The 288,358-nt window shown below is 29.1% G+C and overlaps 7 protein-coding genes across 8 annotated transcripts; 4 read left to right on the top strand and 3 right to left on the bottom strand.

Moving 5' to 3' along the window:
* Window positions 1-66,540: 66,540 nt before the first annotated feature.
* Window positions 66,541-80,346, top strand: LOC129981281 (exosome complex component RRP42-like). Its single transcript, XM_056092054.1, has 8 exons — window positions 66,541-66,672; window positions 67,807-67,908; window positions 72,104-72,198; window positions 72,675-72,840; window positions 76,917-76,987; window positions 78,478-78,601; window positions 78,735-78,890; window positions 79,920-80,346. The coding sequence occupies exons 1-8, from the start codon at window positions 66,616-66,618 to the stop codon at window positions 80,013-80,015; spliced, it is 867 nt and encodes a 288-aa protein (XP_055948029.1). The 5' UTR covers window positions 66,541-66,615; the 3' UTR covers window positions 80,016-80,346.
* Window positions 80,285-97,621, bottom strand: LOC129981282 (glycine--tRNA ligase-like). The gene is made up of 17 exons (XM_056092055.1): window positions 97,330-97,621; window positions 96,316-96,417; window positions 95,791-95,893; window positions 95,092-95,233; window positions 92,362-92,450; window positions 92,130-92,206; window positions 91,508-91,653; window positions 89,811-89,960; window positions 89,040-89,202; window positions 88,054-88,218; window positions 86,870-86,976; window positions 86,237-86,383; window positions 85,396-85,481; window positions 84,232-84,341; window positions 84,049-84,142; window positions 82,968-83,155; window positions 80,285-80,447 (listed from the first exon to the last, which is right to left on the bottom strand). The coding sequence occupies exons 1-17, from the start codon at window positions 97,582-97,584 to the stop codon at window positions 80,334-80,336; spliced, it is 2,238 nt and encodes a 745-aa protein (XP_055948030.1). The 5' UTR covers window positions 97,585-97,621; the 3' UTR covers window positions 80,285-80,333.
* A 244-nt stretch (window positions 97,622-97,865) lies between these two features.
* On the top strand, window positions 97,866-100,422 carry LOC129981509 (cytosolic iron-sulfur assembly component 2A-like). The gene is made up of 5 exons (XM_056092367.1): window positions 97,866-97,987; window positions 98,251-98,412; window positions 98,607-98,656; window positions 98,744-98,789; window positions 100,211-100,422. The coding sequence occupies exons 1-5, from the start codon at window positions 97,924-97,926 to the stop codon at window positions 100,309-100,311; spliced, it is 423 nt and encodes a 140-aa protein (XP_055948342.1). The 5' UTR covers window positions 97,866-97,923; the 3' UTR covers window positions 100,312-100,422.
* A 7,326-nt stretch (window positions 100,423-107,748) lies between these two features.
* LOC129981954 (zwei Ig domain protein zig-8-like) lies at window positions 107,749-120,872 on the bottom strand. The gene is made up of 6 exons (XM_056093025.1): window positions 120,468-120,872; window positions 116,760-116,962; window positions 113,914-114,124; window positions 111,918-112,214; window positions 110,876-111,031; window positions 107,749-108,428 (listed from the first exon to the last, which is right to left on the bottom strand). The coding sequence occupies exons 1-5, from the start codon at window positions 120,583-120,585 to the stop codon at window positions 110,913-110,915; spliced, it is 948 nt and encodes a 315-aa protein (XP_055949000.1). The 5' UTR covers window positions 120,586-120,872; the 3' UTR covers window positions 107,749-108,428; window positions 110,876-110,912.
* Window positions 120,873-127,397: 6,525 nt separating this feature from the next.
* LOC129981743 (uncharacterized) lies at window positions 127,398-143,660 on the bottom strand. Of its 2 annotated transcripts, XM_056092715.1 has the most exons (8): window positions 143,464-143,660; window positions 141,787-141,954; window positions 139,545-139,695; window positions 135,426-135,524; window positions 133,640-133,687; window positions 132,957-133,357; window positions 129,539-129,608; window positions 127,398-129,232 (listed from the first exon to the last, which is right to left on the bottom strand). In XM_056092715.1, exons 2-8 carry the CDS (start codon window positions 141,952-141,954, stop codon window positions 129,138-129,140), a joined length of 1,032 nt encoding a protein of 343 aa, XP_055948690.1. In that variant the 5' UTR covers window positions 143,464-143,660; the 3' UTR covers window positions 127,398-129,137. The 2 variants fall into 2 exon arrangements, with proteins under 2 accessions (XP_055948690.1, XP_055948691.1); XM_056092716.1 differs by lacking the exon at window positions 143,464-143,660 and having other exon boundaries at window positions 141,828-141,955.
* Window positions 143,661-152,461: 8,801 nt separating this feature from the next.
* Window positions 152,462-207,584, top strand: LOC129981387 (organic cation transporter protein-like). The gene is made up of 11 exons (XM_056092218.1): window positions 152,462-152,508; window positions 172,018-172,326; window positions 174,177-174,280; window positions 177,597-177,751; window positions 181,770-181,938; window positions 187,581-187,725; window positions 190,098-190,183; window positions 194,808-195,022; window positions 198,338-198,519; window positions 200,086-200,225; window positions 207,237-207,584. Exons 2-11 carry the CDS (start codon window positions 172,036-172,038, stop codon window positions 207,304-207,306), a joined length of 1,557 nt encoding a protein of 518 aa, XP_055948193.1. The 5' UTR covers window positions 152,462-152,508; window positions 172,018-172,035; the 3' UTR covers window positions 207,307-207,584.
* Window positions 207,585-226,037: 18,453 nt separating this feature from the next.
* LOC129981272 (sodium-coupled neutral amino acid transporter 7-like) lies at window positions 226,038-286,328 on the top strand. The gene is made up of 9 exons (XM_056092043.1): window positions 226,038-227,034; window positions 259,034-259,155; window positions 260,781-260,979; window positions 271,032-271,167; window positions 272,691-272,783; window positions 275,268-275,325; window positions 278,787-279,049; window positions 283,089-283,288; window positions 284,715-286,328. The coding sequence occupies exons 1-9, from the start codon at window positions 226,848-226,850 to the stop codon at window positions 284,933-284,935; spliced, it is 1,479 nt and encodes a 492-aa protein (XP_055948018.1). The 5' UTR covers window positions 226,038-226,847; the 3' UTR covers window positions 284,936-286,328.
* The last annotated feature ends 2,030 nt before the right edge of the window (window positions 286,329-288,358 follow it).

Below are 288,358 nucleotides of genomic sequence, written 5' to 3'. Positions count from 1 at the left end.
CCCTTCCTTTTGCGTTAAACGTACTTAATTGTAATCGAAGCACGTGCTCAATTCGTTAGATAAGCTCTTCCAGATGAATTTTAGGGTCAAGTAGGTTTCTGAGACCTCTTAAAAGACGTTAGAGCACACATATACAGGGTGTCTCAAAAACCTTGACCGCGGCTTTTATTAATTAAATATTGATCATAGACATATACTTTAAATTACAAAGTTGCGTAAAAAAAAAAGTGTAAAATGGTATGAAATCGATTAAAACTTTCCGGGAATTAAACTTCAAAAAATACAAAATTAAAATTTTTATACGAACCCTGTACAAAAAAAATTCCTAGTGAGTAAAATGTGCCCCATCCTCTAATAAGGTCATGTACAAAATTTCAGCAATTTATTACAGAAAGTCGCAAAGATACGAAACTACATAAATGCTGACTTATGTAGTAAACTTATGACTTATGTACTTTTCTATGCCTCGATATGAGTTCGCAAAGAGGAAAAATCATATAGGATGTTCGTGTTTTAGGGGTCGTACACAAATTAACAAAGAAAGTAATGATTGAATAAATCTTAATATATATAAATTACGTGTCACGTTGTTTGTCCGCGATGGACTCCTAAACTACTTAACCGATTTTAATCAAATTTGCACACCGTGTGCAGTTTGATCTAACTTAAAAGATAGGATAGCCCTTTTTTTGAATTTTTAATTAGAATTTTAATTATTAATTAAAAACTAACTTTCCCGCCAAAAAAATCGCCAAATCGCCAAATGAGTAAGGCTTCAATTTTTTTTCCCAACAGTCATGAGGCTAGGCTTAAGATTTTTCGGCTGATTATTTGAAACGATTCTGTTTATTTTCTTAATGTTTTATGCATTTAAAATGAAACATTGTTAATGAATCGATCTTTCAGATTCATTCTGAAGTACTTTTGAATTAAAATAAAACAGAATAAAGGAAATTAAAAATGTCTAATCTGCATAGCGTTACCCCAACTGGCGTAGAAAAACTCACGCATTTGCGTTACGTTTCGAATCCGAATGTTCGAATTATTTATGATCCTATCCGAAAACGCTTCTCAGGAATAAGATATTTTCCACAATTATTTTTAATGCATACAATAAATTTGATACGTTGCAACGGATAAAGTATCACGATCTTATGTTTGAATTTTGTATTACTGTGCATGAAGGCAATTCTCAGAAATAAGATATTTTATTTGAAAATGATTAATTACAAACGTTTTAACGAATCACTGATTAATATGACATACTAAAATTCTGCTTTTTTTTAATTATAAAGAAGTTTGGAAAAATACTTGAAGGTGCACACGGATAATTATTACTTTTCGTTTTGAATGAATTCCGATTCTTTATCTGACTGTTTACTAAGAAAAATGTTGTACGGCATTAACATTTGTTACCTTCATTGAATTTTCAATTAAATGATTTTATTTCTTTTGTTAAGGATATCGTAAAAAAGGTAAGTGAACGAGCCAATAATAAGTTCCTCTAATCGGATAATAAAAAAAAAAATATTAACTCATTTGTATGCTAAATGAAATTTAATCTTTTTTATATAAATTATTGAAGATATGATAGTAAAAAATGGTTACAATAATCGTTTCAGTTTTTCATTTCTTTATTAATAAACTGCATGTACGTATCAAGTTATGTCAGCTATCATCAACTCAGCTATCATTCACTTCAGCTGCAATGCTTATCATTATTTAATAAATGTTTCTGAAACTGATTTCATTTTGTAAATGAATTTTGAATTATTGCAACAGACAAATATATCAATGACGGAATAAATATTATGGCAACTTCATGTGTGGAATATATAACTTTTAAAAAAAAAAAAATCTTTCGTTTAAGCTGAGGAAGCCAGAATCTGTATCACTGAAGTTAGAGGATACATCATAAAAGGTTTATACTAAGAAGGAAGGTATTAAGAAGGAACAAATTATTTGTTCATTATTTGACATTCACAATTATCTGTTAGCTCCAAGCGATTCTAACAGATGGCGGTATCTGTTGACTGGATTGAGTAAGTATTCTAACAGATGGCGCTGTGTTAAAAGTACCGACGTTTCACATAAGCTACAATTTAATGGCATTAATTTAACCACCATGTGTTTCTGAGGCTAAAGTATAAGTTAAATTTATTTCGTAGTAAACGCAATACAATGAAATTCAATTGTACTTACTTTTTTTGGTATTAGCATAGCCGACCACGTGCTATTTAGACTGAAGTATAAATTGAATTCATATTATAGTAAAAGTAATACAGTGGAATTCTTCTTGCTTTTTAATTATTAGTGCTTCATTGTTCAACAATCTTTAATTAAAATGCATGTTTAAAACAATAATTCTTATGGCGAAGTGTTGAAACACTTCGATTGGCCATAAACATGCGCGTACAATTGCAAAATGATCCATCAGCACAAATATTTTCTGAACAATTACTAGATATTGGAAACGGTAAAATAGAACTGCAACCAAATACTCAATGCATTAAACTGCCAGACAATTTCTGCGCTGTTCTTCAGGGAAAAAAATGAATTGATTCAGAGTATTTTTCCGGATATACAGAGTAATTATTTGAATCATAACTGGCTAAGTGATCGGGCTATTTTGGCAGCCAAAAATGTTGATGTTGACGAAATTAACTTCCAAATACAACAGGTGTTACCAGGCGATCTGATGTCTTTTAAATCAATCGATACTGTTGTTGATGAAAATGATAGTGCAAATTTTCCAATTGAATTTTTAAATTCACTAGATATACCTGGAATGCCACCACATAACCTTCGATTAAAGATTGGTTCACCTATTATTCTCCTGCGTAATTTGAATCCACCTCGATTATGCAACGGTACGCGTTTGGTCATCAAAAAGATCACCAGAAATATACTTGAAGCTACCATTTTAACTGGAAAGTTTAAAGGAGAAGTGGTCCTGTTGCCACGTATTCCGATGATACCATCAGAATCTACGATACCCTTCAAAAGGTTACAGTTTCCAATTCGTTTAGCTTTTGCCATGTCTATAAATAAGTCTCAAGGCCAAACAATGTTCATTTGTGGTTTAGATTTGGAAAATCCATGTTTTTCTCATGGGCAACAATATGCTGCATGTTCACGTGTAGGAAAACCGTCAAATCTATTTGTGTTAGCTAAAGACAGGTTAACCAAAAATATTGTGCACCGATTAGTGCTAAATTAAATTGAAATTAAAAGTATTTATAATTCAAAATAATAAACATTATTGTCAAAGATTTAAAACTATATGCCCTACCTACCTCATTTATAAGTTTAAGTGTTACGTGTTTTTTACTAACAACTTTGTGATCTACTCATTTGTTACAAGCTTGAATACAAAAAATAAAGAAATTAAAAAAAATTTTTGGTATTGATTTTTGCTCAATATCAACGGTAGTAGAAAATCAATCATAGAGATCCCCATGTTTTTTTACAAATGGCATCTGTGTAAAAAAGCATGGTGGTCCCCATGACTGGTGTTCTCCTACCGTTTCCCTTGAATAGTTTACTACTATGTAATATAACAAAAACCTTAGCCACAGCAACGAGTGGCCGGGTCTGCTAGTAAATAATAATTTTGCTATTTATTGGTTCAAAAGTATTAAAAATGTGTAAAAATAATAACTTAAAGGAAAGATTACATAAAGGAAAGATTACATAAGTAAAGATTACTTAAAGGAAAGATAACATAAGGAAAGATTATTTAAAGGAAAAATAACATTTTTACAAATTCATTGACTGTGCTATTTTTAAGTTATATTCTGTAATTCATGATATAAAACTTTAAAGTATTTTTCAGGAAGCATATATTTTAAAATTTATATTTAAAAATAAAGATATGAAGCATATTTTATTTCCTTATAAGGCATTTCTGCGTCGCGTCAAATGCATTGAATCTGTAAACATTTGTATTTTAATTTGTGATTGACCCTTCACCAACTTTGTTTAACATATCTTTGAGAGTTTTCATGATAAAATTCTAAAATATTATATATGACCTTATTAAAGGATGGGGCACATTTTACTTACTGGGAATTTTTTTTGTACGGGGTCCGTATAAAAATTTAAAATTTTGTATTTTTTTAAGTTTAATCCCTTGAAAATTTTAATCGATTTCATAACATTTTACACATTTTTTTTACACAACTTTGTAATTTAAAGTATATTTCTATGATGAATATTTAAGGAATTAAAGCCGGGGTGAAGGTTTTTGAGACACTCTGTATATTTAGTAAACATAAGTTAAACGGATGTTTACTTTTGTACATCAGCCCCTTAAGGACATGGCTCATCACTGAAATTTTTGAGAGTGGGGGAGGTATAAGGAGTATTCTTTATCTTTGAAAAATAAATTTGGACGTTCCAGTATTCTAAATGCAAAGGGTTTTAGGAATGAGAGGGTTGATGAATTTAGCAGAGTGCAAATGATTGATTATATAGATTATGTCTTTTAGCTCTTCGAATAATAGCAATAAAAACTTGCAAATAAATAACAAAATAAAAAAATATTTAACTTAGTACATAAAATGCAATTTTATTTTTGAAGCACGACTAAAACTAAAGTTGCGCGATGAGAAAATTCTTATTTTATAAGGAAATTAAGAATTCTGGGTACATCTAGCAGCCCTTCAGATATAACATAGTGCTAACATTGCATGCTATCTGCCGTTAGTGATCGTGTTTATAGATGTATATATAAGAGGATATATCTGGATCCGTGGCTTATACTTCTAGGTGTGAATCATTGAATTTCTTCATTGTTGGTCACATATGAAGTATTTGATACACAAAATTCTCCACTATTTTCATTAGTTTAGTTTGATTTAGTTATATTAACTCTCATTCTAAAGCAACACTAGGGTTTTTTTAGGACGCACTTTATAATTTTGAAACGCAGTCAGAAGACGAGGATGACACCCCTTTCCAAACTTCCACACCACACCAGTAGGAGGACATTTGGCCTGGAAGGATTTAAAATGCACCAGACCCGCTTATACAATGATTCTTATACAATGATTCTTCGGGTCTCGAATCTGGAACCCTTGGGTTCCGTTGACGAGATCTTACCACCAGTCCACCAGGGCCCTTCAACTGTTTTCATAAACCAAAGGGTTAGGATGAGATCATAGATGATTTTAGCCCTATGTGCATTGTGGCTCAATGTTTTCTGAAACAAATATTATTAACCTTGTTGTGTTCCACAAACATAATTTCCTCTTATAATAATTTGTGTATACTACACATAGCTTAAATTCATTTTATGTAAACAATTCATGAAATTTAGAAATAAGGGTAAACACATACACGCACGCACACGCACACACATCTATGTCCTTTGCCAGAAGAATTTGTAAGAAGCTATAGCTTCTTACAAGAATCTTACAGAATTCTGGCTATAGCCAGAATTCTATTCGACTTTTATTCAGAAAGCAAAACTGTCAATATGCATTTTATGCCTGCAGAAGATGGGCGAGATTGAGTAGATGGATCTCTGATCTGATGTTGCGAAAGGAAGGAAGACACCCTGGGTATTGAACTTCCCGGCGGTGGTAAAAATGAAAAAGAACCGAGACTGGAGAGTGTTTACTTCGTTGTCCACGAAGCCGACAAAGAGAAAGTATTGCAATTGTGAGGGGCTTTCATATTTTGATACATCTCAACGTTTTGATTCTCCATGAGTCTAAGAAATCTTGTCGGTTTGTCTTTATATTTAAATTCTGCAAAACTTATCTCAGAAGTATTAGACGCGGGGTAATAAGATAGTATAAAGTTATATCGGTGCATAAACTCTCACTCTCATACAACTATTAAGTAACTGTACTAATCATAGTTGCGAGTGTATGGATAGTGTTTTAATTATGAATTAAGTTTGATGGTAAGCTTGAAACTGTAAGGTTCCAATTCAAAATTCGATTATATCGAAGTACCATTGTATAAACGGACCTGAAGCATATTAATGGCGCCAGGCCTAAAGAATCTTCCCGCTGAAGTGGTGTCAAAGTTTGGAGAAGGAACGCTAGCTAAATTCTACTTATAATTATCGCCTCTAACTACGGTTTACCTTTTTTTTTATATGTATATTTGCATTTTGTCATTTGTATGTTTCTTTCCAATTGATTGCAGAGTATTTTTTTGTTTTTATCGTTTCTTAATAAAGTACTCCTGCATGCATACCGAACCTTAAAGGGGTCGCTTAGTTTAGTTATATTAACGTCCCGTTATAAAGCAACACTAGGGCTATTTTGGGACGGACTTCGTAATTTTAAACCGCGGTCAGATGACGAGGATGACACTTGAGCTTACACCCCCCCCCCCGCTCTTCACATCAGCTTGAGGACGTTTTGCTTGACGGATTTAATGGGCAACTGACCCCCTTACACGACGGTTCTTTGGTGGAATAGGGTCTCGAACTTGAAATCCTCACAAGCCGAGACCTTACCACCAGGCCGCCGCGGCCTTCTTAAACGGGTCGCATGAGCTCTAGAAATGGAGCTGTGTTGTGCTGTTAAGTTAAGGTTCAAAATTACGAGGTTTGTTCCAAAAGTTGTGTTGCTTCAATATGGACTTCAGTATAACTGAACTAAATTAATTGAAAATAAGCAACAAACGAGGAAAGTAATAAAAGACATTTAGTAACTTTTTTGTCAAGTCGGTCAGTAAGAAGACTTCCTGTTTATTTATAAATGTGTATCTGAATAAGATAATTCAAAGACTCAATAACCTTGATGAATGAATTTTAACAAGTAGTTTTTTTTATATCAGAATTGTAGATTTATATCCACTTTCGGATTAAATACGTCAAAAGGACAAGGCATTTAATATTCGTACACGTGAAAAGACAATAATGCAAAAATTGAAATTCTATTTTAATTTAAAATTTAAATTTTATGGTGTTTAATTCATAATTGTATAAGAATATGAAATTTTAGACAAAACGATCGACCAAATGATGATTCTGTTCAAAGCACATTTTAGTTTTTTCTGTCAGCGCACGACAACATTTACTCCCAAATGAGCCATATTGCGGAAATTTGCAAAAATGACAAGAAGCGAATACTGACGATTTTTTTTTCATACACTTTTGACTTCAAGTTCTATGTGCAAAGGCAGAATTCTGCATAAAATTTAAATTTTGTCTTCATTAGTATATTACAAACCTGACTATTTTTTGAATGCTATAAACAAATCAAAATGCCTTTTATTCTATAAGATTTTTAAAGTCAATGTTAATGCTTCTCATTTCAAAATGGAGTATACAGTTAAATGTTATTTCCCTCTTTAAGATGATGGCAGAAACATGGAAATTCATCAAAATCTTAAGTTTTAAGTTTTTTTTAACGATTAAATTACTTTCTTTACTTTTGGGCATTCGAGGAAGTAAAAATTCATCATTTATTTTTAGAAGTTCGCATAAATACTACCACGATTTAAATCCAAAGAACTGAAAGGATCTGATAAGCCTTATGGAATATAAAACGGAACCTGAAACAACACACTTGAGAAAAATAAATGGCATAACTTTAAAGGGCATAGGTAAACATTCAGGTGCACAGCCTTTTCCATAAATATTTTTTTAAATAAACCGCATAAATGGAGTTCTATCATAAAATTACACCATTCCTTTAGCAACTTCTCTTTTTTTTCCCGCCAAAAGAACTAAGTTGGAAACGAATAATAAGCGCCATTTTTTTCACCCTTTCACAAAAGGATATAAAACAGAAAAAAAATACGAAGCTCCGAATCGGAATCTGTCGAATTGCCAGACAATACTTTCAACTCACGCTTCGAAGTGGATATTTCTGAAGAAACAGAGAGAGAGAAAAGGAAAGGGGGAGGGGGTTCGAATCGAATAATAAATAAATAAAAGTAAAAAAGAAAAAAATAAAGGGAATAAAGTAAGACCGTCCGTAAAAACGAATGCTGCTTTCGGGCATTTATTTCGGAGCAAAAAGGCGATAGCAGTTTTTCTTTTCCTTGAAAGCATCTCTAATGCATTTATTTCCTTGCTGTGGTGAAGCGAAGCTTTTTATCCCGAGTTCATATTTCATGGCGAGTTTTTGTGGAAGATGGTTTTTCCCGCTCTTTCTCTGAATCAGACTCGCATTCGGTTCCGTCTGCTAGGAGTGGAGCAGATGTGGCAGGGAATATTGTTATCTTGTGAGTAATGAAACGAAACTGCCAGATAACGCCCAGCTGGAAGAGAAAGGATATCGCACCGTTATTCGACGCCATTTCCAATTAAACTGGAAAATGCAGAATAATCGAGGTGATGCCAGATTAGAGAATACGTCGTGAGCAGTTAAAGTGGTTTGCGGATTAGCTTATTGGGAAAAAGATTTTAAAGAAAGGAATTAAAATTTGTTGAATCATCACATATTTTGTAAGACTAAATCCGATTATACTTAAGATCTGCTGTGCACCAGGACTACGTGCTTGTTAAATCACATCGACTTCTATCTGGTGAAGTGGGGAATTACGAAGAATTGATGCAATGACATGCGTCGTTCTTTTGATCTGGTGATAGTTAAAAATCGGGGTAACTGTTCAAAATTCATATTCATAAGCTTCATTCGCTCATATAACCCATATTCACTCATTTCACATAGCTCATACTCACATCACTCATTCACAAATAAAATCATTAGTTCATATAGCTTGGAAATGTGGCTTTAAAATAATTAAGCTAAATAAAAAAATGAACTTAGGAAACCATTTAACAGCGTCGACGTAACGAGTAAAAAAGCATATAATAAGCTCAAAACTAACTAATAATATAAACAGGTTTTAAAAGCATATTGCTGTTAGTGTAAAACAGAAAACATAACTTTTTTTATTTCAATATTTTTTTTTAACTTTTTTAATATTTCGTTCATAATTATTAACATTATGGAGTCTTGAAATTATTTTGTTTCCAAATGCTCTTCCAGGTGAATCCTTCAGCAAGAAATCAAAATTTAATCAAACCTAATCGAATAATTGAAAATATTGAAATAGTAAGTTGTTATCGAGAACATATAATTATACAAAATAAAACTCTAGCTTATTAGGAACAGAATGAAATCTCATTTATTGAATTCTATTTTTACAAGCATTAAATAAATTAAATAAAAGCGAGTAAAAACGAAATCGAAACAGAATGTACTATTAAATTTAGATAGATATTTAATAATATTTTTTATTCAATATTTTTTTAATTTTTAGTATTCTATTCATATTTATTAATATTATGGAGTCTCGAAATTATTTTATTTTCAAATACTCTTCCATGTGATTCCATCAGCAAGAAATCAAAATTTAATCAAACCTAATCGAATAATTTAAATTATTAAAATAGTGAGTTGTTATCGAGAACATATAATTATACAAAATTTAAAACTCTGACTTATTAGGAACCGAATGAAAGATCATTTACTGAGTTCTATTTTTACAAGCATTAAATAAATCAAATAAAAGCGTGTGAAAGCGAAATCAAAACAGAATATATTTTTAAATTTAGACAGATATTTAACAATACTTATGAAATATTTAGAACGTTTCATTTATGAATTTTTTTTCGTGATGAATATATCGCTCTTTCTTGCATATTTAATTTATTTCTCAGCCTTGTATTCAGCGACTTTTTGTGTTTCTATTTATTTATTTCTCGTTTATTAAAAAGTTTCCAGCCCAAGCATTATAAAATAATTTTTTGTATTCTTTTAACAAAATGAAACATGTTAAATGAGCAATAGAAGAGTTAAAGTTCAATTTTAAAATATTGCTTTCTAAAATAATGGATAAAACACAGTTGAAAAAGTATTAAACTAGCTATAATGTAAAATTAATGAGTTAGTTTAGAAGCAAGATTCTATTAAATATTACCTTTACAAAACTTTTTTTCCTAATATGCATTTATACTTCAAAATTAAAGTTAGCGAAGTGTCTCCTATTGATATGTTTAATGAAATATAATGTTTTGAAGTAACTTGTTTTAATAATTAACGATTTTGTATCTCAAGTTATAGTTAAGAACCTGACATTCTGCTATTCTTCTATTGCAGATAATATTATTACAGTTTTGAAAAAATGGTCTTAACTGTCTTCAGATTCATTTGTCGTCGCTAAACGCATAATTAAATTCTTTTTAATTAAGGAAATATTTTTCAGAGAAGAGTTTACATGCTCTTAACATTTCAAAGATAATTAATTTTAAAATAATGCTGAGGTTCTTTCTGTTATTCTGAATTAAATTGAATGATTTTTAAATCGACGCTTCAGCATTATGTTCATGATTTTGACAGCAGACATGCCGAATATTACTCCATCTCATTATCCATTACACATCTCTTCCCGGATGAATGACGATTAAACGAAGAGCATATTTCAAATGGCAATATTTAATTAAAATTTTGGAAATATTAAGTAGCTGTTTTTAAGATAATCATATAAATAAAAAAAAATTAGTATATCAAATTTTCGAAACAAAACTAGAAAGTATAAAATAATTTCTCCTATAGAGGGTCTCCTTAGAGAAATGGTTTTATACTTTTTCATCTGTTTAAAAGAGATTGTGAATGTTTAAAATTTAATGATCCGATTAGAACTGGAAAAGGAAAAATCACCACATTTCATAATCCGAAAGAAAATGATTTTTCGAATTATGTGTGTCTGTCTGTGCGCACAATAATTACAATATGCTTTGAACTAGACAGGTGAAATTTAGTATATGCATGTTACACTAAATATGTAAATTTCTATCAAATTTTCACCAAATTTCATCAGAGGAAGTTCCGGCTTTTCGAGTACAAGGGAAAACAATTGCTTCAATGCTTATAAAGCTGTGTAAATAAACCTTGGTGCATAGGTTTAACGTCTAAAATAGATAGGTATCAAATTTACAACCAAATTCATAAAGAGTTTATTGTCAGTTTTATGTAAATGCAAAAACTCAAAAGTACAATGATTTAAATAAATGAAATCGAATACATGATATGTGATTACAAATGTAATTCTATATCAATTGAGAGAAAGAAAACATTTAAAATAAATATTTCATTTTGTGATATTAGAGTATTAACCACATTCCAGTGGTTAATCGCCGAAGATCGCATTACAATTAGTAAAACATTAGATTCAAGCAAAAAAATCGAAATCTTGTACCAATGCCATATAACTAATAAACAAATAATTGTTGTTCTATGAAATGCACACTCTCATATGTGGGACTAAGGAAATAAAATTCTGAGCATTTGTTGTATATATGGTCTCGCAATTATTTGTAAGGGGAGGTTAAAACCTTTTATTAAATAATGTGTAGAAAACTTTTAAGGAGACATCTCCTACTGATTTGCATTCTTATTATTTTATAATTAATAGAGATCGCAATAGGAAACGATCAAAACTACGACGTGTTTCTTCGATATTTATATTTAATAACAAAGTGCAAGAAAAATTTTCTTAAATTTTTCGAACTAAAATTGTGCTTTTTTGTGATAGTGCTTCATTTTCGTTCAAATTATGTGTGTGTATATATTTTGAAATTTTATTAATTTTTTAACTTATAATTATTGTATCAAAATAATATTTCTTTCTTTTCTTCTTTTAAACTGTTAGTTATTTTAAGCATCAACACAACTAAATATTATTTTATATCGTTTTGACATTTTATCTTTGAAATATATTTTTCTCAGTCTTTTAGTTTCTCAGGAACACTACGTGTGATTCTTAGGTTTTCTATAGACTTAATTCAACATAACCATCTCTAACAAAAATGTAAAGCTGAAAACCAACCCAGCCCAACTAACTAACAAAGAATACCTTTTTATATGATTTATATTACATTATTGCATTTCTTTACTTCAACTATTTATTGGTTTAGATTTTATTGCGATTTGTAAAGTAAATTTGTCCCTATGAAAAAGTATGTTTAAGTGCTCCAGTACTTGGATTTTCTGTCATTCCATACTATAGCATATGGAGATTAAATAACATTTTCCATTATTGATGAAAGACATGCTCTCTACATGCTATGGGCTCTTTTTAGTAGCATATGTTCAAGGTCATTACTCACTGTTGTCTACCACTCCAGTACAACTTTATGAACACAAGCTTAATCAGAATAATTTATTCGGATTTACAAATAAACAATGATCACAGGTTATCATGAGACGCTCTTTATAATGTTTAAATACCAAAAAATAACCAAAAACTTACAGAAATTAAAATTGCTGTCATAAATTCCAAAACAGCTCCAGCACTGCTTGAAGTAATGTGAAAGTGTAGATGCAGTAGACAGAAATACCTTTGACAAAACTTGAAATTTTACAAAGTGCTCATTTATCAAAAATTTCTAAGATTGGATCACAAGTATTGCCTACCATTCTCTAGCTGAGATTTATAGTAGCGTATCATTCTGCAATTCAAATATATATCTCAACTCAGGCTTTTGTCGATTTAATTCGGTATAAAAACCAATAAACATGTATTATAAGTTTTGCCTTTAGATTTTCCTTTGTGCAGTGCGATTCGTCCACTCATCATGCGACACATTATCTGGTTCGAAATAGGCTTGCCCACATAATGCAACTTCAATAAATCATGTTGAACTATCTACGTTACGAAATTTCCGGGGTTCGTTTGGATAGTGGGAGTTATATGGTGTGGAGAACGCTCAATCACCAGGCGGCAGTAGAAAATAAAACAACGACGTTTATTTACACGAAGACACACAGGACAGCACAAAGACGACAACTATATACAGCACAGAAGACGATTATTTTCAGCCGAGACGTACAGCATACACAGCAGCATACAACAATATGCACAGCAGTATACAACAGTATACACAGCAGCTCTACTCCGTCGCTGCTCCGCTAGTCCCTGGAAGACGAGTTCTTCTCCGTCGCTTCCGACTACTCTTCGACTCCACTGGTCTACGACTCAATTCACCGTCGGTTCACAACTACGATGACTCCACTACTCCACGACCACTCTTCTCTGTCGCTTCCGACTATTCAATTCACCACTCGACTCACCACTCGAATTCACCACTCTACTCTGCTCTGCTCTGTCGCTTCCGACTTCTCCTCAATTCACCGCTCGCTCGGCAGCTGCGGGTGCTTCCTTTTATAGGTCTCAGGAGGCGGGGCTAGCCAATCAGGAACATTCAAGGCGTGACTCCGTTCCTACTGGACGGATCGGGAAAATTCTCGATGTTTCGGGTATAATCTATTTCGGTGCCAAAGTCGCCAAATGGTCGCCAAGCTCTGGGGCCTCCTATGGAATCAACTATGCTGGGAAGCAGCATCACAGATTCTTAACAGTATGTACCAACGACGTCGTAAGCTCATTGAAGATGAGCTGAGAGAATTTAAGCATATTTGCCCCATTCGCTACAAATAGTTATTGTGAGTATTGTCTTCCATTCTCTACGTGAGATATATACTTGCATATCATTATGTATGCCAGTATGTATCCCATCTCAGGCTTTTATCGATTTGATTTGATATGAAAACTTATAAACGCTTATTATAAAATTGGGCTTTTGATTTTAAATGCGCCATAAGCGATTCCCCAATCATCATACGAAATGTTATCTTTCTTTTGGAATGAAATGGGTTTGCCCTCGTTAATGCGACTTCAACAAATCGTGATGAACTATCTGTATACCAATGATGTCATAAGCGTATTAAAGATAAGTTGAGAGAATCTAAGCATTTAAGAATCATGATCCCATTCGCTACAAGAAATACTTGTGAGACTTTGTAATTCAACTATGAATTCCCTCCTTCTCAGGTCATTGCTTATGTTATTAAGTATAAAATAAATATCTTGCAATGGTGGGTCACAAAACAACATACTCTCATACAGCTAAATCTGCCCATATTTGTATGCAAAACACATCACCTGTGATACACATTATACAGAATCGTCTTCTAATGGCAAGTGTAAACAGAAGTCGAATTACTGAGGACATAATATCCCTTTCATATCTTCATTTAATGATCTTTTCCTACACTGTTCACTTGCGTAAAGTTTCTTATTTTCAGAAAAATGAGATACAATAAAGTAATTGACTTTAATAAAAGATACAATAAAGTAATTGACTTTAATAAAAGATACAATAAAGTAATTGACTTTAATAAAAGATACAATAAAGTAATTGACTTTAATAAAAGATACAATAAAGTAATTGACTTTAATTAAAGATACAATAAAGTAATAATTAGACAATTCTCAATAAGAGATTCAGTCTAAAGTTCCCCTTGTACTTAAGTCCAGTTGTGTAATGACTCAGGAACAAGGTGAATATGCGTATCCTGGGTGCCAGTCTTAGTGTGCGTTATGGAAACAAAATATTAGTATGTTTATGTTAGTTTTAAAAGTAAAATATTTTGATGGGAAAAAAACTTGCAGCTAACTCATCATCATTAATTAAATAACTATGAGACAAGTATTCATATTATCCCCTGGGCGCCACTTCCCTTTGTTGGGCCATTACACAGGCTTGTGGTTTATAAAATCTGTTGTGATTTTTTGAATGAAATATGTTATGGAAGTCTGAAAAGCAAATTACAAGTTTAGAAATCATAGTCGCCACTTGACCAAAGCTTCCCGAAATAGCCCATATGTGATGTCAAGATGGGACTTACAAACATATTTTTCTTTAATTTCTGTATACCATTTGCTTTAATACTTTCAAAAAGCATACATTATACCATGATTTTAGTATTGGAACAATGTTAAAAATGCCAAATTTTTCTTGATAAAAACATAAAAAATAGTTTATATTAAGGAAAATTTATTCAATAGTTAATAACAGAATAAGTTATTAAGGATTAAGGTGCAGACACTTTCTAAATATATATATTACAGAAACTATTTCTGTCGATAATAAGCAAGCAAAAGTGAAAGTGTATCCTTTTCCAAGATTTATGCATAACTAGATGTACTTCAAGTAAATCTATCCAACTGATACTATACATAATATCATTGGTTACTTCCTAATTTAAATGCTACAAATATTACAAATCTAAATGCTACAACTATTGCTTGCTTATTTCTCAATTTCATTGCATATTCAGCATCAAAAAGAAGCTCTAGAAAATATTAAATAACATCCAACTAAATCTTATACCCATAACAATGACTCCAAGCTCTACTTTCACTTGCATTTGAGGCTCGCAACGAATTTTCCTTCAAGAATATGTGATCGCCTTTAAAATTCGATTCCAATAATCTTTCGCTCAACCAAGACTTTAAATGGCGTGCAATCACTTGAGAATACTTGTTATTCTACTCGGAGCAAAGAACCATGTTTACTCAAATAATACCTGTTTGCTTCGGGGTAGGGTGGCTGAAGAAGGAATGTCGGCAGCATCTGATTATGATGTTCCACTGAGCAAGGTTAGGTAGTAAGTAGAAGTCTTTTACCGACGAATCCACTCAACGAAATAAAGTATTCCCGGATTAGTGAGTTTTGGAGCATTCGCTCATTAGACTCCGCTTCTGCCGACTGTATTTCCCGGAATTTTGCCGGGATAGAATTTCCGAACGAAGACATTCGTCAACGAGTTCCGGGAAATTGGGCCAATAAGATTTTCGATTTTGAGCTGTATTCAATGATGTTCATCGGTCGTAGAAGCTATTTGCAATTTGTTTTGGATTAAATCAGCATTAAAAATTGAATTCTTTTAAGGACCATAAGGCTTACAGCCATTAATATTCAATTCATCAAATTGCCATTGTTTGTAACTTTTATCTTCTTGATATAAAACATTCTAAGTTTATTGCTTTTTAGAATTTTATTTAAGAAGAAAATAATCACTATTTATCTATGTTTTAAGAATTTAATAACTCTATAAGATATTCGAGTTTAAATTTATGCAATTATACTTATCAATTGCTAAATGCATTTGCTTATCATATTGGAATAAATCAAAATAAAATATGTCAAATTTTTTTTCAATTTAAGACCAAAGTTATTCTTTCTTTTAAATAGTGACAGCTTTTAAGTTTTGTCTTTTCGAAATATTAGGAATCAGTATTATTTCCTAAAATTATTTGTTAAGATACTTTAATCCTTTAAAGGGCCATTTTTTTCTAGTCATATTATGTTAAAATATTTTTAGGCTTGAAATTAAAATAAGAAAAGGGATTCATTTAGCTTATTAGATCAATTTAATTTGATTAATGAATTAATTTGGTTAATTAATAATTAAGTAACAAACCAAGACACATCATTTTGTGTGAGATAAAGAACTGAAGCATCTAAATTTCTGTCTGTCTAAAAAAATTTGTCAGGACTTATGCCAACCTACATAATTTTATACAAAGATTCATAAATTTGGAGGGAAGCATACTTCCCATTGCCATAGAAAAGGTTAAATGTTTAAAATTATCGTTTCAGCATAGAATAATTCCGCACCCCCTCCCGATATAAATCGGTAAAAATAGGTTTTCTCGGTTTAGAATATCCGTTAGGGAAGTACTGGACATCTTTCTTTTCAACCATAAGATTAACATGGCAGAGAAACGGCATTACGGATTGCTAACAATATTATTATGTTGTATTGCTTCAGACTGGAGTCTTCTTTTATTCGTTTTCCGTCTTTATGTTTTTGTAACGTAAAATATAAAAATGATTATTATAAGAAAACATTTTTCAAGCTTCCATTTATCAGTCCTAGATTATGAGAAGATTGAATTCTAAGAATTCTAACAAAAGCTGTTAAATATGCAGAAATGTCTAATATGTGCTTCTAAACACAAAATCTTTTCCGACAAAAGGTACGCCTATTTATTAATATAGAGAAGATTTTTAAGAATAATTTAATTGAAAGAAACTAGAAGTTAACAACTTAGCTAATCTAAATGTAATATAAATCAGTAAAGCATCAATAAATTTAAATTTGAACAACTGTAAAACAATCAACGGACACAAACGATTTGATGTTAGTAAAAAAAAAATCTTATGAAATTATTTGATAAAATTTAAAAATGATTTAAAAAAGTGAAAAAACTGTTAAAAGTTTAATATTTTATTAAGAAAATCGAAGTAAGAAAAAAATTTGAGCCCCAGAATTAGAATTCGTAACGTTGTGAATAATAACTGTAATGACCTTAAATGATACTGTTACAGAATTTACGGGGTTCTTTTGCGATTTGTTGGTTTATGAAATAAACACATTCTAGTAACTTACAACGGCGTTTATTAAACATGAAGACACAGACGACGAATACTAAGACAACAAATATACACCCGAAACGTACACAGTCAACACACTACAACAGATAGTAGCCCAAAAGTAGTAATATTTAGTAATAAACAACCACAGCACACAAAGCGGCCAGACAGAATTCAGCTGGAGAAGGGAATCTTCGTAGCCCCACTCTACGGTTTCTCCAAACATCTGCAATTCTCCACAGTCTCCTCGCTTTGGTTGTATTCAAATGCCGATTCACTACTACGTGACTGGCTACTCCATGCACGACTCAATGCTGCTTCTATAATAGATACCAGGACTCTGCACACAGCTCAATTCAAGAAAACGCTTGAGCTCCACACAAGGCTTGCGCTTCACTGTTCGATCTATTTCGCCATCTCTTTCCAGGACTCGATACTCAACTTGTTTCATGATTGACTGCGGCTTGAGACTGCCGGACTTTTATAGTTCCCGGGATTCGAGCAGAGAAGGTTCTGGAACAATTAGGCGTAACTCGGTTTCTTTTGGCTTAATCACTAAAATTCTGGAAATTTCCAGTACTATCTATTTTGTCGCTAAAGTCGCCAAATTCGTCGCTAAGTTTATCGCCAAACTCTGGGATCACTGACTCAGCACTCTAAAAGCATCCAACAGCTGATCGTAAAATGGTCTTTCCAGTGATTGAACTAATCATGCTGGTAAGCAACATTACAGATTTGTAACATTACCAAATTTGAACCTGTAAAGTCACTTATTGTATGAGCATGAATTGGTTCCATTATTTTAATCATTAATAATATATAGTGATATAAAAACTATGCATATGCCTTTCATTCAACTTAATTATGTACAACAGAAGTGAACTATCATAATTAACAAGTTTAAAATCTTACACCAATGTCAGAAGCAAATTTCTTTGAGGCACAGTACATTTGCTATAGGTAGTAGTCAATTTTAAACTTTGTCGTTTTTTGTTTCTTTTTCAACTTATAGCTCGGTTATTTGTCTTTCCGAAAATATTACCGTAATAATCAAAAAAAATTGTTGAAACATCAATATCAGCAAAATTGGAATTACGATGACTTGCCCTTTGATGTACAAAAGACAAGGGCTTGGTATCAAGTACTCTTTCATAATCAGTTGCCATATTTCTTGCTAGTTGCCAAAAATATGATCATTTTACATTTTAAAATATTCATTCTATATTAATTACATCTTTCTTACTAATACATTTAAGATATTTTAATTTTTTTATTATTTGCCATGGTTAAATTTGTTCTTTTTACTTTTTCGTAAATATAGAGGAAAATATTGTAATCTTGTAAAAATTCAAATTGGAGATTTTGACAAATCTTCACGTTTGGACATATTTTGTGAATAAAATAACTCAAAAGCACATTGAGCAAGATGGATGAAATTTGAAATGTGGTCTTTATATCACATTTTTAGATATCCCTGAAAGTTTCAAACAATTCCATCCACAAGATATTTATCTGTCTACCCGAATACATGATAATAATAAAACGCAAAAGATCTAGATGAATAAAATTTGCAGCACAAATTTAACGCCTAAAGTATAAATTCATATCAAATTTTAAACCAAATCAAACAATAAATTATCCATCTATTCCCTTTCGTATGCCTGCAAACGGAATACAAAGATACAGCAAAACTTAAATGAATTTGGTACACAGTTTTTTCATCTAAGGTGTAAATTTTTTAATCAAAATTTGGATCAAATCCCTTATTGAATTGTCCATCTCTTATTCTACTCATTAGTAAACTCAACAAATCAAAAACTCAACGATTTAAATAAATGAGATTTGATGATCTTGTTGCTAAAATTTTACCTGTGTGTCAAATTTTTGTTTAAATTGTCCAAAAAGTATATTTAACCCTTTAAAGGGCCCTTTTTTTCTAGTCATATTATGTTAAAATATTTTTAGGCTTGAAATTAGAATAAGAAAAGGGATTCATTTAGCTTATTAGATAAATGTAATTTGTTTAATTAATTAATTTGGTTTATTAATAATTAAGTAACAAATCAAGACACATCATTTTGTCTAAGATAAAGAACTGAAGCACCTAAGTTTCTGACTTACTAAAAAATATTTGTCAGAACTTATGCCAACCTACATTATTTCATACAAAGATTGATATATTTGGTGGGAAACATACTTCCCACGGCCCTAGAAAGGGTTAAAGTTGTACTCGTTTTTTTTTTTCTCTATTTTATGAAACATACCATCATATGTGGGGCACTGAAAATAAAAACCTCGTGGTTTTCATGGCCTTACTTAACGTTCACTTTTTTATACGGAGGAAGGTGGGGAAAAAAGTTAATGGAAAAATTGCGAGAAGGTTTCGAGGAGATTGTCCTTGCTGGTTTACGAATTATTATTATATACCATGATTATATTTATATCACTTATTGCTCAAAAAAAAATTATTCTTTTCCTAAAAATATATTTGCTGCGATTAATTAAGTTTGTCGTTCTTAAATTTATGTTCATACCTAAAATTATTTAAAATAACATAAATTCAATTTCCTTAGAGTTAGACATAACCATCGAGATATCACATCCAAAAAACGGCAATCTGTCACGCATCCCGACACCCCCTAGAATAAAATTCCCAATTTCCATTCAAGAAGCGGCCGGTGGCATCACATTAAGACGGACGGATTTTCTGCTCGCAAGAACAGCCACTGGAATGGTAAATTTCCCGCCAGGAACGATTAACGGTCTTCGCCCATAAAACAGGCCGACAATCCGTCCCGTTGCCATTCCGCAGTAAATAATGCCGCCAATTAAGAGGAAGGGGGTGGAGGAGGTACTGTGCTGAAAAGTTTCCTCGCAAACTCGTGCCTCGTCGCAGAGGAAGCTATTTATGGGTGGAGGCTACTGCTAACGGACTGCGAACTTTGTTTTGCGAAAGCCTCGCGCTTAATCGGCGAGTGAACCCTTGGAAATTAAAACAGTTTTGGTAAAAGCAGGCAGGAGAGGGGGGGGCTCATTAAGGAAGAAAGGGGGGAATCGTGCCTGGACGACGAATGAAGTGCTCGCGCAGAACTTTCGGAGAGGTCGGCTTTTGACGGCTATAAATTACCTAAAAGATGACCGAAGACGTACAACTCTTGATTTAAGTCGAGAATGCCGATATAGGTTTCTTGAAATATTATGCGGCGAAGACGCGCCGTGGTTGCTGATGATTTACTAGAAGCATTTATGGGTCGTAATGGGGCGTATCGCAAACTTTAAAGAAGAACCTACGGAACCTCTAATAATAAAGCGAATGTGTAATTAAACAGAAAGTGGGATGGGTAATTAAGTAAACAGGCACGGTTAAAAAAGGGCATAATAAAGTGGGGCGCCGCTGGGTGGTCGTGACAGTAATTCGTGTTCTTGGCTCTGGACATGGTAGCTTTGTAAAACAATTTCAGTTCGCAACGAAAAAAAAATGTTATTTCTAGCAACAGAAAATTGTTGAAAAAGATCTTCGCCATTTTCTTTGTCAGTGAGAAAAATAGAAAAATTGTGTTCTTTTTGAAGCTGTTAATCACCCAATTCTCATAAACAATGGTGTGTAGAAAAGAAATATGTTAAGTGAAAATATCTCCTGCAGTTATTTTGTTTAGTGTGTTTTTAATAGCAGATGCCTTTCCCCAAATATTGAAAATAATAGCCAAGGGAAATCATATTATTTCTGGCAGGTTTTCAGTAATAAAGGAATTCGTATTTTGCACAAATAATGAAAGCTACAGAAATAAAGACTACAAATTTAGCATTTTCAAAATACCTTCAAACTATAAGGAGGACCAAAACTGGACACCATTTTTTTATTATGAATTTTTCCTTTTTCATTAATGATTAAATCTGTTTTATCACACATTCCTATCAGTTTATACTTCTTCTTGCGTACAGCCGACCACCCCGCCACCACTGAACGTAGCAGTATCGACAGGATTTGTTGTGGCCGACTGCTATCTTGAGTATTGTCCATCCTTGCATTGACCGATTTGTCAAACTGACATTCTCCTCGAGGTAATTGGCCACAAAGTGGTCAATTATTGTCCTTCTTCCTTATCTACAAACTCTCAAATAGTTGGTAAAAAACTGACAATTTTTGACATCATGTCCTTCAGAGTTTTAAGATTACCTGGTACCATCAGTACTGTACTTAAGTCATTATTTATAATTTTCAGATTTTTTCTTAACTCCGAGATTTCAATGCATTCCTTTAAATAGTGGTAAACAGTACCGATTCCTCCACAAATGCATTTATTGTCCTGCATTCTTCCAAATATTTGGAAATATGCAGGAAATCTCCCATGTCCTGATATAATTTGAATTATCAGTGGATGGTATCTTCTTATTTTTATTTCTGTATTAGGAATAAAATCGAAAGTTACTCTTCCGTTTTTGGACATATACCATCTGTCAAACCATTGCAGCTTTATTTCTTCTCTTAATTCCCATTTTAAGACACCATTTGATTTGGGGACAACCATATCAACACCCTCTTTCTGTGCCGCCAACTTTGCATATTGATCCGCCTTTTCATTACCATATATCCCAATATGGGCCTTAACCCAATTCAACTCTATCCACTTGTTAGTTTTTACACTTTTTATCTTTTCTTTTATCGTCCATATTTCCTTATTACAATTGTGAGAAGACTGTATGGCTTGTAGGACTGAGAGAGAATCTGAAAAAATTGAGCACTTCTGTCCGTCCTCTACCCTTTCACAATATTCAATGGCCATCTTTAAAGCTTGCACTTCTGCCTGGAAACTTGTGGCATGGTTCGATAATTTCACAAGACTTTTATCGATCTCTTTCCCACAGTAGTATACTACTATTGCAGCTCCTACTTTATTTTCATCTTTTGAACCATCTGTAAAAATTTCTATTCCATCCATATCTGGGATTTTAATTTGAAAACCGTGAATAAACCATTCTGCAGGATGTTGTTCGAATTTGTCAAAATACATCTCATAATCTTTTTTGCTGAAGCATTTGTTTCCTATTTTAACTTTATTACTAGAAGTTCTTATTTGAAATTTAGTGAAAATTTCCGTTGATCTGAGGTCCATTGGCAAAATTCCCGTTATCACTTGAAGGGCTTCTGTAGAAATGGTTCTATAAGCCCCAGACATAATGATGAGAGGGCGCCGTTGGATTGAATTTAATGTTTCTCTGATTTTCTTTAGATTTAGCCTATGTCCCCATGCTCCGTGCCCGAAAAGAACAAATGGCTCAATGGCCCCAGTGTAGATTCTTCTTAGATGGTATTTCCTTTTTCCATAAACTTTATCCGCAACTGTCACTAGTTTATATGTTAATACATCCACTTTTTTCTTGATCTTATTAAAATGTGACGTAGATGTTAATTTACTGTCCCATGTAACTCCCAAGTACTTAATTTGATTTGACACATTTATATTGTTATTGCCTATTTTTATGTTAGGCGGATCTGTTAATTTTAAACGTTCTCCAAATGTAATAGGCATTTGAATTGTTTTCCTTTCATTAAACTCAAGTTTATGAATTTTGCCCCATTTTACTAGCCTATGAATTATTTGTTTTCCTTTAATTTCCAGTTCATCTTTTGTTCTTCCCGAGATTATTAGTAGCACATCATCGGCATACGCCTGCATAAAGCAGTTCACTGGAAGATTGATTTTAAATGCAGAATTCATAACCAAGTTCCAGAATAACGGTCCGCTGCACGAGCCCTGTGGCACTCCTCTATCCATTATAAATTCCCAATTATTCTCTCCATCTTGGTAAATACATTTCCTTTCATTTAAGTAATCTTTAATCAATTCAATAAGATTGCTCGGGCAATTCATTTTTATAAGGGCATATAAAATGCTTTTCCTCCATACGGAATCAAATGCTCCAGCTACATCCAAAGATATAACTGTTGTTTTTAGTTTTTGATTCATCGCACCTTTTATTTTACTCCATAGTGCATTTTGGGCTGTTTCACAAGAGTGGTTATATCTAAAACCATGTTGATCATGATGCAGTCTATTTTGTGCCGTTATTAAGTGCTGTACTCTTTGAGTTATCAGTTTATCCAAGATTTTACTTGCTGTTGTTAGCAAACAAATTGGTCTATAGGATTTAGGATCCTACCTATCAGTTTATACTATCCGTTGGATAGTATAAACTGAAAGCAATAAGAATTTGTTTTGGGTGGTCACTTATAGAGCAGTATTCAATTGAATGAGCTAACCCCACCAATGCCAATATGTAGCACCGAGGACTCGATTAACGTCCTTGCCGTTTGAAGGACAGGTCCGCACTCTATATATATTGCAGACACTTATATAATAAGGAAACAGAAATATTTTTAACTAAGAACATTTATTGAACTGCATTAAATATAATTGAATTTAACTAAAAATTACAAATTTTTTTTTCTTGATTTAAGAATAATTAACCAAGGTATAAAGAATTGAGATTGACTTCAAAATACAATAAAAGAATCTCTTGATTGGTCAATATCCAAAGGTGGTGGCAGAATCATTTTTAAATCAACTTTTGCGACAGCCGCTATTTCAAAACCGTCTGCTTTATTGTAAATTTAGTAGTCAAAGGAGAAGCTGGTTCTCAATCAGATTTATTCCATGGACGTCTGGAAGGCAATTTCAGCTATTTCCGGTAAAATGTAAAATTTTTAGGAACAGAAATTCTCTCTAATATCAAGAATATACCTACCTCTTCTATATGTATCCTAGGAATTTTATTCCATAACAGGTGAAATTTTAATAATTTGGCCACATAGGAATTAGTTTTATAGAATCATTCAATTATTCAATCTGCAAACAGATTTAACGTGAATTAGCCAAAATTATCAATTCACGTGGCATCAAAATCAATGAGAAACATAATGGCGCATTTTACCTTATCTTTGACATATCTAATCGACTTGTTCTAATTGATGATGGTTATTTCTTTTTCCTATTATAGAACTGACTACCACTCCTCAATTAAATGACTCACCTGGAATCATAAGAATTTAAAATGGTGTTCTGAATTTCTTGTGAATAATGTAACTACTAATTGACTTCATTTTACATTCCGGATATTCCATGGAATAGAAGCGTAAAGGAATGGTCATCCAAACTTAGCCATCAAACACTAACATGTCCATAATTTTCTTCCTATTTGAAAACTTGTCACTTATATCTTAATTTCCTATTACAAAACTCATGTAAAAATAATCATCCAGAGAATTTTTATCTTGACTTTTTTCATTTATTGTCACAATAAGACGCGTTCTTTCTTTAATTCCTCCCTACAGTAACAAATCTGTAATGCTGCTTCCCAGCATGGTTAGTTCAATTACTGGAAACACCGTTTTACGATCAGCTCTGTTGGATGCTGATTGGGTGCCTAGTCAGTGATCCCAAAGCTTGGCGGCAAAACCTTGGTGACCATTTGGTGAAGTGGCGATAAATTTGGCGACTTTGATGACAAAATAGGTAATACTGGAAACTTCTGGAATTTCAGCGATTGAGAAAATAGGAAAACCGAGAAAGGCCTGATTGTTCCAGAACCTCCTCTGCCTTCCTCCGGGAACTATAAAAGACGGCAATCTCAAGCCGCAGTCAGTCGTGAAACGAGTTGTAATCGTAGAAAGAGTCAACGGCGAATAGTTGGATCAGTCCAGCGAAGAGAAAGCATTGTATGGAGCTCAAACGATTGCTGAATTGAACTGTGTACTGAGTCCTGATGTTTATTGTAGAAGCATCATCGAGTCGTGTGTGAAGTAGCCAACCATGTAGTAGTGAGTTGGCAGTTGGATGCAGCTAAAGCGAGGTGGCAATTCAGAATTGCAAACATGACAGTAAACAATTCTGACTGGCCGCTTTGTATGTTATGGTTGTTTTTACTACCGATTACTACTTGTGGACTACTATTTGTTGTAGTGTGTTGTCTGTGTTCGTCTCGACTGTACATATTTTGTCTGTGTGTATTCGTGTTTTATAAAAGTCGTCGTTCGTTACTAGAAGATTGTTTATTCCATCAACCAATAAATCGGTGGAAGAATCCCTGAAGTTCCAGAACAGTACGGTGGAGAGAAAAGAGTATACATTTGGAATTTTTTTTTTTTTTTATCGTTGGCCGACTAAAATCAAATTTTCACGCGAATCTAAAATAAATAAATTTTCAAATTTATTTAATTTGAATTTCTACAAAAGTAGAATATTCAGTTTCGATAACGAATTCTATTTTTTTTAAAGTTTAAATTAAATATTAACTCTTCTTCGAGTTTTATAATCTTATTCGAATAAAATACTGTTTAAAATGAAGAGTATGTTGTGCTGATTGTCTAGGAGATAAGAACGATATTGTCAACCTACGTAACGTTATACTTATATGAATGTAATATAAGTATGCAAATACAGTAGTGCTTAAAGAAGAGACGAAGGCGTCATAGACAGCAATATCGACGACGACAGTCGAGATTTCAGTAAAAGAAGCAGAATATCGTCTCGACAGAAAATCCTATAAAATTTTTCTGCTAACGTGGGAATAATATCCGAGGAATATTAATACTTTCTAAGGAATTCTTAAAGGAATATTGCAATTCACGTATGAAAGTAAGCACGTTTCCTCAGAAGATGTCTTCTCCTTCACAAAAAAAAACTCTTGAATTCTGAGAATATACTATGGGAGTAAATAATATAGAACTCTTAATATAAAATATATCAAATAGTGTTCCGGAGAAATATTTCAATATTTCAGAGATGTTTAAATGTAAAAAGCTGAGTTTAAAAAAAATTATTTTCATTTGTTTTAGTATAATACTAGACTCAAATATTTCAACAAATTTTAATTTGATTTAATTTAAAATTTGTATTAGTAAGCAGGCAATACTTAATAATATTATATTAGCAACTTATGTTACTAAATGTTAGTTTGTAAGTAACTTATTAAATCAACTCTTACAATATTTTCACAGAATAAACAATGAAGTGAAAACTTTACCTAAATTTAAAATTTCTTAAGATTCGCTTTAAAGTCTATTTTTACTGGAAACAAGAAAGTAAAGTTTAAAAGTTTCTATATAAAGGAAGTATATTTTAATAAATGAAAAAGCTCTCTGTAGGAAATAATAACATATTTGCCTTTGTGTTTCAAAACTTTCAAAAACATCTTGCTGTATGTTACTTTTATCCTTACAAGCCAGTGTTTCCAAGTTAATGTCACCGTTTTATTTTGTTCATATTTCTCCACAATTCATAATTCATTAAATATAATGTAGGCCTATTGTAATCAATAACAACTTTGCCATGTTTACATGAGTCCTTGCAACTGACTGGAATGCTGGTGGCAGTTGGGCCTAAAAACGATTATTAATCACTTTTTTCTTCTGCGTATCACGGAATGCGGGGTATTTAATTTCGGAGAACTGAACACGCTGCCCAGAATGCTGATGGGAATTTTGCCTCAAAATTCAACGACATCACTTCACTTCCGTTCGTCCTTCAGCGCAGCTATTTTGAAGTAAAATCAAATAATCATGTGTCTTTTTTTTTTTTTTTTTTTTTTACTTCCCCAGAGTTTTATGTAGAATGAATAAATAATGGAAGCAAAATTTATTAGAAATTAATTTCACTTTTTAAAGTTTTGCATTTATGAGAAAATAATAAGTGTGTGTTCCATTAATTACTGTAGATGTTTCAAATAAAAGTTGTAGATTGATTGTTTCTTTTTTTAATCAAAAAATATTTGAAAATAATTTTGAACAAAGATTATTTTATTTCCCTCTATACCCTTTCTCAAGTATCCAAATATTCATAAATTAAACTATTCAGAAATTTAAAGCGTATCGAAAAATTATTACATAATATAAAATTGATTTTAGTTTTAAAAAAGAAAATGTAAAACTATTTTTCGAAATAAATTGACTTTTGGCCATTTATTCGTTAACCATGACTATAATCATAAAATCTGAATTTTGTGAATTAATAACTAAATATTTAAATTAAATACTTTTAAATTATTGGTTTTAGTGAATCTTTTTAAGTTAATCAACCTTTAAATTAAATCGTCTTAAGTTAAATTCCTCATAGACCATTTCTTAAGTATCCTAATATTCATTAACTAAACAATTCAGAAATTTAAAATGTATCGAAAAATTATTACATATTGAAGATTTATTTTAATTTTGAAAATCTATATGTAATTTTTTTTTTCGAAATTAAATTGACTTTTGACTAATTATTGGTTAAACATGACTGTATTCATGAGATTCTGAATTTTTGAATTAGCAACTAAATATATAAGTCAAATAAATTATTTTAATTATTTTCTTTTTGTTAATCCTTTAAACCTAAATCAAAAGACATTAACAGAATAAAGATCCAATTCAAATTTTTCTTTAATATTTTAAGTTTACTTGATCTATTTATAAATAATTCAATCAACTTTATAACATTTATATGAAATATCATTCATCATAGCGACCGTTGTCAACAAGTTATATGAATGTTGGATTTATATTGTATTTTAATGAATCTTAATATTTTTCTCTGCTAAAGTGCTGCAATTGCAGTCATGTGATTTTTTGCAGGCGATAAGTGATTTACTTTCAGTATTTGATCCATCAATAAAATTTATTCTATTGAGCAAAAAAACTGGCACAAAATTAAACCAGGAAAAATTTGTTTTTGAAAAGGTTAAGCAAGATTTTTGTCCTGGTTGAAGGAAAAAAGATTTCCAGTAAAATTTCAGAAAATACACTGAATGCTAAAAGCACTTTGCGATCCATTTTTATCTACAAAATCCGCTTTTTCTACAACAGTTTAAAATTGAAAAACAATCGAATTCAAAGGATCGTGAAAGTGAAAGCCTTCCTTTGTTTAAATGTAATATTCAAAATATCTCTTCCTATCTCATACTGAAAGATCAAAAAGAGAAAAATATGCTTGAATTTCTTAAGATGAATATTTCTTGGTGAATATTTTGATAAAATGAAATGTGTTTCAAAAAGATGAGTGCATTGTGGTTTTAAAATGTAGATACTCCTTCTCCAGTTACGTTTATGCCTATTTTAAAAATAGACAAAAGATATTTTCAGACCTTTCTGACTATTTCGAACAATAATCAGGTTAAGAAAATAACTCCTGGGTAGAAATCTTTCTTCAACATTCCACATCTCATCATCAAAAAGATGCATTTAACTTGAATCAGGTCCTCGAGTGCGACGTATGTTTGATAAAATATGATTTAACAAAAGCAATTCTCTAATCTCAAAGCCGAAACTCAAACATTAGTTCATCATAACTAAACAAAGGCAAGAGATGCCGACGTCCTAGTCTGGAAGTAGCTCGTTTTCCCCATGATCTGGGCGTCCAGGGTTCGAATCCTGGTCTGGGCGTGGTTGTTCTTTGTGTTCTATCTGTGAGATGAGTGAAAGAGCCCCCCCCCTCCCCTCCCCTGCAAAAAGGAGTTGTGCAAGCGAGTGTGTGAGTGCCTTTTTCATATAAGCTCAAGTCAGACATCCGTCCTGGGTGCTCAGGGGTCTTTACCCTCAGAAGCTACTGCACCCCTCTCTCCCCGTATCTCTTGGACGTGATTTGAATTGGAGTTCAGTCCAAGGGGGACAAGCAACAAGGTAAAACATTAGTTAAAATATCATTACAAATCACGTGATGTTTAATGATTATATACTGATATATTGCATTTGCGTCATATGATTTATATCATGGAAAATGTGTTCAAATAGGCTAACTGTTGGGTCTAAATTGGTGAATTCGGCACGTTATTGCTTTTTATATTGAAGGTGTTCACTAAAAATAGTTTTCAAAATTTCAATCAGATTTTTATTTAAAAATTTATCAAGACATTTAAGTTTTTACCATGTTGACTCTGGAGCATATTATTACATAGAAAATTTATTACTTATAACACAACATTTACAATGTAAGTTTTTTAATGACATCACTTTTAGTTAATTATAGAATTATTTTTATTTAAATTTTAAATTACTTTTCGGTGTCTAAGTTACTGTATTTCGACCCACACTAACTGGGACATTATTAAATGAATTTTTATGTATGAGCCTCACAATTTTTGCCTGATTTAGAATAAATTTCAAAAAGAAAATGAAGCTAGACGAATCAAACCTAGTAAAATATTATCCTTCTATGGTGAATCACACTTAAAGTTCGCCTTTAAATTTAAACTGTTTTACATTTTTCGAAATCTAATTAGATGACACCTTCCATTTCTGGCAAGTTCTATCTTAGAAATTCAAATAAGAGTTCATAGAATAATTTATATGTGTTGTGGGTTATATGTAATTTTTGTAATGAATCATAACATCTTGGAATAATTTATTTTTAGCTAATGAATTTGAGAAGTAATAATTTGATGCCCGTATGATGAACGAGCCGATTGAGAGGTGAATTCTTTGAATAAATACTAGATGGAAGAAAATGTTTGTTTAATGAAAAAATCGTTTTGATTTTGCAATTTTCTTTTTGAAAAGTTTTTCTATCACTTGCCTTGTATATGAATTAGTTACTTCTGCTGCGATGTTCCAAAAAATGTTTTACTCTTATCCGAAATACTTTAACTTATAAAATTTCCACTTGGCTTATTCATCTCCATGGTAATAAATGCAGATATTTCCGAAATCTTCACATGGTCTGTATGTCTTTATTCATCTTTGCACCATTACTTTGACTAGCATAACAGTTTTTGAAAGCGTTATGTGATTACAATCAGAAAACGTATTGTTACACTCTGTAATGTTGCTTCCCAGCATGGTTAGTTCAATCACTGGAAAGACCGCTTTACGATCAATTCTTTCGGGTGCTGATCGGGTGCCATTGTCAGTGATCTCGAAGCTTGGCGACAAAATAGATATTACTGAAAACTTCCAGAATTTTAGCAATTGAGTCAATAGGAAACGAAATACACCTTATTGGTCCAGAACTTTCTTTGTCCGCCTCCCTGGAAATATAAAAGCTCGGCAGTCTCAAGCTGCAGTCAGTTAGTGGTGAAACGATTCGTAATCGTTGAAAGAGTGAACGGCGAATAGTTGGATCAGTCCAGAGAAGAGAAAACATTGTGTGGAGCTCAAGCGATTGCTGAATTGAGCTGTGTACCGAGTCCTGATGTTTATTGTAGAAGCAGCATCGAGTCGTGTGAGGAGTAGCCAATCGTGTAGTAGTGAGTTGGCAGTTGGATACAGCTAAAACGAGGAGACATTGGAGAATTGTAGACGTTTGGAGAGACCGTAAAGTGAAGCTACACAGATTCCCTCATTCTGCTGAATTCTGTTTGCCAGCTTTGTGTGCTGTGGTCGTTATTACAACCGATTACTACTTGTGGCCTACTGTTTGTTGTAGCGTGCTACTGTGTGTTGTGTTCGTCTCGGCTGTATATTTGTCGTCTTTGTATTAGTGTCTTCATGTTTAATAAAGGTCGTCGTCGCCTATTACTAAAGAACTGTGTTTATTTCATCGACCAATAAATCGGTAAAGGAACCGCGACGGAAGTATCCGCATCAGTATATTTCGATTGCGATGTCAACAATAAAATATTTCTAAAAAAAGTCTAATAACCCACTCTGATATCATAGAATAACTGTCCGGTTGACCCCCTGACTAAACTAAAAAGGGCAACTACTCTTTGCTGGTCCTTTTTTATAAAAGACACAGAAATTCTAAGATATTTAAATTTTTATCAGTTTCAGAAGGTAACATTAATTGATTTGCATAATAAAATTTTTTATTTCACTATTTCATAAAAATTCAAATGTAAAGAAGATATAAGATAAATAAGAAAAATCAATTCTAAAAATTCAATATACGCACTGAATACATTTATCTAGATGTAAGAAAGATGATATTTTAATTGTGATCTATTTTTTTTTAAATACGTAAGAGAATGCATATTTTCTAAAACGCGAAGCAATATTTTTGAGTGAAATATCAAAGTAAATAAAAATTCTTGACAGCAGTTCTATTTTGTAAAGATAAATAAAAAAAGGAAAAAGAGTAAACTCTCATGTATTCAAAAGAAAAATAAACAAAGTGATAAAACTTCCATGTATGATAAAACATTTTAATTTTTCCTGCAAAAAATTGGGCAAAAAATAAAAATAATAACTTAGTTTCCTTTGCAAAAGTTTCAAATAAGAGAAAATATCAAAAAGTTACCAGACAACAAACCAGATAAAAAGCAAACGATTTAAATATTTCCCGCAACGACATCTGTAGTAAAGGAACTTAAGTGAAAAGAAGAATTCGGATCCTTAATCCAATTCATCACAGAGCGGTAAAAAAATATTAATTATGTATAAACTCCTCAATATTTTTTGCATCTAAGAGAAGGTTTCTTTTTCTTGTATTTTCGGTGCAGAGTACCGGAAACAAAAGAGGATTTTGCGATTAAGTTATTTGCCACTTCCGCCGCTTCAATTAGAAGCGGGCATTAATTTGAATTCTGGGACAAAAACTGACCGCGGAGCCCAAGTAATTAAAAATCCAGCATGCGGCAAGCGTTAATAGAATTCCGAAAAGACCCCCTTCCTCTTTCTTTTTTCCCCTGTCCTGAAGGCAGAAAAAAATAGTTACTATTCATTACGGGGACGAAAGAGTGGTAAAACGTTTCAAGTGTTCTTTGAATTTCTTTTATTTACGAATAATTTTTTTAATCTCTGTGTGTATACTTTCGCCGTTTTGTGTCTCTAAATCTACGCAAGAAAAAAAAAAGATTGCCCTGCCTTGAGGGTTTTTTTCCTTTATATAAATTAACGTAAATTCTTAAAATATTTGGAAGGAAAACTATTTAATTGATTTCCTGCAAAAAAAAAGAACCTTGACGGCTGTTTTTAATTCCTTGCTTGATTTCTATAGCACATTAAAAGATGGCACTGAATGGTTAAATATCTGGAACAGAACAAAAAAAAAAGTTTGTTTATGTTTGTTTAAATTGCTCGGTAGTGGGTATAACTTTTACTTTATGCGAGGGATTTGTTTGAAAAAGTAAACAAGCAAATATTTTAAAGACCTGTTTATATAGATTTGAGCTTTTATAAACATGAAAAAGTAAATTTATCTTAATATATAAAGTATAAATGGAAATCATTCTAAAGTGAATCTAGAATAATAATGCCTGTAAAACTCTCAAAGATCATTATTTTTTTGTTTCAAAAATAATATAGTTTTACGCAACAAATGCTATATTGAAACTGGATGGAGTTATAATTAGATTAAAAAAAATAAAAGATCAAATTGCTGTTTGAAACATTTTGAATAATTTGAAAACAATAATATTTTAATGGTTATAATATAAAGATTAAAAATGGAGAAAAAAATTGATTTTTTTACAAGTTTAGCAGTTTGGAAGTGATTGAATAAATGTATAAACAAATCTAAAATAATCTGTATTCTATCTTAACCCTTTGACTATGAATTTTTAAATATATTTTTCTCTGTAGTTGCGTAGTAAATGAAGATAATAGCCTCTGTATTATACAAATCTGTTCGATTTCTTTTTCAAATGTTTTTAAGGTCCTATTATTGAGGCATGATAGTCACATAAACCTCCCCACCACCACCACCAAAAGAAACTACTTTTACTCAGAACAATTTAGGTTATATCACTGACTCCCCGTACCACCCGAAGGCACACAGATAAATAATATTGAATGCCCGGACCACTGCAATAGCAATATTAGCGGGAACTGTGATAGAATCCTAAGGGCCATCACCGGCTAAGGTACAACCTTTCCCTAAGGAAGTATGTCCCGTCATCGATGGGAGGAGAAAGAACCCCAACTTCCCGTGTACCCTCCAGGGTGGCGAAATCCAGTCATCATGCCAGAACCATTTCATCCTCATTTGGAGGTGCCCCCCCGGGGGGATTCAGAAGTATTTAAAGTAATTTTAAAAGATCACTGGGATGTATAGGTCCCGTTAGCAGTCAAAGGGTTAAGGGAAGAAAGGGAATATCGTAAGAAAAATGCAAAAAAATAAGGCCGAAAGATATTTTTTTTAAGTATTTTCTTAAAGTATAGATCCAGATAATCAGTAACATCTTCTACATTGGATTAATTTTGAAACTTAAATTTTAATTCCTTCAAACGAAGTAAATTTAGCGTGGAATTGCTTTATATTAAAATTGTACTCAAAGTATCCATTTACTAATCTAAAACAAGTCATTATTTTAAAACTGTAATATTTTAATATTTTTCTGTTTTATATAGAAAATTATACTGTTGTTTTAAAAATTATTATTTCTTATTTCGATTTTAGAATACTTCACAGAAAAATTATATATATTTTTAAATGGGTCGATGAAGTGAACAACAGTATAATTTTCTATATGAAACAGAAAAATCATCTTAAAAAGGGAATTTTTCTTATGAACAAAGTAAATTGCAAACTAAATATTAAAAAAAAAATAATTAAATAAAAAATTATTTAATGCCTCGAAAATACAAATTTACTATTGAGATGAACAATATGGTGATCCTTTTCTTTAAAAAATTTATATATGTTAAATTAAATTTACTTTATTGCTTATTTAATTAAATTAACACAATGCCTCTGTATAAATTGGATGAAACATCTTTCTTCTGTGCGCAAGATTTGATTTCTTTCATTATAACATTTACAGCAATTTTGGAAAGTGAAGTGAGTGAAATTTAAGTGAATTTAGTGAGAAATTCGTTTGCGGATGACATTTCGCGAAATGAGAAATCACGTAATTTGAGAGGAACTCTGCTCCAAAATTAGGTCATTTTACTGGTCACTTAATCATCTGAAAGAGGAAAGAAAAATGTCTGGAGTGTGTTAGTGAACCAGGTGCGGCAGAATGAGAGATGAGAACACACAGAAGGTTGCAATCTTGTTGAGCTTAAATGGTTAAAAGATGGTGAACTAAATGAACATTCAGTTCAGCAATTTGTATCCAGAACAGAGGTTTAGAAATAAAACGGAAGGGAAGGGAATACCGAATTGCAGTTCATTGATAATTTCTGACTGAAGTTAAAATTAATATATGAAATTACTTCATACGTTGTGAGCTGATTTAATTTATTATAATCAGAAGAAGATATATCATTCTTAAGCATTAGATATAAAATGTAACTGGGTTATTTTTTTCTTTCATATTCTGTCCTTTACTTTTAAAACAAATATTTCCGGATACCAACTTTCAGTATTTATAGTAGGCAGAGTTCTATACATTTTTCAATTTTTTTTTTTTTTTACTTTTTCATATAAGAAGTACATGAGGCAATCATTAATAAGTATAATTTCTAGATTTTGATCACTCTTCTCGTTTCTAATCTCTCTAAATCAAAACCCATTTTTAGAATTATACCTGTCTGCATTTCAATACGGTAACTCAAAATCGTTCTTAGTTAAATAGATAAAATTTGTTACATGGCATTTTAACTTTATATATTTCAATTTCTTTTTATTATTTTATACTAGACTAGCAATACCCGCACAGCGTTCCCCGTGGCATAACATCCAAGAGGAAAAATTAGCTTTAAACGTAAGTCTGGTTCAGAAGGGGGGAAAGGATTTCTTCTAATTTAATTTTTCCTTGTAAACAACACATGCCTTTGATCCATCTTTCCGTTTTAAAGCTGAACAATATGGACAGGCTATAGACATTGTTCCTCTTGAAACCGAAACATCATTTCTGTAATACACACATGGATCGTAATTCAGAGCGGAGTACTCTTTTTCAAACCAAATATCAGGAATGTTTGTTCTTTCACTTTTTTTGCTTTGTCTCAAATTTAAATATATTTCTCTGTAAGTAGACAATCGATCACCTCGCTCCTCATGAGATTCATTCTGTCTCTGTAGGTAAACTGCAATGCAATTTAAAGAGAGACGGTTACTTCGCTCAACAGAAGACTCTCCTTCCCTTTTGTGTGGACATTCATTCTCTGATCTCCAACCGAACGTTTCTTTCCTCTACATTTTCATCATCGGGTAACAAACGAAGCGTTTTGGCATTTATTGTGCTCCAGCCGAGACTATTTTTTTAGGGGGTCATAATGAGTTTTGAATCGCCGTTTGAAATCAGACGTAAACAAAGAAATGTATCACATATTCATACCACAGCTTTTGCGATTTGCGCATGTGAAGCTTGAGGTTTTCGCACATATGCGGATAAGTGCAAAGCACAGATACTGGTGTTTTACGCATGCGCAAATCGTAGTAGGAAAATAATTAAAATCACTACAGTAAATCTCCTTTTTTTACTTTGATATGACTTCAATATACTAAATTTTTTCCCAATAAATGTTTTACAAAATGGTACAATTATCTCCTATATCAGTTAAGTATTTCTCGAGTTTTTCTCTTTCAAACATACAGACGCTTTTAGGAGAATTCATTTTATACTATTTATAGATGAAACAGCTGAGATAGTTCATTCAGATTAGCATCCTATTTTGAGGCTATACGAGAGCTATTTAATGACGACGCCCGCAATTTTTGATCATGATCAGAATACCTCAAAAATTGCTTTACAAATTGCCACACCACAGCAAAAGAAGAGGAGCGATTGGTTTCCTGTAGATTTAATGTACAAGAGGTATTTAATACGCCAATTTTATACGCCAAGGTTTGAACAAATTCCATTTATAGGCATTTTGGCTTCTCTCTGTCCAACTTATGATGTCTACAAAATGTAAAGCCAGACAGATAAAATTTGGTACATAGTTTATTGTCTAATGAGTAAATCTGTATCTCAAGGATTGACCATTTTGTTGTCTGAACTTTCCCATGCAAGTAAAGTCAATAACTCAAAAAAAAAACGACATATATAAATTGAGTTTTTTAAAGTTACTTTGTGATTAAAATTGTAACCATGTGTCAAATTTTGGTTGAAATTGGTTCATAAAAAACCCAAAAAATTCATACTCTGTTTTTTTCCACTATATTATGAAGGACAAAACGCTCATATGCGGGATTCTGCATTTAAAACTCCAAGCACTCTTGATGGCTTCGGCCAATTTTCCAAGGTATCCAATTTTTGTATAGGGAGGAGGAAGAATAACATTTTAATTAGCTTGTATAGGGAAAGGTTCCGAAAAGACCATTTCCACTAATTAGAATTTCGTTTCTCCCCTTCTGTACTGACACTAGGTGCGTCTATGAACGAAATTATTAAGGTACGAGCGGCGAGATAAGAAGATTAAATTTGGTATCAAGTATTTGCATTATAATTAAAGTTTTCTTCCGAGTTTGACATAGAAAGTGATCTTCACGTTACAATTGTAAATTTGTAGCCAAATTTTTATTCATTTACCCAAAGACAAGGAAACCAAATGCATCTTTGATTCTCTAAAATCTCAACACCAGCCACGCCATCTGGTGAACGCATAAACGGAAGATAAGAGAAAATATTTCAGATAAATTCTGTTTTAAAATACATTTTCGGTTACTAAATGATAAATTCTATTTGATTGGTAGAAAGGCTCTACTTCCAAACGCTTCATTTCATTGCAAGTACAATCACATACATTTTAGACTGAAGAGAATTCTATTAATTCGAAAAAAATAATTGATAATGTAATTGATTAGTCCTATCTCGTCCTCTTGCTCTTAATTTCAAACATCCCCGTTGGCATCGAAGTGGTTATTGCCCTTTTAGAATGCAAAGGGTTAAATTGGTTTAAGAAGAAATGAAGACGTTTCTCTGCTTGCTCTTATCTAAGAATCAACGACAGACACAAGAAGAAATAAATGAGTAATGTTACCGTCCGAAGGAAACTTCTCACATTCTAGAAATCTCCAGAACAAGTTGTGGCGTGCATTAAATTTCCGGGCACGAAATTCAGTTTGCGAGAAAACATTTTCGTAAGTCCATAGATTTCCAGTTAACGAGCTTTGAGTGTAATTCGAAGATCCCGAGACAGTTTGGTACAAAAGGTTGCAGCTATTTATAGTTGGACCAAAGTGGAATTGTTATTTTGTAAAAAAGGAAAAGGAAATTTTAAATTCCTTCAAGGGGCTAGAAAGAGATCAGAATAATTTTTATAAATCTATTTTCTTAGACTCAGCTAAATTCCGATTAATTCAATCAATTCTCTCATACAATTAGTGCAATATCTCTAATCTCTATTAATAATAAAGATGAAAGTGTGTGTGTGTGTGCGCGCGCGCGCGTGTGTGTGTGTGTGTGTGTGTGTGTGTGTGTGTGTGTGTGTGTGTGTGTGTGTGTGTGTGTGCGGGTGGACGTGTGCGGTTTGAAGTTTTGTCACAAAAAATTTCAGAAATATTGAAAAAATAATTAGTACAATTTATACCCTTCCAAAATTTAAACCAGTGTGAGTGGTCTAACCAAAACTTACTCGCATACTCTCGAATAAAGGTGTTATCTCAGAGAATCTTCATGGCATTGGCGTACAATAATCATGAAAAACTAACTTTTGCAGAATTTGGCATCTTTATTGAATCCTTGGCGAGGGTTCTTTCTTTTTTGGCGACATATTATTTCTTGGCATATGATTTATAGTATCCGAAAATCAAATTTGTATTTTAGACAAATGTTACACAGAACTTCATTTGTATCCACAAAATCACAAACCAAATTTCATATATTTAAACTAATGCGTTTTTGAGTTATTCTGAAAGTATAGACCAACGAATGTTCAACCCTTTGTTGGTTTTTGCTCAAAATTTGACAGGTCTTTATACTATACATATTAAACTATGTACCAAATTTTATCTAACTCGCTTTATTTTGTAGTTGTGTAGATTTTTATTTATTCAGACTGACAAACAGATGGACTTGCTCTGTACGAATTTCCTCAAAATTTAAAGGGTATCTACAAATTTGATCCGAAACAGTATACCAAATTTCATCTTTCTAGAAAAAGCATTTTTTAGTTATCTTTGTCCTAGACAGATAGACATTTTCCAAAAATGTATTTTTTTGAACACAGGGAGGTTTAAACGTGGAGATTCTTCAAAATCACGACTTTGAATTTTTTGACGATTACTATTCTTTGTATACTAAAAAATAAAAAATGTTTTTTTAATGTTACCAGTTTAATAGTCGTGCAAAATATTTCATAAATTGCAGCAATTTTTTTAAAAAATATTGTTACTTAACTTCCAACAATAGAATACATTTTTCCCCTGAATTCCAAACGATTTTCATTGTTTTATCAAATATTTAATCATATGATTTTCTTCCATAGTTGAAAGTTAAGGAAGAAAAATTATGCTTCCTACCTGTGTAGTTTACAATTCATACAAAAAAGTGAAATACATGCAAAAAGTTTCCAAAATTTAAAAATATAGATGAATTGGATATTTACCTTTTTAATAGCGCTGTGATGCCATGGGACTCTCTCCATTAAAAAGTTTCTTGTACACAAAGAACAGAGGTGAGACAATTAAAATAATGTGGCTCTAATATCTGACAATTTGATGGAATCATGGACAGGAAGTTACATCTAAGTGATTCGGAATCGGATATTTGCCTTTTTAAAAGCGCTCTGATCCATGGAACTCTCTCCATTAAAAAGTTTCTTGTACACGAAGAACAGAGGTGAGACAATTAAAATAATGTGGCTCTAATATCTGACAATTTGATGGAATCATGGACAGGAAGTTACATCTAAGTGATTCGGAATCGGATATTTGCCTTTTTAAAAGCGCTCTGATCCATGGAACTCTCTCCATTAAAAAGTTTCTTGTACACGAAGAACAGAGGTGAGACAATTAAAATAATGTGGCTCTAATATCTGACAATTTGATGGAATCATGGACAGGAAGTTACATCTAAGTGATTCGGAATCGGATATTTGCCTTTTTAAAAGCGCTCTGATCCATGGAACTCTCTCCATTAAAAAGTTTCTTGTACACGAAGAACAGAGGTGAGACAATTAAAATAATGTGGCTCTAATATCTGACAATTTGATGGAATCATGGACAGGAAGTTACATCTAAGTGATTCGGAATCGGATATTTGCCTTTTTAAAAGCGCTCTGATCCATGGAACTCTCTCCATTAAAAAGTTTCTTGTACACAAAGAACAGAGGTGAGACAATTAAAATAATGTGGCTCTAATATCTGACAATTTGAGGGAATCATGGACATGAAGTTAAATCTAAATGATTAAATTAAATGTAACCAATATTCCTGATGTGAAGCTGTTCGCCTGAGGCAACTAATCTTAAAATAAATTGCAAATGAATTCTATCGAATGAATTTCAATATTCAAGTCTTAAACTTCCCTTTTTAAGAAACTTTGGGGCTCGAAAAGGATTCAATAATTTATAGACATTCTTTTTTACAATTTGAATGAAAAATATATTTTTAAATTTCCGAAAATGGACGCAATTATACTGTCAGGAAAAAGACAACTTTTTGTGGATTTCAGATTCATTGTTTTCAAACTTAACTAAATCTATACATTTTATTCTGAAAAATTGGGCTATTCTGCACCTATCTGCTTTATATCAAATTATCAATAATGTAGTAATGGTTTTCTAAAAAGGAATTATTACAATTTTAACATGATAAAATTTTAAAGTGTATAAATTAACTCTGAGAAAGCTGTATTTGCAGTATGTACAAAATGTACAATCTGTAAATTACGACATGCATGATAATCAAAGGGCTCTTTAGAGATTTTACAATCCCAAATTTGGCAGGTGGTAATTTTTTGGTTGAGTACTTACTGCAAAATGTGAGTTAAAGGTTACTGCGTTACTGCAGTAAAATCTTACGTAAAGGCTTACTGCAATATTGATTCTTCTTTCCAAAAGTTTCATTAGGTTTTTTTAGGCTAAAAATTGATTGAAGAATTAACATTATTAACATCTCAATAATTCAGAGCAGTATTATTAAACAAACACCCTTCTCACCTTTCTTTAAAAGGCAAAAAAAAAATCTTTTTAGTAATATCAATTTTATTTTCACACATTTTTTTTCTAATTTTAATATATTTTTTTTATATTTTAGCAACATTTTTCAAAAATGCTTTTTTTTTTAATTTTTAGTAATTGAGTTTATATACGAACCCATTGTATCTATATTAAGTAATTTTGTATGCCTTTTATTTTTACTGTACTTAAGAATACATTTAAAAAAATGATTAAAAAATTGAATAATCAGTTCACAATGTGATTCATATTGTGATGTTTAGGGCTCCGAGCTTTGAATCTATCAATATTTTTGCCTGCAGTGTTTTGGCTAGTAAGAAAAGTACTAGCCTTAAAAATTCTTTTTGGACATGGTGACTTATTGTGTAAATGTCACCAGTTATGGGAAATGCTGTAATTCCAATGCATTATGGTTAGATTGACGACTCTAGTTAAGCAAAATTCCTTAATCGTTATGAAACAGAAAATGATACTTGAAATTTTTTACAATTTATAAAACCCGTTATTTATAAATTCCTTATTTACATAAAATGATATACAAATGAATTACAAGATATTTTAGCCGCAATTACCAGAAAAACTTTCGATAAATAATTCATTTGTTTAGGCATGAAGGCATGAAATTTAATAGTGGTGTCCATGTAATTATAGTTGATACAATAGCACTTTTTTATTTTAAATATTTAAATTTCTTTTATCACCAAATAACATTGGAACTAGTCATTAGCCTTGTGTGCAGTCTGTTGCGGATATGGAGATGTGTTTCATAATCCTTCGAAGGTCGGGCTAGCCTGCTTGGTTGGGCTTTGGACTTGCATCCCTTGGGCAGTGCGTTCCAACCCCGACGGTCGAAGATTCTCCGTGTATAAGGTGGCTGGTACACGTATAAATTTGCAGAGGTCCCAAAGCCGAGGCAATACCACTAGGGGTATTGTTTCAAACATGATCTTTCTCTGATTCAGGTCTAAATTAGGATCTGTGGATGAGTGAATGAAATGTATGAATGAAGTCCGCCCTGTAAAAAGAGTTGTGACGCATGAGTAGCTCGTAAGAGTAGGTCGTACTCTTGAGCCTACATGGCGCTACTTAAACAAGAGATGCTAAAAATCTTGGCTTAAAAAACTTTGTCAGAGGGCTTTCTATGATAAGTGCCATAAAAAACAATATAATCGTTCGAACAAATCATTTTTTTTCATTCGGTTAAATGGTGACGAAAGAATGGAAAGAAACTTTCATAAAATGGAAACTGGTTTCTTTTGATTACTTTATTGTCTATTAATTTCTATTGCGAAATTCTTATAAATTTCAGAAAATATTTTAATGCTATAAACAGAAAAACCAAGATTTTGAAAATTTTACCAATCTAAAAAAGTAGAATGTTTAATTGAAGGAAGAGTATTAATAGCAACAGGAAGACTGTGCGATCCTATTGGTATTATGGGATTGTGAATTCTGCTTATGAAATAGTGCAATTGACAGTAGCATTATCTTAATATGTAAAATGATCTTCCTTTTCCAACCTTATTATCCTTATGTAAAGACTGTTTTTTATTTTGATTCATCATTCAAACATTTTGCTTCCATTCTTTCAAATGAAAATAATTAGTTAGATCAATAGTTAAATTATACATTTAACTTATTTTGATCTTTTCTTAAATCTTGTCCTTTTTTATTACTCCATTCTTATTGTATATTTCATTTTTATTTTTCTTCTACTCAGAAGCTAATTCTGCAAATCCTCTTTCCCAGAAACGTATACAACATATAATACATGCATACCGTATGATAAAACTAATATTTGCAATATCATATAATACTGTATGATATGAGCCTTATTGTACAATGTTGTACAGTATCGCTTTGCTCGACAAAGCTATTATTAGTACATTTTTGTAATATGTCACTTCAATTATCATATACTAAAATAAGGCATTTTTTCTAATTATTTCTTCAAATGCGGAAGAGATAAAAACTATTCTAAAGAGAAATAAAGCATGACACCAAAAATCTTACGTGTTAAGGAAAAAATGTAAATACTACCAAATTGTTCATTTTTCAATGCTTTTTTGGATAATAAGCGTCTTAGAGCGCATAAAAATTCGAATGGTTGATTAATTGTTTGTTTTCTAAATGCATATTTTTCCATAATATTAGAATAATTTCAAACATTTAGTAACAATAATTTAAAAATGGAACGTTTCCAGAATGCGATACAGCATTTTACCCTTTTTAAATTTACACCCTTTTTGTTCGAAAATTTTTTTTTCCATAGATATAGCAATATGAGAGTAAGTGAAACATGCCTTTTCTGCATCTCTGGCTATTTTCCAAGGTCGTAATTGACTTCTTCGAGCAACGATGAAATTATTTTATTTCCCTTTGAAAAAAAAGAAAAGAAAGCAAAAAAAAAAAAAAAAAATGGCGACATTCTTTCCTCGGGAGTTAAAGTGAATTTAGATTTTTGATTCGATTTTCCCCCGAGAAGCTTCCGGTAATTGAAATTGTAAATGAGATTACGGTTCCTTGTACTCTCGAACGAGGTATGTTTCAAATGAAAGTGATAAACTCTTGAACACAGCGTGTTGCTGCTTCTTTTTATAAGTAGCGGGAAAAACGATACAATTTTCTGTTCTTCGAATCGATTAAAAGTCAGATCATTTTTCTTTGATTCTTTTTTTTTTCTTCTGGAACTTGTATTCATGCTCAAGTGACGGAGGAAGGGGGAGAGGAGGATTGCTGTTTAAACAATTTTGTGTGCTGTCCATGAAGTCAAGATATATGTAAATATAGTAGCAAATTTTTAAGCCTTGGTGAAAGTTATTAGGGTATACTTTAGGATTATCTCTTCGATCTGTCAACGCTCACGAAAATGTGACAATTCTAGCGAAATGCGCCAATCCTTTTGCGACATCATAATGAAAAGCAATTTCCAAAATAAACATTCTAAATACATTAAATTTATCAAATAATAATAATAATAATAACAAAAAATGAAAGTGTAATAATAGATAATTAAAAGTTTAATTAAAAGAATCGAAACAAAATAAAAACCTCTATTTTATTTTATAATTACACACTGAATTATTCTTGAATCTAACCATATATATTATTATAAATCATTTCGGTGGCCTAAAATCTTTGGTAGCTTTAAAAGCGCAAACAAAAGTCATATTCTTATGTAGTCGCCACCACATAAATTCGTTTAAATACGAATCCAAGTAATTCCGTGGTGTTTCTTGTTTCGCCATTTTGCCAAACCCCAGAATCGTTCTATATGTTGTGTGTGTGCACCAGTTTCAGGATCCACAAATTTATATCAGTGATTCACTTTAAAGTGTTGGAATCCCGCTGCTTCCAATTCATCAGTTTTGTAACTTTGCCACGAGTCTGAGAAAATTGTAGTTCCTTCTGCAATGTTGTTCCTAATTTTTGCAGTTACTGGCGCAAAGCTGCCTTTTGGCGATAGAAACGGATTTGGTGAAAATGGTCGGCGGAATAATCCCAAAGTACGAAAATGGTTGATGAGATAATCCCAAAGTACCGTTATTAGTTTTGAACAGACATTTTTGAGTGCTTTTATGTTCACCTATTTAGCAAACAGCTATCCTAGGGACTGACGACGATATATCTATCATATTTGATTTATGTGGGACAATATGGGCATATGGGCAAACGTACAGACATAATTTCAAAATTGTATTTAACTTCTGAATCAAAAGGTATTGTTTTTTTCAATTCTGTAAAAAACAAAATGTCAAAAATCACTAAAACCTCAAACAATCGATTATTTTCAGTATTTGTATTTTCTATGTCTACTTCTCTTTACATATAAAAGAAAATAAAAAAAAGGATTATAAAAAAAAACCTTATAGAACATCTCAGCGGTATTCTGAGAGGACCAACTAACAAATAAATTTAAAGTCATATCACTGACTCTCCAACCCGCCCAAAGATACACGGATAATAAATACAGAATGACAGGATCACCGCTACAGCAATACTGGCAGGAACTGTGGTTCAGTCCTGAGGGCCATCACAGGCCACGGTACAACTATTCCCTAAGAAAGTACATCCCGTTATCGATGGGAGGAGCCAGATCCCCACCTTTTCGTGTACCCTTCAGGATGGCGAGTTCCAGCCACCCAAATAAATTTAAAGAACGCACTTCTTAGAAAAAGGCTTTTTGCCATTCTGGTGCATTGTTTTCCCCTGCAGAATGATTAATAACATATAAAGCAACACTTATTGAAACCATATGGTTTTGATTTGAGGCAGAAAACGCAGTTAAAGAGGCGTTATTTTTTTTAAATAGTTCTGCGAGGAGCGCAGTTTGATTCTTGTAATAATAAGAATAAAAAGAATTATCTCGGATAATTGAATAGTCATTTTGTTTTATTTTGACATCTTTAAATCCATGAATTTAGAAATTTTGAGAAAATGATCAATTCAAGCTTACATTCTTTTCTAACCACATCAATACCGATCTATAATTAGCTTCATAATAACTCGCTACCTTTACAGAAATTTTCTACAATCAACCATGATCATATTTCTTACAATTACTTCGCAGCGCGGAAAAAATTAACAATTATTAAACTATCTTTTCATATTTCCTGTACCAGGAATTGTTAAAAAAATTCAAAGGAAAAAAGTCCCAAACGAACTAAAACAATTTCTAAAGTATTTAATATGTTAAAAATTCTGCATTCAAGCATCTTGAAGGATCTGACCATTTCTATATTTTGTTATTATTTTGTGTGCATTGTTTGCTGTCGTTTATTAAGCTCAAAAAAAGATATAGTTATAAGGTACGTATTACTTAAAGCTTATTCTTTTTATATTATCCGCTATGTTTGGAGCTAATTAATTATGTATTTTTTTTTAATTTAACAATTACTTAGACAAAATAGAGAAATAAATCAGCTATAATAAACTATAGAAGCTAATATTTCATGTGCGTTGCAGATCTACATAAATTTGGATTTCAAAAACATATTCAGGTTACTTTGTTAAAACATTTTACAAGAAAGGTGAATACAGGAAGTAATTTGATTTCCCGTCGAGTCATGCATCGACTGCTAAAAATACTTTCATATTTATACTCAAGTTGAAGCAAATAGTTTTAAATACAAGAGTTTAAAGTTGTCAATAAAAATAACTAAATCATTTTGCAGCATAAACTAAATAAGATACTTTATATTCTTTTACATTTTTTTTTCTTCTGAAGAACTATATCCTGACGCGGCGAACTTCTGACACCACTTTGGGAAAGGTGTTCTTTTGAAATCTTAATGAAACTTCCATCATTCGAGCGATGAAATGGTCCCCGTTTCTTTCATATTTCTGACACTTTCGGAGTTTTAATTAAACCTCCGGCTTTGGTTATTTGATAAAAATGTAATTGACAGCAATCCAGCGGGCTTTCTTTCCTCGCCACATTCAGCGAAAAGGACCGAAATTAAATTCCTATTAAGTGGCAACAAGGACGACGTCAGATCCTTCGATGTCTTCTTCTTCAAGTATTAAAGAATCTTCTTTAAAAGAATCTCAGGTAAGGAAAACTTTAAGGAAAAAAAAATGGTGTGTTTTTTTAATTAAAGCCGAAACCTTTGGAAGAGAAATTTTCTGACATTTTAAACATAATCTTTTCATGGATCGATTTCCTCGTCTCGCCTGAGCTGCATTAAAAATTAAAATGAGAAGTTTCGGATCAAGGAATATTAGCAGAGAGATTAAAAATACTTTCTACAAATTCGACTATTTAATTCCAAGAAAACTGCTAGGTGGCAGGGAACATTTATCTTCAAACTTTTCATTTGTTTATTAACTTCCTTGAAAAAATTTTCATTGAATATTTCTAACACAATTTCCAACAAAGAATCACGAGAATAATACTTTATCTCCAATTTTGAAGATTGCTTCTTTATTCTTCAAATGGAATTTTGAAATTCCGTTAATCAGCTAAACATAATAATAATTTTAAAAAGATGTATTTTTACAGCCTGTAGAGCTTTTCGTTTATGGAAGAAAGATAATGACTTATTTTCTTGGATTAAAATAATTTAATTTATTGCATAAATTGGCGAAATTCTAATGTTAGAAGTATGCCTGTATAACTAATGACTCAATCGCAACAGTGCACTAAATAAAAACACCTATCATAAATATTGCAGAATGCTTTAGATTTTACCACATTCCATGCCTCTACCAATCTGAAATTGAAATAAAAAGAAGTTATCTGCCATTTATTATTTGGCGAGTTGAGGAAATGAAATTTCTGGAAGGTTGACCGTGTCTTGAGATCCAAGGCCGCACCCCAAATTTCCCATACAAGCATTTGGCACCAAATTTAATATATAGAATGTTCATTAAATTGCTAAAAATGTCGCCAGATCAAAATACAGCCATACTGTGCATTTTCATTTATTATTATAACCAAATGTCACTAGTGTATTGCAGCCGTCTTTATGTTGTAACTTATCCTGTATATGCAGAAATGTTAATATATTTAACTCAAATACGTTTTAATCATACACTAGCCACTTTGATAAACTTCATTATTAACAAAGACCAATACAAATTCCCCATCATTATTATTATCAAAAGTGGCTGGTGTATTGTAACCGTGCGTATGATGTAACTTATCCTGTATATTGAAAAATATTAATTGATAATGTCGTATCCGTGTTACCACGGAAAGGGGGTGCAGTAGCTTCTGAGGGTTAAGACCCCTGAGCACCCGAGGGTAGAAGTCTGATTTCCAGCTCATATGAAGATGAAACTCACACATTCACTTGCATAACCCCTTTTTACATTAGGGGGGGCACATTCACACACCTCACAGATAGAACACAGAGAAGAACAACCATACCCGGACCAGGATTTGAACCCGGGATGCCCAGATCACGGGGAAGATGCGCTACCCATATGCCAGGACACCGGCAAAAATATTAATTAAATACATTTTTAATAAATTTTGATAAATTTCCTTATTAGTAAAAACCAACACAAATATTTTTAACTTGACGTAGGTAAGTTAATCATTTATGTTTTTATAAAGATATTATCGGTTTTAAATAAATCTAAATCTTTAAAGTAAAGATTTCACTTTTTTTTTTTTTTTTTTTTTTTTTTGCATTCATTCCTTTAATTTATAAAAATTCAATTTTCTGCAGATAATCAATAAGAAAAAAAAATCTTGAAACCAAACCAAAAAGCCATGCCAATTTCTCATTTATTATTTATTTATTAAAAATATTTTAATTAATTTTTATTTATGAATAATTATTTTTCATTTTTTTTTTTTTATTTACATAAAATTTCGGACTCATAGAAAAATTTTCTGAAGTAGAAAAACAATTAGATAGCTTTATAACTATTATCCCGTTTATAACGTAAGTGGAGGCTAAATATGAACCGTTTTCACGACAATACCGTGTTTCATTCATAAATTATAAAGCGGAATGAATTCGCTTTGCTGTTGTTTATTGGCAAAGACAAAAATGAGTACTACTGTTCTTTCAACAGTACATTTCTTATCAAAAACTGTGGAACCAATGCATTTTGAGACTGAATTACGAGTAGTAAAAATCGGTTATATTTGGAAGCGTAACGAATTTATTAAATTGTTACCCTTCAGAGTTAAGCTCATTGCGAAAAGATAGATTTAAATTGATTTTTAATGGATACTGAATACTGGACGACAAAAATCGATTGATATGACTGATCTTAACAATAAATTTGGCGACTTTGGCGACAAAAATCGGGATTCTGGGAAATACAAGAATATGACTTTATTTATATTAAGAACCAAGATAAAGAGATTCCTGTGGAGAATATTGTATATCTTCATGCTCAATCGGAAAGCCCATATATACTCGATATTTGAAGCGTTTCGAGCATTCTCTCTTTAGAGTATTAATAACAAAGCGAGCTTCCCAGTTGCTTATGTTGATATCGAATGCTGTTTTCGGTTTGGTGATTCTTTGTCTGGTTGTGTTAGTAATATCTGTAAATATTTTTTGTGTACATCCTGGCTATGTTTATGTTATCTGTACTCTATGTTTCGTTGAATATTCGTAAAATAAAATATTGTTTTCTTTTATCTAGCATATTGAACTTCTTTTCTCTTGCATCCTTTGATGATTTTTGTAATAAAATTTTCCTTTCTAGAAAGAGAAATGTCGTGTTTTTCCTGAATAATGAAAAAAAGCTTAAAAAAGAAATATTATTAGATTGTTGACGAATTTAAATAACAGTATAATATTCAATAATTTAGTTCATACACGTAAAATAGTTGAATTGCAGAATTTCAAAATTATTTTTCTTGACTCGCGCGATAAATTAATTATTTTAGGTGATAGAAGATTCCCCATTTTTACATATTTTACAATTTGTAATTAATTTAAATGGGACTTGTTTGTGAACGAGTTTAAGATAGTGTTTGTGGAAACCTACAACACAATATCAGATAGAAAATCCCTAATTGAATAACAGCATGGCACAAAGCACCACAAAAGAACTCAATCCGCGATCAAGACTCCAAAACGAGAGAATTCGTGTCTGATAACACTCATTTCCTCTTCGAAATTGTAAAGAACTTTTTAGAAAAATCGCTGCCGGCGTCCTGGCATAGGGGTAGCGCGTCTTCCCCGTGATCTGGGCGTCCCGGGTTCGAGTCCCGGTTTGGGCATGGTTGTTCTTCTGTTGTTCTATCTGTGAGATGTGTGAATGTGCCCTCCTGTAAAAAGGGGTTGTGCAAGCGAATGAATGATGCGTGAGTGGCAAAGTCGTACTCTTGGCCCTAGTTGGCGCTGCTATAAAAAATAAGAGACGTCCCCCTCAGGCTTAAATCGCTGTCTTCGTAACAGCGGGCTTGTCAGTGGCAAGTGCCATAAGAAACAAACAAACAGAACAATCGCTGAATCTTGAGTTCTAATAAAGATATCACCTTAATTCTTGTACTTTCGAAAACTTTCATTTTCGTCACAAAATTCGTCACCAGATGAATAACAGCTGTCAGGGCCAGAGAACAGCAACATGAATTTATTCAATAGCCATTAAAATACCTATAAAGCTCTTTTTCCTAACTATGAGAATAACTGCATTGGGAAGTAATATTACAAAGTCTTTGCAAATATATATGCGCATATTTTTTTAAAAATTACTTTTGTCCAATAAAATTGATCTTGCTATTCCTTCTCTATATGTTCATACAAATGTAAAAAAAAAATTTGGAAGTTAATTAAGTTTTAAGAAATCGCCTTTATTCAAGAAAAATAATTTTCTTTCTCTCTCTTAGTATTCTCACACAAATGATACAGACTCCCTAGTGAAAGTTAATTAGATTTGCAGTGACTTAAGAACAAATAAAAATAACACACTCTCAACTATTGCGAATTCTAATTTTTAGAAACTTAGTTATTATTTTCATGAAACAAGATATTTTTATGTGAAATTTTGTTTCCTATTATCAGATAGAGAATTCCTTTCTTTAGTAAAGGCTTTATTTTAAATGAAAATATTGTTTTATATAATTAAATGTTCGATTTTTTTAAAAATTTATTTATTAAGTTTTCCATAATATTTTAAATGTAATACAGGGGCGAAGAATTAATTATTGATCTTTAAGTAATATGGCATAAGGATATCAAAATTTATTGTAAATATTGTACTCTTCCTTTTAAAGTAATAAGATTGAGTTATAACGCTATTGGGGATCATCATAAAGGTAAACTCTTATAAATATGTAAAATACAAAGCATCCAAAGAATAAAATTGTGAGTTCTTTTATCTAATTGTAATTAATGTAATAATTTAATATTTTTGTTTTCTTTAATTAACATAATAAAAAATAATTTAAAATTATTCTTTTAAAAAGTAAGAAATAGTTAAATTATGCATAATGGTTTCAGGTAAATTGTGTCTGTGTTTTTATACCAAAGCTCCAAACCAAGTCAAAGCGGATTTTTTTTATAATAAACTTTCAACTTGAAAAGTAATAAAGAATTTTTTAATAAAATTTTCAACTAATATGCATCTTTCTATCTAAAGTATGAAACCATCAGAACACGATACTGTATCTGCAATGGCTCTCATCTGTATAAAAATTATATATATATATATATATATATATATATATATATATATATATATATATATATATATATATATATATAATTTAATCCTAATTAATTTCTGAAGTTTTATCTTAATTCAACCCCATATTAACTTCATTCTAAAATATTCTCTTCTTTCCCGATCCAATTCCACCTTTTGTATTTAATTAATACAATAGAAGCTCTGTAAAATGGCTGACAATGACAAGTCCCGACACTCCGAGTGAAGGGATAAAAATTTGTCGATCAAACACATTCTTTTAAAAGATCCCAGGAATTCCCTCTCCTAAATCGACACGTGTAAAGAAATCCTTGTCAAAATTCCACAGTATATAATCATGGAGATAAATATTTCGTATCTTTTCCTCTTTCGCTCTTCTGTCGTTCTGCGTTGATGGGCCTCCCGGGATGGAATAAAAGCGAAATTTAAGATTCGAAAGTGTCTCTTCGGGCCTCTGCTTAAAAAATTATGTTTATATATATATATATATATATATATATATATAAATGGCTCGACCGATTTTTATGTGTATTTCGTAGGTATGGGAATAGGTCGTTAAGTATATTTCATAACGCTAGGTAATTAGAGTGTCCCTATCCCGTCATTCCACGTTCAACGTTCAACGTAAGCTGATGAGATCAACGCTTGCTTGAAATCATCGCCACTGTGGTGTAATGTTGAAAAAGTCCAGCTAAAAATAAACATACGAGTCCAAATGCTACAAGATCCATCTGCTGACACATTCTCGGACCAATTATTAAATATCGGCGATGGAAAAGTTGCTGTCTATGAAAATACTGAATGCATAAAATTGCCCACTCATTTCTGCACTATCGTTGATTTGCAAAATAACCGCATATTTCCCGATGCACGCACACAATAAATAAATCATATGTGGCTGGCAGAAAGAGCCATTTTGGCAGAAAAAAAATGTAGACTTTGACGATTTAAACTTCAAGATACAGCAGTCGTTGCCAGGCGACTTGATATCATACAAATCGATCAATACAGTTTGCGATGCTAACCAAGCTGTAAATTATCCAACAGAGTTTTTGAACTCACTAGATTTGCCAGGCATGTCACCACACCTTGTACGACTGAAAATTGGATCTCCGGTTATTTTACTTCGGAATTTGAACCCACCACGGTTGATTCCAATGATTCTCACAGACGTGCCAATTGAATTCAAACGCGTTCAATTTCCTATTAGATTGGCATTCGCAATGACAATCAATAAGTCGCTAGGCCAAACGATGTCTGTTTGCGGCTTAGATTTGGGCATACTATGTTTTTCACACGAACAATTATACGTGGCATGTTCTCGCATGGGCAAACCATCGAGCTTATTTGTGTTGGCTAAAGACGGACTGACAAAAAATATCGTACACTCAATTGCTCTTTGAAATGAATATCGATTTACTATATTTCATTTTTATACTTTAGAATTAAAAAAATATATTACTTTTTTTACTTTGCGTTTAACTTTTAAGAGATCAAACAATGTATATGTTCGTTACGTTAATGAAATACATTGTATTGAAAAAATGAATGGTTGGTGTTTTGTTTTTTTATTGGCGATTTTTGACTACAGCGTTCCATTCCTCTTTCTGCCATAGATCTCATATCCCTACACTTACAATACATTCGTTATTTTTAATTAACAGCCAAAATATTCACTAGAAATAATTTATATGGCAGAAAAACGTTTGCCGTGTCAGCTAGTATATGTATATATATGTAACATTATTTTGGTTGAAGCAAAATGCAGGTTCGAAGACGTTGAAGAGACATGTTATATTTTTAAATTAATTTTAATACCCATTTCGTGAAAGCATAATTATTTACAAGCAGAGTGCGTTTAAGGCACGTCCGTCACACTTCGACACAAAAGCAGAAGTAAGTAAAAAGCAAAAGAAGGGACGAAACAAATGATCACTAGTCTTATATAACATGGGATTTCCGGCCACGCGCCAAATCAATACACGTGGTGACCTTTGACACCTTTTCAAGGGCACCGAAGTGATCACTTTCTTTTCTTTCTCATACGTGGAATGAGATCAAGAAATAAGAGTATATTTTACTATGGGCTGTGGGTTTTACTATGGGCTTTGGAAATTAATTTGGATTAAATAAAGAGTTTAAAGTATCATTACATGCATATATAGCAAAATAAACGCAAAAATAGTTATAAGTTTGTTGTAATTCCTAAAAATTCAGAGGATTTTTGGTATCATATAATTTTGTTAAAAACGTGAAAATGATTATTAATGCTATTAATAAGAGCGTGAAAATGATATATCTTTAAGAATGGCTGGTAAAATTGGACTCAGAAGTAGAAAGGATTAATTTCCTTAAAAACCAATTATCACTATACAAAAATTAATTATTAAATTATTTGTAGTAATTATGATTATTAAACTATGTTGGAAAAGAATAGAATAACCGGTTTCTCAATAGAGTGCCTTAAGCAATGACTCTTATCCCAAATCTAAATATATCAAGAGGAACGGAAACTATTCGTTAGATGTTACCGATTTTAATCATGAAATATGAGAAAATAATGATTTCGTGGGAGATATCCTTGCAATGCTCAAAATAATTACACTTGCATTAAAGTTACGCGAAATATTAAACTGAGTAACATAACAATGTCCTATTAATTTCTCAAAACGGTGTGTTTAAAGTCACATGAAGGCCTTTTCGGCGAACAAGAATAATCTATGTTTATTCCTTTTTAACCTTGCTTTAAAAGTGGATCAGGCATACAAGGAACAATTCATTTTGGGGATATTATCATAGGATTAAAATTGTAAAGAAGAACAGTTAGAAAGGGCTCTTTGTTAGTGAATTAAGCAAAAAGCAATAAATTTAACGGAATACAAATTTACAAAAGCGTAAAAGCATGTTTGCTTCAATAACCCCATGGAAAGCGTGTATTGCTTCAAATGCCAAATCCTGTGAACAATGCGTTATATTTACAATTATCGTATTCTTCGTTATGAAATTGCGTCATTTTACGTACGACTTCTTCATTGCGGATTTTCAACTAAGCAGATAAGATAGCTAGCTGTCTAGGACCGCTGGGCTGAAGGGAACTGTAGTTAAGTCGACTAAAAAAATGTGATTAACCGGTTGCTCTCACAAATTTGTAGATTATATAAATATATGAAGTGATACAAATTCTGTGAAGTAAAAAAATATTAAAATTATATATCTTATTAATATATGATATATTCTATGAATAATTAGTTATTATAATATGAATTATTAAAAACAGGAAATATATGTGCTTGAAAGTGAAATATTTACTAATTGTGAAGTTTTTACTAATTGTTAAATATTATTTTAACGCATAATTTATCATGTTCCTCTCTATTTCATTACTTCTAAATATTTCTTACAGTATATACACCAAGAAACTGTATAATACATTAGCTGCCATAGCTCACGCCTTTGATTCAAACCACGTATGCAATTGCCGGCGTCCTGGCATAGGGGTAGCTCGTCTTCCCCGTGATCTGGTCGTCCTGGGTTCGAGTCCCGGTTTGGGCATGGTTGTTCTTCCGTTGTTCTATCTGTGAGATATGTGAATGTGCCCTCCAGTAAAAAGGGGTTGTGCAAGCGAATAAGTGATGCGTGAGTAGCAAAGTCGTACTCTTGGCCCTAGTTGGCGCTACTATAAAAACAAGAGACGCTCCCCCACCGGCTTAAAATCGTTGTCTTCGTAACAGCGGGCTTGTCCATGGCAAGTGATACAAGAAACAACAACGTATGCAATTAGATGACCCCTTCTTTGCTATCTCTTATATATGATAGAGATGGGGTCATCCAGTTCGATTGTAGGAATGAATCATATGCGATTTATATAGCAAACAATGTGTTAAATAATATTGTGCTTCTAATGTGGATGACTCGCAGTAATGAGTCATGATAAATAATAACATATTGACATAAGCCTGTAATATTGTTTCCCTGCGAAGTGAGGTTCATATTTAGGAAAGTTATTAGAGATTACAGACATTGTTAGTGAATGCCGGATCAATAACCCAAATTTGGCGACGAAATTGGGAACAAATTTGATGATTTTTGTGTCGAAAGTGAAGATTCCGGAAAGTACAAGAATTATGGTACTATCTATTAGGAATCGAGATCCGGAGATATATATAGAAAATTATGTATTTTGTCAAGGAGACTATATAAGAGGAGATGTGCCTAAAAGATAAATTATATCTTTCAAATTTTGATCGCAAAGAGATCTCTCTAGCTGTAAACTGTGTACTATGCTGGTGTATGCTAGTTTTTACAAGTGCTGTTCTTTATGTATGTCTCATCTGTGTTCTTCCATTTGGACGGGGGTTGTTTGTTTTTTCATGGGCTAAAGTGTCCTTATCCGTTAGCGAGTTTGTTAGACTTTTTGCACCTTACACCATCAGACGATTTTATTAACAATACATATTTTCACTAAAATAAAAATTTATCCAATAAAATCATTAACAAGTTAATCAAATGAAAATTGTGTTGAATTGTGAACAGCTTATTAGAAGAGAACTTCTATGATGCCCAAGACTCGAAATTTCAACTGTGATTTTTGTTATATCTACAATTGGGTTGCTGTACCATTGTTAATGCGGATTCTTATAAATTTGTGGTTCAACTCTTTTTTTAATTGATTCTTTAATAAAGAGGTTCGTAAACTGACGATAATATGCATTTTCTATTCATGTTCTTTTGCAAAAATAACTTTTTCTTCTGTATGTTTGAAATCATTCATAAGAAAAGATGGGTTAAGAAACATTAAGATGAAAAGATGACGATTAAGATGATTTTTTGTTAACCATGATATTCATTTCTAGATTTTGTTTCCAAAACTCTGTAAATTTCATTTTTTTCCAAGCTTTTTTAATGATTTTAATATCACAAATTACCTAAATATATTTATTGAGATGCAAGCCAATTAAAATTGCTAGTCATATTCCTAATATCAGAACATTTTAAACTTAAAATGCAGAATACACACATCAATTCTTGAAATAAGAAACATTGGATTACGGAAGTTTTAAAAAAAGTAATTAAAAATGCTTTAAACAATAATTCTTTGTATCAGCATACTGAATTCTATCAAACACGCTTGAAGATTATTAAAAAAGAAAAGGAATGAAATATTACCTAAAAAAGAACAAAAACATATAAAAGCAATATAAAAAATATACAAAAATTAGAAGTAAATTGGCAAGTACAAAATAAGAAAACATTTCCTTTCTCTCAAATTGTCTTATGATTAAAAATTAATTAAGTGTTGAAAATTGAAGCTAAAAACTAAATAGTCATTTCTCGGAAAGGAGGATTTTTTTTTTTGTTATTGTTGAAGGTTTATTTTAATTCTGCAGTTTCTACGAACAAAAAGTAATTATACTGTTTTTGTCTTTAAATTACTCAAAAATATTCTTTTCATGTAACTCAAGAATAGCTCATCTGCAGTTTGCATTCAGTGTGAGAGTCGGGAAGGTATTAAAAATTGAAAGAGGCATCTTGTGATATTTTTAGTTTCTTTTTTTTTTCCGAGTATTAAAAAAAGACAATTTGAATGATTGTCGATAACGACGTGCATCTACGATAAATTAATTGTTTCGAAAAAGGGGATTAAATTTCGAAGAAGTTGATTTTGAAAACCTTGAATCTGGATTGAACACTTCACAAACTAATATCTTAAATGATTGTAAATAATGACGAATATCTATGATAGATGAAATATTTTGGAAAGGACATTAATTTGCGATGAAATCTGAATTTAAATATTTTTAATTTAGGAATAATACATTATTATGGAAATGATGTTGAACATCTTATACAGTCTGACTCAAATGATTTTGCCATAATGTAAGATTTTGGGGAAAAAATTGGCAATATCGGCAAAGGAAAATTTATTGTTATCTGATGCTTTTATTGTTGTTATTATGGCCCAAACAAGACACCATTTCTTATCAAAAAAATAAATTTGTTTATTGCAGCTATATCGCAGATCTCAGGACAATATCTAAAACAGCATAAGAAAAAGCAGAAAAAGAAATTTCGAACAAAAGAGAAAGTGAGAGAAGTATGAAAAACTGTCATCATTTTTATAAATTCTTTTATCGTTTAAATGTTATCATAACTAAAATATAAATGAAAAGAATATATTGATGAAGGGATAAAAGAATAATAAATGTCAAACTATTTTGAGTTATTTCTTTCAAATTTTGAAATTGTTTCGTAAAAAATAAATAAAATAAAATAAATAAATAAAAATGAAAAATGAAAAAACTTTTACGTTATAGAAAAGAAATAACGCTTCGTTTTTCTTTAAAATCAGCACTGAAAATTATACGTTTAATTAGCGAATATCAATATAACTTTTTTTTTAAAGTACTATTATGTTGGTCTGCGTATTTAATATATATTTTTCATTGTTAAGAACTAGGAAATGAAGATTCTTCTCATTTTTTTCACTAATCACATAGACGAACAACTAATTCGCCAGGAATATTAGTTGCCTTAAATTTCAATGAAGTCTGATAAATATGACTCAATATTCATGGATCTTTCTAAAAAAATTTTAAACATCAAAATATGATAAATATTTAAACTGTGTTACTTTAGTAATCTTATATACATGTATTCACTAATTATGAACATGAATTCACTAATTAGCACTATAAACATGAATTTCACTAATTAAGCCTAGTTACTCTTCGTTTCAGTATCCTGAGACAAGCACTTTTGTACGATTCTATCTCATTAAGGGGTGAAATGCGGTAAGGATGAGAACATTTCCGGAATGATTCGTCCTTTGACCTTGATTCCCGGTCTATTAGAAACTTTTTCGTTCAGGATTGCTTTTTTTTTTTTTTTTTTTTTCCGAAAGTGTAGGTAGTATCGTGTCTTTTCTGACCTTATTTTCATTTAGTCCGTGAGTAATCCGAGTTCATTTTATTGTTAAATGTAATCTCCTTTCATCTTTCTTCTCGCCCTTATTTTAACGAATTAAACCCATCCTAACGCATGCGCAGAAGCGCGGAGGGTTTTAGAATCCATTGTCAAACAATAATCATACTTGCATACAAAGATAACAATTTCAGTCGTTTAGCATCTTATTAGAGGTTATCTAACGAGTTAATTTCGTTTCTTTTTTTTTTTCCTTCTTTTTTTTCAAATATTCAGTTGATAGTAACACTAATATGATATAGAACATCTTAATTGAATTATATGAGTCTTTCTGTCATTAGATATACGATTGAAATGAACTAATAACAAAGTTAATGAGTAATTAGAATAATTTTTCAAAATAATGACTATATTACTTAATATCCCAGAAAACTTTGTAAATAATTTTTGCCAAAAATGTGACAAAATAAATAAATAAATGAAAGTGAAAATTCGTAACATTGACACATAATATGAAGAAAAAGAAAATATAATTCCATTTCTTGGTTTCCGAAAACCGAAGAAATGTGTATAGAAACAATGAAAATGGCTTATATTTTATTACTGCAATGAAAAGTAATAATGCAAATATTGTATAAAAATACTTTTAAAAAAATTGCGTATCTAAATTCATATTATTAAAGTAGTAATTATAGCAATTTTTTTAATTTTAAGTTAATATAAAAATATTTTTTATAACAAAGAAGTTATTAACGAAAAGTGGTGAAACTTTCCATCTTTTTTAATTAATTCGAATTGTAAAAAGAACAATTGTCAAAAATAGCATTCCGAGAAGTACATTTTTCAAATCTTATCCCTGTAGGGTTATTTTTTTTTTTTTAGCCTTAATTATCCTGTAGAACTCCAATACAGAGATGTGCAGTCGTGTTTATTAGTAGTAGAGATATTCTTTGACAATGAATTGGTAAAAATTGGCACTGAAATTAATTTTTACCTTTTTCTTTTTTCCCATTAAATTATTGTCTAATTTGTAAACAAAATCGTATTAGATAACAAATAATATATCTGATATCTGCTAAAGAATATCCTTACTTTTTTTTGTTAGAATGTTTCTATCAAGTTAGCATGCTGTTAGCCATACTCTTATAAATATAAATAAGCCGCCCTATTTAAATGAAGGATTAACTGTGGATTTTATATGAGAAATAAAAAAAGCTAAATGATGCTTAAAGTAACTTCCAATGAAATTATTCCGAAACTTGTATATTTCATGCAAACATGAAGTTGCTGGCTTGATTCTTTCAGGGAGATTCATTTATTCAATAAATAAAACTGACATAAATATTAACAGAGCATTAATGACTATTATAATTAAAAAAATTTAAATAATTCTTGAGGAAGCTATGAGTAGTGAAAAGAGATTTTTATTGAAATTAAAGATAGCCATTATTAGTCAGAGAAACTTGAAGCCTCAGCCAAAGAAGGCTAATAAATAGAGCCTAGAGCTGAAATAGCCGGCTTCCTTGCCTAGGGATAGAGCGTCTTCACCGTAATCTGGGCGTTCCGGGCTCGAGTCCTGGTTCGGGTATGGCTGTTCTTTCCACCTGTGTTCTATCTGGGAGGTGTGTGAAAGAGCTTCCCCGTAAAAAGTGGTTATGCAAGCGAGTGTGTGAATATCTTCTTCATATGAGCTAGAAGTTAGACTTCTGCCCTCGAGCGCCCAGAGGTCTTTACCCTAAGAAGCTACTGCACCCCTCTTTCTATTGTAACGCGGATACAACATCAACATCGGAGCTGAAATGCATTTAAAAATGAAGTTAGTAAGAATTTTAAAGCCAGACATTGTGGTACACGGAAGGTCTCTAAATTTAAATGTTATGTTGCTTCTAAAACTCATACGTAATCCTAGATTTTCCACGACGATTTTACTAAATTCTCTAAAATCTCAATAGATATCTTTGAGAGAGCTTTTAGATAGATTAGCAGTGATATTATACTGAATGATACGATTGGGTATCTTTATGTATATTATGTTTCTTATTTTATTATTATGTATATCTTATTTCATTATTTATTTGTTTACATATGTTAATATTTGTGAAACTTTTGTGCTAATATACTCTATTCTTTCGTATTTTATAAAGAAAAGTTCGTAATAAAAATTTAAAATGGTTTTTTTATTTTGTTATATGCAAATGTTGGAAGTTATAAAATATCAAACCGAATTCTTAAATCACTTTCATAATACAAATCTATTTATATTTTCCTTTCATAATTAAACTTGCGTAATTTATGAAATTCTTTATCTTAAATTTTGAAATCTTATCTTTACTCTATGCATGACATTATTTCATCATATCAACATAATATCTTAAAATGTAATTAGTTTTTTAATCTATATATAAAATTCAAATTCATTAGCATACTTTCATTTATTGCTAACTTTGATTATTTTCGATATTGTTTTGACCTTTTCTTAAATGAACATATCTAGAAATTTTCTACAAATTTTGGTATCTCAAATGAAAATTTTTAAATTTTCTTATTTTTTATTGCATTTTATTACTTTCGTATGATTTTTAATCACTATAAAATTGTTTCCTAAGATTGAGAATTTCGTTTTCACTCAAAACATATTTGGCAAATAAGAAGTCCATACTATTTCAAGTTAAACTTTTTCTCCCAGTTGTCATTATGTTGATCAAATAAAACTTCAACCGAATAAATTGTTACTCATCTGAGAAAAATCAAATTTCCCGCATTAATTTTATTTTAGAATCCATTGTAAACCTTGCAGAGGTTAATCAAAGTGCATATATAAATATTATATTTTATATGATAAGCATGCGCGTTTGTCATATGATCTTGATATCACGTAAAATAATTTCATAAATTTTAGGTCATTTTAACTCGCTGCCCTAGTATGTCGAGTTTGATTTCCTATTCTAGATTATGCATCATTTTCACATATTGGATTGATACCAATTATTATAATAGATATATAATAGCAAAAATTCTCAAATTGATTTCCAATAATTTAAACGAATCTGTATTTATATTTTTCGGCTTCGTAATCATCCTCTGAATTATTATACTCACTCGAGCGTAAATATTGTTCCAAAAATCGTGTTTTGAGCGTACAGTGAAAGTAATTCAAGTGCTGAATTCTACAAGTAAAAACGACTCTCTGTTCCTCAAATATTTAAGAAAATATAAGACATTAGTAACAAATATGCACATGAAGAATGTCACTGTGCTATTGACAACAGAAAGAGGTAGCAAATCGCTAGTTAAATAGCAGTAATAGCAATCCGAGTCCATAACTTATCTACTCACTCTGCGCACACGGCTGCCAAGAGAAAGCGGTTTCCTCGTTTGAGCTTCACCTCCGATTTATATATTCTCCCGACAAATCATGAAGTGACATGAAATTTCTCAAAAGACTCATCAGATCTCGGTTTCTAACAGAAATTGAGCCATAATTCTTAAATCTTCTTTAAGCCTTTTTTTTTTTTTTTTTTTTTTTTTTTTTTGGCGAGGTTGGAGGGCATTGATTAACATGTTTTAGAAATCTTATTATCTGTCCTCTTATAAAATGAACTAACTTTTCTGTTAATTCTAAGATATGATAAAGGAAGAGTTATTTGTCTTTGAGCATTACATTAAAGAAAAATTGGAGAAAACGTGGGAAAATAGGGAAAAATGTTCAGAAACATAGAGGAAATTTTCGAGAGAAATAGTGAAAATTTTAGTTTAAAACTGGAAAAAAAAACTGAAAATTTTAGGAAAACATAGGGGAAATTTCATTGAAAAATAGGAGAAATGCTGGGGAAAATAGGGAGAAATGTTCAGAAATATACAGGAAATTTTCGAGAGAAATAGTGAAAATTTTAGTGTAAAACTGGAAAAAATTCTGAAAATTTTAGGGAAAAATAGGGGAAATTTTAAAGAAAAATAGGAGAAATGCTGGGGAAAATAGGGAGAAGTGTTCAGAAACATAGAGGAAATTTTCGAGAGAAATAGTGAAATTTTTAGTGTAAAACTGGAAAAAAATCTGAAAATTTTAGGAAAAATTAGAGAAATTTCAGAGAAAAATAGGAGAAGTGATGGGAAAAATAGGGAGTAATGTTCAGAAATATAGAGGATATTTTCCAGAGAAATAGTGAATTTTTTAGTGTAAAACTGGGAAAAATTCTGAAAATTTTAGGAACAAATAGGGGAAATTTTAGAGAAAAATAGGAAAAATGGAGGGGAAAATAGGGAGAAATGTTCAAAAACATGGAGGACGTATTCGAGAGAAATAGGGAAATTTTTAGTGTAAAACTGTAAACCTGAAGTTTTTAGGAAAAAAATAGGTGAAATTTTAGAAAAAAAGTAGGAGAAATGCTGGGGAAAATAGGGAAAAATGTTCAGAAACAAAAAGGAAATTTTCCACAGAAATAGTGAAAATTTTAGTGTAAAACTGGAAAAAACTTTGAAAATTTTAGTGAAAAATAGGGGAAATTTTAGGGAAAAATAGGAGAAGTCTTCAGAAACATAGAGGAAATTTTTGAGAGAAAGAGTGAAATTTTTAGTGTAAAACTGGAAAAAAAATCTGTAAAATTTAGAAAAAATTAGGGGAAAATTTAGAGAAAAATAGGTGAAAAGGTGGGGAAAATAGGGAGAAATGTTCAGAAACATGGAGGAAATTTCGAATTAAATAGTTAAAATTTTAGTGTAAAACTGTAAAAAATCTGAAAATTTTAGGAAAAAATTCGTGAAATTTTAGAGAAAAATAGGAGAAGTGCTGGGGAAAGTAGGGAGAAATATTGAGAAACATAGAGGAAATTTTCGACAGAAATAGTGAAAATTTTTGTGTAAAACTGGAAAAAATTCTGAAAATTTTAGGAAAACGTAGGGGAAATTTTATAGCAAAATAGGAGAAATGCTGGGGAAAATAGAGAGAAATATTCAGAAACATAGAGGAAATTTTGGAGAGAAATAGTGAAAATTTTAATGTAAAACCGGATAAAAATCTGAAACTTTTAGGAAAAAATAGGGGAAATTTTAAAGAAAAATAGGTGAAATGGTGGGGAAAATAGGGAGAAATGTTCAGAAACATAGAGGATATTTTCCAGAGAAATAGTGAATTTTTTAGTGTAAAACTGGGAAAAATTCTGAAAATTTTAGGAAAAAATTATGGAAAGAAGATTTTAGTGTAAAACTGGAAAAAATTCTGAAAATTTTAGGAACAAATAGGGGAAATTTTAGAGAAAAATAAGAAAAATGGAGGGGAAAATAGGGAGAAATGTTCAAAAACATGGAGGAAGTTTTCGGAAGAAATAGGGAAATTTTTAGTGTAAAAACTGTAAACCTGAAGTTTTTAGGAAAAAAATAGGTGAAATTTTAGAGAAAAGTAGGAGAAATGCTGGGGAAAATAGGGAAAAATGTTCAGAAACATAGAGGAAATTTTCGAGAGAAATAGTGAAAATTTTAGTGTAAAACTGGAAAAAATTCTGAAAATTTTAGGAAAAAATAGGGGAAATTTTAGAGAAAAATAGTTGAAATGCTGGGAAGAATAGGGAGAAATGTTCAAAAACATAGAGGATATTTTCCAGAGAAATCTTGATAATTTTAGTGTAAAACTGGAAAAAAATGAAAATTTTACGAAAAAATAGGAGAAATTTTAGAGAAAAATAGGAGAAAACCTGGGGAAAAAAGTGAAAAATGTTCAGAAATATAAAGGAAATTTTCGAGAGAAATACGGAAAATTTTAGTGTAAAACTCGAAAAAAATCTGAAAATTTTAGGAAAAAATAGGTTAAATTTTAATTCAGTTTTATTTAAAATAGGACTAAATTTTTATTTTAATAAAAGATATACCATATAGAAACTTTAAGATAAAAATACGTTTATCATGAATGTCATAAATATATGCTTTCTTCAGTAGTTGAGAAAATTCATAGAAAAACTACCAGAACCCACACAACGTTTCCCGTAACATAATAAAAGTCAGTGACATCAAAACAACAATAGCATAAAATAAAGCAATTAAAGCGAAGCAAAAAAAGAACTAATAATGATTTTACATATTTACTTTTTTCCCTCATTAAGGCTTCACTTAATGAATGAAAGCAAAAAATTTCAAAAAAATTATTGAAATAAGATAGGTTCTAAAGAATACACAAAGAGAAAACGGGTAAAATTAAAAACTTTATTGCAAATTATGCTATAAAAATGTTAATTATGTAAAAGCAGTTTTCATGTTTCTTGATTTCCCAATTCAGCTCATTTAAAATTAGCAAAAAAGTAAAATTTCTCCCATGGATCTGCGTTTTGCCTCAATCACAAAAAAAAAAAAAAAAAAAAAAAAAAAAAAACTTATGAACTTATCAGGAAAACAATTCATTAAAAGCAAGAAGAAAAAAGGGAATTTTGATAGTTCTTATTTAAAATTAGAAAGAAATGTTCAAATAGCCAATTCCAAAAATTAAGAAAATAATTATTATTTGGAAATTAAAATGCTGGATGTAGGAATTTTAATTTCAAATCTTTGATTTTTCAAAAAAACGGGCTAATTTTTAAAAATTTTAAAAACTTAGTAAATTATTTCAAAAATGTAAAAAAAAAATTAATTAGAACAATATTGTTTGTTTTCTTCGTCGGTGAAATATATTTTTTCCTACAATAATTAGAAAACGAAAAATCTTATCACATTTACATGCTGGTGAAAATACAGACTAACAATCAGTCAACCTCTTGTTGAATTTGGCTCAAAATATGACAAATATTAACATTAAAGATGTTAAATTTATGTACCGAATTTTATTTCTATCTATCTCCCTCCGTTTTGTAAGTATCCTGTTAACTTATATTCTAAAAGCCGGACAGATAGATTTCCTCTGAAAGCGGTTCGCTCAAAATTTGATAGAAATTTACAAATTTGGTGTAAAGACCGAAATTTCATCTATTTAGCTCAAAGTGATTTTGAGTTATCTTTGTTAAAGACAAACATTTTCTAAAAATGTATTTATCAGGGAGATCTAAAATTCGTCGAAATCTCGTTCGAATTTTTTGACGATTACAATATTTAAAACTTTGTAAACGAGAAAGTAAGAAGGCATGCGTTTTACATTCAAATTTTAATTCAGTAGATGTATACAAGAGAATATATTTTTGCATTTGATATTTTTTGGTATCTTTTTCAAATAACTATTTTTTTAAGCAATTTTAAATGCCTTGTTAAATATAAGGTAAGTGTTTTTCAAAAAGAAGTAATGAAATATTATCAATTTTCCAGTTATATATTTTTTCTGTATTCTTTCTGTATTTTTTCTTTGTTTGTTTCACATACTCATGATAGTTATATTAGCAGTAAAATTTGTTTTCAATCAGAAGCCAAAAAATACAGAAATCGAGTCACTATATTTTGGATCTCTTTCTTATAAATAACTCCAATTATAATAGTAAATTAAATGGTTGAATAGATTCTGTGATTTGAGGAGGACCATATTATCGTAAATTAATCAACAACATTGTTAAGATATATTTATGATATTGGCCAGCCTTTAGAATATCGAGCACTTGGAGTTAGCGTTATGCTAATGGAGGAACTGAACAACCGCTCTCTTCACCTTTCACTTCATTCGAGGAATTCAATTTTCCTTTTATGAAAGCTTATCCCACAGAGAAGTAAAGATCTTTACAAATGAAAATAATTTCCTTTATGAATTCAAATAACATTTTTATAAAGATATTGTAAAAAATGAATTATATGAAAAGGATAATCAGAAATTATATAGAAATGTACGATATTTCTTATTGAACCTGACATGTCTTTGATATAATCTAGATTCACATTAGTCGGTTGCATTAGTCGAGTGGATGAGACATCAAAACAAAAGGTGTCGGATTCGAATCTCAAAATAAACAAACAATAAAATAAAAAAAATGCTTTAAAATTTTTTGTCTTAATAATTCCATAAATAATTGAATTTAATCTTGAGAATGCTTATAGTATTGTGAACTATCATTTTATACAATGATGGAAAACGGTGTTGAATATTGACAATTTTGCTATAAAGTACTTAAATTCAAGGATGATCAATGTATCAAAAGTCTCAGGTTTTGTACTTTTTCAATATTTTAATATTATTTTTCTAAATTTTAAAATATTGCGTGCTATTTGGATGTGAAGTGGTGGAACTGCTTGGAAGATCTCTACTTAGAAAGTAAAGACCATTACAGAAAGCAACTAAAGAAGCCTCAATTTGAAAAGAAATATTTACCTAAAAGTCAACAGAAATTTTGTTAGGAAGTTTAACCAGATTGGGTTGTACCAGTTGAATTTCTGTTTCAGAAGCAGTAATGAAGAAAAGCCGCCGTTCAGTTTATATCAATGATTGAATCGCTTCTCTCTGTCATTGACTGGTCACTAGGGATGACGAATATTTTACGAGCGTTTATTAAGTAACCAATATCAAAAAGTCACAAATACCAGTGATCAATACTACTCAAAGAGGGGTGTGATTCAAATCCTTGATACGATCTTACTGGTGATATTTCGATTACAGGTCTTGGATCACGATATTAAGTAACAATCGATACGATCTGTGAATGGGTTTAAAAGCGAACGAACCGGTTATTCTTGGAATTATCGTATCATTGAATTGCATATCACTGAATTTATCGGAGCGGTGATTCACTGGAAAGTGTGAAGTCACCGCTCCATTTCATGGGAGGGACCTTGTCTCTCCGATATTTGCATTTGATGATGCACTATTCCATAAAAATCATTTTTAATTGCTTGTGACATGACTGCATATATTCTGTTAACTGCTGGCACCATCTACTGGTAGAATATAGAACTAAATTAAACATTTTAAAAAAATGACATATTTTTAATTCAAATTTTTCAGAAAATGGTTTACTCCAATAAAGAAATTAAATAAATAATTTTGAAAAAAAAATCAAATTTAAGAAGTAAGCTGAAATAGATAAATTATTTCAATCACATGCTACTTAAATTAGTATATTAAGTATTAATTACAATTAATAAATTTTATATTTAATACTAAATAATAATTTTAATTAATAATATGATTGAAATAACAGGTATTTGGAACAAATATTAAAAAATAACAATAGCAAAATTATTTGTTATTTAAAAAATCGTGGATTATGCATCTCTACTGGTCACTTCCATTTCTAATTTTTTATATTATATACTGAACCAGTTCTCAAATATTCGTCATTCCTAAAGTTATAATTATTTTATGGTATTGTTATATTCGTAATATTTATCTCTCATTATTAATACAAAAATCGGCTTCATCAACATCAATTGCAGTACTAATTTTTGTTTTCTCAATATTCTAACTGTGAAATTCACTGTTTATTATTCGCTGTCCGCGAAATTTTAATATATTGCATGTGCTTTGTTTTATTTTGGTTTTTATTTACACATTGATTAAAAGATGGCTAATATTATTCTCCCGGAAGCAGAGAAAATTTACATTATTCATGGTATCCAGGTAAGTGACAAAAAAAAAATGTTCATTTCTATTCAGGCTTTTCAAATTCAATTGATGTTTGTACATATTCTTATTAAAATTGGATTGCTTCAATTTAAATTCTATCTAAAAATTACATTGAGAAAAAAATCGAGTATGTGAGATAATTTTGAATTCTGTTTTGTTGAATTTACAACCAAAGCATTTCTTACATGCATTTTCCTCCTTAAACTCCTTTTCATTATACTAAAGTTTTCATTAGCTTAAAATCTAACTTTGATTGACTATTACTACAAATTTTATTGCTGTTATGTGCAATCAAATCTAGAAAAGGCGTCCATACTTTTGACAAAATACTACTAGATATTCTTATGCAATTGGAATAAACTATTGTAGAAAAATATTGTTAGATTTCTTCATCCTTTTTCCCCCAGTCTACATTTCATTTTCCTCTTTTGTATTTTTCTAAGTTGTATTTTAAGCAAGAAAGCTCTTTCTTGAAAATTTTTATTTTCAAGCACTGTATACATGTATCTTAATAAATTGAGAACCATTAATAATTCTATAAAAAGATAAATTCACTGATCATATTAAACACAAAGGAAAATTAAATAAGGAGGTAATTAGAAAATGGAATTTTTTGTTTTGTTATTTTTATATCTCTTAATGCTATTTAACTTTCTTTCACATCTGACTATGTTTATGTAGCATAGTCTTCTTCTCTATACAAAAGACCACCCTGCCACCACTGAACTTAGCAGTGTCAACAGGATTTGCTGTGGCCGACTGCTAGTCTATACAGCAATTCAAACATTGTTGTCAAAAAAAAAGAAATTTTTAACATTTCAAATAAATTATTGGATATTTATAAAAATTTGACTTATTAGAATAATGGAAGGAATTGTAGTTGGTTGAAACAATAAAAATTTAGCTGTCAGCAATGTATAATAATATTCTTAAAAGTTTATATATATATATATATATATATATATAAAAGTTTATATATTTACAGAAAAAAAAATCTTTGAAATTATTATTGGTTTTTTGCTGCTAGTTTTATTACATTTATTGTGTCATATCAAAAAGTTATATTGAATATAGACTAATGTGTTTTACAAGGTTCATTCCAATTTATGTATTTTTTTCTTTTTATAGGAAAATATCAGGTCTGATGGCAGATCAAATCTTGATTATAGAACTATTGAGCTGGAAACTGATGTAATTGCTAATTGCAATGGATCATGCCTTTTAAAAATTGTAAGTATAATAAAAATACTTTTGATATTTTTTAAATTATTATTCAGCCTTTGAAGCTTTTTTTTAATTTATTATTTGTTAATTTATGTGAAACCTCAATTATATGTATGAATTAATTTTAATGAAAAAACTATATATATTAAATTCCTACATAATTTAAAGTATTTTGTCATTTTTTCATTTCTCATGTATTAATAAAATACAAGATAACAAAGATATAAGCTCTAATAAATTAGGCTTCATTTTAGAAGTTTTTAATGAAACATTCTTGTTTTCCTCAGAGATTTCTGGTTAATGGATTATTAAGATTTTATTAATAGCTGCTAAAAGACATCTGTAAATTTTAATTACAAATGATTTCATGACACATGTTCTGCTAGTTCATGAATTTGCTAGTCTCTTTTCTAATAAATCTTAATTAAATGCTAAACTTTTTTTTAATTACATATGATATATGGTCTGATGTAATTAAAATCGAAACTGATGGAATTTCATTTTTTATCCAAAAAATTGCAATATTTTTATTGGGATGTTCATTCCTAAGTAGGCTGAGGGCCGCATTGACCTGGTGGTAAGGTCTCGGCTTTGGAACCAGAGGGTTTCAGGTTCAAGACCTGATTCCACCGAAGAACCATTGTGTAAGCGGGTCTGATGCGCATTAAACCACATGGGCCAAACGTCCTCCTGCTGGTGTGGTGTGGATAGGGGAGTGCCAGGTCAAGGTATCATCCGTGTCATCTGACCGAGGTTCAAAATTATGAGGTCCCAAAATAGCCCTAGTGTTGCATTAAAACGGGATGTTATTATAACTAAACTCCTAAGTAGGCTGGTATTTTTTTTTTAAAGAGAAGTTCATTAAATTACAGTACACTACTGAGTATCCGGCTACTGTATTATCTGACCTAGTTTTCTCTTAACGTAATTAAATGAGAAAATCAAGTTGTTGCATTAGCAACATTGTGAGGCATTGGAAGCAGACATCTGCTATGAGTTGAAATGCAGAAGCAGTCATCTATTATGGTCTTTTTAAAAAAATAAAAACTGCAAGTTTAGACTCTTATCTTAGGGTTACCTTTTATATTTGTGGAATCACTTATAGTAAAAAATAAAATCAGCTTGAGTCAGTTTTCTTAAGAAGTAAGCCTACGATTTACATTAATGTTTTGTTTATGTTTCCTGTTATGTTAATTTATGGAATTTATGTTAAAATGTGAACAGTTTATATCCTTTAACTTACTTTCAACTAATAAATTATTGAAACATGCAGTGCAGTAGATAAACATATACAAACTACCTGTACAGAGCCTTCTATTGTAATTCGACATGTTACCAGCAACTGCTTCTATGATTCACCATGCTGTGGCTGCATTCACATTCCATATGGCTTGAGATAAATGGAGGGCTTAGTACTCATTAAGAAATGCAAAAAAATACATTTTATAACCATGAGTTTTGGTATTAAAACTTTGTCTTCTGGTATAGATGAGGAAAGAAATGAATTCATAGAACTCCAGCCTATTCTGCTTTTTTGTTATCCTGCTGCCCTTTCACCACATTAGGTGGGATCATAGAGCTGATATATAAATGGAGGGAGCTAGTCGCATGTTTCTTATTGAAATAAGTGTACCCAACATGAGTCATGTGACTTAGGGAGAATCTGAGAGTAAGAATACCTATTTTGGCAACATGTTGCAAATTTTGACATACTCAAAATCTGTCACACAATCTTTTGATTCCTGGCATTGGGTCCGATAAATTTTCATTTCCAAAAAATTCCTTTCTTTTCTTTTTTTTTTTTTTTTTCCTTTCTTTTCTTGTTTTGAGATTATCATTCAAACAAAACTAAGCAAACTAGTTTCGAAAATAATTTTTCTTTTTTCGTAACATCAATAGCTGAGTGTGTTAATTTAAATCATTTTTAGTTTTTTACTTTTTTTTTTGCATTAATTAAAAGTGATTATTATTCTTCTTTAAGTAAACATTTTATTTCTTTTATTTACCTAAAAACATCTTTTAATTTTTACATGTTTTAAATACTTCTATCATTATCTCAAACAGATAAAAATATGTTTTATAAAAACAGATTATATAAAGTGACCTAAGTCTTTTTTTTTCTCTGAATATTTAAAAAAAATACAATTGCATTTATCATTACTTTTCTTTCAAAAAATTAAATTTAATCCAAGAATTAGGAGAATAAATATTTATTTTTACATAAAAAAGTGAAAAAGATATTAATTAAAACTATAAAATTATTTTGAAATAATTTAGAAAGAAAACCCAGGATCGAACCCGGGTCTCACGAATGCTACGCCAGAGCCCTAACCAATATACTATTTGAGCACTCACTCATGGTAACACATCATTAGCATATAAGCTACATTGAAAGTTTCAAGGTTGGTTATTGAGCATTAATATTTTCATGAATGAACTTTCTAAATGTACGCTACCATTATACAAAATCTCATCCCAAACTCAATTTTAAACCTCGTGCCTTCCCCTTGTTAATATCAGTTTTAAATATTTCGCTTCTGGTTTATAATTTTGTTGGTAACTTTGCTTCTAACTACTGCATAAATAAAAGTAAATCATTTTTGGAATTTTAAATGTGTTGACTTTAATACAAAAAGTTAAAGAAATTCGAAACTTTTACGAAAATGGTGATTTTAGGGTATGTACATACAGCAAGTTATTAATAAATGTTGACATTAAGACAAAATTTTTATCTGTAAAGATAGCATTTCTTTCCTTAGTAGTTCCTTATCTTTAGAATATCCACTAGTTCCTTTTTAGATTTTAATTAAAATTTATAAAAGCATGCAATTATTACTACTACATTTATGAAATTTTACTATATATCATTTCCAATAAAACATATGTTTTAGTTTCACTATTTCATTCACTATGATGATTTAATATTGTTCACGATATAATACGATTCGAATATTTATGGTAAAAAGAAACAAAATATTGGAAATAATAAGAAAATTTATTTACATTAAAATAAAAACACAATTATTATGGTCAATAATGTATATACACTTGTATTAGCGAGAAAAAAATCATGCCGAACTTGCAGCCAAGCGCATGTATTCAAGAATAAAATAAAATGAATAGCAAGACATATTGCAGTTATATCAGTTTCAATGAAGCTTAATAATAAGTTAACTAAATTAAATACAATAACTAAACCAAATTATGAAATATTATTCAGTTATACATCAAAACATTATTATTCAGTTATACATTAAACTGACTTAAAATGGATATAAATAGAATATGTTTATTGTACATAGCTGTGAAATGATACAGGACAATTCTTTGAAGATTTTTCTTTGCATCCAATTGCACAGCAAGAATTAATCATGCCATAAATAAGCTTTAAAATTTCACAGTTAAAAGTGAGAAATAATCTGCCTTTGAAATATAATGGAGAATGTAAAATGTGGTTACAGCGAATACAAATTCTCTCCTGAAGTCACAATTTTATTTTGTCCTACACCAAAATAGGGTTGCAGTCCCTCTATCACTCTTTCAACTCTATAGGTTGGATACTCAAGAGTGCACTGTAATTAACATTTAAAAATCTGTAAAATCAAATAATTAAAAAAAACAAACAAGATACAACTTGCTATTTTTTCCAATCCTTTTTTAAATTATAGTTGCTATATTGTTTGTTTAAATAATGGAATAAAATAATCATTGTAAAAAGATTTGTTTTTTAATCTTAGACTGATAGGAATTTAAATGTCTGAAAAGTTTACTAAATACACTCAATCTTTTTTTTTCTCTCAATATATTGTATTTATAATAAATAAATTACATTTCATTGAAATTGCATCAATTTATTAAAAGATTTTTGGTTACTAAAAATAGTCGACGATCTAAAGTCATATGATATATAATCGTTTTTTAGAGATAAAACAGAAATAAAAAAATTTAGAAAAGAAATGGTAATTTTTTCAAAAATTTCAGTTTAGTAGGTATTGCATGAATCAATTCTATGATTAAACATAAAATACTCACTTTAAATTACTTACTAATAATTATAAATATAAATGAAGCATAATTTGTTAATAACAGCAGTGTAAGTAAAGTGTAATTATATAAATATTAATAATTGGTTAATTTGTAAAACCATTATATATATTTTCAAAACATTATGAAATTAAATATAACATATATATTTTTACAGGCAGATACTAAACTTTTAGCTGGTGTAAAAGCAGAATTAACTACTCCACCGGCATCATCTCCAGACAAAGGATGGATTGAAGTGTCAATTGAAAGGTATTGAAATATTCATTTCATGTCTTTAATAAATGTTTTTTTTATATAAGATTATATCAGTTTAGAAATATTGCTATAAAAATTATTTAAATATTATATTTATGTATATAAAAACATATATTATATCAGTAAAATATTAAAATTTTATTAAGTGACTTCAAATGTATTTTATATGTATGTGTTTACCTGTATTCAAAAATATATAAATATCTTATTTTTAAAAATGTCATGAATTATTAAACAGCATATTTTTCAAACCCCTCTAAATTTCTGATTTTATTTAATCTTAGATATGATCTGTTTGGGATCTATAGTCTTTAACATAATATTTGAATGACTGTTCTGTTCTTCTTTTGAAGTTTGAAAAGAAATAATAATAATAATATTTTATTAAATTACGTTGTAAGAGTTTTTTCTTTGAATGTAATTTTTCTGAATTGAATGCTTGTATTTCATTTCACTTTTATTTATTTCAGCACTCCTCATGCACATTTAGATTTTGAAGGAAGAGGCGGAGATGATTTCTCATCAGAAATTAGTCATATTTTAACAAAAGTGTGCAACAACGACAAACTTGTGGACCTTAAATCATTATGTGTCATACCAGGACAGCAAGTTTGGGTTTTGTATGTTGACATTATGGTAAGCATTATGATTAACTAATATTTCTTCTATTAATCAGGATTCATACTCTCTCTTAATTAAGCTTAACGAAATCAGAAATTTAATATTCTTTGATGCAGACCTAATGCTGCATCTATACTGGAAGATGTTCTAATATAGTAGGCGACCAACCTTACAAAATATAAGCATGTCTTTTCCTATTGGATATCACCAACTTATTTAACCCTTTATAGCGCATAATTCTGGGGCATTGACATTTTTAGGGTTATATCATGATAAAGTGATGAATTAAATACTAAAACAGCAAAAGTTTTTTCTAAGTTTAATTTTTATATTACTATTTAATTATTAACAAAAATATCAAAAATTCATTGGTAAATATACTTACCACTGAATTTTGTAATTTAAAACAACTTTATAGGGGTTTTTATTTTAGTTAGAAATCATGGAATACCTTGGAATTTAAATTTGGTAATGTCTTGCATTAAAATTCGAAACTCATTTTGCATTTGTTAGGCTGGCTGTTTACATTGCATAAAAACAAAACTGTTGCAAATCTTCTGCAATTTTATTAATAACATCTTTGCCAGGTTTTGCAATAAGAAATAAATTAAAATGTTGTAAACTATAGTTCTCAGTTAATCAATACATCAAAAATGGAGTCAAAATATGCATAAAATCATTAACAGGAAGATTCCGAATTACTAGAAATTCTAACTGCACCAATAGTTTTTTTTCCTTTTTAAAAATCAATGTTGAATTTAAATTAAATAAATTCAATAACAAATAATGATAATTAGATACAAGAATATCATAGACATAAGGAACACAACACAGTGAGTGGTGTTTCAGTTCTGAAAACTTATTTTTGGAGTTAAAATTTAATGACAAATGCTAGAACTTAATGTTGCTACAAAAACCTTTACATCGTGAATGGGCAACGGTAAGCATATTTACCATTTTTGAATTTAAAAGATATTTAACTATAGACATAATGCTTTTCTGAGCTATTAAGGTAGCTCAATTGAATCTTAAACGTCTCATAAAAATTCTTTTGCAGGTGGTAAGAACATATACCAGAGAACTATGAAGGGTTAAAGTAAAAATGAGTAAATCACCATATGCAAGTGGCAGCTGTAGTATGCTGCACATAAATCAAAACTTTAGAGGCTGTGTTTTTTCAGTATTTCTTATTGTTAAAAGTATAAAAACCAAACTTATCCACTTGCATATTTTTTCCTATAAGCATTCAATATTTATAAGGAATTATGAAAATTTTCCATTTATTGTCCTTTGATGGATATGCATTCTGTTTACTTTGCACAGAGTAAACTTTTGACATAAAATAGGTTATTATGAGACATAAAGTAGGTTAAAATCAAAAATTTAGATGCTTTTTAAGCTCTAATTTTAATTGTTTATTATGAGGTAATCGGTGTTTGGAGCTTTGGTTTTAATAAATGAGTGACAATATTTTGGAATGACTAACTACTGAAATTAAATGATAAAATAGTAGCTTCATATCTTGAACTGATCTTTTTAGAATAAAGCATAAATAAATGCCAAAATTTTGAAATTATTTATAGTAAGATGCAATTCTTGAAGTGCTTTATGCTTTCTACAAAATTATTAGTTTGTAAAAATTTGAACACTGAATTTCTGAATGATCAAATTCATATCTTGTTCTCAATATCAGATTTATCATTGATAATTCGGCATTGAAATTTCATAACAGTATTGAATTTTTCTCAGTACTTCAAACTTTGAAATATAACAATTGAATTTTAGTACAAAAGTAATATAATATATCAAATGAAATATTAAACAAATGCCTACTTTTGTTTCAAAATATAATATAAAGGAAACTTGTAGAGAATTGTATCATTAAGTTCTGAATTAAGCTATTAAGTTGAGTTCTGAGTTAATGTTTGCTATTCATTAGTAAATAACTAATATATAGCAAATATGTAGCTTTCAGATATCAAAAAATTAATCTCACAAATTTATGTATTTGTGTAATATGTGCTTTATATATATATATATATATATATATATACAGTAGACTCCCGATTATCCGCACCTGCCACACAAAGTTTTTTTTTTTTTTGACTGATTTTTTCAAAAATGTGCAGTTTTACAGTTATGCTTTTTTAATTACATAATACATTACAGTATTAAAACAGTACATATGTATTAATTTTTCTGTGTATCCTTGACGCCTCTCGTAAGTTACAAAGCACTTTTCTGTTTTCATTAACAAAATGCATTTTAGGTTAGTTTTGAGTGATATACTGAAATATGAAGCGTTAGTTAAAAATTTCCTGTTGTTTATTTTACGTTTTATTGTACACTAGCCGCCTTTGGCGACCAGCCGGTTCGCCAATCTTAATGTTCGTTAAAATTTTAATAATTCAATATTTTATACAATTTCTACTTTAATAGCTTCTTCATCAAAATATTTTAAAACTTCAAATTTTGATTATCATATAATTCATTCATAATATTATAAAGGCCTTCAGTCATAACGTAATATGTATCTGTCTCATTTTCTGTTAGCACCCGTAGAATTTATGCTTTAAATTAAGGTGGAAAGAATTAATCTTCAATTAATATAACAATATTTTTTACTGAAACAAAGCATTTTTTTATAATCTGATTACTGAAAATAGAGTCACTCAGCGTTTAAACTTTATGGGCACTAAAGAATATCTTTTTTTAATTTATGTAATATCTCAAGAGTTGGTCAACAAAATTTTCTTAGATTCATTATGAGCAGATCGATTCATTAATAATGTTTAAATTTAAATGCATCAAACACTAAGAAAATAAAACGAATCGTTTAAAATAAACGGTTGAAAACAGGTTTTAAAAAAACTACTTAAAAAACGATGTACTTAAAACTATAAGCATATACAAAAAAAATATAACTAACATAAATACAATTTACTTACAAAAGCATGCAACTAACCCAAAAATAATTTAAATCATCCATTGATAACGGTTGTCATGGCAACAATCAGAACAGAATGCGCATGCGTGAATTTTCTTCCCCAGTTACGTAACGCAAATACGCCAGTTGGGGTAACGCTATGCGGATTAGACATTTTTAATTTCCTTTATTCTGTTTTATTTTAATTCAAATGTACTTCAGAATGAATCTGAAAGATCGATTCATTAACAATGTTTAATTTTAAATGCATCAAACATTAAGAAAATAAACAGAATCGTTTGAAATAATCCGCCGAAAAATGTTAACCCTAGCCTCATTACTGTTGAGAGAGAAAAAAATTGAAGACTTTCTCATTTGGCGGTGGAGAAAATGGAAGATCTTTTTGGCGGAAAAGTTGGCGGTGGGGAAAATGAAAGATTTTTTTGGCGGGAAAGTTAGTTTTTAATTAATAATTAAAATTATAATTAAAAATTCGAAAAAAGAAACCCCAGGTGCACATTCCCAACCTCCAAGGTATACATGTACCAAATTTGGTAGCTGTAGGTCAAACGGTCTGGCCTGTAGAGCGCCAACACACACACACACACACATTGAGCTTTATTATAAGTATAGATATAGATTATGTCTTATGATAAAACGATTTTTCAAAGTTGGAATAACTGTTTTATCTTTTGCTATACCCGTTTTTAGCTTTTTTCGGATTATCCGCGATTTTTGTTATCCGCGGCGGCCGCGCCACCCAATTCCGCGGATAATCGGGAGTGTACTGTATATATATATATATATATATGATTTTGCTAATCAAGATATTTTGAAATAAATTCATTCAACTTGCAAATCTAGGATGGAAAATAAAAATAGTCAAAATAGTTTAGCACTTTTTTCATGAAATGCTCTGCTTTAAATCAAATCACTGGCTTATAAGCAGAAACCATAATTATTTTTCAAAAATGTTGTATTCTTATGTTTTCTAGATATTTTTCTTATAACTCAAATTATTTATACTACTCATAATTTTAATTTTTAATATTCATGCAGTCAAATAATGGAATAAAGATAAGCACTTGTTATTACATTGTAAAACATTTAGCATTCCATTTTTTTTGTTCAGTTTTGTAAAGAAAGCATTTATACCTTTTTCAAGGTTTTAGGTTATGGTGGAAATTTCATTGATGCTGCTGCAATAGCTACAAAGGCTGCCCTATACGATACAAAGTAAGAACACATTTTTTTTTAAAGCTTAATATCAAATAACACTTTTTAAAAATTATTTTTGAGATTATTTAACTGTGTAAAGTTCAAAAACAAATGAATATGTAAGATTACAGTTCTGTTTTGTGTTATAATTTTTATTAGTCTGTTTTAATAAGAGAAGTAGCAGTACAGTCTTGATATTATGGAAACATTTATTTTTTAAGCACCTATAGGATTTAATAAATGTTTAATAAAATTAACTAATTGCCTAATTTGTAAGAAAAACATTCATGATTGTTGCCATTAAGAATAATTTTTCAGAATAATGTGTGTAGAAGAATTTAAATAGATATATTAATAACTGTTGTAAAAGTTATTACTTCATTCTCTAAAATAGAATATCTTTAAAAGGCTGATAAAATTAGAATCTTGAAGTTTCTGCATGTTAAAGTAGAAGCTAATATTAACTTTGTGTTAAAGAAGCAGCTTATCAAGAGTAGATATAATTTGAATTACATATTTTTTTTAGCTTCCTAAATACAGCATTTATTATTTTATATTAAGAAGTCAATGACTGTCAAACATGTACTTATAAAATATAAAACTGAAAGTGTGACATTCTGATTTGAATTATTCAGACTACAAGGAAATGAAAAATATATATAGTATTCATAAAAACGATTTGTATTGCTTCCTCTTTAAAGTGATTTAACTTCATGGGTGATATATGATAAACTGTAGCTTGAATTTTAATCAACTAAATACAGAACAGATTATGAAATATTGTTGGTTCACATTAGACAACACATGGAATTTTTGTGTTAATGTTAGTCATTTTAATGTCCTGTTCTGAATTAAACATGAATTGTTTGGGAACAGATGTCATAATTTTGAAATGCAGTTGGATGGCATCTCCCTCCTCTTTTCATGTTAAATTAATAAGACATTTAACCTTTTATGACTAATTGCAAAACAGCATGAAGGCTAGTTGTTGATAGTATATAATTTTGTACTTTGGTCAGATGACTCATGAGTTTGAAGGGCTCTTTTCAATTATCAAGCGACTTTTTAACAGCAATGGATTCAATGTGAAACAAGCCTATGCATATAAGGCAGATTTGTAATAGAATTAGATCTCAAATTTGGATTCCTTTCATCCCAAAATTAAGAATTTACCCCTAAGACAACATGTGTTTTTGTATCAGAAAATCATTCTCAAGATGCTATTGATAGAGATTTTATGGATAATTTATTAAACAGACAGCTTTTTGAAATTCTTTTCTTTCAGTGAACCATTTTATTGCAGGTAGCAGTTTCTCACTTCCAATTTACATGCAATATAAATATAAAAATATCTTTTATGCATCTATATGACATTAATAATCTAGAAACCTTGAAATTATGCAAGATATTACTCCAGTAATACTCAAAATTTTGAGATATTGCCACAATTCTACCTGATTTTTTTCTTCTATGCAAATAAACATTTATACTAATCTTATTTATTTCAGAATTCAATCTGTAAGTGTGAAAAATGACGGAGAAAATGAGCCTGAAATTGTTGTGTCTGATGATCCATATGATGTATTTTCCTTAGATGTGAAACAGCTTCCTCTTCTCACTACACTTTATAGGGTAAATAATTTGAGAATTGTAATTTTTCAGAAATATTTTATTATATATGTATTGGAATTTTTTTTCTCTAAAACTGATAAATATTCTAATACAAAAGGTATGTAAGAGAGGATTCAATGTATATTCTTTATAGATTGGAAATGAATTCATAATTGATGCTACTAGGGAAGAAGAAACATGTTGCATTTGTAAACTTGTTCTTGGAGTTTCACTCAAAGAAACTGTAATGATGAAACAGATTGCTGGATTTGGAAGTTTGCATATTGAAAGTATTAAAGATGCCATTGAAGTGAGTGGATCTAGACATTTTTTTTTTATTATTCAGATACTTTTTAGTGTTTTTTTCTCTTTTCTTTTTCCTTGTATAGTCTATGCATTTTTTAAATAATTATTATATTGAACTATATTTCTAAAATAGTAAATAATAGGCATTAAATTATTTATACCTGCAACACAGAGTCAAAGAGGATACTTAAAAGTTGAGGGGGAGAGCTTTCTCAGTAGTCACTGACTACACAAATTTATTAGATTCACCAATACTGACAGTAAGATAATTATAACTTTATAACTGTATATAAAATTTTAATTCCTATAACCAATAATGATATAAAAATAGGATAAAATAGAAAATGCTTGTTTTTAGAACATTTTTTTCTCCAAGCTTTTAAAATAATATCTAACAAATAGATTTTAGAGTGCCAATAAACTAAAGTGCTAAATAAATACAAGCATTTAATATAGAAAATTATCTATTATAATTTTGAATCAAAATCTAATAGCTTTTGAAAATTTTATTGTACCATTATGCAAATATTGCTTTAGAAAATTGCATTGGCATTCTTTTTTTTTTTTTTTTTCTTTTTTTTGCCTATAAATCAACTACAATAGAACATTATAAACACAATATATGTATTGAAATATAAGTTTACATAATATGGTGTTAATAACACAATGTTGTATATATTATCCATTAAAATTTCTTCAATTTTGTGTGGAAAAATACATTCTTCTCTTCATTAAATACACATCAGAAGAGCAAAACATCTATTACAATATGTAAATCAATTATGGCTAGCTACATAAATGCTTTTGTTCTTTCTTCTCTACATGTAAAAAAAAAATTATTACTGCTAGCAATAAAATATTTTTTAAAAAGGTAATTCATTAAATATGCATTCTAATCAATGGTGAAAAAAAAAATAAGGTCCAACTCTTTTTATTGTAATAAAAACCAATATACAGCTATTGTTACTGCAGAAAATCAAACTATCACATGTATAACAATAAAAATTCTATTAACTATAAATTGTCTTTTTAGGTAGGTCAAGAAATTGGAATGAATCTACAAAAGCAATTACTAGAATCTTTAGAAAGGGAGAAAATTCTACCGAAAAAGAAAAAATGTCTTTTTTAAGGTGTACATATATTTGTTGTAAATTATATTTATTAATAAGTCTTAATTCATAATTTACATGTTTTATTATTATTAATATATTGAATATCAGCTTATCAAAAACAAATCTGGAGAAATTCTGGATACAGTATATTAGAATCTTCAGTATAAACGTAATTTGTTGATACCAGGAATCAGCTGTATTTTTATTATAAATAGCGTTTTCAAGAGTGAAAGGGAACTTGAATGTTTATTTCCTCACAAAGATGTGACAAAATGAAATGTTAGAGTTCATTTAAAAATTTTTATTTGACATCACATAGTTTGATTAAATAGGAACTATCCTGCTTTAGTTGTTTCTTGCTGTTCAAACTTTGGATAACAACATTTTGCAGCTTCCCAAGTCTGTCTACCACGTGCTAAATCACTAACAAGAGATGCTACAACATCCACCTAAAATAGAAATAGTCATTAGAATTAAAACAAATCCAGGATATCTAACTTTTAGGTATTACAGAAATACATATTGATTGTTACTTATTTTTAGTGTGGTAATATTAATTTTCTATTTTATTAAAGTTTGTTAACTGGCATAATTATGAAAATATGAGTTGAAACTAGTGGGCGAGTCATATTAAATGTGGTTATGACTAAAAAATCTTAGAAACTTACATAGTAATATTTCTTATAAATAATTCAAAACATTTGGACTTATTATGGTCATGGAATTAATATAACTAAATTTGGCAGTAAGCACAAAAGTGATAAATTTACATGGCATATGCCAATGTACAGCAAAACCTGAACAAACACAAATGATTTGATGGAACACTTCACTGGATTTCACAGTAGGCAGTTTAATTAAATATCCAAAAATATAGCACAATGGTAATGAGGGATTTGATTCTAATTGAAGAGAATAAAATCTATTTTTAATCTTTATAACAAGACAAATCGAACTGATATTGAATGGTTATGTAATTTTGTAATAAAAAATATACTTAAGAAAGACAAGGACTAGCTGATTTCTTGGGAATACATGTTTACTTAATTTCAATTAAATCTCTTAAACAACAAACAACAAAATATTTCTTAATGGTAAGCTATGATGAGACTTTAGGGCATTTTATTTACCTGTTATGATTATTGTCTGTGTTGACCTCCTAAATGGAATCAGATTTCTTGCATGTAACATATTAATATCTAATTAATAATTTATATGTGAAATAAGAATGGAAAGTGCATTTCCTTTATCATACGAGCACACTGAGAGACCAGGAAGGCATTGAAATATATTAAAGAAAACCAAAGGAAAGACAATAATAGATTTGACGTAAGAAGTTATAATAAACTGAATTATTATTCCTTAGTTTTCAACAATGGAATAAATATGTAGAAGAATTTCAAGAAGCAATTTTAATTAGGTTTTCAATTATATTTTGGAAAATGGTCACAAAAAAAAAAATACTTTTTTGAAATTTTTATTAGAAGTTGTTTATTTCAAAATTATGCAGTCTCTCCAAGATGCATATTCCAATCCTTCAAAGTTCCATAATTGAATTAAACAGTCAGCTAATAGATATGCTATTAATAAAAATAGTATATCTCAAAGGAGCATTTTAAATATTTTAAAATCAGGTTCTAAGAGAAAAAAAAAACAAAAAAAAAACAAGGAAAATCGTTTCTTTTTCATTATATAAGATCAAAATTTGTCACTATTCAATTAGCTATCGGGATATCTATTCGTACCATCCTTCATTAGCAATAAATTTAGTTCTGTATATGAATTAGTATGTTAGAATTAAATTTTTATTTTAAATTATTAAAAAGCAATTATGAATTCTATTGAGATTGATAAAATCCTAATGTGCTAGTGGTACCTGTTTCTGCACAAAAACATGTAAAAAATATTATTATATGAATTTTAAAAAGGTTAATGGAGGAGATTAATGAACTTAATATCTATTTAATTTGGTTTATTTACAGTCTAAGTCAGCATATTTAAATAAGAAGCACAAAAATTATGTATTAAATTTGCATTTTTAAAAACATATACTTAAACATCACATTAATCTCTTTCACGTGCCTTCCATCCTTTCTCATTCGTGCTCACAAAAATTATTTTATTAAACTGGGTTGTAGTCAACATATTCATAATATTATATAACTACTTATATACTACAAAATTACCAAACGTTTCTAAAGATATTAAGTTTTTAATTAGTATCATTTGCTATTTCATTGCCAAAATATAAATCCAAATTTCTAACAAAATTTAGAATTAAGAGTCCTGTAAAATGTTCTTCAAGAGAGATTCAACTATACCTTTTTACACTACTCATTCATCTGTTTAATTATCTAGTAAGTAGTATTATTCCTCTGCCCTATTATATCATGATATGTTTTGATGGATAAACTTATAACTAATGAAGAATAACAAGAATAGATGATTCACAATCTAAATGGACATAAATCTAATTTTACAATGCCTTAAAATAAAGCAGAAGAATACACTTTTTTTTTTTTTAAAGTTTTGCATTAAGACATGTAAGAGATTTTTCTTAATTATTATCTAAATGTTAATTTATACCGATTTTTTTACAAGGAACCATAAAGAAACTTTACAAGTTATCTATATTGAATATCAAAACGCAAACCTATTTGTCTTTGGCTTGAAATCCTGGTTCTCGTACACAAATACAAGAACAATCAATTTAACTCTAACTGTTATTTATTGCTTATGTTCTATTTTTTTAATATTGGATAAGTATTCTAGAATAATCTTTAAATTATGAATCCCATAAGTTTCAAGCAAATTCTCTTATGTTAAAGTTGCTTCAAGCCTGTAAATTTAATTTGCTGATAATTAACATTAATAAACTATGTTTAGAAATATCATTTTATTATCAGGGAATTTTATAAAAGCTCTTTCTTTCTATTTTCTAGATTTTTTTAAATTAAAAATATACTCACAGGCACTCGTATTTGCTCCATGGAATCTCGTTCTCTTAAGGTAACAGAGTGGGGCTCTTTTAAAGAGTCAAAATCCACAGTAATACCAAATGGAATGGCTATTTCATCAGTACGAGTATAACGACGTCCAATAGATCCACTACTATCATCCACACGATGGGAAATCTCATGTTTAGTTAGATCTTGTGCTGCATGTAGACAAATAATTTATAAATTTTACTTCCTCTAATTATCATAAACAGAAAATTGCTACTTGTGCATATTATGGAAAAAATATTCTTTATTAAAAACAACTTCATATAAGAGTCAGATAAAATATATTTTTATCAATAATTATTTTATGTAATCTTCTATTAATATAAAACCATTAATATATAAAACACAGAGAGAATTGTGATGTGAAGTAACAGATATCAGAACACAACTGTATGTTAAAAATGTGAAATTAAATTTTTCAAAAATTATATAATATTTATTAGATATTTAAATATTTTTAAGAAATCATATTTAATGCTCACACCATGCAATCTCTTATCATACCATAAATAAAGTTTTTTTCTAAGTTGCTTTTACAATATTATATATATATATATATATAAATATAAACTCAGGCTTTCTTATATTTAAGTTAATTAAATACATTCTTGCTCCAAGCTGAAATGACAATTTTAATTCAATAACTAAATTTAAATGTTTAAACACAAAATGTTTCATTATATTTCCCTTTTTTATATTCAAATAAATTAAGAAAAAAAATATTAGTTTTCTATTTGTTATTTATTTATTTTTTTCATTCTTAAACAAATTTAATTAATTATGGAATTAATGCATTCCAAAATTGAATTTTAAATATTGTTAATTGTAAAAACGTCAAATATTAAAACCATACAACTACCAAATTAAAATATTATAACTGTAAAATTCATAGGTGGATTCTTCAAATTCATCACATATTTCTTAATGTTTTTATAAAGAAACTTCAGAGAATGTTAAGTTACTTTTACAATAAAATGAAAGCTAAATTATTTTTTTGAAAGAAATAAAACAAATAATTTAATTAACTACTACAGATTTTTCTTACATAATGTTGACACAAAAGGTGCAAAGTCTGGATGTCCACTCAGAGGCAGAACTGAACACTTCAGAGGGGCAACGACTGCTGGTAAAGCGAAATACTAAAATGACAAAAGTAATTATAATAATAACAAGTATAAAAAAACCCCTCAAATATGGCAATTGATTTAATTATAGATTAAGTAAATACCGTTCTCATTTCATCTCCATCTCTCACTCTGAAGCTGTGCTCCCAAATAGCATACATGATGCGACCAATACCAAAAGATGGTTCAATAACAGCTGGTATTATTTCCTCCACTTAAATATGCAGAAAAAAATATGTTTTTATAAATGAAACTGCATAACTAATTAGTTTTATAACGGATTTTATTTTAGTAAACTATTTTTAAGCATTTATTGATTAAACTGTGGCGGACAGAAAATTTTCTTTGTTAAAGCATAATCAGTAAATTTCAAATAATGAGAATACAGTGTACACAATAAATTATCAAGCTTGCTTGTATAATAGATCTATAGTAATCATGAATATAATAAATATGTATAGAATTAAATTACTAATAAAACTTTGAGTCTCTGTAGAAATGCTAAATACACGCACACAAGTTATTCAGAATCGAAACAAATTAAAGAGCATATTCTAAAGATAACACCAAAGCCAATTTTATAAGACATAATTAAGCCTGAAATGATTATTACTGAAATATTAATATTACAATTTCATCTCTTAATTTTCAGCATTATTATCTAAATTTTCATTTTTTAATCCTTTGTAGATGAAGCTAGATAAATTAAAAGAATTATCTGTCTGCATGTAACCACTAATTGGCAAAGTATTAAACTTACCAAATTTCTACTGGCTTTAAAATCATATTTTTGATATTTAATTACTGCTTGCATTTTAACACTACATAACAATCTTAGGACTTTCAATAAGATATTTTTTTGAATATAAAATCTTCTTTTTTTATAATATGCATAAAAAAAAGAGTGAAATGCTCAGTATGTTATATACTTAATAAAATATCACATAATTGAAAGATGATTCCTTGAAGAAAACTCCATTATTCAACAAGATGATATTCTATCATTTTATATTTACGCAGAAAAATATTCATTAATTTTGCACCCTAGCAACAATATGTTTTTCTTTCATAAATAATTTTTTTAAAAGTATATTTTTATTACAATAAATATTTTTGTATGTTTACTAAAAGAAATATGTAATATCCAACTATAAGTTATTGACTTTTATAAGCATTACATTTTTTTCCCCTCTCAAAAACTAAATATAAAAAAATTTACCTTTACACAACTATAACTTTGTGACAAAATGCTAATTTCATTAACTTACCATGCACAGTCTTTTGACTTCGGTTGATATTCACCATATCTTTTGAAATGACAAAATCATTACCATTTACAGAAAGAGTATATTCTCTATAAAAAAAGAAAGAACTGATTAATAATTATTTACAGAGGAGAAAAATTCACAGGACTCAATAGTTTAAATGCTTAAAAATCCAACTAAAACCATTATGCAAAAAAGCAATGGTATAACGGTAAAAATTCAAAAGCATGTTATATGTATATATATATAAATTGAGGTTGTTGTTCTGTTTGTTTATTTCAAAAATTAGTTTTAAATTTTGTATTAGTTTTCTTTGTGTCAGGTTTGATATATAAAAAAAATGTTATTGATGAAAGGCCAGACAAATTATAAATTCAGGAAGACAACTGATAATTTTTCGAAGTTTACAGTAATTTTTATTTATTCTCATGTATCTAAAAACATTTTTTCATCAAAATTTGAAACAATTCTTGCAAATTTTCTGTTTAGTAAAATAAAGCAACAATTTAAGCAAAGAATTAGATATTGAATTTTATGAAATTCAAGGTATTAAAGTAAAAATTAGGAAGGAAAGAGCATATTTACAAAGAAAACAGATTGCATTAAAACATCTTTTACAGGCTTTCAATACAGCCATAGATACATTCATTTCATAGCAAGGTACGTATTTATATGTTTAAATATGAAACATATGGAATAAACTTAAAAAATAGAATATTATATTTTTTTTAAGTAATTTTAAAGCTACATTCATTATTTTCAAATTTAATTTACAATTCTATAAAGCAAATGAAAAATTAAAATATCTTTCAATTTTCAAAATGATAGCTTGTAGGTTACAAACCCTTTAGATTCCATTTCTTTTTCTAGAGAAGCTATACTTTCTTCATCAAGTTCTTTCAACACTCTAGTAATTTCTTTTGCATCTTTTTTAAAAGACTTTCCAATCTTGGCCATTTGGGGTTGAAGTTCTGTGACCTGCACAGTCTTTTAATTTACAATTAAAGAAATTACCAAAACAGAATTTTATCAAGATATTTAACATTGTTAACAGAAATCTAGAAAAAAATTAAGATAAAATACAAATTAAACATGACTTTAAAATAAGGGGAAACAAGACATTTATTTAAGTTTTATTTTGAATTAAGATTGGCTTCAATATCATGTTAGAAAAGAATCAATTTTATAATAAATAACTATTATAATTGCATGATTAGAATATGAGTTACAATAGACATTGCTATATTTAATTTTATGCATAAAATTTACAAATGGGATGAAAAATGTCAAACCTTTTCCCATGCATCAGTAACAAAACAAAAATGTAATATTTAAATTTAAATAAATCATAAATAATATTAAATAATTAAAAACTTTCATTGCTAATTCTGTTAGAAATTAACCTTATAATTAATATATGTCATTAATATCAATCATGTCCATTGTTTATATTATGAATATGAAAATAAAGGATATTGGTTCTTTAAGTTGTCCTTCAGCATTTAGCTTCACCCCAGTTGCTTTGGTATGTTGACTTAAATCAAAACAGGATCTATCAGCACATCCTACACATTCCACCCAACCCTGAAAGAAAATGGAATGAGAAAATATTGCAGAAGACAAATCATTAATCAAAATATAATCTAGAAGAAATCGAAATGAATGTTCCTAGACATCTAAAACAAGATAGGAACGCTAATATTTAAAAATACTGAAAAGTTTGAACATTTCTTATTTACCTGTTTATTGGAACTTATACTCAAAATTTGTCTTGTAATACTTGTATACTTAGACCTTGTGAGATATTCCTTAAGCTTATATACTTAATATGAGTGAATCACAATTAATATTAATAGTGATATATGTTGCCATTTCCTAAAATTTTAGCAGCAAGACTCTGCTTAAATATAATATCCTTTTAAATACTTAAAAATTATAAGAGAATCAAACTTAAAAATATGTTGAATATAGCAGCAAATAAAAATATTTGAAATCAGTAAAAAGAGAACTTTCAAAGATGCTTCTAAATTTTTTTTATTTGAATTCAAATCGGTATATAATATTTAATTTCTATCAACACTATAAATTTTCAAAACAATATTAAGTGAAAATAAATTTTTAAAAAAATTCTTTACATCAATAAAATGTAGACAATAATGATTTTTAATACAATTCTTAAAATGTTAAAAAATAATATCTAAGAAATATTCCTGAATGCAAATTCAAACAAAACTAATGTTGAAATGCAGAAGGATAAATTCAAATTATATCACTCATTTCAAGAAAATACAGTCATGGCTATCAAAGAATGTATTATTTACATGTGGCAATTTAATTTAAGACTTTTTGGTGGGGATATAGGTAATTAATAAAAAGAACAAAAATCTTTATAATTTTTATCTTTTATTAATGTTAATATAAGATTATCCAATACACATAGAAAAGAAGAAGAAATATTCAATAAATTTAAATATATATAATATGCAATATATTCAGCAATAAATATTCCAAAAAAATTACAATTTCATGATCTAATAAATTTTCTTAAACAATAAAACTAATAAAAAAATTAAAACATTTTTTTAAAAAAATATCATAGAAAAGAAAAGCAATTTATGTAAACTGAAATATACAAAATAAAATAATGTTATCAACACTCACATAAGATGTTTTAATCTCTGCATCCCAACAATCAGTCGCATAATGAGCCATTTCATTTGACATATGTTGTCGGAATCGAAGCTTATCAGAATTTACACCAACCATGACTAAAAACTGGTAAATACGAGCCATGAAATATCCTAATGTCTCATTAGCCACAATGCCCTGCAAAATTAAAAGTAACTATTCTCATCTCAATATTAGAAAACAAAACACAAGCTTTCTTCTGGTTAATGTTTTGTTAATTGAAAAATATTTTGTTTTCTGTACATGAAAAATAATAAATGTTTCTCAAAGTAATAGATATGTCAATGATTTATTTTGAATATCTAATCTATAAAGAATTATACAGAGAAGCAACCTTAAAATATATTTAAATTGTTGAAATATAATTACTAATATAAATTAAAGAAAGAGCTTTAAGATGTGTTTTTCTAGCCATCTTATTGTAAAGATATATATCTTTACAGATAAAAGTAATTACAGAAAATAAAATAAAAATTACAATTAACAAGATCATTCATATAAATCCAGAATATTTAGTAATGATGGCAATCAGAGATCAATTTTTGAAGGGATGAGGTCAGAAATAAAATATGCATGAATCAAATATATATATATATATATATATATATATATATATATATATATATATATATATATATATATATATATATATATATATATATATATATATATATATATATATATATTCAAAATTTAAGTGGTTATTAAAAATTTGTGGAAGAATTTGCAATAAAAAAAGTACTTAGGTTTTGATTTATGTAAGCTTATTTTATTCAAAATTAAAGTTACAAATAAAACTTAGTTAACTGCACTAATCTGTATGAAGCATTTATGTATGCAATTCAATGACGTTTATCTTTATTACACAATATTTTAATTACTTTATCTGAATTAAATTTATTCTGATACTATATTTATTGTTCAGTGGGAAGCAACTTTTGATGCAAAATAATACTAGCCTTTTGAACAGCATCTCCAATGGTAGAGACAAAAGCTGACTCTCCATTCATCTGATTGCAAGCAGAATATAATGTAAGTTTCAAATCTTTCACTTGTTTGAATTTAGGATGATTCTTAGAACGTGGATCCACAAAATGCTCAATTTCTGCCATAGTAAATTCTCTACAAAAATAAAATTTTACAAATATTTCAAATATGGTACTTTTACAAATATTTATACTTTTCAGCCTGAAGATAAAAACCTTAGTTACTTTTTTTTCCCCTCACATGTTCATCACTCCTAAAAACAAAAAAATTAAATTTTCCCATAGCTTAATTTTCAGTTTCACAGCAACTAATTCATAATGATTTGTACACTTTCTTCAGACTGAAAGAATAAAATATTTTTCAGACAATGATTCATTACATGTTAAAATTCACAGTTTATTCATTTTTGAAATTTAATTGTTGGAATTGAAAGTGTATCTTGAAAATATATATTGAAGTTGATCACAATAATAAACTATTTGAAATGTTAATAACTTTAAAGGAAAAAAAAAATCTTTTTCTTTCTGCTATAGTGAAATTTCTTTGTGTCAGAACATGACAATTTGTTTTACATGAAAGTAAATCAAATCAAGTCAACAAAATGGTACACAAAGAGTTTATAAATCTTGCTATAAAGAATTAATAACAACTAAATGACAGAGAAAAAGGTAATTAAAAACACAATAAAGATATTCAAACTAAGATTGTGAAAGAACTATTATTCAAAGAATTAGAAAACTTACCTTACTCTGATAAGCCCAGTTCTTGGAGAGATTTCATTTCGAAAAGAATTTCCAATTTGTGCAGCAGCAAATGGGAGGCGTCCTTGGTTAAATTGTAATAAGCGTTTAAAATTAACAAAAATACCCTGAGCTGTTTCTGGACGAAGAAAACTGAAATCAATTAGAGAACATACAATATTAAGAAAACTATAATGATATAAAATGTTTAGTATACACCTTTTATCAAATCTAATATAACAGAGCACCTATTATCTAAATATTGATAAATCCAAATATCAATAAACAGCAACTTTTCTTCTCTTGTCAACAAATCTATGCGACAAATCTCAAATCAGAGGCATGTGACTTTGCTTCTAATAGATTACGATGCAATTATACAATTCACAATGGAATCTAAACATAAATGCATTATTCTCTTATAGAATAATAGCCCCAATTGAAGAATAATGGTAGAAGATCAAGCTTTTAGCCAAGGAATAAGAAGTTAGCAATGCAACAATATTTGACATTAAAAGGAATACTTTTTCTAATGAGGATAGAAGTTAGCATAGAAAAATTATGAAAATGTCCAAAAAACAGGATTTTGCAATTTATGCATGATACATTCAGGCTTGTGATAATAGGAAAGCTTATTGAAATTAACAAGAAACTAAAAGGGAATATTGATTTTAACTGACCACCTACTAGCTTATGTGTTTTAAATATAAGAATAAAAATTTGAAAAAGTTAAAAAAGACAAAAAAAAAAAAAAAAAAAAAAAGCAAGATTGTTAAAATGGGACACACACACACACACACACACAAAAAAAAAACCCATCAACAATATTAACAAAATTGGTTTGCACTAGAAGAAATTGATAATAAAATCCCTAGTTTCTATAAATGAAATATAAGTACCTGGCTTTAAAACAAGCAAATCACTCATTACTATTATAGTACATAGAAACATTATCACATATTGACAGATTATAAAACCATTGCCAGTGTCACTGATGACAAGGAACAATCATGACTATCCATAGAGGAAATTTCTCATCATCTTGAAAAGAAAAGAGAGGGGAAAAAAAAAAAAAGACTGTGACGTGCTTAGTTAATAGTTCAAGAAGAGCATCATTCTGTTCAATTTTGCGTTTAAAACACCTCCTAAATTTAGCTGTATAAAAAAGTCTTCACTATGAAACAAAAAGAAATTTTGGATTTCTTTTCCTAAAATTTACACATTTATACAATATGTGAAACAAAATACATGTAATTTTAATATCATTGATTTTTTTGTTTGTTTGTATAATAATGCTCTCCTGGCATGCACAATTTTTCATAATCAGTCTTAAAAAAAAACTATTACTTGGAACATTTTAAAAGTCTCAGTTAATTGATGATCAACTGCTAAAATAAAAGAGTAAGTAACTATAAATAAAACAAAGTAGTAAGTTCAATCACAATTGTACATATTGTTTATTTTCATTCCTCAGTCAAAAGATTAGTCTTTCAAACATTGAAAAAAAATAGCTTGTAACTGTCAGATAATTGATTTCATTCATGAAGAATGTTAAAAGGAAAAAGAGCTATATATTTGTCAAATATTAAGGAACAACTGTAACTGAAACAATAAATTGAAGAAACTGAATTTTAAAATTCATATAATACTATTATGTTTATTTAATTAGGGATTTATTTAATCAAAATAATTTTTTGTACCCTTTTAAGTTTCCTGTTGGACCAATAGAAGTGCTGAACATGAGATTAAATTCCAAAGCATCAGATAAATCATTGCCTGTGTTGGGAGATTTCATATCAAACTTCCTGAGAATGGCATTCATTTCTTCCTTGGAATACCCATCTAACTATATAAACAAATAGTAAACATCAAAACTATAATTTTTTTTTTTCACTTGATAGCAACTTGTTTCAAGTAGAACAAAATGTATTTTCAAAATATAACATGCTACTTAACACAGAAAAGTATAAGATGAATGAAGGAAAATTCCTCAAAATAATCATATTTACATTAACCTAAAATTATTAAATAGCTTTCCATTTTAACTGCAAAAATAAATGTGTTTTTTTCCTAATAAATTAATTTACTTTGCATGCAAATTTTTTAACAGGTTTTAAATTATTCATAAAATTAGAATATGCACCAATATTTCTCTTTTTTAATTGACAGCAATTTTTAAATAAAAATCAACTTTAAGAAATTAAAGAATGTATCGTAAAAGTACAACTTTACTTCTCAAAAATTATAAGCGCATAACATTTTTAATGGCATAATAAACTCAGAATGCAGTACAATAAATTGTGAAATGACTATATGATTTACCTTTACTATAATATCTTCATATTCAGCAATTTGTTGAGGAGTCACATTTTTTTCAGTCATTAACTTTTCTAAGTGAGCTGAAGAAAAACAGGACACAATATAAAGCTATACAATAAAAATAAATAGTCATGATAAAAATTCAATTAATTAAGTTCAGCAAAAGGTAAACTAATAATAAAAAAAACATAGAAAACATAGATGATAGTATAAATCTCAATTTTATCATACTAACCTTTTATTAAATGATCAAGTCTAAAACATTCACCATTTTTCAGATCTTTAACCATGAGATCTGCAAATCTATCAACATGGCCAGATGCTCTATAAAAAAAAGAGTACTGTATCGAAATCTTAACAGAACATTTAGAACTATACAAATTAAAAACAATATATATATATATATATATATATATATATATATATATATATATATATATATATACACAAAAGTATTAGAATCAAGTTAATAGGAAAAACAAAAATCAAATAAAAATTAAACCAAAAAAATTATTATAAAAAGAATCCGGCCTGAAGACTTTTTCAAGGGTCACCCTCAGGCAGGGATTCAAATAAAGGGATTTTTTCTGTGAGGACATACAGACTTTGTCTAATAATGATTCCTCGTGACCCGAAAATCCCCTGAAATTATGCTCAAGAGATATACCATTTTAACAGAAAGGAAATACAAAATAACAAATTAGAAAAAAAGAACCACAACAAAGTAAAAATACAATAAAAACAATAACAAAAAAACAAAAACAGCATTAAAATTAAAATTAAAAACGAAAAAAGCCAGGACATACCATCCAACAGTCAAGGAAGCTTTAAACAATCGATTGTGATTTCCTGTTTTTAAAAAAGTTAACGGTAAATTATGTAAACAGAGGTAGGCACCCAGCGCCATCTATTGAGTGATCCAATATGCAAGTAAAGTTCTATTTTTATTTAAGCCAAAGGATTAATTCCAAACCATACCTTGTTTAATACCTTCAGGCCGGATTCTTTTTTTAATATTTTTTTAATAATTTTTTTGGTTTAATTTTTATTTGATTTTTGTTTTTCCTATTAACTTGATTCTAATACTTTTGTATCAATTCATCTGTGTTTTAGAAGTAGCTGCAATTGCGCTCTCTAAATACTATGAAGTTCCTTTTTGGTTTTAGTTTAAATAGGTAATAAATTTTAGTTGCGATTGCGAAACTGTTTTGTTTCGTTTTCATTTTAGTTTCGTTTTCAAACTTTTTCTTACTTTAGATTGGTTACTTATATATATATATATATATATATATATATAAAACAGAAATAAATTTAGTACACATCAAAAAACAAAGAAGACATTGATATAGAGAATAAAAGGTGCTTTTGAAAAATTTACCATATACCTTAAAAACTATATGAAGAATAGTTATTTGTTTAAGATTATTTAGAATGAAATTATATTGTAATGAATTAGAAGAGAAATTGGCATTTAAAAGTAGATTTCATGAAAACTATATTCAATAACTAAAGTTGATAGTATAGAAAAAATAAGGTGCACTATAATGCTTTGTTAACTATTCTTTAATACAATCTTAATGTAATTAGAAGCAGTTCATATACTTAAAAAGAATTCAGTTTCAAACAGCAGCAATTAATAATCTATGCAAGGATTTTTTTAATGTTTAATTTCAAGGATTTTTTTCTATGATGTCACTATGACTAGAAATAAAAACTATGCTGTGCATCAATAAAGTGGCAATTTGTAATTTTCTATATATTAAAAAATTTAGATGAACTAAGCATTTTCAAAAAATTATAAAATGTAAATCACTTTCTAAAACAATTATCTATATTATAAAACAGCAATTATTTCAGTACTATTAATAATGTATATGAAATATCAATGAATATTATTAATTAATCAGTAAGATCATGATAAATTAAATCCATTATTTACACACAGTAGAAACACGAAAAGAATATAGAGCTTATAATTACATAATGGATTATCTGTGGCATTTGAATGTTCTATAAATCATTAAGACCATTAGGAAGAAAGCCAATAATTAAAAAATATCCAGCATATTATAGAAACACCAGAGTAGCAATATTTTGCAAATAACCAAGATATATAGATATCTTCAATTAACATTAAAACTAAGTTAACTTTAATTCTTTATTTATTTACTAAACAACTTTTGATTATTTTTAATTAAATGCTTATCGTTCAAATTCATTTAGAAGCAATCATTTTAAAATAGTATTGAAATAGTAATATGCATTACAAAAGATTGCTTACATGAAGGAAAAAAAAATCCAACCTTTAATGTATATTTTGAGCACTAATTATACATTCTTTATTGTATAAGTTCATACATATGCAATTTAATTTTTAGAAAATTCACTGTTTAATGTACAGAATTATATATGAGTATCAAGTACAATACTATGAATCAATAAATATTCTTTAAAAAAAAATCAGTGAAGCTCCTTTACTTTTAAAGAAAAGTGAACTTCAGAACATTCTTTCTTATCATAGATTAAATGAGCATAAGACAATTTGACTTCTATTAATCTATCAATGAATAAAAGTTCAATGTCATGAAAATCTTTACCATAAAAAAGAATGGATAAATAACAATTGAGGTAGAAAATTTATAAATTTTAGAAAGGGAGAAATTGTTGTATAATGGAAAATTTGAGTGGTTCGCAGCATATAATTGAAAATTCAGAAGAAAAAAAAATGCATAATTAAATATCTTTGTAGTTTGTAGCATATTACACATATGATATGAAACAATTTATCATTTCAATTGTTACAGAAGAATCAGAATTGTGATAAAAAGAAGCATGCAAAAGAAATGTATAAACTTTAATTTATGATTTTGGCAATCAAATTATAAATATTAAATTAATCAATGATGTTTGCAACCATAATATACAATGTGATATCAAAGATTGAAACAACATCTTTCTTCCATACTTTAAGACATTTTCAGGAGTAAGAATGGTGCAGTCTACTTCCAACATCTGCTCTTCCAAGATAAAATGAGACCTCCAAAGATTAAGAATGTTGTTTTTCATTGCACAACCCATAGGTCCAAAATCAAACTGCCCAGTAACACCTATAATAAAATTCCTTTATTCTATTACAAAATTTATTAAAAGCATCTAATTTAAAAAATTATTTTTCAATGTAATTGCTGCAAAAGATATTTGGGACATCTATAATAAAATAAATTAAAAGATGCAAATTTGGTAAATATTTTTTTTTTTTTTTTAATTTACAAAATGTTTGTCCAATTATGAATAATTTTTCAGTAATATTTTTTCACAGCTTATGCTACTTCACTTCATAATTTACTATTTAATACACAGATGCACACTCATAAAAATAAGATTAAAAGAAGAAAAAAAAAGATGCTTCCAAAATTTGAAATGCGGGGTTGACAATTTTAAAAAATTTAAAGGTTCAAATTTAGATTTAAATTGTTTTTAAATAGTGGATACCAATATAAATTAATCAAATGAAATAGAAAAAAATATTATTACTATTCAATGCTAAGCATTCTATTTGAAATGAATTTTCAAAAATTACATTTATATTATCTCTCATTTTGCTTATAAGCATTAAAACATTTTCTTTATTGAGTTAAATAGAAAATTTATAAAAGATACTTGCCACCATAAATTGCAAAAGACTGATCATAATAGAAACGTCGTTTAAGTAAATCTTCCATGCGAGCACGATCAAATCCAATCTCTGGTGGAGCTAATTCTACTTCCTAAAGAGATAAAAAAATTTATAATCTTTAACTGACACAAAACCTTATTTATTGGATGCAATAAAAATTTTAAAAAACCATCAATAAAATCAATATTCGAAAAAAATATTTTTAAAACAAATGAATTTAGCAGATAATAAATAAATAAAAACAAAAACTTATGAAAAATAAATAGCAATATGGTATATTTATAGACAAGTAAAAATTATTGATGTATCAGAACAAAAGTCATCTACAGAAAATCATGTTTCCTTTTCATAAGATAAAAGAATGCAAAATTAGAAATTTCATGCAATTATACATTCATAACTGAACATATAGAAAAAAACCTTAAATAGTTTCAATGTGATTTTATGCTTTAACTGTGAAATTAGAAGAAAAAAAAAAGGGAATTTTAAATAGAAAGCACAAGAAGCAAATACCTTATCTTCAAGAATCTTCTTCCTTGCTTTTAATTCATTTACAGCTTTCTTTACATCTAACTCTGGGGCTCCACTTTCCTTTAATTGCCGAACTAGATCTCCCTGAAAACAAGAGTAAATGAGTCATTATTTTAATAATTTATCATTCACAATATATTAGTTTCTTTGTAACACAAATCAACCACTATTACAAATATTTTTTTTTAATTTCCAATATTTTCAAAATCATTAGATGTATCTTCTTAAAGTCCATATCTACCAACAATTAAATTCAAATTAATTAAATTGCATTCACACATTTGTCATTGAAATATATATATAATTGTAGGAGATTCTTTTATAGTTATAGGTGATTTTTTTTTAAATCAGAAAAGATTACTTTTAAGTTTGATGGTGGTATAATTATATTTAATCACACTGCTCTCTTTGGCTTTATAGAGTTTGAAATATCATTACATCAGAAACATTTCAAATTATAAATAAATTTTTCAAGAAAAATTAAAAATAATTCAAGAATGAGAAAAAGATGAATAAAAAATATACGAAAATAAACATATGAAATATAAGAATATGAATATTATATATATATAATTTTATAAAAATTATAGATTATAAAATGTTGCAGAAAAAAAATTATTTCTTTCAAATTTTATAATTTCAATAAATACAGTTATCAATTTGTTCTTAAAATTCACAAATATATTGAATCAATTCAAATTATTTAAAAAGTTTAGTAAATCAACTGTCTTACCCATCGCAGATATAAAAAATGAAAGACACGATAAATATATATCAGGGTATTATAATTAAAATTAGATAGAATGTAACAATTTACTAACTGAAAAAATCTGAAAATATTAACACTTCCCAAAGTCAAAAAAATTTACTCGAAAAATGTATACACAATTTTATGCTTATTTAACTAATGCGTTAAACTTAATTTAATCTTCATTAAACTAACTTATTTTAGAAGCAAGAATTTACAAAAAAAAAAAAAAATACTTGCAATCTTACCTGCTCTTTGACAGCTATACGAAAAGGCTGAAGTATGCTTTGAATCTTAGGATCTTCCATGTTTCTGATGTAATGTAGTTTATACTTTTGCAATCTTTTCTTGCCCCAGTTATCAGGTAGTCGACGACGATCGGTGCTATATGGATTTAGTGCAATGAAAGCAGGTCTATAACATATGCGTACGTGGTCAGAATTGAAGAGCACCGACAACAAACTAATTATACCTGATCGTGACCTGAAAAAGACCATCCGCATGCAAACCTTTGACGGAAGCAAACACAAACATAAAAATAAGGTTAAAGCTGATCACAGTTAATGCATTTTCTGAGACATCAGTTGCCAAACAATCACTCCGAAAATATTTTTAGATTATACTTCATCATTTTATTGTTAATTATTAAGGGATTTTTTGCCAATAAATACATAAGAGTAGATGTGGATTACTTTAAAATTCGTAATTCTTACAAAAAGTAACATATGGAATATTGTAAACTTATGGAGTAAACTTTAAATAATACTAGCTTTCCCAAGTTGAATGAACTGTTGTAAGTCAGAACTGAACTGAGCTTAAATTTATTTACAAACAACTGAGGAATGAAAAAAGAAAATGCAATGGATCCTTTGGAGGAGAATATAGATCTAAGGGGTGAAATTTATGGTAAGTTTAACCGAAAGGCTAATTTAAAAAAAAGTTTGTCAGGAGTATGATTCGATGTTGTTGTATGGTTTCTTCTAATCAAAATATTAATAATTTACGCCAAGTACATTATATGCAATCAAACTACCGTGATAATATATCTCGCTTGCTTGGCATTTTAATCTGGAGGCCGCTATAATAAGCGAGTACCAAAAAAAAAAATAATAATAATAAATTAATTAATTAAACTGTTCCATTTTTCTTAATTACTTTTTTTTAACTAGATATAATAAGGAATATCCGCGATCCAGAAAAACCACAAACCTTAGAAGAGCTACAAGTCATAAATGAAGATGACATATCTGTGAAACTAAACTCCAACTGTTCTGTCATAGCAATAGAGTTAACTCCTACAGTTCCCCATTGTGAATTAGCCACTATTTTAGGTAAGAAATAATATTATATCTTGTGTTTTGTAATAGCCATTTGCAAGTTGTAAAAAGTTTCCATTACTTCCATAAAACTGTTGTAATTTATTAATAACTTTGTTATTAACACACATAATAGAGAAAAATAAAAAGTAAGAATGTCAAAGCTTTACTGTGTTTTTTGTTAAAATGGTTGTTTCATTTTCTCTTAGGTCTTTGTGTTAGAGTGAAATTAGAAAGATACTGGGGAAACAAATACAAGGTATTACTAAAATGTTTCCTTAATCCAATATGATTATTTATATTTATATAAATTCTCCAACTTAATATTAATTTATTCTCCTTTCAGTTGGATATATTTTTGAAAGAAGGAACCCATACTTCTGCTCATTCACGTAAGTATTCTATAATTTTATTTATTTTATAATTTATATTTCTTCATATTCTTTAAATATGGTTATATAAGAGTAATAAAATTAATTGAAACAATTTTTACTATGAGGTACATGATAGAAAGTAAGCTTAGTGTTCATTTAAACTACTTGTATGAGTAAGATAGCTGATATATTTTATTTATATGCATAAAATAGTTTTAAACTGAAGTGAATCATTATGGATTGTTTAAATTAATATCAGTTCATCACTGCAAATAATTGAAAACCAATTTTTATATTTCTGTTTATACTTAAATGTTTTGAAATAGGAAATGTGAAGTGAGCTTCTTTGTTTTAGATAATTTTATAATTTCTGTTACTTAAAGCAATAACATATCTATAGTACTTGCAAACTAGTTTCAATTTCACTAGGATAGAATCTGCAATCCATCTATTATTTTACTATTGGCGGGTCAAAATAAAACAGTGATATTTTTTTCCTTGCGAGTTTCAATTTCAATCATAGTTTTTATATTAAATGTTAATAATCCGGACCTGTAAACAGATAGATGGTAAACAGAATTTGCCATCTATCTGTTACTTTCTGTCAATGATCTATGATGAATTTGTTGATTTGCTGATTATAATTCTTAAATAATTCATTCCAAAATGACACTTCCAATAGCATCTTCACTGGCAAGATGTTAATCTAATTAAACTGAACCATCCTTTTAAAAGCCAGCAAGTATTTTCTTTGCATATAAGAATAAATTAAAATTGCAGGTTCTATCCTAAATTGAATCAATTAGTCTGATTTTCTCAAATAAATAAAGATTTTAATTATTACTATTCTTGCTGAATTAGTTTTCTAATATTAGGAATGGGCTGTAAATTTTATATAAGAATAAAATATTGCTAATCTTACTTTCTACTATTATACTTCTATTTTATATTTATATATTTATTGAGAAGGTTTAGTGACCTGGTGGTAAGAACTTGCTTTGTGGCAGCAAGTTTCAACCCAATTCCATCTAAGAACTGACATGTAAGTAGATCTGGTACACATTAAATCTGTCAGATTCAAACATCTTTTCTCTGATCTAGCGGGTAATTTGGAGAGGAGAAATCCTTGCTCAGAAGTTGTTCCCATCATCTGATTATGGCTCAGGATTATTTAATGTATTGCTAAAGCTCTAATATTGCTTCAAAATGGGACATTAATAAAAATAAATTAAACATTCTTCTTTTTTCATTGGAAAAATCAATAGATCATAATTATATGCATTTTTCATTTTATATGAAATGGCTCATGCATTAATAATGAAATGGATGCTATACTTTATAAAACCATTGAATTATTAATAATAATTCCAAATTTTACTATTTGAATGCACATATAATAATTATATCATAATATTGCATAACTATATTATTTTATTTAGTAAGTAAGCAGCTGAATGACAAGGAACGCATTGCAGCCGCCATGGAAAATTCAGAATTAAGAAGAATAGTTGAAGAATGTATCAAAGAAGAAGATAACTAGTTTATTTCTCTCCGAATGTGACATATTTTGATCACATATTTAGCAGCTATTTGTATATATAATTTTATTTTGAATTTACTGGTTATTTTTAAATAAATTAGGAAATATGTATTATTCTTTTTTCAAATAATGTGCAATCATTACAAAACTATCTAGAATTGATGGCACTTCATTTTTATTAGACATTAGGCATCCTCATATCTGCCTGTAATGGCTGAACCTCTAGACAACTAGTAAACTTAAAAGGTAGGTAATAAAGAATAAGAAACTAAATTAATAATTATAATTTTAATACTTCCATTGATGTTTCTGAAATCAACATTAAAGGTATCATTGATACAGAAGTCTTAAATCTAAAAATGCATCTTCAATTGCAAAACAATGATAGAATGAATTGTTTAACCGAAACCAGTTGAAGTTTAAAAACATATATATTACCATTAGAAATATAAAGGCTGCTACTTTTTAATAATTTATTAGTTTTAGAATAGAATTTCTTAAAGTGTGAAGATTTTCAAATTCTAACAGTAACATTAAAGCTAGATATATTTTGACAGTGATGTTACCAAATACTTACATATAAAATTTAAAATTAATTTAAATGCATTTCACTAAAATATATCAAATCTTTTAAAGATTATCTTTAAATACTAACAGAAAAGATTATTTTGTGGGAAGACAATATTAATGAATTATTTTACAGATTTAAACAATGTGCTATGCATTTTAAATAACATAATGAATAACACAGTTTTTACCTTTCATTATTTTAAAGTAAATTAGAACTTGCAGATTCCCACCCTGAACAAGCACTGTATCTCCAGTTAGTTGATCAAAGTATCATATTCAATGGGTTTTTGAAGTTTATAATTGCCTGGATGAAGAAACATTAAAAATTGCCATTAAAAAATTAATACAAAAATAAATATAATGGTGTCTGGAATTTGTTAATTTTTTAAAAAGGCATATTTACCAAATTGAACAAATATTTATCTTGATTTGGAATTGTGAAACTTGCTCCTGAATCTCGAATCGCCGTTTTTTGCGTTATAATGAAAATGTAGAGGAAAGAAATGTTAGGTTAGCGAACATCAGAGAAAGAATGTCCACACTTTCTTCATAGAAGAATCTTCTTCTAAGCAAAGTAACCGTGTCTCCTTAAATTGCACTGCAATTCAATTATAGAGACAGAATGAATCTCGCATGTCTGCTGACAGAGAAAGACATTTAAATTTGAGACACAGAAAAAGAAGTGAAAAACAAACGTTCCTTATATTTGGTCCGAAAAGGAGTACATCGCTCAAAATTTCGATCCATGTGTGGATTACAGAAATGATGCCTCGGTTTCAATAGGAACAATGTCTATAGTCTATCCATATTGTTCAGCTTTAGGAACAGCTTTTATATACAGTCATTTTTGCCAAAAAATAATTTATCGCCAAATTTTGGCTAAATGGCCGAATGTGGCAAGAATGGCAGCAATACGGTAACGGTAGCAAAAGTGACACCGAAAAATTGCCAACCTCGCAAGGCGCAAAATGACTGTATATCAAAGCTTAACCCAGCTTTAAAATGGAAAGATGAATCAAAAGGCATGTGTTGTTTACAAGGGAAGATTGAAACTATTTTAACAGTCTAAATATGGAACAGTTTTGATATACAGTCATTTTCATCCAAAAAGTTTATCGCCTAATGGCTGAATGTGGCGCGAACGGCAGCAATAGCGTTTCCAATCTAAAGCTGCAGCAAATTAACGGAAATATAGAAAAGAAAAAAAAAAAGAAAAAAAAGACTCAAAAAGTTGTCAGTCATTGTTCACTTTAAAAAAAATTCTCCAATTCCAGTATTATCTTGTAATTACTAAGTACACAAAAAAAAATTGTGAATAACTACTTGCTAACTAATTTCATTGTCATGTTATTACCAAATACAATTGCAATGCTCAGAGGTGAAGAATTTCGAGTTCAAGAACTGTGTGAACCATCCTGCAAATCAACAAATCCAATTACTGTATTAAAAATAGACAATCATTTATTTTCTGACAACTTTCAGGGAGTTTTATGATTTTTAAATTCAAAGACAACATGTTAACCACCACCTCATTATAAATCTAAAAGTTACATATATTACTGGATATTATCAATTTTAAACTGGTCGTAGATACATTAGGTCTGCATTAAATTGACAAATAGTGAGAACTTAATTTTTACATTTGCCCAGCTGCAATACAGAACTATGCGAAAAGAAACTAATTTTTAATGAGATTAGGATGTATGATTATTCACTGACAAAAATGGAAAGCTTGAATGAGTTTAATTTTTTAATAACAAGTAGAAAAATGTGAACAAATAGAATATGTCTGACGTTAATTTTATCTAATGATAAGTACCTACACTGAAAAAAGTTTATAGAAACAATTTTGTATGTCAGTGAGGCAAAATAACATTTCCACAACTTCAATACAATAACAACTTTATTACACCTTTCTGTACAGAACAATCAACTTAAAATTGTACTTTGTTACAATGATGGCAAATAGAATTCAACTCTAGGGATTCATATGATACATTGTCACATAACACCAACAAAGTTAATAGAACTTTTTCATGAGAACACCTGTGACTAAAAGATTCATAGTTAAATACTACAGAAAAGTGTAAAGAGAAAAACATAGTTGAATGCATTGAGTTCTCTGAGCAGGCTGTCAATTTTTGACAGTCTTTGATCATGACAGTCTGTAGAAAGACAGCTGGGAGTCAACATTGAATTGCAGGACCATTTTCAGTTCAACTTTTTGCCCTGCAGAATTGATTAATAGTACTTGACACTCATAGCAAGAATTGAACCTATCCAGAATCCAAGCAACAAATGTACACATTCAAAAATAATTTCATTCACAAGTACAAACTGTATAGTACTTTTTTTTTTTATCTTGTAAAACATTTGAAATAGCACAGCATTTAAAATAAATGAGATTCAAAAACAAAAATACTAAGGTCTATAAAGATATTTTATTCATTGATTGTTTTATGTAAAATTTATAGGTATCTATACAATATAAATAATGAATTGAAAAGTTTTGAATACATGTCATGGAAGAGGCTCAAAATGTCAGTTATCTATAAAACAGCTTTTAAATCTACTCTTCGCAAAACTTCTGTAAAAAGTCAGATAAAAAACAAAATTCAAGGATTTTGAATTTTCAATAATTAATACAGAAATCAATAATTTACTAATGTCTTGAACTTATTTTATATATTACTAAATAGAAACAATATACAAAACTAACTATTTTTAATAATTCATTTCTAAACCTGATTATTAATTAGTATTGACATTTTTTAAACATTTAGGAAAATGGAAGAAATTAAGAATTCCTTTTGAGCTAGGGAAATATCCCAAACAGATAAAATATTCATTATGATATGAATATATATATATATATATATAGAAATTAACACATTATTAGAATTTCAATCATAATTAATAAATTCAATGTATATTTATTTTATGAGTTTTCACAAAACAAATAATATTTCAATTATGAAACCTAACTGATACGAACTAAACAAAACAAATTTTATAACATCTCAATATACTTTATGCGAGCTTGATATTTTACCCAAATAAAAATGGTTTAAAACCAAAATTTAACCTTCTTTATACAGTACTTTATTTTAGAGAAGTTTTATGAGTTACATAAAAAATAAACCAGTGTTAAGACGAAAGAATAAAAGTGTAATTTGATTAATCATTTTATAGTGTAAAAATCAGATTTGGTTAACTCTGCAGTTAACATAGACACTAAAGTATTGAATTAAAATATAATAGCCTTCCTGCCAGAAATAATAATATGGATATTCTGCAAATATTCCTGATTCCCTCCCCTTTTTTAAGATTCAATTAATCAACTAAATAAAGTCACCATGAATAATTTCACTTCCCACCCCCTCCAAAAGTTTCCTGCAAAGTTTTTATAATGACAAAATTTCGGCTATTTTTGAAAATCAAAATCCTAAAATAAATATCAATGTTATAATAAGGCGAATTAAGCTCTTAGTTTAAAATCTAAAAACAAGTTCTCCAAATAAATATATAAAGATGATTTTCAACACATCCTGCTTAAAGGGAAAAAATACCATCAGTTATAGTTGGTTTTGATATGTGTTGCTGGTTCCTAAATCCATCAAAACAAAGGGATAAGGTAATTCGCATTACTTAACCGATCTAATGTGTCTAAGAAATTAAAAATAAGCTAACTAAAAAGATATAAGGGGAAAAAAATTTCTTTGTGACAAATTTGTAATACAAGGTGCAGACAAATTATTTAAAACAGTTTTTGAATAGAATCTAAATTATTTTTATTAACCAATTTCTTATTTGATATATAATACAGAATATTCTAAGAATATCAGGGGGAAAAAACCCACAAGATGGGGGGGGGACCTTTTCATTTGTTTTCCTTTCAAATAAAAATTTTTGTATATAAAATTTTTTTTGGGGGGGGGGGCATTCAGCTGATCTTAATGCAGCAATAAAATGTCATAATAGTTTTCGAATAATTCAATTTTTAATTACAATTCAAAATATTTAATAAATTATTAACATGATAAAATATAAATATTTGGTAATTCTATTTAAATATGATCATTAAAAATACAGATAAAAACTTTCATAGTCATTCAAATAATAAATTGTATTAATTTTATACAATACTATTTTGATGGAACTTGTGTTTTTCATTTATACAAAGGCTTAAAAATGTTCTTGTTTTATCTTAACTTCTTTTTCAAACCTTGCTTGGCAAATTTATAGTGGCATTTTTTATGAATATAAATTTACAATAAATTGAATCGTTCTTCTAATCTAATGAGAAAAAAAATAGCTAATGAGGAAAAAAAAAATGGATCAAAAGGAAATAAAAATTTTGAATTATAAAAGCCAAAAGTGAAATAATCAACATATTATTTAAAGTAACAAGAAAAAATTATAGATATGAAACTCAATTTCTTTACAATTACACACTTGAAAAAAATGAACACATAAAAAGAGTTAAACAACAAAGGAACAGCAATGTTTAGCAGTCACAAATACTACAATACAGAAAAAGAGATCAATAACAGTTTAAAATCATTTTAATGGAAACATTTATTTTTCTCAAGAAGTTAGTTCAACAAGAATATTAATTTCTGTACAAGTTAAGTAATCAACTGAGAAAATTTCAATATGAATGACTAGATAATGCATAAACATCTAAATATAAATACAACATGAAAATGAAATTCTTTAAAATCTTTAAATGCCTAACATGCTATCATTAGAGTACAAATTATTTTTGTATGGACATAAAAAATATTTATACATTTTATTTTAAATATAAAATTTGTCTAGACAAGTACTGACAAATTTCTTCAAATTGAAAATGGCTATAACTTAAAATATAGCAATTTTAAAAATGATATCATTACCAAAAAAAAAAAAAAAAAATGCCATGAAAAAAAAGGAAGATGCTATATAAATAAATAATAAGTTTTAAAAGTAGAAAAACTTTAGAAACAAACAGATATTGAAATATCAAGAAGAAAATACAATTACCTAAACAAACTAATATTAAACAAAGAATAAAAATGCAATTTGTTTACATATAATAATAACTTACAAACATTTAAAACAGATGTATTAATTAAGCCTTGCACATCTATTATTGGCTTCTATTAATTCAAATCTAAGTTTAAAATTATCTAAAATGTTGGATTGCACCGAACCTTTTAAAAAACTCTTGTGATAAAAAAAAAAAAAAAAAATGTTTATTACATTTTTAACAAAGTTATGATTAAATTTAACTCAATTTTTATTATATATTGTCAACAGCGTTTTTAAATGTAACTTTTGACATGAAAAAATCAATTATATAGGAAAAATTATATATAAAATTTTAAAAGAAAAGTCCATAAATTAAAATAAAATTTCAATAGCAATTTTTTTACAATAATTAGCATGACTGCTGGTAAATATAAATACAGGGAAAATGCAGGTATAAAGGCAAACAATAAATAAAAGAAGAAATAAATTAGGAAAATAATATATATAACAGGTTTAAACAATATTTAAAATGCCAATAACAGTAAAATAAGGCATATTAAAATTTGCTCTATTCATTATTTTGTTAAGACTAGATGACTCTTCCACACTGAACATTAACAGTGAATACAAAACTAAAAATAGTAAAATGTTTGGCATCTAATTAAAAAAAAATACTAGAACCTATACAAACTGATTTTAAACAGTGCACACATTTAACTGTAAAACATCCAAAATGTTTAGGAACATGGAAATTGGAGAATGGATTAGGAACTGTACAAGAAGTCAAAATGAGTAACTAAAAATATCTATAGAATATATAAATTAAAAAAAAAATAATAATGAAATATATTTTTTAAAGGAGTTTGCTTTTAGCTAGTATTAAAAATGTTAGCTTTGATAAGATAACAAACTTCAAATAATATCAAATAATTTTCTGTAATAGAAACCCATATAATGCATGAATTTTTTTAATCTCTTGATCATGTGATTAAATCTCATTTCAGACATATACTGTTCATTTCAAACCATGTAAATATGTAAAGGATATTTGAAAAACTTAAGTGTTCAAATGATTTGTTTTTAAATTAATCAGTATTTTAATTGAATTTGAAACTTACATTTTGTAAAAAGTTCAATATATAAAGTAAGCATATCATTGCACTGGGTCAGTTAAATTAGGCATTTTAGTATGTAATTTATTTTTTATACCCAGAAAAGGCAAATAAAGCAAATTGGCTATCATTACTTTTATTTAATAACTAAGTTTACATTATTTACAAATTTCAAAAAAGTTTGCTATTTTTAGCAATTGTTCAACAAAAAAAGGAAGCAAATTAATTTAACAAAATAATAAATAATACAATCACTAAAATAACTTTGTATTAAAATATATCTAAATCTGATGTTGAAAAACAAAATTTGATAACTACTTTAATTATTGCGCAAGTTTTTAATAATTCTTTTATTATTTGAAATGATTTTTTAAATCAAAAAAATCACAAAATCAAATTGAAAAAAGCCAACAAAATGGTATTTCAAATATCTAATCAAAGAATTAGTAAAATATAATTAAAAATTGCAGATGAAACACAAATTTGACTAGATAATTAAAAATCTGAAGCTCTTGCTTTGTGAAATCCAATTTCACAGAAGAATTCAAACTTTGAGAACTCCAAACAGGAGTATAATATTCAACAATCTAATAACGATTACAATGTTAAAACAGATATATATATTAATAAAAACAGTATTTAATCAACTACTTTACAAGGAAAAATTTTACTAAAAACCAATTATTAAAAAAAAAGCTACCACCAATATTCTAAACAATTTTTTTCCATTTTTTTAGTTAAAAAAAATTAATATGGTGAATTTTCAAACACTGGGAAATAAACTATTCCTATTTATGCTAAATAAAGCATTAATATTTAAGTTTCTGAATTAAAAAAAAAATCTTTACAAAAGTATTTTTTTTAAAAATAAAGTAGGTTTAACATTATGTTAGTTTTTTAATAATCATTAAAGAGTAGAACTATACTTGTCTAACTAAGATAGGGAAGGGGATCTTTATAAAAGATTTTACAACAAAATAAATAATGCTAATATGATGATGAAAGTAATAAATCTGATAAACAACAGGGAATAAAACATAATAAAAAAAGTAAAAAGAAGTACTAAAAAATTCAACAAAATATTATGTTGGTTGTTCAGTGTGTCTTATAATAGGATATGAACATTCTGAACATTAACAACAACTATAAACATTAAAACATAAGTAGATAAATTTGGCATTCACTTTGACTTATATCTGAAAACATTAAGTAAAATTTGTAATCTACAGTGTGATGACATGGAGATATACGATGGAAATGATAAATTCAAACTTTCCATTTCACATAGACAATTTGTAAACATTCCAAAGATTCAATTTTTGAGATCTTTAATATTCACACGCAAGGTTACAAGTTTGTTTCATTGAGGAAGGAGATATCAATTGTAAGTTCACAATGAAAAGACCGGATCATTTGTTCTTTCTAAAAGAAAGTTTTAAAAAAAAATTAGATGGTCAATGGCAATGAATATTCTTAAAACACTTTTAATACCAATATAAGCAATATACTACAAGAAATTCTACTATTAATATTTATGACATCAATGTTTTATTGACTGAAATCTAAAAAAAAATGTTCAAAAGATTTCAAAATAAAACAGGATTATACATATTTTTTATTATTATATTCATCATATTAAAGTTATATAGTTTTTCTGATCATTTCAGCCTCTACAGCAAGAGATCCAAAGAAAAATAATTAGATACTTGCTTTTTACTTTATTATATTATTTAAGGCTGCAGAATTAAATTTTGCATTTTAATAATAAAATATATAATCAAATCGGAAAAGACAAACCAAAGAATTTTTCAAACTTAAAAAAAATAATGTCAATTTTTAGTTTGACAAAAGTAACAAAATATAATAATATAAAAAAAAAAATTTTTTTTAACCAGCCAGATATAGCAATATGATTAGTTTAAACTATCTTGTACTATTTTCTATGTTTAATTTGCACATTTTAATTTCAAGTATTTATTATTAAGGAATTGAAAGAAATTTTGGAAGTAAAATATAACAGCCAAAATATTATTGCATCTTTCATCTATTCAGAATAAAAAAAAATATATAATAAATAGTTCCAAATCAGCCAAGTTTAGTATAAAATCAGTTTAGATAGTATTGAATTGCAAACTGAACTCAATTATCAAGGTGAATTTGATTTGCCTTAAATGAAAGTTTAGAGATTTTTCATAAAATTTTGATGAGAGAGAAATTTTCTACTTTCAAATAATGTATGATTTTTTATTTTTTTTTATTGTAGAGAATTTTCTTTACCTTTAGTATCCATTTAAAAATAATCTTCATGTTAGAATTCTATTAATTTATCAGAATACATATGTTTCATTTGTGTTATATAGCTGTAAAAGTACTTATTCCCAAAGAAGAAAATTTTGGAGGAAAGAGGATCTCCTGTTATGTCTATGAAAACGATATTGAAAAAAGAAGTATTTTGGCGCTGTGCTTCAGTGCATTTTATCCTGTCAATAATCAAACAGATTTAAAAATCTCTGAAAATTAAGAATTTTTGAAAAATGGAGAGTTGTTTTTTTGCAGTAGTCAGTAATGGGCAATTGTTTTGAAGCACAATAATTAGATTTCAATAATTAGTGTAACCATTAGAGATAGATTTATTTATTGTTATTATTTTGTCCTCATGAACAGCTTTAAAAAATTTTTTTTTCAAGATTTATATTATAGATTTTTTAAAATTTGCATCATAGAACCTACTATTCATAAATAGTTATTTTTAATATTTAAAAAATTTAGAACAACCATGTAAACTTTTTTTTGTAATGATTAAATTTGCAAAAGATAAATGATTACCCTTTGACAACTTCAGATTATAATTAATTGTCATTATTAATTTTTTATATTATTATTTTAAAAATATCTAATACATCACTTTTGTAATATAACTAGAAGAAAATAAATGATAGCAGCTTATTTATTTCACAATTATTATTGATTCATTTTAATTTTTTTAAATGCATGGGTATAATTTAATTTGAACAGCAAGATAAAAAATTATTTAATGTAACACTTTTCAAGTGACAATAAGTTGTTTAATGTAGATAGATATAGACTTTCATTTATTTATTATTATTATTGCTGTTTACAATCTAACATTACTTTAACTGTCTTCAGTTATTGATATAAAAAGATATAAATGTCTGGCCTATTAAATTGAAGTTAATTTAATTTGGAAGCATTTTCCTACCACAGCATAATCATTTATTGTGACATTTTATTAGGTTATTTAATGCAATAAGCATATTTTATCATTTTAAAATTGATGGAACAACTGAATATATTCAAATCAGAGCAATTTTTAAAAATGAACACTGTAAAAGTGTAATTTTCAATAGCTATGTATATACTATGTACATACTAATATATAACTTATATTAATATGTATTTTACATGATTTAACATTTTTTTAAGAAATACTACAATAAAAATGATATGCATTTATTATAATTTTAAATGTACAATCATAATCATTTTTAAGCAATAAATGAAAAGGTATATTTTTATTAATACTATAAATAAAGGTAAAGGTAATTGTAACTATGTGATACAATAGGTTGAAAACAATTGAAAATGGCTGTAACAAGAATAAAAATATAATACTTTATATATGATTTCAAATATACATAAATTCCCCTTCATTATTTAAATTACATATTAATAATTGCCAATTCAAATGTAGTTATGAGTTTTTCTAAGAGGAAATAAAAATTTTATTTATGATTTCTTTTCTACTTTACTATAAAAGGTCATGAGGCCATAATTCTAAAAACAAAGTCACCACCTGGAAAATAAAATACTTAATTCAGTAATTCAACAATAAAATACAAAATTCTTACCAACATTTTCTGGTGATCAATGCATTCAAATAAATCATCATCTGATAAAACAGACAATTAATATCCCAACAAACAACAAGATGTTGTTAATATTGATTCTAAAACCTTTCTGGGTTGCAGTGCCTTCTATGTTTTGAACAACTGCTTGCTTTTCACCTAAAATTAAATAAAATTTTATGCTATGTTATTAATCACAAATTTATGAAACAAAGTAATGTGACAAGTAATCAAGAATAAGAATTTGCGGCTTTAAGAAAAATTTAACTTAATCGAATTTACATATTACTGTATTTAAAACTGTATTCTCATAAAAAAGTTTCATTGTATGGAAAACAAAATGTATCTTTAAAAAATTTTATTTTATGAAAATCTTTTAAATTATTATCTTAAAAATATTTTAAACTACATATTTTGCTATATTATAACTATACATTAAAAATTATAATTTTACCCCCCCCCCCCATAAACAGATGAAGTTTTTAAAATTTTCTAACTCAAGATTATCCTTATCCAAAACAGCAATATCCTTTAAGAAAATTTACACATTCCAATACATCAATTGTAAATTCAAAGTTTGATACATAACAAAATACATTTAGTTTATTATTTTTATTATTATTAGTGAGATATCAGAGAAACGGCATCCCAAAATTTTCATCATTTAATCCTAACAATGAATTATGGGATTAATAAAAAATATCTCATTATGCTAAAAATAATTTGCAAATTTAAATATCAATTTATTATTTGGTTTTTATCTCAGAATAAGATGAGCTTGACAAACTATTTGACATTCATTTTTAGAGCCTTTTCCGACTGAAAAAGATAAAATTATTTTTGCATTTCAAAACTCTTAGAGCTGGAGAACATGCCATCTAGCTGGAAAACATGCCATGAATGGATTCAATAATACACTACAAAGAATAGTAGTGAATTTTGTGACTATTTCAAGATTTACAAGCATCATGTTGATGACATTAACAGTATTTCAGACATTATAATCTTCAAATATTTTTTTAACAAAAATATATTTTGAATTTACCTTTGACAACATAAACAAGTGTACTGACAGTATCAGCATTTGAAGGGGAGCAGGTATAATTGCCAGAGTCACTGGGTTGAGCGTCTTTGATTCGCAGTCGACTGACTGCTGTATTTCCACCCCCTTTCTGAACAGTGATGGATCCACGAGAGGAATCATAATTGATCATACGATTATCATGGTACCAGAACACATAAGCAGGTGCCTCTGGGCTGTCCATAATTACACATGTGAGATTGATTGAGCTTCCGACCTCCACATACATGTCTGGTCCTTCAACAATTCTTGCTTCAGGAACTGAAAAAGTAAATATCAAAATAGTCTGTGAAATTCTCATTTGCTAATAAAATCATCTCTCACATCCTCTTAACCCTTTCAGGAATGGTGTGTCATATATGCCTCATCTACGAATATCTCTCGAAGCTGGGCATACCACCCGTGCATTTCTTGAAATCAAACTCACTGGAAGTGATGCATTATGTGCATTTTAAACAGGAACAATTTTTAAACACCACTAGATATCTCCCTCTGTCCATTACTTTTGAAATAAGTATGGTTTGAGTATCCTGACCTTCAGCTTGCTCATAATTAGCCTGACATTAGTATTTCAGTCATCAGCTGTTGCAGGGGGATGGGTAAGAGTAATGTATATAAACAGAGCTGGGTTGTGTAACTTTCCACTTGATAGAATCATTTGTATTTCCGGTCCCTTTCCAAATTCTTTCTTTTTTTCTTATTACTGTGTAAATGTAACTAGTCCTTTTGGGTTTTACTTCAGTTCTGTTGTATTTTGCGTAACTTTCAGATACATTTTGCAGACTTCTTTTTATTATTGAAAGCATTGGTTTCAGTTTATTATAGCAAGAAAATGCCATTTACCAGAAGAAGAATATGCCCATATTATAAACGAACTAATAATCTAAACAGGTAGCAAAAATGATGTTAGGATTTAAACTTTATTTTTTATGATTTTTTTTTTTTCAAAGTTAGATTTAGCAAAGCAAAATTCCTGTCCTGTAAAATGATTCCTTTCGTGTATGCTCCATCCCATGCATGTATATAGGATAGAGAGAGGCCCCTCCAGTCCCGAAAGGGTTAAAATGGAAATTTTGAAAGAGAAACAAGAAAGTGATTTTCTTTTCTCAAATTACTAAAGAATTTATTAATTTTTTTGCCTCAATGAAAAAACACTTTACTGGCTCTCTTTCAGCATTAACAGTAAACTAGCTACATCATATAAAGCTATATAATTTAATTTAAAAGAAAAATAAAGTTATCTGCATAGCAGTTGAAAACACCTACAGATTAGCTCTACAACAGTAAATAAAATCTTAATATTTTAGTGGTAGAGCATTTGTTTCAGTAAGAAAGGAAGTAAAAATTTAAAGCAGTTCCAAAAAAAAAAAAAAAAGTCAAGAAATATGCTTGATGTCATTTGCCTTCACAAGAGGAGAAATAGTTATACTGCTTTTAAAATTATATATTGACTGAAGAATATTTTCTTGGTAATATATTGAAAAAAAAATAATAAAAATAAAAATTCAAGAATAAAAAAAATTATTCAGAATAACTTCAGTTTTATTTACAGAATAATAAATACTGTTTGTATAGTTTTTCATTACTTTAAAATGTTTTTAAGGGAAATTTTTTTTTCCATAAATCAATTTATTCTAGGTGGTCCAAAGGTTTTAGACAAAATGACTCATCATGCCAAAGAGAGCAATAAGGAAAACATTACATTAAACGTGAATGCAAGTGCAATACAAGTACCAAAATTTTCATGCATAAAAATTTCAAAATTTTTGTAATTTGATAGACAACAAACCTTTTGAATCCAATACATATAAAATAATCTTGTGAACTATAAGTCAAAATGTCAACAATACTGTCTCAACTTTCCCTCAATACTGTCAACAACTTTATATATATATATATATATATATATATATATATATATATATATATATATATATATATATATATATAATAAACTCACCAACAACCCAGAGCCTAAAATAAATGCTCTTAGAAGGAAATGAACTGATCTGGCATTCATATAGTCCTTCATCTGCAACCTGCGGATATTTTATCTGCAGGGCCCAATCATTTGTAATTGGCATATATACAGAAGAGAATCTAGTGTCACTAGTGTAGGTGTACTTTCCAACAGTCAAAAGATGAAAATCTTTTAGTCTTATCCAAGAAACCTAAAATAATGTCAATTCTAGTCAATTTTATTTCAATATTTACAAAGACCATTAAAATAATGAACCTATACATAACTACATACACATAAAATTTATCAAGCTTTATATTATATTTTATATATATACATGCAAATGAACCAACATTAGCAAAATTAATCAACAGAAAATTAAAACATAAAGGAAAATTATAGGATACCAACACTTTTTATTGGTAAAATTTTATTTTTATAAAAATCAAAGAAGCAAATACAGAAAATTTGTTTCTTAAAATACAAATAACAGTTCCTGAAATTTAAATATTTATAATGCAAAATTTTGTTTTTAAAGACAATGTTTAAAAGGATTTGAATTTCCATCGTATATTTAAAGGGAGATATCTTTAGTCATGTGTTATTTATATTTCTTCCATAATTCAGTAGGAGTCGAGAGAGAGAGCAGGCAGTCATTGCTGCTGATAAATTTGATTTGAATGTAGCATGCTGCATGTGCTTTAATGCATATATCCCAGTGTCCCTCATTTTTCAATAAATTCAGAATTGAATATACATTACAAAAACTGCCATATGAAACATCATTGACATGCCAGGACCTGGACATAGAACCAGGCACATTTATCAACAACATGCAAAGAAGGAAGCATTCATCTTGACAGGATGTACAATGCACAATCTGCCTAATGTAGTTTATATGAATATGTTAGATTGTCCATTGACTCATTTTCCTCATTTGCATTATAGTTAAAGTGAATATGGAATAACCCACTGATTATCTACTTCAAAATAACTATTTCGCATTTCTACGGTTGCCAATTTACCATCATTTGTTGATCTATTTCTATATAAAGAATATTCATTGTTCCATGTAACTGTATTGGATACTAATGCTTAAGAGATTCTAAGAAAATTTCTTGTTTATCATGTATGATAAAATTGGATTCAGTGTACCCTAAAGTACATGTATTATAATTTTTGTCTCAACTTCCTGCAAATCCTTATTGACAATGGATATTTCAGTGCATATTACATTATCAATTTCATTTGAAGTGGTTTTGTTAAAGAGCCAGATTTGTATATGTGTGTGTGAGACAATCTTTTGCCATTCTACTAAGTGCACAATAAAATGTGTAGTTCAATCCTAAAGGATTGTCACACAAATTAATTAAATCAAAATGGAAATAAATTGAAATTTATGGAAATTCAATTTAACAAAGCAATCAGAAACAATGAAATGGAATCATAAAATACTTAGCATAGCTTTTGTTGCTTTGACCTCCAACAGATAGTGCTGTGTAAAGCAGTACCAACTGTTGGACGGCATTAACAAAAAGAGCAAAAACAGTAATAGGAGTAACATTTATATAATAGGCATATAAAAACGTGTGTATTTGAATACCACGTTTTGTCAAAATTTCAAAATAATTAGTGAAGAACTTTAGGAGAGTTAAGATTTTAAACAACCAAACATTTACATTGTAATTTATAAAGATGACCAAAAATAGGATAAGAAAGACAAATTGTTTAACGGATTCTATTCAAATTGAAGTAAGAAATTTTGAAAAACATTCAAACTGAATTAAACTGTAACTTAGATGATTTTTATGACCATTTTTATACTTTATCATCAGTAATCTATTCTTAAAAAGATAGAAGGCTTTTTTTTTTCACACAAGTATAAATACACAGAAGAAATTGTATGTGTAAATAAAACACTCAAGAATACAATAATTCAATTTATAAAACAAAATAATTTTAATGTTTCCTTTAATTTTAAATTCTTGTATTATTCATGCTTATTAAAGAATCTCAGGACAGAAGAAATTTATAGCATTGATTCCAAGTGCAATATCTCTAGTAAAAAAAATAATTTTACAGATAGTTCAGATGGATGCTGAATCAATGGTAGCTTAGGCAGCAAAATTAAAGATTCCAGAATCTACAAGAAAATTGACCTTAGGTTCATTAGGATGCAAGTTTTAGTAATCTGTTTAAAACCTTCATCCTGCTATGGAAAGTATAAAAAATGCCAGACGACAAAGTTATGATTTCAATACTGAGTCAGTTAAAGAATCATGTAATCAATATTGAGTTAGCAATCAAATTCAATTAAAGTAGAATAGCAGATTGAAAATAGAAGACATTCTATAGGCATTTATAATTGAGTGATGTTTCTCTTCTACAAATTTCTAAGCACTTTGTACAGGTGCTTATTTTAATTGCTATTTTTTGTATATGTTTCAGCTTTTTTTTTTTTTTTTTTTTTGTTATCTGTGTGTCTGTATTGAATAAAGTGTTATTCATGTTTTTGTGCCAATTAGACTCTGTTCACCTTACACTCAGCAAAATGGACCCTCTGACTTTTCAATTTCAGATTTATTTCCAGTAACAACATATATGTGTAGCCACTTCCCTTGTACATCATTTATTGAATATAATTTAATATTAAATAGCTTTAATTAGAACAACAATTTATTGCAAAATTTCATCAAAATAACTTTCTTATATAATCATTAAGTCATAAATTAATATATGCATATATTGCACTAAATGAAATATATTCAACAAATTCTTATCATGAATAATTTTCATTTATAAACAAAGAATTAAAAAGATAAAAATATTAAATATATAGATCATACTGTTCTTTCTCCAACCAGGTTCACTATACAATGCAAGTAAGCAGTTTGGCCTACTTGAGTGGTAACATTTCTAGTCAAATAGGGATCAATATTGGATTTCTTAATATAGTGAGGAAGGAGAGCTGCTAATGGGTCTTCGGTCACACCACTGTCAAGTGGTGGCTGTATGCTCTGAGGAGGTATAGCTTGAACAGGGTCCATATCTATAACATACAAGTAAAAAACATCACATTTTACGAGTACTGCAGGATTATCCTAGTACCTAGTTAAGTGCAAATTCATAAATACATATAAAACTTTTAAACAGATTATATTATATGATAAACAATCTCATTATGAATTATTTTTTGGGTGCAAAACATTTAATGATTAATTCTCAGTTGAAAGTTAAATAACACTCAGAAGAATCTAACCTAATTTTGCAAAAGTGAATCATGAAACTGTAGCCTCTTTAATAAATAAAATTTCTACTCCTTTCAAGAATTAATAACCAAATCATTTTCCTTCCACAATTATGGATTTTATTTACAAACAAATAAAATCCATAATTGTGAAATCCTGAAGAATCCTACCGCTAAATTTTAGAAATTTTTAATCTGGAACATTCATCTTTACCTATAATAATGATGAACGTGTGTCTGTGTATTAGTACACTAAAAACAAAATTGTTCAACCAGAATTATAAGAATCGGCACACATATATACTTTGGAGGTTGAGAATGTAAGCTTCAGAGCGACCTTTTTAAAATTTAACACAAAAATAAAATGTTGACAATTTTCCACTACAACTTCAGATAATATTAGTTACAACTTCAGGTAGTATAAAAATGATTTTTGCACCATTTTCAAAAGTGAAAAAATTATGTTTTCAATAATATCATTTTTTTAACACATAAATTGTTTTTATTCTTTAACTATTTTTTTTAAAAAATACTTACATATTTTCAAAAAAATTTATTTTACACAAAATAATAATTAACTTACAAAAGCACATTGCATGTGCATAAGAAAAAAAAACTTTATTAGCATTAGCTTTATTGCCATCATACAGACTAAAGCTCAAAATAAAAAAAAATTAACTTGCTACAAACTAAATTTAGAAAAATGTCATTTTTAAAATGTGTCTTTGTGAAATAAAATAAATACTGTTCATTTCAGCATTCTGAGAAGACCACTTTTCAGCAGTTCTATTCTCACTAAGGGAATTTACTTTATTGTTAAATTGAAACATCTCTTTTCTTACTCATATTTTGCTAAATTAAACACATCCTAACACATGCGCAAAAGTGCAGATGGTTTTAGAATCAAACAATATTACAAGTAAAATGTTACAAGTTATATTACAAGTAAAATGTTTCTGTGAACTATATATGTAAGCCAAAAAAACACCTAAAGTTTCCCAATGTCGTTTGGTCCAAGAATATGAAATTGATTGACTGTCCTAAAATAGTGATATTCAAAGCTTCATAACTCAGTAAAATTTTGTTGCAGAATATAGATTTTTTTTAAATTTAAAATTTGAAGTGTCATGAATGCTTCAGTTAACATTTAAATTAAAAAAGAAAAAAAACATTTATTGGTTGAAAAAAAATATTAACATTATTTAAATATTTTTAAAAGTAAAAAAACTTTTTTTTAAAGTATTATCAGATATATTTTTATAGAATAAAATCAGAATTTTTATGAAAATTAATTATTTGTGCTTCAATTTAAAGCAGAATAACATAACATTTCAAAAATAAGCCATGTCATATGACTATCAAAATTTGAAGCTTAAAAATATTTTATGAATGAGACAAAATTACACGATATATAGAAAAGAAAATGTTGGAAACAATAATCCCAATAAACCAGCTGGTTGCCAAAAGCAGTTAATCATTCATAAAATAATCAAATCTGATTGGATCTATCCTTTTTATTGAAATACATATTTAACATATAATTATAAAACACAAAATAAGGAGAGCATTTTGTTCATTTGACTCACTCATATTGTTAAGTAGGAAACATTAAGATTATATATATATGCATAGCTTTTTAGTCTAAACATAAGAATATAGTAAGAGATTATAGTAAGCAGACATGACACAACATACAACAAAAAGTATAAGAAGCATTTCACAGTGTCATGAAATGTCAAAACATAAACATTGAGAAGTAAGACAAATATTATTAACTGAATAATAAAATGAATAAATTCATAAAAATAAGTTTGAGATATTAAAAATATTGTAGATTTGTTACATAAAAGGAAAATAAATCTCACGTATGGGAAATTCAATTCTGAAATCTAGGAAATGTGTCGTGTCCAAGTAAGACAGTGTCTCTATTTAAAATAATAATAAATGAAAGCTTAAATTTATCTTCGTAAACAAAGTACATATTTATAAGAAATTTTCTTCGCACCATTTTGTTCAATAAAAGAATAAACCAACTTCCAAATCATTTTTTTAATTTTTTTTATTCTAACAATCTCAACTTAATTATGCATTACTGAACTTTGTGAAATATATAAGAGAGCAATTTGTTACATTTTATATTATTATTTATATTTTTATATATATTTTTTTTCCCAAAATTATAAAATCTGACATTGAAAGCTTTGATTTTTTCCTGTCTTCCATTCGAAGTTAGAGCATCAAAATCCATTTGTGCTTTATTTCTGAACAATAGCCCTGGTATGAATACCATCTGAATGCATATAGTAAAAATTAATAAGGGACTTTTAAATATGGAATCTACATTAATTCTACAAGTTGTTGCAATACTAAATGAGACTTCTGTTTTTCCTGTGCTATACTCTTTAATTTTACTGTTTTAGATAGCTTAATATAATAAAATATTCTTTTATATAATATTGCTTGGAACAAGGATTTAAATTTATAATATAACTAAAACAAGAGTATAGTGACAGACTATTAATATATTCCAATTAACAATTCAAATTTTAAATGCCATACTCGCTTCATGGCAAAACATTACAATAAAAAAATTACTGCATACTATAGTAAGAAAATATTAGCTATGAAACCTAAATATTGCTAACAAACATTGCAATTTGTCACTTTATTGACTTATAACTAATCAGCAACATTTAAAATTCTGCACCTACAAGTTAAAACTGAAATTAAATGCAATTAGAAATAAAATGTTAAAAATTACTTTTCCTGAACTTCTTACAGTATATATTTTCAAATATATAAATTATAATATTCAAGTAACAATATAGTTGTTTAGGATAATATTTAGTAAACATACATTTACATTTTCATATACAGTTTTGCAATTTTTTTAACCTTTTTCATAAAAAACGCTGTAATTAAAAAAATTACATTGTTTAGTTTGGACTTTTTTTTTTTTTTTTCCGAATGAAAAACTTTAGCGAGTTAAAACTTTATTATCAATAATCTTTATAAGTTAATTTCTATAAATACAAAAAAAATGATCATATAACTAGAAATACAATAATTTTTAAAATTTAATTACATTTCAGAAAATATTTCCCATAAAAACAACAATCATCTTAATTCATAACGATATAAGAAAATGGAACATTTTAATTTGAAATCAATACCAAAAAAATTAATAAAAGAAATAACTTAATAGTTACATTTTGAAACAAATTTCTAAGCTTTCCTTAAGGAAGGTAAACATCAAAACATAAAAAGACATTTAAACAAATAAAAAATATATGATAGTGAAACTTACAATTTACAAAGTTTAGTGTCAAACTGACATTATAATAAAGTAAAACGATAAAGAAATGATGAAAGATCCGGGATATAAAATCAGTATGCATTGTAAATATTTTTCTATCCACCTCCATACTCTGAGAAACCAGAGTAATTTAGCTTAATAGAATTTTTGCCCAGTGCTTCGTTCATGAAGGCTCTTCATTAAAAAAAGTTCACTGTACCAACAAGAAGGAAGGAGGTTTGTTTTTTCCGGCGTATACTCTTGAACGGGTTCTTTCCAACGGGAAAGCTTAAGGTTTCCAGGAAGTTTTTTTACTTTAATATGATGAAATTGATCAACAAAGTTAAACATAAGCAAACCTTACAACATTCACCATGTTTAATTTCCATCATTTTCAGTTTCTCTCAACTCAAGAAGACGGATTGTCATTGCCAAACCTCACCGAAACATACTTTTTTTTTTCCTTCTAATAAAGATAATTCATTGCTGCATCGATAAATAAAAGAACATAGACAGCTACTTTCGTAATAAGTTCTAATAATCCGATGATAAAATATGCTAGTTATATTCCGCATTTATCAAACTTAGCAAAGTTATGTTTTTGTATTGATGTACTCTAGAGCGACTATAAAAATGTATTCAAACATAGGCATTTGAGACATACACTGACATTCACCGATCCTATATTATTTTAAGGATCAAAATAACCATTTTAGGATTATAACAATGAATTGCATATCATTTATTAATATATCAAAATTAAAAAGAACTAAAACATTGATACAAAGCCAAATGTTAAAGGTGACAATAACGAAACTTGAATTCGTAAATTTGGATGAAATGAAGTGAAGAGCATGCAAAAGAAAATGATAACGAAACTTGATCAGCGGAAGCAAGTATACGGCAGGCTGTCATCACATTTCAATAAATTAAGGCAAGCTTTGAAGGAAAAAAATTCCAATCTCCAGCTTGATTATATATTATTCTTAAGGATATTTAAAAAAAATCATGGTACTGTTCTTTTTCTTTTTTAGTATAAGTTTCTAAATAATATCTGCATGGAATTTTTCCATTTTGTTGCTGCTCTTTACATTAGACCCAGCTGTAAATGAAACATATTAAACCCATCGATTGTAATGTTCTTTAGTTTAATACCTAGGCCCTTAGACAATGCAAGTCGCGGACTCCTTTTCTCTTCGTGCTTCCAAAAAATTACAGATACTTTGATTTTAATATCTACACTAGCAGATTTATCAAGATAGTAATTGCAAGGTACTTGACGGTTATAACGGCGACAAATAGTGTCAAGAAAAAATTTCGCCAATTAGACCATTTTCATTGGCAGCATGTAATTTGATCTATATTTATTCCATTTTATTTATGCACTTGAGAATATTTTTATATTTTGATGAAATTTTTTCTTCGTCACCGTTAAATTCAACAAGTACCAGTTTCAGTAATTAAGCTTTAAAAATTAAAATAATTTTAAACAGAATAGTAAACAAACTTTCAAAAAATCATCTATGCTCTATTATATGAACTGGCAGTTTTAAAATTATAAAACAGCATATTTTGTTAGAATGATTAAGCAATGTAATATGTTAATTTCAGGAGGTAATTAAGATTACTCTATTATAAATACTGTGCTCTATTATATGAACTGACAGTTTTAAAATTATAAAACTGCATATTTTGTTAGAATGATTAAGCAATGTAATATGTAAATTTCAAGAGGTAATTAATTAAGATTACAAATAATATTCCAAGATTTGATTTTATTTAAACAAGTTTAAGTGCACAACCCTTTACAAATTAGATTTCCTTGAAAATACAGCAAGGAAAAAAATATAATCTGAATACTTTTGGAATCTTATAGGTGGTTGCCTGCTTAAAATTATAACTCTAATTTATTGATAATTTATACTACCTAAAATGTAATTTAGCTTTAAAGCAATTTTTCAAAATGAAAATATTAGAGGCAAATAAAGGTTGCAAGGAAGGCTGCACCAAAGGAAGATGCAAGGAAGTGTATGTTCTAAAAAAGGAAATAAATTATGAAATACTAAGATCAGTATTAAAGTTAGAATCTACACAGATTTTTAAATTTTATTTTTATTGAGTATTCTGGTACAAAATCTTTGTTAATACTTTACAACTTAATTTATAGGGAAAAAAAAGCAGATTAAAATTATTCATTTTGTGTGATCTAAATTTTTATTTTTCACAACAGATAAGTCTTTTCTATTAAATTTCAAATTTCTACATGTACATCTATTAACTATTTTTTATTTAACTATGACCCAACTTCTCATATTTATAAGTGTATCATTTTCACCAAAAATAAATTTGCAGATAACATAAAATTATGATACTAAAAAGAAATCTTAATTAAATTGCAGTCTCGCATCTTTGATTCTTTTAATTAAATAGTTGATGACAAGCATACACATATTAGCAGGATATGCTATTTTTCTGTCACTCTGAAGCAGGAAAAGTGTGCATTAACTTTAACAACTTTACACAGAAAGATTGGTGAAAAATCTTTTTCTATCTAAGTATTTACAATTTATTATTAAGCTCCAATAATCATTCAATATGTAAAACTGAAAATTTCTCAAAATATTTAACAAGTTACAAATTTTTGATGAAAGTGGCTTTCGATAAAATAAGCTTGTTTAGATTAAAAATAAGTGTTTAATTGTTTACAATTACAAACAAGATATAAATGAATTTTGATATCATAAATAAACAAAGTCTTTTATAACATTATTTAATCATAATCCTCCATTTTTTTTAAATTTTTCTTCTTGGTTAATCAATTTGCATTCTGAAACCAATAAACTGAATTGGTTCGCTTGAGTGTAGAATGAAACTATTTATACTTTTAGCTACTTACTTTTATAGTTAGATTAACTAAACAATATCAAAATTATGTATAAAAAAAACTAAAATGAATTTCTATTACAATACGATTTGTAAAAGTAAAGCACTTTTACGCATGCAATTGAAAAATGAAATCTTTCACATTTTTTTTAACTCAATAAATAAAGTTGTGCTACCTCCAATTATTTCCAAATTATAAGATATATCCTTTTGTTATGCAGCAGTAATTTACTTTCACAAAAAGCATTTGAAACAATTCTTTTGAATACTGAAAGTAAATATCATATAAATAATGTCATGTATTGCTTTCACTAAAAATTATATATGTATATTTTATTGCTTCTGCAAATAAAAGCTTGTTTTAGAGGAGACTTATTTCTTATTTACTCTCATTTGCATCTGCAAATTAAACATTATTCCCACACTACAAAGGCAGATAAAAAAAAACTTAATGATAAAATGTAATAAAAAATATTCATTCTTATGACTAATTTTTAAAACTACTAAACTATTGATCAAGAATTCTTTGCATGTTTCCACTTATTTAACATGTTGATTAAAAAAAGCCTTATCCATTCCGAGTTTTATTTTATTCTGGTTCAAAAAAAATGCCTTATTATTTTTTTAGAAAATTTCAAATAAATATTAATTTTAAAATTGCTTTTCATGCAAAATTTACAATTAAATGCAATTCAAAAGTGGATAATTTTATAAAACATCATAAGACTTCACAAGTGTCCAGGTTTATCTAAAAACTTCTTATGCAGAATATGAACTCTTGCATAATTCTGATTCATTTAGTAATAAATTCGAGGATTTTTTTCCTCAAAAAATATTGTGTTATGTTAGATATTTTAAAACATTTACCGATTTGATACCAATAAACAATTAGAACAATAGGCTCTTTCATGCAAATCTCAATATTCAATTCTTAGAGAAATAAGGGAATAATATTCCTTCTACATTTCTCTAGAATCAGTGAAGATGTTTGAAATTCTAAACCGTTTTATTACAAATAAAAGTGCAGCTTAAATTTTTGGAACATATTTTCAATGTTCATTACACATTGATTTTTTTTTTAATTTGTTTGGAAGACATAGGAAGAAATTTAGAAACTTTTAGGGTATTTTTAAATATTTGTTTAACAGAAAATATCTGAAAACTCGTTACTTTAATTTCTAAAAATCAATGGGGGGAGGGAAGAGTTGAAATATGATTTTAAGAATATACAACATTCTGCCAGAATCAAGAATTATTGAAAGTCACTAATTTTGAATTAAATTCTTTTTAAGTTACCTAAACATTCCTAATTTACTGATTTTTTTTTGTTTTGTTTTTTCATTGCATTTAAAATAATGGATAATTATTTTGCATAATGATCACTTTCACAAGAGACTCCTTAATTGGAAAATGAATATATATTCATATACATAAAAACTTTTCAGAAAAAAATAAGAATGCAGATAATTTGTAAAAGCTATTATTATTGCTGCAGATTAAATAATCAAACAAATGGATTACCAAAAGCAGCTGCAAACAAGTGCAAGTCATAATATATGTGAACTTATAAATGCTTATGAAGTTTTGTGGAGAACGATTCTGACAATTGGATACATTTTCTTTTTGTGTCACATTGTCCTCAATTTTAGTAAGTACATTTTTAGATAGAGAATCCTTAATTATGCACATCATAGGAACAAAATTATACATATTCTTATAATATTTATAAACATAATAAAGAAACTACATACTCCCCCTCCTTCAGTATACCCTATTTTCCAGAATATATTAAATTTCCATAAGAATTTATGATAAATGTAAATTATCTACAAACAATAGCTTTTGAACAATTATGCAACTAACTATTTGGAGACATACAAAGACATTATGCTGTTAACAAAATGTAGCCATTCCTTTCAGGGAAAATGCATATAATTTGAAAAGTTGAGATATTTATGCCAACAGTTTGAAGATTTCTTTCCAGTTCTTACAAACTTTATTAGTTAAGTGATGATAATATCCTTATACCATTGAAGTACAAGATTGAAAATTTCTGCACATGACCTTTGATTGTGCATCATTAACTCTTAATTGGGGAAGCGAAAATTTAGAACTTAAGTGAGGGGTACAGTCTACGATATTGCATTTTCTTTGCAGCCAAATAACATTTTCTAATGAAAATATTAGTATAAAAATCAGCCAATATATACTGAAGATATTTTTCTTGATATATAAATATGTTTTAGAAGTTTTTCTCAATATAATATCATTGAAAAAGTTTTGAACACATTTTCTTCTCAAATTACATGTTGCAACAAATAACATATTTTTTACTTTTTTTTAAATCAGATTTATTTTTCCACTATACAAAGGTATATAGAAAACAATATAATGAAAACTTCAATTATATGGAGAGAAAAAATTGACAATGGGTAAAATTGACTTCTTTTTTTTTTATCGACACATTTTTATGCAGAATTTTGAACATTTGTAGCAAGGTTTTTGAGGGCATTTTAAACATATAGATTAAGTATAAAATCAGCCCGTCAATTCTGTAAATATTTCCTCTGGTATATTAATATATTTTAGAAATTTTTCAAAATACATTATTATTAGAAAAATTAATTGCATTTCAATATACATATCAGAATCAATTGAATGGGAACTTTCATTTAAAATATATTTTATACAATTATCCTCATCATTAAAATAACTTTCCACTTCATTTAAAAGCCTCTGGAGATCTTCATAATTAGGATCAGAAGGTTGAATGGTATTTCGAGGACCAAGTTTCAGAGCCATCTGCTAAGCCTTGTATAATATTGGAAACTATAAGGGAAGTGTGGTCTAACAGATGTCACACAAAGAAATATCTGATTTAAAAAAAAAAAAAAGCATTTGCTGAAACAGGTTTAAAAAGTACATGTGTAGTGAAGATCACAAAACCTACTGGCTCAATCCATTCGATTCAGCTAAAAATAGAATAGGGGCGTCCAAAAGTCCATCCTTAGCGGTCTGACAGACCATATCTTCCCAGTTACGGTTAATACTATTTCTCACTGCTTGTAGTCATGTAATAAATTTCTGTTCCCTATTTCAATATTCAATCTTAATAACTTTGCAGAAATAAAATTTTTAGTTAACTAGACTAAAAATCATTATTTGTTCCATGAAAATAAATCCTGAAAATTTCTTTTACAAAATTATTTAAGCTTACAAGTAAAACCCCCCAAATTTCATTAAAAAGTCCTTCATATAGGTCACTACTTGTGAAAATCTTGAAAAGTATCATCAGCACGTCACAATTGCTTTTCAATTCCTTTTACTGTTAAAACTAATTAGTTTACTTTAAAATTATAAATGGCCAAAAGTCTTATTTTACTAATAATTATTCTGATTTAATTATAAAAACTAAATATGATATAACAAATATTAACTTTCAATTTAACTATAGTTCTTTGTATATAAAGATAGATTCTCTTGACTTAACTAAAAAAAAAATTTCTGAAATATTTATATTTTTTTCTTGCATTTCAAGCACAACACAATTTATTTAAGCAATTTTCAATGCTTATTTCATATCAATTTTTTTATACTGTAAAATCCTCAAAAACTGAATCAATTAAGACATGAAAACCAATTGTAATAAAATTTATAATCAAACAAATAGTAATAAAAATTTATAATCAAACAAATAGTAATAAAAATTTATAATCAAACAAATAGTAATAAAAATTTATAATCAAACAAATAGTAATAAAAATTTATAATCAAACAAATAGTAATGAAATTTATAATCAAACAAATTGTAATAAAAATTTATAATCAAACAAATAGTAATAAAAATTTATAATCAAACAAATAGTAATAAGATTTATAATCAAACAAATTGTAATAAAATTTATAATCAAACAAATTGTAATAAAATTTATAATCAAACAAATTGTAATAAAATTTATAATCAAACAAATTGTAATAAGATTTATAATCAAGCAAATTGTAATAAGATTTATAATCAAACAAATTGTAATAAAATTAATAATAAAATGTCATTAGAATAAGAACAAGCTTGTGAAGTACTGTTAGTATAATTGTATAACAAAAGATCTCAAAAAATAGCAAAACTAATATCAGGATTATCAATGAAATTATTTATAATGGAAAACATTTCGAACAATACAAACAAAGCTAAGAATTGTCACCTTATTGATAAACAATAAAATAAACACTTCAATCATTTTAGGATTATACAGAGATGCACAAATGTTGAATTTTAAAGTATAACACTTCTTTTAAATATATAACAGCTCATTAAAAAGAATAACAATTAACCTACTAGCACAAGATGTAGTACAATTTCTTTACAATGTTATTCAATATTCTGAATGATGGACAAGATCTGGAAGATACTGTAAGACTGTTGTTGGGCATTTTGTGCTAATAGGGTATTAATGTTTAAAAGTTGGTAAAAAATAAAATCATTTTTTTAAATATTAGTATCACATTCAGAAATATTAACTAGGTACAACATGAAAAATTTAACCTTTGCGAACTGGATTATCATTAACAGCACTCCAAAAAGGTAAATTTTTTATTACCATGAGCAGAATACAAGAAAAGTAAAACACTAGATGTCTTGCTTTCATATCTTCTATTTTATTCAAGCACAAGGTTAAGAAGTTCACAGTCTATATCAATAGGAGTCAAGATAAATTTTGATGGACATATTGTTAGGATATCAAGTTCATTACCATATTGTGCACATTAGTCTCATAATTTTAAAAATTCACTGTAATGTGAAATCTTGGACAAAGTTGAATATCAAATTAAAACTTACTTTTAAAAGCAATCTACCGAACAATTATTATCAGCATACAGTTTTCTTTCATTTGAATTTTCATTTTTGGTTTGAAGGCAACTAATGAAAAATTTAACAAAAATTGGATCAGTCCAACAAACTTTCAAATGAAACAAGCATTCCTTACAAGTTATATTTTAATTTCCTCAGAAGTTCTAAAAAAAATTCAAGGTATTTTCTAAGTGTTTATTGAATATTAGATTTTTCTAATGATTTTAAGAATTCACATACACAGAAAATTCTTGCTCTGAAGTTAGCCCATTTATTTTCATTCCATTTGCCCATTTTCATTTTATACCCAAAGCTTCTGTTTAAAAAGAGTATCAGAGAGAAATAGAAATATCAGAGTCTTTGATTGACAAAATCTGTACAATCTTGTTATAAACTCTTTAGTTTAGTCGTATTAATGTTCTAGTTACTTTGGGATGAACTCAATTTTCAACCATGGTCAGATGACAAGCTTAGAAATAACTTTATATACCAGCAAAAGAACTAGTTAAATGGCTTATTTTATAGAAGACTTTTCCAAGAACATGAATTTTAAAACTTTCAAAAATAATGCTAATTCAGCAGGCTTGTATCTATCACTCTCTTCACAACACAGAAAAATTATACATATATCATGAAAATACGTTAAAAAAAATCATGGTCTCAACTTTGCTGTTATTGTTACCAAGAATAATGAGTGAAGCTTACTACAAGATATTACATTAAAGAGTTTGGCTGAAAGTTTGGAATTTTTCCCATACAATTGCACAATACTTTAACATATACATAATAGCCCTCCATCTAAGACATGTAGGCAGCTTACATCTCTTAAGATTATATTCAAATACAACAAAAACAAAAATATCTAATAGTAGTTTTACAGTATTAACTACAAAATCTCTTCTTGATTTAAGATCTTCAGTTAAGACTTCAGTGTTTGGAGAATACAGTAGTCACATTGTTTTAGGTTTCAGAACCATCATATAGTAATGTTTCTCATGATTATCACCAGAAACTCTGTTGCGCTGCAAACGCTTCACAATACCATCTGAAAAAAAAAAAAAAGTTTTTAAAAATAAATATAAATGCAAATATTTAATTTAGCCACAAAAAAATTACCATTCATAAAAAGAAAATCATTCAAAAGAATTTGAGAGAAATATAAAAACAAACATAAAAAAGGAGCCAATAACATTCATTAAAAAAAATTCAATCACATCTATATTATAGAAAGAATTATATTCCAACACTTTACGGTAATAAAATAAAGCATATTTTAAATTCTAAATTTATTAATTAATCCATTTAACATTTTATTATAAGATAAAATTAAATACAGCTATCTTTTACATACCATTGTCATCAATTCTGAATACTCCTTCAAATTCACATTTACAAAATTCCTCAGATATCTCTGGTATCATCTGAAAAATGTTATATTCTAAAACAAAATAATGATGGGCATGTGCATGCAATAAATTTAGAAGCTGAGTATACACCTCTTCATAGGCTGAAAGATATCAAATTTAAAGCGAAATTTTACATATAAATAATCAAATTTTACAATTCAATATTCAATTATCACTTCTCTTATATGCAAAAAGTCAATTTAATTAATCACATTGGAAAAGAAATTGATATGGAACAGTGTTATAAAAGGATAATACAAAAGTTAGTATGACTTACAGAACTACTACTACTACTTTTTACTTTCTCATACACTAAATAAGAGAAAATATTGTAATCGTCAATACAAAAATAAATCTCAAAATATTCATGAATCTCCCCTTTTAAAATCCCCCACAAGTTCCATAAAACTTTTTCTAGGAATTATGTCTGTCTGCAAATTTCAGAAATATTTTGAACTTGATAAATGAGTTTTAATGAGATATTTACATTAAATTTACAGATTTCTATCAAATCTTCAATAAAATCTATTAATAAAGTATATCCATTAAATTGCAACAGAACGAAATTAAAAATATGAAGAATGAATAAAATTTGGTACACTGCTGAAGACCTAAATATAAACACACATCAAGTTTTGAATCGAATTTGTCAAGGAGTTAACCATCTATTGGTCTAAAATTAAAGGCATGAAATCCAAGTGATTAACTAAAACACACAACAAATTAAATAAATGAATTTAGTTAAAAATTACAGTAATTAACTCTGAAATAAAAATCTGAGCATTCATGGCCTTTCTCAATGCTTACATTTTTTTTTTTTTTTTAACAAGGACATTTATTAGAAGAGCATTTGTTATGCAAGAAAGCTTTAAGTGCTAAATTCTGAACTCAAATTTTCTAATTTTAATATTCTCTTTACAGCCTTTTGTTACAGTTGCATTTTTAATAATAAGTTTTTAATATAATTTAAATATTAGTTTTAAAATCTTTTTTTCTCTCTTAAAAACTTTTAAAATGAGTTTTAGGAAGGAAATTTCTGATAATGTTGATTGCAAGATGTTTAAATGGTTACAACAAGGTATATCTCTTTGAGAAACTGAATTGTTGATTCACAAAACCCATATCGGCATAAAAAAATAATAAAAATATCACAAATGTATCAGACAAACTTGTTTCATAGCTAATATTCCAGGAAAAGGATATAATGATATTTTGAGCACTACTGCAAAGATCAATCACTCAAAAGAAAAATATGAAGTGTTCTAAAATTTGCATTTTCAATGTCCTAAGAAATTAGAAGAGGGGTCTCAGCTGAAAGTGTTAGATATGTTCTTAATATTGCACTATTTTATAGTTACACTCCAAGGAGTATACTCAGTTATGCCAACTGAAAAGCCTTGTCTTCTAAAAAAAGAATGAAATCCTAAGTTTAAAGTCATATTTAATTCCAACTGAAAACCATAAAACAATATTCCATCCTGGAATATGAAATTTGTGATCTGAAAACAACAATATACCAGGATGGAATATTGTTTTGTTTTCAGATCACAAATTTTATTTCTATGGGTGTGATGGTTGATAATAAAGTATATAAAGGAAATTGAGGATAAATTGGGTCCTGAAAATACCGTAAAAGTTAAATATGAAGCAGATCTGTCTTTTTAGGGCTATATGTCAACTAGTTTTCACTAGTAGCATTATAGATAAGACAGATATATCTCAACATCTTAAAAAAACACTTTGAATAAAGCATTTTTTAAGATGCTTTTAAAGACAATAACCCAAAGCATATAGAGAAGATAGTCAAGTTATATTTATTGACCTATAGTAAGCAGTTGCTACATATTTATCTCTAAAACTAATATCATAGAAAATTGTTGAGCTCATTTTGGGAAAAATCCACCCATAAACATTAGGTAATGCCTGAAAAGGATCTGGGAAAAATTAATCAAAATCTCAGTTTTGACAGCTTTAAAAAAAAAAATGGAATTTATGTATTAAAGATTGCATCTTTAATCCAGATGACAGGACATGCAACAAAGCATTGATTTGTTTCTGAATCAAAAATTAAAAATTTCAATATTTTTGGGATTATTTTTCTACTAAATAACATATAATTCATTTTCAGAAAAAATAAATTTAATAAGACAGGTTTATATAATTTAAAAGGTAAGGTTTAGAGAAACTGCAGAATTATCATTTAGGGAGGTACACTGGGTACCAATCTGAACTCTGAATTTTCTAAGGAGGTGTAGTTCCTATTGCCTGTTATTGGACATCAGGCTTGTCCATGTAGATGTGCCACGGATTCTCGCTCCCTATTCCTGGCCAATAATGCAAGATAGGGAGGACTGTCACAGTGCTAATGTAGATTGACGATATTCAATACAAGACTTAGCTTGTGAAATTCAAAGTGTAAAATCAAACCAAATATTGGCAGACATTCTAGGAAGATATCTGCAATATATCAATGTATGAGTTTGCAGCAGTGATTGTTTCTACCAAGAGATATACCACAATGTCTCAACAAAATTAAACAAAACAACAAAATTACTAAAAATTGGATTTTCCCCCTTGCCTGCCACCCGAACACTTCTGCCTCATTATGCTCAAAACAAACTTTTCAAAATTGTTGCTTTGAACAAACTGGATTCTTCTTCTGAAAAGTTTTATAAGCCTAATCTCTCTGAAAATTTGGAGATCTTCGATATGATATTACGACAGCAAAATCATTTTCTCTAATTTTAACACCCAATTTTTTTAAAAAATATTTCTAATTTTTGTTTTATAGTATTTTTAAATATTTAACCTTTTATTTACCGAATTATGTTGTTATCAATTTTTCAACTTCATTTTTGCACCAGCAGTTAAGTTTTCTTGCAGAATAATCACAGGGAACCAAAGAAAAATATTTTAATTAATAGAAATATCTTAATTTAATTATTAAATTTTTTAATTCCTACTTTTAGCTTATATTAACTTTTTGCTATTTGGGTTACAATCTCCATGTTCATTAGAATACCATCAGCAAAAATTGTCATATTATAAAGATATAAGCCAGATTTAAATGGTATTTTTAAGTACTGTCAGTATATAAAGAGTTAACTAAAAAAAACAAAAAAACATTTGCTTTGTAATCCCTCAATTTCCTGAAAAATAGGACTTCATAAAATAACTTATTAACTATTGTTATATATTTTAGATTTAGCCATTATCAATATACATTTTTGCAAAATTATCTTTTAATTCACATGAAGTTTTAAAAAAGTTTAGCAGAAGCAGTACCTTTGGAAATTATTCAAAAATATTAGTTGCTAGTTGCAGCTGAATAGCAACAAGAAAGTAAATATTCTCTACACTTACTTGCACATTCCCAAGTTGATCAGAATTAGTTTTTGGAATTGCTTCCATTTCAACAGGTTTTGGAGTTCCAATAGATTGAATCAGATCATTTACAGGATCATAGTTAATAGGAAAATCATTTTCTGCCCTTAATTCAAAAGAATAACTCTGTTCTTTTGCAGGGAGATTAAATTCATCTGTAAAGTTCAGAGTTTGATCACAGCTGAGGGGACTTCTCGTCAAATGAATTGAATTATTTAAAAAAGAAGCTCCATTTTCAGGATATTTTAGTTCATTTGTTATAGCATCAGGAATAGTCAAATTCACATCAGAATCTCCCAAATTGCTAAGTAGCTGAGCAATGTCATCAGGAAGAGAATAGTTGCTATCAACCAGCAATGGACTTGAATGATTATCCAAATCTGAATTTAAAAAAAAAAAAAAAAAAAAATGTACATTTTTACTAAAGCAATTTATATACTAAATAATTTTTATTCTTCAACTGAAGATCATACAATGAATGAATATTAATTTAATAATAAAGATTTATTCAATTTCACAAAAATATCAGGTACATATATGAGATTTATCCTACTGTCCAAATAATATTAGCGAGATAAAGCAATTTATTAACAATTTTAGATTTCCAAATGAGTAAATCATTAAATTTTAGTAAATAATTTAAAAAGAGAACAAAATCATACCATTTTCACTGTGGGAATGACAGACATAGTTTCCCATATTTGCAACACCTGGCAATAAAAAAAAAGCAGTAACAAAGACAGAAACTAAATGTAAGCAATTTCCTAACATTTTTCAATTTTGGATATTGTTAATTTTAACATTACACAGAAAAACCTAAACTCTTAAGGTTACATTTAAAAAATCAGAATCGGGTAATTAGGAGACGGTGAAAGCCTTAATATAGTAGGTATATATATGCAAGGAGTCCTAGATTAAAATGGTAAAATGAAGCTTGCTATTATAAATATTACCTTGCAATCTTAAAAATGGATTATCATTTATAGAATTATACAATTAGTTTATACATATTACTTAGAACAATTTTTTTTGCCACATTTTCTTCCCATTTATTCATTTATGACATTTTTTTTTTAATATCAGAGCAATGAGCAAGTTCTGTTTTAGAAAAGATTAAATTAACAGAACTGCACATAACTTAAGATGGCAATATATCTACATAGAAATACTATTAAGAAAATTTGGAACTCAATGTATGTCATTTCACAAAAAAAAAAAAAAAAAAAAAATGACATTTCTTGCAGATTTTCTTAAATAAAACATTAAATCTCACAAAACAAATAGTTGTGAACTACAGAAAGAATAAATAGAAATTGAGATTTATAGCAAAATTTAGTTTTTCAAAGGAAGAAAGCTACTGAATAGAATATACATAATCATACTTATCTGAGTTTTATAATTCATACTTGATCATAGATAGCTATTTTGACTCTAAGTGTCAAAACATCCTTTTAGAGTTTTGATAATAGTAATATAACATCACATAGTTGTTAGCAAAAAAAAAAAAAAAAAAAAAAAAAGCAATAAAAAATGTGATAATACACAATAGGACAGAAAAATCTATAAGTTAGTACTTTCTAACTGCTAAAGGATGCCCAGAAGACAAATAATACATGTAAATAACGTAGTGCAAAATTGTGTATTGGCTGCATAAAATTTTGAAACAATATTAGCTTTGGCATGGAATTCTTTTTAATCTTTACAGGGACAGTTTTTTTTTTTTTTTTTATCTTCACAGGAAAGGATCACTATGCTCTTCTCAAGATTTAATGTTGAACTTCTGTGATTCGACAGTAGTGGTATAGGTAATGAAGAAGTTTAACAGTGCTTATGATAATTGCAATGTATGATATGCCCATTAAGAAAACTTCTTTAACAAATATTCTATGGCTTTACATTCCACATATATAGGAACTTAAAAGCTTCATAAAAAATCAATCCATGATCATAGTAAATTTTAATTACTGTTTTTATTATGTGAATTTATTTCATTTGAAAGAAATGTTATTCCTAAAAACATTATAATTCGATTTAATCCCCAAATTCATTAAAATTTATGTATGAAATGATTTTGTATTTGAATAAACAAGAGAAAACACTAAATCCAAAGGATTTTTGGTAGCAATACTCTGCACTTAATTGACTGTATTTTGGTAATTAACTCAAGGCATGAATTTAAAGATTCAAGCCAATCATAGCATAATAACATTTTATTTTGATGAAGATACAAAATCAATTTCATTAGTTGAACTATCTAAAAAAGACATAATTCTATTAAATACTGACAGTTAAAAATTTTTCAATTTAAATATAAAACTTAAATATTAGTATAGTGGTATATAATAGAGTAATACTAATTTTTGATAGCAGTATTTTGCTCTATTGTTTAGTTCAGTTTTAGTAACTTTTATTACAGTACAAATCAGTATAAATGAAAATGAAACAAACCAGCAGCAGATCCATCTTCACTAGTATGAGTAATTTGAGATGTCTGCACATCCATATTTTCATTTGATGGAAATACTTCAATTTCATCCGCTGCATTAACTAAAAACATAATTATATTACATTCAAATAGTCAACAATTCTTTTGTTTAAATAATAAGCTCATTATTTCAATATTTTATAACTTAGAATTATGCAGCATATAATCATTTTGATTATGCACAATATTTAACTTTTGGTTTAAAAAAAACAGAAAACTTCAAAATAAAAGCTGCACAAATATTCCCTTTCAGAAATTATTTAACAAATATGACTTATATGTAATATGACAATTTCTGTTATTAAAGAACAGTAATGAATTTCATATTATTTCCAGTTTAGATCCATATACAATTAATCAGAAATTTAATTTATTATATTCACTGATAATACTTTCAAATTCCATAATATTCATATTAAAAATATAATTTAAACAAATAATGTTAATTCAGATGCCCTTTTGAATCAAGATTAAGTTTATATTTTCAAAAACCAAAATAAACAATAACAAAAAATATCTGTGCAAATTATGAAATGAATACCAAAAATAAATATATTTAATGTAAATATGTTAGTGCATGAGAGTTATGCACTTGTTTTACTTTTGATATATTCATCCAACAAATGTGATTGATCACTCCATATTCTCACACCCATTCTATTCAATTTCTTTTCTATGTAGGAGACTTCAAAAGTAAAATTTGTGGTGTATTTTGATGATAATTTTCAGAAAAACCAAGATTAGAAATCCAAACATGTTTGTATGTTTTACTTTTTCCATAAACAGTATATCATTCAGAAAGCAAGTGCTTCAAAGCATTCTCATATTTAATTTTTGATGCAGAATTTTTTTCATTCTCTACACAATTTTTTGAATGATGCATCGCAATTATAAAAATTATAACTACTGAATTTCAATATTACATAATATATCTCTTAATACACTAGATTTGAGAAAATATACTAGATCCTATTAACATTTAACATCAATAATCCTAAATATTATATTTAAAAGTTATTTTCATTATCACAAAGGATAATCATGGATTTGGGAATAGTCGTTCAACCTGAAGCAACTGAATATAAAATATAAATAAGAGCTTTCACAAAATCAATGACAAGACAACTTTTTTTCCCTTTGCATGAATACTTCAGAAGTACCAAAAATGAACTAGTAATCTATTAAGCAAAGAAAGACACCTGGCAATAGTTTGCTAAATAAACTGATAAGATATCACAATTTATATAAATACATTCTCTTATTCATATCCTTTCACTTCAGTAAATCAATTTAGACACACTAAAAAAATAGCTCAAAAGTAAGTGTGGTATAGCCTTGTAAGGAATTTATTATCAATTGGTATTTAAAAAAATAATATTTTTGTTTTAAAATACCTGCACTATCATAGTTAATATCAAAATCCATGTAATTTAATTTGAGGAAATGAACCTAGATTAGGAACTTTTCTGTAAAAACAAGGGCTCCCAACATTGAAATAATTACTATTGCAGATATTAATTTCTGTGATTTTCTTCTAACAAATTTAATATTTTTAAAGAGCATAATCTATACAAAAAAACGATTTTAAACCCAAATCAGAAAATTGGTTGGTTACGGAAAGAGTTTTCTGCTGCAAATCTTTTTTAACTGTCACCAACTGACTGCATTTTTAAGCTTTTACGAAAATCTTCTCCAACTAATTTTTGCTTTTTTCATTCTGCCATGGTTTATATGTCCTTGTTATTTTGCCAGACTTTTTTGCTTTATATAACAGTTCCCTCTTTTTATAAAATGCTCTAACTCCAGGTTGAATGTTCTTTTGTCAGATTAGTGATCCTGATAATATAATAAACAACCAGTTTCAAATTCTTATTTTTTTTCCCTCATTGAACTCAAAGTAAATTGATTAAGATTAACTAAATTCTATCATTTTTTCAGATATATTCTTATTTTGTTTCATCTTATTTTGTACCATGATTTGCTTTTTTACTAACATTCTTCCATTTCTATATTATTCTGTGATAATTATGAAAGGTTCTAAAGCAATGAGATAGTTTCAGAGGAAGCTATTCTCATCAAATCATTTAATTTTGTTTATGACCTGCATTAGAACTGGTTTAAATCAAATTTTCCATCTGCAAAAAGATAACTTATTTTGTTGTGAAAACACAAAAAGGTTGGTCTCTTCTACTGTCAAAGTGCAAGATGAATAATTACATTTTTCTCTCAAAGTCTGATATCTTGAAATACTGGTAAATGTTAGTGAATGAAGTTTTTCAGTTGACAATACATTCAGATCCTGATTTTACAAATTAATCAGGAAAAAAAATTTTACTTGTTAAATTGGAGGTTAGTAATATCAGGGTCCCTGAAAAAAATTCTATACTTATCTTACAAACAGCCTAATAAGCAACTACACAAAAATACTCATAATTAAAAAAATGTACATTTTTTATTCAGAAGCTAAAAATACAGCGAATAATTACACTTTAGTTAATTTGGAGTTTTTAAATTAGAACCAAATAATGTTTTACAATTTCTTTGATTTCTAACTCAAAAAAAGTTTTTTTTTTTTTTTTTTTTTTTTACTAAAAGGGGGGGGACATCATTTTGATCCTGTTGCATGAAGAAATTAATAGGAATTTCATTAATTCTACATTAGAATCGCTATTCATTAGTTTCAATAAATCTTTCAAATTACACAGATAGACACTCCATCATCACAAATGACATAACCATTAAAGTCTATCCCACAAAAAAAGATGACCATTTTTCACACTTTTCTCTAGTGGGCCTGTAAATAGTGCCTTCTGAAAGTATTTTTCAATTGTACTTCTTTAAAACTTTGTTCCAAGATTGTTTTGGAAAATATAGAACATTCAAAACATTGTCTTTGCATCTCATCTTCGCATTTTCAACAAAGAGTGTCATAATTTTTCTCGTAAGCAACTTTCTGTAATTAACTTTTACAGAATGAAAGATAGCAAACTGAAGCACACTTATGCAATTTACAGAAAAAAAGAAAAACACGAACTTTGACGATTTTTTAAACTGCAAATTGGAAGATTCATGGAACATTGCTCGGTAAATAAAAGAATTTTTCTCCTTTGTATTTTCATAGACTTATCTAAAGATATCAAAAAGACTAAATGGGGAAGAACTCATCCAGTTTTTTTATTTATTGCACATTTTGTCAGTATTATCTTTACACTCTTTAAATAATACAGTTTTATAACCCTTTCTATAACAGATAGTTTTAACTTTTTGTGGTGTGGGGGAAAGATAAGGAATATGCTGTCCTATCCATGTGACAAATTACACTCACTACTCATCCAAAGGACTTGCCCATTACTCTTCTTTCCTGACAAGATAGATACTATAGTAAAAATTTGAAAAGCTATCTAATATCTTTCAACTCAATTCAGTTTTTAAAAAATCACCTGCTGAAATAATGTGTTAATCTGGGGTTTATTATTTGTTATATAAGGGTTTTCTCCTTCATTTTCAGCAGGGAAAATTCATTAAATAGCAAAATTCAGTAAACAAAGATTCATTAGATGGGAGTACAGCTGAATATCCCTTTCTCGTAACTACCAAATGAAAATCTTTTGCCAACATGTTATAAAATTAGACATTAGGCTGTAGTCACAAAGAGTACAAAGAGCCTTACGATTAGCAATTAAAATGAATTTTCCATTATTAATAATCTGCACAATCATGAAGCATCAATTTTTAGAACTACACAGAAGATTAAAAGTTATTAGCAGCGAGATTAAAACAACAGAAATTACCCTTAAGCAATAAAAAGGTTACCTATTGAAAGAGCAAAAGGTTGAATTAAAGAGAAAGCATAACGAGTAACAAGCATACCCTATTATTTCAAATTATATTTTTCTAAATTTGTTTCTGTACTGACTCATATTAATTATACCAGAAAAAAATCCTAAATTAAAACAATGAAAATGGAACAAATAGGTGAGGCAATATAAACAGATTAGAGATCATTTCTTGCTGCAAGCTTAAAAAAAAACATTATAAGTTTATAACACAAAATACATAATTTCAGAAAATAAGATACTTACCAGGCAATGTTCCATGCATTTGAATTTTATAATATTTTTCTTCCTTTGAGGATTCTTCTTTCAGATATGTAATAAATGGACAAGCTTGCATTGCAACTAAAAATCTTTGACGTCTATCATTACATTTTCTGGGTTTCAAATTATGATAATCCTAAAAATTAATGAATACAAAAATTACTAAGAATAAATATTTGCATAAATAAGATTTTAACCAAAAGGATATTCTGTCAAATATATATATTTATATATGAGAGAAAGAGAGAGAGACTAGTTTTTTTTTTTTTTTTTTGTTTGATATTAGAAAATAATTCGATTAAATACACTTTTCACGAAATGACAACTTATCAATGAATTCCAAATTATAAGAATGAAGTTACAAGAATTAAATGTTAAAATTTGAATTCATATGCTAGTATACAATAGCCAATAAAACTTGCTGTTTCTTTGGACATTCCTTAAAAAATAAAACAGCTGCCACTAATTTATATTTTCTACATGCCCAAAATACTATATAATTTTGAACATAATTTTTCTTTTAAAAAATATATACAAAAAAGCAAAAACAACTTTTAAAAGTGTTTACATTCCAATTGAAATCTAGGAATGTATAGAAAAATTGCATTCTGTAACTGTTTTCATAGACAATAAAATATTAATATTCTCATTCAAATAATCCCAGGTAACAGCCAATCAACCCCATCTAACCGCTGCTTTTTGGCTCGCCACCCCATTTTTCAGGAAAAAGTAATCACTTCTTTTTTAACTAAGAGCAGAAAGATTCCATGTCAGGTTATGAAAGGTCATTTGTCCTTCTTTCTTTATATTAGCCATTAGTGGATTCTGATAATTTTGGAATAAATTGTCATCCTTGCTTCTTTAATTAGCTAGTTACTTATATGAGTTGCAATGATATCAAAGTGCATTTTTCTAAATCTCGATCAATGAAATCAAATTTGGCATCAATATGATGGCAAATCTGCGAGAAAATTAGCTTAATTATTTAAATGCAAAAGAATGCAAATCAACAAAATCCTTAAACATTTTATCTCTAAAGAATATTAAGACTTCAAATTTCATGGTATCAGACAGATAAGACACAAAAAATATGACAACATAAAGACAGCTGATTTGAAATGGTTTAAAAGTATTCATGCGAAAATAATTTCTATCAATGAACCTATGTTTCACAAATGACAAAAGAACTTGTGAATGCCCTGGGAATTGAAAATTTCTCTGCCAGCAATGGGTGGCTGGGCAGATTTTGTAAAGGGAATAACGTCACTTTTCGATCACTGTATGGTGAAGCGGCTGATGTCGATATCAGTTCATGTAAAGATTGTCAGGAGCATCTTCTACAATTTTTGGCTTGATATTGTTCAACACATTTAACTAAATACAGTTGCAATAAAATGCATTCTTATAAACCAATATAATGCTACTGATCTTGGTTACTGTTTATAAATTGATTATTTCATTCATTCCGATTGTTCATCGGCACTCAATTCATGAACAAAATTAAATTTTTACAACAATTCAATCAACTTGGACAAGTATTCAACAATAAATGTATCGAAGCCCAGATATCAAACTTTAATACAAGAGGAATAAAAGTCCATTTAAAGAAAATGAAATCACCAAGTATATTTTCAGATTTAGAACCCCTGTGAGCTAGCATAAGATATCAGTCAATTGAAAGTGTAACAAATATCATTTAGAAAATTTTAATGAAAATTTGTTCAGATAATTTATTAATAGATATTAGCCATCTTGCTAATAATTTGAAAGAAATAATATAAAATACTTTCATATTTCTTATTGTTTCAGGACACATAATTTATACTATCTATATAAATTATATTAGTTTAAAAAATGTCTGATTTTTGTTTTAAATTAATCATTACATTAAAATATCAGCAAGCAAATTAATAAAATATTTTAAGATGAAAAAATAAATATATTTTAAAAATAATGATGTTCAAAGGTAATATATGCTAATCTAACTATAATAATTATTTATAAATCATGCCATGTTAAGTTTTATATTTCATATATTATCTGAAACATTCATTTTTGTGGTATCATTAAGGATGCTGTTCATTCTATTAAGGATTTTCCCAACAATTACTGGTGAGTTTAAACTTTTTTTAGTGTTTATTTACTAAGAAGTAACTATTAACTTGTTATATTTAACTATTACAACAAGACTTATTTAACATCCAATAATATAAAATATTGGACTCACATCAAAGATTTTAGCACATGAAGGAGTCCAATTCTTATTACTTCTAATAATGCACTTGAGACAAAATTTTCCCTCATTTGTGTTAATCCAATACAAATAGGATTTATATGTCTCATTCATTAAGGCATCCGTAATAAACTTGAATAAACATGATTCCCTTGGTGCCATCTAAAATAAAAGAAATTAATTAGCTCCAATTAATATAGATATAAATTTATCAAAACCACAAATTCATTAAATAAAATTTGAGACTGAATAATTATGGATAAATATTAAATTTGAAATCATTAATCACAAGCTAATAAGCAAGTGTGTTTGTGGAATTCAACAATATTTCCATGATTTAACAGTCTATTAGTTCAAACGTTTTTTAATGAAAACATCCTTTATACATGAACTATGTAAATACACATTTGATATAAAATTGATTATGTACTGCCAATTCTAAATAGTATAAATTTTACTGCTTTATAAAAAATTAACAATCGTTAAAAAATGTATTGAAAATTCTCAAAATTTTCAGCATAAAAGAAACGATTCTCAAAGCCGTTTCTGCTTTTAATCTTACATATTTTGTAAGAATTATTGTAATATAAACAGTGTTGGTGATATATAAGTAATTTTCAAGAAAATTATTACTCTCCTGAAATAACAAAATGCTTTTTGTTGCAATTCTGAAACAATTTTTAAATCAATGAAAAAATAAATGATTTGATTAATATTACTAAGTTTTCCCTTTTTTTTTTATACGAATCCAATCCATGATCATCCCATAAATACAGCTCGCCAATAATTCATTTGCTGTTAAACATAGAATTTAGAATGCATTTTAAGCTTAACTGACTTTATTTCAATCTTAACATTTTAGAATGTATAATGGGATTGGTCTTCATCATTAAATGATGAAAATTTACCAAAATAACAAAAAAATATAGAATGTTTATGGCAGAATAGTAGCTTATATTTAGAAATTACAATCAATTAGGAATTCTGAATAAAGAAATAAATTACATAGCTGAATGACGGCAAGGAAGAGATATAGTTTCTTTTTCTGTCTTCCCTTTTTAGCAAGTCTTTTAATAAAATAATAATTATAAAATATGAATTGAATGGAAAGTAAACACTAGATGTGATGAAAGTTTAGAACCTTTGTTGTTATGCCTCATGAATATTTCATACATTAAAGTTCAAAAAAACAATTTAAAAAAACAAATTCACACAGCTAATTAGTTAAAATTATAAGAAAAATATATTATTAAAAATGCTGATATCCATAACTATAATTTATCAACAAGACTTTTTTCATAAAATTCAATCTGGTTAAAAAAATCTCAAGCAATTATTTGTTTTCAGTTTTACAAATTATATAGCAAGAAAACAGAGTTAGTATACGACTTTAAGGCAATAACAAATTAAAATCATGTTACCATCAAATCAAAGTCTTTCATAATTCTTTTTAAAAAATATGTGCATCAAACAATCTTAATTTCTTAACCCACTGAAGAAGATATGAAAAAAACTAAAATATCACAGAATTTTACACCCTAAAAATTGGTAAGAAATAAATGAAATTAATCAATTCATATTAAGAAATTTCTTTAAAAATTTAACTATGAAATCTTTATTAGTATACTATGAAAATATACAGAAAAAAGACTCCAAGAAATAAATCTTTACCTTTTCGAATGTTGTCCGAAACGGAAGAATTTAATTTATATTTACAAATATACTATTGGATATTTTAAAATGTAATTCTATTTTCGAAAACACAATTTCAAATTGAAATAAAAATTTAAAAGTTTACAATTAACTTGCAATTCGCACGACACACTACCAACCGAAAGAATGAAACTTCTAATAGACGCAAGTTTCAACATGACTCGTGTTCGTGAAATTGAAAATCCGAACCAAAACTTTTTGTGTGATGCCACTAATAAAAATAAGTGAATGCTGTAAGGAAATATTAAGCAGGTTATGAAGTGGCCAAGCGAGTAAATAAATAATCATTATTAAACAATGTAAACAGAACAATTGTTTACCAAAAACTTCAGAAGACAAGCACTGAAGACACTTCTAAAAGCTATAAACCTTACGAATTAAACTTCAAATTAAATAAAATAAAATTTAGGATCTGAATTATTGAGATTTAGAGATGCGTAATCCACGATTTTTTGAATAACAAATAATATTGCTATTGTTATTTTTAAATATGCGTTCCAAATATCTGTTATTTCAATCATATTATTAATTAAAAATTATTACTTAATATTAAATATAAAATTTATTAATACTTAATATACTAATTTAATTAACGTGTGATTGAATTAATTTATCTGTTTCAGCTTACTTCTTAAATTTTATTTTTTTTCTCTGAACTATTTATTTAATTTATTTATTAGAGTGAAGCATTTTCTGGAAAAGATGAGTTAAAAATATATGTCATTTCTTTAAAATGTTCACTTTAGTCCTATATTCTACCAATAGATGGCGCCAGCAGTAAACAAAGTACATGTAATCAAAGTCAATCTGTCACGAGCAATTAAAAATGATCTGTATGGAATAGCGCATCATCAAATACGAATATCGGTCACTCCCGTAAAGTGGAGCGGTGACTTCGCATATTCCAGTGAAGCCTCGCACTTTCCGGTGAAATCACCGCTCCGATAAATTTCAGTGATATGCAATTCAATGATACGATACGATAATTCCAATAACCGGTCCGTTCACTTTTCAATCCAATCACAGATTTCTTTCGAGAGCTTCCATTGGACAGATCGTATCGATTCTTACTTTCCTGTAAATTTCCGGAAAATTTCAGTGATATCGTATCGATTGTTACTTTCTATCGAGATCCAAAACCTGTGATCGAAATATCATCGGTAAGATCGTATCAAGGATTTGATTAACACCCCTTTTTGAAAAGTATTGATCACTTGTATTTGTGACTTTTTGATATTTGTTACGTAATAACCGCTCTGAAAATATTCGTCATCCCTATTGAGATTTCAAATTTGCCCAGACCTTTGCTATCCCAAGTAGCACACAATATTGTACAAAATTATAAAATTTGTGAAAACACTATTGAATAATATCGTTTTACAACTCTGAAACAGTTTAATATGCAAGTCATTTATTATATTCATCAGTTCTGAGTTCCGATGTCGTATAATATTGTTTTTCTGGTATTTTCCAAATTAATACTCAATTCTATAAATTCATTCATTCTGAAAAAAGAATAAGGAGATGAAATTGTCGAGGATTAGGAGAAAGAGAGACGAAGAATCCACAAATAATACCTTGAACTATTTTTATCCTTCTTGGCCAGAATGCACCAAAAATTGTTGTATTAATAAAATAAAGCCTCAAAATTTTTCTGGCAACCCTAAACATAATATAACAATCCGTTCTGGAGCAGGAAATTATTGTTTTGTGTGAATATGTGTGAAAAAGAATTCGTGAAAACACACATAAATAGGAAGAGTTCAGGAAATCTTGAACATTTAATGAATAAAATCCGATTAGCATAAAAAAAAAAAAAAAGGGGGAGGCAGCTACGTTCATATGTGACATACGACGTATTATCCACGAATGGTAAAAGATTATTTTAATAATATTTTAAAAGATGAATAGAAATAATATGAAAAATAGGGATATTTTCGGTATAGATATTTGTTCCAAATTTTATCTCAGTGATCTAAAAATGATTATTATTAAAAATTTGCTCATGCTTAACTCATAAGCAAATTTTTGGAAATATATTAAACTTTCACTTAACTTATCGTATCTTAACAATATTAGAGAAAACTTCAGATAACATTTTTGGAAATTCAATTGGAAAAATCAGCGAGCATAATGGTTCATACTAAAAGGAGTAATACTTAAGATGGACTAAAATAAAAGTTTTAGGCTCAAAGCTAAAGGAATGTATTTTAGAAATATATGTGAATGAATGATATTTTTTCCAAATTTCATTATTTAACAAACTTTCGTATTTCAGTACTAAACGAACTTTAAAAATATGATATCTCTTCTAATGCTTTGATAGAAATATTACTTTGAAACATAATATATGATGTATTTTCTTGGTTTGATAAAATTCTAAAAACTATAATACTTTCCTCGTAATTTGGAACAGTGGTCAGATGATGAGGACAGCACCTGAGATGGCACCCTCCACTCCAACTACCGCACCACAGCAACGGGAAGGCATTTGTCCTAGACAGATTTAATTTGCACCAGATCCTTTAACACTGCTGTTCGTCGGTGGAATCGACACTCAAACCTGGAACCCTCTGATTTCTAAACCGAGACTTTGCCATTAGGGCATCGCGGTCCTGCAGTGTTTGTAACAATATAGCATTTTCAAAATTCAACCTTTTTTTAACGGTACTAAAAATGATCGTAATTTTCGAATATAATGACATAAATATTCATATGTTAAAAAATTCTTGCAGACCATTTGAAAATGAGCAAATGTTGTATCTTCAATGCACTGTTCAAGTCAGAAAACAATTAAAAAAAAAAATAATATTAAAAGCTGCCATTGAGTAGAAAACTCTGGATTTCATTGTTACATTAATTAAAATTCGACACTTCTCATTTTTTAGAAACATTGTATCTATATACATATAATATTCGTACATGTCACCTTGTAAGAGAATATCTTGTTCAAGTAAAGTCCTCTCTTCTGTAAGAATGGTGTAGGTAAGTAACCTCGGTTCTGCATTGTTTTTGTTATGTTTGTTATTTTAAGTTCCGTAATAGTTAGTAAATTTTGGTATATTTATCTTCATTAAATCTGGTATATTTATTCTTCATTTAAAAAACACTGTTTATTGCTACATGTGCTAGTTTTACTAAACAAGTAATTGACAAAAGTTTCAGTTACAACCAAGTCTACTTTTTTTTTAATTTGATGAATTAAATATGTCAAAAAAATTTGCATCATTCCACTTTCTTCCTCTTATTAGTGACCGATTGGAATGGAAAATAACAATGAAATGAAATCTTTTTTAATAACGGTTTGTAATTATGGATTCAATGAAGGAAAGTTATTTCGCTTTAAAATAAACCATAATATATGACCAAAGATCATTTATTAAGCACGTTATGTCAATGCACCATTTTAACATTAGTAAATGATTTAGAAAACAATAAAATAACGCTACATCTTATGTGACAACGAATATTTTAGGAACAGAACAAATATATAATATCGAATTAAAATTTTTAAATTTTAGAACTGAGTTTGGAAATCTTAAATACTTACAAGAAAAGTTTTCTTTTTTTTCGTAGATTATTTAATATAGATATAGAAGGAGTTCCAAAGTATATAAGCAAATGGAGCTAGTGCTGTTTAGATTTCAATGAAATTAGGATGCGTGAATATTACAAATGCTTGCCAGTTTACTTGAAAACTCTCGAACATTGGCTAAGGAATTATTCCATGTTTAGAAGCGTTTATCGATATAGGCAATTAATTATTCAGAATTGCTGACATTCATCTTGAATCAGTTTTGAAATTTTAAAAGATATATATATATATATATATATATATATATATATATATATATGGTTCCCTGAAGTTCATAAAATTCTATTTCGCTAATGCTTTGTGTAGGACATAAGCACTTTTTCTATTGATAGAGCTATCATAAAGCATATTCTAAAATAGCCAACATACTTGAAAGATTAGGAATAATTTTTTATAAAATATATAAATGATATCTTTTTATAATATATGTATGATATATGTGAAATATAATGATATCTTTTTTTGAATAAATACAGAGCATACATTTAGCAACACAAGTGCACTCAATTTTAAAACCACGTAATTTATTCATACCTTCCGGTTTAGTAAAAGACGAAGTTATCTTCTAATATAATTAAATAAATAAATTTTTGAGTGCTTCTTTAGAGGTAAGAATAAATCACAGGTTCACCAAATTTAATAATTACATAATGTGGTGCAGATCCTAAAATTTCTCATTATTATTTTAACAAAAATTCAATTTAGTTTTCATCTCTCTATTTTTTTTATCAAAAAGTAATGATCGCGTTTAAACGATTACAGTTAATGACTTAACTTCACAAATTTATCAAATTAAATTCTGATAAAAATGTCCTTATTTTACAATGAGTTTCTGACTTGTCAGCTGATCCATTGATTTATGATGATTTTACTTTAGATTTGATTATTTCGCATTTTTTCCCCCTTTTCTTTTGACATTTTCAAAATCACTTTGAAAATATCGAACTGAAACATACAGAGAAATTACTATTCTCTTGAACATCTAATAGCAGCTTATTCTCTTGAACATCTAATAGCAGCTTATTCTCTTGAACATCTAATAGCAGCTAAAACAAATTAAAGGCACTCTGAAGAAATTACAAATGATTATGTATGAATGAATATTTTATTCCACATAAATTTCAGCTTGCTTAGAATTTACGTCATCGTAAAAAAAAAATTGAAATTAAATATATTTTATTAGTTCCGAAATGTACAGATAATTTTTTGCTCTTTTAAATATTTGTTATTGTTTTAGATATACAGAATTTTGTTCAATATAGTGTAGAGATTCAATAATCTGTTTGATTGTAAAAAAGGCCAATTTATTTCTATATTTACTAAATTATAAATTTGTATACGATATAAGTTTCAGATAAATTGACTTCTTTTTCTTGAAATAAATATCCAAAGCATGTTTTGTATACATATAAATTCAGGTCATCCTAATTTGCATGATATCGGAAAAATAGGACTTAAATAAAATCGTAAACAAAATATCATTTAAATCTTATATTCTGAACTGAATTTGAGATTTATTATGTTTAACGAGGAAGTGAATACCTCACCCCCATTATTTATAAAATCAGGGTGGGCAAAAAGAGCGTAAAAATTTCAAAAATTCATAAAACCCGAAAAAATAACCAAAATAAAAAACGGTTTGCAAGTTTAGGATTAATAGGTCACGAGATTTTTTTTAAGATAAGAAAAAAAAGCAGCCGATAGATGGCACTGGTACGAACGCTAAGTTAAAAATATGCAGATGAGACAGGCAAATATAAATATTTATGCTCTTGATCCAGAATAACACTCTTGCCCTTCCATGACGGAAATCGACATATACTAACAAATAGATGGTAAGTAATTTTTTATCTTTATGGTTTCGATCATTTTGAGTTTTTGGAGTGCGATTTCAAAGAATAGAGGATTTCAGAGTGTTAAATTAACATTTTTGTTTCGCCAATCAACATGCTGGCATTATGTATTTTGTGAAGTATTTAACTCAAATGAGTAATCAATTTAAAATTTATTATGAGAACAAGAAAATTATTACTCATAATAATTAAGAATATTATTATTAATCTTCTCATTTCTGACATCATTACATCTTAGAAAACTGAAATGCTCGCATTTTTCTTTCGAAGATAAGAAAAATTTCCCAATCCCTTCAAAGGCCACAATGACAGTTCGGAGACCTTAAGAGGTAGATATTCAAAAGAGGACCCAACTTTGACGATCTCTGTTAATTAAGCAAATGGGAGCTGAGATATCTCTTGGAAAAACTCAGGATATCTCCCTGCTATCCAAACTCATCTGGGCGAGCGTCTATAATGAGTAAAGTAGGCGTCTCGGATATTCAATCAATCATAGTTAACGAAAGGGGAGGGGGGAATTTCGCAGTGATATCAAGGTGTATTGGGCGCCCGCCGTAGTTTTATTGAACAAACATTCGTGGCATTTCAGTAAGTTATTATTTATAATGAGACTTTTGGCGTTTAATTTTAGGTTTTTCTTGGCAATTTTGTTATGAATTTTACTTTATTGAATTTAATATTTTATTTTGTTAAACGTATATTATTTACAAATGTAAAAAAAATGCAGTACTTAGGCAATGAAGGAAAACCTTGTAGTCTCAGAATGCTGAAAGAACTCAGGAGTCTCAAAATACTAATCACTTTTTTGCAGGAAACTGTTTGGAGTAAGGAGAAAAATGAAATCTTTTACTTGGTCATTGATAAGTGACTTTTAAACAATTATATTAGCATCTGGAGTTGCGATGACAAGGTAGCATCTTTTATTTATAAAGCACATTTCCCCAACAGGGAAACAGCTCAGACAGGAGGCTTCAGATATGTTGGTTGGTTCTTTCTTCTTTAGCATTTGTGTGATTGAGTTACTCCTGGCCGATTACGAAATATACTTGAACTTGAGATGTCGTACATAGGCCGCAAATGAATATTAGAATTCAAGCATAGTTCACATCTTAGTTTTGTCAGGAGAAATCAGTTGTCTTTTGATGGGCGAGTGTAACTTCAATGTAGTTACAGAAAATATTAAATATTTAAATATTAAATTATCTATTAAAATATTAAATATACTCAGCATATTTAATCGAATAAAAGTTAATGAATCCATTTTTCCTTTCACATTCACTTTTTATTACTAGGCAATAAATTATCTTCCCTAAAGGTTTCATTTAGAATTTTCGTTCAAGTTGTTTTTTACCCCATTTTTTTAATCTTTATACAGTAACTTAAAATAAGTAAATCGTCATCACAAACAGTCAAAATTATCTAATATTTAACTCGATTAATTTTTAACAATGCACAACCATCAAAAGAATTCTTCTTAATCCTATTTCAACAAAAACACATATCATTTGATACCATGTCTGTTTTAAACCGTCTAAAATTTTATTGAATTTAAAAACACTCTATTCCAAGTTTCTTTGATAGTATTCATTAAACTCATCCGGAATTTTTATGTAACTTTACTCGTCTAGAATTCTTTATACAAAAGCCATAACTGCATCCATTTGATTGATTTCTCAGTCATATAAGACTGAATATGCTTATAAAAATTTTAAAGTAATGTAACGAATTAATGAAAATGTTTCAGAATAATATTGTTGTGAATCTGCAATGTTCCTTTCCAGCTCAGTTACTTTTATCGTAGGAAGGATATTTATTCGATGCTTCTTCTTGTGCACAACCGACCACCCCGCTACCACTGATTGAAGCAGTATCGACAGGTTTTGTTGGATGCTGGATCAACGACCCCCAAGGTTAGTGACAAACTTGGTGACTTGGCGACGAATGTGGCAACAAAATGGAAGGTACTAGAATCTTTAGGAAATTTGGAGATAGGTCCAATAGGAGGCGAATTATCTGATTCTTCGATAACTTTCTGTGACCTGTCACGGAAATTAAAACAAGCTGGCAGACCAAGGCAGTCACATAGTCAGTCAGAGTTGAATCAACGACGAATTAGTCAGATCAATCCAGCGAAGCGCAAACGTTGAGTAGAACTCAAGCGATTAGTGGATTGAGAATTGAGCTTTCGCCTAGTCTTGTAAACAAGTATTGAAGCAGTATCTAGTCATGTGTTGAGTAGCAAGTCTTATAATAGTGAGTCGGTGTTTGAGTGAAGCTAAAGCGAGGAGACAGTGGAGAATAGCATTCGGTTGGAGATACCTGAATAGTTGCATGAACTCTCTCTCCTCCTGGTGATTTATGTCTGGTCATTTTGTGTGATGTTGTGGTTGTTTATTATTGATTATCACTTGTAGGCTGCTGTATTTTGTCTGTGTATTCGTAATTTCGTGTTAATAAATGTCGTTATTTCTTATTGAGGCCTATTGACTGAGCCACAATACACCCACTATAGCGAACTCAGTGACTTAACAATAATTTCTTTCAATCTGGAAGAAATTCTTAGCAACTATCCGAGTTTTGCGCCTATCAATATCAATTTAAGAATTATATTTAATTTTAACAGCCATTTACTATTGGGACAGAATTTAATGCTTCATCTATTGATTTGAGACAAGGCAGCAGTCATTTTCTATTGTTGCTTAAGCTTTTACGAAGTATATACGAATTAAATTTGATATTTGAAATAATGGTATATATTCATTTCAATATGGCATATATTCGTAATGGTGTAGTTTCTCTTTATGCTCAAGTCAATACAGAAAGCAAATTATCAACTGCATTGTACATATTTTAATCGTTATGAATTTCTTATGATCTTTTATTATAGTAATATTTTCCAAAGAATCAATTTCAAAATTATCGTTTGTAACCAGATCTGTTTCATTATTTAAATAAAATTCAGATTTATTAGTATGTATATTTGTTTGATGATATATTTGACTTTCTAAAAAGTACTGTTCATCAAGGAATTATTATTTCACAGCTTAGAGAATCTACCAGATGACATTTTTTTCTATCCAGACAATAATCAGTAAATATTTCTCTATGTTCTAGCACAACAATGTGTATGTTTCTCTTTTGGAATGCGAAATAATAAACGACACCAAACTCCTTCAATTGTTTTAAGTTAAGCTAATTATTTTAGTTTTCATAAGCAAAACGATTAAACATGAACCAAACCCATATTCATTTCCAGAAGAATTCGACAATGGCGGGTTCGAGACCATTTCCACAGATTTTCTGTGGAAATGGTCTTGAACTCGCCATTGTCAAATTCTGTATCTCACAATGAGGCCACGGCTGCCTTCTATGCTCATTCATTATTGCATATTTTGATGCATTTTCCTGGAAGATTAAATTTTTTACGACATTTTGCGTTTTTCAAAATAACCTTTGCGTGTTATCATCTGACCTTGATGATTTTTACACGAATTATCTATCTGTAAGGTTCAGTCTCGAATAGAATCGTCAGGAACATCTTTGTTGTTTTTTGTGGTGAGTCATTTTCAATTCAATTTTAAATTTTTACAAATAAGTCGTAGCATATTTCTTACTTTTCTCTATTTTACATTTTTCATACAAAAACACAATAAAATTTCAGAATACTTCTTGAAGATTTTATACATCGTTTATTGTTTAAAATATATAAGTTTTTTTCACTTGCAGCAAATGTTTTCTCTCATACTGAAGATTTACAGCATTTTAATGACATTTTCTGAGTATATATTAGATGTCGCAGAAACGAATGTCCACATTTTGAAAAAATGAGGGCATTTAAAAATAATTTTAATTGTATCAAACTTTTATATCTGAACCGTATTAATGGAAATCTAAATTTTTGTCAATTATCGTTTATGTTCTGCGCTGTTCTTTTTGATGAAGATATCAATAAATTTGGAATCGTTGTTATATCTTATGCTGTTTAATTCTTATCTATTTCATTAACTTTTTAAAGATACCTGAAATTAAGGAATACTTAATGAAATTTCAAGCGCTATTCATTATAACTGGGCATTTTACTGAGTTAACAAAATAAGTAAATGAAGTATTTTTATAACATTTTCAGAATATCTACTGTGTATTTCAGAAAAAAATATATATCTACAATTTGAATAATTGTAGCAATCATAATTTAGAGGGGGTAACAGTAAAAAATGCTCATAATTTTGAATATAATAAAAAAATTCAAGGCATGACAATATGAAATGGAAATGAAAATACGGCCAATTAACTATTTTTCGATTTAATTGCTGTTCATACTGTCATTCATTACAATTTTATTATTGTGTTCAAAATTATGAGAATTACTGATATGCCCTCTTTTCGAATACATTATATTTCCACAACTCAAATTTATTAATATTAGAATATTGCCAATTGTCATAAGTATCTAAAAAATTGAAAATGTCATCATGCTATAATTTTAAAACTAGGAAACGAAGAAAAATACGTGATTAAATTATTTCAGAAAGTGAAAACTATTTATATTTCATTATTTAGATGTAATATTTGATGAAAATTATATATTATATATATATATATTAAATTTATTGAAAATGTGGACTACATTGACATCAGTAATAATAATATACTTAGTTTCACAATAAAAACTTTGCCATAATAATCTATTATTATAATTATTTCTCACTGCAAAAAGAAATTAATTTAATTTTTAATAATTAAAATTACAAAAAAAAAATCTATTCCAAGTACTCACTGCCGCCTTTCAAAGAATAAATCAAGAAATTAGTTACTGGCAAATTAAAAAAATCTAGGGACACTGTTTTGGTCTATGGTGGATTGGTAGTTTTTTTTATATTATTATTATTGTAAGAGTTACTAGAAACTTTTGCAGATTTCACTACACAAACATTATGAAAGATCTAATTCTGCTACCATGTCTTACAGTTTATAAACTCTTGTTTCAATTTATGCTGCTGATATTGTTTGGTTACTCACTGTTCAAATAATAGTCGCGAAAATTATTATATGTTTTTTGTGTTTTGATGAAGTGGTAATGTTTATCTTTCATTTTGTTTGTTTATTCTTATGAAATTTTGGAAGGAATTTAATAGATTTTATCCATTAAACAGAAATTATTATTTATTTCTCTCCTTTCATATATACGGCTTGGATTTATTCAAAGCTTATTTTTATTCTGTAGTTTTCCTGCAAAGTGTTTTGGTTTCCGATTTTTGAATACAATTAACAACTATTCCTGGTATTTCTACTTGTATGGTAAAGTGGCTCCAATTATTAATTGGGATGAAACTGATAAATCATGAGATGGTTTCATAAAACATATTTTAGGTATTTCTTATGGCAACTGATGACAATAAGTTTCACAAAATCAATGGGAGTGATAATCCCCAAACTTTCTTGCATGTTCCATAAAGTCCCCCCCCCCCTCCAGTACGGATAAAACTAGAGACCTTGAGTAAAGCCAAAAATGCCTTGCATGCCGTTGACAAACAATAACTGTGAAATATAGATTTTTGGCATGAATTTAACATTTTTACTGAATCTGTTGACGTGCGAATATATATTTAGGACGCATTTCCTAACCGATTAAATCAAAATTTGGCAAGAGATTATAGTTATAGTTACTAAATCATATACCTATTATTTGCCGACGGATTCTAAAACCCTCCGCGCTTTTGCGCATGTGTTAGGACGGGTTTCATTCGACAAAATAGGGGTGAGAGGAAAGATGAAAGGACATGTTTAGATTTAATAATAAAGTAAATTCCGGCAATGCATACGCCCTTCCGTGTCTCACCCCTTAGTGAGACAGAATCGTCAAAAAATGGTCGTCACAGGATATTGAAATGAATAGTAATTTCAATTATTTAAGTCGTGTTTATGAGTTATTGCTCTTACATGCATGCGAAAAAACAGACCAACGGGCGGTAAATCTTTTCACACATTTGGCCCAAAATCTGATAAGAATCTACACTTTGGTTGTTAAATTGCATACCAAATTTTTATTTATCTAGCTCTTTATGTTTGGTAGTTATCGATTTCCCTTGTGTTTGAACAGTCAGAGAGACAGAGTTACTTTGAGTGAATTTCGTACAAAATTTGATAGACATTTACAAATTTGGTCTAAAGTCCATATACCAAATTTTATCCGTCTAGCTCAAAACTTTTTTGAGTTATCGTTTTCACAAACAGATGAGTGGAACATATATAATGCTAAAAATGCGTTTTTCGAGCTCAAGGAGCCATGAAAGGTGAAAAATCGAATTTTTAGACGATTGCAATAATTTCTCTATATTTAGTATATTAGAAAACCCATAATATTTCACAAAATAGAATCTTTGGTGAACAATTGTTTCACTTGGAATCGTAATTGCGAGCAATTTTGATAAAACGTCCTATACATAATTCAATTTTCATAGTTCTGATAGCAAAATGCTCTTCAAATTTTGATAGACATTTAAGCCGTAATTCCTCTTCCTAACACCAGTTTCATTTATTGTCAATCTGAATCATCCTAAAAGACACACATCACAAGACGTCACAATTGTTCTTATGAAAAACTTATCTCTCCATGTCATCTAACATATGATTGCATATTTTTTTACTTGGAAGTGTAAAGTTATTCTCTTTTTCATTTTTCATCATAATTTTTATTTTCTCGTGTACGATATACAGAGAAAGTATTATAATCGTTAAAAAAAAGTGTCTCAAAAAATACTTTGAGCTAGACGGATGAAATTTGGTATATGGTCTTCAACCCTTTAAAGGGCCATTTTTTTCTAGTCATATTATGTTAAAATATTTTTAGGCTTGAAATTAGAATAAGAAAAGGGATTCATTTAGCTTATTAGATAAATTTAATTTGATTAATTAATGAATTTGGTTAATTACTAATTAAGAAATAAATCAAGACACATCATTTTATCTGAGATAAAGAACTGAAGCAGCTAAGTTTCTGACTTACTAAAAAAATTTGTCAGAACTCTTGCCAACCTACATAATTTCATACAAAAATTGATAAATTTGGTGGGAAGCATACTTCCGACGGCCCTAGAAAGGGTTAAGCCAAACTTGTAAATTTCTATCAAATTTTGCGCGAAATGGATTCAGAGGAAGCTTTTTTTTCGGTTGCCTGAATATAAATTGACACGATAGCTAAAAAATAAAGAGAGTTAGATGGATAAAATTTGGTGCACAGATTTAGTACCTAAAATGTAGATAATTATAAAATTTGGAACTAAATCTATTAAAGGAATGGACTTTCAGTCGGTATGTGCATACACAAGCATACAAACACAATAACTAAAAAATTCAATGTTTTTAATTTATGAAATTTGGTATGGTATTTTGCGATTACAATTATAGTTCTGTGTCAAATTTTGGTTTCAATCGGATACTATATGCTGGGATTTATCATTAAAAATAGCCAAGGATTACTTGATAGATTTAGTAAAAATGCTAAATTCAAGCCAACGATCAATATTTCATAATTAATGTTCGCCATTACCAAGCACGGTATTCGCGGGCGCATCCGAGGTCCACAATTTCATAAGGGCGGAGAAGGGTAATAATTTTATTATGAAAGAATATACGAGACAGCTTTGGAGTCATAATTCCTGCTGTTGTGAAACGTGCAATTGATTCTAACATTAACAAGTAATATATATAAAAAATTTTTAAGTCAATCCCTACTTTTTTCAACATTTTTTTTTTTATTTTAGTTACTATTCATTAAATATTTTCGATTAATATAAATATGTATATACATATGACATAATTACAATATTAAGTGGCAAAATAAAGCTTGGCGACAAACTTGGTGACCATTTGGTGACATGGTGACGACTTTGGCGACCAAATAGAAATTATTGGACAAATTTAATTAATTAATTAATATTTGAAAAAAAAACTGTATTAACATCAAGTGTCATCCACTACAAGTTTAAAAAAGTGAATTTGAACTTGAGTGGATGAATAAAAAGTATTTTATTAACGATTGAAAATTTGAACAATATATATAAAGAGAGAGTGTGAGCTAATAGTAGAAATTGAAAAAAGGTAAGACCCAATTTACTTTGATTATGTGAGCACATCTAATATCTTGTTATCTGAATCAAAACATGCTAATTTAAAAAAATGAGCAAATACTATTTTTCAGCTTATCTTATATATTACTTAATATCTTACAGACCTTTCTTAATACACTCCACAATAATGTGCTCAAATAAAGACAGAAAGCGGAAATTAACAATAGAATTTGCCGTAGTATAATAAAAATGAAATCAAATTATCAATTATTTTCCTTTTCAACAAATAAAACAATGGAAACCACTTACATTTCATTGCAACAACAAAATGCATTGTAAAAAATCAAGTAAGATAATATTTTCAGAAATTTTTTTCGAAATTCAGGAAAACAATATTGCATGGCAACAAAGTATCATAATTTTTTTATATCAATAAATATTTATAAATGTTATCCATATTTATAAATGTTATTTCGGAGAAAAACCAGAATTTTGCTTAACTTTTAATTGCTTAAATTAAAATTTCAAAAAAAGAATTCTGAGGTTCGTATTCTCATCTCCTAAAGCTGTGCCATTAGTTTTAGGGGCTCTAATTTTATATCTTTAGTCTAGTAGTCAGTTGAATGGAATGTCAACAAAAGGTACACATTTTCTTTTAATATTAGAAAAGATTTAATATTAGATATACAGAATTAGCTTTGAATTTTAAGTAGCCTGTAAAGTCTTGCGAAATAGTCTGCGTGTCTTAAGAGGTTCTCCAAGTTTCTGTAATATAACAGTTAAATGCAAATCAAAAACTCTGGGATATCACAGAAAGCACAAAAGTACAATGTAACAACTGCATTAAATTCAATTAAATGTTGAGGAGGAAAAAAAAAATATATAAAATAATAAGTTAATATTAAAGAATAAATTGCAGCAAGAAAAACTGTTTCGAAAAATAATAGATCCGGAATTTGATTGAGATAAACAGTATGTAAAGTTTTGGATTAACACAAGGTAAAATGAATAAATGGACAAACAAAAAAATGTATTCCGTGCATCAACCTATCAAAAGCAGCAAAAATAAAACATTCTCTTCGGTGCTAATAGTCTCTATAATGGATGGGAATCTGGTACGCACGAAAAGACCGAAAAGGACATTAGTGGAGCAGGAAACAATCATAATGATAGTTTTCATGAACCTGTGGCATGTCATAATGGCCATGCTAGAAGCTCTTCAAACAAAACTTGACATTATGTTCTTCATTTAGAAAAGCGATTTGTGACATCAGATTTGGGCGCATGATAGTTTGCGATGAGAAAAGGTAAAATCTGTTTGCAATTGGTTATTATTCGATATTCCGAATGTCGGAAAAATCATATCAATATTGATGGGAAGTTTGCACTAATAAAGTTGACTCCAGAATATTTAACAATTTTTAAAAAAAATCATTACTGGATATTTCGGAAATTTTACTGAATTTCTAAATACATTCATTAAGCAATTTAAAAATATTCTTAATGCATTTATAAAGCAATTTTCCTTTATTTTGTTTATTTATTTTTAAACATATTTATGAAACTTTTTTATTTTGCTAAATGTAATTATTAATCGATTTTAGCTTTCTTTATATATATATATATATATATATATATATATATATATATATATATATATATATATATATATATATATATATCAGCAGTTGCTAGGTCGAATAGAAGAAAGTTTTGAAATTTTTAACTTTGATTTATTTCATCCCTGAAGCATAATTTGTGCAAGAAGCGAGGATAAAACCGAAAAGATACAAGTTAAAAAAGACCGAAATTTTTTCCTTCAGAGGTTTTACTATGAAATTTTGATAACGATTTCTTTGACACAGGTCGACATAAGAAAGGGAAACTTAGGTATTTTTAAATGTTGTAAACATTAAGGATTTTTATCCCTTCACTCGGAGCGTGAGAAAATGCCGATAACAAGTTTTATAGAACGCATGTGGAATTAATTAAATAAAAACGGGGAATTTCATCGGAAATTAGAGAAAATTTTAGAATGAAGAAAATATGGACTAAATAAGATAAAAATTAGGAAATTAATTAGGATTTAAATTTATATTATATATATATATATATATATATATATATATATATATATATATATATATATATATATATATATATAATGTAAAACACATATTTTTGCATCAGAGTCGTGGCCGAAGAGAGAGGGAAGACACTTTGAATTTTAAAACTTCACTTTATTCCATCCCGGGAGGCATAATTTATGTACAAGCAAGAAACGACGATGTATATCAATCTACATCACAACACAAGAGCGAAAGAGAAAAGAGCATAAATAGGAAGAAATAATTTTCCCCGGTCATTATATACTGAGAGATTCTGATAGGGATTTCTTTATTGTTGATTTAAGTAAAGGAATTACAAGGACCTTTTACAGAAATTTGCTTGGATTGAAAATTTTTTATCCCGTCACTCGGAGCATGAGAACCGCTGATTTAAGCATTTTTACAGAATTTTTGTAGTATTAATTAAACGAAAAAGGTGGAATTTGATCAGGAAATAAGAGAGCATTTTAAAATGAAAATATGGACTAAATTAAGATAAAAATTAGTAAATTAATTAGGGCTTAATTTAGATTTAGAATATATATATATATATATATATATATATATATATATATATATATATATATATATATATATATATATATATATATATATAATAGTTAAATTATTTCATGAACTAATCTTTTTTACCGATTTGCTGAAAGATCTTGACCGATTTGATCTTGATCTAGGAGATCTCTTAACCTCGGACATTGCAGATGGACGAGATAAGGGTTTGGCAATGAAATTATTTCGCAAGTATTTGTGTATACATCTTTTTAACAGTATGCTTACTATTTATCAAGTTTATTTAATGAGTGGGGAAAAATAGAAGGGAGAATTAGTTTTAGTAAGAAATTTATCAATAAAATTAGGTTGAAAGCTGTTGGAAATGCTTTTAATCTCATCGAACCCGAACGTGATTTCTTGGATGTTTTAAGGAATTTTATGTTCCGATTTCCTTCATTGAGATATTGTCTCTTTTATCTAATTTTTCAAAGTACCGACATAGTGAACAGTTTCTTGTGAAATTCATCAAGTTCTGATAGATAATAAGCATCATTGTTCCAGATAAATCAAGGCATGTTAATGATTTGGCTAACCCCAAATGATTCTTAAATTTTGGATCACGTTGTCAAACGAGGAGCTTGCTGATTTCAGGGATGGATCACAGAGTAGAGTACTTGAACTCGAAGTTCTCAACTTTTGGATTTAACAGTGATTAAAGTAAGATACCAAATAGATGCAGGTACATAAGAAAAGGATGTTGATTGCAGAAAGAAATAAAACGTTAAATTACTTAACAATAATCGATCGAGGCAGACACTGAGATCATGAAAATCTTTCCATTTTATAATCTTCAACGATTATCAGGAACACAGTAAAAATAATCTTGATTTAAAATATTTTATTAAAATTTTATAACTGGATTAATTGGATTTCTTTTTAACAAACATTGATAAATACTTCATCTTTGTATCTATTTTCCAATTTACGAATGGGAGCAAAACTATTCCGATGGAAATTGGGCCCGAAAGTTTTTCTCCTCCAGAAGAGTCTTTAAAAATCTTGCATTGAGCATTGAGATAATGTTAGCTATTGACAAATAATTATAAATATGCCAAAAAAATGCATTAGCATGCTTCTAACAGCTAAAATAAAGCCTTTCGCTTATTTCGAAGGTGGGTTGGATTTTTCAAATGAATTAACTTAAAAAGACGGAAGATGACATTCATTGCAAGGACTGAGTTTTTAAATAAAACAATGCTTTTATTTCATTCATTTAATAATATACAGAATAATGTATTCTGTACTGAAAACATCAATCAACACAAAAACACTTTGAATTGGTGTTGAGCTGTTTCATGCATAGGTTGATATGGATGCTCGATTATACTCGATATAGCTGGTAATCGATTATTTTGCCTTTGGAACGAAACTGCCTGCTCGGTGAGTCTCGAAGTTTGCTATGATATAAGGAATGAGTTGATACCCAAATTTGTTAATACCAGAATCAGATTTATACTGATGCTATATTGTACCCTATACTTTTTTTTATCTGATAATAAATATTAAAGTACATGAATAAATATTAATACACTAACTATTAATAGTACAAAATTAACATAAAACTGCAAATGTAGTTATAAGATCAAATATAAAATCTCATCTATTTAAAAGAATGCGTTTTGGAGTTTACATTCATTCGAAAGTATAGTCAGGCGATAAACCTTTTGATAGATTTCGATCCCAACTTGATACAGATCTTTATTTTTGTACTTGATACAGATCTATAGTTCTTTACGTTGCAAAAACTGTGCATCAAATTTTACCTATCTAGTTCTTTACATTTTGTAGTTATCGTTTTCACATGTACATGGGTAGCCGGACAGTCAGACTTCTTCTAAACGGGAATTTGTCCAAAATATGATAGAAATCTAAAAAAAAAAAAAAAAAAAAAAATGATGCAAAGCCATATTCTAAATTTTCTCCGCCGAACGTCCATAGCATTTTTGAGTTACCGTGTTGTTGTCGTGTGACAAGTGCAATAAAAAATAAGGGTGGAGGAGGGGGGGGCAATTAGAGTAGGTCGAAAGAATGCAGAACAGCCCTGGCCTCATTTTCAGCTTTATCGGAATAAAGAATATTCCGGTAGCTAAAAATATCATTCGGATCCAGTTGCACGTCTGGGCAGTGCCTGCATTCTTCATATAGTCTGGAGCCATCAAGCATGATCCTCATGCCCCTCAGATGTCCTGTGCTGAATCTTGCAATTTTGGTTGTGATGTCTCTTTTATAATTTAGATTTGTCAGGCAGAATTTCTTTCGATTGGTACAGAACGTTTGTCTTGCCACGGCATTAGCATCCAGAGCAGTAGTAAAAAGGGGTGGGAACCTCTGCTCTGGCCTCCTTAGCAAGAGCGTCAGCCTGCTCGTTTCCCTCAATGCCCACGTGGGCTGGGATCCATTGCAAGGTGCATGACTTCTTTGTTGCCACGATAGAGCACATAAAAGCATTAATATTCTGGGAAAGCCCTGAATAGCCTCTAAAGCGGATTTTTAACGTGTTCACAGATAGATATAATTTGAAATGTTTTCTGGAGTCAAAGAGGTTTGATATTTGGAAATTTGACAAAATCACAAGAAATCGATTTTTTTTCGACGATTGCATTAATTTCTCTTCTGATACTTTGTATGCGAGGAAATAAAAATGAAGCAAAATATCCCATATTGTAACTTTAGTAAGTCACAAGCCAAACTATATTTTACAGTATTATTAAGCAATTGTTTTTATTATTAAATTTATTAATGCTCTTTAATATCATTTAGTTGAAATATAAACTTTGTAAAATTTATCACTTTCATTGTCATGCATTCCTTTAGTTCTTATAATATAAATTTGTGCTATAAAATAAACAGCAAAATGTGATAGTTTTACAGTATATTAGTCTCAATGTTTCGTAAATCAAATATGCACAAGGCCCAACTTTTGTTCATGTCAGACTTATTACAGATGATGTATTATTATCTTTATTATGAAGACATTTATGTAAAATGTAATAAGTTTTCTTTATAATAAACCTGTATAAATCAGGATTTACAAAAATTATAGTATAAGGTATACACTGAGGTGGCGCCTCCGATTAACGTGCCTAACATACTTTTGCCTGGCGAAATTCAGCAACTCGAAGTGATAAAGAAACAACAAGACTTTGGAAGTTCCCTGCAGAAATATTGAGCCATGCTCCATCTGTGGAGATCCGCAATTTTGATAGTATTGCCAGGGTAGGATTTTGTGCACAAACGGACCTCTCGATTATGTCTCGTAAATGTTCAATAGGATACATGTTGGGTGCTCTAAGTGACCAAATCATTCGCTTGAACTGTTTAGAATGTTCTTTAAACAAATCGCGAACAGTTGTGGCCCGTTGATATGACGTTTTGTCATCCATAAAAATCCATCGTTGTTTGGGTACATGAAGCTCATGAATGACTGAAAGTGGTCTCCAAGTACCAGAACATAACCATTTCCAGTCAATGCTCAGTTCATTTGGGCCAGAAGATTCAATCCATTCCATACAAAAACAACCCACTCAATTATGGAACAACGATCAGCTTGCTCAATGCGTGGGGTCTTCTTCACATTCGTAGCCTAACGTTAGTTCTTACCAACTAAAATCGAGACTCATCTGATCAAATCACGGTTTTTCAGTCGAGATGAAGTAGGCGATGTCGTGCTCTTTGTGAAGGCACCTCGAATCGGTCTTCTGCTAACATAGCCCATTAAAGCCAAATTTCGCCTCAATGTCTAAACGACATGTCCGTGGTACTTCATACATTGATTCTTGTGCGTTTTTTTTAACGCATTGTTTTTATCACTTAACATTGACAATTCTATGTACTTGACGCTAGGTAAGGTCATAAAGTGCATACAGTCGACCACTACATGTCCAGGGTGGGTGGTTGTACCTGAAATTAGGCATTCTTGGCACACTATTGACACCGCGGATCTCATAGAATGTCCCATACGTCAAGCCCCAACTACCAAATCTGTTAATTCCCGTTATGCGGACACAATCACGTCAGAAATCTTTTCACTAGAATGTAAATGAAAGCCCTACGAATGTACTACCCATTTATACATTTTGTAAGCGATAATACTGCTATCTGTATGCTTGTATATTGCAATCTCATGTCACTTCAGTATATAGGTCATTTCAGTCACTCTTCAAATTATAATTCCTTTTTAGTCATTAAGTTAAGTTTTATTTTTATATATTTATCAAAATAAACTTATTATATACTATCAAATCCCAGACACGGAAACCTCCGCTCATTTGCGGATGATCCTGAGGGCGTTGATGCAACCAAAACACGGTTGAGATAAAAGAAATTTAGAAGGAGATGTTTAAACCTTATATAGTTTTATGTTAAGTTGAAATCTGCACTATCAACGTAGTTAGGGAATTTAACAATAGTGAAGGATATGCAGAAATGAACTAGCCAAATTTATAACCAGCGGAAATGCTTCCCCCCAAACTTTTATAGAGTATTCTATGATAAAGTTCTTTTTCACCCCACCTAGCATGAGTCCTGTACAGGATAGGTGAGTGCTTTTTACAGTAGTTAAGAAAACTGGTATTTGTGCATTATTAACCATGCGTCATTTGAGAAACAATAGTTATGAAAGAGCCTATAAGCTTACATTGGCGATTAATCTTTGAAATGTAGTTCACAAGCAAGTACAAGAATATAGAACAATAATTAAACAAGCCAAACATTTTGCTCCTTTTATATAGTGTGTGTGTGATTTAAAAATAAAAACAATTCTCAACAATGATCCAACCACAAAAATGAATCATGCGAAATAAAACCAACAAGTATAGGAATTTTTCAAAGAAAAAAATCTTTTTTTTTTTTTTTTTGTAGAAATAATATCTTGAGTATTTTATAAAAAGAAGAAATTATAAAAAAAAAAACTTCAGAAGGATAATAAAATCACAGATATGCATGCCTATGAAAATGTGTGTATTTCAATCTCATTATAACCACGTGACAGGATGGATGCTGATTCTTTCAAGCGGCCTTGGGAAATCTATAAAACACAGTCGACCGAACTTGCGAACTCTTCGAAAATGACGGTTTAACTCTAAGGTTTAATCACTAATATTCATTCTGTTCAGAAGGAATAGCATGTTCTGTCAAGCACAGCTTCATATTAGAAGATTTGCAAGGATCTGGTAAGTCAGATATAATTTCAACGGAATTTGAAAGCTGAAAATTTTCTGTCAAGACAGTTCCTGAATTCACAATTGTAAAATTTTTTCATATATCTAATCTCTTTAAATAGTAGTTGCTTATGTTTTGAAGAGGCCAACTTATCTGACGCCATAGTTATATGACAAATTTAACTTGCTTTTCACTTAAAAATGTATCTGAATCCTTAGCGTTGACGTTTTATCATTAAATTTTAATTTTTGTTTACATTTTGCGCAATTTTTTTGAATAAAAAAAGACGCAGTAAAAAAAAAATCATTTATTTGAAGTCGTGTTTTTGTTCACCACCAAGGAAAATATTCAATTCATTTATTTTGTTTAAGTATTTGAGGCTGTAATTAAAATTAAGATTTAAAAAATTATGATAATCACAGAAAGAAGAACATGGCATTTGACATTATAGAGTAGTTAATTTTTTGAGTATAAGATGAATGAAAAATTTTTCCTGAAATTATTTTTCGTGATTATTCTATGAACATTTATTTTGACTGTTTGTATTAATTATTATGCTACAACATGCAATCCGATATTAGATGACACATACTGTTAATATCGTTGGGTGGATCCTAGCACAGCCCACCTCTTGGCGTCTTTTTGAATTCTTGCCAAATGAGTGGCGATAACGTCGCAAATGTGGCAACCTAGACTTATTTTTTTATTTTTTTTTATTTTTTTAATTATATTTTATTTATTTATTTGTTATTTTTTTATTATTTTTTATTTTATTTATTATATCTATTTATTTGTTATTTTATTTTTTTATTATTTTTTAAATTTTATTTATTATATTTATTTTATTTTATTTATTATTATTTCTGGCCTTCAAGTATCGTTTTTTAATTGAAAAATAATAATAATAACAAATATTCAATTAGTAGTCAACTTGGCGAGATTTCAAATAAGTCGCCAAGAGGTGGGCCCATCTAGGATTTTACCATATCGTTTCGTGACAGTGAATGTCCGTTATAGTTAGAAAATCTCAAATTTATGAAATCCAAAATGGTTATATAAAAAATTAATGATGGAGTTTCCCGAAGGCTTGTCGACGCTAATTGATCACACATGGTTATACAACATTCGAGCGTAATTACTTTTAAGACGCAATATAAAAGACATCTTTAACTTAAGAAAAAGCTAAGGAAAATTCCATTAATTTTTTTTAAGATTCTTAATTTTTCGACGTTATTTATTCAAAATAACTGAATTTCTTACTGTACGCATTTATTACTCGCCTTTGGCGTCTCTATTAAATATCTTGTGTAATATTGTCTTAATGGCCAACAGCAAAAGGGTTTTAAACTTCAAATTATGATGGAAAAATATATTAATCAGATAATATTTACATTATATATATCATATAATATTTGATGGAATTTAGAAATCTTATACTATTCCGCTCATTGTGCTATCCATTTCCATTATTTTTGCCTAAACCATTATTCATTCAATTATATCACAGAAAAGAGCTGCCATATTTAAAAAATGTGTTTACTTTCAGAATATTGATCCTGAAGTTAAACTTTAATTGTTATACGACAAAGTATCAAGTTTTATTAAGAGCCTACCTTATATCGAAATCCACTCAACATAAAAAAATAAGCAGTATCTTCCTATCTTGATCATCAACATTGGAAAAAAGAAAGGATGAAAGCATTAGTAACATGAATAAAACGATTTGGGTTTCACTTCAACAATAAAATATATTGTTATAAAATATGTTTTAAAATGAATTAAAAATTGAAAAAAAAAATTACCAGGCAAAACAATTTGTAACATTGAAAATGTAATGTTTCGAATTTTAAGGTAATGTAAAAATCACTTTTGAACTGTAATATTTTCAAAAGTTATTGTGGTAAAGCGCAGAAATTTGATTAATTTTTAATTTATTAAAATTCTAAAAATATCGCTCAAACCATCTATAGTGTGTATATGCTAAGTTTGAATGCTCTAGGTCAAAAGTCCTGTTATATGGAGGAGCAACACGCCTGTCTTATTATTAGTAGAGATGTGTATAAGAGACTATCAATCAAAAAAACAACATAATGAAATTCAATTTAAAAATAAATATTCCCTTGAACCAAATAAAAGATACATTGTATTTAGAGAGTGCTAATGCTGCTATAAAGCACAAATAAACTTAACCAAATTAGAAATAAATATTAAGTTAAAATGCAAAAAATAAAAAAAGGAACCAAAAAGAAAGAAATAATGAATCCAGCCATAAGAAGTTTTAAACGCGGGAAAATTAAATTTAGTTTAACGTTGTGCGTTTGGACTAATAGGTTTATTTTCTTCACAAAGTTTTTTTGGCGTTTTACTTTCAACTGGTATGTGTTTTGCTTTCATATTTTCATATTTTAATAATGTATTTTGTTTTTTATGATTAAATGGACTCTTTGTAGTTATTATTTTTATTGAATTTTGCTGTGGTCTTGCTTAGGTTTAAAAATTTTGAAATAATGTTTTGCTTGTTATTGTGTAATTTATTGTCTTTGATTTTGTGATACTAATTCTTATCTCCAAAACATAAATTTCTTGGGATTTTCGGCTGACGAGTGGTCAATTTTTTCGACGAAAATCAGACCCCTTCACAGAAAAAAATTCCTGGTTTGAATCTCTGAGAGTTACCTTTAGAAAAATCTTCAGGCCTGATTCACTATTTTTTTCTTTTTGGTTCCATTTTTGCATTTTAACTTAATATTTATTTCAAATTTTATTAGAGATGTGAATCTTATCCTGAAATGGTGTGAATGCTCGGAGTAATGCCTTCTTCGAACATTCTGATTATTGCCTATAGTTTTAACTAACCTAAATTTTTATGCAAATCTTCGGCCCTATGAGTCTTATTTAATAAAACAGTCTTCAGACATTAACAATTTAAATAAAATGTTCCAATCTTTTGCTATTAAAATTGAGTGGATTGTGAAAATGTAAATATCAGTATTTTATGAAAATGTCATCTAAAATTTAGGCCACCCCATTGTCTGACTCAAAGAAAATACCTCAATCACCACCCGGTGATTATTCTGCGCTGATTGGCCTAAAGTAATAAAATTGTTAATTGCCTTAAAATAACGATATGCAGAGCTTCATAACTGATCGCAGAAGATTGAAACATTCAAGTTAGAGCGTCAAGAATATTTTACTGTTTATGATTCCTAGGACAAGTATAAAATTTATGTAATTTTATAAAAATGCATTTATTGACAGAAATAAAATAAAACATTCTTTTACACCATTTAGAACATTTTCTCAACTGTACACATATTCCTATTTCGAATAGTTAAGGTATTAGTCATTGGGACTTGGTAAAAGAGATTTATGGATCATGATTAAATCATTAAGAAAAATGATAATTTGAAGAATTAAAAAACATTCACAGTATATAAGCCTAATTTTAAAGAGAAAAAAAGAAATAAATTTCTAAAATGAGAATGAAGAATATTTTTTTATAAGAAGAGTTCAATACAAATAAGAAAGTTAAAATCAACAAGTGTAAACACTATCAGGAAAAGCTCATCAAACGTATAAAACGTTTCTGAAAATTTCATAATAAATTTCCGAAGTCTAGTATAATAATTTTAAAGTGCAGTGGAATCCCAATTAAACTGAGCCAAAAATTTCGAACTGCTAATATTTAATTTTCCTTTTAGGGCGCTGAAAGAAGATAAATTTATTAATATCCCCAAAAGTATCAGGGAAATTTTATTATTCCAGATAATATTAAAATTTTAATATCTTATCTACTGCCAAGTTGATCGTGAAGCTTTCGCTTTAATTACGTATCTTGGTTCATTTGTTTTTCAATAAAGAGTCAAATTTAAAAAAAATCGAGCTATGTCGGAATAAATTAAATCTTCACTAACGTTAAAGATTAGTAATCTTTGGAAACCAGTTGGCTTCCCAAAATTAATGACTTCTAAACATTTCTATTAAATATTTGTGTAACTTGATGTTCATCAAGTTACACATCAATAAAATAGTTTAATTTCTTTAGTTAAATTGTAAGTCGTATCACTGCCTCTCCGACCCGCCAGAAGGCATACGGATAAAGAGAACTGAATGACCGGACCGTCGCAACAGCAACATTGGCGGGAACTGTGGTTGACTCCTAAGGGCCATCACTGGCCACGGTAAAACCCTTCCCGAAGGAAGTACGTCCCGTCATCGATGGGATGAGCCAGATCCCTCACCTTTTTGTGTACCCTTCAGGGTGGCGAGATCCAACCATCATACCGGAAGTATTTCATCCTCATTTCGAGGTGCCCCCCGGGGGTAAATTGTTAGTTAAATTGTAAATAAAATCATTTTTTTAAAACGTTGCCATAATTGAAGTCACAACAAAGGACACGCAATTCTAATCACAACAGCGTTATGCATTTTCCAATTTTTCTGTCAATATCTTCATATGCTTTCAACTAAATTACAAAACAAAGCAGCTTTAAAAAATGACCACTCTTCAAAAAAATTTAATTATTATTTAATTCTGAAATTAGACGACAATTTTTATCATAACATTTCAAAGTTTTTATTGAACGCAATTTAGCATTAAAAAAATAAGCCGAAGGAAATATTAGTAACAAGCAATAATTGCAAAATGCATTGTTGTCAAGCAAAATTTGAGTTTCTACTCAGCAATAAAATGTTATTTAAAACAGGCAAAAAAATATATATTTATATATTTTTTAATCACTTTAAGATAGGGAAAAAAGAATGTACAGTAAAAAAATTGGTATCATCGATAAAAAAATGCTTTGTTAAGGTAAAAATCATTCTTATGCTATTACACACACACACACACACACACACACACACACACACACACACACACACACACACACACACACACACACACACACACACACACACACACACACACACACACACACAGAGAGAGAGAGAGAGAGAGAGAGAGAGAGAGAGAGAGAGAGAGAGAGAGAGAGAGAGAGAGAGAGAGAGAGAGAGAGTTTTTAAAAATATATTTTTAATCATTTAAAAAAATATTTTAAGCTTATTCAGAAAAAAGATTTTACTGTTGTTAAGAAACTCAAATCATTCTCATTGCTACTACAAATATTTCATCATGGTCCTTTCTTTTATTGTTGAAAATAAAAGCATGACAATATGATTTATTTTTCTATAATGAGTAAGCTTCTGTTTAAAGTCTAATATTCTTTTTTAAAATTCTGTTTCATTAATAATTAAAGTTTAACTTCATAAAAAAGTAACAAAGAATCTTTTCTAAAGTCTATTCATTTGTAAAGACTTCTGGTCTTACTTGTAATATAATTGTGTAGGTGACAATATTTATATTTCTTATTATTTGAAAATTGTTTTATTTTTACAATAAACTGAATTTTTTGTTGAATCAGAGAAACACTCAGTGATTGGTCAATCCCTTGAGATATAAAGTCATAAAATGTTTTCTATAATATGCACAAAACTTTAATGCTGAACTGCTGGATGATTTTGTTTTCTGTGCACATATTTAAAAAAAACATGGTTGTTTACATCAAAAAGGTTTTTATATTAATTGAAGTTTAATCCTTTTGTTTGAAATTAAAGTTTGGGTGAGATGAAAGAAAATTAGGAAATGCAAAGTGTAATGACAAGAGCTGTGTAATGCTTCTAAAGTAATATGAGTTATACGATTATCAAAATTAGAAATTTCAAAATATTTTTCTGAAGAAACTATTAAAAATCTAGATGCATAAAATATTTAATTGCAAATTTTATTAATCCACACGAACTAGATAGTCGCCAAAGTCGGCTAGTAGTTAATAAATATAAATATTTGTATTTTGATGCATTTAAATCAATTATTATTATTCTGTGCAAATACAGCTACTAAAAAAGCATAACACAAAGTCTTAGAATATTTTTCAATTTATTAAAATTTTGCTTTCTGATTTCATGTAAGTAAAATAGTAAATTAATGAATCTAAATCGATTGATTTTTTTTCACAACTGAAATAATTTTTTTCTGTGTTTTAGAAATAGACTACAAATATTTTTCTGATGGTAAATCTTATGCTAATCAGTGGTATACCCCTCTGAATATTCAAGAATACTATGAGTTACATTATTATACATGAAGATAATAAGTCACAATATTACATTATTAAAGTTATTCGCCCTACTGCAGTAGGTGTAAAAAAATCAGCTGTCAATTTAAAAGCTGTTATAACACGCTACCCAATACTAATTTAAATCAAACATATTCTCAGTTAGAACTGATTTATTACGCCAGCAAAAGAATTATGCTGTAATGACCACAATATTTTAATGGTATTTGATTAGCTGTTGTCTTTTAAAATTCAAATTCTATTATTGAGCTATGAAGCCGTTTCTCGAAGTCTAAAATTAGCATATGTATATGTCAAACTTTTCATCTCCTTATTTTTACTACGCTCCGAGCATAAAAGAAGAAAAAATTTCCCGTTGTGAAATGTTGAGTCAGCAGTTCTATAACGACAGCGAAAAAAGCGATTGGTGATGAAATAGTCCAAACTAATCAATTTTGTAAACATTTTGATGTACGATATCAACGCAGATGAGTGATTATTGAATAATTGCTTTTCATTTATATTTGTGTAATCAAAATGTAAAAAAGTATAAATATATATACAAAGATACGGGGAGTTAAAAAGTGAACTTTTTTCGGTTATTTTATAAAAAGTGAATGTTTACAGATGGTCCAATTTCGAAGCTAATGATTGAGGGATGTGATTTTGCAGCAGATTCTGAAGGAATGTGATTTTTGTTTTTGCATTTTATGTCGGCAATTACAAAAGAAACTTCTGTAAAGATATAGGCATCTATAAAAAAAACCCAGCGTAATTGATTTATATATTCGAATGTGTTTTTACTTGGCGTCTGCTATTGGTAAAGTTGTTCACTCCTTAATGACAGCGGAATAGGTTATGACCGTTTAATCTCTTGCAAACTCGTTCACTACAGTTTTTTGCCTACAAGTACTTAAGAATCGATTATGAGTTAGAACTGTAAGTCATTCACATAGAATAGCCAGAAGCCATTTTTTGGGGTATGGACTTCCATTCATTCAACTGGTTTTCTTTCACTTGAACGACTTCTCTTCGTTTGTGCAGAAATACTGTCTTGATGTGATGGAACTTTTCGACGCGATTGGAGAGTTCGGGCCATGGCAACGGAGGGTCTTCATCGTGCTCTTCTGTATGAATGTGGTGGGCATCTTTCAAAACTTTTCCATCACCTTCCTTGCTCCAAACATGGATTTTCAATGCGTTGAACCCCCTTCATACAGAAAAGACAATGACAGTGAAATCGCTCTGTCATTGGACTCTAGATGTCAGGTTCCCGTGGGACCGAACGAAACCTCGTCCTGTACTCGGTGGGAGTATAATACTTCTCTAACTTCGCAAACAATCGTCAGTGAGGTGAGTTCTTTGTATTTTATGAATATAAATTCACCAAAGCCGAAGAAAATTATTTATTTAAAAAATAATTTTTTATTCAAATACAAATTGCTAATTGATTTAAATGAACACTCGGCTCATTTGGCTAATTTCTTCCAAAATATCGAATTATTGTTTTATTAAATATATTTTTATTAGATTTAAATTACTACATCATTTATTGAAAGGTTGTAAGAAATTATTTCAACTGTAAGAATTTATTAATGTTTCTACATTTATGAGTGTTATTTACAGTTAAATATTTTTAAAAGTTGATAAAAAGAAATTGAATAAGAAATTGATAAGAATTAGATATAAAGAAATTGAATTCTGATATAAAGAAATATAAGTCTGATATAAAGAAATTGAATTTTATTTTCTTCAAATGTTCCATATGATATGGATTACTTAATAACTGAAATCGGAAATTATAATATTTATTGGACTGTTTTGTAGGAAAGTCTGAATGTGCAAACATAGAAAAGGGTATCATTTATAGAAAATAAGTTTTTAATTGCATAAAAAAAACTCAAAATGCTCTAAAGTATTAAAAAGTATTAAATTTTTCTCATGTCAAATTTTGACTGAAAAAATATTTTTTTTCCTCAAAGCTTTTGAAGTAAATCCGACAAATTTCCGAAATTTTCTTCCGAGGAACTTCAGAATTCGAGCATATAACCCGAATGATAACAAGTAGTGGCAAATTTTAAACTATGCAGCTCAATTTCGGCCTTGAGGATCTGAGTTCGAGACACGATTCTACGGAAGAACCGTCGTGAAAGTGGGTCTGGTGAACGTTAAATCCGTCGGAGCCAAATTTCCTCCCACTGGTATTTTGCAGAAGTTCGGAAAGGGAGGTGTCAGCCCAAGGGTCGTCGTCTGACAGCGGTTCAAAATTATATGGTCCGTCCCACAAAAAAGCTGCTTTAAAAGAGAACGTTGATAAAAGTAACGTAAATTTCTGATGTAAGGCTTTAGCATGAAATAATCTTTCGAGATACTAATAATACATTTTTTTTTTTTTTTTGCCATTGCATTGCCATATTCTTAAACTTTCTTTAATATTATTATTATTGAAAAGATGTGTATCTAGTGCATACATAAAAGAATGAATTAAATTTTAAACGAAATACATTTGATGAAAGAATAAACGCAGTTCTTTTTGTGGTTCCACGAAATGAAATGAAATCAGCATTACTATTCTAAAAGAGTTTAGACATTGTTTTGGATTTCTACCACATAATTTCTGAATAATGAAGCATAGAGGGTTTGGAAACATAATCTGTCTAGCATTATGTAATGAATGTCGGACGACCAAAGGCGGAAATTAGAATAGCTTTTAGATTTGGAAAATGTACAGTAAATATTGGACAACTTGTGGTGATAATTAAAATGGCACCAAGACATGAAAATAGTACAAAGGAAGCTCAAGAAAGAATTTACTAAGATAATTAGTCTAATTATAAAACTAATTAAGCAATTTACAATTTATAAAAAGGAGCATGTGTCTAAGTATAATAGATATTGTGCAATAAATGTTTAATAATTAGAGAAAAACTCTATGCTCATCTTGTATTATAGCGGATATTTGCTTATGTATTCATGAAAAATACCAAGCCATTTTGATTGCTAGATATAATTTTCTACAAATGATAAACCCAAATGTTGTGATTTCTAAAATATTAATAATGAAACAAAAGATACAAAATGGTACACATTATCAATTAAGCGTTTTGGAATGAATACATTTTCAGGCTGCAAAGATAGTGTCGAGTTATCAACAATTAAACAACATTTTCGAATCCTGTTCTTAATGATTTTTATTTCTGCAGTGGAATTTGGTGTGTGATCGAGAATGGTTAATTTCTCTTGCAAAATCCGTCTACATGATAGGTTTCCTACTCTCGGTCTCTTTCTTCGGGCAAGTCTCAGACTGGTGAGTTCATATTTTCTCCTCTTATATGCAGTGACAGACTTCCAACTAGACAGACTAGTTAATTGCCTAGGGCCACAAACAGGACGATTAAAAGACTTTATTTTCCTAGTTATCAAATATATAAGTCTGTAAAAAATACGAATTCTACGAATGATAAAATAACAGGATAACTTTAATATTTTATCAAGTATAATAATTGTCCAGATTCCTTTATGTTTTCTTGCAATTAGTTATTAGAATATTTATAAATGCTTCAATAATATTATGTACAAATATGGATGACTTGTAGTCTGAAGTCATAATGAATAAATAAAAACAAATACACATTTACAAAGTTAATAAAATTAAAACTATTAACATAAATATAATGTTATATTATTAAACTATTAACATAAATATAACTTTCTTAAGATATTTCTTTCAAGCAAAGAGATTGAAAAAAAAAAAAAGAATTCTCTGAGATAAGACATTTTAAGAATCTGTAAATATAAAAGTAATGTTTTGGTGAGTCAACGAATGAAAGCAACATCAGTAAATTCTGAAGCATTCAAGGAAAATAAATTTAAAGAAGATCGGAACATATATTTCAGATTCAAATTTCTTTATTTTACACTTAAAATTTTCCTTTCTGTGCAACGCGCACACAAAAAAAGTATATTAAATATCTCGCGTGAACAGAAATTCAGTAATTAAAGTAATAAAAAGTAACAATGTAAAATATACTTAAACATTTATTAAATAAAATTAGAAAAAAACTACAAGTAAATAAAACTGGTATCATTAAAATTGTATTTTTTTAAATTTTAAAGTGATTTGAAAATGATTTTTATTCATTAATATGCTTCCAAGTTATGGAAGACAATGTTAAATTTTTGAGGAATTTTTTAATAGAAAATCTTATGAAAATTTTCGAAAACTACTTTATTTCTAAGGTCTTACTACCCAAGACATAATTACGTGTCGAATTTGGTTGCTATAAATGCAAAGAACTGGAGAGTGATTATAATTTCACTGATTGGAATTTTCTACCGTTTCATTAAAATTTTTCATATATCCTTTTTTTAAGGATAGAATATCAGGCTATACACGAATCATGTACAATTATTAGCAAAATTGTATATGAATTTCTTCGCACACCCACAGCTTTCGAAATTATATAACCTGCTGGGACCTGGTGGCAAGGTCTCGGCTTCGGAACTGAAGGAATTCAAGTTCAAGACCCGACTCCGCTTAAGAACTGTCTGTAAGCGGGTCTGGTGCACGCTAAACCGTCCGGGCCATACGTCCTCCCGCTGGTGTGGAGAGGGGGGTGCCAGCTCAAGTGTCGTCCTCGTCATATGACCACGGCTCAAAATTCCGTCCCAAAATAGACCTAATGTTGCTTTAAAGCGGGGAGTTAATATAACTAAACTAAGCTAAAACTTTGACAAAAAAATGATAAAATCAAGCTCCACTGTTCAAAACTTGCGCTACAATGAGATAAGTATACTGTAATTTATTATATCCCTTTATTATTGCATCCCTTCTTCTAGCTATAATTTATGTAATTTTTAAGAAAATAAACACATTTTTTTATGAGATGATAATTATACTGCTCGGAAACATAATTACTTGTGGCATTTTCTTAATACATTGTTCAAAAGCCAACTTATTAAGCTGGTATAGAAGTAAATTGTAACAGAAGATAACATATTATGAATTAAAGAAAACGAAATTCTAATTTACCTTATAAAATATTTCAATGTAATTAACAAATACATATTCATTTAATAATATAAATTCATATACTTTTTTTTTGTATATAATCTAAAAATATCGCTTTTTTATGAAAAGCATTATAAAAAGATAATTATACTGCTCGGAAACTTAATTACTTGTGGCATTTTCTTAATACATTGTTCAAAAGCCAACTTATTAAGTTGGTATAGAAGTAAATAGTAACAGAAGATAACTTATTATGAATTAAAGAAAACGAAATTCTAATTTACCTTATAAAATATTTCAATGTAATTAACAAATACATATTCATTTAATAATATAAATTCATATACTTTTTTTTTGTATATAATCTAAAAATATCGCTTTTTTATGAAAAGCATTATAAAAAGATAATTATACTGCTCGGAAACTTAATTACTTGTGGCATTTTCTTAATACATTGTTCAAAAGCCAACTTATTAAGTTGGTATAGAAGTAAATAGTAACAGAAGATAACTTATTATGAATTAAAGAAAACGAAATTCTAATTTACCTTATAAAATATTTCAATGTAATTAACAAATACATATTCATTTAATAATATAAATTCATATACTTTTTTTTTTGTATATAATCTAAAAATATCGCTTTTTTATGAAAAGCATTATAAAAAGATAATTTTAAATATTCTGCATACGTTGGATAATTTCTGGAAATAACTTATCCAAATTTAACCCTCATGACCCTTATGTCAAGCCGCCAGATTCTGTAGGAAGCGTCGTTTCCGCATTCTTATTTGATAATGCTTATAATAAAAGACGTATAGTTACACAAATTTAGGAAATATTACAAAGAATATATTAATTTTTAGAAATTATAGAAGGCCTATATCTGTATTCTATTTCTGGGCTTCCTAAGCTCTAAAAGGAATCCTTACACTCCCATATGTAAAGTTATGCATCATAATATGCTTCGGAATACAAAGGATTAGCATTGTTAGAATTTTAAAACTTACAGATTTTAAGATCATAAATTAAAATTTACAAAGTACACAAAAATTTACACTTCTTATACACAGAAAAAAAATGAGATCAGCTTGATTATATGTTGTTTAATATGGTCGGACTTTAAATGAAAGAATTGTTTTATCATATGTTTTATTTTTAAAGTAATTTATTAATACATTTCGATTTCTAACTGAAAAGAGTTTATTAAAATTCTATTTATCATCACTTTCCAATTTTCTTCAAACAAATAAGATAAAAAGAGGGTGAGTTGCTCCAAAATTTTATTTCCTTACTGCAATGTTTATTTTTTAAATTACGAATTTAATTGTCTCAGTGGTTTCGCGTTTAGATTTTGAATATAAATTTCTGTTGCAAAACTTTAAATGAGAATCATTTGGAAAAATCCCAAAACTGGTAAATCTCTTTAACTGGTAAATTCATTAAGGTGAGTAATATAACGAATTACAAAGATGTTTCGTTTATGAGCTATTTTAGAGACGAATTACGTTAAGTGAATTTGATCCAATTACAGGAAAAAATAACATGTTGTACATAAATTAATTTATAAAAATAATTTCCGTATGTTTTTTTAAGAATATTTTATCTTCCAGCGTGGGACGCTTTCCTACCTTGATCATGTGCTACGTCATCACCACTACCTCCATGTTTCTGTCTCTTCTGTCCGAATCCTATACCATGTTCATCATCCTGCGGTTTTTCCAGGCTTTTGGCAGGACAGGGATCACCGCTGTTGGATATGTACTTCGTAAGAAGCATATTTCTCTTATGTTCTAAAATAAGAGGGGTAGAGTACAGTTTCTAACGGAGGGAGTAGTCGCCTCGAAATTTACTAATACGTATTCACAAATAAAATCATTATCATTTCTCATCTTAAATAAAAATTGTGGGACGTCAACCCCTTCCGGTAAGATTTAAAAATGAAAAATTTTGCATAAAACAATTTTTATTTAAAAAAAATTGTTTCATTTTATAAATTTTACATATTGTTAATTGAAATTATATTATTACGAAATTTCCAGGGTTCGTTTGGATAGTGGGGGTTATATGGTGTGAAGAACGCTCAATCACCAGGCGGCAGTAGAAAATAAAACAACGACGTTTATTTACACGAAGACACACAGGACAGCACAAAGACGACAACTATATACAGCGCAGAAGACGATTATCTTCAGCCGAGACGTGCAGCAACAACAGCATACATAGCAGCATATAACAAGACTCTACTGCTGACAGTAGCACACAGCTTAGTTCAGCACTAGCTTCCCTCCGTCGTTGCTCCGCTTATCTGTGGAAGGCCAGTTCTTTACCGTCAGTTCCGACTACGATGACCCTGGCAACCGCGGCCGCCTCCTTTTATAGGTCTCAGGGGGCGGGGCTAGAAGCCTCTCAACCGATCAGGAACGTTCGAAGCGTATCTCGGTTCCTACTGGACGGATTGGGAAAATTCTCGATGTTTCGGGTATAATCTATTTTGGCGCCAAAGTCGCCAAATTGGTCGCCAATTCACCAAATGGTCGCCAAGTTTGTCGCCATGCTCTGGAACCTCCGAAGCTACACCGGACTCCGTCCAATACAGATGACTCTAAAACATTCTTTCATATGGTGGAACCAACTATGCTGGGAAGCAGCATTACAGATTCGTAACAATATTATTGATTTGAATATAATTGCAATTCGTAATTTCATATTCAAAAAAATTAATTCATATTTTTCAAGGCCGTCTAAAGACTTCAGATTATACTTAGTTTTTGTAAAATCGGATCTTTTACGGCCAGGCACTTTCATAAATTACTTTATTTCAGGCACATTATCCATTACCTTCCAAATCCATTCTTTTGATGATGCGATTAGGACTCCAGAGCATTCATTAGAATCACTTATTTAGTCATTCTAACACGTTTTTGTCTTTCAGGTTTTATCTCACTATCATTAATTTCATTCTCAGTATCAGGTACATGTGTGCTTATTTTTTCTGGCTCTTTCAGAATCTCTCCAATCACTTTGATCTTTATAATTTGCAGTACTCTTATTCATTATGGTGTTTATTTCTCAACACGCTTTTCCTTTAGTAAAAAGATATATTGATCGCACTGGTGTTAACACTTAATGTTTATAAGAATGAAATCCCGCTGCCTAACAACAATTCGGCTGTGACTTGTACCACGAAATGTTGGCGATAAACAATAAGTGATAGTGATCTATGACATCAAATGTATGTAATAAAAGTGTTGTCGGATTCAGTGCACTGGAAATTTTACTCCAAACTTATTATTACATTCGACAGTAATTTAGTCCTATAAAAAAAGGACACTCAACAACCTTCTGATAACAGCAATTATTTTTCCATAATGGTATCATTCAGCTATGAAATAGAAAATAGTTTGTTCCAAAATGACACACTTAAAAAAAGTAGTTTTATATATTAGAATATGAAAGCATTTATAGAAATATTAACAAAAATTCTGTATGAAAGTGAAAAAAAAATGAAGAGCAAGAAAAATGAAAAATGAAAAATAATCGGTAACCGAAACGAAAGCGAAAACGCAAATTAATTGTGAATATCGATTTACTGTTTCGCGATTTATCGTGAACTGTTATTCATGATCATGATTTCGATATATCGATATTTTTCGAAAATTATCATCGAAAAATCAAGTTTTCAAAAATATCGATTTTTTTCGATAAATCGAAAATCGGCACAGCTCTAGTCACTATATCAAGCAATAATTTAGCATTATTTTCACAAAAAACAAATTATAATTGTTATTGTATAACAACATGAAATATTGTATACAAAGAAATATTTTAAATTTATGCATATATTTAACTAAATCAATTTTATGTATACAATAGAAGACTAAATCTTTTAGGGGGAGGATGAAGTAAGAAAGTTTTGCAACAGATTGTTAGTAATTCATCTTTGACATTTGGATTAGTATAACCGTAATTAGATACAAAATATCCTTAGTCAGATAGACGTAGGAAAAAATGGCATTTAGAGAGTGCGAAGTGTAAAAAGTGGAGCAAACTCTTTCAATACTATTATGTTGTAGTGTTATTTAATTAGAGATTTGCTGTTGCAATTGATTTCCGCAATTACTATCTTCGTATCTGCTTTTGAGATGTTTCATTACTTACGTTTCGTGTTTTCTTGTGTAATAAAATGCCATATTCTATTATCAAGTTTGTTAAATATTTCAACATAGACCTACCAGACGGATTTTTCGTAACAAAATTATATAAACAATAATTTGAAATGCTAGTAAACTCAGCAATTTCATGTACCCTCAAATTTTCTTATAATTCACTATATTAAGAAATTTTTGATTTCCTGAGTAGGAACCTCATCAGGATGTCTCGGCATTCAGTGTCTCACGTGATCATATATGATTATTTTGAAAGTAACCGAATGATTTATAAATTGTTCAAGTAGAAAGATGATAGCTTTGGTTTCCTGGACCAGTTTCTCTCTTAGACACACGAAAGATGAAATTCTTATTGCATTACATTACATTTCTGCATGAAATTCTTATTGCATTACATTACATTTCTGCATGAAATTCTTATTGCATTACATTACATTTCTGCATGAAATTCTTATTGATCTTAGAAGTTATGATACTTAATGGATCTAAATAAGTGACAAATTCAGACTAATAGACATATATGAAGGAAACTTTTAGAGATGTCCGTCAAGTTAGGGATCGACATTAGAAACCAATCTTGATACAATTTAGAATCGTCATCTCATAGACTGTACACAGATTCGTTAAATAACCATTGACTGTTTGTACATTACTGCCCTTGGGGATGCTACCATGTGTTATACAATGAGCAATAATATTTTTACGGCCTAAATATTGTGTTTTCTAATTATTTCGAAAAAAATAATTACTATTTATCAATAAATAATAATAGAAAGATTTTTGACTTTATGTTTTCAAAAAGAAATAACTAATTTTTAATTAACTTTAATTAAAAATAATTTTTTAAATAAATGTTTTCCATTATTATATTTGCATTTCTACCTATCGCTTTTACTCAAATGCAGTATGCAGCAAAATACAATTATAAAGTGTAAAATTACTAAAAATACATATGTAGGGATGTTGATTTTGTATTTATTTAGTAGTGCAATATTTTAAATAAATTTTAATTCTCAACATCCTTTATTTTTTCATCTATACTCAGATTTCTAGCTCTTAAATTTTTTTCCTATTCCCCATCTCTAGAGCTCCTATTATCTCTAGAAGCTCTTCTGCTAGCTCTTTTGAAAATGTAATATCGGACTAAAGCAGCATCGGATTACTAAGAATCAATTCTACATAAATTCTAACTATTCTGTGTCTCAGGAACACATCAATTTCTAAAGATCATGTTTAAAATGTTAAAATAAATCATATATTCATAATATTTTTAATAAATTAATAAATAAAAAATTAAATAAATTTTTAAATAAATCATAATATTTTGAATAAATTTTTATTCTCAATATCCTTTATTATTTCATCTATACTCAGATTTTTAGCTCTTAAATTTTTTTCCTATTATCTCTGGAGCTTCTATTATCTCTAGAAGCTCTTCTACTAGCTTTTTTGAAAATGTAATATCGGACTAAAGAAGCATTTAATTAGTAAAAATCAGTCCTACATTAATTCTAACTACTCTGTATCTCAGGAACAAATCCATTTCAAGAGATCATGTTTAAAATGCTAAAATAAATCATATATTCAACGAAAGATTCATTTGGCTTTTTTTTTCAGTGATGGAGACAGCAGGCCCAAATTACCGTGAAGGAATCGGGATAGCCATTCAGTTGGGGTGGGCTGTCGGTTACGTGTTGTTGCCGGGTGTAGCTTATTTCATTCGTCATTGGTTTTGGTTTCAACTTTTTGTGTCCCTTTGTTTCTTGCCATTCCTTGTATCTTACAAGTAAGTTTCCTATTTATAATTATTCTTCAAACTTTATCAATCTTTTTTTTTTTACATCTTCCTTATAGGTTTCAAAATGAATCATATTTTTTTATATATATAACACTAAGTAATATTTATTTGGATGATGTTCCAACACAACTTAGACATCTTAGACACAACTTAGAAAATACAACTTATTCACAAACTAAAGTATAACTAAAGCCATTACACCATTATTAATCTTAATATTAAGAAATGAGTGAAGGGCAGAGGTTGTTTGGATGGCAGACGCCGTTGTTGTTGTTTCTTTTGGCACTTGCCACGGACAAGCCCGCTGTTACGAAGACAGCGATTTAAGCCGGACGGGGAGCGTCTCTTGTTTTTATAGTAGCGCCAACTAGGGCCAAGAGTACGACTTTTCTACTCACGCATCCCTCATTCGCTTGCACAACCCCTTTTTACTGGAGGGCACATTCACACATCTCACAGATAGAACAACAACCATGCCCAAACCGGGACTCGAACCCGGGACGCCCAGATCACAGGGAAGACTAGCTACCCCTATGCCAGGACGCCGGCGCAGACACCGTTAAAGGCTTGAATTGATTCATGGCGCCATTGTCTTGATTCTGATAGAGGAGTTAGACGACTCGTGATATACATTGTTCATCACGAAATATATTGTGTATTATACAATGTACTTCAAACTTTCTATGTCTATAAATATTTCAATAACTAAGTGAATTTAAGGAAACATTAAACACTTGACTAATTATGAATCCAGTTTTGAATGATCTTTAATTCCTTGGTGCATCACTAACAAGTTGAAGATTATCTTCAAGCAAATATTAATTTGACTTTCTGCTATGTTAAAATTAGGATGCATTTACCAATCAATGTTGAAGAAGTTTTATTATTTTTCATGCAGATGCCTGTCAGTTTCTTTCATGAAAGAAGAATATTTAATGTAATTAAGAATATTTAAAGAAAGAAAAATTTTATATTCAAGTTATGAAGAATTTAACAAAAATGACAATTTCTAGTTCCAAGTTAAGTATTGAAAGCGATTTTTAATGCTTCATGTGATTAAGGACATTATTTTAAGTACTGTGAATGCGCATCTTATTATATGAATTATTTTTTATATCAAAATCGACTATAAGGGGTGTCTTAATTTTTATTTTTCTCGTCTCCTCATTTTATTTAAAAGAGCCCATTTCAATAAAAAATTGGTCACTAATTTTTAAAAATTAATTATTAATTAATGATGAATTTGAGGAATAAAAAATTAAATAGCTAATTCAATAAATAATTATTAAAATTAGAAGTTAAACAAATTATTTAAACTTAATTTTAAGCTTGCAAATATTGAATAGTGGTAAAGAAGAAAGTGACTTGATAGTTTTCGACATTATAAATGTTTTATAAATTTAGAAACTTTGCTATTAAACATTTGTGAAAATGTATTCATGTCGCCTGATTTTGTAAATGATTTTTGTTTTACCGTCTCATAAGCTTCCTATTATTTTAAAGTTATTCACTTCAAATCATCAAATCTACAAAATAATTATTTCATCAATACATCCTTTTTAACGTTCTGAATACTAGCTATTACAACTGACGTTTATTGCTGTCTGTCTGTGCAAAACTTAGTAACCTTCAACTCCAATAAAATCCTAAGTGAAATGGAGCTCCAAATATCAAGATAAAAAATATCCTTTCAAAGTTCTTTTTTATCATTTTTTCCCGTAAACAGAAAAGGGCCTTCCAGAGAAAAAAAAGAGGCCAGGCACAAAATTGTTATGAGATATTTTAATAAAATTATTAGTTATTATAAATGGTTTTGAAAAATTATATTTTATGGAGAAATATATTCCTTTTCCTTTACTTTGTATTAAATACTATGGTGCAACCATATCTTTCAATCCCCATTTAAATTCATTACTCTGAGTCCATAAGTAATAAATAAGCAAAAATGAACGAAAATGTGCAATTTTATTTTTATCGTTTCATCACCAAAATATATGTTTATATTCAACTAAAATAGTGTTATAAAATGTATTGTTCTATAAAATAAAATATAAATAAATTTTTCTCTTAACTCTTCAAAAATAAATATTTGAAGAGTTAAGAGAAAAAAAGTACGTCTTAATGACTTTTCTCAAAATGATATTGTAATTAGATTTAAATATATTTGAAATGTACCAGATGTATTAATTTTTGAAGAAATGAAATGAAATTGATAATAAAGATTTCAGCCAATCATTAAAAGAAAATGGGTTATGCATTTTATGTTTCGAGTTTTTTTAGCTAGTTAAAAGTCAATTTTAGTTCAGGAAAACATAAAATTCCCGTGAAAATTCAGTAAGTGTGCATAAAAGTATTTTTAAAAAAATATCATTTAATTAGAATTACAAAATCTTACGTAGTTTTGTTCCAAATAAATTTACTTTGGATAATAAGAAAAAAATAATAGAAAAAATTAAAAATTAAGTCGCCTGGAATATTTTGAAATTTTCAAAAATTATACATCTTTCATTTTTTTAAAAGATGATATATTTTGTTTTAAAATAATTTTTTAAAGAAATTTGACGTATTTATATTTTAATACATATGGATAAAAAATTTCATAACCCTAATTGAACAATTTCCAAAAATGTTTAATAGAGTCCACTGTTTCCATTAAAGTAATATTTTTAACTATAAACATTAATCTAAGATAAAAAAATCCTTTAATATTCATTCATAAGTAACAAGCATAATTGTTAATATTTAAATAACAAGCATATGTCTATATGCATTTGCATCCTGGAAAAATAAATGAATATCCTTGAAAAATCGTTTTGATAATCAATCTTTAGGTTTTTATCTTTAACATTTATACTATCACTATTTCTGATTGCAACAAGTTAAATAAAAGAAGATATGTGAAATTAGCCTTAGCAAATTCACCCAGTTTGTTTCCTATAAAGAATGAATAACAAAAATATAAAGTGAGAGAAAGAAGGAAAACAGATTTTAGATTTTCAAGCGATGAAAAAAGACAATTTTTATCTAGAATTTCGCTGAAGTTGGGATATGCAGGTTTGTGAATTCTTGTGTATTCAAAAATTTTGACAAAACTCACTCACCGATTGGCTACACAGGTCAAATGATTTAGCGTTCTTATCAAGTGTTGAAATGGATTAGCATCCTGTTTCAAATGCCACATTAAAGCTTTTCAAAGACAAATCAAGTATCCTGTGATAGAAATAAAGGAATGAAACAATTCCATACCAGGGACTTTTCTACTCCGAAATCTTAGAAAAAAATATAGAGCACTTTTAAAGCTTAAGTTTCATTCATTTTCCTAAACAATTAAACTGAAGAACCAAGTAATAAAGAAATTCAAACGAAAAGACACTTCAGAGAAAAGCATTTGGATGTTACTCAAATATAGCATGACTGCTTCTACTAATGGTATAATTCTAACTGTGCTTATGAATCTTAAACCAATGCGAGTATAGAATTCCTATTTAGTTTATATTTCTTCTTTTTGCGCTGTTAAAAAGAGGCCTTAGCATTTGTTGCATCAATGTTATGGCCACTGATTATGGGGTTTTGAATCTGCAAAAAGTCTCTTAACAAGCGAGAATTGAAAGGCGTATTTTAACAAGAAGAAATTCTAAGGAGAAATATGTTTGTTGGGAAAGGTTAGCGATAATATTTGCAGAAAAAAGAGTTTAATTATCATTTTAACGTCCCATTTTAAAGTAACACTAGGGATATTTTAGGACAGACCTCGTAATTTTGAACTACGGTCAGATGATGAGGATAATACCCGAGCTGGCACCCTCTCTCCAAATTTCCACACCACACTAGTAGGAGGACGTTTGGCCTCGACGGACTTAACGAGCACCAGACCCGTTTACACGACGGTTCTTCGGTGGAATCGGGTCTCAAACTTGAAACCCTAGATTCCTGTAGACAAGACCTTACCACCAGGCCACCGCGGCACTATTTGCATAAAAATAAAGGGAGGGGCATATGAAAAAAAAATGGACTGAGCAGTGCCAGGAAATCGGCTTCTTCAACGCATTATCTTCTGTAATAACATTTTCTTTTGTAAATTACATAAAAGTATTTTACAGATAAACAGAAATGAGTTAATTTTTTTTGTTGTTCTCAGATTGTGTATCACATTAACTCTTCAAATCACGATGGTTTACTTTCTGAATCAAGTATTTAATGCATAAGATTTAGTTTTTAAGTCACTAAATGAAGAAAAATATTTTTTTAGGTGTCAGCACATTTTTAATACGATTTCATCATTAAGTGGTTGAAAAATGACCACCATGCACTAAATACTTTGATATAAATAGTTCAGGAAATAAGCTATCATATTTGAAACAGTTAAAACAATTATATTTGGCCCTTTCAAATATTTTAGACATCATAATGCAACGATAATGTAAAAGACTAACAGGTTAATATAGCAGATATCCTTTGTAAATCATCTATCTTTACCCTCTCATGAGTGCTATGATGCAAATTTCCCTCATTGTACTGATATAATTTTTAAAGCACTAATTAGTTTTTAGCTAATTATAATAAATAGTAGTGACAAGGAAGGGGGTTGCTTTGATACATGGAAAAGGTATGTTGTTGCCTCTTTGCTCAAAGCAGCTCATATTTTTAAACTACGTTCAAATGATGAGGTCTCGCATCAGTCGGCAACTTTCTCTCGAAACTTTCGCTTTGTATGATTTGGTAAACGCCAGGCTTCTATTTATCTTTACCTTCTTCCTCCCCCTGGGGAGACACTTCGAAATGAGGATGAGGTGCTTCCAGTATGGTGTTTCAATTTCGCCACCCTGTAGGATACATGAAAAGGTAGGGGTCTGGCTCCGCTCATAGATGACGGGGCGTACTTCCTTAGGGAATGGTTGTACCGCGGCCGGAGATGGACTTTAGGAAACAACCACAGTTCCCGCCAGTGTTGCTGTTGCGGTGATCCGATCATTCAGTATTTATTATCCGTGTGCCTTCGGGCGGGTCGGAGAGTCAGTGATATGATTTATCTTTTCCTTCGTAACCTAGAAATTTAACTACCAGAAATGAAGTGCTACAATAAATTAACCCTTCTAGCGCGGATATATATTTTTCTGCTAATCAAATGCACTTCAAAATCTGCATAGGCACTTTATTTCAGCCAGTTCTATCGTTCGATTTTAATCGGTCTGGAATCATTTTTTTTTATCCTACTTTAAATTTAGCCACAGAAAACAGTTAAGCCCTTTTTTATTTCTTCCGTTCCCCTTCGTTAATGACTGAGTAATTAATTATTTTTATGCAGAAAATCAATGTTAATGACTTTCTACTGCAGTGACGTCTGTTCCAGATCGTTTGCAAAGAAGAAATTTTACTGATATTGGATATACAATAGTTATTAGGTAAATTGTAGATCCCTCAGCAATAGTAATCCGAGGAGAGAGATTATTTCTGTTTTGAAAATCAAATATTAACGATTTAATGGTACATTTATAATGGTAGTTTAATGGTGCAGCATATGGTACAGATCGTTTACAGATAGGTTCTACCAAATTCATTAGAAAAAAGTCCAGATTTTCCTTTTCTGACGTTTCAAGAATTGATTTATTTCTTGACCATATTTCTTTCAGATTTATTCCAGAATCTCCCCGATGGCTAGCCAGCCGCGGGCGGACGAAAAAATTAGAAAAAGTATTGATCAACGCTGCCGCCGTGAATGGAAAAGAATTTAAAGGCGATATCAGGGATCTGGATATATTCGAAAATAACAAAGAGGTAAAGTTCTAATTTATGCTATAACAAAGAAGTTGAATGAAACAAAAATATCTTTTGTTACGCCAATATGCCTTATAAGAAAGCCTTATAAGATGCCTTATAATAAGTCTTATAATAATGCCTTATAAGAAAGGTTATTTATGCGAAACGTTTCGGTAATTTGAGATAATCATAAACCACCTACCTATTCGTTGAAAATATATAAAATAGAAAAAACAACTTTCAACTTTTAAGGAGTTGAGTTGATTCAACCCAAAAATCAATATAGGGGTCATTTTTATATGAACCATTTAAGCTGTTTTTATATTACATTTCTTAAAATAATAAATATATCTGCTATATTTTGATGCCATCTTGGCTTACTTGCTATTTATACATGGAAAGATCAAAACTGACCACAATCGAAGCATCAAATTGTCCATCCTTTTGTCCAAAAGTTAATTCTTAGCACTTCAACCGGTCCGCTACAGGAGCATTAGGTTGCATGCATACGTCAGGTTTAAAACATGTGTAAACATATTTTATTCAAACATATAGACAGACCTTTACTCAGATGGCAATCAATAATTTTGGTTGCTAAAGAAATCGCATCGTGTTTTAAAGAACTTGACCAGCGAATGCGACCAAATAAAAAAACTATCCAAAATCTTATAAGGGAAATGTAAGTCTCTAATTTGGATAGCAAAAGAATACTAAAGATTATTACCAGAAGAGTGATTACATTTTCAAGGCAACAACGCTTCTTTTAATACTTCTAGGTGTATTCAAGTGAAGTTTGAAGAATATTCCAAGGCAATAGAATATCTCGTCTGGCCCTCTCAATAACCGCACGTGAAAATTATTTGTAGGAACTTTTTAATTCCACATTAAAATCTCGCTTCCTGTCACATTTTCAAAATCGACGATTGTTCTGCTGGAGAAATGACATGATATTTATTTAAATGCTGTTTTTCTCCCTATATATGCATCATATGTTACATGCAAGAAATATTTTGATCTAATGGTAATCCAATATCTTCCATCAAATATTTATTTCACAATTGTTTGCCTTATTTTGCACTTTGGTAATGCATAATTATGAGATATTTAGATCTAAGGGTAATCCAATATCTTCCGTTATCAAATATTTATTTCACAATTGTTTGCATTATTTTGCACTTTGGTAATGCATAATTATGAGATATTTAGATCTAAGGGTAATCCAATATCTTCCGTTATCAAATATATATTTCACAATTGTTTGCATTATTTTGCACTTTGGTAATGCATAATTATGAGATATTTAGATCTAATGGTAATGCAATATCTTCCGTTATCAAATATTTATTTCACAATTGTTCGCATTATTTTACACTTTATTAATGCATAATTATAAGGTAGTAATGCTTTATTTAAAAAAAATTCAATTGTACTATTAAAAGTACAACATTATGTATTTGAAATTTATTTCGATTTAATACTTCATTGTCTTAATTTGAAACAACAACAACATATAATAGGTTTTAAAATAGTGGTTTGATAGGTTAAATCATAGAATAGAAGCAGAAATTTTAATTTTTATTACCATTTTATGATAGCATTTATACATTCAATGAACAAGAAAAAAACGGCGTTGAGAGTTCTTTAAAATCGAATTCTACAGTAAAATATATTAAAATCCATTGATGTGGAAAGCCTTAAATCTAAGTTTACAATATCGATAAGCTTGATGCATTAATTTACTCTACTTTTTTTCTGTTAAGCATTAATTCAATGATTTCATTCGCTTTATGCTTCAACTGATAGGTTGTACGATGTATTTGTAAAAGGCGGCGCAAAACCTCATATCAAAGAAAATATGAAAGAAATTGTTGAAACATACTATATTTTTCTTTGAGTAGAAATATGTAATAACATACATATCTTTTTTTAAAAATCCTGTAGTTTGTGATTTAATTTATCTTGATCGCCTACATTTAATTCTTCTTTAATCCTTTCCGCATTCCATTACAGCACTATTAAATAAAAATAGGATGTTTGATATGTTTAAAATAATATTCAGAAACTTTCACATGTTTTCTGATGTACGTTAAGATTTTTAACTCATTTTATGTAAAATTGTATGGCCAAAATATTGCATTGGACGTAGTTCTAACAATTTTCACTCTGTATTATTTAAGTGTGACGTTGTTAGATAATTGTCTTCGTTTCTACCTTTACTGAACAAGACTGAATTAGTCTCGTTACATTGCATAAGGTGTAATTCTTTCAGTTTTATAGCGTGCTATCAAAATATTATGTTCTAAGAGAGATGTCAGCTTATTTAGCGCTAACAGAACATATAATCTGTTTAAATTTAGTTGAATTTTAAACATTATTAATAATTTTTTTAGATGAAAGAAAAGAAAGCGGAGACTATTTTCGAAGTTTTGAAGAGGCCGAACATGAGAAGCAGAATTTTCAAGATGATATATTTATGGTATGTTAAAAAGAAGAAAAATTGTATTTTATATTATAGTGTTTATTTTTTGAATAGTTGCTTAATTTCTTTCCTATAATCAATTAATATAACTAGTATTTTAGGAAAATCAATAACTAGTATTAGTCTACTTAAAATTTATTTTTCCTTAAGCTCCTTAATGCTTAGAGAACAAATAAAAGATAATTTTGTTCCGAGGTCGTCCTAAATAACTGACAATTTTTTTCTTTTAAATATAATTATTATTATTTGGTATTCTTATCATTAAAGTGAAAAATTTCCGATAATTTAATCCTTTAAAGGGCCATTTTTTTCTAGTCATATTATGTTAAAATATTTTTAGGCTTGAAATTAGAATAAGAAAAGGGATTCATTTAGCTTATTAGATAAATTTAATTTGATTAATTAATTAATTTGGTTAATTAATAATTAAGTAACAAATCAAGACACATCATTTTGTCTGAGATAAAGAACTGAGGCATCTAAGTTTCTGACTTACTATAAAAATGTGTGAGAACTTATGCCAACCTACATAATTTCATACAAAGATTGATAAATTTGGTGGGAAGCATACTTACCACAGCCCTAGAAAAGGTTAAATTATTCTATTACAATTTTTTTTGTACAATTTTCATTGGCCTATTAATTGTCAAACCCGCGTATCATATGAACACAGAATTATCGCTTCTCACATTATATTAGCTGAAATTAAATCATTTAAATACATAATTCTGTTACAAAATTTATATATAATTCGCCACTATGAAAGATCTTCATAACAATCGGAAACTTTATCGACATGCAAATCCCCTCGAAATGTTTGGTTATATATTTAAAAACCTCAGATTAATTCTAGAAACAACTTTCAGCACAGAATTGAAAGTGAATCGGCTGTGATTTGCAATTCTTGTTAATGCTAAATACCAAGTGATATCGGATATTGTTATATCTTCGGATTATTCCCGTTCATTAGCTTCTTTATACGAGCATTCTTAGTGAGTGTGACCAGTCAAGCAACTCCCGATTTTAATTCTGTGTGCCTTTTCATAAATTAAAGGTTCATGACATTACAAGCAATCTATTGGCTTTAGCAAAGCTAAGTCACTTATCAATATGATATTGATTAATCTGATCCTTATTGATTGCAGCCATAGAGAATGCATAGTAAGTTCAGATTAACGATTTTTTTTTCTTTCTTTCAATTCTTACTTTTAGTTCACATTCTCCCTATATATATATATATATATATATATCTTGTTCAAATTTTCAATCGTTAATAAAATACTTTTTATTCATCCACTCAAGTTCAAATACATTTTTTTAACATGTAGTGGATGATACTTGATGTTAATACAGTTTTCAAATATTAATTCATTAATTAAATTAAATTAATTAATTTTTGTTTTATATGGGAAAAAATAGACCAATAGATGGCAGCACAATAGTATCATATTGACTAATAAATCATTTTTGTTGTTAACATTATTTTAAAACTGATAATAATAATAAAACGTGCATCAATGAAGGACATATCAGTGGATATGATCTTTTTATAGACTTCTGATATAGCTTATTCAGTTCAAAAAATGTCTCTTATATAAGATGTGTAGCAGGATATAAATATAGGAGTAAATACCGTCAGTGGCGAAGCGTGTAGTTTCGCAGGAAAAAAATTATATAAAATGTTAAAGGGTAATAATTTAATAAAAAGTAACTAAAATAAAATTTTTCTTTGTTGACCTAAGTAGGAATTGACTTAAAATTATTTTTTATATTACTTGTTTTTGCATAAGCTTATTTATTTGAGTTCAACTAACCTCTTCATTTGTTCGTAGAGAATACAAAAGGTATTAAGGCTTCGAAACTGTACCCTATCATTGGACTTTTGAAGGTAGCTTATATTACAAGATCTTCAAGAACTATTAAAACAATTAAAAAAGGGTGATTGTACACAGCAAAACTATAATATTTGACTTAAAGCTTGAGAAATTCCGTTATTTTACTACGCAAAGAAAAAACAATTGCTGAATTTATCTGGAACGATTGACGAACGCGACGAAAATATTCGGTACATAACAATCGGTATAATTCTTATTAAGATATTTAAACCATTTCAGTTTTAAGCATTGATAATTAATGGATCACAGTCTGTTGCAGGGTCTTTTATACATTAAACAACGTAACATATGCCCTATGCTTATGACATTAGCTTATGACTATGTCTGCTTTTTCCATTTTGTTAGGCTCTATTGAAACACTACTTAATCCTAGTGAAAAAAATGGAAAGACTAAATTCTACTCTGACTCCAATCTTCCCCGATTTAAACTTAATCCCTTGAAAAGGCTTAGTTCATTGTAAGCGCAGCAAGGTAGCACCATAGGAAATCCGCAACATAAGAAGCATAGAATTTCACAACCAAAGATATAACATATGACTAAAACCTATGTCTGTTTTTTTTTTACCCTGTTAACTGCCTTTGATGTGTATACATGCGAATTCAAATCTTGGTCTGTTTCGGTCGACATGGGAGGGTTACGATGTGTACACAAGTCCTGCAGATTGCCTCATCGTGGCGGGAGGGTGTCCCTGGGCGGAATGGGTGAAGTACGTCGGGAGCTTGCTCCTGGTAGGGTCACCCAAGGCGTGAAGGCCATTCCACTATGCCCAGCTAAAATCTGCAGGCGAAGGAGTTAAGACAGTCTTCTACATCCTGGTGCTCCAGTCTTTTGACTCACAGAAGCTGCACTTCCCTCTCCATGAATCGGTTGACAAATGATCTCAATCCTGCATCGTCCGTCGCGCAGTCAAATCAGGGACGCGTTCGAGGTTTAGGCAGAGGGCCTCGTCCGATAAGCAAGCCACAGTCTCTCTTTTCTCTGAAGTCATTGAGAATTTTGCAATGTAACATCAACGGCCTAACTACTTTAGCAACTAGGGCCAAATTAGATCAACTTTTAAAATTTGCTGAGCTTAATAATGTTCAAGTTATTGCTTTGCAAGAAACCAAATTGAAGGTTACTTCAAGTTTAAAGTATAGAGGTTATAACATCTTTAGAAAAGACAGAACTACAAAGAGTGGTGGTGGACTTTTTTTTTAGAGATAGAAAAACCAACACTTGCCTGTCGTGCCTTGCCAGTGGCCACCTTAAATGTCTTTTCTTTTCTCAGGGTGAAAAGTTTTACCCTCTTTGCCCGAAATGCTGCCAGCATCAGGCCTCTGCTGAACATATTCTGGACTGTCTAGGATTTCATTGGGGAGAAATTTATTCTTCTCCCTTCCTCGTTTTTGACTTTCTTCTTGTCAACGGATTTTTGGATTTGGTCTGACTACGTCAGACCATGGAGATTAGCAATAACAACAACAACAACACATCGTAAAATAAAAAAAAGATTGCTATTCGGTATGAAAATTCAAAATTTTAGTAAGATATAATACAAATGTCATTTAGTAGTATCTTTTCTTTATAATACCAGTAATCTTGTTATAAATTAAAGAAAAAAAATTTAATTCTTTAGTGTAGAGTATAGTAACCGTATGACATAGCACTTTTTATGAAAAGAGTTAATTTTTTTTTCTATTATTTGCATATCGTTATTTTCTTGCATTTTATTTGTATATCGGTTATTTCCTGGATAAGGAATGCAACAAGACAAAAAAAAATTCGCGAGCTATCAATGCCGTAAGCTGTTTCTGGTTCTTGGGATCAACGTAATATAAATTTATAATTCTTGGATTTTCTGAACTATTGTCGACGTTAACGTTGGTCGACCAAGTGTAGTTGCAAAAACCTACACATATCTTCGAAAAACATCTCCCCGACTTATACCCGCAACATTATTTACCAATATTTACATTTGCTTATTTAGCAATTTTGTTTTTAATTTTTAGTAAAAATACTTTTACCAACAATGAATTGTTAATTTATTATCTAAAAAAAATCTTATTCATGTTTACTATAATATTTTACAAAACTTTTAATACAACAATCTGCATTACATTCGACGTATATATACGTCATCGCTTGATTTGATTAAGTAATGGGTGAAGGACATTTAATAACCAGTTCTTCAGTTAAATGGTTAATGTCTACAAGATCGAGCTGTTACAGCAATAAATTCAACAACTAGTGACTTCACGTCTGATAAGAAACGGACTTCCAATTCGATGTTTGTCGCTTAACAAACGGAATCCATGTTGCGTTGAAGAAAGGTTTCATTTTTCTTCTATCCAATGATATACCATATGTGTCTCTATTTGTAATTATTCATTAGAAATTAATATCTTAAATCTGTTTTTTTTTTTCATAAACCTGTATATACACCCGTCTTTTGAAATATTCTCTTTTGCTCTTATTGCCACTATATATGTAAATGGGGACCAAGAAACACGAGAGCGTGATAAGTTTTGTTCGTTTGACATTTCTTTCTGGAAATTAAAATAATTCTCTATATACGACTTTTGAAATGGGTATTAAATCACCTGATTAATGGAAAAACATTGCTTAAATGGGAAACAAAACAAGATCTGCAATTAAAATCAAATAAGTAAATTTTACTCTTTTACATTTATATATTTCTTTTACTGAATATCATCCGATAATGAAGATGGATTTCTTATTCTAGGATGGTACATACCTTCTTGTACTATGGTGTATCTTACAATACCAATGATTTGGCAGGGAATCCCTACTTTAATTTTTTTATTGCGGGGGCCATGGAATTCCCCTGCCGTGGCATCGTGTTTTTCATTCTCAAGAAACTGGGACGCAAGCCCATCATCGTATTATTCATGACAGTGTGTGGACTCGCCTTCGGTGCCATGATATTCATTCCAACAGGTAGGTTCATTACAGAAATATAAAGGTTCTAGAGATATCTGTATGTTGTAGCAGATGTAATTAAGATAATGACATAGAAAAAAAATTATTGTTGTTGTTTCTACTGGCATTTGTCATAGACAAGCGATTTTAGCTGAGAGAGCGTCTCTTGTTTTTCTGTAGCGCCATATAGGAACAAGAGTACGTCTTAGCTACTCACGCGTCACAACCCTTTTTACGGGGCGGACTTCATTCGTGTTTTTCATTCACTCATCCATAGATCGTAATTTAGACATGGACCAGAGAACGATCACCTCTGAACTAGTACACCCAGTGGTATTACTCTCGAAATGGAGAACTTTGTGACCACGACAGATTTACGCGTGCGCCAGCCACCACACACACGAAGAGTCTTCGGCTGGCGGGGTTTGAACTCACAACCCAAGGGATGCGAATCCAACGCCCTACCAACTAGACTATCCCGGCCTGAAAAAAATTTAAACACTATATTGCCCAAGATTATAGAGAATATCTATTCTAATCGTAACACAATAGCCAGTTCTTAAATCATTGAAAATGGGTATATATTATCACTTGAAAAATTGATTTAAATGAAGTAAAGAATTATTTTTTTATATTGTTTGAATCTAATAATTCAGAACGAATAAAATATTTTTCTAAAGAAATGACTTATTCTAAATTTTATAACTAAGTTAAATTTTCTATTTCTAATGAAATAATATTTGTGCTCTGAAATTTTAAACAAAAACGCTCCCCTCTTCAACGATTAAAACTGCCCGAGTTATAAATCTTTAAATTTCATCATTTTAGGCCATTTTCCGATCATTTCTATGCAGTCCTTAAGAAAGATACAACAAACGGACGCAATGCAAAATAATAAATTCATGTAATCGAATATATGAAAAAAATTTCACATTAAGAACCAATGCATTTTAGTAAAATCAGTTTAAATTACTTGTGGTGTTAAATTGAAATTATATGCTATTTAAATATGTTTTATTAATAGTGTATCTTGCCACGAATTGCATTTTTGAATAATAATTGCATTATTGCTTATAGGCATGCCATTTATTACGCGCACATTTTAGATTACAATTAATTCGAAAAATGGTATATCTGTTATTATCTTCTCGTGTGTCCGAGGGTTTACATATTACATAAGGAGAAATTTGACAAATTGTTAAAATAGTTTCGTAAAACACCTATTAAGATATTAATTTCTTGGTGGCATGTATGACCGTTATACCATGCTCGTATCAAGCGCTTTTAACTATAATATGATCTGTGATCGGCTTCTTGCTTTTTCGAGTGATTTGAGGTTTTCTACTCGAAATTTGCTTCATAGCATCCATTTATTAGAAGATCAGCATGAAATGTTTATGGCTCGATTACACTTTGTAATGTGTTATTTGGAATTTTTTAAATCGTGATTGAATAATTAAAAATCTTAACTGCTTAGCACCGAAGCACCTACTAATTACCTTGCTTCAAAATCAATTGTGATAAATTTTCTAAAGAATTTATAGTAATTGAAAGAAAAAAATGCACAAAAAGGAAATTGGAAATTAAGAAAGCAAAAGTTTTAAATTTATGATGACTTAATTTTTTTTTTGAAATAATTTCCACCAAAATGTTTGCTGAAAGAGGGCGAAATATCGGTTAATTTCTCTCACGCTAAGGCAGTAGTTTTCGCCATACATCTATTCCATTTGTTTACAAGAATTTTATTTCTTCTTGCCTCCCCTTGAGCGATCGACTTACACTTGCTTTTAGGTATCGCTAAATCACTACTTTGAAGCAAACGAGAATCTGGCAGAAAGATAGGTATTAAAATAAAACAGAAATTTAAAAAAAATGTTCTTACAATAATTTAATCTAATATAAATTTTAATGCTCTTAATATTTTTAAAAAATAAACAACAACTAAAAGAAAAATTGTGAAAAAATATAATTAATATAACAGAAATGAAAAAAATTTGAATTTTAAGAAGGTATGAAAATATTTCTTATAAGATAAGAAAGATTTCGAAGTTGCTGTATTCCACCGACGCAATTCGGTAACTCTAATTAACTGAATGTCTAATTAATTTTAGCACTTGGAAAAGTTGGCAATATTCCTTTTCTTTTCATAAAGTTATGTGTGCAATGCTTGGTTGAAATGGACCCAATCGCTTATGAGAAGCTCTAAAAAACGCTTACAAATATTCATACACATATAGCCATTATGACATTATTAAGATATTATTAGGATTGCCACAAGTGGAAAACACTAATACGAGACATTTAAGTGCTAAATAATAAAATGTGAAAAAAGTGGATAGGTAAATGGTGCTTGTAGCTAATCCAATAAAAAAAGGTTAACCCTTTCAAACTGACTTAAGCATGATTAAAATTTTAAATCCCTTGTAAAAATGGTTCCTTTTACAATAACCTTGAAAAAGAAGAATTTCTTTACCAAATAGGGAATGAAGTCGTTGAATCAAGTTCGGGAAGTATATTTCAATTAATACTGAAAGGGTTAAGCAATCTAATAAAACGAATAAAGAAAAACTTGGAAAGACAGTTCTTTTTAGTTCCCTAATATTTTAAAGATGTTTTTATTTTCTTAATTATATAATTTTTTCCTTTTGCATAGTTTTAAAATTAAGTGCAAGTCATTTTAATATTATCATGAAAAATCGGAATTACTTTAGTTGTCTCCACTGATAACCACCTGCTATTTCGTTTTTTCTGACCGTTGAAATGATAAAATAAATATTCTCTTCACATTTATATTTTGGACTGGCATGGCAAGTAATTGTGAGCCTAAAGCCGTATGAAACATGGTTTTTATATCTGCAAAAAACTTCGGCCATGTGTCTTCCACACTCAATTTCACAATTTCTTTGCAAGTCTGATTGACATTATTTTTCTCTTACAGACTGGTTGAATAGAATATTAGTTGTAAGCACGCAATAGTACTTCTACTCTATGGTATCCAGATTAAAAATCAATCAGATCAATCAGTATTCAGATTAAAAATAGGACAGATAGTCCTATACTATATAGACAAGACTGAAGAGGAACGCGGTAACACTTCCATACGTACGAGACGTTTGGCATTCCGGTATATTATGTATATACATTGTATACAAATTATGCGCTTTATTTCAAATTATTTTGAAAAGTCTTATGACACTTTGTACATGAGAAGTCTTGCTTCCGGTTTTAAAATTTGCTGCTATAACTGTTCAAAATATTACTCATATCTTTTCAAAGAAACTCACTCAATTCTAACTATAATCCTTTTATCTTTTATACTCTTATGTAATGCAGATTTACCGTGGCTCAGTACAACTTTTGCTATGGTGGGCAAATTCTGCGTGACCGCTTCTTTTGCTCTGCTGTACCTTTACACCACAGAAATGTTCCCAACAGGAGTGCGAAACGTTAGCTTCGGAACCTGTTCCATGTGTGCACGCATAGGCTCCATCCTAGCGCCTTTCGTACGCGAGCTTGTAAGTAAGTTTACTTTTACAATAAAAGTTCTGTTCAAGCAAACAGAACAGCAAATAAAAAATGACTTATTTATGTAAATGAATTAAAGAAATATACTAATTCTTTATTTATTACAGGATGAAGGATATTCAAAATGTAGAATTCTAAGAAATGGCACGCATAAATATTTTTTTGTGCGTGAAGATAAAAGAAAATAAATAATTTATGCATTTAAAGTTCTAAAGAATATGAGTGATAATCCCTCATAATACATAAAATAGAAGGTATCTGGTATAGGCCAAAAATCTGTATAGGATCTGCATTGAAGATGTGCTCAGGAAACTGAGTAATATAAACATCATTTTAAATTATATTCATTGAGCAATTCTTCAAAGTACTATAGGATAATAAAAATTATCAAACTTAGGCGATAAACGTTTTAAAAAATAAACAATCCAGGCTTTTTCCCCAGCAAAAATCAAAAAATGATTAACAAATACTTTTCATAGAGAGTTTTTATAACTACGCATATGATGATAATGCAATTTAATGTATCAGAAATCTACCAACTAACTTCACAAATATTTTTTCAATACTTGCAAAAGAATGCAAGAGAAAAAAAAAGGGGGGACAAGAGATTATTTCCCTATGCTAGCTTATTCATATATTTCTTTTGATTAATGGGAAATATTTTCCTTTAAATGGAAATCTAATAATCCCTTTAAAGATTTTTCCAAATTCAAAATATTTAAGGAACCCTCATTTATGAATTTAGACATTTTGTGACCCTAGATGGGGTCATTATCTATATCTTAGGCCTTTCTTTCAATAATTAGTCAAATTAATTTCACATTTTTAACATGTTAATGATTAATTTAAATAACCTTTTTATTTTAATAACTTTATGAAAAATATTTATTATATATATCATAAAAAGTTATTAAAATAATAAAAGTTTTGAAAAATTTACAATAATTATTATTTAATGATTTCCTTTTTGATAAATATAAACATTTAATTATTAAGAAATAAATTTCAAATAAATGCAGCATTAGAAATTGTTGTTTTACAGGATCTATCAAGTGAAATATGATGTAATCAATTAATGAATAATTAATATTCCATTATTACTTTAAAATAAATTTTCATACTTCAATTTATGATTTAACGATTCAGTGTGTATTGTAGGCCTAAATTGTAAAATGTAAAAGAATATATATTTCTAAATGGAAATGTTTTCAATGTGTATTGCAAAATGTAAAAGAATATATATTTCTTAAAAATTTATTTTTTGTGACAAATTGATTAATAATATTTTTTTAAATCTACCTGCTTGCAACCATTTTCAATCCAGCAGCCCAATCCAGCAATTGTTTGGTATAAAATACACCAATAAAAAGCTTAACTCTATATTATATCATCATAAATTTAGATTAAGGCTTCTTAGAAGAAAATTAGCAGAAATATAGATTAGATATATAGCCACATTTTTGTACTTCAAATAAAATTTAAGAAATGTGAGTATTTTATTTGTGGTGTCCTTTAGCAAACCAATAAATGTTCAGTGAATGAAAGCTTTTTTTTAGGGTAAAGCAACACATCCTTCCATTCCGAATGTGCTCTATGCTCTTCTAGCTCTCAGCTGTACTTTGTTGACGCTGTTCCTGCCGGAAACGAGGGGATTAAAAATGCCCGACAGCCTTCAAGAAGGAGAAGATCTCGGAAGGTGAGTTCCTTAAACTACGAAGATCAGCCGTTGAATTTTAACTCATTCATCACTAATTATTTAAGGGTCCTTTAACCTAGATGTTAATTAACCATAGCATCTTAATCGGACGATCTCAGACTCTGCTTTCATTTCTTCGATGTATAAGTGTTTCTCATCTACATAATCTACTGTCAAGGTTCAAATATCTTTAAGTTGATGTGACGTGGAAGTTTGAGAAAAAGATTCTGGTTCAAACAATGTTTTCAACATTTGAAAATGTGCCAAAATTAGAATAAAAATTCTAAAAAAGTTTTCAAATTAATGCAAATCGCAGGTTTTACACTTTCTACAGATGTTACTAAAATGAGAAATCATGCTAGCAGCTATGGTGAAAGTTTCACTAAATGTACCTAAATTAAATTTCAAAGTCAAAGGAATGTAATTAAAATCCTTAAAAGTCAAATGAAAGTTATTTTATTATTTTTTAATTAGATCAAAGATACATACGTAAAGACATATATTACATTAGTCAATAGATGCAAAATTGAAGACTGTACTAGATTTAGACAGCTTGATTTAATGGTAGTTACTTTACCACCACTAAACCACGCTATATCGACGCCCATACAGGCAGTTGCATTATTTTCTTTACTTATTAAAAATCACTGTTTCCCAATCTAATAAAGACAATCTAAAGTATTTAGTCGTGAGAAAGTTATTTAAACTTCATATATCGTAGAACGATCTGTGTCTGTCCAGCAAGTCAGCTAGGTAAGTAACACAATGCGTCAGCCTATGTTGCGTCACAATCAAACGCCATGAGAGAGAATGGAATTTCTCTGTTCAAGAGTGGTAACAGATGTGTGAGAGAAAAAAGCTGAAACGTTTTTTTTTTTTTTTTTTTAATATAGCTAAAGATAAAACCGCTTAATGTTTGTGCTATGCCGTTTTGATTTAAAAATATGATGTTTGCTTCAGCGTTGAGATCTATGAACAAAACTGCGTACATTCATTTTCCCTGTCAATCCTAACAGGAACTAAACCCTACCATGTGTTTGATTGACTTATTTAAGTGCTGCCATCTTTCGTTATACAGTAGAACTATAAAAGGTTAAATTATATTATTATTATTCCATTGACCTTAGTAAAATGTAATTATGGTTATTAATATTTTAATACTTTGTGGATTTTTTTTAATAAAATGATCTTTATTCCTTCGAAAAGAAGAATACAGGCACAAAAGCAAGTATTTGAGGAAATTTTAATATAATCATGAAAAAAAGCATTTTTTAAATAATTTTTTTTAGAAAAAAGCAAAAGCTAAATATATTATTAAATTAGCCATTAATTTAATTTATATTTCTGAATTTTTTTGTAAAATCAAAATTATGGTAATTTTTATTTTGTGTACATTTTTGTGTAATTGTTTTCGGACAATTTTGCAAGAAATACTTAATTTCATTTCATTTCCTAATTAAAAAGACCTTTGTAAGAAGTTTAACTCATACTATTTAGTCGGAAAAAAGAAATGAAATTGTCGTGGTTTTTAATACGTTTTTCATAAATATTCAGTTAGTTTTTAAGAATCTTTTTTTGTTATATAGCTTGAAAAAGAAAAATTTTCGAAATTAAATTGAATAAAATTTCATTTAAATTTCCATAGATACAAAAAAAATGTATTTTGCCTTAAATATCTTTTTTTTTTAAATTTGGTTTAACGAAAATATAGCAAATAATAAAACCATTTACAAATATCCTAATAATTTGGGAGCTTAACGGACTAGCTTTGAAGTAATGCAAAAACTTGTTATTACTAAGATAAATCCCTTTTGTTTCTCTACTAATATTAAATATCAGCCAAACAAATAGTTTAGTTTCAGTTATATTAAACTCCCGTTTTAAAGCAACACTAGGGCTATTTTGGAACGGACCTCGTAATTTTGAACCACGGTCAGATGACGAGGACAACACCTGAGATGTCATCCCCTCTCCAAACTTTCACATCACACCAGCGAGAGGAAGTTTGGATTTAACGTACACCAGACCCGCTTACACGGCGGTTCTTCTGTGGAATTGGGTCTCGAACTTGAAGCCGTCCGGCTCCGAAGCCGAGACCTTACCACCAGGCCAAAGAAATAGAAATAAGGCTTAAAGGAAATGATAACTTTGGCAACATTTCCAGCATCAATTTTGGTGGCTAATTTGAATAGGTACTGTGAATTAGCTGTGATTTGCTGAAGATACAAGAATTGAATGAAATAGAAATCTAATTTGATAACTTAGCAGATGGAGCAAAAATAAAACTTTCCGGATTCAACAGCGTTTGATTGCTTAATAGCAAGCGAATGGAAATATATTGATTCTGACAGGAGAGAGAAAAAATGCGTCCATTTTAACAAAATCTAATTATTACAACCATATTATCTCCTCATCCTGCTCTCCATCTCATACTTTCTTTTGTAGCAATAACTGTTCCCGTAGGTTTTAGATCAAAGATAAGTCATCAACTTGTCAGTGCCGTATTACATTAAATAAATCATTAAACTTTATTTTTAAAACAATTATTAACAGGGTTCTTAAATTAGTTTTGTGGATTTCAGTGAATGATTAGAAGACTGTTACTTGACTCGAAGTCCATAAAGTTTTAATTTGTGAAATAAATAATCGAAACCATTGTAAATAAAATTAAAGAATGAAGAATAAAAGAGAGAAATGTGCTTCGTTTATAGCAATTGCAGAAATTTTATCTATATTAGGAATATCTATACTATTTTAGATCTAATCGAAAAAAAGCGTATTGGTATAGTATATTTCAGAACAAAATATTGATTAAAAAATATGGACTCAATTTTGAAATATGTACGAATAATACTTATGCGACGAATGAATCAGGTTTAAATTGAGACATATTGATTGCAATGTTGTAGATAGTAAAAAAGTATACGGAGTAAAAAAAAAAAAAACCTTTTCAGTAATAATTCTTTTCTATACCATTTTGTCACCGTCACTACTTACTTATTGTTTTGCAACCACCACTATCATCTTATCATTAAATTATCTTTCAATTTTTGGAAGGCTCATTTAATTGGGAGTTTTCAAGTTGAAGTAATTGATGACCTTGAGAGGCGTTCAACTTTAGTTTGCTATCACTGAATCAGTGAAAGTAAGGAGATTATGATGGATGATCTGGATATGACCAATTCATTTCCAGAATTTTTGTCTCTTTCTTGGGTTTTTGACTTTCAAAACGTGCGGTTTATAGCGTTATCTTGGCGATAAATAAGGCTGTGGTTCCGAATTTATACATTTTTTTTGCTTCGTGTGTTTTCTTATGGCACTTGGCCATGGACAAGCCCGCTGTTACGAAGAGAGCGATTTCAAGCCGGTGGGGGAGCGTCTCCGGTTTTAATAGTAGTGCCATCTAGGGCCAAGAGAACGACTTAGCTACACACGCGTCACAACCCTTTTTACGGGGCGGACTTTATTCACGCATTTTATTCTCTCATCCACAGATCATAATTAAGACATGAACCAGAGAACGATTACCCTGATCCAGTACCCCCAGTGGTATTACTCTCGACATGGAAGACTTCGTGACCACGACGGATTTATACGCGCGTCAGCCACCAAGAACACGGGGAATCTGCGGCCGGCGAGGTTCGAACTCGCAACCTAAGGGACGCGAATCCCACGCTTTACCAACCAGTCTAACCCGGCCCTTTTCATGAGCGTTGTTCATGTAATCAGAATGTGTTTCAGTATTGATGACCTATCCATTGGAAAGAAAGTCGTAGAAGATTATTCCATCGTAATCCCGTCAGATTTTTTTCGGGTCTTAGTACATCTGGGGATCTTTTATACGTTTGCATCAGGCAACCTCCAGTTGGATTGTTGTAGACAATGTCTATAACAGACACACTTCTCATTGCATGTGATTGCATATGATCGAGAAATGATAATTTTTATGCCTTTCCAGCAATGATTAGTATATACGAACGTGTTTGTGGAAATTGAGTCATTCAATTGATAAGAACTTCTTTATCGAAATACTGGCGATTGACCTCGATTAAAAGAAATCCACTTCTATAATAAATTCTTGCATTAACTGTTCTGAAATTTACTTAGCTCATAAAATGCTTAAATAATGTTGTAAAAAGTTATATTACTTTCGATATTTTTGTATTGAACAAAGTTTTTATAAAAAAAATATTTGAGGTCGATTACTGTATTTGTTTTTATCGAAATCTGTGGAATTGTTGCAAATTTGACTTCAAAAAACTTTCTTTTGTCGAGCAATATGATTTATAAGTTTTTAAAAGTCGAATAGGATATTTAAGAAAAATGGATACAAAAATCGGAATAATATGAATTATTTTTTTAAAAATTTTAGATTAAGTGGTATTATTTAAATTTCTAGCTAACTTCTGATATAATTAAATAATCTGATGATATTAAAAAGTCTGATGTAATTTAATTCTAATTGTAATTAAATGGTGCATTTTCTGAGGAAATTGTCCAGACAATAATCGCACAAAAATGTCCACAGAATAAAAGTTTTCTTAATAAATTTTGAATTTTGTACCAGAGTTTTATAACAGAATGCAGATAAAAATAATACTGAATTTCAAAAAAATATATTTCTTTCTTCTTTTTTTTAATTATGAAAATGAAAGAAGTTTTTAAAAATGATTTTACAAAAATTATGTCTAAGTCGCTATTTTACTGCCTTTACTCATACCTACATCCATTCACAGTCTGGATTCTTACAGTAGACTTGCTTGAGATAGAATTGGTCACAGTTCATCCCTAAAAGAATCAAATTTGAATTTCCAATATGACTAAATATGACAAATTCCAAATTTTTCAACAGACGGTTTTAAGTTCCATATTACACCTAAAAGTTGAAAACATTAAGCAAAATTTTCTTAGATAATATATTCTTTTTTTTCAAAATTTTCAGAATTATTAAAATTAGGCTGTAAATACAATTAATGCCAACGATTTCCAATACCCTTGTTGTTTACTCTGATACCATCTGTCATTTCGTTCAAATTTTTTTTCTGCCGTTGTTTTATATTATTATATTATCATTTTAAAATCTGATGTGGGTCAAAGGTCATCTTTGAGTTGCTCGTATGTTGCCGATATGTCGCAATTTTCCAGTCATTGATTGACATAATCCACTGGTTTGAAATATTTGCATTTCGAGAACTAGATAAAATGCTATTTGAGTTATATATACGTGGAATTTATTATTTATAAAGATTTGAATAATATAATTTCGTGTATAGGTTATAATTTCAAAATGTTATTTATTCTGAAAAAAATCATGGGATCTGTTACCATAAACTTTTTTGTAATATCGTGATTGTTATCAAAATATCTATCTTGCTATCATTGTTAATGAGCGTAGAAAGCAAATGCAACGAAATACATTTGTATTCATGCGAGATACGTCAAATGTGCCTTGCAAATTAATTTTTGAAACCCACTGCGCATTTTGTAAGAGCAAAACGGACGTGATTCTACAACATAACATTTGAAAACGTGTCGTTACATTTCAAATGAGTTGCTCATTCGTGTTTAACAAGAGAATGTTTTTTTCTTGACAAACTACACTTTATTCAATTGTCTCCATTTTGTTGTGGAACTTTACAAAATTTTAAATACTTTTAGACATAAATTTCTTCGATCAAGTAGATTTTTGCTTGATATTAAAATGTTTGTTTAGGTTTTGAGGATTTATACATTTACTATTAATATTAGATAATATTAGATAGTTTAGAAAAGAAAAGGGTAGATTCAATTTTGTAAAAAAAATCAATGGCATTATAATAATGTTTGCGTAATTTTTTAGAGGACATAAAGTCTCTAATAGATGATTTTATAAACAACAAATATAAAAGATGTATTTTATATATAGTGTCTATTCTCCACGTCTGCCTCTAGATGGCACTTTGAGACGGAGTATTTATATAGTTCCCATGATGCCTTTCGGTTAGTTAGTAAGACATCAGTACTCCGTGATAATTCGCTAACGAGCTTGAAATTATGTGATATTTTATTCTTCCAAGTTAAGTGTGTGTGTGTAATTTGACGTTTTGTGTGTCTTGTGATGTGGGGTCTAGAAGAAATTTCAATAAAATATAATTCCCAAAAGCCGGTGTTTTCATCTGCACAACACCACGAGTCTCTCTTTCCTACAAGTTTACATTTAAATAGTCGTAATGCAACATCGGCATGCGTTTTTTTACCATCATTAGTATACTGCCATTATTAATCTATTTTCATTCATTGACATATTTTTGTTTTACTAATTTATCCTATAGCTTATATTCTAGTTTTCATGTGATTTCTGAATTGATTTATCATCTAACTTATACATTGATTACTCTTTCGGTTTAAGTTGATTTATTACATTCACTTATAAATGAAAAAGTTTAAATGTTGCGTGTTGCGTTAAATGTCTGAGTGTTGCGTATATATTACTAACTATTACTATTGCGTATATATTACGAAATTTATTTATCTTGCAAAAAAAAAGAAGAAAAAAAAAAAGAAAAGAATACCAGAATTGGAATCAGCATTATTAAATTATCACTATAGAATATTTATCACTAGAATATTTATGATAATAATATAAACGATATCATTTTTTATAATATTTCTTATCTCGAACATTTTTATATGTAAAATTAAATGTTTTTAATATCAGAATAATAATGTCTACGTATTGTCGTGGCAATTAATTTTGGAAGTCTATAACATTAAAAGAATTAATATATTGTAACAAGCAAAATTTTATTTGATTTTTTTAAATTTATATTTCGGTTTACTTTAAATTTCAAAATCTTTTATTTAAAAAAATTTTTGTATGAAATATATATATATATATAAATATAAATGCAGATAAATTGATGTTTTTAGTTAAATTGTTGCTTGTTTCGTAGCATGTGATGTGAATTTAGTAGTAAAAAGTTGGATTTATTATATAATAAATTTTCATTATTTATTCTTTGTCTCTTTCAGAATACCGGATAAAAAGAAAGAAAGCATAGAACTAAACCCACCTGCTTCAGAAGTTACCAGTCACATGTAAATGAATAAAAAAAAACAGCTGCATCCAACTGGAAGTTACTGCAGATGTTACTGAAGCTTTCAGTAACTTTCAACTTTGACAATTGACTTTAAGAAATATTATATTTTCAATACTGTGACATCAAATAATATTATACTTCAATTTTATTTTAATTCAAGGAATTCTGATGTAAATTTGCATTCAGGAAGACTTGCAGATGAATTGTTGGCATATGTTTTACAAGTATCCTTGCATTATTTTATGTTAAAACTATTCAGGGAATAAATATTTTATTAATATTTTAGATAATGTGTCTAATCAATAAATAACATGCTGAACATTTTTAATTCTATTTCTACACGATATTCTAATGTTCGGTATTTCAAGGCATTTTGAAATACCAACATTTCAAGAAATGTCGTAAATTTATTTAATCTCTATACTTAAAAGATCACGCAATGCACACTTCAAGTAAACAAAGATAAAAGTTGCACTTACAGGAAAGAAATAAGAAGAAAACCAAAACATCATATTAAATATTTTATTTATATTCATCATGTTTTATTTATTATTTAAATATTATATTTATTATTTAAATATTTTATTTATTTATTACTAGCCGCCTTTGGCGACCAGCCGGTTCGCCAATCTTAATGTTCGTTAAAATTTTAATAATTAAATATTTTATGCAAATCCTACTTTAATAGCTTCTTCATCAAAATATTTTAAAACTTCAAATTTTGATTATCATATAATTCATTCATAATATTATAAAGGCCTTCAGTCATAACGTAATATGTATCTCTCATTTTCTGTTAGCACCCGTAGAATTTACGCTTTAAATTAAAGTGGAAAGAATTTATCTTCAATTAATATAATAATATTTTTTACTGAAACAAAGCATTTTTTTATAATCTGATTACTGAAAATAGAGTCACTCAGCGTTTAAACTTTATGGGCACTAAAGAATATCTTTTTAAATTTATGTAATATCTCAAGAGTTGGTCAACAAAATTTTCTTAGATTCATTATGAGCAGATCGATTAATTAACAATGTTTAAATTTAAATGCATCAAACACTAAGAAAATAAAACGAATCGTTTAAAATAAACGGTTGAAAACAGGTTTAAAAAAACTACTTAAAAATCGATGTACTTAAAACTATAAGCATATACAAAAATATATAACTAACATAAATACAGTTTAATTACAAAACATGCAACTAACCTAAAAATAATTTAAATCATCCGTTGATAATGGTTGTCATGACAACAATGCGCATGCGTGAATTTTCTTCGCCAGTTATGCTAACGCAAATGCGTGAATTTTTCTACGCCAGTTGGGGTAACGCTGTGCAGATTATACATTTTTAATTTCCTTTATTCTGTGTTATTTTAATTCAAAAGTACTTCAGAATGAATCTGAAACATGGATTAATTAACAATGTTTCATTTTAAATGCATAAAACAATAAGAAAATAAACAGAATCGTTTGAAATAATCCGCCGAAAAATGTTAACTCTAGCCTCATTACTGTTGGGAGAAAAGAAAACTGAAGCCTTACTCATTTGGTGGTGGGGAAAATGGAAGATTTTTTTGGCGGGAAAGTTAGTTTTTAATTAATAATTAAAATTCTAATTAAAATTTCAAAAAAGGGACCCCAGGTGCACATTCCCAACCTCTAAAGTATACATGTACCAAATTTGGTAGCTGTAAGTTGAATGGTCTGGCCTGTAGAGCGCCAACACACACACACACGCACACACACACATTGAGCTTTATTATAAGTATAGATTTATATTCATCATATTTTATTTATATTAAATGAAAATATTAAATTACACTATTGATACAAACCTCTAAATATAGAAAGCAATAATTATTAATTTTTTAATAAATTTTAATTGAGTATTACAATTTATAAGAAGTTTTGACCACAGTTATATCTTTCTTATCCATTGTTTCCACGTAATTAATCATGCATAAACATTATGAATAACGGCTTTTTAATTTCTTGTATATTAACTATTTTCAACGGATGCGGATTTGATTAAAATTATTTTTAGGTTAGTTAAATGCTTTTGTAATTAAATTGTATTTATATTAGTTATATATATTTTTGTATATGCTTATATTTTTGTGTACATCGTTTTTTTAAGTAGTATTTTTTAATCTGTTTTTGACCGATTATTTTAAACGATTCTATTTATTTTCTTAGTGTTTGAGGCATTTAAAATTAAACATTGTTAATTAATCGATCTGCTCATGATGAATCTGAGAAAATTTTGTTGACAAATTCTTGAGATATTACACAAATTAAGAGAGATATTCTTTAGTGCCCATAAGGTTTAAATGCTCAGTGACTGTGTTTTCAGTAATCAAGTTATAAAAAAATGCTTTGTTTCAGTAAAAAATATTATAATATTAATTGCAGATTAATCATTTCCATTTTACATTAAAGTATAAATTCTATGGGAGCTAACAAAAAAATAGAGAGATAAATATTACGTTATGATTGAAGGCTTTTATAATATTACGAGTGAATTATATGACTATCAAAATTTGAAGTTTTAAAATATTTTGATGAAGACGCTATTAAAGTAGGATTTGCATAAAATATTTAATTACTAAAATTTTAAAGAACATTAAGATTGGCGAACCGGCTGGTCACCAAAGGCGGCTAGTACTTATAATAAAACTCAATGCGTGTGTGTGTGTTGGCACTCTGCAGGCCAGACCGTTGGACCAATAGCTATCAAATTTTGCATGTGTATACGTTGGAGGTCAGAAATGTGCACCTAGTAGCCATTTTTTAAAATTTTTAATTAGAATTTTAATTTTTTTAAATTTTTAATTAGAATTTTAATTATTTAAAATTTAACCAAAATTTTGGCTTTTTCTCCCTATAACTTCCGAAAATATTACAGCACAAAACTGATTTTTACATCATATCGAAGATAAAATAATTACCTTTATAATGATGCCAGTGATTTAACCTATAAATTCAATTTCGATTTTTAACGAATTTTTCAAGAAATAATTTAACCATATTTTTCAACAATATATTTCGCAATAAATAAAAATAAAATCTGTTCGAGCACATTAAGGAGGAAAATTAGCTTTTATCAACGTGTTGCCATTATATAACAGAAGCTCAAATTAAAAATTAAATCAACTATTATTGCAAATTAAATATATAAAAGTGTAATTTTCTGCACGTGTCTGTATAAAATGAAAAAAATTGAATATGACATTTTCTAAAAAGTGAACGGGAGAAAAGTTATCTATGATCTTTTACAATATCTATATTATTAATTCAATAAAACAGTTTAATTTAAGGGAAGCATGGTTTAATATATACAGGATAATCACTCTAATCAGCACTCATCAGCTAATATGGGGCATACATCTGCTAACAAAATGGTCTAAATGGATTAAATAAATTTTATGTAACTTGTGTCAATAAATACTCCGATGAATTACGAATTTTAAATTTTTATTTAGATCTCCTGCTCTCTTTGAATCATATTTAACAAAATATTCTTGAAACGCTGATATTTTAAATAAAAGTTCTTGAACTTCAATCAACTAAATCAATCACTAAAACTGACTAATTTATGATATTTAAATATCACTTTTCTATAAAAACTGGCGATTTTAGACCACTTCATCGACCGTCTCAAAGAAGACACGCCAATCTTCTGCCAGGGTTTCTCGACAGTGATTAGACTATAATTAGGAAAATGTTTATTGTTCTAAAATTAATATATAAAAACTTCATAAATTGCAAAAGAAAAAACATTCATTTTTTTAAAAGTTGAAGTGTCAAGAGTATTTTGCAGAATGTGATTCCTTAAGACAAAAGGACTGTGTAAAATTTAAAATTCGTAATTTTTTCATAAAGTGCGGACTGAAATAATATAAAATTTTTTTATTTACATCATTTAAATATTTTGAAAGTAAAACTAAAAGCTGAATTTTACGATGATTCAGAGAAATTTTTTTTTGAATAATTCTTTAAGATATACAAATTACGAAAATTATTCTGCAATGCACATAAAACTTCAATGCTGAATGATTCTGCTATCAAATCTCATATTTTTTTTTAAAAAAAAGACATGGTTGGTTTCAGTAAAAAAGGTTTTTATATTAATTGTAGTTTAGCGTTTCCACTCTAATTTAAAGTTGAAATTTTATAGGTGCTGACAGAAAATTAAACCTTTCCCGAGCGAGTCATTAAATTTTTTGAAATATAATGAAAAAACACAATCAATGTGATTAATATGTTGAACACACATGGATTTTGAAGTGATTTTTTTTTTAACTTGCCTCTTTTCTCCTTAGGTGTGTGTGTGTGTGTGTGTGTGTGTGTGTGTGTGTGTGTGTGTGTGTGTGTGTGTGTGTGTGTGTGTGTGTGTGTGTGTGTGTGTGTGTGTGTGTGTGTGTGTGTGTGTGTGTGTGTGTGTGTGTGTGTGTGTGTGTGTGTGTGTGTGTGTGTGTGTGTGTGTGTGTGTGTGTGTGTGTGTGTGTGTGTGTGTGTGTGTGTGTGTGTGTGTGCGTGCGTGCGAGCGCACTCAACAGGCGTTTACCTTGGAGGCCGGAAATGTGTGCGATTTTTTGAATTTTTGATTAGAATTTTTATTTAAAAATTAAGCGAAATTTAGGCGTTTTTCCACTATAACTTCTGAAAGTATTATCGCATGAAAATGATTTTTGCATCAAGTTAAAGTCCAAGAAATACTATTTTCAATGATACTAATGTTTTAACCTATAAATTAAATTTCTATTTTTTATTAAATTTTTTAAAAATAATTAAATTATATTTTTGTGGTAAACATGGTAAAATAAAAAAAAAAAAAGTTCAACGTACCTAAATTTGGAAAACTATAGAAAAAATGGCAAATAAAATGAAAAAAAAACCCCACAGCCTCGTATTAGAAAGAACAAAGAGCAAAAATTGTCGGAATTAATCTATGTTATGTGATTAATTTTTTTCACTCCAAAAACTCCGCCAAATTCTACAAAGCATGCGCAATAAGATAAAAAATACAATACATAACGGCATGTTGTTGTCCCGTCGGACAATTACCTGCCATGAACCGAACAGCATTTTTTCAGCATTTCTACGCATGCGCTGCCTACTGGCTGTCTTGTAACTGGCCAAATGTAAACCCGGCTTTAAAATTGTAAACCTCTTACATTAAAATTTTTTCGTTTAAAGTGTTGCCAATATCAATCTAGAAGTTTCATGTTTCTCCCGCATTCAAATATAAGTTATGAAATTCTAAAGTGGCAACACCGTGTACTTACACATATAAGCGCCACTAGTGAGAATAAGAATATCGTTTATTAAAAAAGTCTTAGAGCTGTAATTAATTCATTTTTATTACTATTAATGTTAAGGGTCATAAAATCTATAAAAAGGCACGAATTTTTCTTTTTCCAACATACCTATAGAGCAAATAAAAAACAGGCAGAGCAGGGAAGAACGGCAGCTAGTATTAAAATAAATGTCACTTTAATTGTCCTTCAAACACGTTTTATAAAGCAGTTCAGAATGGTTGCTAAAATCTTTTTGTGCTTCTAATTATGCAAAATATTACCTTGGAAAAGAAGGTTGAATGACTTTTAGATTAAAAAAGATAAAATAATGTTAATTCATGAAGGCTACCGTATGGTACAAATCTGAGTGAGATTTATTTTCCTTTGAAAGGGTAAACATTTAGGTGCAAATAATTTTAATATTTCAGTAATTTAAAGGCCACTGAGTTTCTACTTAAAGTGTTTTTGACCTGATTAATTCTATAAGAAGAACACTCATCTCATGGAGACCTTTTTCTTTTCTCTAACGGTTGCAGATGTCCTTGAAATGTAAATGTGTTAAGCTTTAAGAATTTTTCATATGAAACATCTGCTGAAAACGGTTTCGTTAAAACAATCATTAGAATTCATGAAGTTTACTTTATTCCAATAATTTGAATGTTAATCTCTGTATCTTTATTTTAGATGTATAAATTATTCCAAAAAAAAAGTAACATTTACACAAAAAATTAAAAAAAGATGCTATTTTTTATAAATACATTGAAATTTCTACATTTTTTCTTATTCAAATAAATAAATTTTTTTATATATTATCTTTGTCTAGAAATCGTGTATTAAAATATTCATTAAAATCCCTGTTATTTTTATTCACATGTATGCATATTAATTTTTTTTAAATGCGCGATTTTTATCAATCTATTTACATAAAAAACAAGAAATCATACTCTAAAAAATGATACCATGGCACTTATCTTTATCATTCGTTTCATGCCTTTTTAGAATAAGAATGGGGTACTAAAATAAATACAGGGCCAACTGTCGCACAGAAAAAAAAATCACAGCTATTTCCGACAGAATTAGTATTTTGATTTCAGGTGTTGATTTTTATCTTGTCTTATAAGAAACCTGAAAAAAAGAAAACCACCTTATTTCAATCATAGTTATATAACTGTTGCTCGAAAAGTTCCAGCTGAATATTTAAATTATAGCAGAAGATGATTTCTACTATAAGAATTTCTACTATAGAAGACATATTCTCTTTCCTAATTATTTATAAATTACTATTCTCACCAACTAAACAGAGCTCATAAAATTATTAATTAAATATCCTCTCTTTCCAAAAGGTCATTCAGAAAAATCAGGAACAGATGCAAGAGTTTTTTTTAAAAAAATACAACAGAGTTGCAAAAACTACAGCCAAAAGCAGACATTGTTGAATAAATGAATAAAATAGAAGTAGTTATATATCAACTGTGCAAATGTTTCTATTGAAATTGTCAGAAATGCTGTCACACTAATGCTGCAGTTTCTGAAATCTGTTATTGCATTACAATTAGTTATTTAAAAAAACGTTTATAGAAAATATAGTATAATAGGATAATACAATATAGTAATATAATCTATATAGACAAATGCAATCGAAAACAGTAAATTTAAATCCATCCATAAAATAATAATTGAATCCCGGTTGTGTAATTGCCTCCAGTTATCCGAGATATCTATTTTTATTTATCAGATTACTTTTTTTATAGTGTACTGTGAAATTTCGTTTCGTTTCGTTCGTCTCGCTTTCGTTCGTTCGTACGAAATTTAGTTTCGTTTCGTCCTATAGTTCATTGAATTTGGTAAGATGTTATATGTGCAAACTCTATAAACTTCAGCAAAGCCTACTACACAAATAACACACCATATTATGTAATATTTTTAATTTTAACCAATATTGTACAATACTGTTTTACAATATTAGTGTAAAAGACGATAATTATTATTTTAATCAGTTGGAATCCTACATTGTACAATATGGTTTCCAATATTGTATAAATTAATTCCCATTTGAAAAGTAAAAAGAAGTGCATTTGGCCAAGGAAAAGAATGAGAAATGAATGTCAGTTTAACAAGAAAGAAAGAAAATTTCAAACTTTTTTTTACATTTAACACAGAGTTTAAACCTAGCTAGAAACAGAATGACCTCAATTAACTTAAATAACCCTATTCAGTCCAGAAAAACCAATCATCGATAAGAGATTGACCTAAGACGGAAGCAGCTTTAGTTTACTTTAAGCAGGAATATTCCTGTTCAAACTGGCTATTGTGTTTCAAATCTTGATTTCATTTCCAAATAAGAGTATCTTGGAATTTTTATTAGTTTTGTATTGTTTAACATAAAATGAGTTTATCGTTGAAATCACAAAGAACTGCTTTATTTCGCAATGAATTTAAAAATAACTATTATCTCAGATATTAAAAGATGTATTAAAAGACTAAAATACACTTTAAATCAAAATGAAATTGAATATTTATCAAAATGCAACTATGAAACTGTGGGTATGTCTTTATAGTCAACGTGTCTTCAAATTTAATCCTGAACTAGTCAAAAATTCTTACTTATATTAATACAACTTCAGAAGTTTTAAGTTATAAATGGTTAAATCATTCTAAATTGGAGAAAATTTATTTACCTATTACAATTTTTTATTAGTTTTTTCAATTAATTCAGTGCAATTTATTTTATAATTTATTCATCCTGCATACGCGTTCATAGATAGTTACAAGAAAAAATTTTTTAAAGGATTGCGCATGAAGTTAAACAATTCTTAGTTAAAACAGGAAATGAAAATAGTTCTCTAATCTTAAAATTTGGATGATGCGGGGATGCTTTAATCTCGAAAAAAAAAAAAACATTTACAAACTATATGCACATTTTCGTAAATGCTACCCAGTTTCTTTTGAATTAATAAGAGAATCATAATTTATTTTATTCTTCTGAATTATATAAATTACGTGCACATATAATTGTATGTTATTTTATATGCATATGATAGCAAAGATTTCAGTGGAAATTTTACTTGAAATATTTTTCATAGGAATAATTATAAAATAGTTAATATTTTTTTAAAAAACTTTTGGGAATACACATTAAATTGCATAACTGAAAATGTATGAAATATGTTGCACAACAAATGTCGTCTACTAGCATTTACCTTTGTACAGACTGAAAAAATTTTAATCGAATTACTTCAACATCTTTCTGAGATACCGATAATTTAAATTCAGGTACTTTCAGGTAGCTATACTAATTTTAGAATATTATTTTGGGAAATCAGCCGGTATGCGTACGCTGTAAGAAATCCAAGGAACTTGATAATAAGAAAAGGCGGGTTTTTTCCACTTAAAACATGAAGCATAGGTAAATAAAATTGATATGTACTCAAAAAGCATCACTTATAAAACTCAACAATATACATTAATATAGCAAATCGTTAGTTAAGTAACAGCAAAATGAACATTTTTCAGCCCCACTAACTTACAATGTGATTACTTACAGTACATTGTCGTTATGTAAGTTTTCCAATGCAATATGGAATTATCCAAACAAATATCCTGTTCTCTGTTCTTAATAGATAAAGAAACTGGTCACAAATTCTTTCCTTGATTACAAAAAAAAATTAAGAAAGAATCGTTGAATATATTAAAGTAAATATTTTATTATGGAATAATTGTGTATTTAATTTTTTATCCCAATTGATGGGACAATTAACGCAGAAATGGCGTTTTACTTACAATTGTTATCAAAATAGCGCCAATGAAGTCATAGTGAAAATGGCGACAATAATGTTCACCAGATATTACTCCATTAGATTTTTTTATGATTATATAAAGAATGGACTGCTTGCAACGGAAGTTGAAGATATTAACACAGTTAAATTCCGGATCATAGATCTATATCTAATGTGAACAATAAATGGCAAGAATTTTAATAACTCCTTGACATCCTTCGAGCTACCAAGAGTGCTCACATGGAAATTTATTGTCATGAGTGGTTTCAATAAAAGCTCTATAATCGTCTTTACAATATAACAAAACAATCATGTGCCAAATCATACTAGTCTTTTTACTATATTTTATATAATTTTATTAGGAAGCCAAAGGTGACGTATTAGTTATATTTAATCTTCACATGAAAAAATACATTGAGGAAATGATATAGTAATTGTGGTCTGGAGGATTCTTTTTTTTAATTTTAATTTTTTATTTTGTTAAATATTTTTATATACAGATGGTGAGAGCATAGTTGGTCCCCGAAAGCGACTAGTTTTAATTTATATAAAATTCATGCTTGACCAAAATGACAAATATTTATATAGTTAAAACAATAAAAACAAATGGACCAGTTACATAACTTCAACCACTGATCTGAATTCGCCGATTCTTTATTCATATGAAAATTCATAATATCTAGATGTGTCAACAAAAGTCGAATGTCTTTCACCACCCTCCATTTTCGTTGTTTTAGGGGTCTCTCTCAAATAATGAAACATTTTTTATGCATTATGGTTTTTCATGTTCTCTATTTCTATTTCTTAGTTGTTTGTATCAATTAATGTTTTTAACATTCCAAAATCTATATTAGCACAAAACTAACATAAAAATGAGTGATTTCCAAAATTAAAACTTATACATTATTTCGATGATTGAATCAGCTGATTGTTGAAGATGATTGGATCATATTAATTCAAAAATAATTTATATGCATTATTATCTAGGATTGATTTCTATTCGAGTCTCTGAGCTCTTTTTTCATAAAATTTCTGAAGAGGGCTAAGATTTGCAGATTGTTGTGTAAAAAAAAAATTAAAGAAAATAGGGAACTTTATTTTGGTAATTATCCTGGGCAGTATTTTATATAGGTATTTTTCTTCAGATATGGCTTTTAACATTTCCTTACAAACAACTAGAATTGTCCTTACTATAGTCCGAAATATCTATTTTTATTACTAGAAAATTCGGCTTACCGAAAGCAAATAAAGAAAGCTCTACAAAATTACTTAATTTACATGAAGCCCCGGAAACTTGTTGCTAACAGAAAGACATATTTTCTCTACACAAAATCAGAAGGGTGATTAAATTTATCAGAAGGGTGATTAAATTTATCGTAATTTTCCTGTTATGTTTATGTCATGTCATTGAAAAAAAAAAGGCATCCGATATCAGAAAAAAGTAGGTCAATCGAAATAAATTATCTGCACTTTCATCTTCGCTACCATACTTTAATTTGATTACATAATCTCTTGTAAACAAGATTTATATTTCTTCATTAAAGAATTATTTTTATTATTATTTCGAAACTGACTTCCAACGACTTCAAAGTCATTCTTTTTTTATTATTATTATTATTGTCTCCATTTTATTCTTACTTATATAAACAGCAGAAATTTTAACAATAATTTTCAGTCTGAAGCTCTTAAAAAATTATTATTTACTTATAATAAAAATGAAAGTATGTGCGTGCGAATTGATGCTCTACAGGCAATTCTGACAGCAATTTTCAGTCTGAAACTCTCAAAAACTTAATATTTACTTATAATAAAGATAAAGTATGTGCGCGCGAATTGATGATCCACAGGCAATTCTGACAACAATTTTCAGTCTGAAGCTCTTAAAAAATTAATATTTACTTATAATAAAGATGAAAGCATGTGCTTGCGAATTGATACTTTATAGGCTAGACCATTTTACCTATAGCAGTCAAACTTAGAACAAATATACTTGAGTGCGTTTTTTTTTTTTTTTTTTTTTTTTGAAAATTTTATTTAAGCAAAAGTCTGGCAACATAACAGCCCAAATATGATTCTAAATTAACTTAAAACTCAAAATATTATCTTTTAAACGGCATCAAATATTTAAACATGCAAATTATGTTTCTAATTTTGAAAAATACTTTAAACAGCTTTCCTAAAAATTTATTTCACAAAAACAAATAAATAAAATTTATCTTCTCGAACACGTTATGCGTACATGAAACAAATTATCTTTTATTATCAGGTATTGACATCATGTTGATAAAGTTCAAATTGCAAGTCATCACGTTTCACAAATGCTGAAATTACGTTAACATCTATACATATTATAGAATGAAGTCTCCTGAAAGCGTCTGTATGTTGAAACCCGTAAAACTCGAGAAATACTTAACTAATTTTGGAGATATTTCTGCCATTTTGTAGGGCATTTATTGGGAAAGGTTTTAGTAAATTGAAGTCATATCAAAATAAAAAAGGAGTTTTATAATTGCGATTTTAATTATTTTCCTACTACTATTCGTGCATGCGTAAAGCAGCAAGCAGCATCTGTGCTTTGCACTTATCCGCGCGTGAGCGGAAATCTCAAACTTCGCATGCAAATATCAAGAACTGTGATATTCATATGCAATACATTTCTTTTTTACGTCTTATATTAAACAGCGATTCAAATCTCATTATCCCCAAAAGAAGGAAATTCAACATTGGCCGGAGTACATTAAATGTCAAAACTAGGGTTTATACAAAACCCGACTTTTTGATAAACCGGTTTTCATTATTTCCAAAAAACCTATTTCAGCCGGTTTTCGAATTTTTGTCAAAAAAAAAAAATAGAATAGGGAAAAAATATTTTATTTAATTTATATAAAATAAAGAAAAAAACAAAAACAAAAAAAAATCGAAACCAATGTCAAAATCATATATATAAAAAAAATAATTAAGTATTACATATACATATTACTTACACAAAATAACGAAAACTCAAACAAATATTTCAAATAATATTTATATTATTTTCACTAAATTTAATTTCTCCTAAGAAAATAGGATTTTAAAAAAACATAAAATATCCACTGAACGGTGACTAAGTCTCGTTCTTATTTTGGACAATATTGCCTGAAATTGAAAATACTTGTTCAATAGCTATGAGATTGTTTTTATAGTTTTCATGGCATCAAATAACAAATAAAAGTTTTTTGTTCCTTTATTCGTTGATTAAAATAATGAAAATTCAGCTTTCCGTGTCTTTGGATTTTTAAGTTTTTCTTCAAGGTCTCCAAGAAACTTTTGAATTGATTTTTCCATGGCTTCTTTTAAAAAAGCATTACTCCGATGAGTAGTTTCTTCGATTTGTTCTTCATCAGAATTGGTTTCCACATAAGAATTCGGAAATATTCTAGACAGTATATTTCCAAATAACTCAATAATTTCGGTTTTTGAAGCTAAAGAAAGTACATTAGATTTCTTCGCTGAACTAGAAATGTGCAAATCCAGCAAAGGAGTCGCTAATTCTACTTCTTTCTTGAATTCTTTCTTCTAAAGCATATAATAATTACAAACTTATTTCAGTGTTTAAATTTTTTAATTCATTTAACAGATTTTTAAATATACATTTTCTTGTTAATAAATTGGTATCTCGTTTCCTAAGGCTTCAGCTGCTAGAAAAATCGGTCCCAATCAATAAATTTCAAAAAAAAATTTTTTTTGAAGAAGAAGAGGAATGTCCAAGTGTTCAGGAAAACCGGTTTTCTTAATTTAAAAACCAGTTTCCAAATGTGACAAATTTACTTTAAAAAAAGCAGTTTTTTAAACCCGGGTTTGAAAAACCGTCAAACCCTAGTCAAAACGCTTCGTTTGTTGCGCGATAATGAAAATGTAGATGAAGGAAACGTTAGGTTAGCGAATATCAGAGAAAGAATGTCCACACTTACTTCAAAGGAGATCTTCTGCTGAGCGAAGTAACAGCGCCTCTTTAAATCGCACTACAATTGAATTACAGAGACAGAATGAATCTCGCCTATTTGCTGACAGAGAAAGACATTTAAATTTGAGACAAAGGAAAAGAAGTGAAGAACAAACGTTCCTTATATTTGGTACGAAAAGGAACACTCCGTTCTGAATTTCGACCCATGTGTGGATTACAGAAATGATGCCTCGGTCTCAATAGGAACAATGTCTAAAATCTGTCCATATTGTTCAGCTTTAGGAACAGCTTTGATATACAGTCATTTCCGCCAAAAAATAATTTATCGCCAAATTTTAGTAACAGCAATAGGGTAACGATAGCAAAAGCGCCACCGAAAAATTGCCAACCTCGCAAGACGCCAAATGACTGTATACAAAGCTTAGCATATGGAAAGATGAATCAAAAGGCATGTGTTGTTTACAAGGGAAAATTGAAATCATTTTAACACTCTAAATATGGAACAGCATTGTTATACGTTCATTTTTACCCAAAAAAATAGTTTATCGCCAAAATATAGCGAAATGGCTGAATGTGGCGCGAACGGCGCGGAATAGCGTTTCAAATCTAAAGGTTCCCAGGAACGCTGCAGCAAATTAGCGGAAATATAGAGAAAAGTTAATAAATGCAGTAAAATGATATGCATGCAAAAAGATTTAATCGAAAATAATGAAAGTAAGTAAAAGAAGTATGTGCAGCAGAAAAATATCAAGGATAATGAACAGGGAAGATCGAAATACAGTAGCATGCAGAAACAAAAAAATGGCGGCCATGTAACCCCAAACAAAGCGGTACCGAAAAATTGCCAACCTCGAAAGGCACCAAATAACTATATATCAAAGCTCAGCCCTAAATATTTCTGAATATCCACAATAAAAAATTGTTTTGTAGTCATTTTTGATGATTTCTAAATATCTTTTTGATCCTTCATGACATTCCCATGTCATATCGGGTGGAGGCTAGACTAAGTCTGAAACTAATTTTTCCTCTTAGATGTTATGCCACGGGCAGCGCTGTGCATGTACTGCTAGTTTACTATAAATTAAACCTAAAAAAGAGTAATTTTCAGTACGTATCTGTAAAAAATGAAATAAACTTGAAATTTGATATTTTGTAAAAAGATAGGAACAAAAGAAAGTTTTATGTGAACTTCTTTTAAGCATAAACAAATTATTAATTAGAGAATTATTAATTTAATAACTCTATAGTAGTTCATATTATACAATCGAATCTAGTTCTTTATTATATTAAATATATATAAGAATTTCCATTCTAATTGGGTTCCAACACCTAATTTCGAAATAGTACTAGGTCATTTACTAATTAAAATAATGTAAGTGAAATAACGAACACTATTTTATGCAGTTTGAGTCAATTAATGCTCTGGTGAATTACGAATTTTATATTTTTGTGAAGACCCATGTTGAATCAAATTAAAATATACTTGAGACAGTAAAATTTTAAATAATTTTTTTTTCTATCACGACTAAAATTTAGTGATTTATAAAATTAGAACTATCTTTTAAAAACGCCCGATTTTTAGATCACTCTATCGACCATTTCAAAGAAAATTTACAAATAAGCGTCCAAAATTTTCAAAAGGCTGATTGGCTTAAAATTATAAAATTATTGATCGTCCTAAAATAAGGAAATTCGAAACTTCATAATTCGGTAAGCTTTGGTTGCAGAAAATAGAATTTTCTTTTTTTTTTTTAAATTTAAAAGTTGGAGTGTCAAGAATACTTTACAAAATAAGATTTTTTAAGACCAAAGGACCGTATAAAAATTTTCACTTCATAATTTTTTCAGAAATACATTTATTGAGCGAATAAACTAAAATGTTATTTACATCATTTATTCACATTCTTTCGAAAGTGAAATTAAAAATTGAATTTTATGAGAATTTACTTCAGAATTTATTCAGAAATTTTTCACCGAAGTTAGAAATTCTCGTGATTTTCTAGATATCAGATTTCCGCGGACAAAATGCAGAGAGGGTACATATGAAAATATGAAAATTTCTCTTCAATTAGTGGCAACTCATTTTTTATTTCTCTGTTTTAATTTTTTTTCAATTTCTTTTAAATGTTTAAATATAGTTAATCGTGTTTGACTTCAAATAAATTCTCGATGGAGACAATGTGGGAAGTTTGGCGTTTATCATTTTGTGCTCATCCATCAGATTAGATAACGTCAGTGTCAAGCCCAGTTCAGACGACCTGCGAATCTGGAGACATGGCACACTTCCCCCTATTTCCCCTCTCTTGTGGTTTTCCGGGGTACTTTGATGTCTGTTCATTTTACCGACAATTTAAAGGAAATAGGACGTATCTCATCCACACATGGGGTTAGATCCAACAATGAGTCAATTTACGACTCTATTTGTAAACAGGTCACAGGTCGTTAGAACGAGACTGCAGACTCACAGGTCGTCGGAACGCGACTTTAAGTCGATAACGTCCTTGACGGATATGGTTAAAAATCTTCCAACTGACCCATTGTATGACGATCACCGCCTGTGGAAGATTTTCACAAATTATCGGTAACTGAACAGACATCAAAGAACCCCGGAAAACTACAAGAGAGGAGAAAGTATGCTTGTTTCCAGACGCGCATAGGTCGTTAGAATGAAGCTTTATAGGCACCTAGGGGGGAGGGACTCAAAATTGTGTTATGGTATGTTTGTCTTTTTTATGTTTGAAAACACAATATCTGACAGTGTAGTCACGTATATGGAAGAAATTTCATACGCGATCCTTATACAATATCTGAAAATTCAGAATAAATTTGAACAACATAAATTAATGACAATTGTTCTGAAATGTAAAGAAGATTATCTTCTTTTCTTTATGACGAAGCTAAGTCTATTCCTTATATAGAATTATTGAAATAGAAAAAAGTGAGGATAATTTCTTTCTAATGTTTTAATGTAATGTAATTCGAATAATACTTGCATGCAAGGGAAAAATGAGATAATGCATAAATTTGTATAAAAAAACAAAAACAAATTCTGGGTATTTTTATTATTGAGTTCTGGTGTAATAAATTGAGTCTCTCAGATGAGTCGGCCCGTATGATAACTTCTTTATCGTAAGATGCTTGAATATATGCACTATCATCTGGTTCCGAATATTCAAACAGAAACTAATTGATGAAACAAATGAATCAAATCTACACAATTGAATCCTATTTTTAAACAATGCATGTTAAGGTATGTAACTATGTTCGGGATTAGTTTTTTAAAAATTTTCGAAAATAATTATATTTTAAATATTTGCATTAAAAAGATTGAAAAAAAAATTATAAAATTAAATATACCAGTTAAATGGTAAAAGTCTTTTTTAAAACTGGGGAAAACATTTTTGTTGTTGTTGTTAAAAACAGGTATAAAGCAAAGTCTGGGGGATTCGTTTTATTAAAGCATTAAAATGCATGTTAAAGTGAATATAAAAAAAAAACAGTTTTATTTCCCCAAAAAGTAGATTTAGAAACAAAACTGTAACGATTTTATAAAGAAACCGATCTAAACATTAAGAATATTAAATAAAAAAGATCATAATTTCGAAAAAAAATCGACTTCTTTATGTACTCATTTACCTTAATAAATTCAAAATAAGCAGAATTATAATTTTTACAAACCTTAGGTTCATTTTATTCATAGTATCTGAAGCATCTTCAATAAAAACATTTTTTCTTACAAAATTTTGACACAAGATGCATTTTATAGCGCAAGACAAATTAAAAATAACATTTAAAATGCATTAATAGCGATAAAAAGAATGCAAAAGAAATGGACAATTTATTCCAATTACAGAAAATTCTATCCAAATTAGAAGTTCCATATTAACAAAAGTTTGCTTCTTAAGCAACAGCTTTAATGACGTTATAATGTTATGCGAACTAGTTACTTATGTCAAAATTCGGGTTACTGGCCATTATAATAAACATAAACGAAATCAGTAGGTGCTTGCAATCGCATCAAAATTCCAATGTTGTGCTTAATGACTTAATGTTATGTCAGGATTGCTTTATACTGAAATTGTGTGGAATAGTTTAAATTGCTTGTTTATTCTTAAGAAATCCAAGAAATGAAAAAAAAAAATATAAAACTGACCAGAATTGCAAAGAAATTCTTTTCGTAAGTATTTATGTAAAAAATCTTGAATAATGTATTTGTAAAAAGAATAATAAAGATATAATTCAGCCTAAATTTAAAATTTTAACTTTTATTGACATATTTTTCCAATGTTTATGTTCTAAATTTGGAATGAGGTATTTTGAGATTATTTTTTTACAGTATCAATATTTATGTAATCGTAATTTGATTTGAACTAAGCCATTAAGTTTTTTCTAATTCATTAGTAGAGTTACATAAACAGCTGAGCAATTTTATAGGATTCTTAAAATAATTTATGAAATTAAAATAATTTATAAATTTATGAAGTTAAATTTCATAGAAATAGTGCTATTTACTTAATTTTCCAAGATATTATTTATTATTTTCACGATATTAGAAGCTTTTTTTATTTCTTCTAATATTTTGTTCTTTGTTATAATTTATACGTTTTTCATTTGGCAGATTGATACAAATAAAATCATACAAGTAAGAAAAATTCTGAATTCATCTTCGTAATTTTACATCGCAATTATATTTTGACTTCTAAAAAATATCATCTTTGATGTTGATTCATGAACAATTTGCATAATAAATTCAATAATAATAATAATAAGGAACTACGAGTCAGGTTAAAAACATGTACACAAACACCAGTTGCAAAATTTTAAACGAAAACAATTTGCGCTACATTGTGACAATTCTAAAGTTAACTTCGTGCTTTTTCCTCGTATTAGCAATTGCGTCGCTATTTTATCTTTCGGAAAATCAACACATGTGTCGAAACATTTCATGCCAGCTATCTGTTGATTTCGAACGCCTTCGCGACAACTGAATTTTAAATAACACCAATAAGCAAGGCGCAATCATTTTTGATCATCAGCTAATATCTCGAAAATTTATTGACTTTCAACGTTTAACCAAAATAATTCATGTATACTTCTAGAAAACCTCTTGAACAGCAGTCTCAAGGAATTGGCTTGCATTGTTTTCGTCGTATAAGCACCGTTTGGATTAATTACAGCGTAGCAACTATTGAATTCTGACTTCATAATAACAACGTATTCGCTATCTAGAAATTTTATTCAAAATTGAATTCACTAAAGATAGTGAAAATCTGTCATTTGTTGTCTCTCGTGATACGGGTTAGAAATTTGTTAAGTAACCATTGTCACTTTTAACAACTTCAGCTGGCATCCTGAATACTATTAAAACTCAAAAAAGTAATCTAATAACAGGGAAATGATTTCAAAGTATACTATTCACAGAACAGTTATTAATGAATTGCCAAATAAAACAAAAATTGAATATTTCTGAATTATTCTAGGATATTTTTCAGTGCATATTTTATTAAGAGAATTGCAAAATAAAACTTATTGATATTTTTCTATACGAAAAAGTTACAGCAAGAAATTTTATTGCCAATTTCCAATAGATATATAGAGATCAAACTGGAAAAAAATTCCTTCTAATTGAATAAAAAAATTCCAAGTAAAAATCTTTTTTTTTTTTTTTTTTTTTTTACTTTTCAATTTTAATTATTTCATCCAATATGAAAAATCTGACAAACTGGGTTTCACAGACAATTTATGAAAGATGCGTTTTGTCCCGAGTGAAGTATTTTTCACTGTCTACAATTTCAAAATCGACCAAAAATTGCGCTAAGCATCTACTTATACGAAAACGAGGTTGGATAACACGTGATAGTATGGGCCCTCCTCCCCCCGCCAAGTTTGAAGGTTAACGTAAACAAGGCCGATGAAGCACGTGGTCCGGTGACTTCGTTTCTGCCCGAACGGGGCCGTTCTGACGTCACTTTCAGTAAAAAAGGCAGATGCAGACTGTTTCTTCCAGGAGTCAGCTGTGAGAGTGTTTTGGAGGCGGAAAAAATAGGACGATCTCGAGGCGATCGAATAAGCTGTGTTCTAATGACTTCGTAGCTTAAAAACGTGAATCCACACATTAAAAAAAAAGCTTTGCTTTTTGGAACTTTTAACAAAGTACGTTGGCATATCAAATAAAAATTGAAGAGCTGTGTTTACTCGAAGAGAGATGTAGTATCTGAGAACTTTGTGGAATTAGAAAAAAAAAACAAAACAAAATACTCATATATTAATTTTTTAGAACAGCTGCACATTTCAACTGAACATTCATAAAATAAATTTTACTGCTTTTGTTCAAATTTCGAAGGTGAAGCTGTTAAGAACGAAATTGATTATTAAATCGTCAAAAAACTGATATGTTTTTTTTTTAAGAAGTTACAAAAGTGAAAAAATAACAAAACAATTGGATATTTTTGTTGAAGTTTAGTATAATGAGATTCTTGCTAATTGGTGTGAATTGAGTTGTGAAAAAGTAATAGATCGAAGATGTCTAGTTCAGATCTGAACACTAGTCTTTTGTGGCAGACCCTCTCTAAGGACGTTTACACTCATAACAGAATAGAAAAGGGATTCCCCCCAGATGTCATCTCGGAAGTCCATGAGAGCATGATGGAATCGCAACCCCTTCTGATGTCTGCCAGCCAACAGACGAAAAAGGTGAAACAGAAAGAAGGTATGAAGTGCTTATTTTATTTTCGCTTCCTGTTTTTTTAAATTTTTTATATTATTTTTAGTGCAATATCCATTAGCTTAATTTTATAATTTCCGACAAATTCACTATCTATTCTTTATTGAATAAAATTATTTTGCACTAATAATAATAAAAATAATAAATATTTATCATGAAATTAAGTTTCCAAAATTAAGTTACATTAATATTATTCTTTTAGAATATTAGACGATGTTAATTTAACAGTGAAATAAAGTATAAAATTTTTAATAAATGATATAAAAATGTCTTAATAATTTGTTTAATGTAATAAAATCTATAATGGAAGTATATTCAAATAAGCATGAAAAATCTTGGAACATACTATAAATGATGCTAGCAAACAAGCATTTTTAACTACCAGACAACTCATAATCGGAACCATTGGCAGTTTAATGCATTTTGTGGCCCTAGGCAATTGCATATTAGTAGGCGTTTTTAATAAATAGTCTGTTTAGTTTCACATTTCAACACTTTATCAATAGGTTAATCAATTTTTTTTTTTTTTTATTTTAGTAACTTTGAATATTTTTTTTATTCTAAAATTAGTTATTTAAGAATAAATCAATAAAATTCTTTAAATATTAGCTTCAATTATTAATGATTTCCTTACTACCAAATATAAGCATTTATTATAAAAGATTATAAACAAATTCCAAATAAATATGATATTAAAAATTATTACATTACTAGAATAACAAGTGAAATATAACCATAACCAATTAATGAATCATTAATATTCCAATATATTTTAAAAAGTAAAAATTTATACTTTATTTATTAAAAGTAAATAACTCAATGTAAATACTCATCATAGTCCTAATATTTTGTAAATAAAAAATATGTATATTTTACAAATGCATTCATGTGATTACAAAATTAAGAAACATTCATTAATTGCCCTGCCTCTGCCACTTTCCACTTCAGAGCAGCGGTTGTTGGCTGCTGCTAAATAGTGTGAAAATCCACCATTAAACAGAATAATCCCTATTTAAAAACATTTTGAGACAGACCAATTAAAAAAGGTTCGCCATTTATCCTGATTTTGTTTTAAATGCGTCAAATTGTCTCTATTTATACTTTAACTCTAATAAACCCCATCAGATCCTTTATATAAATTTCTAATATGAAATTTTTTAATTAATTGAAATAAGATTCTTATGGAGTATATCGTTTCCATTTTTTACGACACATAAAATAACCTATTTTATTAAATGATATCAAAGATTTATTGTAATATCGTTGAAAAATTGTTAAAGTAATAGACATTGTTATTAATATGAATAATAAAATGATCCGATTAACCAGGACATTCCCCATCCTCCCAAATCATTTTTTTAAGAGGACCTGGATTATTCAAGGAAAAGATGGGATGCAAAAGAACTAATAATTTTAGTGCATTCCAAATTGAAAAACCACTTCTCCAATTGTTAGATAAGTATTAAAAGGCAGTTGAATCATCTTATGACTGCTAAATAATTCAATCAAAAGTTATTATTTCATTTTAATACTTTTAATTTATTTTAATGTGTGTTACAAGCATAGTTATAAAAACGCATTCAAATCTGTTTTTGTGCGTTGCATGAACATTCCATAAATTAGGCGCCAAAAAATATTTTTCAAAACTTTAAAAATATATCATATAAAATATTTTCACAAATGTGCGATTAACTTTTTTTGCGATACCTTAAAAAAAATATGTAATGAAGAGGAGTCACATCACTGTGGCCACTCAAACAAGGCCGCGCATGAAAAAGTTTTGGTGTAATTTCTACTTTTGAATTTCGATGTATAAATAAAAATAAAATTAAGATAATTAAATGAAAAGTAATAAGTAATAAATTTTGACATTTCTAGATTGTAGGTGTAATTTCGTGTTGTTTCTGTATCTGCGGATAATACCGTTGAGCCATCTGTATGAAAAAAAGATCTTGTTAAAACAGTGAATGTAGAGTGTAGAGTAGCCGGAAAGAGATGTGTGTACCATCGGCTCTCGTCAAATTAATTATTGTGATTAAAAGTTAATTACAGCCCATTAAATGAGCCATTATTTAATGAATTTGAGTTCATTTATGAGCGTTGTCGGCAGTTTCTTAATTCATATATTATGATTATTTATAAGAATTGCATTATTAAATGTCCCTTGAATCCTTTAATGATTGTATGATTCTGCGTACCATACAAATCATAAAAGTGTCAGATAGTAATAAACTTTAATGCTTGAAATTATTATAATTAAAATATCAATCTCCATCGTTTGGCTTTCAAAATATTCTTTTCAATTGCTATAATGTTAAACCCACTAATTGCTCTCGTCGAAGAGCAACAGATAGTCGATTGGAAATTTATGACCATACGCCCATTTTTGCAAGTGAATGTCCCAGCGCCTCTTTAATAGATAGCCTAGAAGTGGGATTTTGAAATATTTTTAATATTCTGGCGGATAATAAAAGTCTTGTTCGAAGAGATAATTTTTCATAGATAACGGAGGGAAACGAATGGAGTTACTAGCACTATTATGAACATACTCATCACGTTTGCTATAAGAAACGCGATGGGCCATTACTCATCTTCTAGATTAGGCACTGTCAGCTACCTTTGAGTAAAGAATACCTTTAAAGTATGCGAAGAAGGCAATATCGATTGTTACTGAATTTGATAAGGCTATGAGTAGTTGGATTTTATTTTGATGAATATTTTAGAAATACTTGACATAGCATTATTCATCATTGTTGGCAGTGATAGTCAGTGCTATCTCGAGAAAATGGTAATCAAGTCACATGCTGGTCTCGATGTAGAGATAAGACAACTGTATTCAATGCGTGACTGTGGCGTAGCATCTTGCATTCTGCAGCAGAAAATCGAGTTTTTGTTGACATCAAAGATGCAAAGAGAACGATAACGAATCGATTTTGAAGTCAATAACTTCAAATCACCTCCATGTATGACTTCATTCTTGTCCGGCTAAAATTCATAGGAATGCAAAGTGCAGACCTACTGAATTCTATAATGAGAGCAATTTACGTTTTGGTAACAGAAAGGGTAGGTGAATGCTTGGAACTATGCTGTCTGCGGCTGACCCAGCAGCAACAGCAGCATTCGCATCGTTATCCCATGTATCCTGCTAGTTAATTTCTGAATTGGTTGTGCTGCTATTGTTTTTATCACTATTCAATGTATTGTTTTCTAACAGAATTATGCTCTTTTCTAAACCACTGCTGCTACTCAATTTGGTCTACCGACTTTTTCGACATATTGTTTGCTTATTATATCTTTGACATTGAAAAAGTATGCATAATATTGGACGGTAAATTCAAAGGCAAGTGTAACAAGCATGACACTTCATATCACAAAATGGCATATAGCATCTGTACAACAAAATACATTAGTATGCATTCATTGAAAATCATGGCGTCTACATTGGCTATAAATGTATACCATTTAACATTTGAATTGGCTTTTCACGTGTATGTTTTAACTTGTGAATCTTGAAACTTTAAACTTAAATCAATAAATAATTAACAAATATTTTGCCTAAATTTCTTTCCTCTGAAATAATTTCTTCATGGTGCAGGTGTTTCATTCTTTTCAAGTTTTTTTAACCAAAAAATAGTTATATGTTAATGTTTAAATTAGACAAAGTAATACTATAAACATAAATATTTGAAAAAATACTATAAAAAGTGACCCATTAAGTCGTTATTACTCTGTTTAACTAATAATAATTAAACAAATATTTTGCCTAAATTTCCTTCTTCTGAATTAATTTCTTCTTTGGTGTTTCATTTTTCACAAAATTTTTTTCCCATCAAAAAATAGTTATATGTTAATGTGTAAATTAGACAAAGTAATGCTATAAAAAGTAACCTATTAAGACTTTATTACACTGCATGCATAAACTTTCCTTTATGTTGAAATTAATTTGGTAGATGAGATTTGGACATTATACTTCTATGTAAAAAAAGATGTGATATTGTCTGCAAACAATTTTACTGCTGTTCATACAGGATATGAAGAGTTATTAACTGATGTAATTTGTCCTATAAATGGGTATTAATAATATATTAAAACATTAAAAATGAAACATCTGGTAAATTATTAGTAACATCATCAGCTATCATTGACCTACATCAATATTATATTTTTATTACCGTAATTTATTCAGAAATAAAATGTAAACATTTTCTTTCAAAACGCTTCTTTATAGAAGCTCAAACATGCGTATAAACACCTGAAATATAATAAAATGCATAAAAAAAAGAGATTATGAGTTACTACTTTCGTAAATGAAAATATATTTGTTATGACTCGAAACTCTACTTTCGTTTTAGAATCAGTTTATTTTTGAAGAACACAAGATAGAGAATTTAATGATGATGATGTCGTGCCCGCGTTACAACGAAAAGGGGGGTGCAGTAGCTTCTGAGGGTAAAGACCCCTGAGCACCCAAGAGTAGAAGTTTACTTCTAGCTCACATGAAGATGGCACTCACATATTCGCTTGCACAACCCCTTTCTATCGGGGGGCTCTTACACACATCACAAATAGAACACAAAGAGAGGAGCAACCACACCCGAACCAGGACTCGAACCGGGACGCCCCAGATCACGAGGAAGACGCGCTACCCCAAGGCCAGGACGCAGCCGACTAAGAATTTCAAGAGGCTATCTGCATATTGATGATAGAAATTTATCAGAATATTTCCAGAGGAAATAGACTGGAATTGATCAAATAATCTGTACATGAAAGAGATGAATATTTAACGTACAATTTTTTCTTAAATTAAACAGGACATTATTTTACTTAAATCAAAACTGGATTGCCAGATTCCAAGTTGGAATAAGATGCAACGCAAACTCTAAAATGAAACCAAATAGGAATATAAAAATTATTAAGAGTGGCAAAAATATTAATAATTTGAAGGCGCCAACAGATTCATGATGAAATAACAGAATCTTGACATAAATATGAATCACGGGAAAAAAAGAGATATAAATATATAAAAAAAATATTACAAAGTATCCTAGAAATGACCTTAATGAATGCCGTTAGGACTAATGGACACGATTAAATCTGTTTCCTTTCCTGATGATATCAGGTCTTTTTTTTTCTTTGAAAAATAATTTTTATATGCATTATTGACTCGAAGATCTTGTGTTTGGTAGAAATAATCTACTTTAGTATGCTATTCACATCGCCAAGGATGCCAAGTTGGCATTATAGCCGGCGTATAACAAGCAGGCAAAAATTTAGTGAACAAATCAACAATAGAATTGCTGGAAAAGCTATTCAGCCTGCTTGTTTCTGGCTTACCATAATGACGACAAAAGTGAAATTTTATATTAGACTGTAACCCTTGTGCGCTGTACTATAGTTTTCGCAATATGTCGATGATTGGATAGATACACATAATTCAAATCGATGTTTTGAAGATCCACTCGATCAGAGAATTCATATTATGATAAACATTTAAAGGTGGATGGTGCAAAGAATGTAGCAGTAACTATTATAAATGATGTGTAAAGGCCCATCTTAATTCATGGTGGCATATAAAAACTCAAATGTTTTAATGACTATCTTATCGTAACTAATCATTTCAAAATACTACAGTATTATGTTTAACTTCAGTTAATGGTTTAACTGAATATATCTATATATCTGTTTATAATGATAATCATTTCAGAGATTAGTAATTGATAATTTGGATAAGGATAATCTGTCATAATATGAGGTAGAATAAAGGATTGGTTTAAAGGATTTCTAACTTTCTGATAAGTAATCCTTATGTCTCTGATGAACCCTCAAATACTGTGCAAGTTAATGTTATTTATAATTTGTTGACTAATGTGTTTTATACTGCGATGACATAAGAGACGTATATAAAGAAATTGACTTGTTACTAAAATGTGTCTTTGGTTGCTTATACATAAAAGCTAAGTTTGAACATAATTGCATGCTTTATATGAAACGAAGCTAAAAAAGGGAAAAGGCATGGAGGCAGAGAGTAGAAGTTATTTTTCTGCTCAATTTTGAAAGGTCTTATACAAGGGAAAAAAAGCTTTGCAATCATGATTACAATTTTTGAAAAGAATGCCCCACACAAAGAAATGCTTATTGTGGTCACTAAAACTTAGCCCATAACAAAAAAACAGCTTATATGGTGAAATGTATCGTATTCAATAAAAAAAGAAATTTTATTGCATTTATATATTAAAAATCTTATATTGAGTGCACAGGGTCGATATTCAAATATTATAAAAGATTTATTGAGTCACTGTTTTAAATTTTTGGTTTAATTTTTAAATGTAGGTATGACTTTGATTCGAATGAACTAATTATTTTTTTATCATGAGTATTCTTGACGGATAAATGCAATTCTAAGAATCCATTCTATGCCATCAAACACTTAATTAGTATGATAAAGAGGGGAAGACATAATAGTTAGCTGATAGAATTTTTTTCAACGACTTATTTAATAATTCTACGTTTCAACCCTCTACAACCCTTATGTAACGATGTTAAATTGAATAAGTGAACTTAAAGTGAATAAGTAAATAGTTCCAGATATTAATTGGATAAAGACGAACAACACTGAATATCTACTGAATATCTTTGATCTGGATATCTACTGGAAAATAATGCTGTGACCCATTTTCACCAAGATTTTTTTTTTATATAGAAAGAATAGATTTTATTATAAAAAAATGGAAAAAAAATCATAATTGGTGCAATCTCGTGTACATAATTTTAGCATGGCATTGAAAACTGTTTCTATCTTTATCAAATATCAAGATTAGCACCTTAGACTGCCATTTTTTAAAATTAGATACGATGAAGCATATGCATAAAATTACCATAAAATTTCCACTTTTTATTATATTTTCTTCATAAAAATTCCTTTCACATCATGTCAAAGTAGAGTCTTGAACTAACGTATCAAATATCATAAAATTCATCGTCCAGAAATTTGCAATTTTTAAGGAAGTGTTATATTTGTATATTATCTTCCAGAGATTATACTTCCATATAAGACATTTTTTTAACTTCCGAATTCAAGAAATGATCTTTGAAATCTGATTTACTGGCACCTTAGCTAAAGTTTACGCCTACGGTTACGGTTACGCATTAATAACTGTAAATGCATAGAGTTTTTTTTTTTTTTTTCTTCCTTGAAGTTTTAAGCGCGATATTTTACACTTACGTAACTTGCAAATAGACTTTAATTGTAATGCACTTCAAGCGTTTTCTCATTGTCTTGTATTTTATTCTTTTTTGTTGGATTTTGAAATTCACTTCATGAAAATAATTGTCATAATTAAAAATTCATTACAACTTTACAATGCTTTAATGATTTTTTAATGAAAATATTTTCTAGAACCTTAAAACTCATTCATTGTTTTAAAATGCCATTTACTTGTTTGTCTTCATCATTGTTTTAATAACGCAGATTTTATCTGAAAATGTTATCCACAAGAATTAATTTTTAAAAAAATGTACGTAGAGATAGTAAATGGAAGAATTTATAATTTATTGACACAATTCAAACGCCTTATAGCCTTCAGTATGTTACGGTCAATGTCAATAATCGGTTATCATTAATACTAACTGGTCATTATTAATAACCAAATAAACCTGTTAAAGTGAATAATTTATGAGCATTTAATACATTATCAGGTTATTATTAATAATAATAAAGGAAATTTGGTCAATGTCGAAATTAGAGGAAACACTGATTCCCCCCCCCATCCCCCCAAAATTATTATCTACTATATCCGCCATTAAATCCATCCGTTTTTTTTTTTTTTTTTAATGTTTCAAAATCTTTTTTTTTCTTTTCAACAGATAGATATTGAGATTGTTCAAGGACTTACCCACCCCCTCTCCCCCCCCCACAAAAAAAGACTAGACTAATTAATTATAAAATAAAGAAAAAAAAATTAGAACAAAATATCATAGAACCCCCCCCCCCAAAAAAAAAAAATTATCTACGATATCCGCCATTAAATCCATCCGTTTTTTTTTAATGTTTCAAAATCTTTTTTCCCCTTTCAACAGATAGATATTGAGATTGTTCAAGGACTTACCCACCCCCTCTCCCCCCCAAAAAAAGACTAGACTAATTAATTATAAAATAAAGAAAAAGAAATTAGAACAAAATATCATAGAAAAACTTCCTAGCAAGTTTATAAAACATATACAAAGAGGCACACCCATGTCCCAATTCTATATAAACCGTTTAATTACATTGACCAAATTTCATTGGGAATTATTAATAATAACCGGTTAAAATGAATATTTTGCGATATTTCTCACTTTGACCAAACGAAGCGGTAATTATTAATAATAACCGGTTAGTATTAATAATAACCGATTATTTACATTGACCATGACATATATACACCTTCGATATAACAATTATTAATTTGTTATTTAATAGTATAAAAAATTAGTAATTTTTACACTTAAACATGTTTAAACTTAACATGTATAACTTAAAATATGTTTCTGCAACAGAAACTGTGTTTGTGACTTTTAAATTTGATTAAAATCATATATAGGATAATTATTGATAAAAGAAAATTGAATAACATTCTTCTATTATAATTTTACATACATAAAAACGAACGCAGCCCTACATGTCACTTATTTCAATACTTAAAATATCATGTTTTATTGTTCAAACTTTTATGTAAATTTATTAACGGGAGCAAGCAATGAAAGTAAAATAATTGAAAACATTTATTCTGAAGTTTTAGTTAAAATTAATCAGAGTTTTTTTTCGGTAAAACTTATCTATATTAAATCAGAATTTTATTATTTATTAAATAATAAAATTATTCAAAATTAATTAGTTTAGTTATTTTTACGTCCCATTTTAAAGCAACACTAGGACTATTTTGGTACGGGCCTCGTAATTTTAAACCGCGGTCAGATGATGAGGGCGCATTTGAGCTGGCACCTTCCTCTCCAAATTTTCACACCACACTAGCGGGAAGACATATGGCCGCGACGGATTTAACGTGTACTAGACCCGCTTACAAGACGATTCTTCGGTGGAATCGGGTCTCGAACCCGAGATCTTACAACCAGCTACAGCGGCTTTCAAAATTAATTAAAAAAGATAAAATATAAGTTATGGTGAAAAATATTACTGCATAATTACTTGCAATACACAAGCTATAATTTGATTTGTATATGCAGTTTTGAAGATTGATCAGCATTTTGACAAAATTAATACAAAATTTAATATAAATCTATAATTTTCGTGAAAACATCACATACAGTATTCGAATTCGACTAACTTGTTGCATATTTGATCCATTGCTCCAAAACAAACAGAAAGATTTTGCTGCACTGTATAATTTTTGAATGTTGTTATCCAAAATTTAGTACAAATCGTTTATTTTTCATTAAAAAAAACTATGCAATAAATTCCATTCATCTATCTAATTTGCTTCTTAGTTGCGTTCACATTCCCAGGGACAGACAGACATTTCTGTTCACAGATTTTATCTAAAATTCAAATCAAATCAGCAAATTTCGGATAAAGACCACACGCCAAATTTCAACAGTGACTGTTTTTGTTTCTCATTTAACGTATGCACATAACGAAGACAAACAAACAGACTGACATACAAACAGTAGTAATCTCCTGAATATCTGCGGAGTTGCACGTTACGGCAATTATATTTAATGGCGAAAAGAAAAACACAAATCTGCATAAAGATCTTTTAAGCAACTTTTATTCGCATTTGAGAGACTAAATGTACATTTGACTTTAGAAAAAGTAAATTTACTTACAGATTTATTGGTTAACTTATTTCCAAAAAAGTCTTGTTTTATATTAAAATTCCTGTTTTTTTTATCAACATTTTATGATTAATTAGCAGGGAATGCTAGAGTTACCGTGATTCCAGATGTACATTTTTTCTTATCTAAGAAAGATCTAAGATCTAAATTGCCGAATTTTAACAAAATCGCGAGATTTATGTTTTCGATTCTTATCGTTTTTACTTCAGTATCGTGAAAGTAATGAAAGGAAAATTTTTGAATTTTGATTAAGTAAAGGCCACTTTTAATTATCTATTCATGCATACGAGAACAAAAGTATACGGATTCTTTATCGATTATTATAATAATGATTCAAAGTTCATACCAGGTGTCCATAAAATATCTTTAAAAATTATAATGGTCTAAAATTGTAAACTTTTAATAGTTTAGTTTAGTTATATTAACGTCCAGTTTTAAAGCGACACTAGGGCTATTTTGGAACGAACCTCGTAGTTTTGAACAGCGGTCAGACGACGAAGACGACACCCGAGCTGACATCCCCCTCTCTGCACCACACTAGCGAGAGGACGTTTGGCCCGGACGGACTTAATGAGCACCAGACCCGCTTACACGACGGTTCTTCAGTGGAATCAGGTCATGAACCTGAAACCTCCAGTTCCGAAGCTGAGACTTACCACCAGGGTCTTAAACTTTTAATTGAGAACACAAAATAGAATAACAAATGGTTTTGATCATGTGACAGAGCAATGTGCAAAGTTTTCTTCACTACAATTACAACATTCATATATGACAATATACGACTACGACATTCATTATGACTCATATACGGCAATTTGTGAACCCCCTAATGGGAAGAACAACTTCCAGTTCGTATTCAGTTTCTTATCATACATGCGCAAACACGGCAACGGCATCGAGACATTGAGACATCAACAACATTGAGTGTCTTGTTGGTCATGAACTTCTGACTCTTATAACACGCCCTAATAGTTTGGTCGTAGTTCCCTCCCATATTTTGTCCGAACATTTCGTTGCATTTGGGTATCGGACTTTATTTGCCTTTGTGAACCAAGCGACTTTGCCTTTTTTTTTCACCAAATTATATTGCTATTCCTCTATTTCCTTTGGCATCCACATTTTTCATCAAATCTGAGCTGTTCTGTAATAAATGTTCATATATAATAAATAAAAATTATTATTTATTATTGTTTTGAAGTTTTTTAAGACTAAATTTGTAAAAATAATTTACGGACACTCTGTATCTCAATACTAGTTGCCTTTGGCGACCAGGTGGTTCATCGAAATTTCGGTTGTGTTTGCTTGCAATTAAATCTCTTGTCCGAAACTTAATACTAATAATTACAGCAAGAAAATAATCTTAAACATCAAATTGTGACAGAAATTATAGCTGTGATATTTTACTAGATTGTTTTGTTTAGCATGTAAACAGGGTGGACAAAACGTTCCGTAAAAACTTTAAAAATTCATAAAATCTGAAAAAATAACCAAAATAAAAAACGGCTTGTATTTGATTGGCCATTAATTTTTTTTAAGATAAGAAATTAAAAAAAAAACTGAAGACAGATGGCGCTGGTATGAACGACTTAGTTGTAAATACGCAAATGAGACAGGCGATTATAAATATTTACGTTCTTGATTCAGAACTAGTTCTCCGTTGCAAGCCATGTAAGTGAACAAGAATGCTGAGTGAAAAAAAAAATTTTTTTTATTGGTGAAGCTGTTTTACATGAACCAGGAATCAGCGACTGTTGCACTGCTTAAATTCCTTCAGAAAAATGTGAAGACTAGAAAAGGGCTTTTAATAGTAGCAGGTCGCATAAAGCTTGTTCAGCGATTTAAGGAAACTGGACTACTGAAGGATCATGCAAGGTCCTGACGACCAAGTCTAAGGCAAGTAAGTTCGGCTCGCATTGCAGCTGAAATGGAAAAATTAGCTTCAAAATCCGCTTCAGCGACTAGAACTGCACGGTTAGCTGGCCGAAGCCAAGTTTCCATGGCCTCCTCAGTCTCCAGATCTGACACCAGCAGATTTTTGGGTTATGGGGAAATTTAAAATCCTGGGTGCATCGATCCCGTCCAACCTATCTGTCGGAATTGAAAGATGCAATCCGCCGAGAGTTGTCATGTATACAGCCGGACATGATCTACTCTGCCGTTGCTGGATTTGTAACACGCCCTTGCAATGTGTTATCACCTGTGATGGTGGATATATGGAATACATATTGCTATATAGATGGTTTAGTAACATTAAATTTGTTATTTGCATGTCTTTTCTTTCTCTTATGTGCGAAATGCCACGTATCAGTTGTTTTTTGAATTATTATTTTTTCTTCTTCTTATCTTTAAAAAAAATCCCAAGACTTTTCAACGCTAAACCTTCAAACCATTTTTTATTTTGCTTATTTGTCCGGATTTCATAAATTTTTAAAGTGCTTACGTACTTTTTGCCCACTTTGTATTAGCTTACAACAATGAATATTTAATAGTGGGGTTTTCTTTCTTCCAATGAAGCAATGAAGAATTGAATTTCTGAGCTAAAATATAATCTATTTTTCAAACGTAGGCAAAAGAACTTGCCGAAATTCAGGAAAACGCTAAACGATTATTCATTTGATATCAATAAATAAAAAAATGCATTTTAATATGGTGCACAAATCGCTTTTCTATTGTAATATTTTCAGGATTCTGCAGAAAAATACTAAAATGTCGCTTCATTTTTTAAATTAAATTTTCTAAGAAAAAAAAAGCTCCGAGACACACATTTTCATTCTCCAAATAATATCTCTACCAAATTTGGTACCTTTAGGTCTAATGATCTTTAATGTTGAACGCCAATACACACACACACACACACACACACACACACACACACACACACACACACACACACACACACACACACACACACACACACACACACACACACACACACACACACACACACACACACACACCTTTATTATTTGTAGAGATTAACATTGTGTAAAGATAAATATAATGCGTTTTACCGATATACTTTTTTTATAGAAAAATTTTTTTATACAAAAGCTATGGTTTATCTTCTTGCTTCCTTCGCAATACGTGCCTAAAATCCAAAATATGACTCAAAAATTAAAAATTCATATAACGATTTCTTCTACTTTCAGCTGTCCCATGAGTTTTTTCTTTCTTCTTAGAAATTAATCCACAAAATTTCTGCACGAACGGAAACTGTCCAATTATTATGCACATCTTGAAATCAGTCGCATTCAGTGTTTCCGGGTCAGGAGCCTGAAGGCCTTTTTTCGAAAGTGTTGCTTTTCCATTTGCCTTCGTCAGTTGACCTTTTGGATCCGAAAGAAACACAATGGAAAGCTGACAAAACTATTAAGTGTTATTCGGCATTTCATTTTGATGTTCGTTGTTTCGTGACTTTAGTTCAAGTGGCCGGATTTTCTGAACTTAGAGCCTGGTGTTCAAAAATTTATAGCTGCAAACTAGACCGCGTGTTCAAGAGATGAGAAATATTAGGAAAAAAAAATTAATTAAATATGAAAATATAAAAATGATAAAAGGAGTGATCATTTTTTTTTTTTACTTTCTCGTATACGTAGTATAGAGAAAGTATTGTAAGCGTCAAAAAATTCGAGTTCGAAAAACACATTTTTGGAAAATGTTTGTCCGTCGTTGACAAAGATAACTCGGAAACGTTTTCCGCTAGACGGATGAAATTTGGTATACGGTCTTCATACCAAAATTATCGATTTCTATCAAATTTTGAGCAAAATCCGCTCAGAAAAAGTTATCTTTAACATGATAACTATAAAACGAAGGCAACTAGATACATAAAATTCGTTACGCGGAATTAATATCTATAGTCTAGACATCTTACAAATTTTAAGCCAAATTGAAGAACAGATTGCCAGTCTGTCTGTCTGTAATTTCAGAAACATATAAACGTGATAACTCAAAGACACAATGACTTAAATATATCAAATTTGATATGGGATTTTATAATTACAATTGTAGTTCTGTGTTAAATTTTTTTACAATCGGTTTGGAAAAATGCATCTAATCTAACGGATAAAATCTGTTAGGAAAAATCAGTTGGGTCGTCTAATCGTTTGGGGAAAATACGTCTATTAATCATATGCCAAGGATGAAGCGCCAAATAACTCGCCAAGGATTATACGATAGTTCCAGTAAGAATTCACGCTAAAGGTTAATATTTCGTAACTATTGTGCGCCAATACCATCAAAGGCGTTCTCTGAAAAAACACTTTTATTAGAAAGTATGCGAGAAATTTTTGGGCAAAAACACCCGTTGATCGTAAAATTTACAGCAGAATAAACAAAGCAGCTTAAATATTTTGCTATTGCTTGTATTATAATCCATTAAGGCTGATTCATCCACTTTGGTCTTACTAGGGACAGGGTTAAAAACATAGAATAAAAAAATCTTCACAAGCTATCACTTCTATTTATTATTATATCATAGCTATTGTTTTATTCCATTATTATTAATAACTAGCCGCCTTTGGTGACAAGTCAATTCGTTGGATTGATGATCGCTAAAAATTTCAGCTAAATATTTTCAGTAACTTGGTCTCAATAGTCAAAAATATTTCAAATTTGACCAACATACAGCTTATGCTATTTTAGAAGTCTGACACCATTCAATAGACGATGCATTCATCTAATTTTTGTCCATACTCTTATACTTATAATTACTCCCACCGGGGGGCACCACAGAAATAGGAATAAGAAGCTTCCGGTATGGTGGTTAGTTCTCGCAAAATGGTGGCCAAAATGAAAATGGTGTAAACTTGAGGCTAATAATATAATCTATTGTTGGATATTAGAGGAAAATATTGTTAAAAATTCCCATGGTTATTGATAAGGTATTATTAAAAAGACATTTTTTTTTTTAAATTTTGAAACAGTACAGAATTTATTAATGTGTGATAATGTTTTCTGAAGTTATCGCGAAAAAACGCCAGAATTCAGCTTAATATTTTATTAAAATTATAATTAAAATTTTAAAAAAATTTCCGATGTGCATATTTCCAACTTCCAAAGTTACGTGCATGCATGTGCCAAATTTGCTAATTCTAGGCCAAACGGGTTGTCAATTCACACACACCAACTTAAAAAAAATGTAAAAGTAAGAATGACGAAACAAGGAAGTGAAATACAGGCCTAGACTATTTCGTCGTGCATTTCATGCAAGCTCATTGATTGATTTGAAGAAAAAAGCAATTCTTTCCTCCCTTTGAATTTAGTGGTGCTGTAGCTGCAGTCGGAGCAGAGACGCTTTGCAGCACTAATATTGTTTGCTTCACTCTCAATTGAAGTTCGCCTTCGTTCTCAGAGGGTTTATGTATATCATTGGTCGTCGTTTATGAATTTTAGTTTCGTTTTTTATGATCTGGGCAGAAACGTTTCGTACATTTACATATTATTAGAATATGCAAGAAAGTTTTGAGGAGACTAATCCCATTAGTTATATTTGATGGACATAAAGTAAAAAACCTTTGATTAATAATTTAATACAAGGAATTTAAAATGCAGTTTGTTTTCGCTTAATACCAAGCTAGAATTTTCAGTACACTCAATAAGTAACTCATGAGACAAAGCGGAAAAGTTTCTTGAGACAGATCCAAATTGTTATCTTACCGTTTATTCTTATTTATAAGTCAATATGATTCAGTTCCATAATTTCATTTTTCACGCGCAAAAAGAAACAAAAATTTCTGTCGAAACAGTATTAGATTTCTGACCTGACGCCAATCTTGCGATTGTGCAAGCGAATATGATATTCTTGATTCAAGGGCGAAGCGATAAACAGGTCTGTGGCATTCGTTTTATTTATTCATTGATATGGCAACAACAATATTATTCATTTGAATCATAAGCATGCCTGTTTCTGTTTTTTTGAAACATGATTGGATTCTTTTTAGGTATCATATTTTTATATATGAATGAAAATTTTCTCCCTTGCCGACATTTGCATATTAAGAGACGAGAAATTGAAGTTGCTAATAATGAACTGGCCTTCTGCGCGTTGGAGATTTAGACTATTTTGTTTTATCCATTCACATGTATTCATTCATAAAAGTGATAAATCATTTTACGAGTACGAAATATTTTAGTAAAACAAAATTATTTTTATGAATGAGTGCAAACAATGAAAACATAACATGAAAACAAAATATATATCCATAGTTTAAATTTTTAATATTGTTCCCTTGTGAAATTAATGAAAGATCTTTAAAAAAAACAGAATCGCTAATACGGATTTTTATTCTTTGAAAACTATGTATTAACAATGGTTTGAATGAAAAAACCGATTATTTCACGTTTTACTTTCACTTCTACCCAGTATAAGAAAAGTATAGTAATGATCAAAAATTTCGAACTAGGGATTTCCACGAATTTTCCTATTTTAGATCTCCCTGAGATCGAAAAGCATATTTTTGGAAAATATCCGTTTGTCTGTATGTGAGAAAAGTAACTCCAAAATGCGGTCTTTACACCGAACTTTCGGATTCCTATAAAATTTTGAGTGATATCCGTTCAAAAGAAGTCTGTCAGTCCAATTGTCCGAAAATAAATTAACACCATAATAAAATAAATAACATTATTAATAAAACACCATAACTATGAAACGAAGAGAGCTAGATAGATAAAATATGTCATACAGATTTAACATCTATAATGTTGACACCTGTCAAATTGTGATCCATATCAAAGGGTTGACTATTTGTCGGTCTGTACCTTCTGAAACATGTAGACGCGATAATTCAAAAATGAAATGACTTAAATCTGGTATGAGATTTTGTGAATACAAGTGCAATTTTGTGCCTTATTTTCGTTTCAATCGGGCAAGAAAAACGTGTCTAAAACACAAATTTGATTTTTAGATACCATTGAATGTATGCCAGGGATTAATCGCCAAATAACTGGCCAATGACGGCACGATAGATTCAATAAAAATGCTAAATTCACGCCAAAAGTTAATATTTTATTACTATTGTACGATAATGTCATATCAGTCATTCTATGACATGACAATTTTATTTGAGAAAGTTTGGGCACTCTCACTGGTTTCTTTTATTTGATTCGTAAATGCTGCTTCAGGCTAACAAAAAGTCCAATTGTAAATGAGATTTTTTTTCCATTTTAAACCAGTAGCAAATTTCTCAAATATCCTCTAATAAAGATATCCTCTTCCTTTCTACATAAAATTTTGCACATTGGAAAAGCGTGGGCGCCACGAGTGCCTACAGTTTTATTTTCAAAATTTCGCACATAAACACGGGCATCTTTTTTTCGACCGATTGAAGAGAAAATCGTATTATTAAAATTTTATTAAAAAAATGATATATCAAATTTCATTTAAATAATTGCATTTCTGAGTTATCGCACGTTTATGATACAAACAAAAACAACAACGGATGGCCGATTTTTTAATAGATTTGATTCAAAATCTGTTGCACATAGATTTTGTGACTTGATAAATGTCTATATTTTAGATGTTAAGCATATGTACTACATTTTATCCTTCTAGAACTCTATGATTTGTAGTTATTATGTTTACTTGTATTCGAACAACTAGACAGATTTCCCATAAACAGTTTTCGTTCGAAATTTGACATCCACAAATTTGGTTTAAAGAGCTCATACCGATTTCATATCACAGACAGATATTATTCCAAAATTCCTTTTTCCTATTCATGAAGATTCCAAACGTGGACATTTGTCAAAATCTCGAAATCAAATTTTCTTGCCTTAATCCCCTTACCTAGAATTCCAAAAAAAGTGAAATTCTAAAATTGCTGTACCATAATTATAGAACATGTCTCAACTAAATTATTTTGTAAATATAGGTAATTATTCCATACATGTTTAAATGAGATTAAAATTTATATTTGCTATAGTTTTCTTGTAATAATATATTTTAAATAAAAATACAAATAGAATATTGAATTTTTTTCTGATAATATTTTTATTAAAGTGTGTTAAACAAAGTTCATTGAATTGAAATTTAATTGAACTGTGAAATTTGAAATATAAAATTATAAATGTTAATATGCTAAATATTTGAAATACTATGGTGTTTTATACCTTGAATCATCAGTAATACGCCTGATAATCTATGCGACTTAACTTTTTTTTAAAAATAAGATCTTTGTATTTCAGTTTGGAAGAGAAAACATGTCAGGAAGTTTAAAAAAAGTTTTCAAAGTTTTCTAAATACTAAACAAATTAAGATTTAATTGAACTATGATTGAACTCTTTACTTAATTGAACTTTTCTGTAAATCTGAAATTTGAAACATGATCTTTTAAATTAAGCAATCATAACCATCATAAGAGTGAAAATACGTTTACAGTGAATCTTAATACAATATTTTCTTATTAAAGAATACTGTAGTTATTAATTTTTTTCTTTCTAAATAATAGAAAATAACATAATTGTTCTTATTTTATAATATCATTATCTTCTTTGACGGCGCATGTTACTATGGCGTTAGAGATTATAATTTTGACCTGAGTAGTTTTTGCATTTAATAGTGCAATGCAGATTATGCAACAGTTAAGATGAAATGTTTTCGAGTGCCATCATTCAAATGGGAGGTTTTCGACTTTAAGATTATCTATCTTGTAACTTGGATTGATTTGCACTTTAACGAAGAATAGTGGAATTTCTGAGTTATGGGAAATTGCATAACTTGAAGAATCAATCCTCTACAAACTTTCTAGCCACGCTTATGGTAAAACTACTCGTATCTAAGAACACTTTAAAACTCTGTCTATTTCAGCTATAATAATTCACAAAATGGACATTTTTAAACGCAAATAGTTACTCTGCTCGGCAATTTTGACATCAATACAGAATTATACATTGTAAGGAGGGGAAAAATCAAGCCATTACAAAGATACAAAAACAATTTTTTATTTCATAAATTCAATCAACAAAGTCAAACATTTCAATCAAGGATATATTACTTTGAATCGGTAATCTTAGCATTACACTTTATTCAAGCAAGCGTTCCGAAGTGTTTCAAAAGTTTCTTGAAACAAAATATTTCTTTTACACCAAGTATTCTCAATTATTTTTTGTAAGATATGATGTGACTGGAAAGGAGAACTAAGTAATTCGTAAATTACCCGATACAACTTCTTCACAATTTGCCGTTTAAATATGAACAGGTGCAGTTTAGCCTTCATGTGGGGATGAAACGTTAATGAAAATTCTTAAGAATGAGTGTTGAAGACATTATACTAGCAAAAGTTTTTTATAATGTGTTGTTTTGTGGCCCATACCCATTATGCTTGTGAGGAAAAAAATCAGCTCCGTGCTTTCAATTAATAACAATAAATGTATTGATATTTGAGATTTCAGTAGTCATAATTCTACTTATAATGACATTGTAACAAGAAAAATATAATTGAATAAAAAATGAATGAAATATAACCGTTTTAAAAATATAACAAATTAAGCGAATGCTGCTTCTGCCCCCCCCCTTCCAACCTCATCGACATTTCCGTTGTACAATCCATCACGTGGAAACTTGATAGGAACGTTGTTAGAATCCATCGGCCTGTAAATGGATCTTAGAATACAAATCGTTGACGTTCCGATACTTTACTAAAGGATCAGAAACAGCTAAAATAATGTCTCCAGTTACGTATAGATGCAATAATTTTTATGAAACAGACACATGGGAAAGATATACTAAACGGTGTATTAGTAATTGAGACAAGTGCCAAGACCACTCCTATTCTCATATCGAAGCAACATTCCTTATCGGAAAGATACTATATAATCAGAATAATAATAAAAAAAATTATTCTGAATTGTCTAGTTAGAAAAGAAATTAATGACTGCAGTATGTTTAAATAAGAAAAATGTACTGAAGGCATTATGTAAACATATTTTCACACTTAAAATCATTGTGAATTCTTAATTTAAAAGGCTCGAAACTTTACATTGTAGAAATTTCTGTGTATCTTGGTTTTTAAAAAAGAATCTATTTCAAACTCTTACATATTTTAGCTTCAAAATGAAATTCGGCTTACATCCAATAGCAACAACTCAATTATTGTGTTTACCAATTTGAATAATATATTACACTAAGTGCATTCATAATTTTTTTTATTTAAATGATTTTTTTAATTTTTTTATTTATGATTTTTTTATTACGTTGGTAAGATTGAAAAATATTCATATGTGATCTATTTGTGATTCGTATCTAAATATTTTCTCTGAAGAAACATGATTTTACAAACAGAAAAAAACTGCTTAACGAAGCGTGGTCACCCAGATATATTTAATTTAAAAAAAGAATTAACATGTAGATTGTTTTGAAATATGAAACTGAATTAACTAGTTTATTAATAGAGGGGCCTTATAATGTAAATTAATAAAATGCCTAAATACGCCACTGTACCTAATATTCCTGATATATAATTAATAATAAATATGCCACTGTACCTAATATTCCTGATATATAATTAATAATAAATATGCCACTGTACCTAATATTCCTGATATATAATTAATAATAAATATGCCACTGTACTTAATATTCCTGATATATAATTAATAATAAATATGCCACTGTACTTTATATTCCTGATATTTAATTAATAATAAATTTTAAAAATGATGCAAAGATATATCCATGATGTCTACAATATTATGATACGTTGAATAAGACTTTTATGTAGAAATCAGACTTTCCTTTATTATGTTTCATGCTAATCAGACCGGTTCTATAAATATCAGAAAATTACCCTGAAATTTTATTTTAAAAACTCCGTGATTGAGAAATTGTCTAGACAATCTCTCGATCACCTCGCAAAATCCATATTCATTGTTTTCATGAATGTATGTCGATCTGTTGTTGACACTTAAAGATGGTTTTTCGGCGCCCATCAAGGTTGTCTGATGGTCACTTGCATTTGCGCTTGATCCAATTAAAAAAGTTTACCACGCGTGGCAGTCATATCAATGTTTTCAGTGGCATTTATATAGCAATTCGATCATTACCTATACATTGCTTTAATTCCAGAATAGACAGATAATTATCCGTCATTCCGGATCTTTCATAGTCATTTATAGTTTGAGAATTTTTTAAGCAAACATGTAAATTCTATCGTTTAAGATATTTAAAGGATTGCGTTTAACTCACATAATGATTGAATTAATACAATATCTATAATTTCGAAAAGAACGATGCAGTAAAAAAGTAGATTTTTAGAAGTCAACAACTAATCGCATTTTTTTTTCTTACTTTTAATTCTTTACAAGCTCATATATTCGTCGGTGTTCGAGATTTAAACATTTTCATATCTAATCATTTTTATGGAAAGCTACCTTCATATAAAATACTATAAAGCATTAACAACTTATCCTCTCTAACATTTTTTTAATTGAAATTATAACATTAATTAAACCAAATGATTTAAAAAAAAACACTGATAAATTTCATAATTTCAAAATCATTTGCAATGTAGCTATTTATTAACCCTTTCTAGGGCCGTGGGAAGTATGCTTCCCACCAAATTTATCAATCTTTGTATGAAATTATGTAGGTTGGCATAAGTTCTGACAAATTTTTTTTAGTAAGTCAGAAACTTAGATGCTTCAGTTCTTTATCTCAGACAAAATGATGTGTCTTGATTTGTTACTTAATTATTAATTAACCAAATTAAATTTATCTAATAAGCTAAATGAATCCCTTTTCTTATTCTAATTTCAAGCTTAAAATATTTTAACATAATATGACTAGAAAAAAATAGCCCTTTAAAAGGGTTAAATTATAGCTGCATAGCTTATATAATAATTATAGAATATTTATTAAATTTCGCAAAATTAATAAAAATTAAAGGCACAGAGAAAGAAAATTTCGGCTAATTTCTGATTAATTAAATACTTAATTATTGCACTTAGAAAAATTGACAGCAATATTTCGCATGTTTTAACTAATAAATGTTGATTGGATTCGGCCTGTTATTTGCCATTAGATATGGATTTTCGTACATCCATGCATAGCCGCAATGCCCTTTTTATGCTAAGACTTTCATTATTTTTGAAATCACAGGCAAGATATTCCTCTTACTTTTTATTTATGGTTTTGTATATATTGAATCTTTGTTTTGTTTCTCCTTTTATAAATGTAATAGCCTTTGTTTCTCGATTTAAAAATACTATGATGACATAATCGAGAATACGATAAAACTTGATGAGATTTCATGTCGTATGAGTTATTTCTCGCTAATTTTCGTTTTGGCTAATAAAGTTTCACTTGTGAATATTTAGTAAATAAATTCTTTTTATTAGGATAAAAGTCAATTAATAATTCTATTATAATAAAAGTGGCAACATAAAAAAACTTTATTATGCTTAAACACATTCGAATATACTATATGTATAATTAAAGACAAAATGTGTAAGAAAATTATATTTTATTCATTAAGTTCTCTTCGCAAAGCTCTGGCTGAAATGTAATATAATTTATATATCATTTGATTCCATTTGTTTTTATGCCATTTTATTCACCTTACTTACCAAATTTGTCATCATTGTACGCTTATTGGCTTTAAATAAATAAACTGTAAATTATCCAATTACTGAAATGTTACTCATCCAGAAAAGCTGTTTTTCTAATTAGGTCTTAATGTCATCTTTCCTTATTAGTTTAGAATTATAATTATCATCCAATTATTAAAATAACAATTTACTATTTTCCCATAACAGGTTTTTTAAAAAATTGTAAAGAACAATCTTCATTTTTTCTTAATAGTTAAGTTATTAATATTCTTGTTCTTAACATTCAATATGTTTATATTCTTGTTAACAATATAAATATTCTTGATAGATGGTTTTATTTTTTTTATTTTTTTTTATGAAAATCTTGTTCGTTAACTAATATTTGAATTGTCTGGTAAACATGCCACTAATGAAAAGGAATCAAAATCTATCACCGATACAAATAAATTTGCTGTAACAAGATTTCATGATGTTCTTTATTGGAAAAAAAATAATGAATCTTTTCTTTTTCTTGTATCAGTATATAAATCAAAATTTATGGCACAAAATTGACGCAGGAAAAAAAATCCATATTCCTGATAAACTTGTTTAAATCGTGAAATTTCTTATTCAAGGTTTATTTATATTTGTAAAAACAAATAAATTTTCTTTTTTTATAAAAGTGATATCTTGAATCATAGTTATTATCTGTTCTAGATTTCTGTTTCATGAGTAGTTAGAATCTGTGGTATCACACTGCTGAATGCGCGATAGCGTGCCATCTGTTTGACCGAATTAGATTAGTTATAAAAATCCGTCTGCTATTTCATATTAAATAAGATTTATGTGAAAATAAACATGACTATGAAATCGTGATTATGGTTTCAATTTTGAGAAATTTTGAAAGAAGAAATTTGGTTCACTATAAATAATATAAGTGTACTATAACAAAGCTCTGTTATAATGATTTTCAATTCTTTTTCCGATTCTATTTGATATCTTTTACTATGACTTAATTATTAATAAATGCACAAAAAAATATGACGACTTTTTGACGCAAAATTTATATATCACATAATATATGCCATATTTAAATGAGAATAAATTAATTTCTGTTGACCTTCGTATTCGAAAATCTACATTATATTAACATAATAAATTGTAAATCATTTGCACCGAGTCTGTATTTAAATTCTTATTTTCATTTTATTTTTGTTGTATTTTCTTTGGATAAAACAGAAAAACTTTATAATCCGAACTCTTTTTATTGAAGCTTTTATCAACTTGTAATAAGGTTATAACAGTATTTCTAAAACTTCATCCTCTTGATTCTTTTTAGAGAAGAAACCATATCGTGAATTAATTTATTCAAAATCCATTGCTAACATGCTTTATCTACTATTTAAATATTTGAAGTTTGGCAACCAAATTTGAATTTCAAAATAATGATAATGATCGGACAAGATAGTGAAGAACAATTTTGCATGCCAAATAGTAACCGGAACTGCAAAAGGCCATCTGCTATAAAAGATAAGAAATCATAAATGAAAGTTTCCATTTCATCGTCATATCGCAGATTATGGTTTACATATTAAGCAGTCTCGTTGATATGCATAATATGAATTGAGTGCGAATGATTATTATAATAGTTTGAAAATTTATATCGTCTGTTTATTTTTGTAACATCTAAATGAAACGAAATTTTGTGAATAATGCATCAGAATTTATAAGATAACTTATTAAAACAGTTCCAAGAACATTATCATTTTGATAACCATTTGTCATTAAAATATTCAAGCCTTAAGCAACTTCTGCACTCTTCAATATTACCTATTGTTGGATAAATTTAAAAATAGAGCGTAAGGTTTTATAAAATTGTCGGAATTTATAAAGATTTAAATCATTCATTTGTTACAGTTTATGCTTACAAATACTTCTTATTAAAAATATTTTTTTTACATAATATAAATCTTTTTTAAATGAAATATTAACAAATGATAATTTATACTTCAAAAATCAAACTTTGAAAGTGATTTTTAGACCGATCATAAAATAAATTTGTTTGAAATTGTGTTAATTTGGAAATAATGTTTGGATTAAAACTAGTGTAATAAATTTATTTCAAAATTTGAAATTTTTCAGAATAATACGATAAAAGCTTCAATTTACTAGCTTTAAATATAAAATGAAAACGTCAATCATTTATTTAAATAACTTCTCAATTTACAAAAAGTACTTTCAAAGCATTCATAACTAAAACTCTGAAAACCATTCAAGACCCAGGTTATTTGTTTTGTTGTTATAACATGTACTAATACACTAATACATATTAAAGGAAAAAATTAAGTATTTCTAGAGGACTTAACCTGCCATGTTTTGAGATAATATGGATTTTGTGCATATAAATCAATCCAAATGTAAAATGCTTTTTACTCAAGACTTTTACTGCCAGTAAGCATTCTTTACCTCTGTAATAGAAAATTTTTGTTGCCAGGGGAAACATATCTGAAAAATTTGACCACGCCAAGGTCCTTAAAAAGGTGATAAGATTTTATTTTGATAGAAAGAAAACTGGATTTATTGATCAATTTGATTTGATTGATTAGAACCCTGTATGGAATTACGTCATTTCATTACAAGAGGAACGCTGATGAAGTTGATATAAATTTTTCAATGGAGTGCTTTAAAATTAAGTGTGCAAAAATTATCTATATATTATGAAATGGATAATGCACGTATCTTTCTGTCTATCACGTGAAGGGCATGAAATTTCACGTGTAATTTTGGGATTCATTTTTAGCTCAATTGTGCATTTCAACTTTCAGATGTAATAATTTATATATTATATTAAGAAGAAGGATTATGACAAATTCTAAAATAAGAGAACTTCAAATAATGAATTCAAATTATTAATATTTCATTTCATGTATATTTTTCAATCTTGAGGTCGCATATAAGTTTTCTGATAGAAATAAGATTGTGAAATTTTTTTCCTAACCAAAACGGAGACGTAGGTGGAAGAAATTTATGGAGGTTTATCCAAAAAAATTGCTTAGTTTATGATATAAAGGGTGCAGCAAAATTAACGTAAGATTTGATTTTTCCATCTTTCTTGCAGTAAAGTGTTATCAACTCTGATAAACATGTGACAGCTAATAGTTTAAGGTTAATAAAAATTGAGCGTTACGCAACATGTTTTCATTGTTGAACATTATTTCAAAATTAATGAAAGTCTAGTGGCCACAGTTCGAAAACTTGAGAAATGCCCCACCCCCCGAGATTGTGTGATTTAACACCATTGGATTTCTTTTAATGGGGTTATTTGGTCTATGCCAACAAGCCTTAAAGCACGAGTGAATTGGAGGATGAAATTCAACCAAATTTATGCAAAAAATGTCATGCAAAATTTCGATAAAAGAGTGCGTATGACCTATGTGCTATTCCATACATAAATCTATCCTCTGTACTTTACAATTCAATAAAAATATAACAATTTAAAAAAAACTGTTTTTTATTGAATTAAATCCTTGCGTTAACACGTTATACTGTTATGTAACGTTCCATTTTTACTAACTTTAAATTATCAGCTATCAAATGGTTTTTTTAAATGAGGTTGCCAACACTTAACTGCATGAATAGCGGCAAATTCAAATCTTGCGTTAATTCTGGGACACCTTTAAATTAATTCGACTTCATGGATTGGACACCATATATATCAATTCAACCATGTCCATTTAATCGATTCGGGAAACATGAAATTTGAATGAAAAGAAATATCAATGAGTCAAAATTTCTGCTCTTAAGAGAAGAATGGCCTTCATGTTCATATGCTCACATTGTTATTGTACTATATAAAGCAAGTAAATATATGGTTATTTTTAACAATACATTATCAGTTTTTATCTGCGATAATCAATTGATAAGCTATAAAAGATTTTTTTTTTTTGAAACAATGGTTCTTGACATTCTGGAAACACATATCGTGAAAAAAAGATTTTTTTTTAGCCAGTGTAAAGATTCTCATCAAAAACAAATCTAATCCGTAGATCAGGACAAGGACATCTTTGCTTTCCACATATATATGTCTCCAATTCCAACAAAAGCGGAAAGTCAGTGATTAAACAAAAGTGCATCACTGAAGGCAAACAAATCTGACGCAACCCATCGATGACATCACCCACCCTCACATGTTCCAGAAAAGACTGGGTCGCGATACCGAATTCCAGACTTTTGGGAGATAAGACTTAATGATGTCCATCAGTGAGTGACTAGTTTCTATTCCAAATAGGATAATAGAACGGCTGGGATGAGCCGGCTTTTCATTCCCACCATCACCAGTTGCCACTTCTCACGCGTTCTAGCACAGCTTGCGACGCGTGTCCCCGTGCTTCCGAAACAGCGATAATTGTTTTGTTGATAGTTGGATAATTCAACCCTTGATATTCTGCTATCAATAACATAACTTGATTTCCGTAAATATAGCGCGTCGGGCTAGTTTTGATAAGATATCTAATAATAGAAATCTCTAAGAAAGAGCAAAAAATTTAAATGTCCGATAAACCAAGAAGTGTAAGAAGTCTAATTTTGCAAGCAGAAAAATCTAGATGCTTTCTCATTTTAAAAATCGGAATAATCTGGATGCTTCTTTATCTGCTTTAGGAGAGGTGTTTCCTAATATGTGAAATCTTAATGTTTGCAAGCATATTTTATCTTCGATAATTTGATATTTATTTTCTGGTCTTAACTGAAATAAACTGAGCTATTTTAACATATTGATGAAATCTTGAAGCTTTTCTCTGATACGGTACTAGATGGCGCCATGGTTACGGAATTAAAATTGCTTTAAATTAACTGATTGACTGACAATTAAGTTCTGAAATTTTTAAAATAGCGTATTATCATATATATTTTATCGGCATACACAATTTAAATCGGCATACAAAATCACATACACGAGTAAATGTATGGAAAAATGATTAAAAAAGGAATAAAATATAAGTCAAATAAATGTGAATAAAAAATATGTGTTATTCATAAAAAAAAAAAATTACATAGTCTAACGGCATACAAAATCACTTACATGAGGAACCGTATGGAAAAATGATTAAAAAAGGAATAAAAAATAAGTCAAATAAATGTGAATAAAAAATATGTGTTATTCATAAAAAAAATTACATAGTCTAACGGCATACAAAATTTAAATAGGCATACAAAATCACTTACACGAGGAACCATATGGAAAAATGATTAAAAAAGGAATAAAAAAATAAGCCAAATAAATGTGAATAAAAAATATGTTTTATTCATAAAAAAATTCCAATGGTTAATGGCATACAAAATTTAAATCGGCATACAAAATCACTTACACGAGGAACCGTATGGAAAAATGATTAAAAAAGGAATAAAAATAACTCATATAAATGTGAATAAAAAGTATATGTGTTATTCATAAAAAAAATCCCAACGGCTAAAAATATTATTAAGATAGGGTATATATAAAGTATATGTTGATCAAATGTTGGCTTAACGCCTGTTTTTTGAACAATTAAATATAGAAAAAGTTTGCCAATATCCATAGATCTTTAATGATGATATAAAAATAACACTATAAACATTAAAAATGTAGCTTAGTATATATTCAAGTTATAATGTTCACACATATAGAAATACACAGATTGTAATACATAGATCATTGTGGTTTTGAGCCAATGCAACGCATATACATGAATGGACAGATACAAATTTCCCTTTGATAAATTTCATCAAAAATTTGGTGTAAAGATCATATACTAAACGTTATTCATCTAGATTGATTTTTAGTTACTTTTTCATACTCGGAAAGTTTTTTTTCGAACTTTAAGATGTTACATTCTATAAAGAAGCAGTTGCAAGATATTTCATTATGTGTTAGCGTAATAGACATTCATCAAAATAATAGCTAATGTTGAATTTAGACTGCAAATTTTGAATCCGAAGAATTTGACTTATACAATTATCTTCGATATGCACTAAGCATATAATCAGATTTTAATTTAGTGATCGATAATCCAATAATCAGGACAAATTTTGTATCTGCACATAAATTAAAACCAAGTTCACCTATATGGAAAGTAACCATGTTCCTATCGCTAATGCTCTCACACACATTGCTAGGTAATTCATATGAAACTTACATTAATATCGAAAGTAAATGAATAAAATGTTTGACATTTATTTGCTGATGCAGATGCATAACAACATTATAAGAAATAATATTTATTGTTATAATATTTTTATAAGAAAGACAAAGATTTTAACAAATTAACATCAGTGTAATCTAATCCAGTTATTCATCTTAATATGGAATTTTGCTTATACTGTTATTGTTATTTTTAAATTGCTGAATTAAAAAAATTTACAAAGTCTTACATATTTGAAATGCACAGATTCAATACATTCCTTAAATGAGCATTAAGTTTGAAAAGAACAGTTGGAACTTGATAGGTATAGATAACTGTCGTATATCTCCGAAACAGGCAAAAAAAAATACCATTAAATTTGAACAGATTTAATCAGTTTCCCCATTTCACTCGCTATATATTAACCTACTACTTTGTACTATGTAATGAGTTTTATTTTTACATGCAAATTCGTGCATTTTCATCAAACATAAATCATTTTAGCTTAGTGTCCTTTGCATTTTTTCAATAGGGGAAAAAAATGCAGCTGTTGATTATGAATAATTCATGTCACGTTTCTTCCATCTGTCTATTCTTTTTATATATCCCACCTCTTAATATATATTCTGTATTCTATTCTTATAAGGTTCAGAGTGACATTAAAATGAACTGAATGTTCAGCTTATCTATTTTTAGGAGAATATCTTATTTAGAATGCATAGTTAATTTGAGATAAGGTATCTTCATATCTACTTATCTCTGTCACCCTGTTTATTATCTTTTCTTATCACAGCAGCTTTGTAGAGTTTTACAAATTTTTGGCAAATTTTCTCACTTTGTCATTTTGTACATTAGTTTTCGATAAAAATATTTAATTCAGGTAAAAAAAAAAATGACATAATGAATTTACGACAGATACTGAAACTATATAATTTACATTTTATATTTTTAGTTACATTATATGCGCGCATAATTAAAACACATTTTATTACTTTTGCTTATCTGTTTATATAAGAGCTTTTTTTTAAATTCTAAGCCCGGTTTAAGTTTATATAAGAAAATTTTTTTAAATTCTAAGTCTATTATATTACAATAATATAATAGTTTGTTACACGTGTAGTTGCTATTCTCTATTATGCTTTATATTTCATGCATTCAAATTATATTTTTATGATATATCAACAAATCAGTCTTGGGCATCATTAGAAAGACTTATATTTTAAAGAGAAATATTAATTTTCCGTATTCATTCAATAAAAATTTTCATTCAATAAAAATTTTCATTCAAAATTATATTTACTATTCAATATAGTGTTTTTCTGTCTAATGTTTCGTATAAGACCTGCAGATGATGTCAAATCAACAAAGAAATTTCCAAATAGACGAGAGAAATTAAATGTTTAATGTACTTTGATGAAAAATATAAGTTACAAAAACTAAAAAATTCTTACTCGCAACTATTTAAACCCATTAATCTAAAATATCTAAAAGTTGTGGATGGCTTAAAAAACTATATGGAAAACATTCAGCGTATAAAACAGTTCCTAATACGGACATCAGAGGACTTGTAGCATAAAAGCCGACTGAAAGCGCATGCATTTTTTTTCCCATGGTGATATAGAAATTATAATAAAAACGATGAAATTTCATGCAGAATTCTTTGTGAATAATGATGCTTCCTGCCCTAAAAACGACATTCTATACTCCTCTACTTGAACAGCGATTGCACTTATTAAAGTAGTGCGGAACTGACGAGTGCACTGATGAAAATAGTGCGGAACTGACGAGTGCACTGATGAAAATAGTGCGGAACTGACGAGTGCACTGATGAAAATAGTGCGGAACTGACGAGTGCACTGATGAAAATAGTGCGGAACTGACGAGTGCACTGATGAAAATAGTGCGGAACTGACGAGTGCACTGATGAAAATAGTGCGGAACTGACGAGTGCACTGATGAAAATAGTGCGGAACTGACGAGTGCACTGATGAAAATAGTGCGGAACTGACGAGTGCACTGATGAAAATAGTGCGGAACTGACGAGTGCACTGATGAAAATAGTGCGGAACTGACGAGTGCACTGATGAAAATAGTGCGGAACTGACGAGTGCACTGATGAAAATAGTGCGGAACTGACGAGTGCACTGATGAAAATAGTGCGGAACTGACGAGGGCACTGATGAAAATAGTGCGGAACTGACGAGATATACTGATGAAAATAGTGCGGAGCTGACGAGTATACTGATGAAAATAGGAACTGACGAGTATACTGATGAAAATAGGAACTGACGAGTATACTGATGAAAATGAGGAACTGACGAGTATACTGATGAAAATGAGGAACTGACGAGTATACTGATGAAAATGAGGAACTGACGAGTATACTGATGAAAATGAGGAACTGACGAGTATACTGATGAAAATGAGGAACTGACGAGTATACTGATGAAAATGAGGAACTGACGAGTATACTGATGAAAATTGTGAGGAACTGACGAGTATACTGATGAAAATTGTGAGGAACTGACGATTGTACCGGCAAAAATGGCGGGAAACTAACGATTAGACTGATTAAAATAGTGAAAAACTCATCTCTCTTCCATATCTAAGTGCATACAAAATCTGCCAGTTCTAGTACCTAATAAAATTTCCATGCTGAAATCGAACTCGATCATTACTATGATCGAGTTCAATTTCAGCATGAAGATTTTATTAGGACAAATCAAGAGGTTGGCTCTGAGACCTAGATAAACGTTGACGTAAGTTTGGCGACAAAAAATATCGCAGAAGGATGCATGGATGAATCAATGAGATGACGGTATGCAACATGAGGATGAGGAAGATGAGCCAAGGGGGAACCAACCACAAAATTTTGGCAGCCCATCAACTTTTAAAAAGATTATTTCTATACTGTACTAAATATTTTGTTAAATAATATTCACTTAAAATGTACGTTTATTCAACAAATAAACGTACTTAATAGTTCTCGATAATTTTTTAAAGAAAATGTTAAATATACATGGATAGTTATCAATCTTGTATACTGTATTGATTTTCTTGTTTCAAATTAAAACAAATAAGTAATAGAAATGATGTATGGACTGTTTCTTTTGTTGTCTTTGTACATTTATAGAATTACATTATTTTTAAGGCATTTTGGATATACTGATCATTCGAATGTATTGGTTACTAGAGTCTATCGTATACAAAAATGATTTTTTACACTCTTCCGGTTTGAACAGTTCGTGATTCTGTTTCTTCAGATTTCATTATCGCAATTTGACCTGCTGTAAGCCTCTCCAAAATCCAGAATTTTGTAGAATGAAATCAGTGTGCTTTGATAATATGTAATTAATTAATTAGAAAGTCAAGTTCTCACATTAACTAACTCTGAACTAAAGGGATTTGTCCAAAATAACTGATTTTTATATATGATTTTTGTTATTTTTTAAAATTTTCAAACACTTTTTCAGGTGCTAGCTGGCTGACGGCCTCTTTCTTGCTGGTGAACACTGCCCTGGGAGTTGGTATCCTCAACTTCCCTGCTGCCTATGACCAAGCGGGAGGCATTTTCTATGCAACGCTCATACAAGGGGTAAGAATGCGTCGATAGTTTCCATCTCTTAATACAATGAATGAGATCTGATTTTGCAGATGACCTCATTATTTTTAAATTATTGCTAATAATATGCAACTTGGCTCTTTTATTTAGTATTTAGCCTACAAAACCCATCTAAAAATGCATTAAAATGTGATATTCGAACATTTTATTTTGAAAGACAGTGGTTACTTTCATTTAATTTATACGGAATTTATGTAAGCCTTTGCCGGATATTTTTAGCGTCATTATATTTATATATGATAATTATAATTATTTGTATATTATCAGTAAATTGCTTTTTGCGATATATTTGATGAAAAAATGATTCGATATGAACTACAGAGCAAACCGTTGAACCTAATTTCGACAGATAATCGTGTTGAATGACAAATGCTTAGAAAGACAGTTTTTCGAAGTATTAATTAAATTTTCCATTAAAAGCTAATCGGAAATTTAATGTTTTTCTCAATAATATTGGAGTATCATATTGTAGCAAGAAATTGCTTCACTTTGAATTTAAAAAATCAATTACTCAAAAATCAATTTAAAATACATTTTTAATGATAATTTTATTTCTCACAATTTTTCTCTAATTTTAATAAATTTTTTTCAGAATATTTCGAAAAATTCTTTAATTTTTAATAATTATTGGATTTATATTTAAGCTCATTGTGATGATATTACATGTGTTTGCTGCTTTATACATGAGCATAATTTTTTAATTAAATAAAGATAGGCGAATTATTATACTGCAATATTTTAGATTGTATTAATCCCTTACAATTTTTTTTAGAAATGTAGAAGTAAAAACAATAGAACTGTTAACACTTTGGCGGCGAACAGCGCCTTTAAGCGCTCAGTTATAGACGCGCACTCTGAGCGAACAGCAGCTATAGGCGCTCAGGTAGAGTTGCTCTCCAATCGTTCATTTGTGACGCATCCTACGTTGAAGTAGGTTTCTAAACTGTTTTTATAGGTAATGTTTTGATTTAAATTTATTATTAATATTATTGTTTGATCCGCGTGCCTGCCTCTGGGAAATGACCAGCTAAAATCAGCTCCACACATAGCTTTCGGAAGAACTCGAGTACGACGTACGTGTTGCCCAAACAGTCCACCCACCATTCCGCTGACTGCCTCGAGCGAAATTCATTTCTGTGCTTTCCGCCGCGAAAGAGTTAAAATGGAGAAATCGGAAATGAAGGAATCATGACACTGGAATACAATTTAAAACAAAGTGCTTAGAAAGACGAAGAAATTACTTTTATTTGCTGTCTTATTTTCTTAAAACATTATTACAATAGATTCTCTTAAGTCGCATAAATGGAACTGAACATTTCTAGGATTATAGAGAATCATACATACATCACTGAATTATACAATGACATTTTTTTTACCTGTGAGGAACGGGCCAACAATATGTTGAGATGTTGAGTTCGAGCATGTTAAGTATTAAAAGTGAGTAAATTTCGTTTTAACAAAAACTCATCATCAAGTAACAACAAGTGCATAGAACTAGTGAGATTACTGAAGTAACGAGTATCGGATTGGAGAGAATCTACTGTATTTTTATAAAGGTAATTGTAACTGAAGATTTTATTCCTTAATTTGTTGTACAGATCATGGTGACACTGATGCTGTCGACGATGTTGATCCTGGCCTATTGTTCTGACCTGAATGGCGATATGACGTACCACGACGTTCTGCTGTCCATGTGCGGTAAGAAGGGACAGCAACTGGCCGCAGTCTCTATCACCCTTACTCTTTACTGTGTCTGCATCGCAACACTCATCGTCATTGGGGACCAGATAGACAACCGTGAGTGAAGTTTTAACATTCTTGGATTAAGACAGTGAATAGTATCTTAAACTTAATTATTAAGAATAGATACAGCTCCTACTTGTATCTATATGCATTAAAACCTCAGAGTGCAATATACTTTCTTAGAACTTTCATTTAAAAAAAATTGTGTAATCATTGTCCAAAGATGTCTGCACACTTTTTTCTCTATCGGAATAGAAGCCATTGTAAGTGCATTTTCTCTTTAGAAATGTCATTTCTACTATTTTTTTACATCTATAATATACAGGAGACCTCTAAATTATTATCTGGATAAAATTAAATCGGAATTATTAAAATGTATTTTTTAAAAATATGACGAAATAATTTATTTTGATATAATTTCATTTGTTCTTATTTTTTTAAAATTTCATCAAGGAAATTTGTTTATTTAATGAAAAGAAGGGTGCCATGCACAATAAAACATTTTCCGTTTTCTAATTTTGGAACATACAATATTTCTGAGAATATTTCAGAGGCGATTCAATTATGATTCTGATAATCCAACAATGAAGCAATTAAATTGTGTTAAAACAATTTCGAGAAACCGGGCATGTTTTGCATAACGCAACTGTGTATGTGATTTCCTTGATGAAATATTCTCAGATTGGTGTATTGGTAGAGATGGCTCTCATTCATGACTTCCATATTCTTTTGATATCACACCACTTATTTTTTTTTATTTGGAGAATTTATGCCGAAGATCCACAGCATCAAAAAATTAAGAAATCAGAGAACGTCTGGAGGAAAATCGAGAATAGACTAGAATTTCTTCTAGAAACTAATCATGCTCATGTTGAAGCATACTTATATAAAAAATTAATTGTTGATTAAAATTTAATAAGTTTTTTTCTCTACCTCTTATTCTGTATTATTTATAACAAATCCTTATCTGTTGAATAATTAGTGTGCACTCTGTATGTATTTCTATTCTTTGGCGAATAATTCATAAGAAAGAATTAAATTAACTGTTTCTGTTTTCCATTATCTTTATGGCTTTCATTCAAAGTTTACTCTTACTTTGTTTCTGAAAGAAAATTTTGTATTACACCGAAAACAGTATTTTTTGCCTGGGTTTCAACATACATCTCACCATAACGACCTTCATCATATTGCTCAGTAAATGTGTTTTGATTGAGCATGAAGAGGCTTCAGCTGACTTGTCCCCTATTCATGGTTGGTTGGTTGTGGTTTGGCTAAACTGCGCCAGTCCCCTATTCATGACATTTCTTCAATGACAATATTTCATTTTTACATAGTAAAGAGTGTCTATTGCTTGAATACATAGATATATCAATCCGAGAAGCAGCGAATTTAGACAATGTACTACTCTAGATAGGGTATATTTCGATACCTTTCTTTTAATAAACATGTCATTATTTATCTCATCTCGATACACTTTTGAATTAATCAGCATGGTAATTTACTTTCGTTTAATTTTTTATCTTATTAACTTTCTGAACATGATTTTATTTATTGATTGATTAGTAGCTACCTTTGGTTACTAGCTGCTTTGCCGGAGATATGGGTTATATTTGATATTAGTTTAATCATTTAAATGTAACTTCATATCCGTGATTCTTTCAAATTGCCAGACATTAAAGGCCTTTTATTTTAATTGATTTATGTAATTTTTGTTTATTGTGTAGATACGCCTTTCTAATGAAGATTAGTACAATAAGATTACTGATATATTAATTAAAAGTGTACACATCTGGTTCATCTGTCTTCTAAATATCGTGGTATTGTAACGTCATTTTTTTTTATTTGTCTTGTAAACTAAACAGATATTAAACAATCCTTTAGCTTTCAATATTGGAAATAAATCACGCGATTAATTATTTGATTAAATAATGAAATTAGATTGAATCTTAGGGATACAATATAGCCCTTTCTTAGATATGAGACAAAAAATATTTTTATATATTATCGAAATTCAGAATAGATTTGCATGATTGTTAATTCAATGAAAAGATGATTGTAGAAATCATTTTTGTGCTGTGATATTTTCGAAAATTATCTCGGAAAAATGCCAAAATTCAAAATAATTTTTTAATTAACTAAAATTTCAAAAAAAAAAAATCACTCCAAGGTGCATGTTCCCATTCTTCAAGATATTTATGTACCAAATTTGGTAGCTGTCGGTCAAATGGTCTGACCTGTAAAACGCCAATACACATATATTTCTGCTTTATTTTTGGATGACTCAAGGTTAAGCGCCTGTCATGTTTATATACAATATTTAAGCAAATTCTCGTGATACATAAATGCTGTTTTAACAAAGTAAATCTTATGAAAAAAGATACGAACCTATTCCTCTATACACGACACAAATCTTAAAAATCATTATAATGATATTTTGTAATTAATAGAATTTGTAGGTTTTTTTTGTTATAAATTAACTTATAACTAACCTAGTAACAATTTTTAATCGCCATGAGTGTGTGTAGTCCCCTTTCAATCCAGTAGAGCGACTGCCTAGTCGTCAACCTGCCTCTAATCTCAGAAATTATCAAAATGCAATTCTCTATGATACAAAATTACAATATTTAACCATCGCCTTGCTTATTGTCAAAAATTTTGACAAGATTATCAATTTCTTATCTCATTATAGAAAGCAGTGAATTATTTCATTTGATATTCAAAGCACATCTTCAAAGAAATGCAATCAATCATTTTCCCCTTTTGGAAATTTTTAGCATCCACAATTCTCTTGTAGGATGTGAATGAGGTGAATGTCGGGTCAAAAAAAAAAATTAATGCATGAACATTCCACATTCTATTTTTAGCCCGCCCATTTAGTAGTGATTCTTAAGGTCACCCCAAGTCTCCTTTCTCCCAACGTTTTCGGTAAACTCGTTTTTTTATCGATATACATTTGAACGCCAATACCAAATTGAGCTTGGCGGTAGAAATGAGAAGGTTAGATGCCTCGGCCACGTGAATTTGGACACGTGAATTTTGATTTCCCAGATCGGGAATTTGTTTTGATGCAGAGTGGTTGGTTTCACATGGTATGGAGTACAGAATATCAGGCTTTAAGAGTGTTACAGATAATTGTTGAATCTGTCTCGAGATTCTCAATCTCTCAAATAACATATAATTTCAAAAACAGTAAAGATAAACTATTAATGTAGATCATAGGTTCCCAAAGTGGTCCAGGTGGACTCCCAGGGGTCCATAGGAGACCACACGGGGGTGCACGTAGACGTGAAAAGAAAACAGGGGTTCGCAAGTTGTAAGTGGGGGTCCACGAAAAATTCTGGTTTTCATAATAAAGAACAAAAATTTTGGCTTGGATTTACCTATCAACGTAGGTTGGTAGCATCATTCACTAGGTAGGTACTCAGAAATATTCGAGACTCAGTTCAAACTCAGAATCAAATAGAACAATAGATAATAGTACAAGTGTACACCACATGTCGAGACTTCCAAAGTGCCGCCCGTGCGCCCGCTCGTCCGGGATGCTTGTTTAGACCTGCAAAGGGATGAAATGCGACTTGTGCTGTGCTACTTTTTTGAAACTGAAAATGCGCTACTTTTTTTTTTCTTCTTAACACCCCTAATTTAGGGTGGTATTTTTTAGGAGTTTTGAGAATACAGTAGAAATGTAGCAGCAGGGGGTCTACCGAAAATAGTAAAACTTTAAAAGTGGTCCACGAGAAAAAAAAGTTTGGGAACCTCTGATGTAGATTGATTATCTTTTTTCGAAAGATCGCGTATGCCAAATTTCTGTTTTAAAAGTTTCAAAATTTTTGTTGGCAATTGTTGATGTCGCATTCCCTAAGAACTACCAACAACCCCCGATGGATGACGAAACAAATATTTAAAATAATATTTTCTAATGAAATAAACTCTAAAAGGTCAATTTATTTCGAATTACATACAGCCTTCACTTTACTCTTTTTAGGGGAAGAAGTAGCTTCTTGCTGTTGTGCATATTTTAGACCCTAAGAAATACGTTAAGCAAAATTTATTTGAATTCACCAAATGTTGTGGATTGTGTGCCATTCAATCTCATAGAATTCTAATTCTATGAATGCAGATATGTCTGATGCAAATGATAATTTGGCTAAAACCATTCAATTATTAATCATTATGTATTACTAAACTAAAATCAATGGCAAATGGATAATAAAGATGTTTATAAAAATGGCATTCAGAATTATTATGGAAAGTTTCTTCTATCGGAGTGACTGTTAAATATTTTTTGAATTATATTTCGAATATTTGAACATGAGGCAATAGATTTTAAAGGCACAACTGGCACGCAGAAAAATTTTTACTGTAGAAAAATGGAATCGGAAAATCGGAGGAGAAACCACTAGAGGGCGTTTTTTTTAAATCAGTTAATTAAAGAAACGGACTTGATTTGTGCTACGCAGGATTCATGGGTTACAAATTCGGAACAATTAAACAACAATTTCATTAATAATAATAGTAAGCGAAGCATATATAACTTCGAACTGCAAGTAATTTACATTCTTTAAATACTTTATATAATTTTTTGTTGCCTGGAAAGAAGGATAGCATTTAATGTATAGATGCTAGATCATATTTATAGTTATCTACCGAATTTTGAAGGAAATTCAGAATCATTTCTTAATTGCTGTATTTGCATTTCGGCCTGCGTCTTTTTGTTCAATATATCTGTAAAAAAAGGGAAACATTTATATTTCTAAGTGATAAAGTTTTTATATTCAATTTTTAAATGATTTTAACCCTATCTCTAATTACTACTCTAAAAAATTTGCATAAATATAATTTTCGCTAGAATTTTTACAAATGTTCGTATATTTGTAAAAATTACTCGCTGTAGACTTAGGCTACATATAATGGACCATGGGGAAAACATGTAATCTCAGAGTTCTTAATAGTATTTTTAATAAATTGAATTCTATTTTGAAGATTAGTAATATCAGGAGAAAGTACTATAGAGATTATTTGGTTAAGGTACTTTATAGGTTCATTTTTTTAAATATATTTATCGGGATCTCTAGTAAAAAAAGGTTTATGCCCCAATGCTAAGAAATCAATATATCTCCAAACTCTTCAATAATTGAAGAATTTGCATATAATATCTATTAAAAATTGATTTTTGGAGAAAAAGTCGATAGATTATATTCATTTGAGATTAAGATTACGTTTGTTCTGTAGATTTGTTACCCGAGTTGAATATTGAACAGTTCAAGAGACCAGTGTCCCTTTCTTATTTACTGTTGGACGTTGTCATCTAATCCAAATTTATTCCGCAACGTTGGAGTAATGACTATTCTGATAATTACGTTTTTTTTTTATTTCGTCCTTTTATTTTTAAGCCAAAGAAGATGAATAAAACGAAAGAAATACTTTCCAGATTTTCTTGGTATTTGTTTTTTGATAAGTTTACTTCATATAAACAAGATTTATGCAACCAAGATTTTCTGGTAATTTTAGATTTCTTCACCGGCAATTCTTTCAAAGAACGGGTTTCACTTTGTGACCAATTTTGGGAGAGAATCCGTTTATTTACCGAAGATATATTCATCGGCCTGGAACTCAAATCAATACGATCTTTGATTTAGTTTTACTCTAATTAAGATTTATTTTTTAACTATTATATGGCTAACTGTTGTTGATTTGAAAAATGCTATTTCCAAGGCTAAAAGGGCAATAAAAAAATGCCAGTAACAAAGGTAATTTGTTATTTTTGGAATTGAGAGGTAATTAAGGGCTTGTCGGATCACTATAGATGGAATTAATACGATAAAAGAAAGATTATAATAAAATGTTTAATTCTTGTATTTATGGATTTTAATATTAACTGCTATAATAATTCCCACAATTACATTACTTATTTAAGATAACCCGCAAGTAAATAATTCTCACTGAAAAAAAATTCAATGTGAGCGTTAATTATACTTTCGTGCATATAAATAAGCATAATTTTGAAAACAGTCCAATGGTATTTTTAAAAATATATATAATTCTATTTGATAAACTCAAGTTGAAACCTAAAACCGCTCATGGTACGATAAAAGCGGACCTTAAAATTTTAAAATTACTAAAATATGTGACAAAATTATGCACACATTGAAAGAAATTGCAAATTTAAAAACTTTTCAAACATGTGTGAAAAGATATCGTTTAACAAATTTATCTAAAACGATTTTGTAACAAGAAAAGTAAAAATCTCTGAAGAACGTAACTTCAATATTAGTTACTTCAAAAATTAGAAGCTAGTAAATTCAATGATAGAGACAACTAGACAATAAAATAGGCTTGATATTTTAACAGAAAATGAAAACATTGATAAAAAATATAGTTAAATTTATTTAAACTAGAGAAACAGTCGTTTAAAACTGAAATGTGTTACTATAATTTTTAAGGTAATGTGAAAATAATTTTTATGCAATGATTTGTTCAGGAGTTACCAGAAAAACGTAAAATCTTCCAATCCTCATTTCACCGCCTTTAGAGAGCCGTAGAAACATTGACAACGCAACATCTTTCTAGAGGCTAAAAAACGTATGTACCAAATACATATTCCACACTCAGGAACACAAATAAAATGGATTTCCGATTTTATATACATATACGTTTAAATCTTTTGTACCTAAACTAGTCTTAGATGCGATTTCATTATTGCAACAATTTAATGATCTGATGTATAATATTAGACTAAAAGCATAGTCGATTATCAAAAATAATTTGACTTCGCAATAACACGATGTAATCATAGGTGAAAATTTGAATATCAACTTTTTAAAGCATGTAATCTTAAATCGAATCATTCACAGTTCACGTACCATTTACGCCCCGAAAAGGAAAATCTAAAAATAAATGACAAGGCCTTGAACTGTCAGTATTTGAAATATAAGACTGAATACTGAAAACATTTTTTTTCAAGGCGAACTAGCTGATCGCTTAAGGCGTCTAGTTTTAAATATTTTAGCCTTAAATTCGACGAAAATAGCAGAAACATATTATTTTATTAACAAATATTTAACTCAATTCCACTCAAACACCATGGAAGATCATGACTTGAAGATCTACTTGAATGATAACCATATGTTAGAGTTATTGCATAACCATAAGCAAGAAAAATATGCATTTAATACATAGCATGTGATCATTTTTGAAATTTTATTTACATTTAAGGTTTACTGTATCGATGTCACGAGAAAAGATTACTATGTATAATTATTAATTTTCTTACCTATTACATAACTAGTCTGTATCGTCTACAAAACAATTGCGAAAGCAAGAGTTTAAATTATTAATGAGAATCGCAGATAGTAGGTAGTTTTTCGCTGACCTTGAACAGAAGAACGCCCTTGACTTCTTTGAAACGCAAAAAGATAAAAAAAAAAAAGAAATGATATTTGCAAGGTTAGCATTGTCAAACAGAATCCACTCATTTGACCTTTATTCTAGTCATGTTCATTATTTTAATTTTTCTAATAAAGTTATTAAACGTGTAGCAATTGTTTGCTACAAGATCTATATCCTTATTTGTCATTTTTAGACATTCAAGACAAACGTTTTCTTTGCTGTTTTCTTTAAAAATGCTTTTTTAGCTAATTTATAATAATTTTATTTCATTCCATACTTCTTTTCGCACATTTGAGTTTCTGCGTAAATTAAATAATTTATGTATGTTACTGGGTAAGATTAATATCTGGCAAATGTAGATATTCTCCGAATCGTATCAAAAATATTTACTACCTATCACTCATGCATTAATGGTGAAAGTTCAATTAATATGTTTTTTGTTACTTCGAAAGAAAACTGCGACTTTTAAAATCATACCTTATTATCAAAACATTACGATACATATCGAAATAAAAGTTTAGGTAACAATACATAAAGATATTCTTGAGTTTAAAAACAGTACATTTTAGATGAAAAAAGAATTCCTTCAATAAACTTGAACTAAAATTATGCAATTAATAATATATAATTTATTGCTATAATTTAAATTGTAATGTGCAGTTCTCATCCGAAGATCATTGATCTGGATTGTCGAATCATACTGCCAATGATTCAGATGCGTAAGAATACAAGTATTACCAAATATTCGGTCTTTTATAGACCTATTTGGTATATATCACCTCGGAATACTGACCTTCTCTATTTTTTCATCTATAATGATAATATTTATATATATTAACATCAATATATGAAATCAAATATTCTATAAAAAAAGATAAATTAATTTTAATATTACCAAAAACTGACCTGTAATATATGTTATGATTAAATATTAAGACATATTTCCTCGGAATTCTATCGAGTGCCAAATGACATACCTCCAAAGTGTGAAAACATGTCCGATGCATGAAAAAGATTCTGTTTCATAAAACATGCATGAGATTATAATCGAGGTATATTAAACCAACATCGTTATGATCTCTTTAACAGAGAGATTTTCGTTTCTTATAGCTGATATGCATATTTAGAAAACGCCAGTAATGCATATGCATGTAAAATCACTGTAAAAAAATTTATACTTTCAGCGGCTATGTTAATAAAAGATAATAAAATTGATATTTTGTACACTTTTTATTTCAAAGTTGCATAAGTTTACCATGATTTTTTTTTCATATTTTGCTTAAATAGTATTTGTCATTTCATGGAATTCCTTAATATTGCATAGAATGTCTAGGAAAAGTTTTTAATAATTCTCAGATTTCATACATAGGCCCCAAATACCTGGCATTCTATAAAGTGTCTACGTATTCCATAAAATATCAGCATTTCACGGGTTATTGATAACTGAATAAAGTAAGATTGAAGAAATATTTTTATCATTAATACAATAGTGTTGTATGCTGTTATATTGATGTATTGATACGTTCTGTGGAACAAAAATATATTAAATTAAAATTCAAAGGTCTTTCTGAATTGCTTTTGCTTACTTGCAATGAAGAATGATACAGAATTATGAATAAAAATGATTCTACTAAATCAAAAATCTTATTCTATGCCGTTTTGAGTAATGACCCTACTCCTAACATTGGCGAAGTGAAACTGAGCGAAGTGAAACTTTGGCTAACATTGGCGTCTAACATTGGCGAAGTGAAACTGAGAATTACAATTATTGGTTTCATTTCCAACATTCCTATAAAAACGTAAATGTTTTTAATTTATTCGCCCCATTTATTCGTTTCATCATCGATTTTAACTCTCACATATGAATATTAATGTCATAAAAAGTAAATATTGTGAGAAATGCAGATAAGTTCTTTTAATACGTTAAATAAAAACAGAGTCATTATATTCAACATATTATTGTGCGTTTGTTCAGTGAAAGCTTCAATGCAAATGCACTTCTTCATATAACATTCAGAATCAATCATTTATAAATCAAGTGTTCGTTCATTCTTTACAAATGGTTAATAAGCTTATTCTTTCACAAATGTGAAACATTTCATTATATTGTAAACTTTTCTTAAATGTAAACAGTGTGTGAAATGTAAAGACATAATTATAGTGTGATTAATGCAAATATTTGATTTCTATACAACATATTATTGCATAAAAGTATTATTTCTAAATATATTTTGTGTGTAGATTGTTCATACAATATTTTTTTAAAAAAATTAAAGAATGCATACATTACATACATAAGAATGCTCTTAATGTTTCATCAAATATCTATATTATTACGCTTAGTTTGTCATTTAGCTTCATTTTAAACATAATATCATAAAATGCAAAAGCAATACGATATTGTATAGCATTTATACACTGAAAACAGAATCATTTTGTTTGGTGAGCAGCATAAGTTAGAATATTCCTCAAAAATGGAAAGTCGTAAATAATTTTTAATGTAGTGTAAATGGAAGATGATAGTATAAGTATAGAAAACATTTTAAAATTATGGCTATCCAAGCGAATTGGGAAAAATTATCTAACCATTCTGGAGTATGGAGATAAATCATCTTAATGTAACATAGCAAGAACTTCCTTCAATTTGCTTTTAGTGTTAATGTTGAGAAATATAAATATTGTATATGTGAAAACTTGCTAAAATTCTTTTTTTGCAGTGTTCTATACCATCTTCGGTCCTGGGTTCTGCGAACGCTTCTATTTGCGTCGCACGTTTACCATCTCTGTGATAGCCATCATCTTTATCCTGCCCACTTGTTTCTGCAAGAGGGTTGACTTTTTGGGATATATAGGGTAGGATTTTTTTTCTTTATTTTATGTTAACCTGTTAACCGGGTATGAAGAAATATTTCAATGCGAAATGAGTTCATTTTAAGTTAATTATCCAGTTAACAGGTTAAATAACTGATTTCTTTACATTGAAAAATTCACGTAAAATCTGGATGAGGCATATTTCCTATCTAATTAAAAAATAAGACCTCTTATTTTAAACGTTGGATTTTACTTATATTTTAATGACTTCAGAATGCATGTTTGAACTTCTTTCTCTTGCGATTTTCATGCTGCCATTGGGAGAAACCTGCTATGAATAATAAATTTTATTAATTGAAAAAAGCTTTTTTCGTAATTTCAAACTTTATATTTAGAAAATTCAGAATATAATGGATAGTGATTTTACATTTTTGTAATTTTACTAACTCATATTTAAACATTGTTCACAACTTTCTCAGAAATTTTTTTTTAATTTGTTTAAATTTACTCGGTAATAAATGCATTGCGGTATGCAAGCGTCATCTTGTTTTGATTAAATTAATCATGGGGGGAGTGGTTCTATAAAATGCAGGAACAATAAAGGGGGAAAATAGAAAAAAAAACAGTAGAAGCTATTTGCATCATATTAATTATGAAGACTTAGGGTAGAGTAGACAACGACTTTCATTTTCAAATTTTATTAAATAAATTTGATAAAAATATTTTTAAAAATGCTTATTAGTGTAATAAAGAGTAATTATTTTTCAATTTATACTTCATTATCATAAATGTTATGGAAATTTAATTAAGTAAATCGATAATATTTTTTAGAATTAGCAGTTTAAAATAATGTTTTGTCATCGAGAAACGCAAATATACAAAATTTCAAAATTCTATCAAGAAATAAATGACAGATTTCGATTACAGAATACCATTTTTATAAGCATGAAACAAGTCAAGTTTAATAAAATTGTATAATAAAAAGAATCCTATAGTAAAAGGAAAAAATTATGCATCTCAAAGGCATCAAGAAAGTTATTTCTTTGAAAAATCTTTTTAAACGGTGCACATTCATAAATGGATATATTTCTGGCAAGGGAAAATGCAAAATTTTGATTAGGGATTATTCTTGCTTATTTTGATTCCAAATAATATTTTACACAAATTAATTTCCTTTTGGCAGCGCTAATTCAAACTTAATTTTGATTCAAACATGGGTTTTAATTTATTACAATGTTTAAATTTCACATTATATCCATATTGTAGAAATTATTTTCATAAAAAAATATGAATGCGACATTTTTAATATTTGAAAGTGGCACATAAATACATTAATTTGAAACAGCATATTTATTAGCCAGTTTTCTTTCTTTAAATTTCCACAGACAGCTTTTTTTAATAAATATTAAAATTTCTGCTCCATATATCATGTCTGTTTTGCTTATCTGAAAACTAATTAGTTCATAATATTCAATAAAAATTATTCGACTATCTTTGATTTACGAAAAACTATGTATATGTTTCCAAGAACCCATTAAAATATTTTTTTAAAAAATATTTTTCAGATCTATAGGTATTTTCGCCATGCTGTATCCTGTGTTTTTAACTGTATATGGATATTTCAAATTATCTCCCAAAGATGTTATAATTAAAACAAAGTAAGTTACTTTTTCAGTGATTTTCTTTTATTGTTGAAAGCCAATAGAAAGATTTCTTTTCAATAGCTGTGTAATTTGCGCAGTCAAATTATCGCAAAATTTAGATAAAAGATGATCGGGCATTATGTTTTAATAGCACTATAATGTTATATAACCGTCTGCATTAAAATGGTCGATGTACACTATAAACAGAACTTAAATAATACATCTAAAATAACTAGGCTCGAATATCTGACGATTTGATGCAATCACGAACATGAAGTTGTATTTGAACAAATTTATCTGATACCAAATATAACAGATATCCTAGAAAACCATATAGCCATCTAAAGCAAATAGTAGTGAATAGAATCGAATATGCCTTTTAAAATATCAACTCTCGTTAACCGCCTTGTTTCCAAAATTGGATTTCAGTTACAAAATTAGTTAATCGAAGACGAAAGGTTTTCGATTTATTTTAGATTAAAAATAAAGCATCTCCATTTTTCATATATGTGGCTCATTTGGGAATTATCATATTAAAATATCATATACGGATAAACATTCTTCCTTTAAAGAATCTAAAATTTATTTTTTGGTATAAAATGCATATATATTAAATTTTGTCCCATTTATATCGTCACTTTTTACTTTCTCGTATTCAAAGAGAAAGAATTGTAATTGCCAGGATATTTAGCCTCCAGGTTTTGACGAATCTGTTTCTAACCTAACCGAAACCGAAAAACAAATTTTTGAATTGATGTCTAAATATGAAAGGTTTAAATAGGACGAATATAATTCAATAAGTAGTCCCTAAACTAAATTCGTAGATATATATATTGTACGAAATTCGTTCACATGTAGTATTTTTTGCTTGTTTGAAAACAAATGAGCGTGGTAACTACAAGACGTAAAAAGCTAAATGGATAAAATTTTGTGCCTATTCTTGGATTTAAAATATGGGTTCATATCAAGTTTTGAACCATATCTTTCTGGGTTTAAGTTTAGTTATATTAACGTCCCGTTTTAAAGCAACACTAGGGCTATTTTGGGACGGATCTCGTAATTTTGAACCGCGGTCAGATGACGAGGACGACACCTGAGCTGGCAGCCCCCTCTCCACACCACACCACACCAGCGGGAGGACGTTTGGCATGACGGATTTAACGTGCAACAAACCCCCTTACACGACGGTTCATAGGTGGAATCGGGTCTCGAACCTGAAACCCTACGGCTCACAAGCCGAGACCTTACCACCAGGTCACTGCGGCCTCATATCCTTCTGGGAATAGACCGTCTGTCGGTCTTTCTATTCACATTATATTTATACGTATTTTATGACTCCAAAATTGAAATTTTATATATGATCTATTGACTAAAATTGAATGTGTAGATCTTTGCTATCAATCTGTTAAAGAATGATCAAAATGTATATTTTTTTCATTTTAATATGAAACAAAACTTGCGGGTGAGATTAAAATTTGCTTAAATTGCGAAATCGTGGTTTTTTTAGCCTTGTCCATAGCCTTTAATTTTTATGCTGTGGGGGAGAGTAGGTAATATCTGTACTAAAGAATATACGAGAAAGTTTTCTGAAGACCATGGCTACTGATTTCGAGCCGTTTTGTTGATATATATACATGGATAAGCAAACATTAATCTTAAGAATTCTGCTGGTGCCGCTACCTGGACATAGGGCTGTATACGTACTTCAGGTTTAAAACACATAAAATTCTTTTTTTTTTATTCAAACAATATAAATGGGCCTTTACCGAGATCGCAGTTACTAATTTTGGTTACTAATGAGTAAATGCACCGTCTTTTAAGGAATTTAACAAGCAAATCATAAGTATTTAATCAAGTTTCGAATTGCAAGAGCGTTAATGGTTAATACTTGCACAATTCTCAAAATATAGTTTTCGGAAGGGAAAAATGTTTTAAAACACGATAATGCAATAAAAAAACTCATACAATTTTAATGATTAATGTTTTCTCTTTAAATATTTCGTTCAAGAAAGGGCAAGAAAGATTCGAAGCTAAAATATAAATCATGTAAATATTATTAATGATTTAGGTGTCTAGTTTCTTTTAAATGGTAACAAAGTGAATCTGTGTAACAAAAAAAAATTAATTAATTCTGATCTTTAACACCTCCCTAGGCAAAATCTTTGCCCATTTCACGCGATTTTTTTTTTTTGTACTCAGTTGATTAATGATGATAACTCATTGTTTCAGAGAGCGAAATTGTAGATTGATTACTTTTGGAACGGTAATTGGAATTTTTATTCATCAAATAATGTTTTGATGACTTTCTAGGTAATGAATGGCGTAAAAGAAAATATACTTCTGTTATGTGGATGGCACCAGCTAAACAGCTTTTGAATATTATTCCGATTTAGTGATTTTAATTATTATTAAATTTTAATTTGTGATGAATCGCTACGTTTGTTCCAAAATTCCTTCATCTCAATACTTATTAATGAATATTTATCTCTTCCTGTACAGACCGGATGACTTGTCCGAAATGTTTGCCATGTTTCCTGTCCTAGGATTAGGATATCAGGTAAGTGCAAATCTTGCATTGTCACATCCATTTCAGCTAAAAAATTAACATATAACTATAAAAAAATATTTTCTTAATATAATTACTTCCCAGAACGATACTACAAGTTGTTTCATTGAAATAAAAAACTTAGAAATATTTTCTGAAAAGTAATAGAAATATTTCAAACAAATTATAATGTTTTTTATAATACATTTTAGTTTTTAAAGATTATGTCAGATTTTTCATCTTATGATATATTTATTGTGACTTAACTTCTTTATAGTAAAGTTATCAATTCTTGAAGTATTAAAATCTTTATTTATTCCGGCGTTTTCAAAATAGCCTTAATTTTACCTAACTCAAGCATTTTGGAAGACATTTTCATTAATATAGCGCGGTTCAAAATTGAGGTCTGCCCCTTAATTACTCAAATAAAGCTTGAAAAAGGAGTAAATCTAATCAATTACGATATTCAGTTTAACATGGTTGATGTTCCAAAATTCCTTGCTCTCAATAGCACTTCGAAGTCGCTTTTGGATACGATGACCTTGCATTCCTTTTGAGCGCCGCATTTTTCTATTTGGAATTGGTGCTTGATCCCGGATATTATCAGCACATATTTTCTGAGCATAAATAAATGCCGTCTTTCAATACAGAATTTTGAGCTCTGAAAGAAAAAAATATTTTGCATTCCTTTCACCCCGAAAATAACTGAAATAGTTTGAAATTATATACTCATAGTTGAAAAACAAATTCTAGGTTATTGAATACTGACAACTGATGCGTATTATTTATAAGATTATTATTCTTCAACGAATGGCTGGTCAATGTTGAAGAAATAATCTAAATCGAAAGAGCTATCTTTTTTTTGTAATTTTTTTAAATAGAGTTAAAATTAATATTGAATTGATGAAATTAAACGCAATAACGTAAAGAGAACTTTCTCCAAATAACAAAAATATAGTTTTTAATTAAAAAAACAAATATTCTGATGCTACGTTTTTTGTTAATTAATAGTCTTTACATTATATAATAAGACGTCTTGTGTATGTAATTGTAGTTGGCTCAGCAAACTACTCACATTTATTTATAGTTACTATAGTGAATTAAAAATTTATATAAATGGGTAGTTTAGATGTCTTTGATAATTTTCAAAATAACAACGAATTTTTTAAAAGCACGATTATGTTTATTAATGCTTTATAAGATGATTCTACTACATCTCTATTCATTATAAAGATGAAAGTGTGTGTATTGGTGCTTTACAAGCCATGTCTTTTGACCTAGAACTAGCAAATATAGCACACATTTATTTTGAAGGGTACGAAGGGACCTTCGATTGACTTTTTAAAAAATTTAATTAGAATTTTAATTAAAAATTAAGTGACAGTTTCATGTTTATCTTTAATGGCATACGATTTTTACAAACTAAAAATTTGGGTTCAGAGAGATTTCATTTTTCAGCAGGACAACGACTCCTAACAGAACGCACGTAACGTCAAAATATGGTGTCTTATTATTAAATATCACTGTAAACCCAAATTTTCAGTACTTTCCTTTTAGATTGCTGCGAAGTATAACCAAGTAAACCATATGGTTTATAATGCTATCTATAAGAATTAAATTTCCTACCCCGGATGAAGCCATACAACCCCAAAGCATGACGGAATCACCGCCATGTTTAACTGTAGGGTGTAAATTTTTTTGGATCCAAAATAGTATTAGGCTTTCTCCATACGGTGCGACGGGTGTCACTGCCAAAAAAGTTGAATTTTATTCATCAATAAATATAACTTTCTTCCAAAAGTTATTGGTCTTCAATGGATGAGTTTTTGCGTATATTAAACGTTTTTTTCTGAATTTGCAACCTGATGAACGGTTTCTCTCTAACAATTCGATTTTTATATCCGGCTTGTCTAATGGCATCTCGCATAGTTTCAGCACTTACACTTCTGTCTATGATTTGAGAAAGTCCTGCAGCAAGTTAGACGAATTATATGGTCTCACTAATCTAAAGGAAAGTGCTAAAAATTGGGTTTAAATGAAAATTTCATTTTCCAGCACGACAGCGACACCAAACAGAATGCATGTAACGTCAAAATGTGGCCTCTTTTTCATTGTAAACTGCATTTATACACACCACCATAGTATCCCGATATCAATGTCATTGAATATCTGTGGGCCACACTCGAAATAGTGGTTCAAAAACACGCAATTAGAAACAAAAACCATTTCAAATAAGTTTGCAAGAAGAAGGGGGTAAAATATCTTGAAATGCCACCAAAAATGGGTCGATTCAGTACCAGGACTTGAAAAGCCATTATAAAAGCCGAAAGACATGCAATTAAATATTGACACTTTTCTTTGCGAGATATTACAAGAATTTCACTGTATTCTCAATTTTTTGAGGCAAAAATCTGGGTATATTTATTTAAAATACTTCTTAAATTTTTCAGTTTAGAGATTTTTTGTTGATTTTTCTTCTTTTTTACTTTAAATTAAACCATTTGTTATGCGTAAAAATAAAAACATGTTTGCACTTCTCGGTAATCTATTATTTATATTGAAATTCGGATTTATCAAGTAAAAGTAAGGTGTTCTCTCAATTGTTTGAGCCATTGTATATCATTTTATAATAATTTTAAGTGCATTTTCCTACAATATATTATATAAAGTAAAAATAAAATTTAATCTGCAAGAGCATATTATACTTACATGAAAAAAAAAATTAGCTTTCATTTTCGTGTCACCATTACGTTGACTAAGATTAAATTTACTCTTGTCAGAACAAATTAAATTTATATAAATGTAATTTTCAGCATGCGTGTGTATGAAATGAAACAAGCATAAAATATTGCATTTTTTAGAAAAATAACTGCAAGAAAAAGGTTTGAATTTTAAAATGACTATCATTAATTCAACAATTCTGAAGTTTTGACACAGTGGTCATGTAATAAATGCAATGTTCCTTTATGTTTAAATACTAAAAATAATTGTTACGTGAATTTTCATGTTTTGTAATCTAATGAGAGGTATTATTTATATTTGAAATATTAGATTATTGTACGCAGTAGATTTATAGAACTCAAGGAGTGATTGTTCATGATGTAGAAATGCATCTATATTAATTTGAAAATTAAAAATTCTTGGGTGGGCTTTTTTTTTTGTATTTGTTTATTAATTACATCCATTTCTTGGCTATTTAAAATTTTATTAATTAAAAATAAAAATACATGCATTTAAGGGTTAATATTCTCCCACTAGAAGTGTTCATATTGATATGTACACAGTAAAAATTCAATACAGCATTAATTCTTATTTCTTATTTTGTGTTTTTTCCACCTTTATCATGTGGATAATTTACAACCACCCAGTATTTATTCGAACCGATCAACCGCATTTTATTGTAGATATTTATACTTTTTTTTAATATTTAATTTGAATTAAATACCGATGCAATATGTTTTTCCTGCTTCCAGTGCCAAGAAGTGGTAGTGCCTGTGTATTCCTGTATGCGGGAGCGCAATCTCTGCAATTTTGTCAAGTCCAGCGTGTTGTCGATGGCAGTACTGTTCGTCTTATACTCCATAACGGGCTGTTTCGGCTACCTGACATTCGGTTCCCACGTCGCCCACAACGTCATGAAGATGTACGACGCCGGTGATGGCTTCGTTATGGTGGGTGTGATAGCACTCATTGTTAAGATGATCGCTACCTACCCTATCCTTGCACTCTGTGGAAGGTGAGATTTTTTTATTTTTTATTTTTGAATTTATTTATTAGCGGCGAAGTTAAGTGAAAATAAACTCACAGTATTAATAGCTTTTAATATTGATATCGTAAGCGTACAACTGACAATGCTAACAAGAAAACTATGAATTAGTTAAATTTTTTTTCAATAGTTTGTTGTTGTATGATGTAAATTTATTATAATTGTAAAAGAATCACTTTCGGTTGAACCGGAGTTTAACCCCCTTTCTTCGCCAAGATGCGATAACGCTCCAAAGCCGGCAATCTCCGTTTTCTCTGGATTGGCAAACCTATTTTCTTTCGCCTTTATTATGTGCTAAGATTAGACATCTGCTCCTTCGCTTTTTAAGATTTCGCAAAACACGGCGCAAGACCGTTGTTGGCGAGTTGGCGATTTTTGAAAATTGCGCCAAGCACGGGATTAAACTCCGGTCGTACCTCATTTTCTTTTGATTGACGTTGTTTTGAAGTTATAATATCAATTGATAGCAAACCGGAAAATAATTAACTCTCGACTAATCGCAATATCTAATAGATACGCACTATGGTACGGTCATCACTAAACTATAATTTATTTTCAACTTAAATTTATCAAATATAATAACTTACAAATTTTCACTCGCAACTCCACAAAACGTAAACCGATTGGTTCCCAAAGTTTCCATTCATCTTGTCTTTAAAATTCTTTCGATTATCCCCTCCCCCCCGGCCATCCAAGATGGCATTCGTTTGGCGAGCATTTTATCTGTTGGCGAATATTTAACTGATTTGTTGGCGAATCTGTAACGTAGTCCTAAATTTAACCCATAATCGTGACTCGTTAATTGACTTTATTTCTGAATTTTTTTTTAAATATTTATTTTGTAAAACTCGACTGGAAATCTATGTAATCGAGATTTAATGACCTTAATTTTTTCTTGTCGTTTGTCAGATTAAACAAAATAAAGCACAAAATTATCAAGAAGACTACTTAAAAAAATAGAAAAAATAGTTCATTAGTTACAACAGTTTGAGTAGATTCTCAAATATTTGATGCAAATATTAAAAGCAGGTAGAGAGAAAAGAAAAATATATATTGTCATAAAATCTGTGCGCGTTAAGTAAGTGGTGAGCACATCAGAGGGCCTTGAGTCTTTGCACTCATTAGCTTTATTTTCCTATTTTGATTTCAGATTTTGTACAGTATGAATTGTTACATGAAACATAATAGCTTTCTGGCATGCAATTTGTATATAGAGCACCAGAATACATAAAATGTTAATAATAGTAAATAATTACGCTAACGGCAAATTTAAAAATAACATAAGGGACACTTTTCTGCCAGACTCTCAACCCTGATTCGTAATCTTAGTATTAGGACTCGTCCCCTTTTCAAGTGTTCACATCGCATTTACTGAAAAACCTTACACAGATATCGACTGATTTGACGTACATCAAACCACTAAAAGCAAAACATGCGCCCGGCAAATTATAGAAGTTTTCCGTTTGGACTAACAAATAATTAACATAAGTTATAGAAGGTATTTCGACTAAATATAATGTAACATCCTAATTAGCAAGTCCATGGTAATTCAAATTTTAATAGTATTTCTCTTATTGGATATGTGATCTCCTTCATATGATCACTTACTAAGTAATCTCATTGCCGTGCCATTACTGTATTCACCTATTATGTCTGGAGGTTAAGGATCTTGAATTCAAGAACTCCGTGACAATCTCATCAAATCGGCAAATCTTTCATATGGATTATTAAGGTGAGTGTTATGAATGTTAAACAATGCTGAAAGTAATTTCCAAAAGGAACGCTTCATCATCCCCTTCTGGTATCGAAAACTGGCCTTAGGATGCACAAAGATTTAGAAAATAAAAGCAGTTTTCGCCGCCATTTTAATAATTTAAATATTAGAATTAAGAAATAGAATAGCGAAAATGTTTTCTATTCAACTTCTCATATATTAACTCAAACAGGACCGTCTTTTTTCTCTAAGGACAAAAGTATACATTTCGGGTGTCTTTTTTTTATTCAAATTAGAACCAAAAACTTAGCATAGGCATACGAATTCAATTGCAAGACCACATCCAAATTTCATTCTTCTTAAGCATTGCATTTTTGAATGATCGTATCCAAACATTCGCGAATAAGCCGACTGATTGACAATATATTCTTTGCCCTATTTGAAATTTGAGAAAGTTATACAATTGTGCTGATTAAATTAGGTTAAATTTAATCCTTCTAGCACTTTGCATTGTTAAGTTACAATTCCAACATATATACAGAAGTACGAATAAACTTCCCATAGACGAATTTCTTCCAAAGTTTCATTTGTATCTATAATGATTTATTGCCATAATGCTAACAGAGTTTATACGTCTGGCTTATTGATTTTTTTTTTAAAATTTTGGCGTACAAAAACAGGCGGACAAATCCAAAAAAAGGGCTTTTTCGGATTTAGAATTGTTTAAAACTTGGAGATACATCAGAACTCAGGGTCAAATTTTCCGCCAATTATGTTTCCAATTTGCTTATTTCGTTTATTAAAAAATAAATCGTTTTGTAACATTCTCTAATAATGCCAATGCACCAACCAAGTGCCAATCTTCTAGAACTGTAACACTCTTTAAATAATGCCAATGTGCCAACCAAGCGCCAATTCAGAGTACAGCAGTATGATGCTTGCTGCAAGACTGTAAACATGTAAAACTACCACTTAATGATGTTCAGTTGTAAATTTAAGCATCGACTAAATGTAGAATTCGTTGTTGTGTAATTGTAAGTGTAATGTATTGTATAATTGGTTGTCTATTAAATTTGTTTTAATTGTTAGAGCCCGTTTTCATGCATTGCTCTTGCAGTTTAAGTTTTTCAGTTAATTAACTCAATTTTTGCAATCCCTGGTAATGGCACTTCAGCATGTAGCCAGCCTGATTCATTTTATTTAGGTCACTGAACAAAGCCGACAGCAGACAGAATTCTGATACATGTCCCAAATGGCAACTTTTGATCTACCGAAGTGAAAATATGGCCTTAAGATGTATTTAAAAACCGCACTTTACCTGCCCTTAAATTTGCTCCATTTATTTCAAAGCCTTCATTTCGAGGAGATTTATTTTTTTCAAAAATATTTCAGTTAAGTAACTTTCCAACGAACTTATCACATACTATAAATGCTCATATCAATTTTTAACACAAAAGATTTCAAAACTGGGAGAGTATTTTGATCATTTGTAAACTTTATATGGAAGATAGTAATAAAAAATGGTATTCGTCAAAAGATTTGCGTCTCCGTTCGCCTCGTTTCAGATCTCTCTGTCTGAAAAATAATTTTGGATTTATGTCTGTGTACAAAACTCAAAAATGATTTGAGGTAGGCGGGATGAAATTTGGTATGCGACCTGTACTCCAAATTTGAAATGAAGTCCAGAAGAGATCTTTATGTCTGTCTGTTCGAATAAAAGTGAACACGATAACTATGAAACCCAAAGAATTAAATGAATAAAATTTGGTACATCTGCTATGTAAATCCGTGTCAAATTTTGAATCAAATACAACGTGTTAGCCAAGTGTAGGCCAGTTATTTGCAACCAAATTGCAAATTTTGATTTCTTACGATAGTGTCGTGAATAGCTTATAAGCCAGTTAACAGCTACGCTACCCGAGCAACTGCTTTTGTATCGTGGTCATGTTACTAGACTGCAAACCACAAGGTCCTAGGTTCTATCCTCGCTCATCACAAACCGCCACAATAGTAAAGGAGTTTCAAAGATATATATTCAATTTTCTTCACTACACTATGGATCATAATGCTCCCATGTACGAGAATGAAAATAAAAATTTGAGCACGCTGGTGTCCACAGTCTTTTCCAAAGTTCCCCAACTTTTTTGCGCATAAAATGGTAACAGATTTTTACATATTAACACCTTATGCGAGAACGTTTCGAGGGGACCATTTTCTTGGAATTATGTATACATATTCTTTTAAATACAGTATGAAAAGTATTTAAATTTTTCTGAAATTTGTGTTTTATTACAGGGATGCAGCTGCAGGTATATATGCCGAGTTACGTGGTTTGAAACCATCCGAGTTCGCAGCCACCGAGAGGACGCGTCGCTATGTGGTAGCCGCACTGTGGTTCACAAGCTCCCTCCTCTTAGCCGTCCTCACTGAAAGCATAGGGGTGGTCTTCAAATATCTCGGATCTGTTGCGTCTGCCAATATTTTCGTCTACCCAGGTAAGTCATCACAAAAGCACAAGCTGTAATTGATTAAATTAGCTTGACAAAAAGAATTTATGGATTTTATTAAGAATCTGAAATATTGTGTCCCTGTATAGTTTACCTCAGAATAAGGTCGAGGAATTCTCAGTAAAAGCTGATTCATGCCAGCCTTGGAGACCATTTGGCGACCAAAATGAAGGTTTTGAAAATACAAGAATTATAGCAACATGCTTATTAGATGCAAAGATCCACAGTTCTTCCTAGAATTGTGCTTCGAGATATGTCGGAGATAAAAATGCGAGACAGCTGAAATGATTCACAAATAAACTCTCTCCTTGAAGTTGTGATCGCAGTGTCAGCTCTCCAGTTTCTTTGCGCTGAGCACTGTAGCACTAAATTGCTATGTTGTTTATTAGCGATTTACTGCTGTTTATTAGCGTCTTTAGTGCGTTGTTCATTTCTGGAAATATTTTTGTGAACGCTTCGGCTGTTTTTTCCGACCATAATTTCGAGGTTTCTTGAAGTGTAAAGCTCCATTATCCGCTATAGACTTCTGGCGCAGTGCACCCACTGGACGAATTTCGTAAAAATGTCTATAGGAAACATTAATTGGTTAAAACAGTATTTTAGCCTGGAGAAAAGAATTTTTGAACCTATATGGCTAGGATTGTTGGATAAAGAGATTGCAGTTTAACACGTAATATTCTTTTGCTTCCATAAAATTAATTAGGAAACTTATAATGCTTTGTACATCGTATTCCTCAAATAAATTCTTTAGATGCAAACTTAATTACTTTCATTATCAAGCAATTTAACATTTGAGATCTCAGTAAATATCTGTCTATATTGTTTGAATAAAAAGTTTTATTACGTGCTTTAAACCTAAATTAGGCATTCAGTCAATTGTCGCTGCAACGGCACCAGTGGAGTGCTAAAAGTCAATACATTTTAAAGATGAGTCAAAAGACTGAAAATGATACACAAAACGAAACACATGTACTGATTTATGAAGACCATCATCTTCCCTTATGATAAAGATGAAAGTGTGTTTTTTCTGACGCTCTACAGGTCAGATGATTTCACCGACAGCTACCGTATTTGGCATTTATGTAATTGAAGATAGTAATGGACAATTCATAGTGACATTTTTTTTTTTTTGAAATTTCAATTTTGGTATTTTTTTTTAAGATACCTTCTGGAGAGAGCACAAAAATGATACTTTTATTATAAAGTATGCGAGAAAGTTTTGGGAAGGAATTCCTCCTGGTTTAACTGCAAATAGTTTTTTTTCTTCGTAAATGGAACCAAAAGGCTGGGCAGATGCTCATGACATTTAAAATTGTGTTATTAAAATTTGACATGAGTTTCAGATATTTAAGTGCTTTTATCTTTCAATTTATTGGTGAAATTGGATTGATTATATTCGTATTCGTTTTTTTAGGTATCTGTCTTTTTCAAATGGTTATGAAGCAGGATCCTGACCTGCAACGAAGGAAGAGTCCGTATCTAGTCGCCTATTCCATCTTCGTCACTGGCGTTGGCGCTTTTTGTGTCGGTGTTGTCCTTTTCGAAGCTATCCTCAGTCGAGGCCCAGAAACCACCGTCAATCTCTGCCATCTACCTGTCAATGGCACAATTAACGCAAATGCTGCTAAATTATAAGATTATTTGTAATTGCTTCAGTAGAAAACTGTTCTTCGAGGATCGTATATACAACCCACGGATATTTTAACTTGAAGTGCTTTGTGACTTTTCTTCAATTGAAAGGAAAATCTCTTGCCCGTACCTGATATACTTTTTATGTATGATAGCGATTTCATGTTATTATATTTTCTTGTAAAAAAGTGTTTATGAACTGGCCGCTATTGTGATGATACAATTACTCAGAAGATGGATAGACAGGAGAAATAATAATATTGGAAAGAAAAAGAAATACTAAATAATTGTAACAAAAGTGTTTTGATATATTAGCCAGTCAACAGTATCCAGAAAGATGAAGGACCTTCCAGCCTTGGCATCTGGGTTTTATGAAGCTTTATCAAACAACAGATCTCTAAAGAGGTCACTGATGATTGATCAGTCGCCTATAATCCACTTCAAAAAAAAAAAAACTCACAGCATCTCTGACGATATGTCCATTTCTCCATTGCCGAAATTTTGTGTCAAGACTTCCAAAGAAAATAAATTGAATTACCTGAAGCTCTAAATGTTCTGTAAACATCTACACTCCTTTAAGCTGTCAGACAATGCAAGTTGGGTCATAAACAATCCTCTAACAGGTATTGAATTATAAGTTTGACTCTTTGGCATGGTGATGAACCACCAGTACCAGTAAACCTAGTTAATAGAACAGTTTTGGAAAGTATCTACACAAAGCGATAAAATGTGGGCATCTATAAACACAGTGTGTTACGGCATCATTTAAACCACATATCTCTTTCCAAAGAATCTGCTTTGATGCAAGTATTTGATCGAAGAAAAAATCGCCAACACCTCTCCGCCTTAACTGGCATAAAACCATATAAATATCGAGAGTTGCTCCCTTTTCCCCATCTTCTAAGTATTGTTTTTCCATTTTAACCAAAGGTATGTACGCAGTTTACAAAAAAATATTTTTGTACGTGTGAAATTACTACGCCAAATTGATGTTCTCCTTTGTGTGTAACAACATTTATCTCTGTAACTAGACTTTTTTTTTACGACCTAGCTATTTTTTTATGAAATAATTGTCTTTATGTATGAGAATGATCGATTGCCTTTTTTATGGACTTGTCTTGTAATCGTATGAATGAATGGATTCTCTTTAAATTGTATATACCACTAAGCAATGCAAATAACAAGAGATCTCGATCAACAATATTTAATCTGAAATAAAAGAAAAAAATTTTTTAGTGACTATTATTCATTGGTGAATTTGATACGGAAAACTGTGTTGTACTGATGAACTAGACTGTTCGAGTTTATACTGTGATTGGCGAGAGAAGTGTTAGAATTTATCAAGTGTCTCACAAGAATATTACTTCTCGAATACTGTTATTACACTCTGACATGATTTTTTTAAAAATTTGATTTTCTCATGTGATTTCAAACTCTTTCATGTAATGCTGAAACGTTTTAAAATCTGTATTGGAAAGGATTTTTTTTTGTACATGAAGAGGGGTTTTTTTTTACAGTAAAATTAATAGTTGTGTCATTACTTATTTTGCTATCTTAAATATATTATCTCAAGATAAAAATTACGTTCCCAAAAATTAAATTCAGTCTTTTTAAATAATGACTTTATGTACATATCGATATATTTTTTGATAATCACTTGATGTTATTAAAATCAGACATTGTGTTTTAATATTTTTTTAGTGAGTGAAGAATTGAAATTTAAAAACAAAACATTTTCTATTCTATTACAAAATGTATGCGAGTTGATATTGTGATATATTTAATTCCAATCTCAATTATTTGTAAATTATATTTATGCTGTTGATGTCGGTGAACTGTGCATTTTTGTTTACTCTTGATATAATTTAAAAATAAAATACGAGTGACAGATAAACGTCTTTTACTTGTCTACAACAAACTACAATTCAATCTGCAATTTTAATTTTCAAAAATAAAATTTAAATGTCCAGCTACGTCATGATACGCCTAGCACACGAAATCATGCTAGAAAACTGTCGGATTGAATGTGTGCTAATATAGAAATGTAATTTGTTATATATCTGGTCTCTGAGATAACTTTAATGTGTTCTTTCCTGTCGCCTTATTCGAAATTAACTTTCCATCATATGTGCAGGCATCACAGATCAAAGCAACAAATCATTACAAATATGACGATATTTTATTGCATACTAGTCGCCTTGACGACTAGTTGGTTGGCCGTGATGAATGGTTGGTCTTGGTCTACCCTACGACGACCCACCTACCCGGAAGGGTGTAAGACCTCGAAGGTCGCCGGGGAGAGAACCATAATTTATTCATCGAAAGGCTTATAATCCTCGAAAGAATATGGGAGGTAAATAAGAGTATATATTATAGTTCATTTGACTAAAATAAAATATTTAAATTGTATAGTTAGCAACCTAATTCTGAGTTCAAGAGTACATAGATAAAGCCGTAATACACAAAGCGCAAATTGAGATGTTATTGGTTATTAAAAATTTCAATTTAATATTTTGTGTTACTTGTTCTTAATGGCTTCCTTGGCAAAATATTTTTAAACTTCATATTTTGATTGGGCTAATACACAGAGTCATTGGAACCTTACACCGTTCTATTTTTACGATATGCATTTCCCTAATTTTCGTTTGATATCTTAATACATTTAATAAGGAATGAGAAGCAGTGCTTAAAAATTTGTGCAGTTAAAATTCTTTCCCTCATTACTTAATTCTGATGATAGAATTTTTTTTTAAAATTATCCTTAACTTTAAGCATACTTTATACAGAAGATTATCTCAATATGGGAAAATAAGCCGAATCTTTATTATGACCATTAAAAGAAAAACTCCAGGATGGAATATTATTAACAACAATGAATACGACTTGAGATTTACTTTAACAATAAAATATGTCGTTGCAAAGTATTTTTTTTAAAAAATGGTATAAAAAAGATTTTAGAAAGTGTTTACAAAATTAGAATTTTCGTAAGAAAACATTAAAATTTTGCTTAACTTTTTGGTTAGATTGTGAAAACAATTTCTCTGATGTGCATATGTCGACCTTTTAAAATAAGGCTCATGCTAAATTTGTTAGTCCTAAATGCAGATGGTCTGGTCTTTAGTACACCAACAAGCACACAGTCTTTTTTTATTAGCAGTAGAAATATAATCCTATCGCCATTTTTTAAATCATTTTAATGGTAAAAATCCATATGTATTCTGAATACATTCCCGCAATTAGCAAGTTTTTCGAGCATTATTTTTTTACTGGGAATTTTTGAAGTTTGCATGAATTTAGGGGGCATCGTATATTATATTTTACTGCACTAAAAAGTTATATAAGTGTGTTTATACTTTTTATTTCAATTATTTAAGATATTCAATTTTGCTTTAAATTAAAGTGCAAAGTAAGCAGCTTGATTTCTTATAA

This window comes from Argiope bruennichi, chromosome 8 (genome assembly GCF_947563725.1).
Source record: "Argiope bruennichi chromosome 8, qqArgBrue1.1, whole genome shotgun sequence".
NCBI classification, from domain to species: Eukaryota; Metazoa; Arthropoda; class Arachnida; order Araneae; family Araneidae; genus Argiope; species Argiope bruennichi.
The sequence above is the reverse complement of the archived record's forward strand: the minus strand, read 5'-3'. Positions and strand labels throughout refer to the sequence as shown.

Coding starts and splice junctions, on each gene's coding strand:
- LOC129981281 (XM_056092054.1), top strand. CDS start 66,616: ATGGCTAATATTATTCTCCCGGAAGCAGAGAAAATTTACATTATTCAT. Junction 67,909..72,103: donor GATCATGCCTTTTAAAAATT/GTAAGTATAATA, acceptor ATATTTTTACAG/GCAGATACTAAACTTTTAGC. Junction 72,841..76,916: donor TTTTGTATGTTGACATTATG/GTAAGCATTATG, acceptor ACCTTTTTCAAG/GTTTTAGGTTATGGTGGAAA.
- LOC129981282 (XM_056092055.1), bottom strand. CDS start 97,584: ATGCGGATGGTCTTTTTCAGGTCACGATCAGGTATAATTAGTTTGTTG. Junction 88,219..89,039: donor TTGGAGATGCTGTTCAAAAG/GCTAGTATTATT, acceptor TTAATTTTGCAG/GGCATTGTGGCTAATGAGAC. Junction 86,384..86,869: donor GAAGGACAACTTAAAGAACC/AATATCCTTTAT, acceptor AATTGTAAATTA/AAAGACTGTGCAGGTCACAG.
- LOC129981509 (XM_056092367.1), top strand. CDS start 97,924: ATGAAAAAAGAAAATGCAATGGATCCTTTGGAGGAGAATATAGATCTA. Junction 98,657..98,743: donor ACTGGGGAAACAAATACAAG/GTATTACTAAAA, acceptor TTCTCCTTTCAG/TTGGATATATTTTTGAAAGA. Junction 98,790..100,210: donor CCATACTTCTGCTCATTCAC/GTAAGTATTCTA, acceptor TATTTTATTTAG/TAAGTAAGCAGCTGAATGAC.
- LOC129981954 (XM_056093025.1), bottom strand. CDS start 120,585: ATGGAGGTGGATAGAAAAATATTTACAATGCATACTGATTTTATATCC. Junction 114,125..116,759: donor ACCTGGTTGGAGAAAGAACA/GTATGATCTATA, acceptor ACATTATTTTAG/GTTTCTTGGATAAGACTAAA. Junction 112,215..113,913: donor TTTTAGGCTCTGGGTTGTTG/GTGAGTTTATTA, acceptor TTACTTTTTCAG/TTCCTGAAGCAAGAATTGTT.
- LOC129981743 (XM_056092715.1), bottom strand. CDS start 141,954: ATGGCACCAAGGGAATCATGTTTATTCAAGTTTATTACGGATGCCTTA. Junction 139,696..141,786: donor CATGTGCTAAAATCTTTGAT/GTGAGTCCAATA, acceptor ATTAATTTTTAG/GATTATCATAATTTGAAACC. Junction 129,609..132,956: donor ATCAACTTGGGAATGTGCAA/GTAAGTGTAGAG, acceptor AACATTTTTCAG/ATGATACCAGAGATATCTGA.
- LOC129981387 (XM_056092218.1), top strand. CDS start 172,036: ATGGAACTTTTCGACGCGATTGGAGAGTTCGGGCCATGGCAACGGAGG. Junction 174,281..177,596: donor TTCGGGCAAGTCTCAGACTG/GTGAGTTCATAT, acceptor TTTATCTTCCAG/CGTGGGACGCTTTCCTACCT. Junction 190,184..194,807: donor TTCAAGATGATATATTTATG/GTATGTTAAAAA, acceptor TTCTTATTCTAG/GATGGTACATACCTTCTTGT.
- LOC129981272 (XM_056092043.1), top strand. CDS start 226,848: ATGTCTAGTTCAGATCTGAACACTAGTCTTTTGTGGCAGACCCTCTCT. Junction 227,035..259,033: donor AAAGGTGAAACAGAAAGAAG/GTATGAAGTGCT, acceptor ACACTTTTTCAG/GTGCTAGCTGGCTGACGGCC. Junction 271,168..272,690: donor GACTTTTTGGGATATATAGG/GTAGGATTTTTT, acceptor AATATTTTTCAG/ATCTATAGGTATTTTCGCCA.